This window comes from Oncorhynchus masou, chromosome 6, assembly GCF_036934945.1.
Source record: "Oncorhynchus masou masou isolate Uvic2021 chromosome 6, UVic_Omas_1.1, whole genome shotgun sequence".
Lineage (NCBI taxonomy): Eukaryota > Metazoa > Chordata > Actinopteri > Salmoniformes > Salmonidae > Oncorhynchus > Oncorhynchus masou.
The window spans coordinates 39,544,494-39,808,220 of NC_088217.1; the positions used below are offsets into that span (position 1 = coordinate 39,544,494).

Genomic DNA, 263,727 nt, shown 5'->3' on the forward strand with positions numbered 1-263,727 from the left:
CACAGTGCGCAGAGCAGGCGCAGGATATCCTGGGCCATAGAGACGTACTGGCGGCGAGATGCGCTGAGCCGGCACCTTCCGACCTGGCTGGATGCCCACTCTAGCCCAGCCGATTCTGGGAGCTGGAAGGTAACGCACCGGGCTGTGAACACGCACTGGAGACACCGTGCGCTCCACCGCATAACACGGTGCCTGACCAGTACGACGCTCGCCATGGTAAGCATGGGGAGTTGGCTCAGGTCTCCAACCTGACTTAGCCAAACTCCCCGTGTGCCCCCCCAAAAATATTTTTGGGGCTGCCTCTCGGGCTTCCTTGCTAGCCGTGTTCCCTCGTAAAGATGGGCCCCTCTACCAGCTGCCTCCGCCTTCCTGGCTGCTTCCACTTGTTCCCATGGAAGGCGATCCCTTCCGGCCAGGATCTCCTCCCATGTCCAGGATCCTTTGCCGTCCAGGATGTCATGAAGCTTAACAGGGCTATGATGCCTCTAACAAAGTTAACTACCCACACTGAAGAAGGGAAAAAGGGCTACCTAAGTATGATTCCCAATCAGAGACAAAGATAGACAGCTGTCCCTGATTGAGAACCACACCCGGCCAAAACATAGAAATAAAGAAACATAGAAAACAAAACATAGAATGCCCACCCAAATCACACCCTGACCAAACCATTATAGAGACATAAAAAGGCTCTCTCAGGTCAGGGCATGACAACCATAGCTTTGATTGGACTGATCATGTCAACATCATACTTCCACAATCTTTGTAATGCTCCGGGTGTCGTGGGTGTGGAGTCAAATGCAGGAGACAGAGAGTTCAATGCTGTGCGTCTTTAATAGCACCAACGCACCACAGGGTGCTCACAATAGTTACGTTCCCAAACACAGGGAATCAAAATGTACAATGGAAAAAAAATCACGACCAGGCACTAACACGTACCTCTACAACAGAGCCGAAGGTTACACTGAAATAATCCCGCACAACAACCAGGCGGACCGGCTGTCTAATAAAGACAAACTAATTAAACATAAACAGGTGCTACCTGGCAGCTAATAGGCCGGTGACGACGACCGCCGAGCGCCACCCGCCCGGGAAAGGGAACCACCCTCGGTCGGACTCGTGACAATCTTAGTTTGCAAGCTAGAAGTCATCTTGAATTAAGTTGACAATCTACTGGCAAATCCTTTTCAATCCTTGTCATATGAAGATACATTTTAATAAAATGTATAGGTGTACATCGGCCATTACACAACAAGTTGAAAATCGCAAATTCAGCATTGAGTGGTTTGAAAGGAATCAGTGGCTAACTGCAAGAATTGCAAAGCAATCACTGGCCTGCTATTCAGTGGAGTGGGTGTGTGGTCGGTCTGGGTTTCAGGATCTCTTTTCCAAGCTTTTCCCAGCTAAAAAGGATAAACATTCAACATTGGCCATGCTGTCAATGTAGCATGACTTCTGCCACATTCTAAACAACTGGAAACTGAACTGGGAAATCTCAGACTTCAGTGAGTTCAAGACAACTGGGAACTAAGAAAAAAACGAGCTCCGACTGGGAAAATACATTTTAAATGGTCATCCAACTCTGAATTCAAGTCGGGAACTCTGGCTTCTTTCTAGAGCTCTGACCTGAAGATCACTGACGTCATGATTCAACCTTGTTTTTTACAGTTGTCTTGAAAGCACCATAAATCCAGAGAATGCCAGACTTTGATGACAAGGTTTGATGACAAAATTTGCCACGAAGGACCTCCACACCACCTTTCTGTTCGAGTGAGGACAGCACAACAAGGTTAGTCCAAAAATGTATTGTATGCTGCTGCATAAATGATGTAATATGCCAGGGAGAAATGTATACTGTAGCTAAGAAAGTAATATCAAGTGTATGTTGTGTAGTAAGCTGTTAGTAGTCCATGTGCCTCACCCTAATAATTTGCTCCCTTTTCCCTTCATAACTTAGCCCACTGTTCAGACTAGGTGGTGCACATGTAGCCTTTAGCCTGTTTTAGAGAAATGTCATCATCGAATATTGTAAGAGCTTTCATTGTCTGCTTATATGCCCCCTTTATTTATCATACAGTTCTGACTTGGTGTACAGGGAGAATACTGTAAGAGCGGCCCATGTTCTGAATTCTGTCGTTGTACATTTCAAAAGTGCCTTACAAATATTTATATTGACTTCGCCCATCCTAGCTCTCTCATTAATGTCTTAATCGAAATTATGAATTGCCTCTTATCCTGATGCCATAGTTTGTACATCTCAATCGTCAGTAGAAACCACATTTGTTTAAGCAAGTCAGCCATATCAGCTATGTTTTTTTAAGGCGGTAAACAAGGCTGAATTAACTGTTTTGCTGCCAGACAAGGCTCCGCTGATAGCCAGGTGTAGCAGTGGTAAGGTTTTGGGACTGCTGATGGACAAAACAGTTTGTGGGCACCGTTTGTCACCATTATTGTGCAATTAATGTATTGTTTAGTGTTGTGTTGTGGCTTTGCTGGCATGCAACAACAACAACAAAAATGGGAGTTTGCCCCACCAAGATTTACATGCCAAAATCGCCACTGCATCAGATAGATTGCTGTCTTATATTGGCTGCATGGTGGGAGATGAGCAGAGTAAAGCCTCTACTGCAGTGAGGTTTATGTAGGGAGAACACACCAGACACAGACCCCCAGGGCCCAGATTCCAAGCAGGCACCCATATAAATGATGTTCCAGAGTGTGGACTACATACCCATCTGAGCTAAACCTCAATTTTCATGCTCTAGCCAACATGAGTCCTTCTCTGTTTTTTCAACTACCATACCATGCCAAGGACTCTGTGGCTAGTGTCCATTCACATACCACACAAGCCACAGCAGTGCATGCTGTTGACAAGTTACACGAAATGCAGGAAACCTCAAATGCTGAATATCGGTTTGTTTTGACTTTACATTCCATTTATTCTGCATTGTTACAGAGATCTAATTTCAAATCATTTCCAACTGCACTATATGTTTTATTTTCATAAATTCTACTTTTGATAAGATATATGAAACATTCTAATGTAAACATTGAATCAATTCATTTGTGTTGCATTACACATTTCTTAATGAAACTACAAATTTGTTCTATTCCATTCCAAATGGTTTCCAGAATGCAAAGTGCAACCACAATCAGTTCTAAGCAAACTGACATTATCTCTACTTTTTCAGAGGGGTTGGGTAAAATGCAGAAGACACATTTCGGTTGAATGCATTCAGTTCTGCAACTGACAACTACACGTATCCCCTTTTCCTTCCCATTGACAGTACACACACCAAGTACACACACCAAGTACACACACCAATAATGTTATGACAACATCTTATGAAAAATCAACAGGACTTCCTTTATTGGCTAAGGGATCTTGCCACAACTTCTGTTTTTGGAAATACTGGTGGGTGTGTTTCTGACTCTTTTCATTCAATGCCTTCGGGAAGTATGTACAAAGAACATGGAATTACATACCATTTCAATAATAAAAAAAGTTTAAACTATACATTCAAATATAGCCTCTACTTTCCTCATTGCAATGTTTTCACTTCTCCCCCCCAAAAAAATGATGAGGTAGATTCTGTTTACTGTTTGTCTTCTGTTTTAGGTCGAGGGAGTGGATGAAATAAAATATTCATATAAAAATCGATCCCTTTACAGTAGGTTTCTAAAAAGTAATGGTTTCTTTAAAAAGTTGATTAATCCAAAGTCCTACAATTGACAGAAAACAAATAGGTGGGCAGCAACATTGCTTATTCATTAATACTGGGAGGTCATTTTTTCCATACAATAATTGATATCAGAAGAGTGATACCCTTCTGTTAAACCCACTGATATGACAGAACTCTTGAAATAGTTTCGGTGTTACCAGAATGATGGACAATGCCAAAGTTGAGTAACACAACCTATCCTATATGTTACAGTAGAGTGAAAGTGATATCCTCCTATTTACTCTAAAACTGAATCTGGTTGAACGTCACCAACGCTCAACACACTCATCTTTAAATGCCATTACAGTGGTCCCAAAGTCATTCAACTGGACATTATTATTTTTTTAAATCAACAATAGAAAATCCCCACACAAAAAGATCCCCATTACAACAGGAAAAAGGTTGTGGGAGTATTACATGTATAAGGAGAGGAGGGGGCTGTGGGGTGCAGGATGGGGGTTGGGGTGAAAGGTCAGCAGAGGAGGCGGGTGAGCGTGAGAAGAGCTGCCAGGCTGGGCAGAGCAGGGCTGAGACTAGAGGCTCTACCAGATGACATGCAGTGGTCTCTGTTCTGGCCAATGCAGGCAGCATAGGCCATGACATGGGGAATGTAGTTCTGCTCGTGGACACCATGCAGCAGATGAGCCATGGGGCCCTTAGCAAACACAGCCACATCCTCTCCTCCATGAGTCTCCATACGCAGCGGCACTGCAGACTGGGCCTGGTAGTTAGTTCCCTCTGGAGAGAGGGGCGGGGTGGAGAGAGAGAAAGGGAAGTAGAAATAGATCAGATGGATGATTTCTGGCATACCAAAGACCAAGTGGTGTTCTCTATGACAGAGGACTGTCAAAATGGCACTATGTCAATGACGGTAAGACTTCACTTACGATAGTCAAGGGTGGAGACATTCTCTCTCAGACCGTTGATAACTTTGAACCCTGGTCCGTTCCCATATAAGATAGCGGTAAAGGGTTTCTGGTCCACATCACTCAACATGGGAGCCAGTCCTATAGATAGAGAGGAAAATAATACCCTACCTCCGTCACCATCCATTGTGAAACAAAGTGAATCAAATCAAATTGTATTTGTCACATGCACCGAATACAACAGGCGTAGTAGACCTTACAGTGAAATGCTTACTTACAAGTCCCTAACCAACAATGCGGTTAAAAAAATATGAATAAGAATTAAAAGTAACAAGTAGTTATAGAGCAGCAGTATAATAACAATAGCGAGACTATATACATGGGGTACCAGTACAGAGTCAATGTGGAGACTATATACATGGGGTACCAGTACAGAGTCAATGTGGAGACTATATACAGGGGGGTACCAGTACAGAGTCAATGTGGAGACTATATACAGGGGGGTACCAGTACAGAGTCAATGTGCGGGGACACCGGTTAGTTGAGGTAATTGAGGTAGTATGTACATGTAGGTAGAGCTATTAAAGTGACTATGCATAGAATCATACCCAGATGACTGATACAGTGTGTCTACAAACAATCCATGGTTGTAAAATCATTCATTACTCACCAAAAATGGTGTTCCCTCTTGGTGTGTAGCCGCCGAAGTTGAACATGTGAGAGTGGTCAGCAGTGACGACAGTCATTGTGTCATAGATGCTGGTTATGAGGCCGGCATGGCCGATGGCCCGGTCCATCTCCACTGCCTCATGTAGGGCCTGCTTGGCTTTGCCCTCATGATGTCCGTGGTCGATGCGCCCCCCTGCCAACGCACAGCTTGGTTAACCTCTGTCTCTCACGCAGATGAGAAAATCTAGCATCAGCATTGGCAAAGCAGCCTCAGCTGTGCAAATGTTACATTTACATTATATAAATGATTCACCTGATGCAACACATATTTACAGAGTAAATGTGACAAAACACTCACCCTCCACCAGCAGGTAGAATCCCCTGGGGTTTTTCCTCAGGATCTTGATGGCCACCTCCACCATCTCTGTCAGGGAAGGATCTGTATCAGTGTTTCTCTCCAGGTTGTAGGGCAGATCTCCCGGCTCAAACAGACCTGTATTAACACAGGAAGCTTGGTTTAACACTGTGAAGATGATTAACAGTGATCAACATGATCAGTGATCAACATCAGATCAACATCAGAAAACAGTCTATTTATACTGTAACTCTAATTGGGTATTATCAACTGGTGTGTACATGGTATTGTTGTTTCTAGCTCATTAACATATTTTGAGGCTTACCTTGTAAGAGGTTATATTTGTTGCACCTGTTAGTGAGAATGCTGTACCAATGTAACTGGTATGCGTTAGTGTGACATTAATTAAAAATGTATAGGAGACAGATTGGAGTGGCAGCAAGTCTTAAAACTTTATGGTTCAGCATTTTGCCATATATTTTTGCTCTGTTTTGCCATGTAATCGCTGTCAGTTTGTGCAAACTCAAAATATGAATTGATATGCTGTATGTGTAAACACATTACTTAGCAGCCAAGCTGCTTGCACCAATCCCATGTAATTACAGTAAAATACTGTGAAATGTAAATATTATGTAACCTCAATGAATTTCATTCATTCATTATGATTACAGTTGCATTTATTTTTTTACATTATAATACAGTCAATTCTACAGTACTGCTTTGATACTGCATTTAGATTACAGCAGGTAGTTGCCAATGAGCTGTGTCACGACTTCCGCCGAAGTGTCCGAGAACACTCGGCGATGCTGCAACATCTCGGATGGGTCGCGTTGTCCAGACCATGGACTGCTGGGAGAGACAGGGAGTCTCACCAGCGCCTCGACCAGCACAACCGGGGTTACCTCTACCTGTCCCTCCTGTATCCGGTCCCAGTGGGATGCGTCTTGCCCTTCCCAGGGAGTATGATGGGATGGCAGCATGGTGCCAGGGGTTCCTATTACAGCTGGACCTATAGCTGGCCACCGTTCACCCAGCTCCCTCGGGAATAGAGAGGGTGTTCTCCCTCGTCTCGTGCCTCTCGGGGAGAGCTCTGGAGTGGGCAAACGCCGTGTGGGGAGAAGGAGATGCGGCGTTGGACCACTTCGGTGAGTTCACCCGCCGCTTCCGGGCAGTCTTCGACCATCCGCCCAAGGATAGAGTGGCGGATGAACGTCTCTTCCATCTGAGGCAGGGGGTGAGGAGCGCCCAGGAGTTCGCCCTGGAATTTCGTACCTTGGCCACCGAAGCAGGATGGAACGACAGGGCCCTCATCGACCATTACCGATGCAGCCTGCGCGAGGATGTCCGTCGGGTGTTGGTGGATCTATCCATTCGGTTGGATAACCAGCTGGTCACCCGCGAATGTCCAGAGAGGGCTCTGTCAGTTCCATCTTCCAGTACCACCGCTCCGGTACCAATGGAGCTGGGAGGGGCTGCGCTCAGGGAGGCCGGAGGAGGGGCCTTCACGTGCACCATTTTCCTAGGTTTTGGCCTTTCTAGGGAGTTTTTCCTAGCCACCGTGCTTCTACACCTGCATTGCTTGCTGTTTGGGGTTTTAAGCTGGGTTTCTGTACAGCACTTTGAGATATCTGCTGATGTACGAAGGGCTATATAAAATCATTTGATTTGATTTGGCTGCAGAGGGCACACTGACGGTTGGTGCCGGGTTGGTGCCTCTGGGAGTTGAGGCAGCAGGCAGGGCTCTCTGGCGTCACCCCAGGTGAGTCTGCACCACTCTCATCCAGAGCCCTCTGTTGTCCACCTGTTTGTGCATGTTTTTTTCCCTGAATTTTCCCCGCATTCCCAGCATAAGGCGCTCGTCGATTCAGGCGTGGCTGGGAATGATATCGAAAGAGCATTCGCCCATAGGTTAGGGATCCTCATTGTTCCTGTGGTTAGACCCTTCCCGGTACACGCTCTGGATAGTCGACCATTAGGGTTCGGGTTAATTAGGGAAGCCACCATCTCCCTGGGCATGGTGACGCAGGGGGGTCACGAGGAGAGAATCAGTCTCTTACTCATTGACTCTCCTGTGTTTCCCGTGGTACTAGGCCTTCCCTGGTTAGCTCGTCATGACCCCACTATTTCATGGCAACAGAAGGCTCTCACGGGGTGGTCGCGAGAGTGCTCGGGAAGGTATGTAGGGGTTTCCGTTGGTGCTACCATGGTGGAAAGTCCAGACCAGGTCTCCACCGTGCACTTCCCCCCTAAATATGCCGATTTGGCTCTCGCAGTCTCCAAAAAGAAGGCGACTCAATTACCACCCCTTCGACGGGGCGACTGTGCGATAAATCTCCACGTAAACACCGCACTTCCCAGGAGTCACGTGTATTCCCTGTCACAAGCGGAGACGGTGGCTATGGAGACATATGTCTCTGAATCACTGCGTCAGACTGAATCCTCGTCAGGCAAGGTGGGCCATGTTCTTCACCTGTTTTGTGTTTACCTTATCCTACAGACCAGGTTCCCAAAATGTGAAGGCAGACGCACTGTCCCGACTGTATGACACATAGGAGCGGCCCATGGATCAGACTCCCATTCTCCCGTCCTCCTGCCTGGTAGTGCCGGTCGTGTGGGAGCTGGACGCGGACATTGAGCAGGCGTTACGTACAGAGCCCGCTCCCCTCCAGTGTTCCGACGGACATCTGTACGTTCCGTCTGCTGTCCATGCTCAGTTGATCTATTGGGCCCACACGTCACCCTCCTCTGGTCATCCGGGGATCGGTCGGACGGTGCGCTGTCTAAGTGGGAAGTACTGGTGGCCTCCCTTGGCAAAGAACATGAGGGTTTATGTTTCCTCCTGCTCGGTGTGTGCCCAGTGTAAGGCTACTAGACACCTGCCCAGAGGTAAGCTACATCCCTTACCCGTTCCACAACGGCCTTGGTCAAACATGTCGGTGGATTTTCTGACTGATCTTCTTCCCTCACAGGGAAACACCACAATCCTGGTCGTTGTGGATCGTTTCTCTAAGTCCTGACATCTCCTCCCTCTGCCCGGTCTCCCTACGGCCCTACAGACTGCGGAGGCCTTGTTACACACGTCTTCCGGCACTACGGGGTGCCTGAGGATATAGTCTCTGATCGAGGTCCCCAGTTCACTTCGAGAGTCTGGAGGGCGTTCATGGAACGTCTGGGCACACTCTTGGCATTCTCTCAACCAGCTTCACCTGGAATGCTTTTCCAACTGTCTTGAAGAAGTTACATATGCTGAGCACTTGTTGGCTGCTTTTCCTTCACTCTGCGGTCCGACTCATCTCAAACCATCTCAGTTTGGTTGAGGTCGGGGGATTGTGGAGGCCAGGTCATCTGATACAGCACTCCATCACTCTCCTTCTTGGTAAAATAGCCCTTACACAGTCTGGAGTTGTTCTAAAACTTTTGACCGGTAGTGTATGCATTTGTTGGTCACAGATACCACAGATACCGGTGTAGGCCGTCATTGTAAATAAGAATTTGTTCTTAATTAACTGACTTGCCTAGTTAAATAAAGGTTAAATAAAAAATAATAGTATGTCTGGTGAGTATGCAGGACATGGAAGAACTGGAACATTTTCAGCTTCCGGGAATTGTGTACAGATCCTATCATGCTGAAACATGAGGTGATGACGGAGGATGAATGGAAGAGAAATGAACATTGAATTCTCTGACAACAACTCTGGTGGACATTCAAATTGCACGCACTCTCAAAACTTGAGACATCTGTGGCATTGTGTTGTGTGTGTTGTATGACAAAACTGCACATTTTAGAGTGGCCTTTTGTTGTCCCCAGCACACGGTGCACCTGTGTAATGATAATGCTGTTAAATCAGATTCTTGATATGCCACACCTGTCAGGTGGATGGATTATCTTGACAAAGGAGAAATGCTCACTAACAACAGGGATGTAAACAAATTTGTGCAAAACATTTGAGAGGAATAAGCTTTTTGTATGTATGGAACATTTTTTTGATATTTTATTTCAGCTCATGAAACATGGGACCAACACTTTACATGTTACGTTGATATTTTGTTTAGTGTACAACCAACAATAATAATAAAAAAATAACTCACCCAAAATGTAATCCACATTATTAGGATTTACTGATAGAAGTTCTCTCTTGTTCCATACATATTGAGCTTTCTGTTCATTTAAAAAAAGAAAACAATATATCATATGGGATTGATCTAAACATGCGACAACTTAAAACTATTGAAATGTCCTTGATAAGAAAAAAGAGAAAGGAGGAGGACTGAGAGACGAACATGGAGGAAGCAGCAGGACATGGTAAAGAGGAGAGAAAGACGGACTAAGACGGAGCAGCTGACCTTGTTTTTCATTCTGTTAGTCCACTCCTCCACCAAGTTCCTTCCATCTTTGCGGGTACCAAAATGTTTCTTATCGCCAGGATACTCCACATCTGACTGGTTTTTGGGGAACATGTACTTCCTCCCTCCTCCCATAATCACCTAGACATACAATATGGAGATAAAACATTTTATTTATCTCTATGGAATACAAACCAAGAATAATTAGGAGAGGATTTACTATCTGTGAGTCGTAACAATACAGGTGAAAGTTGCTCAATATTACTGGCTGAACAATGGACGCAGTTTGCATGCAGGATTACTGGATGTTTTCTGTAATATCAGGATCCATATTATACGCTGTGACTCACATCGATGTTGGGAATGTTCTCAAAGAGCTGCCTGGCGATGTCCTTGCAGCCCGCCTGTACTGCCTCAGCGGGCATCTCGCCATCAGAGAACCAGTCCCTGTCCACACAGTGAGCGTAGGCTGCGCTGGGGGTGGCATGGTTCACACGCGTTGTTGTGACTATTCCCACCGACTTGCCTGGGTGACAAACACACAAACAGTTTTCGAACGTGTTGCTTGGATTCTGTGCAATAGTCTGCTACATCAGAAGTCAACCAATTGATCCAAAGAATCTGGAAATTCTAAAAGTTATTACTATATCAGACAGATAATTGTGGTGTATAAATATCTCCACTGAGAATCAGTGGGTCAGCAACTAAAGAGCTAATGTCTGTTCCTGAGGTGATTATGTGAAGTATCTATTTCTGTGTTATGTGAAGAGCTCAGGTCATAAGGTCACAGCCTGCCTGGTCTGGTCTCTGGGAAATGATTGGATCCCTGATCATCTGTAGCTATAAACTCCCCATTGACATCAATGCATGCCTACAGTACGTTTACAATGTTATCATGCTGTGTCTCTACTGCTTATCCCGGGATGGCCAAATAAACCTTAGTAGATCTGGTGTGGAGGTACTGTGAATAAACATGTTATGATGACACTGTACCTGCTTCCTTGGCCCATTTTAGGATGGAGGTGACCTCATTACCCTGTGTGGTGTTGCACTGGGAACGGACAGCAGCTGCACTCACACCCACAGTGCCCTCGTTGGCCTTCACCCCACAGAGGTATGCTGTGGCCGTGCCTGCACTATCTGCTACCTGGGCATTGGTGTTATACGTCTGCAGAGACAGGGCAGTACCATGTGTCAATTACATAGAATTGTAGTAGGAGTCATTGCTGTGCATGACGTGTTGGTGTTAAACACCCCCTCCAAACATCTTCATACTAAATGCACTGTTGTGTAATTACATGATAAATAATGTGTGGAATTTTCTGCTCCATTAACACTGCAGATACAGTAGTTACATTATGTCTGGCTTCTTGACAAGTATGTAACATAATAACACATAATATCGTACACCATACACTAGTGGTCACCAACCAAGCTCACTTTCCGAGTCAAAATAAAATGCAAGCCGAGATCTACCGTTCTGATTTTTAAACATGACTTAAAAAGCGTAAGCCTATGTATGCAACATTAACCAGCTGATTGTGAAACTCAAGTTGCACTGAATTATTTCTGACTCATGCAACAATTCATGTTGTTAACCCAATTCCCAGATAAAGTGAAATATTACTCGAGAGACAAGCCGATGCAAGCTCATCGAAACACTTTTCTATTTTCATTCATTGCGGCTGCAGTGCTGGTTGTAGCGTGACTAGAAGTAGGGAGAACATGCATATTATGGCTTATAAAAGTGTTGAACAAAGCACTGACAGTGCTGAATAACAATTTAAACATGAACTGAATCATAAAAGCAGCAGCTCTTCGCTGTATTCGTTGAGTCTCTCTCTAGTCATGGTTTAACATTTGTGAAACCTCCCAGTATGAACTTTGTTGTGCGCTTTAAGATTTTTTTTACAGTCTATGAGGAAACTGTGCAGACATGGTGATCGGAGCTATCTGATTGGCCAGCGGTAGGCCTGTAGGTACACTTGATTTGCTCTCTGAGCCTGTCGGGTAGGCATAGTTCTACTTTCTGAACTGGTTCAAAATGGGAACACTTTGCCTCCCTGGCGCTAGCACTGCTGAATCAAGTGCAACTACAGCCAACAGCACAAAAAAATATGATTAAAAATTGGAAAGCAAGGCTTTACCATTGTTTTGTTTTTTTACAGACATGTTTGGTGATCGATGAGGAAGGCCTTGGAGATCGACAAGTCGATTACGATTGACCGGTTGGACCACTGACGTAGACCATATGTGGCATTGTATCTTGCTGCTGGTGCAGAATTCATTGAGGGATAGTTCACCCGAATTAGAAAATGACACCTTGGTTTCCTTACCCTGTAAAAAGTCTATGGACAAGGTATGAATTCAATCCATGCTTTAGTTTAGATTCCCTGTCACTGTTTCTACATGCTAACGTTTTAGCATTTGTGGCACAAATCCCATTCAAGTCATGGGAGCGATATTCAAATCTATGTTAAAATCATCTATAAGAGACTTTGTTGAACTTCAAAATACATGTTTTATTATTTTGGATGATTTGGAAATGATGCGCAAAAAAATGCACCCCCGAGCTGACAAGGTACAAATCTGTCGTTCTGCCCCTGAACAGGCAGTTAACCCGCTGTTCCTAGGCCGTCAATGAAAATAACAATTTGTTCTTAACTGACTTGCCTAGTTAAATAAAGGTAAAATTTAAAAAAATAAACCAAAGCATGGCTTTCTGTCATAACTTTTCCATAGACTGCTTAGAGGGTAAGGAAACCAATCTGTCATTGTGTCATTTGGGTGAACTGTCCCTTTACTTACAGATCAATGTTGCATGCTATTTTCTAGCGCTTCTATATGATAACAGACCAGGTCAGACCTTGGAAAGCGCCACAAAGGGGAACTTGTCCATCTCCAGCTGGGTCTCCTCTCCACTCTGTCCGCTCAGCTGCCCCTTCAGTATTCGTGCTGCAGTCACTGTGGGAATGCCCATTCCTACACAACAAAAGCAAAGTGGCGCTCTCTCTGTTAGGGTGTCAATCTATTTAAGAGACTCAGAGCCTTTCCATCTCATGCATTAACACCTTTTAGTTTTCCATCTGGTTAACATTGTTCTGTGCTCGCTTTTCACAGCAGCTGCTCTTTCCACTAAACAGACACCCATACATTTGGTGAAAAGGACCCCCCTTTTACTTGAGATCTGCCTTTTCACAAGTCAACGAGATTGATCTTTTTAGAGTTGACTATCTATTTTTCCCTTAGTTTTCATATACACTACAGTTCAAAAGTTTGGGGTCACTTAGAAATGTCCTTGTTTTTTAAAAGAAAAGCTATCTTTTTGTCTATTAAAATAATGTCAAATTTATCAGAAATGCAGTGTAGACATTGTATCTTACCACAGCGGAAAATTGTTGTTCTTATTAAAGAAGCAATTAAACTGGCCTTCTTTAGAATAGTTGAGTATCTGGAGCATCAGCATTTGTGGGTTCGATTACAGGCTCAAAATGGACAGAAAATTGTAACTTTCTACTGAAACTCGTCAGTCTATTCTTGTTCTGAGAAATGAAGGCTATTCCATGCGATAAATTTCCAAGAAACTGAAGTTCTGTTGCTGTTGAGACTGGTGTTTTGCGGATACTATTTAATGAAGCTGCCAGTTTAGGACTTGTCTGTTTCTCAAACTAGACACTTGTCCTCTTGCTCAGTTGTGCACTGGGGCCTTCCACTCCTCTTTCTATTCTGGTTAGAGCCAGTTTGCGCTGTTCTGTGAAGGGACTAGTACACAGCGTTATACGAGATCTTAAATTTCTCGCATGGAATAACCTTCATTTCTCAGAACAAGAATAGACTGACGAGTTTCAGAAGAAAGTTATTTTTTTCTGGCCATTTAGAACCTGTAATCAAACCCACAAATGTTGAAGCTCCAGATACTCAACTATTCTACAGAAGGCCAGTTTTATTGCCTCTTTAATCAGCACAACGGTTTTCAGCTGTGCTAACATAATTGCAAAAGGGTTTTCTAATCATCAATTGGCCTTTTAAAAGGATAAACTTGGATTAGCTAACACAACGTGCCATTGGAACACAGGAGTGATGGTTGCTGATAATGGGCCTCTGTACATCTACGTAGATATGCCATAAAAAAAACATCCGTTTCCAGCTACAATAGTCATTTATAACATTAACAATGTCTACACTATATTTCTGATCAATTTTATGTTCTTTTAATGGACAAAAAAGTTGCTTTTCTTTCAAAAACAAGGACATTTCTGTGACCCCAAACTTTTGAATGGTAGTTTTGGTATCAAAATAGATGACTTGGTAGAGGATGTGAACTGACGTACATGTCCACTTTATTCAGCATTACTTTTTTAAGCATGGTAGTCGTACATGACTGAGAAATGTGCACAGTATACTGCTGCATTTAAAAACATAGACAGTTAAGGTCCGTTGGGGTACACAGTTTAATGGGTCACTACATACCGCAACATAACACAAAGCAGCAGCCAAGTTATCTATTGGCATTGGCAGCATGTTTGTGAAATGCTTGATGGCTAACATACTCAACATCAGATTTTGAAAGTGTGACATTCTATTTACTTTTGACTGGATTATACTGTATCAGTCCACCAGAATGTTTTGATAAAAACGGCTATGGATTGATGAGGACATACTCGTTTTCTACTACAACCACTAGGAAAGATAATCTAGAACTGCATAAAAATATTAAATCAGTATGCGGCACATAAGCTCTTTGAGTGTATTACATTGCGTTAAGACCACTTTATCATACAGTATGGCACATACTCATGGATTGAAATAGGCTCCTGCAATCATGGCTTACCATCACCAAGGAAGAGGATGAGGTTCTTTGCAGTGTTTTGGTTGAGCTTCTGAAGTGTGAGGGCATTCTTCAAAGTACGCTGGGCCCATGTGTTCCAGAACAGAGGATCTTTCTCTTGGTCTGCAACACGGAGGTAGTTTTAGTTTTAAATGAGGAGGAAAAGAGGCCGGTGGAAGTGATCTGTAACAACTGTGAAAGTAGTGGGACAAGTGGGACGGAATATGCCCAAATTAAATAAAATAGACTTTGAGGTTTATCCATAGAAGCATTTTTTAATGGACAAAAATTTGATAAACACAGAAAAGATAGAAGTAATCTATAACTTATTAACTTGTATTTCATAACCTAGTTATAACCTTTCTAACTAATGCTTTACCTCCAGAAGATGACAAAATTCCTTTGTGAGTAACTTATTGCTTTACTGTTTTCAAGTCTCAGCATGACATATAATATGACTAAGTATGGACACTAAAAATAAAGAACCAAAAGGATGACTATAAGCACATACACATGTACTATCTGTATTAATAATGACACGTTCTGTAGGCTCTGGCAACCATAGAATCTCTGACAACTCCATAGGCTTCTTATTTCTGAAATCACATGTTGCCTACTATAGCCTAGAACTGCACACACATGTATGACGTTACAAGACGAAACATCATTTTCTTACTGTATGGGTAGAAATATTATACATCTGGAATCCATTTTGTGAACCTCTTCTGATCTGTACATAGTCTTTCAGGAGCTAAAATATTCTGGTCATTTTGTAGAGAGGACTAAGAAAACAGAGGTTCACTTGCCATACTGTAAATATACAGTGTGAACTTTGTTCAGCTGGGTAAATAGACTGACAGTTATAACCCTAACGAGCCGTGTTATTCTAAACAAGACGCAATAAACCACAGAAAAGTAGCACTTCCTTCATAAGAGCATTTGGAGACTTCTGCACATCTCCAATAAATCAAAGCCCAATATTGTTTCTCTTCCTTCTCCCTGAAGTGTGCACTCATTCACTCCTCAAACATTGGATTGGTATAAGCATGCGCTAGAGTGAGTCTTCACCCCATTTCCTAAACGAATCCATTTCCTTTCAAATCTATGAGCAGGATTGAACAAGTGCACTCTTCAGGTAGAAGGGGGAGAGAAACAGTTAGTATGTGTTCCCTCTTAGCTCTTTCTGAAGGATTTCGGTCAAACAGTTGGATGCTGTTACAAGACATTACATTTATTGACGGGTTTGTGTCTCACCAGGAAACTGAGGCTTCCCCAGGCCTCCCCAGGCCAGACATGAGCAGATGATGAGAAAAAAAGTCATGGTCGTAGTGTTACCTGGGACTACCGTCACATACCACATCCCAAACTAGAGTGAGTCTGGAAAATAAGGAGAAATCAGTGCTGATGAAAGAACACACAAAATGATGTTGATTCACAGAAGTAAAGTTGATGAGTTTGCTGTAAAGTGCAACAAAGAAGGGGGGAGCAGGTAAGTTTCAACTTAGGCCTTCACAGTGAAAATAAACAGTGGTATTGTGGTAATGTAGTCCCAACCCGGCCCCAAAGGCTCTGGTTAGCCAGCCTTTAATATGTTGTTATACCCCCCCCCCCCCCTCCTTCCCCAGTCCCTCCTCAGTCCCTCTCCTGTCCCTCTTTTGTGCTGTGGTCAAGGTCACTTTAATGGGATTGTGGGCCATAGCACAGAGAGATTTAACAGCCATAACAAAGCCGATTAACACCAAATGATTGACTGGACACTTCCACCCATAAGTAAATGAAAGAACATTATTAAATTAGGTTTAGAGTTTATAAAGAAGAGAGTTTGAAAAAATTATTTTTACACATGCTCTAAATAAGCATTATGCGCTTGAAAGAAAATGGTATTTCACAAAGTCTTGAAACTGTGTGCGATTGAGTCCTGTTACTTTGATATTAAAGCAGACAACGCAGACAACGCAAGTCCTACAAAATGTGTGTAAAATATGCTAAAGTTGAGCTCATACAAATCTGCTAGCTGGTCTCTAAGGAGAGGAGAGGTTTTACCGTGCCACAGGCGCAGGTCTATCCTCTGAGTGAAGCTCAGAAGTGGTTGGGCCCACCAATCGGCATCACACTAGCCAGCCTGCAGGTGAAATAGCAGAGCAGTGCCAGGACGGCCACCAGGAGAATGCCAGAGAAAAAGAGGGTCACCGCCATCGAGAGTCCATCTCGGCCCATGGTGTCAAGGAGAAAAAGTGTCCAGGTTGGAATTCGTATATAAAAAGAAAGACAGATGTTTCCAGTTTCACCTGCCAGCTCAGTACCTGAGCTCTAGGGGGTGAGTCCCTGTACAGGGTTCAATCTGTTTGAGTGGATCTGGGATTAGGTTTAATAATGTTGGTGAGCTCAGGGCTCAGTGACACAGGCTCCTCCATTCTGGGATAACACTGACCTCAGACACATTCTCCCAAACAGATGACTATAGCCCTCCAAAATGTGATAGAAGAAGAATTAATAAATCCAGTTCAATCAATGTTGTGTTCCAAATGGCATGTTTTGATCGTTTTCTTTCAAAAACTCTAGGTTCTGGCATTATCCTAGGGTATGCTGTACACTGCTACTGGTTCGATCCCGGGCTGTATCACAACAGGCCGTGATCGGGAGTCCCATAGGACAGCGCACAATTGGCCCAGTGTTGTCTGGGGTTAGGGGAGGGTTTAGCCGGGGTAGGCCGTCATTGTAAATAACAATTTGTTCTTAACTGGCTTGCCTAGTTAAATAAAGGTTCAATAAAAATAAAATACAGAATATCTATGGTGATATTGTTAATGTCTCAGTATCTCTAGCATTGGCATTATTTTCCACTCTGAACTGCCATTGCCTTGTTGAGGTGATGATAAGATGTAATGCCTGTATAGCTTATAAAGGCTCCATGAATATCTGCATGAGACCATACAATGAGTTATTCATTCAGTCATTAGATAAGGCATGTACAGGAGAAATTGTAGATGAGATTATATCATCCTCTCCTAAGCATATGCTACACATTCCACTCCATTGGTGTCAGCTCAAACATAAATCACCTTGGAACATAAGTATGGACATGTCTAGGGAGCAATGACTGTCTAATATTTGCAATTGGTTCAAATAAAACCTGAAAAGAACAAAGGCTTGCCATGTATTTTATTTGTTTCTGTTTACCTGTAAAGGGTGAGCGTGTCCAACCAATTGAGGTATTGTGCAACACAGTGTATTAGTTATTTTACTATTGTTGAGCACTCACTACTAGTTGACCTTTATAATGTTGAAAATGAACATCCAAAAGCATAAGATACTAACCAAAATGAATTAAATTGTCTGTATATCTCGATACGTGATTTCGTCTGGTGATGTGAAAACGTGCAAACAATCATCACAATCTCTAAAATCCCGAAATCAGATATTGGTGCAAACGCTAATAAAAAATGTTTTTACCAAAAGGAAGGAACGTATTGCTATTGTTATGTTGATGCTCAATCACGTGTTGGAAAGTTGAGTTCTACCTACAAGAATCTGCAATCACAAAAACGTACAGAACAGCTACATTATAGCGTAATATGGCTTTAAGAAGATGGAAAGCGATACACGCCATGAAACTATGTAGCGGATTGTTTATTGCAGCGATTTTCCTGACAATGCAGCCAATTGCAATATTGTGTTTTCATATTTTCAAAATAGCCTGTACGCGAATAACCATTGACATCCACTGATATTCCAAAGTCTATTAGTGCAAAAAGTTAAAGGAATAAACTTACTGCGGAATCTATTTAAGCTTCTGTAGCAAAAACACTTCTGTCCGTTGACAAAGCACGTTCACCTTTCCATGTGTGTTCTTGAGGATATTTTGACCATCCTTTTATAAGCCTATCTGCTCTGTCTGGACGGCTGAGAACAGCGGTCGGTATTTCACCTCGATGGTGAGAACCACGCTATAAATAATGGCACCATAATATGAAGAGCTGGATCTTGAGTGCCGCCTGTCGACCTGTTTCACTGTTGCATCTAGGCTACTCAACATTATTTGTATTCAAGCTTCACGTTCATTTAAATCAGCCGAGTTCATTGTCAGCTTGTGAAGAACTGAAACATATTATAGGCCTACATACGTAATATAGAGGTTTATAAATAGCATATAAACTGTCATTAGTTTATTTATAGCCTAGTTTATAAAAGTGTGAAAACAGTTGCTTGACAAATTGTGATATTATATGACTGCGCTTAATGCACTATACTAACTTTTACAATTATTCGTCTATTGCAGTACAGCCATATAAACTCAGTAACTAAGTGGCAAGCAGCTAAATAAGCACACAATTTCAACCAATGTATTATCAAATCAAATCAAATCAAATTGTATTTGTCACATACACATGGTTAGCAGATGTTAATGCGAGTGTAGCGAAATGCTTGTGCTTCTAGTTCCGACAATGCAATAATAACCAACAAGTAATCTAACTAACAATTCCAAAACTACTGTCTTATACACAAGTGTAAGGGGATAAAGAATATGTACATAAAGATATATGAATGAGTGATGGTACAGAGCAGCATAGGCAAGGTACAGTAGATGGTATCGAGTACAGTATATACATATGAGATGAGTATGTAAACAAAGTGGCATAGTTAAAGTGGCTAGTTATAACTGTTTATTGCAGAATTAGAAACTGAATTAATAATTAGCAGTTTATAAACTAGATTATTTAAATGACCAATTTTTCCTCGGTGATTTTTGCTGTTCATGTTGTGTCCTTTAGATGTCACTAGAGACCAGTGACCATTAACAAAATCCATTGAGGGAGTTGGATTAGAATGAACCGGGTTGCAGCGGGTTATGGCCCGTCATAAGACCGGGCAAAAGCGCTTAGGTTGGAGCTCCCTTTACATATCAACAAGTGGTGTTTAGGGTTAATGGAAACTCATGTTGTTCTGCTCGAACAGTACTCTGCACCTCCTGGTCATTTTGTCAATGTCAACAAGGCAGCACGACGCATCATTCAAAAACAAACAACATATATTTTCCATAGGATAGGCATATGCTTGATTTTTAAATGTAGTTTTGCTTGGGTAGGCAGATAACATAGGCATTCTTATGAAGAACAAACAACATTTTAGCATATGAAACCTCAGAATCCTAAGTCATTACTCCATGTTCATGACATACTTTAGTTTGTTTTGAACGGGGCACCCGAAAAACCCTGGGAGCAGTCTGGTTTCAAAACGAATGCGATCACTTTTCACCCAATGTTAACTCCGCCCATCCGGGCACCTGGGACAGCTTAATCGAATCCCCTCCTTGGCTCCCTCTCATACAGGAAGGCAACACTACCTACCCTCTCTCTCCAAGTATCCCCCACAAACAAACCCCAGTGTGAACCGGCAAACACTACTGGGATTATCTCTCCACTGCAACAACTGTAGCAGTTGAGGGGGAATAGACATAGCAAGACTTGAATTTACGTTTGAGGTAAGTACGCTATTACCGCAGGGCCTCACCTGCACTGAGGCTACAACATTTGAACAGTATATTTCAATTAAGTAGAAATAATTGCTTGGATAAAATAATTAACTGAATAATTGTATGCCTACTTAGTATAGGCACCATCTGAGTCCATCTGCTATTCCCATTCCTGTTAGTTTTATTACAATATATATTTTTTTGTGTACGAACAAAAAACTATTATAGTATAGTATAACGTTACTGTCACATAAAAAACAGCACCGCATTTCTTATGAGGTTTATCTGAAATAAAACATATTTTATCATGCGGCCAAAACTGCGAATGTCCAGCAAAATCATCCTGTTGTCCCACATTTGGGTATTTTAAAATGTGGTCAACTGAACACTACCTCATGTCATGGTGGTAAACAGTGAAAATTGTAATTGAGCACCATACATTTTTTTACGCATCGGGTCATCGCACAGAGATGGTCAAATGTTCCAAATGTAGAGTACTTGTTTACATCAACGGCAGCCAAAACATGCATTGTAATAAACATATGGTTTGTAATTAAAAAACATTTTAAACGGAACAGGTTCTTACCACCATTATTTCAGCTCAATATGTCTACGCAGTTCTCTCATATCCATTCAGTGAACAGCTGTTGGTTTGCATAGACGTTACAAACGACATTAACTATATTTTCAGTCGTGTCACCACACAAGGCGAAAGCTTCACTGTAAATATTGAGTTTACAAGTTACCCTTGAAAAGGCATTTCCCGACCAATAGCAGGGTGAGAAGCGACGGTTATCTATCATTCTAACAACATGATTTGAGAAATGGGCGAGTCTTAATAAAAATGTTTTGTTACCTTTTCTTAGAACGTTTTGTTTGATTTGTGGTTGCAATTAATGTGCAAAAAGTTATCCTGCGGAAAAAAGGGTCCCACTTTACTAAGGAATCAAAACAACGTGCCTCTTTGATTACAGTGCATGATAGTTTAGCCTACATGTAGGTACAGCCAGGTACATTATTAAAGTATATGGACCCTAATTAGGTTACAACTGCTACCTGTTTTGTTTTTTGCAATTTTCAAGGATTTGCAAATAAAGCGATAGATAATATATCTAACGCAAGGGGTGGTTTAGCTGCAATTCATGTACATTTGTTCACACAGGCCTGCACAATTTTCTCAAGTGTTGAAGGATTAAGGAACTTGGTCTTAACATGTAGCGCAATCACTTAATGTGTGGAGAAAATACAACTACAATAAGCTTCTGAAGTAAAAACAAGTGTATAATAGGATCAATGGGATTATAATTATTATAATGCCCTCATTTTCACAGTTCCCCAGGAAATTTGTGAAAGTTAGCCTTGAGTGCCATGCTACTAGGCCTAATGGTTATGTAGAAGTTAACAACCTCTTGGCTCTGGCTGGTCCAATCTTTGTAATCAGCCTTTGCTATTATAGGTATATTTGGTTCTGTTATGTAGAATACTAATTCATCAGTATGTGATCTTCCAAGACATTGCTTCACCTTTCGTCTAACTTTACTAATGAGCACCATACAGCTCCCGCTTCCTGAACGAGCTACTCTGAACTAAAATATAAACACAACATGTAAAGTGTTGGTCCCATGTTTCATGAGCTGAAATAAAAACATCACAGACATTTTCCATGAGCACAAAAAGCTTATTTCACTCAAATGTTGTGTACAAATGTGTTTATATCCATGTTAGTGAGCATTTGTAATTGTCGTAGGTGGAAGAAGGTGAGGACCAAGGTGCAGCGTGGTACATGTTCATAATTATTTTAATAGAACACTGAAAAATACAAAAACAACAACGTGAACGGATGAAACCGAAACAGTCCTGTCAGGTGAAACAACACATTAAACAGAAAATAACTACCCACACCCATAGTGGGAAAACAGGCTGCCTAAGTATGGTTCTCAATCAGAGACAACGATAACCAGCTGCCTCTGATTGGGAACCATACCAGGCCTAAACATAGAAACACAACACCTAGACATACAACATAGAATAAAACATAGAATGCCCACCCCAACTCACGCCCTGACCAACCTAAAACAGAGACATACAGAAGGAACTAAGGTCAGGATGTGACAGCATTTCTCCTTTGCCTAGATAATCCATTCACCTGACAGGTTTGGCTTGTCAAGAAGTTGATTAAACAGCATGATCATTACACAGGTGCCCCGTGTGCTGGGGACAATAAAAGGCCACTTTAAAATGTACAGTTTTGTAAGCAATGCCAAAGATGTCTCAAGTTTTGAGGGTGCATGCAATTGGCATGCTACCTGCAGGAATGTCCACCAGAGCAGTTGCCAACCGGCCTCATAACAGCAGACCACGTGTAACCACGCCATTCCAGGACCTCCACATCCAGCTTCTTCACCTGCGGGTTATTCTGATGGGGGTAGTGCAGAGGATTATTTATGTGGGGAAAAACTCATTCTGATTGGCTGGTCCTGGCTCCCCAGTGGGTGGGCCTATGCCCTCCAAGCCCCCTCATGGCTTCACCCCTGCCCAGTTATTTGAAATCCATAGATTAGGGACTAATTAATTTATTTCAATTGACTGATTTCCTTATATGAACTCTAACCCAGTAAAATCCTTGAAATTGTTGCATGTTGTGTTTATATTTTTGTTCAGTATCATTGTATTGCACCTAGCCTACTCTTCCCTCGCGCAAAAGTCTGTGATGCAGAAACGAGAGACCACATGTGCAGCTGTTTTATGAAGATCTAGGAATATGTGGCCAAGGAAACAGTTCCAGTTGGTCCCAGGGATTGAGACTTCTAAAACAGGATTGAGTAAAGTAACAGCAAATATGTTGAATGAGCAACTAATGAGCATGGAGAACCTCCCAAGCCTTTCAGTCTAATATGGCTATTGACTGACTTTTGTAGCTCTTCGTCACAAACCAGCTTTGTAAGTAACTAGGCCTAACTGTCCTCTCAAAGTTTAGCTGGTATTTTCCCGAAAGGATTTGGGAAATGTGATTGGTTGACGATAGGCCTATGACATTGCTATGCTTGTCTTGCTCAGAATATCAGATCTCAACAACGATTGGAGAAGTGTTTAACATCAGTGCCACATTCTGATGATATAGGCCTACATCTTTTCATAAACGCAACATGACTGCAAAAAACAGGTTGGAATGTGTGAATGAAATACAGGAGGAACCAACCTTTTTTCTTTCCAAATTAGTGGTGTTTGAATTTGTTGATAAAATGCAGGACATGATTGTTTGGTTGCGGAAGAAAAGGCCACCGTCAGGGACATGTGGTCACCCTAATGTGTTTTGCATAATTCCCAGCGGGAACCGGTTTCTGCATTACCAAAACAAGTCATCCCTGAATTTTAGTCAAGCCTACTCACTGACTTAAATAAAAGTGTTTGCCTTATGATCATGTTGGCAGATACTGTATAGCCTACTACTACAGCAAAGATGGTTTGAAAACACTATTGAACACACTTTTTCATTAAAAAAGGAAAAATAATAATTTTAATCCATAATTGGGTTGTTACTTGTTGTTGTCATCCTTGTTTGCATAGTGGTTATTCATTAGTCTACCTAGTGTCCAGGGGTGAGCTTGAGAGTTTCTTGGAAGTCAATATTAGGCCACATGCAGCAGCAGACACAGGTAATCTAATGTTATCTAGGCCTACCTGAGCTGTAAATCCCACATCATGCAGATAACATATTCTCCAAAGGTATTCTCATGTTACACCTGGACGTTAGCCTACAAGGTGCCTCCCATTCATTGTGCAGTAGTCTTTACTGTTATTTTTGAGGGATGTTTTTTTGTGTTTCAGGTAATGTCACTGACTGACATCATATCAGATACAGAATGATCTACTGCAGTATTGTACACATGACTGTATAAGGGTTATGTAATGAAGATCATGAATCAAATCAAATGTATTTATATAGCTCTTCTTTCATCAGCTGATATCTCAAAGTGCTGTACAGAAACCCAGCTTAAAACCCCAAACAGCAAGCAATGCAGGTGTAGAAGCACGGTGGCTAGGAAAAACTCCCTAGAAAGGCCAAAACCTAGGAGGAAACCTAGAGAGGAACCAGGCTATGAGGGGTGGCCAGTCCTCTTCTGGCTGTGCCGGGTGGAGATTATAACAGAACATGGCCAAGATGTTCAAATGTTCATAAATGACCAGTATGGTCAAATAATCATAATCACAGTAGTTGTCGAGGGTGCAGCAAGTCAGCACCTCAGGAGGGACACCAAGTTCATAGTGTCCTTTGACAAGGATGTGCGAATGACATTATTAAGTGTTTGGTGCTGGTTTATGGATGGGATGGGTGGGGTTGAAGTAGTATAAAGGTATAAGTAACTCTACAAACATTGCTTTATAAACACTTGCCTTAACAAACTGTACTAATAGTTTCATCATTGTTTTTTATCAATTACTTGGATATAAAACATGTCATTGGAGTAATTAATGTGGTATTTATATGATGATAATGGACGTTGTGTATGCCTATAGAGAGAGAACAGTGTATGAGAGGACCCACCTGGGTGTCAGAATTTGCAGAACCTCTCAGAGTCTTAATAAAATAATGCTCCAGGCTAAGAAGGGTAAGCCTTTAGTTTTTGTATGTTTATCTTGTGTTACTCTTATGCTTATATTGGCCTGGATACAGTTGTTTTTACCCGCCACCTCACGGTATCAGGGTGTTTTCTCCAAAGGAAGCATGCAAGGGAAGACATTTAACACCAGGGCCTGTTTGACGTCACAGGTCATGAGCTGCAGTGTTCAGCCGTGCAGTCTGTCTTTATCTATGTCCTTCAAGCAGCCCGGGGTAGTAAAACATTAGACCTTGTGTTGGGCCTATGTGATATTTTGGACTGGTTTGTGTTGTAGGCTGGCTGTGACTACTGTGTCTAATCACCTTGAACACATTTTTACATGGCTGTGTTTGTATCCGTTTGAGTGCCTAAAGTTGGAATCTTTGGAATGTGTTCCTAGCTACAGCTCTTCTCCCTGGGTTATACTAAAGGGTTAACATTTGTTTGACTCCTGGGGGGCAGTATCTAGTGCTGGGCATTTCCATGTCAAATCAAATGTATTTATATAGCTGATATAGGTACTGATAATGCACTTGTATATCTATCATTGATAGGCGGCCTACTAGTACCATCTCTGGGTTGGCCCATTATCTCAACATCCTCCTTTTCATATAGAATTAATTTGAGACTTCATACAATTTTAACACCAGCCCTAATGAAAATAACCTATTTACAACATTATTATCATCTTTATTTTTTATAATTAACAAACATCAGTTCATTGTCCATTTTAGAGGTCGACCGAATATGATTTTTCGACGCCGATACCGATTATTGGAGGACCAAAAAAGGCCGATACCGATTAATCGGCCAGTTTTTAAATTTTTTATTTGTAATAATAACAATTACAACAATACTGAATTAACACTTATTTTAACTTAATATAATACATCAATAAAATCATTTTAGCCTCAAATAAATAATGAAACATGTTCAATTTGGTTTAAATAATGCAAAAACAAAGTGTTGGAGAAGAAAGTAAAAGTGCAATATGTGCCATGAAAAAAAGCTAACGTTTAAGTTCCTTGCTCAGAACATGAGAACATATGAAAGCTGGTGGTTCCTTTTAACATGAGTCTTCAATATTCCCAGGTAAGAAGTTTTAGGTTGTAGTTATTATAGGAATTAAAGGAGTATTTCTCTCTATACGATTTGTATTTCATATACCTTTGACTATTGGATGTTCTTATAGGCACTTTAGTATTGCCAGTGTAACAGTATAGCTTCCGTCCCTCTCCTCGCCCCTACCTGGGCTCGAACCAGGAACACATCGACAACAGCCACCCTCAAAGCAGCGTTACCCATCGCTCCACAAAAGCCACGGCCCTTGCAGTGCAAGGGGAACAACTACTCCAAGTGTCACGCAGGACTAGGTGGGTGCAGGAATCAGACGCAGAGAGAGTAAATGAGTAAAGTGCTTTTACTCTTGCACACCAAAATAATAAGCCCAACACAATACAGGGCACATGACACTATACAAGACAACCCAAAAACCACATGGTGTCAAGTAAAGAAAAGAAAATACACCACTACCTAACATGCACACACGTAACATAAAGACAATCCCGCACAAAACAAAAGCTAATTAAACCAAGATACACACAGGTGAAACTAATAAGACAAAACCAACAGACAAATGAAAAAGGGATCGGTAGCGGCTATTAGGATGACGACCGCCGAGCACCGCCCAAACAGGCAGGGGAGCCAACTTCGGTGGAAGTCGTGACACCAAGTCTCAGAGCGAGTGACGTTTGAAACGCTATTAGCGCGCACCCCGCTAACTAGCTAGCCATTACACATCAGTTACACCAGCCTAATCTCGGGAGTTGATAGGCTAGAAGGCGTGAACAGCGCAATGCTTGAAGCATTGCGAAGAGCTGCTGGCAAAACGCACAAAAGTGCTGTTTGACTGAATGCTTACGAGCCTGCTGCTGCCTACCACCGCTCAGTCAGACTGCTCTATCAAATCATAGACTTAATTATAACATAATAACACACAGAAATACGAGCCTTAGGTCATTAATATGGTCATATCCGGAAACTATCATTTTGAAAACAAAACGTTTATTATTTCAGTGAAATACGGAACCGTTCCGTATTTTATCTAACGGGTGGCATCCATAAGTCTAAATATTGCTGTTACATTGCACAACCTTCAATGTTATGTCATAATTACGTAAAATTCTGGCAAATTAGTTCGCAATGAGCCAGGCTGCCCAAACTGTTGCATATACCCTGACTGCGTGCAATGAACGCAAGAGAAGTGACACAATTTCACCTGGTTAATATTGCCTTCTAACCTTTCTTTTAGCTAAATATGCCGTTTTAAAAATATATACGTCTGTGTATTGATTTTAAGAAAGGCATTGACGTTTATGGTTAGATACACGTTGGAGCAACGACAGTCCTTTTCGCGAATGCATTACCGCATCGATTATATGCAACGCAGGACACACTAGATAAACTAGTAATATCATCAACCATGTGTAGTTATAACTAGTGATTATGATTGATTGATTGTTTTTTATAAGATAAGTTTAATGCTAGCTAGCAACTTACCTTGGCTTCTTACTGCATTCGCATAACAGGCAGGCTCCTCGTGAGGCAGGTGGTTAGAGAGTTGGACTTGTAACCGTAAGGTTGCAAGATTGAATCCCCGAGCTGACAAGGTAAAAATCTGTCATTCTGCCCCTGAACAAGGCAGTTAACCCACCGTCATTGAAAATAAGAATGTGTTCTTAACTGACTTGCCTCATTAAATAAAGTTGTAAAAAAAAAAAAGGCTAAATCGCTGTCCAGAAACACAGATTTCCGATTGTTATGAAAACTTGAAACCGGCCCTAATTAACCGGCCATTCCGATTAATCCGTCGGCCTCTAGTCCATTTCTTAACTTCTTTAGGATAGGGGGCGGTATTTTGACATCCGAATGAAAAGCGTGCCCAAAGTAAACTGCCTGCTACTCAGGCCCAGAAGCTAGGATATGCACATAATTGGTAGATTTGGATAGAAAACACTTTAAAGTGTCTAAAACCGTTAAAGTAATGTCTGCGAGTATAACAGAACTGAAATGGCAGGCGAAACCCTGAGGACAAATCATAAAAATAAAAGAAAAATCAGCATACCACTGATTTCAATGCCTGGCACTTTTATAATAGGGCGAAATCGTCCCTGATTGCAGGTCCTAGGGCTTCCACTAGATGTCAACAGTCTTTAGAAAGAGTTTCAGGCTGTTTTTTGGAAAAATGAGGGAGAAGTTGTAGTTTTTCTAAGAGGCTCCCATTTTCGCTATAGTGTTTCCAAGCGCATGGCCGAGAGAGCGCGTTCTTTTTGTTTATCTCCGGTAAAGACGATAATGATTCTCCGTCTTATATTTTGTTGTTTATTTGAGTATTAGGGTGCCTAAGGTTTGATTATAAACGTTGATTGACTTGTTTGGATAAGTTTATTGGTAACGTTTGGGATTCATTTTCTATGCATTTTGATGGAGGGAAATCGAGTAGATTATTGACTGAAACGCGCCAGTTAAACTGAGATTTTATGGATATAAAGAAGGAATTTATCGAACAAAAGGAACATTTGTAATGTAACTGGGACATTCCCTGTACACTCTTCGAAAAAAAGGTGCTATTTAGAACTTTAAATGCTTCTTCGGCTGTCCCCATAGGAGAACCCTTTGAAGAACCATTATTGTTTCCTTACTACAGAGGGTTCTACATGAAACCAAAAAGGTGCCATCTTATGTTAGCTCTTGTCCTAGTGTAGTACTCTGGCATGTTGGGGCACCTCTGGGAGCCCCAGGGCCTCTCCTTCCTCATCCACATTCTCCTAACGTTGTGAAGGCAAGGTTGACATAGATGAAGGGCCTGGTGGGTCTCCTCACAATTAGTCCTGCCCACACCATCCAGAGGATATTCACAGTCCACCCATTTTTTTATTTATTTGACCTTTATTTAACTAGGCAAGTCAGTTAAGAACAAATTCTTATTTTCAATGATGGCCTAGGAACAGTGGGTTAACTGCATGTTCAGGGGCAGAATGACAGATTTGTACCTTGTCTGCTCTGGGATTTGAACTTGCAACCTTGCGGTTACTAGTCCAACACTCTAACCACTAGGCTACGCTCCGCCACCTGCGGCCACCCTGTGCTCTCCTGAACCTTGGTGTATGTTTCAATTCTTTCGGCCCTTTACTTCTACTTCATAGGACGTTGCAATGATGTGCCTTATGCATGTGCCAAGACTCCATGTGGCATCCATTGCTTGAGGTGACAGGAGCACTCTAGCAGCTTGGCCTTTTTTTATTACAGGCATATTTTTAGCATGTTGGTCATAGTACTGTTTTGACGTCTCCTGATGTGCACACGTGTGCCTGCACATCCCTAATGACCTTTGGTGTGAGGAGCTTGGGAGCTGTTTGCAGCATAGATGAAACATTAAACGCTGTGCAGGACTGCTACTGAACGCTTCGGTGGAAGTATTTCTCTATGCCAAAATAGCTTGCTACACATCTTTGACGTCCTGCATAGCCTTTGTGATTAAAGCCTTGCTATTTTCACAGCTGACTCAGCTTTCCCATTACTCTGACTGTGGTAGGTTGAAGAGGTCACATGATGGAATTCCCAGGCTTTCACTAACAATGTCTTGACTCGTGAACTGGGGGACATTATCTGTAACTACACCACTGTCAGGAATGCCATATCTGCTCAACTGCTACTTACAACAGTCGTTGATGCAAGCCGCTGTTGTGTCAACCACTTTCTCCACCTCCCAAAAATCTGAATAGTAGTCCACTATAATAACAAAATTTACATTTTTGGCTGTGAAAAGATCCATTCGCACTTTAGGCCAAGGGCGTGCTGATATGTCATGTGGCTGCAGCGTTTCATTTTGCTGCTTGGGTAGATTGGGTCTGCAGGGTAGTCTAGTGGCTAGACCGGAAGGTTGCAAGTTCAAATCCCCGAGCTGACAAGGTACAAATCTGTCGTTCTACCCCTGAACAGGCAGTTAACCCACTGTTCCTAGGCCATCATTGAAAATAAGATTTTGTTCTTAACTGACTTGCCTAGTTAAATAAAGGAAAATACAAATTAGCATTGCATATGCTGCACGCGGCCACAAAGTTTGACCTTTCTGATTCTCTAGCTTTTCTACCCCTGACTGCCCTGCATGGATATGAGAGAGGGGCATAGAGTTTCTGGCACAACGACCCTGTCGCCTTGGTAGACAACCTCTTCCTTCACTGTGAGTTCGTCTCTGTATGTCCAATAGTCCATAACCAGTACCCTGCCTTGTGTCTGGCCAGCCTCTTAGGATAAAAGACTGCAGCGTTCGAGATGTCTTGCCCTCAGCTGAATGAGCTTTGATAGCATCCCATGTTGGCAGGGAAATGTAAACCATGCTACTGGACAAAACATCTTCAAACTCAACTTGTAGAGCATACAGTCTCATTTGTCCGATATTGCAGGTGACTAGTTGTTAGTAGTGCTGGCCTGGTCAAGAAATCTGCAATGTGGAGCTCTATTCCTTTTTGTAAACTACCTCTAATTGATAACGCTGAAGCTTTAGCATCATCCTTTGTAGTCGCTTTGAGGCAGACAGAAGATAACCTCCAGTGGCTTGTGGTCAGTGTGGACCGTGATAGACTCCCTGCCATGAAGATATTAGTCAAAACGGTCACAAGTGAACACAATGGCTAGACACTTGTTTTCAATTTGGGCATATCCCTCCTCTATGGGTGTCAATGTGCTTGAAGCAAATGCAATGGGCTGCCCCTTCTGCAGGGGCTCTGCCCCTAGACCTTTGTCACTTGCATCACATTGTAGCATCACTTCCTTTGGAGTGGTCATAGTACCCAAGTATTTGTTGGTGTATGTGAATGACTCACATCAGAGAGTTAGATAAGTTGCTTGCATAATAATGTACTCCGGTAGTAAGTCATGTCCGACATCCTAATCAGGTACTGATAATGCACCTGTATATCTATCATAGATAGGCGGCCTACTAGCTCCATCTCTGGGTTGGCATGATGCCCATTATCTCAACAGAAGTAAAAACCCCTGCCAACTAATATCAATATTTATATTTATTTTTGCTGAATTGATTTACCTTCTGTAAGTTAAAAAACATCACAGTGTTACCAAACTCCAAATTTCTCTCCCTCATGAGGAGATTGAATGAGATCTGTTATCACTTGCCAGTCAGGAAAAGAATTTAATAGAAGGAGAGGATAATCTTCTATGTCATTTAGCAATCCAAGGATAGCTATGTTTACGCCAAATGAACAAGAGGCCAATGTTGTCAGTCGTGGGCCAAAACCACATAACCATATGATCTCATTTACCATAGACATGAATCCTTGTGAAACTGATATTATTTTTGGAGTGACTGCGGGTGCGAATTCTCTGGAACCCTCTTCCCAATAGCTAAAGTTCTGAAGCTTCTGCTCATGTGCGAGATTCTCTACTTTAATAAAATTAGATCAAAGCTGAATCAATGTCTGCAAGATCACATAATGATAGTATTTTACCGAACATAATATAATAACAGAGTATAACGTTACTGTAAGACAAAAAAAAACCCACTTAATTTCTTATGAGATTTTAGGATGATTGTGCAAATGGTCGCATTTTTCTCTTATGTGGCCAAAACTCAACCTTTTGCACCACAGGGCGGTTACCTTCGGAATCACAGCCTATACCTCTTTCTTTTGTATGAATTGTGTTCCTAGCCATGTATGTCCATTGCCCATATCCCAGAAACACACACCCAAATACATGCACAAACACACACTCCCCTTATACAAATAATTGTCTGGTTTGCCGGATCTGTGACGAATTACTGACGCATGCATGTGGTTTCTATCCTCTCTCAGAGGCCATGGCCTCACTAGGGTTCAAGAATCCTGGAATATTGACCTCTCATAGCCATCTGCTGCTCTGTGAGACACATCCCCACATGCTTTGGAGGAACACAAACAAAGACACTGTAGAGCCAGAGTCATGTCACAGACCCAGACCATGAGAACACCAAGGGATCCTGTGCAAATAAAAAAATTAAGAAAAATGGTCACATGTGCCGAATACAACAGGTGTGGACCTTACAGTGAAATGCTTATTTACAAGCCCTTAACCAACGATGCAGTTTTAAGAAAAATAAGTGTTAAGAAAGTATTTACGAAAATTAACTGAGGTAAAAAAATGAAAATAAAAATAGAAGCAACAATAAAATAACATTAGGGAGGCTATACACAGGTGGTACCGTTAAAGAGTCAATGTGCGGGCCACAGCTTAGTCGAGGTAACTGAGGTAATATAGTTGTTGTGGGTCATGTAGGGTTCATTTACCTGATGAAGACCATTTTGGTCGAAATGTTGTTTGTATATCACAGTAAGTTTTATAAATAATCAACTTTGGGTGCAGCAAATCATTCTATGCACCAGACCCAGACAAGTCTTAGGAAATCAGAGTGAATGTGTCCTATCTTCCTGTTTAGGATCTCATAGAATTACTATGTTATGGAATGCCTATGACCTCACGCTACCACTATGTGTGGCCTCGGTAGCATCCGGCTCCTACAGTATAGAGGTGTTTTCTTTGATAAAAGCCTATTGACAGGATACACACTTACACAGGTGGTCCTGGTGAGTCACAACAAACCTACTACCATTAGCTTTACATTCGTCTCTCCTACACCTCTCAACAGCAGGAAAGGGGAGTCTGCGTCACCATTGGTCTGAAATTCATTGTTGTTAACGACGGCGATCTGTGGGAACATGCAAGAATGCTCTGAGGCACATCTGCACACACATCAGTGCCAAGGAAGTGTCTAAATATGAGTGTGTGCTCTCAGGAATGAGTGCGTGCCATGGATGGGTTTGTGCCGGTGAATAACACAACTTATGAAGGCCGAGGACTGTGATTAGTAACATGGTGCCTGGGCTATTCCACTACATGTGTTACCTTTATAATGTAGTCGTTTTAAAAGGAATGTAGATTGTGACTAAAGAGTCACATTATTTTGTTTGTGTGTAAAATGCATTCGCTGCATAAAAGGAGGCTTAGGGACAGCCATATTAATAAACTGAAAAGGAAAAGAAAATGTCTCAGTCATTCAAATCTCAGTCATCAGCTATGCATATACAGTAGAGTAGACATTATGATGCTGAGAACTGAAGACCACTTTAGTCTGGAAATGTACTTTAGAAATCACTGAAAAAAGTGGTGGCCACAAGTATTCTCCCAGTCTTTTTCTAACCTCTTTCATCCCCTCTGTGTCTCTCACCATCTCTCTCTCATCAGAACGGTCCCTCCACAGGGTGATGATGGGACTAGGCAGGACCTCGTTAGGGAGAGCCAAGTATATCAGTGTGGACATCGGTGGGGAATTTTGCATGAGTGGCCTTGTGGAGGTTAAGACAACACGAGTGGCTGTCCGCTGCGCTGTTAGGGACTTGTGATAGTGCCAGTAGGGTTGACTTGTGATACAGCCAGTAGGGTTGACTTGTGATAGTGCCAGTAGGGTTGACTTGTGATACAGCCAGTAGGGTTGACTTGTGATACAGCCAGTAGGGTTGACTTGTGATAGTGCCAGTAGGGTTGACTTGTGATACAGCCAGTAGGGTTGACTTGTGATACAGCCAGTAGGGTTGACTTGTGATACAGCCAGTAGGGTTGACTTGTGATAGTGCCAGTAGGGTTGACTTGTGATAGTGCCAGTAGGGTTGACTTGTGATACAGCCAGTAGGGTTGACTTGTGATACAGCCAGTTGGGTTGACTTGTGATACTGCCAGTAGGGTTGACTTGTGATACTGCCAGTAGGGTTGACTTGTGATACAGCCAGTAGGGTTGACTTGTGATACAGCCAGTTGGGATGACTTGTGATACTGCCAGTAGGGTTGACTTGTGGCCAGTTGTGACAGTAGGGTTGACTTGTGATACTGCCAGTAGGGTTGACTTGTGATAGTGCCAGTAGGGTTGACTTGTGATACTGCCAGTAGGGTTGACTTGTGATACAGCCAGTAGGGTTGACTTGTGATACAGCCAGTTGGGTTGACTTGTGATACTGCCAGTAGGGTTGAGTTGTGATACTGCCAGTAGGGTTGACTTGTGATACAGCCAGTTGGGTTGACTTGTGATACTGCCAGTTGGGTTGACTGGCGCTGTCCATGTACTAGAAAGCGGGGTTTGGTTTGGCTGGTCTAGTAGTTAGAGCTGCCTATTTGCTGTCCATGGAGGCTGAAGATGCAGAGCCATTGGCAGGAGTTATAGGAGAAAGTAACTACGCTTGTTCTAGGCTAGGGGAAAGTGTCATGGATAGATTGATAACAGGAGAAAAAGTCACTCTGGATAAGAGCGTCTGCTAAATGACTCAAATGTAAAATGAGAAGAACTAGTACTACACTCTTAAATTACAGCTGTTTACCTCAGTAGTAAAATAAGATTTTTTTTAAAGAAATAGTGCATTATCCTTCTGGGTGAAGGGTTAGACAGGGTAAGAACAATCAACTGTCATGCCTATCAGGTGACGGTAACCCAGGCAACAACTGAAAGCATGCAGTGGGAGAGTGTTTCTATCCAGACTCCACCCTCTGGTCTAGCCCTATGGATTGGAGAGTGGGAGTGAACTAACCTACAAAAGTTCCCTCCCTAAATCGAAATGAAACCACTGTGGAATGCACATACACTCCCTTTTACACACCCTCACACTCAGTCATGCCCGTCGATCAGGTCAATGCTGCTTCCTGTTTTTTTGCGAGTTCCCTCTTTATTGTCTCGTTTGGCTAAATTGGGCTTAGTGAGAGCTCCTGAGGAGAGTGTACTGACAGAAGACTGAGCAGAATAACATAGCTGCTTGAGAGGAAGGGCTCTTTGTAAACCTTTACAGGACTTTTTGAGTGGGTGAGTTTTGACGGTGCCCATGAGATCAGCCCCCGGGGGGGTTGTTGAGTAGGGGGTTAGGGGGAAGGGAGGAGGTGAGTGTGTGCCTGAGAGGTGAAGAGAGAATTTAATATTCCTTCCTCTGGACTGGAGCAACCCAAAGCAGACAGACAGAGACTCTTCCTGATGGATCTGAGGGTGAAACCATACCTAGAATTCCCAAAGACTGTTAAAGAGTAAACATCACACACATCCTGACAAAGGAAAGGAGAAGGGCCTGGAGGAGCATGGAAGCACTGAGGGAGTCTTTTCTGCATTTGACCTTTCAGATGTCCACGTACAAGAGGGCCACTCTGGACGAGGATGACCTGGTGGACTCCACCGGAGATGAGATCTACCCCTCCTCTGCCATGCAGGTAGGCACAACTATTCCTTTGTATAAACATTTTCGACAAACTCTGGCACATGCCAAGCCTGTCTAGAGATGCACTCATTCTGCTTCTTTTGTTATGTGATGATCTGCTTACATTGTATGACAAATTACATTCCGTTCCAAAGAAATTCATAAATTCATAACCATAACAACATTTTCTATTGTCTTTGTGAGGACTATGAGCGCCATGCTATTTCCTGACAGCCTGCTATTCTCTGTCAGCCATGTGCTACGTTTAACATTAAGGGCTACTTGAAGAGAAAGACTTCAGTCTCAGGAGGAAGCCTTTTATAAAACAAACGACCCTTTACAGCGGCCCATATGGTATCTGCATTTCTGGGTGCTTCAAAAATCCTGGATAATCAGTTGCAGAGCCCAGCAGAATACAACAGTCTTATAACTCTGAAATAACCCCTGTGCAGGATCCTTCTTTTCCCCCTGCACTAAGTAGAGCAGAGATATATCCACAACTGATTAAGTAGGAGAATGCAGAACAACATACTGCACATACTGTGGATTGATATTCTTTTGGATTATCGTAGAAACAAACATATCAATAGATAGAGAAAGGTATACTGAAGACACTGGCAAACATTTTAGAGGCTACAACAACAGTAGCTATGTAACTGAAACCAAAACAGGTTTTTACAATGGACCTGCGCTGTCTTGAGTCAGTGGCATCACACATGTCTAACTACAAGTCTTCTCTATTGCACACATCAATACAGGTTACAAGTTCAAACCCACCCGAACCTCAAAGTCTGGAGGATTGGGAAGCCTGTGGCGACTTTGTCACCAGGGCTGCTCACATTCAGTGTGACATTTGAACTTTGCCTTAGTTAATGGGACTAAATCTAATTCTTTAACAGGTCTAGGATAAATGTTTTTTTGCGGTGTGTGTAAAGCTCAGTGAGGGGAAGCCACATTAATTGCTATAGTAATTGAGCAGATCTAAAACTCAAGTGAGCTTTCAGTAAAACGCAGTCAGGCTGACATTTAAAAAACATGACCATGTCCTAGTTCATCCATTGTGGTTAGTGCTCTGCCTTCCCCTTATCTGGGGCAGAGGCACAATGCATTTTAATGATGCCGACTGAAGAACTGTAAAGAAATAAACAAAATATGAATTCATGACCTTTATATAGAGGGGTGTTGAAAGGCATTATTGTGTGGAAGCCATTATCTATTGTAATATATCATGTGAGTCATTTCAACCATAACCAATACATTTTAGTCACACAGTATTAACACTTCTGCCTCTGGTGTTCAGTGTATCATCTATGACCAGAAAGAAGAAACCATTCATCATAGGATCATAGAACATAGAGTGGTTTGTTTGCCTGAGTACTGTGGTTAAGGGTTGTATACCAATCATTGTAACCATTACACACAGTAACCAGTGTATGTGTGTCTATGGAGATGACACTGGGGTGCTCATTGCTGTGTGTGTGTGTGTTTCTGTACAGGTGACACTGCAACATGGCCCTGGTCCCAGGTGTTGGACTGAGAAGACACACACTGAAAGGAGGCTGTTGGTCTTAGTGTGTGCTCTGTCTGTTGCCTTGTTCTTCTCACTCATCACTGTCGGGATCTTCTACAAAGAGAGTGAGTGGCTAAGATTGTTAAGCCTGATTTGGCTAAATAATCCTGAGAAGAATTGACCAAACAATGTAGGTTTTCTCTTTTATGTTCATATAATCTGACAAAATGTTCCTGGGTACAAATCTTTAATGAAAGATTTTCTCAGCTCAGTATTCGTTTCCTTGTATTTTGAGAAGGGAAGCAAATGCCTCTTCCTCCTATTCAACCACCTATCAGCCCACATGACAAATCCCCCGCTGTCTGTTATGAGAACCGACACAAGAATGTGCTTTTACTACACCATTCACTTTCCACTCCTTTTATTCAGCTCCTGTTATTCATGATCCAAAGTCCAGTTAGTGCATTCTCATTCTGTCTCATGTCTATGTTGATCATTGATTAAAACATTTTGAACTTAGTGTCCTTAAAGAAACGTACACTTATGTATAACATAGCCTCAAACATAGACACGAGACAGAATGAGAATGCACTAACTAGACTTTGGGTCATGAATTATTATGCCTCTAAAGATATAAAGATGTTTTCCACATCTTCTCGCAAAATAACATAAAGGGAGTTGCCAAATGCCCATTGGCTGTAAATCAGCTTTTGCAACTAAGCCCTTAAAAATTCCAGAGCACTTCCTAATAAAATACTGTATTATCCATCTCCTTATTCAGTCCAGTGAAAGAGAAAGAATACTCCCTGAACATCCGTTTACACTTCAGCTTTTACAGCCAGTTAATGTATGGCAATCACGTCAAAGCCAACGAATGCCCAGAACCAATGGCAGCATCGGACAATGGCCTGCTGAGAATTTACACAACCGTGCCTCAACATTGTCTATGAGACAGGGAACCCAGAGAGATGGGCCTGGCTGGGTGATTGATACGCTGCACCTGTGGAGAACATTCAGGTGTGACAGGTGCAGGCCAGGGGCAAGAGCAGTGCATCAGGACCAGCTGTTGGAACTGTGGGACAATGACTGACAGTAACCTCGTCTGTGGCACAACCTCTCGAGCCCTTCTCTCTTCAATTTCTGTAGGCGTTTAGAGAAGGAAAAGTAATTTTTCTTTGAGGTTATATATTTTTTTCAGTAACCCGGTGAAAATAATGATTTCCATCCATGTCATGACGTATTTTGAATTATTTATTGAAGGACCTTGAAATATACTGGCTGTTTAAGAAAATAAATAGTGATGTCCATGTTGAGGCTGAAGTAGCACAGTGCCTATAAGAGGTATCTGATACAGTATGTTTAGTTGTCTTGTCCCACTCCCTGTTGGCAGCTCACCCTGGTATGTGTCTGACGGAGCCATGCATTACTGTGGCCAGTGCTGTGATGGGAGCCCTGGACCACTCGGTGGACCCCTGCCATGACTTCTACAATTTTGCTTGTGGGGGATGGGTGAGGAACAACCCCCTCCCTGAGGGAAAGTCCCGCTGGGGTCCCTTCAGCAACCTATGGGAGCGCAACATGGCTGTCATGAAGCACCTGCTGGGTAAGGTTTCTCCTCACGGGGTGGGGTGTCCTTAGCTGCCCCTCTCACCCTTAACAGCCTAGAGAAATATAAACAAACAGTTAGCTAGTTCTCATTGGCCCACTGTTCTCTATATTTTTGTTATCCCATTGTAATGTAAGATATGTTTGTTGAAGACTTAACTGTGAAACCTGTTGTGTTTGGCAGAGAACACCACCATGAAGGGGCTGAGCAAGGCTGAGAAAAAGGCCCAGAGGTATTACAAAGCCTGTATGAATGAGACTAAGATTGAGGAGTTAGGGGCTCAGCCTCTACAAGAGCTCATTAATCAGGTGAGTTCGCTCATCAAGAGGCATCCCCATCCAGTCTTCTGCCATAGCGCTATGCACATAGAAGCTATGTTTATGATGTGCTAATAGATGTGTAAAATGTTCTTCATGTTATAAAATTAATTACCCTAAATGTATCCAATGCCCGGATATAAAGGATCACCACCTCTCAGGTTTTAAGTGAGCCTCTCTCTGAAGGGGGTCATACATTTTTTCTTTCAGACGGGGGGATGGGCCCTAACCGGCTCCTGGGACAAGAACAATTTCCAGGAGGTTCTACGCACAGTGTCGGCCAACTACCGCTGCTCCCCATTCTTCACTGTGTTTGTCAGCACTGACTCCAAAAGCTCCAACAGCAATATTATCCAGGTGAGAGAAGAGCCAGTGGCCCCAGTGGCTCAAAGGCTCAGTGGCTGTAGGTCCAGTTACTCCCACCGGCCTCCTCCTCACTCCTTTAGCTTTTGTTTCTATTTACATTTGTCAGAAAAATCATCAAACATCACTTATCCCCAGATCTGCTCAGAGAGGATTGACATATACATTTACATGCTATTTAAAAAAAAAGATGTGCAGAGGGATATTAGAAATTATAAGGTTAATCGAAGCTGCAGTATACTGTAGAGTAGATCCTGCAATACTATACTATCAAAGAAAGGCTCACTGCTGAGAGTGCTGAAATGTTTTAATGAAGTGTGAGATGGTAGTCATGAACTGTTACTCGTACCTACAGGTGGATCAATCCGGGCTGGGTCTCCCCTCACGGGATTACTACCTTAACAAAACGGCCAATGCAAAGGTACTGACAGGCGGCCGTACTATGGCACTGTGGTGAATATGCTTAAAGATTGTAGCATGATGACAGACAGGGTAAGGGAGGACATGAAATAGATCAGTGCCTTGATGCAGAGGCCTGATTAAATTAGGAAACTAACTTTATAAATTTGTACACTATAACTGAGAAACTTATCTCGCTAGATATGTCTTTCATTAGGAATAGAAAATATCCAAAGCGGCAGTACAAACCCTACAGTACCCCACTTGGACAGACCATGTACTGTATAAATAATATAGAAAGAGTGTATAGCTCAGGGGATAAATCTGTGCTTGTAGTAGTCAGTATTTTCCTAGCGCTGGATTGTGTTTTTAAATTAATTTAACCAACATTTCTCCCCCTGTGCTTCCCACTTGGTCTCGGCAGTATCTGAATGCGTACCTAGACTTCCTGGTGGAGTTAGGGGTCCTGTTGGGGGGCTCAGAGGAGACGTCCAGATCGCTGATGCAGGAGATTGTGGACTTTGAGACCACCCTGGCCAACATCACCGTACCCCAGGAGGAGAGGAGGGACGAGGAGCTCATCTACCATAAGATCCAGGCAAAGGATCTGGCGGTCAGTACCCATCTCTCTATTGTTCAGCTGATCCAAGCATCATGTCAACATCAGATATCCACCTGCAGTATCACTAGATACAAACCTACAGTAGATGACTCCCAGATTGAGATGTGTTAATGAAAGTGCAATTTGCATAGATGTATTTTGGTTTAACAGTGCTTTCTGCAAGGTCTTTCTTACTGCTTTCTATTCATACCTGCTGATTAAAAAAGCAAAATAAATAAATATATATATATATATCTGATAGGAAAGGTGCACCAGTAGATATGTTGACAGTATCATTGTTTCTTTGTGTTTCTGTAGACTTTGGCTCCTGCGGTGGACTGGATGCCCTATCTCACAGATGTGTTTGCTCCTGTACCCCTCAATGACTCAGAGCCTGTGGTGGTGTACGCCAAGGACTACCTCCAGAAGGTCTCTGACCTCATTGCCAGCACTAACAAGAGGTTAAAACCACTTTCTAGCCCTGCCTTCCACTCATTATTCATATTTGAATGGTGATGGACAGCACTATGTAATTAAGGTAACCATTGGGATGATATGGTTTATATAAGATTTCATATCGGTCCAGCAGTGATATTATTTGAGCAGCACAGGTGACATTATAAAACATTATGCAAACTGAAGTGGCAAGAAAAAGTATGTGAACCCTTTGGAATTACCTGGATTTCTGCATAAATTGGTCATACAATTTGACATGATCTTCATCTAAATCACAACAATAGACACACATAGTGTGCTTAACGAATAACACACCACTTATTGAATTGCTCTTGTCTATATTGAATACATCATTTAAACATTCACAGTGTAGGTTGAAAAAAGTATGTGAACCCCTAGGTGTCACGTTCGTTGAAAGGATCGGACCAAGGCGCAGCGTGGTATGCGTACATTCTCTTAATTAAAAGAATGAACTCCGAACAAACAAACAAAATAACAACCGAAACATGAAGCTATACAATATAGTGCTGACAGGCAACCACACATAAACAAGATCCCACACCAGAAAGTGGGAAAAAGGCCTGCCTAAAATATGATCCCCAATCAGAGACAACGATAAACAGCTGTCTCTGATTGGGAACCATATCAGGCCAACATAGATATACAAAAAACCCTAGACCTACAAAAACCTTAGAGATACAAAAACCCTAGACATACAAAAAAACTGGAGTACCCACCCTAGTTACACCCTGACCGAACCAAAATATATAGAAAACAGATATATCTAAGGTCAGGGCGTGACATTAGGCCAATGACTTCTCCAAAAGCTAATTGGAGTTAGGAGTCAACTAACCAGGAGTCTAATCAATGAGACGCGATTGGAGATGTTGGATAGAGATGCCTTGCCCTATAAAAAACACTCACAAAATTTGAGTTTGCTATTCACAAGAAGAATTGTCTGATGTGAACCATGCCTCGAACAAAAGAGATCTCAGAAGACCTAAGATTAAGAATTGTTGTCTTGCATAAAGCTGGAAAGGGTTACGAAAGTATCTATAAAAGCCTTGATGTTCATCAGTCCACAGTATGACAAATTGTCTATAAATAGAGAAAGTTCAGCACTGTTGCTACTCTCCCTAGGAGTGGCCGTCCTGCAAAGTTGACTTCAAGAGCACCGCGCAGCATGCTCAATGAGGTTAAGGAGAATCCTAGAGTGTCAACTGAAGACTAACATAAATCTATGGAACATGCTAACAACTCTGTTGACGAAACACTAAACAAGAATGGTGTTAATTGGAGGACACCACGGAAGAAGCCACTTCTGTCAAAAAAAAACATTGCTGCATGTCTGAAGTTTGCAAAAGTGCAGCTGGATGTTCCACAGCGCTACTGTCAAAATATTCTGTGGACATGAAACTACAGTTAAATTGTTTGGAAGGAACACACATCACTATATGTGGAGAAAAAAAGGCTCACCAACATCAAAACCTCATCCCAACTGTAAAGTATGGTGGAGGAAGCATCATGGTTTCGGGGCTTCTTTGCTGCCTCAGAGCCTGGACAGTTTGCTATCATTGACGGAAAAATTAATTCCCAAGTTTATCAACACATTTTGCAGGAGAATGTTAGGCTATCTATCCTCAAATTGAAGCTCAACAGAAGTTGGGTGATGCAACAGGACAACGAACCAAAACACAAAAGTAAATCAACAACAGAATGGCTTCAACAGAAGAAAATACGCCTATTGGAGTGGCCCAGTCAGAGTCCTGACCTCAAGAGAGCAGTTCACACCAGATATCCCAAGAATATTGCTGAACTGAAACAGTTTTGTAAAGAGGAATGGTCCAAAATTCCTCCTGACTGCGGTGCAGGTCTGATCCGCAACTACAGAAACGTTTTGTTGAGGTTATTGCTGCCAAAGGAGGGTCAACCAGTTATTAAATCTAAGGGTTCACATACTTTTCCCACCCTGCACTGTGAATGTTCACACGGTGTGTTCAATAAAGACATGAAAACATATATTTTTTTGTGTTATTAGTTTAAACATACTGTTTGTCTTATTATTGTGACCTAGATGAAGATCAGATCAAATGTTATGACAAATTTAGGCAGAAATCCAGGTATTTACAAAGGGTTCACATACTTTTTCTTGCCACTGTACATATATAATATAATATTGTGCTTCCTTTCCTGAAATGTTAATGTGATGAATGATGTAATGAATGAATATACTCCTACCTGTGCAGCGTCCTGAACAACTACATGATCATGAAGGTGCTGAGGAAGATGGTATCCATCCTGGACCAGAAGTTCCAGGATGCTGAGCAGCGCTTCTTTGAAGTCATGTATGGAACCAAGAAGGTGAGAGAGAGAGAGATGGAGATAATGTCAGTGCTTTAAGCTGGCAGGTAAATGGGCAACAGACCTCAGATAAGAGTACTCAAGGGGACTGGCTTTTCCTGCTGCTTCAGTCAACAGAGTTAAGCTATATTTGCTTAAAGCACAGATAAAAAATAAATGAGTGGCTGAAACTATGTGGCTATAAAGTACACTGTAAACGGACATTTGCATAGATAGAACGTATTAAGATGTGCACTTGTCAGTAGCCAACTTAATTAAACAAGGAGCTGATAAGAAAATACTTTAGTAGCTATCACTGTCATCACTAGACACACATTAAATTGACCGGACAGCTTTTTCCCTTAGCTGTCTGCTGCTAACAGCTATCTGCTATGTTGTGTTGTGCTGTCGGGGTTCCAGATATCCAAACCCTTATCTGAGCTAGATTTCCGTTGGGGTCACACTATTAAAACATACCAAGTGCTTTCTCGCCCTGTGTGTGCGTGTTTGCAAATGTGTGTGCACAATTCCTGAGACCATCCACACTACACTATTAGTACCCCTCTGCATAGTCTCAGTTTGGATTCTAATATCTATAGTAGGAGAGGGGAAGTTGGGGGGCGAGAGGAGTGTTCTGTCATTGCCAATCTGAGAATCTCACAAAAACAACAGTCATCCCTTTTAGAGGGTTATGTGCTGTCTCCCTACACACTCTGATAAAGGCCTGGCTTCACCTTGAGGTAAAGGATTCCAAGGAAAGATTGTTTGCTTCATATGCAAAACCAACACTACTACTTCATGCTTGAGGGGCATTATAAAATCTAATACAGTTAAAGACTGATGCTGTGTTAGGATCATGCAGTGTTTTCAAGTATTTGTATAGACTTTGTATAGTCTGAGAGACAGTGCTATCTTGTGTGTTTAGGTGATGTCAGTGTTTTTGTGTGTAGGTGGTGTAATTGTTTCCGGTGGTGTGGTGTCATAGTTCTCATGTGTTCAGTGTGATGTTTCAGAGCTGCACCCCACGCTGGAAGCTGTGCGTCAGCGACACGGACAGTGCCCTCGGCTTTGCTCTCGGGGCCATGTTTGTCAAAGCCACCTTTGACGAGGACAGCAAGGCCATTGTAAGTGTTTCAAGGTATCACCCACTCACACACTACCTCCACTGTGAGCTGCCCCTGGGTGAGATTCTGACATGCCTTTCCTTTTCCCTGTCTGTCAGGCAGAAGATATGGTCTCTGAGATCAAATGGGCATTTGAGGATAGTCTGAAGTATGTGGGCTGGATGGACCAGGAGACCAAAAAGGCAGCCAAAGAGAAGGTGGGCGAGACAAGTTGCTTTGAATAACTGCCAGAAATATGTTTTCCACTGTTAGAGTGAGGGAATTGTCATTACACTGACCTTCAAACTATGGAAATGTTTCTTGCCTCATAATTAACATGCTGTGTCTGTTGCAGCTATAGCATTTCAATTGTATTCCATAAGAGATTGCCCGGCAGGACACATAAAGCATTGTCCACAAAAAAGAAAAAAAGAACACCCTTGCCTTGTTTGCACTAACACTTGTCTTTTCCTGCCAGCACTGACTTTGCTGATAGCTACTTTTATCAAGGAAAAGTGTACTTACTATGACTGTGATATGTGGTTGTCTCACCTAGCTATCTTAAGATGGATGCACTAACTGTAAGTTGCTCTGGATAAGATTGTCTGCTAAATGACTCAAATGTAAATGTAATAGTCATTTTTGCTATAATGGTCATGTTGAGCGTAAGGCTCGTGAAACAAACTCTACAGTGCCATCTGGTGTTTGCATCTGTCTCAATTCACCTCTTCTGCTCTGTTATAGGCTGATGCCATTTACAACATGGTTGGATATCCAAAATTCATCATGGACCCCAAGGAACTTGACAAAGTGTTCAATGATGTAGGTAAATATGTAATTAAAATAAATATGCATACTTCTGTTTTATGAAGTTGTCCATGTCATATCATATGCTGATAAAAAATACACAACTCTTTGTGTTTGTCTTACTGTAACCCTAGTATTGAGGAGGGTTGTCAATCTTGTTAGATATTGCTGCAGTCGGACCTAGAAGCACAAGCATTTTGCTACACTCGCAATAACATCTGCTAACCATGTGTATGTGACCAATAGAAATTGATTTGCTCATACAGTATCTCCTATTTGCATTGCTTGTGTGTAAACCTCTTTCTCTCTCTAACCTGATTCCTCTCTCTTTCTCAGTTTGAGGTGGGGTCTGACCTGTATTTCCAAAATGTCATGCAGTACTACAACTTCTCTGCCAGAGTGACTGCGGACCAGCTGAGGAAAACCCCCAACAGAGACCAGTGAGTGTCTATAACCCGGCCCTCACCCTCCTGTTGCTCGCCTCTCCAGAGAGGAGGTCAAATGCTCTGACAGGGACAAATTCCCAATCTGACTCTAAGGAATACTGCTGGCATCCAGAAACGTTCCCCGGGAACCAATATCCCTCAGCTGTACTGATCCTTTTCTCTCACTACACAGCCGAGTAGCTCAGGGTTCTCATTCTTTCACACTGATCTGAAGTCAACAGCCTAGCGAAGGGGATAGGGGAGAGTCAAATACTGTTTTTTACCACCCTGATCTCAGACTTTTGTGCTCAGTTGGTGTTATATCCTATGTCTTGCATACACAGGTGGAGCATGACCCCTCCTACGGTGAATGCATACTACAATCCCACCAAGAATGAGATGGTGCTCCCAGCAGGAATCCTCCAAGCTCCGTTTTACAGCCGCTCTTGGCCAAAGTAGGTCCCTCTTCCCTCTTCAGCCTATACAGTTCCCTAATACGTCTCCATTTCAGGAACAAATACAGGTACACCACATGTGCATGCCACACTTCATCAATTGTATACAGTATGTGTGTCTCCTTGAGTGTCTTCACATAGCCAAGAATTGAATTGCAAGTTATAAAATGCTTTTATTTACTTGAAAGGATCTTGAATCTATTTCCAGGGCCCTGAACTTTGGGGGAATTGGTGTAGTTATGGGACATGAGTTAACACACGCTTTTGATGACCAAGGTAAGATCTTTTATTTTAATACAAGTTGTATTGTCTTAATTCTTATTACTTTATATGGGAAATAAGAAGTTTTGCTACAAACTAAAATATATATTTTTTAAATAAAGGCTGTATACTTACATGGCAGGGGAGACACTTTGATGACTGGGCGAGCTGACCCCTGCCAATTCACCAGAATCTCGGCTGCATAATCTTGTCTGCCCTCTCTCTTAAAAAAAAATACTAAAAAATATTATAGGCTGTTGTAAACATCCCACCAAAAAACATCCCACCGAACGTGATACATTAATGAGTAATCCAGTTCTACGGCATATTTTTATTTTATGTTGAAGGGAGGGAGTACGACAAGGATGGGAACCTCCGCTCCTGGTGGAAAAACTCATCTGTAGAGGCCTTTAAGAAGCAGACCCAGTGTATGGTGGAACAGTACAGTAACTACAGCATCAACAAAGAACCCCTCAATGGAAAACACACCCTGGGAGAGAACATAGCTGACAATGGTGGACTGAAGGCTGCCTACAAGGTGTGTATGATGGAGAGGTGTTGTTCGGGTGGGATAGAAGAAAGTAGAGTTGACAATATGAGGAGCAAGAGCAATTCAACTTATACACACACATACTGTAAATGTGCAGACATTTCGGAATCATCAATGTGAGATGCAGTATTTGGAAGGTCAGAACTATGACACATGTTTCATGTTTTCTTGTTCACTTGATTGGGTCATTGTGGGTCGTGTCTTTACTCTGTGGTGGAAAAAAACGGGGTTGCCTACATCACAGCAAAGCCTGGAAATGCAACAGGTGGCTTGGTCAGCCTCAGAGCGAGCTCTCAAACATTCTTTCCGTCAAATGAAAGTCATAGGTTATGGAGCAGATGAGCCAATCATATTGCAGAAAGGGGGACCTGCATGAGCGCTGTCTGTTAGTGAGGACTGAGGAGGACATAAAGCTGAGGGCGAGCAGAAAGTCTCTACAATTTTTTTTCTCAAACTGTTCTCTATGGCGAGAGGAGGATAATGCATGCTGTCAGTAATATGACCCTTGTCTGCTTTGAAGGCTTATATGAACTGGATTGCAAAGAATGGAGAGGAGGCCACCCTGCCTGCCCTGGGGATGACCAATCATCAATTATTTTTTGTTGGATTTGCCCAGGTTTGTGCCACTTAAAGTATATCCATGTCTGTGGCAAATGTAGCAATGCATTCTCTAGCATGCCTACCTTAAACGGTGTTATGTATTAATTATAATGACCTATTACATTGATAATGTAAATTAAGGACTTTTCACTCTGAAATGCTTAATATGTGTGTCTGTGCATCCTGCTATATGTAGGTATGGTGCTCAGTTCGGACTCCGGAAAGCTCGCATGAGGGCGTCATCACAGATCCACACAGTCCATCAAGATTTCGAGTTATTGGCACCATCTCCAATTCCCATGAGTTCTCTGAGCACTTTGGCTGCAAGGCAGATTCCCTCATGAACCCTAAACACAAGTGTGAGCTTTGGTGATTCTTTGCTACCCATTTGTCGGGTATGGCAGGTGGCAAAATGGGCATTGGGGATTTGGAGCAAAATAGAGGTAAAGTTTCCAAGGAAGGAGAGCATTTGTCTTGATACCACTAAAAATCCATCTGTTTTACCCACTTTACCCTTCTCAGGGTCTTTATGAGGGCTGGAGGTTGAACCAGCCCCAACTCTCTTCATAAAGACAATTTGTTTTAGAAAGCTGCCTCTTTTCCCCCAATTAAACTCTATGAAAATGTGCCTTTATGTTTATATAAAGGATGAACAATTTTAACACTGGAAACCGAAGAAATGGTTATAAAAAAAGGGAAAACTAATAGAACTTCTCTCAATCAGGTTTTATGTAGAGTTGTCATATGCCTTATTTTTCAACAGGAAGTGATATTTATTTTCTGTCGGTTTCTTTTTTAACTGTTACAATTTGTATCTGATCAATCCACCTCCATATGTTGTCTTCACCTGTTGTATATTTTTAGACTGCAAAAGAATGACGAGTTGCAATTACTGGATTTGGACTGAAACAATATAATCCAGAGGAAACCGTCAATACAAGTTAAGTAGATTGTAAAAGTCATATTTTATTATTGCCCATGATTGACCCGATTCAATAAGCTATGTGTATGCCATTTCTGCATCAACAAACCTAACACAACATCATTATTTGTGTAAAGTCTGATTGCTTAATGTCTCCAGTTTATACAGTAGTGATGTTGTAAAGAAGTGATACTCCGAATTGCTGAATGCCTGATATGATAAGGGACATATTATTTGAATAGTTTTCAATCAGAGAATTCCTGAAACTTGTGAAGGATGTATTGACCATCGAACAAGTCACATAACGTGTTTTCGCATTCTGGAGCTGCTCATGTATGACAAGGCTTTTGTGTCATAAAACTATTTTTCTAATCTAATAAAAATATTGTCACCATTCTTTTGTATGCCCATATTTTTATTTGACTCGTCTGATGCTTCAAAGGGACTTTTTATAGTTGTTGATTCCAAAACAAATAAAAACTGTATCCATATATCAAAGAAAAAATAATTCAGTCTTTTTACTTAGAAAAAAAAAGTCGGTCAATTGATGGTTATTAACGACAGATGTCGCTGCACACAAACAATGCAGTACTGATACACAATCCACTAGAAAGTTTTGACTTCTCGGTCTTTGAATGTAAATACACCATTATCATTATGTGTACATATTACAGTACCTGAACCTGATTACATTTGTATACATTATTGAGCGGTTCTTGAGAACGACCCCATAAATGTAGCATGGGGCGGCAGGTAGCCTAGTTGTTAGAGCGTTGGGGCAGTAACCGAAAGGTTGCTGGATCGAATCCCCGGGCTGTCGTTCTGCCCCTGAACCCTCTGTTCCCCGGTAGGCCGTCATTGTAAATAAGAATTTGTTCTTAACCGACTTACCTCGTTACTAAAATGATTTATTTTACACAGACACTGCAGTTAAAATAATAAATACCATGCATTCTTTAAAAATAGCACCAAGCATAGTTATTTATTAGAACAAGAATAATGCAGTGCTCATCAATATAGTAGACTAGATGATTTTTGGCCACATGGATGCAACAAATTAAGCGTCATTTTCGATCGCTCTAGGTAAGCCGAACATACCCGTAATTGGACGAGAATTGTCGAATCGTCTGTCCTGCCGGACTGGAAGCGGCCACAACGCCATGTTAACGAAGTCTCTCATCTCCGTGGAAAAATGATTAGCTAGCTATAGAAAAATCAGTTGTTGATAACAAATGTTAAATTATCGAAGGAGGAAAGACACCGGTGACAGTGCTCGGAAGAACTGAACCGGATCTGCAGAGGTCCTGGACGGGCAAGGGAGGCAAACCTCCCACCGTCCCCATGAATAACACCATAGACCCGAACAGCGACTTTCCATGAAAAAAAGCTTTTCTGCGTTGCTAATAGCTAGCCCTGTCGGGAAAAGGATTTGCGGCCTGCTTCAATAATATTAAACGCTTGCTAGCTATATTTATGCAAGCTAGATATATTTTGTATCAGTATTTATTCGTGTATTGTTTTGTTTTTTTGCAATGAGTTTGCCGACGAAATTAGTCCCAAAACCCGCCACTGTCGCAGTAAGTGGACCTGGAACTGTCCCGTCTCCGTCGAGCCAACTGCGGGCTACCCTGACCTCCGTGTCTTTACCACCGGGAGCCCCAGGTGCTCCTCAGTCGAACGCCGTGCCGCCACCTCAGTATCCTTCATCGGCAAGAATGCCCCTGGCATCTCTTGGTCAGGTATTCGGGGGAAACACATTTAGGTATCTAGCTAGTAACGTTATTGGTTGGGTGCGGGTTAATGACTGATGTTTCGAAGAGCAGGAGGGAACAATTAGCTAGCTAGGTAGTTGGCTAATGTTAGCTAGTTAACAGATTAGTAGCTTGTTGACTAACGTTACTTGCGAAACTAGCTAGGCAACGTAGCTAAACTGCACATACTTGATTTTGATGCATTTTGTTGGCCAATTGCAATGTAATTTGAACGTGTGCATATGTGGATCAGAAACTGCTGGCTAACAAACATCACACTCAAGTTGACGAGGTGGCGTAGGCTCAACTAACTGCTAGAGGGCCACCGGCTTTGTTTCGTTTACCGGCGGTAGCTAGCTTGCCAGCCACTTTCATAGTAGAGAGGTAGGTTCATTTGCAACTGAAAACACGTAGCAGCGGCTAACTAATCCGCTAGCCTATTGGCTAACTATAGTATTGGGGGCAGTCTTTGTGAGAGATTAATGTTTTGGATGGACCAGCTAACCAAATGTAGCCATCACCCTAAAACTGTAACATTAGTTATTCTTGCTAGCAAGTATGAGTGAATGTTAGCTAGTAGTAAGTTACGTGGGCCTAGGATCCCCTCCCCGGTTGACATAGAAGGGATACTAACACCGGTTGTTATTTATCTATGTAGGAGGTAGTTGCGCCGGGTAGTAGGTGACAGCCGGTGCAACACCGGTATGCCCATCTTGACAGGGGAGTGTCGCCAGGCATATGGTTGTTGGTAGCAAGGTATGCTACGTTACTGTAGTACTAGTGTAATGAGTCGGATCCAGTTTGCTTTATACCTATTTTATTTGTAGGAAGGGATATGTTTAATTGTGCATATTTCATGATTGTATGAATTATATTCAGTAAGCCCAGCTAGCTATTTCAAGTCACTGCGTACTGAGACTCGTGGCTTTTGGATTCTTTTGACAGCTACCTTTCTGTCCAGTTTGTGTAGCGTCAACATAATGTGGCATGATTCAAATATCATTTTTGTAAACAAATGGATCAAGAGCATTTCCCTCACTTCAGAAACCATTGGTCCCTGTCAACACTTTTGATCCCAGTGGAATTATTCTTCCAAATATGACCTCCTAAAAACAATTCCTTACTTGATTTTCACTGACTTTGTGAATATCAACTTTGAGTCCTAATACATTTGAGATGGATACTTGCTAATGGTCATTTTTTAAAGTTAGCATCTATCCTATTGGCTTTTTATGATTGAAATCATAAGATGTTTTAATCTAATGTCCAGTCATAATGGAAGTATTGTGTACGGAGTGCACATGCTGCTGTTTTGTGGTTGTTATTCATGCTATTCTGTGAAGTCGTACTGTCACCTCCTGTTTTATTTACAGCTCGGTGGAGGTGGTTTGAGGATTGGGTTGAATTAGCTTCCTGCTTCTGCCTATAACAGTGATGGTGTTCTTCAGTCCAGGATTTCTGTGGTACCCAGGGTGTTACACTAATTAAGATCCTTGGATCGACACAGCTTCATTCACACTGTAGGATGTTGGACTTACAAGCTCTGTTCAATGGTGCTCTGTGTCTCAGTGATTTCTGCATTGCTTGTTTAGATTCATATTCATTAGTCTTTCATCTTGGTCAACTGTGTCTCCTTCATGCCCCGGGGCGCTCAGGTGGGACTGTTCCACAGTCTGATAATGGAAGATTCTTCAGGCCTTTTGCAGCTTTCATTTCTATATTTCATTTTTATACTATATTTGTTTGTATGTCAACTGGGTACCTAACAGGTTCCATAACTTAATTCTGCCATTGAACCACCACTTAGGCAGTATTGTTATAGGTTGAGCAAAGAAAAGTTTAGGCTACAACTGCGAGGTGACAGATAAGATGCATCAAACTATGCAGATTCTTCTCTGTCTATAGAAAAACAATGTCATTAAACTCACTGACCCTCCTGGTGTCTGCCCCTCTACCTCCCTGAGGTCAAGAGTGTGGGAACATGTTATTCTCTGTCTGCCCTCTGCTCCCAATGGAAGGTGTGTGTGTGTGGGCTGAGATGGTGGGTAGGCGGGGCTAGTTGCTACTCCTGTTTGCAAGAGAGAAACCCGGTGCATGCAGTTACTGCTGCACTCCCCAGACAATGGCAGTGCTGCTTAGCATTCTGCACGAGAGGCCAAGGCGGCGCTTCCCACCGTCTGACAACAAAGACCCAGGTCAGCCTACAGTAGTGCCCTATAAAATCTGCGGTGTGGACTCAATCACAGAATCTAGACATTCAGACATAATTCAACAATATAAAATAATATTTTAATATAAAATAATGAAGAAAATGCATTAATTTGTCAAAGTTAAACATAAGACATTAAGAAAATGCATCAGTGATTCGTATTTTCCTGCAACTTTCTCAAACGGAACAGGAGTGTGTGTGGTATGTATGTGTACACTTTAGCGATGATGGTAATGATGACCATCTTCTGGTTGAGATGGAAAGGCTTTCTCAATTAATTGATATCTACAAAGTAGCCTATGCCTACCTGGTAGAATGATATCAATTTGTTTTGCGAACTCTGCAGTCATATGAGCTCTATAAAAATATTGCTAACCTAACAATGGTCTCTGGCTGGTGCCCAAAATGTCTTAGCTTTTTTCCCAGACATGAAGTGGTTGAAGTGTTGTTGTGGACTTAGAACATTGAATTTAGTTGTTTTTCTATTAAAATAAAGTGTGATTTTTGAGAGCAAAAACCTAGGTGAACGGACACCAAGTAAACAGAATTTGGGGTAAAAACAGATTCCGGCAAAAAGTAAAACCGATTTTTATAGTGCCCAACTACAGCAGCCCTGGCTGGGCTGGGAACTAAAGGCTTCACTCACTCTTTATTTTCTCTTTCTACCATCATCACTTAATTCTTGTCTTTCACTTTACTTTTCTAGCATTATTTTGTCAAGCTTATTTTTGATAGTTTCTTATCATGAGCAAATTTACTTGTTAAAGTGAATGAATGGGACATTATGGGTGTGTTCCACTAATTAGAAACAGCATGGAACAGCGAGGTTATTGTTCAGTGCAGCCTTTGATGTTATTGATCGTAAGTTGCTATTGAAGAAACTCACTTGCTATGGCTTTACATCACCTGCCATCACATGGTTGGAGTTATTTATCCAATATAACCCCGAGAGTGTTCTTCAATGGAAGCTTCTCTAATTAAACAATAAGGCCCGAGGGTATGCAGTATATGACCAACATACCACTGCTAAGGGCTGTCTTTGTACGACACAACGCTGAGTGCCTGGACATAGTCCTTAGCCGTGATATATTGGCCATATATCAGAAACCTCTGAGGTGCCTTATTCCTACTATAAACTGGTTACAAATGTAATCAGAGCAGTAACAATACATTTTTTGTCATACCCGTTGTATACAGTCTGATATACCACGGCTATCAGCCAATCTGCATTTAGGGCTCAAACCACAGAGTTTATAACTTCAGTTATATGACGGGTGGGTCTAATTCTGAATGCTGATTGGTTAAAACCGCATTCAAGCCGGTGTCTATTCCACAAGTTACCACCGGCTAAATCTATGACGTTAAAATTTACTCTGTTCCATCTGACTGTGCAATCCACTGTCTCATCAGCCCAGCCAGGCACTTCATGAACTTGATCTCCACTATAAAAAGCATTTAGACATTATCTCACATTTCCTTCAGACTAACATTTAGTTTTCAACAGTGGAGATTTGTATAAATCTTTCTGTTTCTCCGACATTTGCGACATTGTTTTAATATTCAAATTCGATCTCCAGATATCCCATAGTAATTAACGTGTCAGGATGAGACAAGGAGGCAGCTTTTCTCAGCCAGTCGAAAATCATGAATCAGTGTAATTTTTATGGATATATATATACAAAGAACTATCAATAGAAAACGGGTCAAACAAAACTAAGTGCAACTAGTTTTCTGTCTTTCAACTCAAATTGTATTAGTCACATGTGCCGAATACAACCAGTAGACCTTACAGTGAAATTCTTACTAACCAACAATGCAGTAAAAAAAAAAAACATATAAGAGAAAAGTAACAAGTAATTAAAGAGCAGCAGTAAAGTAACAATAGCAAGACTATATACAGGGGGGTACCGATACAATGTGCGGGGGCACTGGTTAGTTGAGGTAGTATGTACATGAAGGTAGAGATATTAAAGTGACTATACATACGTGACAACAAAGAGTAGCAGTAGTGTGAAGAGGGGGGGTGGGAAATGCAAATAGTCTGGGTAGCCATTTGATTAGATGTTCAGGAGTCTTATGGCTTGGGGGTAGAAGCTTTTTAGAAGCCTCTTGGAACTAGACTTGGCGCTCCGGTACCGCTTGCCGTGCAGTAGCAGAGAGAACAGTCTATGACTAGGGTGGCTGGAGTCTGACAATTTTTAGGGCCTTCCTCTGACACCGCCTGTAATTGAGGTCCTGGATGGCAGGAAGCTTGGCCACGGTGATGTACTGGGCCTTTCGCACTACCCTCTGTAGTGTCTTGAGGTCGGAGGCCGAGCAGTTGCCATGCCAAGCAGTGATACAACCAGTCAGGATGCTCTCGATGGTGCATCTGTAGAACGTTTTGCGGATCTGAGGACCCATGCCAAATCTTTTCAGTCTCCTGAGGGGGAATAGGTTTCCAGCTTCAGTTTGAAGTGATTGTGTTAGCTGTGTTATTGGCTAGCTCCTCTGAACACGTGTCCTGACGAGATAGCACATTTTCTACGCCAGGTGAAATCACAAATCATTATCTCATTATTATGGATGTATCCAAATGTCACGAAAACAGCTCAAACAAGCGCAAATGCCGCTACTTTGCTGTTATTCTGGCTGCACTGTTTGAAGTGACTTAAGTTAGTTGTAGTTGGCTAGCTAGCAAGCAAGGGATAAGAATGTTGCCAGCCAGTATGGCAATGGAACATTTAGAATGAACCGCTGGGTCGCGTCCATAGATACAGAACAAAAGGACTGAACGACTGGGTCGCGTCTCTCGCAACCAAACCAATAGAACAAACAGCCAGCTGGCTTGGGTAGCAACCCTAGATTTGTGCCGGGTCTATATCTTGTGGAAGGATGAAATATTATGAATAAATTCATCAAAATGTTTAATGAAAATATTGAAATATGCTGGTAACCCGTTTATATAAAAGTATAATGCCCTCGAAGCTGATGTTTGGAGGATATATTGGCATGGTTTGAGGGTCCGAGACGAACAACACCCGTGCCAATATATCCTCCAAACGCCGCTTCGAGGGCATTATCACTTAAATATGTGCAGTGTCCCTCAGGGAAGGTGCCTTGGGCCGTTAGAGAAGAGTATGTTGGTTTGCCACTGGTCTTAAACGACGCTAGAATGACTATGTATGTGGATATGTCAACACTCAAAGCCAGTGAACTCACTGAAATTTTAAATAAGGAGTTAGTCAGTATCAGAATGGGTGATTTAATAATAAACTGGTCTTAAATACAGTACATCAAACATTTTTAGCGTTGAATTTGGTTCAGAACATTCTCAGACCTAAACCTCAACTGGAATTTTGCATAGAAAATCTTTGCCTGTGTGTGTAGGCTTCCTCCTCCTCCCTCCTAGGCATGCACAGTCTACTGTAGCTACTGACGCTACAGGCGTGATTCAGAAATTAGATTTCTGAGATTTTTTTATTAGAGAAGAATGGATACACTTTTTCAATGCTGGTTAAGGATACTATAGCTATCACGTTTCATGTTGGATTTATTAACTACAAAAATGTAAGATGTGTTTTTATTTTGAATTCTCTTGCCGCTCTGCACACTCAAGCTTGTTCGCTAGCTGCATTATGTGTAATGTAATGGAACTTAGAATCATGATCAAGGGTTAGCACTGGTCCAACATTAGTTCAGCCAAATCTCTGAAGTTCAAAAACATTCAAAGTTCCTTCATAGAAGCCACTCCTCCATAGGTATAATTCTGTGGGCCTAGTTCAGATAACGTCATAACAACATGTCCAGCCCTCTCCTCACCTGCAAAATTTCAGTCGCACCCTACACTGCACTTGTCTGTTCAATGCATGTACATTGCTTTGCCCCCTCCAAAGCAAGCTGTACAATCCATTGGTGAAGTAATTTATTGTTGTGCTAAATAAAAATTCAGAGGTTTAAAAAGGACAAGAAAGGAACTTAACTACTTTTTTGTTAGAACCGATTCAAAACTTTATTTTGCTGGTCGGAACAATGGAACAGAACCCCCAAAAATATGATTCTATTCAGAACAAAACAATGGGAAAAGAATCTTGGTTCCAACCCCTGGAACTAACATAAACAACATGCATACCATTTTTTCCTGGTTGGGTGTTTTTATGAGAAATATTACTGTGATGAAAATTACAGATTGTCTGCATAATCAAATAACATTCAGCTCAGACACCCATACATACACCACAAGACATGTCACCAGGTGTCTCTTCACAGTCCCCAAGTCCAAAATGAATTCACGGCAGCTCACATAATTATACAGAGCCATGATTGTGTGTAACTCCCATCTCCAATTACTCAAGCAAACAGCAAAATTACCTTTTAAAAAACAGATTAAACATCTCATGGAGTGGCGGGGACTGTGAGGGGACAAACACAGAGTGGAGTACCCTCTAACACACCATTTTTTGTCGTATTGTTTGTGTAATTCTTTCATTGTTTGTATATCGTTGTTTTAAATTTGTGTGACTGTCCTTGTATATCAGTGCTTTCTTACTTGTCTTGTTTTTGTGTGGACCCCAGGAAGAGTAGCTTCTGCAAATGCTAATAGGGATCCAAATAAAGCATAAAAGTCACGTAGGGCCATATATCAGTCGTTAGAGTTTAGGACAGGTTCGTCGTGTATTCATGTTGAAATGTTCTCATAAGCCCACTCACTGTTGTAGATAAAATAAACTGCTGAGTAGTTCTGAGCTAGCATTCAGATGGCTCAGGTCTAGCCTATGCCTTGCAGGCTGGGAGTGTCTCACCTCTCAACCCCCTTTTCTAGGTTTTCAAGATGATTCTTGTACATAAATATTTTTTAATTTACAGACGAGAGACCTAGTGCTATTTTGCACAGTGAATGTTAGATTATATTCTGGCTATTAGTTTATAGGTATGCCATAGTGCAGTCATTTGAACCCCAACATTTAGCCTCAAGAATAATTTTGCAGTGCTTTCAGGCGTCCTCAACTTCTTCTGTATGTTATGGAGGGATAGGGTCCTCGCACAGATTTAAAAGCCTATGGTACTCTTTGATGGCTGTTACTAAAGATAGATGTTTTATTAAATTTATAGTCAACTGTACATTTTCTCAAGAATCTTGCTCCAAGATCTGCTAAAGGGTTCTGAATAAGCAATGTCAGTTGTAGGCCAACTGTAGTGAGAGAGCTGTCCCAGGCCACAGCAGGCTGTATCTTAAACCCTGTGTTTATTCAGTGCTCTGAGAGCCTGGTCTGGTGGGGCAGCAGAGTGGAGTACAGTGAAGGGGTGGTTGTGTGTCTGCACCATCTGGGCTCCAGTCACATCCTGTGACTCTGCTCTGAACCAGCTGCACTCAGCCTCAGGTAGGCTATAGCTCCAGGCTGCTTCAACTAATGGGCAGACTGGGAGGGAGCCTCAGGGTTAGTCACTGTGCGAATAGACGGGTAGAGAAGACTGTAGTAAGGCACTAAACCATAATTGCTCCAGGGTCACTGTTGATAATGGCAGATCCTGCCACTCTCCGAGAGGGTGTCTCGGAGGTATTGGGTGGATTTTTTTTTGTTAAATAGTTTTCAAAAGATATCTGGATTCACCATTCGGATAGGATTAAATGCATAGGAATGGAACGGACAAATCATTGACTTGACTGGGGATAGAGATTTCTGCCAACATTTTGTCTGGAATTTGGGTTCTTACAGCAACACTTTTTTTTAGTTTGTCATTTGTTTTGTGGAGAAGTCAAGACAGCAGAAAATCCTATTTGACTTTCTAACTCTGAACTACTCCTTCTCACTTTCTCTTGTTCTATCAGCACCTCTATCTCTCTCTTTCCCACATGCCCCCGTGATATGCAACTTTTCAGGGAAGCTAGAAACCAATATACACAGGCAGTTAGAAAAGCCAAGGCTAGCTTTTTCAAGCAGTAATTTGCTTCCTGCAACAAACTCAAAAGGTTCTGGGACACTGTAAAGTCCATGGAGAATAAGAACACCTCCTCCCAGCTGCCCACTGCACTAAGGATAGAAAACACTGTCACCACCGATAAATCCACTATAATTGAGAATTTCAATAGGCATTTTTCTACGGCTGGCCATGCTTTCCACCTGGCTACCCCTACCCCGGTCAACAGCACTACACCCCCCACAGCAACTCGCCCAAGCCTTCCCCATTTCTCCTTCTCCCAAATTCAGTCAGCTGATGTTTTGAAAGAGCTGCAAAATCTGGACCCTTTCTTTCTAAAATTATCTGCTGAAATTGTTGCAACCCCTATTACTAGCCTGTTCAACTTCTTTCGTGTCGTCTGAGATTCCCAAAGATTGGAAAGCAGCTGCAGTCATCCCCCTCTTCAAAAGGGGGGACACTCTTGACCCAAACTGCTACAGACTTATATCTATCCTACCCTGCCTTTCTAAGGTCTTCGAAAGCCAAGTCGACAAACAGATTACCAACCATTTCGAATCCCACCATACCTTCTCCGCTATGCAATCTGGTTTCAGAGCTGGTCATGGGTGCACCTCAGCTACGCTCAAGGTCCTAAACGATATCTTAACCGCCATCGATAACAAACAATACTGTACAGCCGTATTCATTGACCTGGCCAAGGCTTTCGACTCTGTCAATCACCTCATCGGGAGACTCGATAGCCTTGGTTTCTCAAATGATTGCCTCACCTGGTTCACCAACTACTTCTCTGATAGAGTTCAGTGTGTCAAATCGGAGGGCCTGCTGTCCGGGCCTCTGGCAGTCTCTATGGGGGTGCCACAGGGTTCAATTCTTGGACCGACTCTTCTCTGTATACATCAATGATGTCGCTCTTGCTGCTGGTGAGTCTCTGATCCACCTCTACGCAGACGACACCATTCTGTATACTTCTGGCCCTTCTTTGGACACTGTGTTAACAACCTTCCAGGCGAGTTTCAATGCCATAAAACTCTCCTTCCGTGGCCTCCAATTGCTCTTAAATACAAGTAAAACTAAATGCGTGCTCTTCAACTGATTGCTGCCTGCACCTGCCCGCCCATCCAACATCACTGCTCTGGCCGGTTCTGTCTTAGAGTATGTGGACAACTACAAATACTTAGATGTCTGGTTAGACTGTAAACTCTCCTTCCAGACTCACATCAAACATCTCCAATCCAATGTTAAATCTAGAATTGGCTTCCTATTTTGCAACAAAGCATCCTTCAGTCATGCTGCCAAATATACCCTTGTAAAACTGACCATCCTACTGATCCTAGACTTCGGCGATGTCATTTACAAAGTAGCCTCCAATACCCTACTCAATAAATTGGATGCAGTCTATCACAGTGCCATCTGTTTTGTCACCAAAGCCCCATATACTACCCACCATTGCGACCTGTACGCTTTCGTTGGCTGGCCCTCGCTTCATACTCGTCGCCAAACCCACTGGCTCCAGGTCATCTAGAAGACCCTGCTAGGTAAAGTCACCCTGACCTCAGCTCGCTGGTCACCATAGCAGCACCCACCTGTAGCACGCACTCTAGCAGGTATATCTCTCTGGTCACCTCCATAACCATTTCTTACTTTGGCCGCCTCTCCTTCCAGTTCTCTGCTGCCAATGACTGGAACGAACTACAAAAATCTCTGAAACTGGAAACGCTTATCTCCCTCACGAGCTTTAAGCACCAGCTATCAGAGCAGCTCACAGATTACTGCACCTGTACACAGCCCATCTATAATTTAGCCCAAACAACTACCTCTCCCCCTACTGTATTTATTTTGCTCCTTTGCACCACATTATTTCTATCTCTACCTTGCACATTCTTCCACTGCAAATCTACCATTCCAGTGTTTTTTAATTGCTATATTGTATTTATTTTGCCACCATGGCCTTTTTTTCTGCCTTTACCTCCCCTATCTCACCTCATTTGCTCACATTGTATATAGACTTATTTTTCTATGATTTTTCAACGCCGATACCGATTATTGGAGTACCTAAAAAGCCCATACCAATTAATCTGACAATTTCTTTATTTGTAATAATGACAATTACAACAATACTGAATTAACACTTATTTTAACTTAATATAATACATCAATAAAAATCAATTTAGGCTCAAATAAATAATGAAACATGTTCAATTTGGTTTAAATAATGCAAAAACAATGTGTTAGAGAAGTAAAAGTGCAATATGTGCCATGTAAGAAAGCTAACGTTTTGAGTTCCTTGCTCAGAACATGAGAACATGTGAAAGTAGGTGGTTCCTTTTAACATGAGAATTCAATATTCCAAGGTAAGAGGTTTTAGGTTGTAGTTAATATAGTATTTATAGAACTATTTCTCTCTATACCATTTGTATTTCATATACCTTTGATTATTGGATGTTCTTATAGGCACAAGGGGAATAACTACTCCAAGTCTCAGAGTGAGTGACGTTTGAAACGCTATTAGCACACTTCCAGCTTAGCTAGTCATTTCACATCGGTTACACCAGCTATTAGGCTGATAGGCTTGAAGTCATAAACAGCGCTGTGCTTGTGAAGAGCTGCTGGCAAAACGCACGAAAGTGCTGTTTGAAGGAATGCTGCTGCCTACCATCGCTCAGACTGCTCTATCAAATCATAGACTTAATTATAACATAATAACACACAGAAATACGAGCCTTAGGTCATTAATATGGTCGAATCCGGAAACGATAATTTCGAAAACAAAACGTTTATTATTTCAGTGAAATACGGAACCGTTTGGTATTTAATCTCATGGGTGGCATCCCTAAGTCTAAATATTCTTGTTACATTGCACAACCTTCAATGTTATGTCATAATTATGTAAAATTCTGGCAAATTAGTTCGCAATGAGCCAGGCTGCTCAAACTGTTGCATATATCCTGACTCTGCGTGCAATGAACGCAAGAGAAATGACACAATTTCACCTGGTTAATATTGCCTGCTAACCTGGATTTCTTTTAGCTAAATATTCAGGTTTAAAAATATATACTTCTGTGTATTGATTTTAAGAAAGGCATTGGTGTTTTTGGTTAGGTACAGTCGTCCAACGATTGTGCTTTTTTCATAAATCATTCCCCAGCGTTGCATCGATTATATGCAACGCAGGACACTTTAAATAAACAAGTAATATCATCAACCATGTGTAGTTATAACTAGTGATTATGATTGATTGATTGTTTTTAATGCTAGCAAGCAACTTACCTTGGCTTCTACTGCATTCGCGTAACAGGCAGGCTCCTTGTGGAGTACAATGAGAGGCAGGTGGTTAGAGCGTTGGACTAGTTAGATGTAAGGTGCCAAGATTGGATCCCCCGAGCTGACAAGGTGAAATCTGTCGTTCTGCCCCTGAACAAGGCAGTTAACCCACCGTTCCTAGGCCGTCATTGAAAATAAGAATGTGTTCTTAACTGACTTGCCTAGTTAAATAAAGGTATTAAAAAAATGACACCCAAAAGTACTAATTTCCGATTTGTTATGAAAACTTCAAATCGGCTCTAATTAATCGGCCATTCCGATTAATTGGTCGACCTCTAGTATGTTTGTTTTACTCCCATGTGTAACTCTGTATTGCTGTATGTGTCGAACTGCTTTGCTTTATCTTGGCCAAGTCGCAATTGTAAATGAGAACTTGTTCTCAACTTGCCTACCTGGTTAAATAAAGGTTTTTTATATATATATATATATATATATATATATATATATATATATATATACATACACACACTCAGCATGTAAGTGGCTTTACATTAAGCTAATGATGATGCAGGGACACCAGCTGCTTTTCCTCTTTTGCTGGCTCTAAATGGGGCAGGTCAGTGGACAGGTGTGAGGGGCTTGCAGTGGCCCCAGAGTGATTGGTAATGAACTAACTGTTGCAAAACGTGGTGATCTATATCAGAGCCTGGAAACATGTACTTGAGATGGACTTCGGGGTTATGTTTAGGATTTAGATACAGGTCTGTCCTGGCATGGAGACCAAGGAACAGATTGGCTCAGAAGGTATTTTTTTTTTATTTGTCTGTGTTAGCATCAGGGTGCAGTGCCTGTGTCTACTGAGCTGTGATAGGTGCCCTTCACAGATCAGTGTTTTCCATGTAATTCGGCTAGTTTTCAAACCCCTTGACTTTTTCCACATTTTGTTAAGTTACAGCCTTATTCTAAAATGTATTATTATTATTTTGTTCTTCCTCGTTAATCTACACACACTACCCCATAATAACAAAGCGAAAACATGTTTTTAGAAATGCTGCCAAATTTATTACAAATAAAGAACAGCAGAAATAAATACCTTCTCTATGTAAGTATTCAGAACCTTTGCTATGAGACTCAATTTAGCTCAGGTGCATCCTGTTTCCATTGATCATCCTTGAGATGTTTCTACAACTTGGAGTCCATCTGTGGTAAATTCAATTGATTGGACATGAATTGGAAAGGCACACATCTGTCTATCTTAGAGGACGACCGATTATGTTTTTTCAAAGCCGATACTGATTATTGGAGGACCAAAAAAAGCAGATGCCTATATTATTATTTTTATATATATACATCACACACGCGCGCGCGCGCGCACACACACACACACACACAGTGGGGAGAACAAGTATTTGATACACTGCAGATTTAGCAGGTTTTCCTACTTACAAAGCATGTAGAGGTCTGTAATGTTTTATCATAGGTACACCTCAACTGTGAGAGATGGAATTTAAAACAAAAATCCAGAAAATCATTGTATGATTTTTAAGTAATTAATTTGCATTTTATTGCATGACATAAGTATTTGATCACCTACCAACCAGTAAGAATTACGGCTCTCACAGACCTGTCAGTTTTTCTTTAAGAAGCCCTCCTGTTCTCCACTCAATACCTGTATTAACTGCACCTGTCCACACACCCAATCAAGCAGACACCAACCTCTCCACAATGGCCAAGACCAGAGAGCTGTGTCAGGACATCAGGGATAAAATTGTAGACCTGCACAAGGCTGGGATGGGCTACAGGACAATAGGCAAGCAGTTTGGTGAGAAGGCAACAACTGTTGGTGCAATTATTAGAAAATGGAAGAAGTTCAAGATGACGGTCAATCACCCTCGATCTGGGGCTCCATGCAAGATCTCACCTCGTGTGGCATCAATAATCATGAGGAAGGTGAGGGATCAGCCCAGAACTACACGGAAGGACCTGGCCAATGACCTGAAGAGAGTTCAACCCCAAGAACACCATCCGTAAAGCATTGAGGTGGAAACATCATTCTTTGGGGATGCTTTTCTGCAAAGGGGACAGGATGGGGCCATGTATCGCGAGATCTTGGCCAACAACCTCCTTCCCTCAGTAAGAGCATTGAAGATGGGTTGTGGCTGGGTCTTCCAGCATGAGAACGACCGAAACACACAGCCAGGGCAACTAAGGAGTGGCTCCATAAGAAGCATCTCAAGGTCCTGGAGTGGCCTAGCCAGTCTCCAGACCTGAACCCAATATAAAATCTTTGGAGGGAGCTGAAAGTCTGTTTGCCCAGCGACGGCCCCGAAACCTGAAGGATCTGGAGAAGGTCTGTATGGAGGAGTTGAATGTGCTGACAACAAAATCACACAAAAATTATCAATGGAAATCAAATTTATCAACCCATGGAGGTCTGGATTTGGAGTCGCACTCAAAATTAAAGTGGATAACCACACTACAGGCTGATCCAACTTCAATGTAATGTCCTTAAAACAAGTCAGAATGAGGCTTAGTAGTGTGTGTGGCCTCCACGTGCCTGTATGACCTCCCTACAATGCCTGGGCATGCTCCTGATGAGGTGGCGGATGGTCTCCTGAGGGATCTCCTCCCAGATCTGAACTAAAGCATCCGCCAACTCGTGGACAGTCTGTGGCGTTGGTGGATGGAGTGAGACATGATGTCCCAGATGTGCTCAATTGGATTCAGGTCTGGGGAACGGGCGGGCCAGTCCATAGCATCAATGCCTTCCTCTTGCAGGAACTTCTGACACACTCCAGCCACATGAGGGCTTGCATTGTCTTGCATTAGGAGGAAACCAGGGCCAACCGCACCAGCATATGGTCTCACAAGGGGTCTGAGGATCTCATCTCGGTACCTAATGGCAGTCAGGCTACCTCTGGCGAGCACATGGAGGGCTGTGCGACACCCCAAAGAAATGCCACCCCACACCATGACTGACCCACCGCCAAACCGGTCATGCTGGAGGATGTTGCAGGCAGCAGAACGTTCTCCACGGCGTCTCCAGACTGTCACATGTGCTCAGTGTGAACCTGCTTTCATCTGTGAAGAGCACAGGGCGCCAGTGGTGAATTTGCCAATCTTGGTGTTCTCTGGCAAATGCCAAACGTCCTGCACGGTGTTGGGCTGTAAGCACAACCCCCACCTGTGGACGTCGGGCCCTCATACCATCCTCATGGAGTCTGTTTCTGACCGTTTGAGCAGACACATGCACATTTGTGGCCTGTTGGAGGTCATTTTGCAGGGCTCTGGCAGTGCTCCTCCTCCACCTTGCACAAAGGCGGAGGTAGCGGTCCTGTTGCTGGGTTGTTGCCCTCCTACGGCCTCCTCCACGTCTCCTGATGTACTGTCCTGTCTCCTTGTAGCGCCTCCATGCTCTGGACACTACGCTGACAGACACAGCAAACCTTCTTGCCACAGTTCGCATCGATGTGCAATCCTGGATGAGCTGCACTACTTGAGCCACTTGTGTGGGTTGTGGATTCCGTCTCATGCTACCCCGAGAGTGAAAGCACCGCCAGCATTCAAAAGTGACCAAAACACCAGCCAGGAAGCATAGGAACTGAGAAGTGGTCTGTGGTCCCCACCTGTAGAACCACTCCTTTATTGGGGGTGTCTTGCTAATTGCCTATAATTTCCATTCCATTTGCACAACAGCATGTGAAATTTATTGTCAATCAGTGTTGCTTCCTAAGTGGACAGTTTGATTTCACAGAAGTGTGATTGACTTGGAGTTACATTGTGTTGTTTAAGTGTTCCCTTAATTTTTTTGAGCAATATATATATATATATACATACATACATACATACATACACACACATACATACATACATACATACACTGAATGGACACTTATTTTAACTTAATATAATACAAAAATAAATAAATTTAGTCTCAAATAATGACACGTTCAATTTGGTTTAAATAATGCAAAAACGAAGTGTTGGAGAAGTAAAAGTTTTATATGTGCCATGTAAAAAAGCTAATGTTTACGTTCCTTGCTTAGAACATGAGCTGGTGGTTCATTTTAACATGAGTCTTCAATATTCCCAGTTTAGGTTGTAGCTATTATAGGACTATTTCTCTCTATACCATTTGTATTTCATATCTTTGACTATTGAATGTTCTTATAGGCACTATAGTATAGTATTGCCAGCCTAATCTCGGGAGCTGATAAGGCTTGAAGTCATAAACTTCGCTGTGCTTGTAGCATTGCGAAGAGCTTCTGGCAAACGCAGGAAAGTGCTGTTTGAATGAATGCTTACGAGCCTGTCGCTGCTCAGTCAGACTGTTCTATCAAATCATAGACTTAATTATAATAAACACACAAATACGAGCCTTAGGTCATTAATATGGTCAAATCCGGAAAATAGAATTTCAAAAACAAGTTTATTCTTTCAGTGAAATACGGAACTGTTCCGTATTTTATAGAGCGGGTGACATCCCTAAGTCTAAATATTGCTGTTACATTGCACAACCTTCAATTTTATGTCATAATTATGTAAAATTCTGGCAAATTAATTACGGTCTTTGTTAGGAAGAAATAATCTTCACACAGTTCGCAACGAGCCAGGCAGCCCAAACGGCTGCATATACCTTGACTTTGCTTGCATAGAATGCAAGAGAAGTGGCACATTTTCCCTAGTTAATATTTCCTGCTAACAGGAATTTCTTAACTAAATATGCAGGTTTAAAAATATATACTTGTGTATTGATTTTAAGAAAGGCATTGATGTTTATGGTTAGGTACATTGGTGCAACAACAGGGCTTTTTTTCGCGAATGCGCTTGTTACATCATCACCCGTTTGGCAAAGTGGGCTGTGATTCGATGATAAATTAAAAGGCACCGCGCTGATTATATGCAACGCAGGACAAGCTAGATAACTACAATTGTTGATGATATTACTAGTTTAACTAGTGATTATGTTAAGATTGATTGTTTTTCATAAGATAAGTTTAATGCTAGCTAGCAACTTACCTTGGCTCCTTGCTGCACTCACGTAACAGGTGGTCAGCCTGCCATGCAGTCTCCTCGTGGAGTGCAATGTAAACGGCCATAAACAACGTCCAAAAATGCAGATTCACTGATTGTTATGAAAACTTGAAATCGGACCTAATTAATAAGGCATGCCGATTAATCGGTCAAAGTCTAATCTATGTAAGGTCCCACAGTTGACAGTGTATGTCAGAGCAAAAACCAAGCCATAAGGTCGAAGGAATTGTCCGTAGAGCTCCGATACAGGATTGTGTCGAGGCACAAATCTGGGGAAGGGTACCAAAGAATGTCTGCAGCGTTGAAGTTCCCCAAGAACACAGTGGCCTCCATAATTCTTAAATGGAATAAGTTTGGAACCACCAAGACTATTCCTAGAGTGGTCCTCCTAGCCGAACTGAAGAATCTGGGGAGAAGGGTCTTGGTCAGGGAGGTGACCAAGAATCCGATTGTCCGCTCTGAAGGAGCTCTAGAGTTTCTCTGTGTAGATGGGGGAACCTTCCAGAAGGACAACCATCTCTGCAGCACTCCACCAATCAAGCCTTTATGGTAGTGGTCAGACGGAAGCCACTCCTCAGTGAAAGGAACATAACAGCCTGCTTTGAGTTTGCCAAAAGGCACCTAAAGGACTCTGACCAGGAGAAACAAGATTCTCTGGTCTAATGAAACCAAGATTGAACTCTTTGGCCTGAATGCCAAGCGTCACATCTGAAGGAAACCTGGCACCATCCCTACGGTGAAGCATGGCGGTGGCAGCATCATGCTTTGGGGATGTTTTTCAGCGGCACGGACTGGGAGACTAGTTAGGATCGAGCAAAAGATAAATGGAGCAAAGTACAGAGAGATTCGTGATAACCTGCTCCAGAGCTCTCAGGACCTCAGATTGAGGCGAAGGTTCACCTTCCAACAGGACAATGACCCTAAGCACACAGGCAAGACGATGCAGGAGTTGCTTCTGAACAACTGTTGCTTCTGAATGTCTATGAGTGGCCCAGCCAGAGCCCAGACTTGAACCAGATCTAACATCTCTGGAGAGACCTGTAAATAGCTGTGCAGTGACGCTCCCCAACCAACCTGACATCTGATCTGCAGAGAATGATGGGGTGAATCTCCCCAAATACAGGTATGCCAAGCTTGTAGCGTCATACCCAAGAAGACTTGACGCTGTTGTCACTGCCAAAGGTGCTTCAACAAAATACTGAGTGAAGGGTCTGAATAATTATGTAAATGTGATATTTCCTTTTTATATATATGTTTCTAAACCTGGTTTTGCTTTGTCATTATGGGGTATTGTGTGTAGATTGAGGGAAAGAAAACAAAGAAAAAATTAACTTTAAACCAAACATATTTTGGGAAAAGTCGAGGGGTCTGAATACTTAACGAATGCACTGTATGTAAAAAGGTTGTTGTCTGGGGCAAACCAGGCTTTCCTTTTCCTGGTTTCACTGTGTTCTGTCTGCTGCATCAAAACCTGACATGTTTTGTAATAAAGTAGCCTATGTTCACTACAGTTGCTCTAGCCCACTGGTCTAGTCCCTATTGACCACATTTTGCTATGTGTATAGACATTTCTCTTTTGTCTGATCTCTTGGCCTGTTTGTTACTCTAATAGATTACATATTTTCCTCCTCTGTTGCTGCAGAAACTAAATTAATCTTTGACTAATGACTGATTAGTGTGGTCAGTGACTCTGAGTGGCTGGTGCTTGCAGGGTTGAGTGGCTAGTGCCAGTGCCTCTGAGGGTAATATGTAGGTAGGTATGTCACTAAGTCCCAGTGGAATTTGGCTTTCATAACAAAATATAGTAGCTAGGACACTGGCTTTTGTTGACACCAGTTTTTTCTAAGCCAGATGTTACCACACAAGCCACATGTTGCCAAATACATTGATGGATTCACAATTTGTTATTAATCATTTTGTTTTAACAAAGTTTTGCTTTGCACATGCAAAGGGATTTGGTTATGCAATTCCGAGCTAAATAGCAATTGCAGCAATCGGATCAGATTGTAATTCCAGTAAGAGTCATGCGGTCCCTCCTGCCAAATCCCCGGGGGTGTCAGCTGTCTCATCTCACCTGATCATTTTCCCCTCTGCAGTCATGCAGCCTGCTAACCTCTGACCCATGGCGGAAACATCCCTGCTGCCCACCCCCTCGCTGGTTTCACATGCTCAGCACAGAGCACCCTCTCACTCTCTGTTTGCATTCCACAACACAGGCAGCCCTGCCAACCGGTTCTGGGCCCATACGGGCAGACGGATCAGATTCTCTTAGTGTCACTACCCGCTCCCCTCCAGGCCCCCTCACACAAGCACAGACACACTACACAAGACAACACTGCACCAATATTCACTCCCTGCTGTTTTATCCCCAGACTGTGACTATGGCTGTTCCCTGGCTATGTTAAAGGTTAGAGTGAAGACACCCTCACAACAGGGATCTCCACTCTGACTCTGTTTGTTTGGCTTTATTTAAGACATCAACTGTATCCTGTGTTTCCTCCTATTCCAGGCCCTCTTTATGCTGTATAGCTGCTGTCTTCAGTTCCACTGTTATACAACGTATTCTCTCTCTTTTGGGAGGAGTGGTGATCTTGGCGGGAAGCCAATGGAGATGAGGGCCCATACAGGCAAGGAAAGAGTGAGGGGGATTGGGGGGAGTAGGGTGGGATTTTGGGAATGGACAAAAAGTGTCAGAGGGGAAAGCAAGAATTCCAAACGCTCTCATTTCCTTGTAATCATGTGACTGGTGTGTGTGCGTTGTGTGCCTCTCCCTGTAAGTCCCAATGAACTGCCTGAACAGGTTACTGAGGTGCTCTCCTCTGTCTGGCACCCCCACCCCTTCATTAGTCTCATCACTCTTTCATCGCAGTCACTGATAAACAGAGTCCTGACTCATGATCACACAGTCAACAACCCTATCTGGAAATAGAAAGCCTGTCCCTGGTTAAGGGGGTCTTTATGTAGACTAGTCCTAGATGTGAGACAGTACATTTTATTTTCAGCAGTCATGATTGCCCTATTGAGTTAAGAGATTCTAAAATTACCTTTTGCATTTGGTACCTTGAATTAACATTATTTCTTGAATAAAATAGCGTTCCAGATAGACGATTCCTAACGTTCTTAGTGGGAGTTTTGGAAATCCATGTCGGGATTTCCCTTTGACACACACACACGCTCCCTGGTAAAGGAACACAGTGTACTCTTGGAGATTGAGCATTTAGGGAGGGGGGGCAAGCGGTGTCGGGTATTGGGAAACATTGGCTAAAACCCTGCCTAGGAACTAGAGAACTTGCGTACAAAGATGTGATAAACTTGTATTGTACGAAAATTTGGATTGGAAGAATTGTGTTTTTACCAGATGTAAGAAATGACTTAAATGTAAATGTTGTTGTTTAGTACAGAACAGTAATGTTCCAAAGCATGTTAATGTGTCCCTGCTGTTGAGCTTGTTGATGCCTCCACCTTTGACCCGTTTTGGCCTTAAGTTGATCCTTTTCCAGAATTTTCCTTAATATGACGCGTCCCAGGATCCCTCGGGTTCAGCCATCCTTGGATGACCGCATCTTCCCCACACAGCCCGGCGTCACTGCCGTCTACAGCGTGAGTACACACACACACACCCACACACACACACACACACACACACCCACACACACACACACACACACACACACATGCTCCACCACAGATACATATGCTCATACCACACATGCTGGTTGTGAACCCTAGCAAGCATATTCCAACCACATATCTCAAGTCTGACACTGCAGGGCGCCAGACTGCGACCATTTTGTGACATTTTTCAACCCTTTGACTTGGTCATGCGAGTAAAATGTTTAATTGGTTGCATGGGTGCTAGCTGCATATTCTACATGGTCACTAGGGGTGTAACAGTTCACCAAAACCATATTGATACTTATTGTGGTTTTGGGGTCACGGGTCGGTTTCGGTACAGCAAGAAAATGTTATGCAATTAACAATGTAAAAATCAAACTCTATTTGTCACATGCGCCGAATACAACCTTACCGCGAAATGCTTACTTACAAGCCCTTAGCCAACAGTGCAGTTCAAGAAGAGTTAAGAGAATATTTACTAAATAAACTAAAGTAAAACAGAATAAAAAGGAACATAACAACAACGAGGCTATAAACAGGGGGTACCAGTGCCGAGTCTGTGTGCAGGGGTACATATTAGTTAGTAATTTGTACATGTAGGTAGGGGTGAAGTGACTATGCATAGATAATAAACAATGAGTAGCAGCAGTGTACAAACAAATAGAGGGGGGTCAATGTAATAGTCTGGTAACCATTTGATGAATTGTTCAACAGTCTTATGGCTCAGGGGTAAAAGCTGTTAAGGAGCCTTTTGGTCCTAGACTTGGCACTCCGGTACCGCTTGCCGCGTGGTAGCAGAGAAAACAGCCTATGACTTGGGTGACAGGAATCTCTTACAATATTAGGGGTTTTCCTCTGGCACCACATATTATATAGGTCATGGATGGTAGGAAGCTTGACCCCAGTGATGTACTGGGCCGTACACACTACCCTCTGAAGCGCCTTACGGTCAGATGCCAAGCAGTTGCCATACCAGGCGGTGTTGCAACCGGCCAGGATGCTCTCGATGGTGCAGCTGTAGAACCTTTTTGAGTATCTGAGGACCCACACCAAATCTTTTCAGTCTCCTGAGGGGAGGGAAAGGTTTTGTCTTGCCCTCTTCATGACTGTCTTGGTGTGTTTGGACCATGATAGTTTGTTGGTGACGTGGACACCAAGGAACTTGAAACTCTCGATCTGCTCCACGACAGCCCCGTTGATTTTAATGGGGGGCCTGTTCGGCCTGCCTTTTCCTGTAGTCCACGATCAGATGCTTTGTCTTGCTCACATTGAGGGAGAGCTTGTTGTCCTGACACCACACTGCCAGTTCTCTGACCTCCCTATAGGCTGTCTCATTGTTGTCGTGATCAGGTCTACCACTGTTTTGTCATCGGCAAACTTAATGTTGGAGTTGTTTGACCATGCAGTTGTGTGTGAACAGGGAGTACAGGAGGGGACTAAGTACCCACCCCTGAGGGGCCCCAGTGTAGAGGATCCGCGTGGCAGACGTGTTGTTGCCTACACTTACCACCTGGGGGCTGCCTGTCAGCAAGTCCAGGATCCAGTTGCAGAGGGAGGTGTTTAGTCCCAGGGTCCTTAGCTTAGTGATGAGCTTTGTAGGCACTATGGTGTTGAACTCTGGGCTGTAGTCAATGAATAGCATTCTCACATAGGCGTTCCTTTTGTCCAGGTAGGAAAGAACAGTGTGGAGTGTGATTGAGATTGCGTAATCTCTGGATCTGTTGTGGCGGTATACAAATTGGAGTGGGTCTAGGTTATCCAGGAGGATGCTGTTGATGTGAGCCATGGCCAGCCTTTCAAAGCACTTCATGGCTACTGACGTGAGTGGTACAGGGCGTTAGTCATTTAGGCAGGTTACCTTGCTTCCTTGGGCACAGGGACTATGGTGGTCTGCTTGAAACATGTAGGTTTTACAGACTCCGTCAGGGAGAGGTTGAAGATGTCAGTGAAGACACTTGCTAGTTGGTCCGCGCATGCTTTGAGTACACATCCTGGTAATCCATTTGGCCCTGCGGCTTTGTGAATGTTGACCTTTTTAAAGGTCTTGCTCACATCGGCTACCGAGAACGTTATCACACAGTTATCCAGAACAGCTGGTGCTCTCTTGCATGCTTCAGTGCTGCTTGCCTCGAAGGGAGAAGAAAAGGCATTTAGCTCGTCTGGTAGGCTTCCATCACTGGGCAGCTCACTTCTTGGTTTCCCTTTTGTAGTCCATAATAGTTTTCAAGCCCTTGCACATCTGACGAGTGTCAGAGCCGGTGTAGGAGGAATCAATCTTAATCCTGTATTGACACTTTGCTTGTTTGATGGTTCGTCTGAGGGCATTGCAGGATTTCTTATAAGCATCCGGATTAGTGTCCCACTCCTTGAGCCTTTAGCTTGATGTAGATGTTGCCTGTAATCCATGGCTTCTGGTTTGGATATGCACATACGGTCACTGTGGGGACAACGTTGTCGATGATGCCGATGACTGAGGTGATATACTCCTCAATGCCATTGGATGAATCCCGGAACATATTCCAGTCCGTGCTAGCAAAACAGTCCTGTAGTGTAGCATCCTCATTGACCACCTCCATATTGAGCCACTGGTACTTCTGGCTTCAGTTTTTTTGCTTTTAAGCAGGAATCGGGAGGATAGAATTATGGTCAGATTTGCCAAATGGAGGATGGGGGAGAGCTTAGTATGCATCTCGGTGTGTGTGGAGTAAAGGTGTTCTAGAGTTTTTTTTTTTTCTGGTAAAACCGATTTAAGGTTGCCTGCATTAAAGTCTACTTCAGGCGAACAATACCTAAAGACTTCTTTAATATTAGACTTTGCGCACCAGCTGTTATTAACAACAACAACAAAAAACACACCCCCGCCCCTCGTCTTACCAGACGTAGCTTCTCTGTTCTGCCGGTGCATGGACAATCCCGCCAGCTCTATATTATCCGTGTCGTCGTTCAACCACACTCCGTGAAACAAGATATTACACTTCTTAACCTCTTGAAGCAAGGGGGCACTATTTTTATGTTTGGAAAAATAACGTTCCCAAAGTAAACAGCCTATTTCTCAGGACTAGATGCTAGAATATGCATATAATTGACAGATTAGGATAGAAAACACTCTAAAGTTTCCAAAACTGTCAAAATATCGTCTGTGAGTATAACAGAACTGATATTGCAGGCAAAACCCTGAGAAAAATCAAACCAGTAAGTGGCTTCTATTTTGAAAACTCCATGTTCCATAGCCTCCCATTGCTCCATTTAAAGGGATATCAACCAGATTCCTTTTCCTATCGCTTCCTTAATGTGTCAACAGTCTTCAGACATAGTTTCAGGCTTTTATTTTGAAAAATGAGCCAGAACGATAACATTGCGTCAAGTGGTCACATGACTTTTGCTCGCACAACAGAATTTGGACAGCTATTGTTTTTCCCTCTCCTACTGTGAAAGACATTTGCGGTTGATATATTATCGATTATATATTTTGAAAAACAACCTGAGGATTGATTATAAAGAACGTTTGACATGTTTCTGTGGACATTACGGATATTACTTGGAATTTGTCTGCGTTGTCGTGACCGCTCTTTCCTGTGGATTTCTGAACATAATGCGCCAAACAAACAGAGGTATTTTGGATATAAAAATAATCTTTATGGAACAAAAGGAACATTTGTTGTGTAACTGGGAGTCTCCTGAGTGAAAACATCCAAAGATCATCAAAAGTAAACAATTAATTTGATTGCTTTTCTGATTTTCGTGACAAAGCTACCTGATGCTAAGTGTACTTAATGTTTTGTCATGTGATTGATAAACTTACACAAACGCTTGGATTGCTTTCACTGTAAAGGATCATTTCAAAATCTGAGACGACAGGTGGATTAACAGAAGGCTAAGGTGTGTTTTGCAATATTGCACTTGTGAGTCATGAAAGTATACACCACGGGACCACGCAGTTGTCATATTGCTCAGGAAGGAGACACGTTCTGTCTCCTAGAGATGAACGTACATTGGTGTAAAAAGTGCAAATCAATCCCAGAACAACAGCAAAGGACCTTGTGAAGATGGTGGAGGAAACAGGTACAAAGTATCTATATCCACAGTAAAACTGTCACGTTCGTTAAAATAAATATCGGACCAAGCTGCAGCACGATATGGTTTCCCCCCCCCCCCCCGATCCGGGATAATTTACATTTAAGTCATTTAGCAGACGTTCTTATCCATTGTCATCAACATTGTCATCAACATCAACAATAGCATAGCGCAGCGGTAAAATAATCTTACTAGAAAATCACAAGTGAAATATAGCGAAACACAGCTTAGCCTTTTGTTAATCACCCAGTCGTCTCAGATTTTGGAATTAATCTTTACAGCGGAAACAATACAAGGGTTTGCGTAAGTTTATCGATATACTGGAAAACATTATGTACACCTAGCGGCAGGTAACTTGGTCACGAAAATCAGGAAAAGCAATCAAATTAATAATTTACCTTTGAGCTTTGGATGTTTTAAACTCATGAGACTCCCAGTTAGACAGCAAATGTTCCTTTTGTTCCATAAATATATTTTTTAGATCCAAATACCTCCATTAGTTTGATGCGTTATGTCTAGGAATCCACCGGAGATAGCGGTCCCGACAACGCAGACAAAAATTCCAAATTATATCCATAATCCAAATGCTAATTGAGTGTATGTAAACTTCTGACCCACTGGAATGTGATGAAATGAAAGCTGAAATAAATCATTCTCTCTACTATTATTCTGACATTTGACATTCTTAAAATAAAGTGGTGATCCTAACTGACCTAAGACTGGGAATTATTACTTGGATTAAATGTCAGGAATTGTGAAACTGAGTTGAAATGTATTTGGCTAAGGTGTATGTAAACTTCCGACTTCAACTGTATATATTTGAAATAATGACAAGTACAACAATACTGAACACTTTTTTTTATTTTAACTTAATATAATGCATAAAATAAATTTTGTTTCAGATAAATAATGAAACATGCTCAGTTTGGTTTAAATAATGCAAAAACACAGTGTTGGAGAAGAAAGTAAAAGTGCAATATGTGCCATGTAAAAAAGCTAACGTTTAAGTTCCAGCTTTCATATGTTCTGAGCAAGGTAGTTCCTTTTAACATGAGTCTTCAATATTACCAGGTAAGAAGTTTTAGGATGTAGTTATTGTAGGACTATTTCTCTCTATACCATTTGTATTTGACTATTGGATGTTCTAATAGGTACTTTAGTATTGCTGGCATAATTTCAGCAGTTGATAGGTTTGAAGTCATAAACAGCGCAATGCTTGAAGCACAGCGAAGAGCTGCTGGCAAATGCAGGAAAGTGCTTTTTGAATGAATGCTTGCGAGCCTGCTGCCTACCACCGCTCAGTCAGACTGCTCTATCAAATCATAGACTTAATTATTGTATAATAACACAAATACGAGCCATAGGTCATTAATATGGTCAAATTTGGAAACTAGAATTTCTAAACTTAAAATTTAGTCTTTCAGTGAAATACGGAACAGTTCCGTATTTTACCTAATGGGTGGCATCCCTAAGTCTAAATATTGCTGTTACATTGCACAATCATCAATATTATGTACAATTCTGGCGAATTAATTGCGGTCGTTGTTAGGAAGAAATTGTCATCACATAGTTCGCAACGAGCCAGGAGGTCCAAACTGCTGCATATACCCTGACTCTGCTTGCACAGAACGCAAGAGAAGTGACACAATTTTCCTTGGTAAACAAAATTAATGTTCGCAGGCAATATTAACTAAATATGCAGGTTTAAAAATATATACTTGTGTATTGATTTTAAGAAAGGCTTGATGTTTATGGTTAGATACACATTGGTGCAACGACAGTGCTTTTTTTCCGCAAATGAGCTTGTTAAATCACCTGTTTCGCGAAGTAGGCTGTGATTCAATGATAAATTAACAGGCACCGCATCGATTATATGCAACGCAAGACAAGCTAGATAAACTAGTAATATCATCAACCATGTGTAGTTAACTAGTGATTATGTTAAGATTGATTGTTATTTACAAGATACGTTTAATGCTAGCTAGCACCTTACCTTGGCTCCTTGCTGCACTCGCATAACAGGTAGTCAGCCTGCCACGCAGTCTCCTCGTAGAGTGCAATGTAATCGGTGTCCAAAAATGGCGATGACCGATTTATGAAAACTTGAAATCGGCCCAAATTAATCGTCCGTTCTACTTAATCGGTCGACCTCTACTTAGGATGATAGACGAGTTTCCCACTAGTAATTACCAGTTGGAGGGCCGTACAAAATGGATTTTCCCCTGTTGTATGTGGTAAATTGCCACTTGGTTACGAACGCACCATGACACTGCCTCCTTCAATGACAGATGCGCACCTGTGACTCTCATAAAGGGGGCGTGTCTGTAGCATGGTACATTCCCCACTCCGTGCTGTGATGAGCTGTCACTGTTAAGAACAACACAGGGTGCATTGGCCAATTCATTGAAAGCTTCTTGCTTGTATAGAGCGGGTACTATGTGTTTGCTGAATTGAGTGCAAGAGGTAAGTTCGTAATGTGGCCGAGCACTTTCACAAGGTGCTGAAATGCTCTTTTCTCAACCACTGAGACTGGGTGCATATCTTTGGATTGTAAAAAATATAAACATAGCCTACCTATCGCTCTTGTAATTTCTTTGGCCCGGTCAGAATCAGCTGCCCAAAGGCTGCTTGAATGCAGAGGGGAGACGGTGTTGTTTCCATCTTGCTCCAGAATACTGGGGTGATATCGGCGTTTGAGGTGTTGGCAACTGCGTAGGCTATTCTCATTGAGCGTGGTGACATACTGTTAACGTTTTATCCACAACTCTGTTCATCGCCTTTGTAATCTATACAGAACAAAAAATATAAACAAAAAATATAAACGTAACATGTAAAGTGTTGGTCCCATGTTTCATGAGGTGAAATTTAAAGATACCAGAAATGTTCCATATGCACAAAAAGCTTATTTCTCTCAAATGTTGTGCACAAATAAGTTTACATCCCTTTTAGTGAGCATTTCTCCTTTGCCAATATAATCCATCCACCTGACAGGTGTGGAATATCGGGAAGCTGATTTAAACTGCATGATCACTACAAAGGTGCACCTTCAACAATAAAAGGACACTCTAAAATGTGCTGTTTTGTCACACAGCACAATGCCACAGATGTCTCAAGTTTTGAGGGAGTGTGCAATTGGCATGCTGACTGCAGGAATGCCCACCAGAGCTGTTGCCAGAAAATGTAATGTAAATGTTTCTACCATAAGCCGCTTCCAACGTCACTTTAGAGAATTTGGCAGTACCTCCAACGGGCCTCACTACCACAGATCACGTGTAATGTTCCTTGGTGCCATAGTTAGTTTTTACTTTAATCTACTTGAAAGACTATGGCAAGACCTGAAAATTGTTGTCTAGCAATGATCAACAACTAATTTGACGAAGCTTGAAGAATTTTGAAAAGAATAATGGGCCAATGTTGCACAATCCAGGTGAGGAAAGCTTTCAGAGACTTACCCAGAAAGACTCACAGCTGTAATCGCTGCCAAATGTGTTTCTACAACATATTAACTCGGGGGTGTGAACACTTATGTAAATGAGATATTTCTGTATTTAATTTTCAATAACTTTGCAAAACTATCTACTAACATGTTTTCACTTTGCCATTATGGGGTATTGTATGTAGATGGGTGAAAGAGAAAGTAATGTAATTCATTTTGAATTCTGGCTGTAACGCAACAAAATGTGGGATACGTCTAGGGGTATTAATACCTTTTGAAGGCACTGTCTACACTGCTCAAAAAAATAAAGGGAACACTTAATCAACACAATGTAACTCCAAGTCAATCACACTTCTGTGAAATCAAACTGTCTACTTAGGAAGCAACACTGATTGACAATAAATTTCACGTGCTGTTGTGCAAATGGAATAAACAACAGGTGGAAATTATAGGCAATTAGCAAGACACCCCCAATAAAGGAGTGGTTCTGCAGGTGGGGACCACAGACCACTTCTTAGTTCCTATGCTTCCTGGCTGATGTTTTGGTCACTTTTGAATGATGGCGGTGCTTTCACTCTAGTGGTAGCATGAGACGGAGTCCGCAAACCACACAAGTGGCTCAGGTAGTGCAGCTCATCCAGGATGGCACATCAATGCGAGATGTGGCAAGAAGGTTTGCTGTGTCTGTCAGTGTAGTGTCCAGAGCATGGAGGCGCTACCAGGAGACAGGCCAGTACATCAGGAGACGTGGAGGAGGCTGTAGGAGGGCAATTAGATCCATAATATCGACAGAAATATGGCACACGTTTTTTATAATCAATCCTTAAGGTGTTTTTCAAATATCTATTTGATAATATATCAACCGGGACAATTGGCTTCTTAGTAGGAGCGAGAGGAGCATTGGCAGCCTTTGTCTATTATGCACATATCACTCTGAGAGCCACCAGCTGACCACTGACGCAATGTTGTCGTTCACGCTCATTTTTCAAAATAAAAGCCTGAACCTATGTCTTGTGACTGTAGACACATTAGGGAAGCCATAGAAAAATTAATCTGGTTGATATCCCTTTCAATGCTCGATAGGGAGGCATACGAACGCAGAGGTTTCAAAATAAGAGTCACTTCCTGATTGGATTTTTCTCAGGCTTTCGCCTGCAATATCAGTTCTGTTATACTCAGACTATTTTTACTGTTTTGGAAAATTTACAGTGTTTTATGTCCTAAGCTGTCAATTATATGCATATTCTAGCATCTTGTCCTGAGAAATAGCCCATTTTACTTTGGGAATGTTATTTTTCCAAAAATGAAAATACTGCCCCCTAGTCTCGAGGTTAACTTCTTGGTGACAGGGTGCAGTATTTTCATGTCCGGATGAAATACATGCCAAAATTCAACTGCCTGCTACTCATCCCCAGAAGATAAGATATGCATATTATTAGTAGATAGAAAACACTCTGAAGTTTCTAAAATTGTTTGAATCATGTCTGTGAGTATAACAGAACTTATTTAGCAGGCGAAACCCAGAGGACAAACCATTCAGATTTTTTGTTTGTTTTTGAGGTCACTCTCTTTTCAATGGGTTTTCATTGGGAATCCAGATTTCTAAGGTACCTTCTTGCAGTTCCTATCACTTCCACTGGATGTCAACAGTCTTTAGAAATTGGTTGAGGTTATTCCTTTGTGTAATGAAGTACGGCCATCTTGAACGAGGGTCACTTGAAGTGTACTGTTAGATAGAGGCACGTGACCAGAAAGCATGCTTCAGTTTTTCTTCCTGTATTGAACACAGATCATCCCGTCTTCAATTTTATTGATTATTTACATTTCAAACTAAATAAAATACCTACAGTTGTATTACAAAAGTAGTTTGAAATGTTTTGGCAATGTTTACAGGTAACTTTTGAGATATTTTGTAGTCACGTTGAGCTAGTTGGAACCGGTGTTTTTCTGGATCAAATGCGCCAAATAATTTGACATTTTGGATATATATCGACGGAATTAATTGAACAAAAGGACCATTTGTGATGTTTACGGGACATATTGGAGTGCCAACAAAAGTAGCTCGTCAAAGGTAAGGCATGAATTATATTTTTATTTCTGTGTTTTTTTGTCGCGCCTGCAGGGTTGAAATATGGTTTCTAGCTGTGTTTACGGAGGTGTTATCCTCCGATAATAGCATCGTTTGCTTTCTCCGAAAAGCCTTTTTGAAATCTGACATGTTGGCTGGATTCACAAGTGTAGTTTTAATTTGCTATCTTGCATGTGTGATTTAATGAAAGTTTGATTTTTATAGTAATTTATTTGAATTTGGCGCTCTTCATTTTCCCTAAAGCAAGACCCCTGAACTCCTGTGTATTTTCCGCAGTATGCAATGATATTGGCAGCGACCATATAACGCTTTTACAACATACAGAAGTGCGCTGTATGTTTTTTTTATATTGAGACACAAGCTTAAAGTTTTCTTCACTGACCATCTATTTCACTTGCCTGATCACTTGCATGATGATGAGTGTCTCACACTACTGTCATATCTGGGTGATGTTTTTTCTTGCTTAGCATCCCACGTACCCTAGAGAGGTTAACGTCCCACCTGACCAACATCCAGTGAGGTGCAGGGCGCCAAATTCAAACAGAAATCTCATAATTAAAATTCCTCAAACATACACATGTATTATACACCACTTTAAGGATAAACTTGTTGTTAATCCCACTACAGTGTCAGATTTCAAAAAGGCTTTACAACAAAAGCATCACATGCGATTATGTTAGGTCAGTTTCGAGTCTCAAAAAAACACAGCCATTTTTCCAGCCAAAGGGAGGAGTCACAAAATGCAGAAATAGAGATAAAAATTCATCAATAACCTTTGATCTTCATCAGATCACTCATAGGACTTCATGCTACACAATACATGTATGTTTTGTTCGATAAAGTTCATATTTATATCCAGAAATCTATTTACATTGGCGCGTTATGTTTTGCCTCCAAAACATCCGGTGAAAGTGCAGAGAGCCACGTCAATTTACAGAAATACTCATCATAAATGTTGATGAAAATACAACTGTTATGCATGGAATTAAATATCTACTTCTCTTAATGCAACCGCTGTGTCAGATTTCAAAAAAGCTTTACGGAAAAAGCACACCATGGAATAATCTGAGTACAGCGCTCCGAGACCAAAACAAGAAATACAGATACACGCCATGTTATGGAGTCAACAATAGTCAGAAATAGCATTATAAATATTCACTTACCTTTGATCTTCATCAGAATGCACTCCCAGGAATCCCAGTTCCGCAATAAATGTTAGTTTTATTTAAGTCCATCATTTATGTCCAAATACCTCCTTTTTGTTCGCATTTAGTACAGTAATCCAAATGCGCAGGCACTAGGTCCAGACAAAGTCAAAAAAGTTATATTACAGTTCGTAGAAACATGTCAAACAATGTATATAATCAATCTTTAGGATGTTTTTATCATAAATCTTCAATAATGTTTCAACCAGAGAATTCTTTTGTCTTTAGAAATGAAAGGGAACAGAGCTAACTCTCACGGGCGCGCGCCTGACTGAGCACATGGCCTTCTGGCAGACCCATGACTCAATCCGCTCTCATTCTCTCCCACGTCACAGTAGAAGCCTGAAGCAAGGTTCTAAAGACTGTTGACATCTAGTGGAAGCCGTAGGAAGTGCAATATGGCACCAAATAATGGGCTGGTGCCATCAACTTAACTTAGTGGCACCAATGCCACCAGGGGGAAATGTTAGTCTAGAGCCCTGCACTGTCTGTTTAGTTTACACATTCATTACAGCTTAAAAACGAAGTGTGTGTGTGTGTAATGTATGACAGAAACATAGGGCATATCACTGAGCTCAGTCTACATCTGGGAAGATGTGGCTGTCACCTTAGGGCTCACTGCCACATGATTCATCATAACTGTCAGCTTCACCCCCCACCTACCCGCTGCCGTGTGTGTGTTGCACACACTCCATTACCCTGCTTCTCCCAGTCTACTTACTCTGATGCCTGAGTTGACCCCCTCTCCACTGTTGTGTGTCAGAGCCACTGCTGTGCTGAGCCGTGCTGTCTGCCTGGAGGCAAGGGTCTGTGCGGGGGAGGAGACACAGTACAGGAGCCTCTCATACAGTGGAGCTCCACTCTCTGGAGATGCTTCTGCTGTGGATTAATTTAGAACATATGAAAAATAGGGAAAATATTCAGAACCTCTGCTCTTGCAATCCAGACATGCAGTGCATTCGGAAAATATTCAGACCCATTGATTTTTTCCACATTTTGTTACGTTTTTGGCCTTATTCTAAAATTAAGTTGTTTTATTTCCCTCATCAATCTTCACACTATACCTCATAATGACAGCAAAAACAGACCCTTTACTCAGCTGGCTGGTGTGTTTTTTACGGACATTTTCAACCAATCCCTATCTCAGTCTGCTGTTCCCATTTGCTTCAAGAGGGCCAGCATTGTTCCTGTTCCCAAGAAAGCTAAGGTAACTGAGCTAAACATCTATCGTCCCGTAGCACTCTCTTCCGTCATCATGAAGTGCTTTGAGAGACTAGTCAAGGATCATATCACCTCCACCCTACCTGACACCCTAAACCCACTCCAATTTGCTTACCGCCCCAATAGGTCCACAGACAACGCAATCACACTGCACACTGCTGGACAAGAGGAATACCTATGTATATACACCTATGTATATACATAATTCCTATGCTGTTCATCGATTACAGCTCAGCATTTAACACTATAGTACCCTCCAAACTGGGTCTCGACCCCGCCATGTGTAACTGGGTCCTGGACTTTCTGACGGGCCACCCCCAGGTGATGAAGGTAGGAAACATCATCTCCACCCCGCTGATCCTCAACACTGGGGCCCCACAATGGTGCATTCTCAGCCCTCTCCTGTACTCCCTGTTCACCCATGACTGCATGGCCATGCACGCCTCCAACTCAATCATCAAGTTTGCAGATGACACAACAGTGGTAGGCTTGATTACTAACAACGACGAGAAGGCCTACAGGGAGGATGTGAGGGCCCTCGGAGTGTGGTGTCAGGAAAATAACCTCACACTCAACGTCAACAAAACAAAGGAGATGATCGTGGGCTGTTTAGGAAACAGCATAGGGAGCATCCACATTGACGGGACAGTAGTGGAGAAGGTGGAATGTTTTAAGTTCCTTGGCCTACACATTGCGGACAAACTGAAATGGTCCACCCACACAGACAGCGTGGTGAAGAAGGCGCAATAGCGCCTCTTCAACCTCAGAAATTTGGCTTGTCACCAAAAACACTCTCAAACTTTTACAGATGCACAATCGAGAGCATCCTGTTTCTTCTGTATTACCTCCTGGTACGGCAACTGCTCCGCCCACAACCGTAAGGCTCTCGAGAGGGTAGTGAGGTCTGCACAATGCATCACTGGGGGCAAACTACCAGCTCTCCAGGACACCTACACCACCCGGTGTCACAGGAAGGCCAAAAATATAATCAAGGACAACAACCACCGAGCCACTTCCTGCTCACCCTGCTATCATCTAGAAGGCAAGGTCAGTACAGGTGCATCAAAACTGGGACATAGAGACAGAAGCTGTTTTTCAATCACAAGGCCATCAGACTGTTAAACAGCCATCATTAACATTGAGCGGCTGCTGCCAACACACTGACTCAAATCTCTAGCCACTTTAATAATAAATAATTGGATGTAATAAATATCACTAGTCACTTTAAACAATACCGCTTTATATAATGTTTACCTACCCTACATTACTCATATATGTATATACTGTACTCTATACCATCTACTGCATCTTGCCTATGCTGTTCGGCCATCGCTCATCCATTTATGTTTATGTACATATTCATTCCTGCGCGCGCGTGTGCATGCGTGGTAGTTAAATTGTTAGATAACTTGTTAGATATTACTGCACGGTCGGAACTAGAAGCACAAGCATTTCGCTACACTCTCATTAACATCTGCTAACCATGTGTGTGACCAATACAATCTGATTTTATTTTGTACAAATGGTGGAAAAACAACCGAATTGTCATACTTGAGTAAAAGTAAGATGCCTTAATAGAAAAATACTCAAGTAAAAGTGAAAATCACCCAATAAAATACTACTTGAGTGAAAGTCTGACCTTTTTTAAATATGATTATGTATCCAAAGTAAATGTAATTGCTAAAATATACTTATGTATCAAAAGCAAAAGTATTTATCATTTCACATTCCTTATGTTAAGACAACCAGATGGCACGATTTTACAAACAAAACATTTATGTTTAGTGAGTCTGCAGGATAAGATGACTCGGTATGTTCTCTTGATGTGTGAGAATTTGGCAATTTTCCTGTCCTGCTAAGCATTCGAAATGTAAGGGGTACTTTTGGTTGTCAAGCAAAATGGACGGGCCTATTTATATAATGAATATGAATTTGGAGGGCGGTGTGCGCAAAGCTGTCATCAAGACAAAGAGTGGCTGCTTTGAATAGTCTCAATGTACGATGTAGAAAATAGTAAAAATAAAGAAAAACCCTGGAATGAATAGGTGTGTCAACTTTTGACTGGTACTATATCTATATTTGCAAAATAATATATGGGGGATTGGAAGTGATGCAGACAATTACATTGATGGATTCTACACTTTATCTGCAATATTAAAGCTGATCTACCCCCTAAAAAAATATATATGAATAGAAAAGTACAGATGCCCCCCAAAAATACTTCAAAGTACGACTTAAGTTCTTTACACCACTGCTCAGTACTTTGTTGAAGCACATTTGGCAGCGATTACAGCCTCGAGTCTTCTTGGGTATGACACTACAACTTGGCACACCTGTATTTGGGGAGTTTTTCCCCATTCTTCTCTGCAGAGCCTCTCAAGCTGTCAGGTTGAATGGGGAGCGTCGCTGCACAGCTATTTTCAGGTCTCTCCAGAGATGTTAGATCGAGTTCAAGTCCGGGCTTTTGCTGGGCCACTCAAGGACATTCAGAGACTTGTCCCTAAGCCACTCTTGTGTTGTCTTGGCTGTGTGCTTAGGGTCGTTGTCCTATTTGAAGGTGAACCGTCGCCCAAGTCTGCGGTTCTGAGCGCTCTGGAGCAGGTTTCCATCAAGGATCTCTCTGTACTTTGCTCTGTTCATATTTCCCTTTTTTTTTAAATCCCCACAGCATGATGCTACCACCGCCATGCTTCAAAGTTCAAAAGTGTTCAATATTGGTTTCATCAGACCAGAGCATCTTTTTTCTCAAGGTCTGAGAGTCCTTTAAGTGACTTTTGGCTAAATCCAAGTGGACTGTCATGTGCCTATTACTGAGGAGTGGCTTACGTCTGGCAACTCCAAAAAGGCCTGATTGGTGGAGTGCTGCAGAGATGGTTGTCCTTGTGGAAGGTTCTCTCATCTCCACATAGGAATTCTGGAGCTGTGTCAGAGTGACCATCGGGTTCTTTGTCACCTCCCTGACCAATGCCCTTCTGCCCCGATTACTCCGTGTGCCCGGCGGCCAGCTCTAGGAAGAGTCTTGATGGTTCCAAACTTCCTCCATTTATGAATGATGGAGGCCACTGTGTTCTTCGAGACCTTCAATGTTGCAGACATTTTTTGATACCCTTTCTCAGATCTGTGCCTCGACACAATCTTTTCTCTGAGCTCTACGGACAATTTGTTCAGTTTTTACTCTAAAAGGCACAGTCAACTGTGGGACCGTTTTATATAGACAGATGTGTCCAATCAATTGAATATACCACAGATGGACAGATGGACTCCTTTGAAGTTCTAGAAACATCTCAAGGATGATCAATGGAAATAGGATGCACCTAAGCTCAATTGAGTCTCATAGGGTCTGAATACATACAGTGGGGCAAAAAAGTATTTAGTCAGCCACCAATTGTGCAAGTTCTCCCACTTAAAAAGATGGGGCCTGTAATTTTCATCATAGGTACACTTCAACTATGACAGACAAAATGAGAAAAAAAATCCAGAAAATCACATTGTAGGATTTTTAATGAATTTATGGTGGAAAATAAGTATTTGGTCAATAACAAAAGTTTCTCAATACTTTGTTATATACCCTTTGTTGGTAATGACAGAGATCAAACGTTTTCTGTAAGTCTTCACAAGGTTTTCACACACTGTTGGTGGTATTTTGGCCCATTCCTCCATACAGATCTCCTCTAGAGCAGTGATGTTTTGGGGCTGTTGCTGGGCAACACGGACTTTCAACTCCCTCAAAATATTTTCTATGGGGTTGAGATCTGGAGACTGGCTAGGCCACTCCAGGACCTTGAAATGCTTCTTACGAAGCCACTCCTTCGTTGCCCGGGCGGTGTGTTTGGGATCATTGTCATGCTGAAAGACCCAGCCGCATTTCATCTTCAATGTCGTCCTGGTCCCTTTGCAGAAAAACAGCAAGCCCCAAAGCATGATGTTTCCACCTCCGTGCTTCACAGTAGGTATGGTGTTCTTTGGATGCAACTCAGCATTCTTTGTCCTCCAAACGCGACGAGTTGAGTTTTTACCAAAAAGTTATATTTTGGTTTCATCTGACCATATGACATTCTCCCAATCTTCTTCTGGATCATCCAAATGCTCTCTAGCAAACTTCAGACGGGCCTGGACATGTACTGGCTTAAGCAGGGGGACACGTCTGGCACTGCAGGATGAGTCCCTGGCGGCATAGTGTGTTACTGATGGTAGGCTTTGTTACTTTGGTCCCAGCTCTCTGCAGGTCATTCACTAGGTCCCCCCGTGTGGTTCTGGGATTTTTGCTCACCGTTCTTGTGATCATTTTGACCCAACGGGGTGAGATCTTGCGTGGAGCCCCAGATCGAGGGAGATTATCATTGGTCTTGTATGTCTTCCATTTCCTAATAATTGCTCCCACAGTTGATTTCTTCAAACCAAGCTGCTTCCCTATTGCAGATTCAGTCTTCCCAGCCTGGTGCAGGTCTACAATTTTGTTTCTGGTGTCCTTTGACAGCTCTTTTGTCTTGGCCATAGTGGAGTTTGGAGTGTGACTGTCTGAGGTTGTGGACAGGTGTCTTTTATACTGATAACAAGTTCAAACAGGTGCCAATAATACAGGTAATGAGTGGAGGACAGAGGAGCCTCTTAAAGAAGAAGTTACAGGTCTATTGGAGCCAGAAATCTTTTTCTCATTTTGTCTGTCATAGTTGAAGTGTACCTATGATGAAAATTACAGGCCTCATATTTTTCAGTGGGAGAACTTGCACAATTGGTGGCTGACTAAATACTTTTTTGCCCCAAAATATGTAATTAAGGTATTTCGGTTTTTTGTCTATAAAACAGTCTTCGATTTGTCATTATGGGATATATTGTGTGTAGATTAAGGGGGTGGGGATTAGTTAATACATTTTAAAATAAGGCTGTAACTTAACAATGTGGGCAAGGGGTCTGAATATTTTCTGAATGTGCTGTATTTGAAAAATCGTGATTTCTTTCCTATTCAAAAAAAGTGGGGGATTGGTGCTTGAAATGATTTGAATGCTTTTTAAATATAGTAACAATCAAATTATAAATGACTAACAATAATATTTCACTTTAACTGTTAAATAAATATGATCATACTTGGTGAAAGTACAAAACTGGTACCAGTTCATATCATTGATGGCAATGTTCTGCCCAGCATTCTCTGAGCGACGCAGAGACACCATTTCAAATGCCTGCTATCTCGTTAAAACTATCTTTAAGCATGACGTGATTTCGTTCCTCTGTGCCCAAAAGAGTGGTATTGTTTAAATTGGATGCAATTATTATTATTTATTTTTTCAAGGGCTGTCAAATGATACAAATAATTAATCGTGTTAATGGCATTAGTTAATCACATTTTTTTTAATTTGCTCAAATTTGGCCCAAAAGGAAAACAGTGCAATTGAGTTTTAATGTCATTTTCACCATAAACACAAAAGTCACTAACATACATCTATTAATTACCCCAATGTTTAAGTACTCCCTCTTATCAATCTTCTTGAAGTTTAACACTTGTGCACAGCAGTGGTGGTCGGTGCCATTTAAGATGCAGGAAGTTATTTTAATTTAATTTTTATGAGCATGGCCTTATTTCTATTATGTCATATCATATTGGATGACTGTCATTCATATTCCAGTCACCCAGCTCAATGTAACATCGATAGGCTTAGTCTACTTCTTGACACTCAAATGTTCTCTGTACCCATCATGAGGTTGCTACAACCTAGCCTGTGAAATAGCCTATGAACGTTTACAACAGGGAATTTTGAGTAATCAAGGTGACAGTGAGTGACACATTAAGTACCACCTTGCACACTCGTGGCTGCATCTATCTGATATAGGGAGTAATCACTAGTCCAACAGTTGCAAATGTGAATTTCTATTGGGCAAATTCTGGTATTTTTTATCTCCGTTCGATTTTCTTCCATTTAAGAAAAGTTTTTCAATAGAATCGATGGAATGAATACACCCCTGGTCACACGCAAATACAGTTCACGTTCAGCTGTCTTTGACCAAGTGAAAAAACCCTTTACAAGCCAAACATTCATATTATGACTCCTGTAACCGCTACACACAACCTGCATTGTCACATCATGGTATGAAAGATGGCTGCCGTTTTATTGGCTCTCAACCAACTGTGCTATTTTGTTAGGTTTTTTTGCATTGTTTGTAACTTATTTTGTACATCATGTTGCTGCTACCGTCTCTTATGACCAAAAAGAGCTTCTGGACATTTACATTTAAGTCATTTAGCAGACGCTCTTATCCAGAGCGACTTACAAATTGGACATCAGAACAGCAATTACTCACCTCAAATTGGACAATGAATTTTCTTTAATGAGTCTGATGGGAAGGATATACTCCAAACACCCGAACAGGCCTTCATCATTCACTGGAGAAAGAAAGAGATTTTGCGGAAAGAGATCTGGGTGCCTTCTGAGGATCAGGTGACGAGTGGCTAATCTGCCTTTGCCATCCGTACTTTTAGCTAACGTTCAATTGCTGGAAAATAAATGGGACGAACTGAAAGCACGTGCAGTTGAATTTGGAAGTTTACATACACCTTAGCCAAATACATTTAAATTTGACAATTCCTGACATTTAATCCAAGTAATAATTCCCTCTCTTAGGTCAGTTAGACTCACCACTTTATTTTAAGAATGTGAAATGTCAGAATAATAGATTTATTTCAGCTTTTATTTATTTCATCGCATTCCCAATGGGTCAGAAGTTTACATACACTCAATTTAGTATTTGGTAGCATACCCTTTAAATTGTTTAACTTGGGTCAAACATTTCAGGTAGCCTTCCACAAACTTCCCACAATAAGTTGGGTGAATTTTGGCCCATTCCGCCTGACAGAGCTGGTGTAACTGAGTCAAGTTTGTTGGCCTCGTTGCTCGCACATGTTTTTCAGTTCTGCCCACAATTGTTCTATTGGATGAAGTCAGGGCTTTGTGATCGCTTCTCCAATAACTTGACTTCGTTGTCCCTAAGCCATTTTGCCACAACTTTGGAAGTATGCTTTGGGTCATTGTCCATTTGGAAGACCCATTTGCAACCAAGCTTTACCTTCCTGGCTGGTGTCTTTAGATGTTGCCTCAATATATCCACATAATTTTCCTACCTCATGATGCCATCTATTTTGTGAAGTGCACCAGTCCCTCCTGCAGCAAAGCACCTCCACAACATGATGCTGCCACCTCTGTGCTTCACGGTTGGGATGGTGTTCTTCGGCTTGCAAGCCTCCACCTTTTTCCTCCAAACATAACAATGATCATTATGGTCAAACGGTTATATTTTTGTTTCATCAGACCAGAGGACATTTCTCAAAAAAGTACGGTCTTTGTCCCCATATGCAGTTGCAAACCGTGGTCTGGCTTTTTTATGGCGATTTTGGAGCAGTGGCTTCTTCCTTGCTGAGTGGCCTTTCAGGTTATGTCAATACAGGACTCGTTTTACTGTGGATATAGATACTTTTGTACCGGTTTCCTCCAGCATCTTCACATGGTCCTTTGCTGTTGTTCTGGGATTGATTTGCACTTTTCACACCAAAGTACGTTCATCTCTAGGAGACAGAACGCATCTCCTTCCTGAGCGGTATGACGGCTGCGTGGTCCCATGGTGTTAATACTTGCGTACTATTGTTTGTATAAATGAATGTGTTACCTTCAGGCATTTTGAAAATTGCTCTCAAGGATCAACCAGCCTAGTGGGGGTGTATAATTTTTTTTTCTGCAGTCTTGACCGATTTCTTTTCATTTTCCCATGATGTCAAGCAAAGAGTCACTGAGTTTGAAGGTAGGCCTTGAAATACATCCACAGGTACACCTCCAAATGACTCAAATGATGTCAATGAGCCTATCGGTAGCTTCTAAAGCCATGACATAATCTTCTGGAATTTTCCAAGCTGTTTAAAGGCGTAGTCAACTTAGTGTATGTTAACTTCTGACCCACTGGAATGATACAGTGAATTATAAGTGAAGTAATGTAAACAATTGTTGGAAAAATTACTTGTCATGCACAACGTAGATGTCCTAACCAACTTGCCAAAACAACAAGGCCCTAAAAATTGTCAATTTTCTTTAGGTATTTTCTTAACTGCATTGTTCGTTAAGGGCTTGTAAGTAAGCATTTCACTTTATGGTCTACAGCGGTTTTATTTGGCGCATGTGACACATAAAAATGTGATTTGATTGTTAGCATTGCTACTAGAACTAACACTCTAGTAAACTCGCTAGCTACAGTTTAGCAGTTTCACCGGCGGGCCCCAGTGGCAGTAAATTAATGAAACCAAATGCTTATCTTGACTTGGAAGAGTTCCAATGGTGGATAGCCATAACCAGCTAGCTAACATAGCAACCCTCTCTGTTTGAGCCGGGTGTTTGTGTAGGCTAAACTAGGTAGCTGCATTCTCTAGCAAAATGAATGATACAACCAAATAAAGCTAGTTCTATCGCTTATCCTTAATTTTGTGGAAATTAATTTGTTCAACTATGGTCTCTGAGTCAACTATTTCCCACATTTTATGCACTGCAGTGCTAGATAGCTGTAGCTTTTGCTTTCAGTATTAGATTTATTCTCTGACACTTTGATTGGGCGGACAACATGTCAGTTCATGCTGCAAGAGCTCTGATAGGTTGGAAGACGTCCTCCGGAAGTTGTCATAATTACTGTGTAAATCCATTGAAGGGGATGAGAACCTTGAGCCTTTTGTATTGAAGTCAATGTTCCCAGAGGAGGACAGAAGCTGACTGTCCTCCGGCTACACCAGGGTGCTAACCTACAGAGTTCCCCTGAGGCTATTGTAGACCATCACTGCAAAACATTGTGTTTTAATCAATTATTTGGTGACATTTAAATATATTTAGTGTAGTTTTATCTAAAGTATAATTTAATGTTAAACATTTATCCTCTGAGTAGCCTCCACTGGCACACACACACACACACACACTAGTCTCTCCCTTTCTCTTTCACACACGCACAGCTTTAAGTGCTGTTAAAGCCTCAGTCTAAATGAGTGTGACTTTAGAAAAAAAGAACAGGCTCTATGTATACAATGAACAAAGAGCTATTTAACTTGTCTAACAATGTTATGAAAACACTGTAACCATCTATACTGTTCAGATAACTTTGCACAAGTAGGCCTACACACTCTTCCTCCCACACCCTCTTTCTCTCTCACTTACTCCCACTCTCACACACAATCATACACACCCCACTCTTGCATATGCAACCTACCTTTGAAGCATCTCTTTGAGTAGCCTATTCCTTTTCAGTTTTTCCTGTGCCATCCAAATTTGTGCATAGCCTAGTCAGTGGTCAAGTTCAGATTGCTAACTTGGTAGGTAACATGACAAGCTGGCTAAACATTGTGTGTTTTCTAACAAAAAATAGCGACTCGCAAGTAGTTTAAAACAGTCTGCGACATGCACACGAATCCGGTAGAAGGAAAAAAACAGCTACGGTAATATTGGGCACAACATAATGGTTTTGGCTGGAAGCACACAGCCTTCATCAATGTAAAGGCACAAGCATTGACTGTAGCTGTCTTTTGGTGTTGTGTTCTGCACTTAAAAAGGTCTGTCAAAAACACATGGACTTCAAAGTTTCTGTGCGGTGAAGAAATAGTGACTCGATTAACCACTGACTTTTTTTACAGTTAAAACGTGTTAACTCTGACTTAACTTTGACAGCCCTATTGTTTTCACATTGAGAGCTCTAAATCCATCAGAGAAGATCACAGCAAGATGACACTTATTGCTGCAATTACTATACTCTCCTATTTCATATACCGTGTTGAAAGCGGAGCACCGAGGTTCACAGCCAGAGATGATCCTTTGTCTGAATAGGCCAGAAAATGTGAGGTATCGCTCCCTATGCAGATTGTCTTACCTTCGTATCTTCACACCGACTTTGACACATCCCGGGATATTCGCTAATACCAATATTGAAAACAAGTGATGCTTTTTTTCAAGGTTAACGAGACTAACAATTACAGTGGGGCAAAAAAGTATTTAGTCAGCCACCAATCGTGCAAGTTCTCCCACTTAAAAAGATGAGAGAGGCCTGTAATTTTCATCATAGGTACACTTCAACTATGACAGACAAAATGAGAGAAAAAATCCAGAAAATCACATTGTAGGATTTTTTGTAAATAAGTATTTGGTCACCTACAAACAAGCAAGATTTCTGGCTCTCACAGACCTGTAACTTGTTCTTTAAGAGGCTCCACTTGTTATCAGTATAAAAGACACCTGTCCACAACCTCAGACAGTCACACTCCAAACTCCACTATGGCCAAGACCAAAGAGCTGTCAAAGGACACCAGAAACAAAATTGTAGACCTGCACCAGGCTGGGAAGACTGAATCTGCAATAGGTAAGCAGCTTGGTTTGAGGAAATCAACTGTGGGAGCAATTATTAGGAAATGGAAGACATACAAGACCACTGATAATCTCCCTCGATCTGGGGCTCCACGCAAGATCTCACCCCGTTGGGTCAAAATGATCACAAAAACGCTGAGCAAAAATCCCAGAACCACACGGGGGGACCTAGTGAATGACCTGCAGAGAGCTGGGACCAAAGTAACAAAGCCTACCATCAGTAACACACTACGCCGCCAGGGACTCAAATCCTGCAGTGCCAGACGTGTCCCCCTGCTTAAGCCAGTACATGTCCAGGCCCGTCTGAAGTTTGCTAGAGAGCATTTGGATGATCCAGAAGAAGATTGGGAGAATGTCAGATGAAACCAAAATATAATAGAATATCAACTCGTCGTGTTTGGAGGACAAAGAATGCTGAGTTGCATCCAAAGAACACCATACCTACTGTGAAGCATGGGGGTGGAAACATCATGCTTTGGTGCTGTTTTTCTGCAAAGGGACCAGGACGACTGATCCGTGTAAAGGAAAGAATGAATGGGGCCATGTATCGTGAGATTTTGAGTGAAAACCTCCTTCCATCAGCAAGGGCATTGAAGATGAAACGTGGCTGCGTCTTTCAGCATGACAATGATCCCAAACACACCGCCCGGGCAACGAAGGAGTGGCTTCGTTAGAAGCATTTCAAGGTCATGGAGGGGCCTAGCCAGTCTCCAGATCTCAACCTCATAGAAAATCTTTGGAGGGAGTTGAAAGTCTGTGTTGTCCAGCAACAGCCCCAAAACATCACTGCTCTAGAGGAGATCTGCATGGAGGAATGGGCCAAAGTACCAGCAACAGTGTGTGAAAACCTTGTGAAGACTTACAGAAAACGTTTGACCTCTGTCATTGCCAACAAAGGGTATATAAAAGTATTGAGATAAACTTTTGTTATTGACCAAATACTTATTTTCCACCATAATTTGCAAATAAATTCATAAAAAAATTCTACAATGTGATTTTCTGGATTTTTTTCCCCCTCATTTTGTCTGGCATAGTTGAAGTGTACCTATGATGAAAATTACAGGCCTCTCATCTTTTTAAGTGGGAGAACTTGCACAATTGGTGGCTGACTAAATACTTTTTTGCCCCACTGTATGCTTCAGCAACCATCCAATGTAACACAGGTATTTTTAATTTGTTGGCCTGCAAATTCTATCCGTAGATCATTCACTCTGATACAGCGCGCCCACTTATATCCCAGTGTTACTGCACTCACTCTAAATTTACCCAAAGTAAATATCAATTTATACTAGAAAATGTTCCTCATGCATACCAGTACACAGCATTCATTGTTACATTGCGATCCTGCTCACACACACTAGTGAATTCCTTTAACCAATCTGATTCACCGTCATTCAAACAACTGGGTACGCGTTACACCAACCGACCCATTTAGTACATTACATTCGTTGTTATACCATAAGAGCGATCGATCAGTTCAAAATTGCATTTACCACTATGTATTCCTCATGATCCTTTAACAATATAAATGAATAGAATTTGGTTACTTACATCAATCAGGTGTCTCACAAAACTAAATTCAGCTATGTTGCATAACACATACATACATCCACACAAGTCAACAGCAGATAATATTCAATCACATATATGGTAACGGACTATAGTGCATAACACAGAATCCTCATAATACCTACTTGTTATTATTCGTAGATCAGTCAGTCCAATAATTACATACGGTTTAGATCCTCTCGAATTTGACAATTGAACTAACAAGACCAGCCTCGATGAATCTATGGAAGACACACCAGTTAAGTCGCGCAAAACGGACTTTTTTTTTTTCAACGGTAAACAGCCTCAGAGAACTATCTTCATTTATCCACCATCTTTGGTAGACCTACAACTAAACTGGCTGCATTTAGACAGGCAGTAAGAATTATTATTATGATTTATTTATTTTTACACTAATTGGTATTTTACACTAATTGGTCTAAAATACCAATATCAGAATTGGGTTGCCTGTCTAAACGCAGTCATAGATGTGCCGCTTGAACGAAGCCTTCACGGCTCGGTGTACTGTGCTCTGATTGGTTAATAATGTGTGGCACATGGTATATTTTCACCTGTAGTAGCGAGGTTCTGAACAGAAGCGCGGACGGAACAGGCAACAGGTCAGATGATATACCTATGATGAAAATTACAGGCCTCTCATCTTTTTAAGTGGGAGAACTTGCACAATTGATGGCTGACTAAATACATTTTTGCCCCACTGTACATGTAAATTCCCATAGGGAATGCTAGCTAAATTATAACCGGTGCAAACTATTTGACAAACTATTTTCAGGACAGACATCCCAACTCATAAAAGTTTTAACTCAAAAAAGCTACTCACAAATATTAGACAGCAAGGCTCTTGGTGCAGGGGGGGTTCTCTGCTGTTACGAAAAGAAGCTTGGTCAAGAAGCTAACCACTTAGCTAGATAACATGCTATGAAATTAGCAAACCAAATCAAAACTGCAAGACTTTTTAGCACAGTTAACTTAATAGTTAGAAGCTGCCAAACATTTAGTTGTAAATTCCATACTGTAACTAGATCATGTGGCAGGTGCTGCACAACAATGAATGTTTCACAAGGCTCCGGTCTCTTGTGGATATGTGCTTGTAAACAAAAATCATGGGACTATACTACTGGTAAGCTTCATAATGAAAATTGTGACTGACGAAATGTAGAACGTGATCTACTTTATCTCCTAAAGTATTGCAGAAGTTGATTGCAGATATTTACATAAAAAGTAGCTACAAATATTCACTTTTTTTTAAATAAAGAAATATTTTCTGTTCACGGTATTAGAAAAACCATCCCGTGGCTATTTCCAAATACCCCGGTGTATGGTGTGTGTGTGTATATATACTATATACCACCCAAGCCTAGTGTCAGATTTCACGGCATGTAAAGCAGGACTACCAGAGGTTTAACCGAGTACACAGCAATTGTTGTTACAACGTCTGTAAACACGTCAGCCGAAACCGGTCCAGAACCGCTCAAAGTCCCCTAAATAGGGGACTTAACATTTTTTTATTAATGTTGAACAGATGTGATTTGTTTTATGTAATTGACCTATCACATCATTCTGGTTGATAGGTACATGTATACACAGTATTGAGTAGTGTCAGTTTCAAATGACTGTGTGGGTTTGTCGGCGGTCTGCAGGCATGACATCAATGGAAACTATGTTCCTGGAAGGCTTTGGTCTGCTCTGTGGCTGAGGAGAGGACTGCTTTCTGGACTCTCCCTTCCCTTCCTTTCCCTATGCTCGGCTGTGCAGGTCCTGCCCCTCCCTTCCTGTCATTCTGCCTGTCAGTGGAATCAGTCACCAGCAGAGACTCATCCCCTGGCAACAGCAGTCCGATTAGCTGCCTTTATCCTGTCAACCAGAGAAAGTGGGCCAAACCGAGATATGTTAGGGATTAAGAGTGAACCAGAGTTGTTGAGAGAGAATTTTGTCAGAAGACAATCGGAGGAGAGGGAGAGTTACCATTACCTCAGAGGCTCATGTGCAGCAGCAACAGGTGTGTGGGCAGCAGAAAGCCCAGGGGAGCAGAGGTGAGCCGGCCAGCCTGCATTATCTCTGCTGTGCCAGGTCTGCTACTACAGCAGCACCTGCAGTGTTTTACAGCTCACAGTACAGGACAGTGTCAGGGATACAGCACGAATCACACTGCATGCCCAGCACTGCAAAGGGACAGATCGGGCAGCACAGCCCAGGGCAGAGCCTAAGTCTGCACAGCAAGGCACAACCCGCTTCATGTACAGCATAGGTCCTCTGCTCCTCTGCACAGAGCCAGACAGGAGTTGATCCCTACCTTAAAGTGCCTAATTTACATTCCTCAGCAGGAGCAAGTCTAATGACCTGTGGAGTTCTGTGTGTGTGTGCTAGGGTTGCAAAACTACCAGTATCAGTATCATTTTTCTTTATACTTAAAAATCTTATAATAATATTTGTCCATGATGCTACAAGTAGGAAAACCTGCAAAATCGGCAGTGTATCAAATACTTGTTCTCCCCACTGTATGTACGAGAACCACCCATAAAAGGTTAAAAGAAAAATCAAGATATGATTTTTATCACAGGTACACTTCAACTGTGAGAGAAGGAATCTAAAACAAAAATCCAGAAAATCACATTGTATGTGATATATATTTGTAAGAAATGAATTTGCATTGTATTGCATGACATACGTATTTGATACATCAGAAAAGCAGAGCTTAATATTTGGTACAGAAACCTTTGTTTGCAATTACAGAGATCATACGTTTCCTGTAGTTCTTGACCAGGTTTGCGCACACACTGCAGCAGGGATTTTGGCCCACTCATCCATAGACATTCTCCAGATCTTTCTGGTTTCGGGTCTGTTCAGGTTTCCTTCAGGCAAAACAGACTTTAAACTGCTTCTTACGGAACCACTCCTTAGTTGCCCTGGCTGTGTGCTTCGAGTCGTTGTCATGCTGGAAGACCCAGCCACGACCCATCTTCAATGCTCTTACTGAGGGAAGGAGGTTGTTGGCCAAGATCTCGCGATGAATGGCCCCATCCAGCCTCTCCTCAATACAGTGCAGTCGTCCTGGTGTTCTTGGGGTTGAACTCATCCTTCTTCTTCCTCCAAACATGGCGAATGGAGTTTAGACCAAAAAGCTCTATTTTTGTCTCATCAGACCACATGACCTTCTCCCATTCCTCCTCTGGATCATCCAGATGTTCATTGGCAAACTTCAGACGGGCCTGGACATGTGCTGGCTTGAGCAGGGGGACCTTGCGTGCGCTGCAGGATTTTAATCCATGACGGCGTAGTGTGTTACTAATGGTTTTCTTTGAGACTGTGGTCCTAGCTCTCTTCAGATCCTTGACCAGGTCCTGCCGTGTAGTTCTGGGCTGATCCCTCACCTTCCTCATGATCATTGATGCCCCATGAGGTGAGATCTTGCATGGAGCCCCAGACCGAGGGTGATTGACCGTCATCATGAACTTCTTCCATTCTCTAATAATTGTGCCAACAGTTGTTGCCTTCTCACCAAGCTGCATGCCTATTGTCCTGTAGCCCATCCCAGTCTTGTGCAGGTCTACAATTTTATCCCTGATGTCCTTACACCCTCTCTGGTCTTGGCCATAGTGGAGAGGTTGGAGTCTGTTTAATTGAGTGTGTGGACAGGTCTTTTTATACAGGTAACGAGTTCAAACAGGTGCAGTGAATACAGGTAATGAGTGGAGAACAGGAGGGATTCTTAAAGAAAAACTAACAGGTCTGTGAGAGCTGGAATTCTTACTGATTGGTAGGTGATCAAATACTTGTCATGCAGTACAATGCTAATTAATTACTAGGTAACAAGGTAACAAGTTAGAACAGTTGAATTGTCATGAACCCACCCTTCTGTCCGTCTCCAACTGTTTGAACAGCACGCTAGCCAGTCCACTTTGTTCAGATGTTGAAATCAAGTGGCCTACTTTTATTTCTCAGAATGAGAACAAGTTGCCAATTCCTTTTGTGTTTTATGCTTATTGCACATTTATCAAACAGACGAGACAGATAGTATAAGTCTTAAGCTAAAGTGCTGATAGCGGTAGTTAAATGCTGCGTGACAAACTGAGCATTACTTTTCCAGAATCAATGTTCATTAATACTTCTGTTTCAGTTGTCTGCGCTGCGTTCAATTTGAGAGGAGTTGAAACATAAAAAGGGCATTTTTTGACATTTTTACTTCCGTATTATGTCTCAATGTGCTTCTGTGTCCTTATCAAATGCAATAGCGACTTGAAACTTCGTCAGAGAGGAAGAAATGATTTCTCGTGTGTGAGAGAGAATAAGGTGCACAGAAGGGGACTAGACCAAAAAGACATGAGAAGAAGCGGACATAAACGCTCATAAAAACACAAAATACCTTGATTCTTGCAATACAGGTAATGACGTGCTAAAACATACATACATTTGAATGAATCAAATAAATTAGAAAAATTGCCCAGCCCTAATTGTCCATGAGTTTCTTGTGGAAAGACTGGTTCAAGAGAAAATAGCCTTCTGAAAAAAAGCAGCTAATCAATAATGACATCTTACAACTATTTTTCACAACTGCCACCAGTTCAACCCCAATACATTTACAACAGACAAATTGACTTAGTAAAATAAATAAAATGTGTAAAATAAGGATGTAACGATACACATTGTTCCCGATTCAAATGTTTAAGATAAGACTGCATAGGTTCGCAGACCCCAAACCGATCCAAATGTAGCATGCATCGGTCAGAAAATCTATTAAAATGTAACGAATCACAGATTCACTCAAATGTTTTGCTCATATTTTCTATTCCTTCTCAAAATACCTCATACTTTGTGTCAAATCAAAGTTTATTTGTCACGTGCGCTGAATACAACAGTGAAATGCTTCCTTACAGGCTTTGACAACTGATGTGTCCTCTCCTTCAGTGTCGAACTAAGCATCTAATTTTGCTTGGATAAAAACCCTAGTTAATATCAGAAGCCAAGTCAAACTGTGCACTGTGCCCAGCTTTGCGTGCTGACCAAATAAATCAAAAGTTCTACTATATATGAATTGGCTATGTCATAGCTAATTTGTAAACAATAAATATTGTTACAATACTAGTTAACACTTAATCTGCAAAAATGACAAATCAAGTAGTGGGTGATTTCAGAACCAACGTGGGGGGGACAAAAAACAGGCTACATTGGGGTTATGGTATGGACAGGCAAAAGCTACGGACAACGAACACAGTTGCATTTTATCGATGGCAATTTGAATGCACAGAGATACCGTGGTGAGAGCCTGAGGCCCTTTGTCGTACCGTTCATCCGCCGCCGTCATATGTTTCAGCATGATAATGCATGGCCCCATGTCGAAAGGATCTGTGCACTATTCCTGGAAACTGAATATGTCCCAGTTCTTCCATGGCCTGCATACTCACCAGACATGTTGACCATGTTTGGGATGCTCTGAATCAACGTGTATGACGGTGCGTTCCAGTTCAAACAGCCATTGAAGAGGCGTGGGACCACATTCCACAGGCCACAATCAACAGCCTGATCAACTCAACGTGAGAGAGATGTCGCGCTGCATGAATGGTGGTCACATTAGAAATTGACTGAAATTGAAATCCATAGATTAGGGCCTGATGAATTTATTTCCATTGGCTGGTTTCCTTATATGAACTGTAACTCAGTAAAATCTTTGAAATTGCTGCATGTTGTTTGTTTTTGTAAGTCTTGAAAGAGAAAGATGCACAAGAATAAATTATATTCCAGGCTGATACCCTCATAACATCAACGTTATTCCCTAAATTTATGGATTATATTTAGGATAATGTTTTACAGATTTTGTCATTGTATATTTCATTTTCAAAACTTCATATTTTATTATTTTATCTCTCCTACATGTGAACTTAGTATTTGGATGTTTCCAAAATTCTAGTAGATTACTGGTAAATTTCTGAAGTTCCGAGTTACATTCCCTCCTTTTGCAACCCTAATGTGTACATTCTCTTGGCAATTCTTTGCCAAAATGTTACAGCTTCAGCACACTAACAATTACAAGATATAATATAACTCAAAACACGCAGAAGCATATACAGTGCATTCGGAAAGTATTCAGACGCCTTGAGTTTTCCCACAATTTGTTACATTTCAGCCTTATTGTAAAATGGATTAAATATTTTTTTCACTTATCAATCTACAATACCCCATGACAAAGCGAAAATGGGTTTTTAGAAAATGTTTCGCATTTATTAAAAATAAAGAACACACCTTATTTACATAAGTATTCAGAACATTTGCTATGAGACTTGAAATTGAGATCAGGTGTATCTTGTTTCCATTCATCATCCTTGAGATGTTTCTACAACTTGTTTGGAGTCCGCCTGTGGTAAATTCAATTGATTGGACATTATTTGGAAAGGCACACACCTGTCTATATAAGATCCCACATTTGACAGTGCATGTCAGAGCAAAAACCAAGCCATGAGGTTGAAGGAATTGTCCGTAGAGCTCCGAAACAGGTTTGTGTTTTTGGCACAGATCTGGGGATGGTTGCCAAAAAATGTCTGCAGCATTGAAGGTTCCCAAGAACACAGTAGCCTCATCGATAAATGGAAGAAAATGTGGAACCACCCAAGACTCTTCCTAGAGCTGGCCGCCTACCAAAGCAATCTGGGGAGAAGGGCCTTGGTCAGGGAGGTGACCAAGAGCCCGATGGTCACTGACAGAGCTCCAGAGTTCCTCTGTGGAGATGAGAGAACCTTCCAGAAGGACAAGCATCTCTGCAGCACTCCACCAATCAGGCCTTTATGGTGGAGTGGCCTGACGGAAGCCACTCAGTAAAAGGCACATGACAGCCCGCTTGGAGTTTGCCAAAAGCCACTCAGACCTTGAGAAACAAGATTCTCTGGTCTGATGAAACCAAGATTGAACTCTTTGGCCTGAATGCCAAGCGTCACATCTGGAGGAAACCTGGCACCATCCCTACAGTGAAGCATGCGGGTGGCATCATCATGGTGTGGGGATGTTTTACAGCGGCAGGGACTGGGAGACGAGTCATGATCGAGGGAAAGATTAACAGAGCAAAGTACAGAGATCCTTAAAGAAACTGCTCCAGAGCGCTCGGCCTGCAGACTGGGGCGAAGGTTCACCTTACAACAGGACAACAACCCTAAGCACACAGCCAAGACCATGCAGGAGTGGCTTCGGGACAGGTCTCTGAATGTCCTTGAGTGGCCCAGCCGGAGCCCGGACTTGAACCCGATTGAACATCTCTGGAGATACCTGAAAATATTTGTCCAGTGCCCCTCCTCATCCAACCTGACAGAGCTTGAGAGGATCTGCAGAGAAGAATGGGAGAAACTCCCCAAATACTGGTGTGCCGAGCTTGTAACGTCATACCCAAGAAGACTCAAGGCTGTAATCGCTGCCAAAGGTGCTTCAGCAAAGCACTGAGTAAAGGGTCTGAATACTTTTGTAAATATTATATTTAAATTATTTTGTTTCATAAATTTGCAAAAATCTCTAGACCTGTTTTTGGTTTGTCATTATGGGTTATTGTGTGTAGATTGAGGAAAAAACGTATCAACTTTAGAATAAGGCTCTAACGTAACAATGTGGGAAATGTTGAGGGGTCTGAATAGTTTCTGAATGCACTGTACCCGACTGCCTCTGTCTTTTCATGTTGTAATTATCTGATGTCCTCTATCTTTTTCTCTTTGTGTGCTGTAGGTACCGAGGCACCCTGGTCCTCCCTACACGGCTCATGACATCACAAAGGGACACCCTAACTTGGCGGGCACACCGCCAGGGCATGCCCACTCACCGGCGCTCTCTCAGGTATCAGTACCCACAGCTTCCCCATATCGCTACCCTAAGGGCTGGGAGGCAGGCGGAGGGGTGAGTCTCTGCCGCCATCCTCTCTGCGTATGACCTTTTGGTCTGTCTTTTTATTTTTGTGCCTCGCTCTCTCTCATTCTTTCTCCTCCTGTTTTTCTGTAACATCTTTATCAAAATGCCTGTTGCTGCATGCTTTGTTTGCATTCATTTCTTAATGAATTAAATGCACAGTGGCCTGTTGATTGGTCAAATAGTGTTTTTGTATTTCTGTATGTCCTGTGTGCTGCCTGTCAATAAATAGTCCAAGAGAAGGACATTTGTTTTAATGATAAGAGTTCCACAGGACATCAGCAACTTCTAAACTGCTGCGGCGCGTTCTCTCTGCTCTCCATAAGAGCCTGCTAAAGGGTTAATGTATTAGTCACTGGTACAGCAAGTCAATTACATTGCTGCTCCTGGGATTTGCTAGTTTCTCCTACTGCCTTGAAGTGCACGCACACACAAACAAACAAAAACACTTATTGTCGATTCCAGAATGAGTCAGCCTTTGCATAAAGTGTGTGTGTGATGAAAGGGTTCCCATATCCCACTGTGTTCAGCTGCTCTTTCTGGCCTATTAATAGTGTCTGCAGCCGGTGGCACAACTTGAATTATCCCAGCTATATAGCCACACCACGGCTCTTTGTAAAGCATCTGTGTGACGTCACACACACTCAAGAAGGCTCAACCAATCACCCAACGGATTATGTCGAGACTCATAAATATTCATGACATTTTTATTTCTCACATGCGCCGAATACAACATGTGTAGACCATAGCGTGAGATGCTTACCTACGAGACCTTAACCCATAATGCAGTTAAGAAAAATTATATTTTATAAATAAAGGGGAAAGAAGTAGCACAGTAAAATAACAGTAACGAGGCTATATTTACAGGGGGTACCAGTCAATGTGCGGGGGGGGGGTACAGGTTAGTCGAGGTAATTTGTACATGTAGGTAGGGGGAAAGTGACTATGCATAGATGATAAACAGCGAGTAGCAACAGCATTTAAAAAATACAAATAAATTTAAATGGAGGAGCGGGGGGTCAATGCAAATAGTCTGTTAAGCTGTTAAGGAGCCTTTTGGACCTAGACTTGGCTCTCTGGGGGGGAATAGGCTTTGTTGTGCCTTCTTCATGATTGTCTTGGTGTGTTTGGACCATGATAGTTTGTTGGTGTTGTGGACACCAAGGAACTTGAAGCTCTCGACCTGCTCCACTACAACCCCGTCGATGAGAATGAAGGTGTGCTCGGCCCTCCTATTCCTGTAGTCCATGACCGTCTTGATCATGTTGAGGGAGAGGTTGTTGTCCTGGCACCACACTGCCAGCTCTCTGACCTCCTCCCTATATATAGGCTGTCTCGTCGTCATTGTTGGTGATCAGGCCTTTCACCGTTGTGTAGTCGGCAAACTTAATAATGGTGTTGGAGTCTTGCTTGGCCATAGTCATGGGTGAACAGGGAGTTCAGGAGGGGGCCCCTGAGGCCCCCCTGTGTTGTGGAACAGCCTGGTAGATGTGCCCAGGATCCAGTTGCAGAGGGAGTTGTATTTGTCCCAGGGTTCCTAGCTTAGTGATGAGCTTTGAGAGCAGTTGAACACTGAGCTATAGTCGATCAGCGGAGCAAACTTGTTAGCAGCTAGCTAGTGCTAGTTGGAATGGCCATTACTGTAGCTAGTTTACCAGCTTGCTGCTGAAGTTGTACTGCACCGAAGTATGTATTTGACTCTGATAGACTGGCACTTTTGACTCTGTGCTTTGTAACATTTGGCCAACACGATAACGTCGCAACTAGAGTAGTCAGCTGCTACAGAACTCGGTTAACTAAACACGGCCAAACACTGTCTTATCATGAAAACATATTCATTGTGCTATTAGATATAATTGTACTACACTAGCTAGCTACCTTGAGGGAGTATTTATTAAGCATCGAGTGTGTTTACTGGCGTTGGGTTAACATCGCTTTCGTTTTATATGGATTGATGAGACTCACTGCCTTAGCTAGCAGGCAAACTAGCTTAGCTAGCAAGCAATTTATAGTACTGATTCTATAACCACAATACTTATTAGCTAGATATATAATTAGGTAGTTAAGACTTGCTTGTGATGAAAACATAAAAATTTAGCTGCAGATTTTTGAATGATTTTTGACTCTGAGGATGGAGGTTCAGTAGACAATGTCACCTTGGTAACATTTTTTAATGTTATGACTGCATATTGTAGACAAAATACTTTTAAAAATCTATCCCATGAGTGTTTACAAGTCATCATATAGCCCAATGGCCTTCTGCACCAATCTATATGACGTAAGACAATGGTGTTTCACTAAACTACTACACTAGATTACCATGCTAACACACACGCTGTCCATTATTCTTAATTGGTGAGGAGAGCAACAGTTTGGTTGGTCTAAATGATTTTGACCCAGGTAAGATGTTCAAACCGCTGTAATTCATCAAATCTCTCCTCAACTTGTTCTTAACCACCATTTCCGTTTATCTCCCATTTCTCTCTGTCCTTCATACATCCCCCTCTCTATCCCTCTCTCTACTACGTTCACGCCGCTGTCCCTCCCCCTATGACAGTCTCCGTACACCACTGGACAGAATGCTGGCTCCACACCTCTTGTGTATTCTCCTCAGACCCAGCAAATGAATGCACAGCCACAGAGTCGCCCGGTAAGTGCCCGCTTTCTCTGTGTCATGCGTATGTATTATGACTGCTGTGCTTTTGGAAATCCAGACATTTTGATTGGCCTAGAGGGGTACAATGTCATCGGAGGTAGTGATTGTCCAGTAATGATTAGCCCTGATGTGTCTGCCAGGCAGTCCTGTACACACTTGGACGTCTGTGATGCTTTCCAGTCTTTGAGTTATCTAAAAGTTGTAGATAGCCGTTCAAGTTAAGTATGATAATTGTGTGTTACCTAATGTTAAAATGTCCCCCATTCATAATGTGTGGATTCAGTATGCCCATGACTTCAAGATGATATACTTAAAGTACTTTACTGTTCTATCTGCACTTTCAATGTAGTCATCCATGCCCAGCCCCAGCCCCAGCCCCCCTGTCATATGGAACCACCAGGTCTGCATCATCTCCTCTAATGGCAGTAAACATGACAACGTGGCAGCTCCACTGCTCTCTCTGTGGTTTTGTATTACCATGTCAGTGTGCCCCTCATTGCTCATCTTGTCTCTCTGTATCTCTCTCTATCACTCTCTTCCTCTCTCTGCTTTGACACCCTATCTCTTTCTGCCGGACCTCACACTCTCTACCCAATCAGTTTGCGACGGGCCCTCGACCAACCCACCATCAGGTATTAAACCCCATTTCCTCTGTTCTCTCCCTTCTGCTCCCTCAGCTAGAACTGCTTTGTGCACATCATCACACCACTGTTATTGGTCGGCAAAGAGCTTCTGCTCTCAGTGGAAATTGGCCCCGTTTATACAGAAATGTGTCCCCTAAGTTAATGAGAATGTCTCCCCTTCTGCCTGCTTTCCACCCAGGCACACAACAGTCTGATTTGTTTATCAACAGCCATTGTCTGAGATTTTTTCCACATAGTCGTTAAAGGCATATCTAAGATGACAGTTGCCTGACTGCCAGTCAGACAACGATGCTAGATGTTTACCATACTATAGTGATGACTCTCTTCTCATGTTGCATTGTTGTGGACTTGCTTGTCAAACTGTTGTTCAGACTTGGTGTTAACAAGTGTGGTGCTGATGGCACTGCTCCAACATTTTAGGAACATCTAATGCCCTGTTGCTCAGATGTTTATCGGACATTGGCATACACAATGTTCTCGATCCTTCTCCTTTTTGAAAGGGTTATTCCGAGTCAATTTGTGTTTTAGATTATCTGATTAATAATTGTTTTGTATAAATATGATTGCATGTTGTTTTGTTTGAATTGTTTTTGATTGTGTGTGATTGAACATAACTATGTAACTGCTGAGATGAGCCTGGGCACAGAGACGAGAATCCCCCAGCGCCTCCCTGTTGAAATGGTTTATTTCTCTGTCGTAATGAGAATCAGATGCCCTTTGAAGACACTGGGTCACACAGGCAGACAGGCACCCCCCACCCCACCCCATCCATAACTTGTTGTCCAACATCCTTCTGGATGATTCTGTGTTGACCATTTTGACAGACTATTAATAGGCAGCCTCCTAGGTCAGTCAGGCTCAGTGTGTCAGAATCTGAACTGTTTACTGGCACAGAGTACACAGTACATGCACTGTCACATACGGGCTCTGCTCTGTCCTGGTGCTGGCCTCTCTTGTGCCGCCACGGAAGTGGAGTTGGAAAGCAGATGAAGCAGAACAAAAGGGCTATTATACATCCAGAGAAAATGAGCCTCGTCTCTGACATAAGTTGCAATCGCCCCCCACAATGAGCGCAACATAGTGATCTGGAAATTCATTCATCTGCCGAAAACCTCTCTTTATTCAGCCTGCTGACGTCAGCCGACCTCTCCGTGTTATCTTGATTTCTCATTGCGAAAGCAACTTCATTCTTTCACTGTTTCGGGGCTGCAAACCAAGAGGTCAGACAAAGGATACAGTTGTTTTTTGATTTGACAATGTTAGTTGTAGCCTCTACGTCCAATCATTTGTTTTTTGTTTTTGAGCGTGTTTACTGTTTTTATTTATTTATTTTACCTTTATTTTACTAGGCAAGTCAGTTAAGAACAAATTCTTATTTTCAATGACGGCCTAGGAACAGTGGGTTAACTGCCTGTTCAGGGGCAGAACGACAGATCTGTACCTTGTCAGCTCGGGGGTTTGAACTTGCAACCTTTCAGTTACTAGTCCAACACTCTAACCACTAGGCTACCCTGCCGCCCCAAATCGAATACTGTGAGCAGTTGAGCAGCAGGTTGAGCAGCAGCAGAAACCTGTGAGCAACAGGTTTCCAGTAAGAGTTCAAATGTCAGCCAGATATAAGCATCATATTACATTTACATTTACATTTAAGTCATTTAGCAGACGCTCTTATCCAGAGCGACTTACAAATTGGTGAATTCACCTTCTGACATCCAGATTTAACTTAAGCAGTTGATTCCATAACTTTATACACTGTTTGAAATGAGCAGAGCTAGCATTGTTGGTGTTCCCTGATACTAACAACAAGCTCATGTCTGACTGCCAAAGTGGAGCAAAGTCTTAGTTATTCTACACGTGCATGTTGCCAGAGCAAAGCAAAGGGAAGAGAAGAGTGTTCCAATCAGGACTGACTCAGACTCCCGCCCTCTGTCTGTACCCCGAGGTGTTGGGGATACCACTGTGATGACACCACCAGTGAGCCTGGCTGAGTTTAGTCCTTGGTGAATGGTAGCAGCTAGATAAACAGAGCTCTGTGGTGTCACATAACTCCCTCACAGCCCTCCACACTCTCTGTGTTGCTAAGTCACCTCTGTGGGAATACAGCCGGCTCCACGCTGGGACTGAGAACAGCTCAACCTGCAAAAGGGCCCACAGGATGCACAATATTGTGACAGGCGGAAAGCCTTATATATACACTCGTGTATGTGTGTGTGTTGAAGGGTTGGGCCAATATATAAATCGAATATTGTGATATTTGATATTGGCGATATTGTGACGTACAAGACAATACTCTATGTGAACTTTACAAATCAAAACGGAGCAGTTGAAAATGAAGTTTCGCCATAATAAGGTTATTTAATTACACTGCGACTATAATATCTAAATAAGCACAACAATTGCATAGTATAGAATTATCTAGTCATTAACCTCTAGCGTCGAGCTATCCCGTATCCGGGAGCGTAATCATAGCCTCAAGCTCATGAGCATAACGCAACGTTAACTATTCATGAAAATCGCAAATGAAATGAAATAAATATATTGGCTCACAAGCTTAGCCTTTTGTTAACAACACTGTCATTTCAGATTTTCAAAATATGCTTTTCAACCATAGCTACACAAGCATTTGTGTAAGAGTATTGATAGCTAGCATAGCATTCAGCAGGCAACATTTTCACAAAAACAAGAAAAGTATTCAAATAAAATAATTTACCTTTGAAGAACTTCGGATGTTTTCAATGAGGAGACTCTCAGTTAGATAGCAAATGTTCAGTTTTTCCAAAAAGATTATACGTGTTCATCACGTTTGGCTAAGAAAAAAAACCGAAAATTCAGTCATTACAACGCCAAACTTTTTTCCAAATTAACTCCATAATATCGACAGAAACATGGCAAACGTTGTTTAGAATCAATCCTCAAGGTGTTTTTCACATATCTATTCGATGATAAATCATTCGTGGTAGTTGCCTTTCTCCTCTGAACCTAATGGAAAAGTGGACGCAGCTGCGCAATAATTTCAATGGAGGACCCCAAGCGGACACCTGGTAAATGTAGTCTCTTATGGTCAATCTTCCAATTATATGCCTACAAATACGTCACAATGCTGCAGACACCTTGGGGAAACGACAAAGTGTAGGCTCATTCCTGGCGCATTCACAGCCATATAAGGAGACATTGGAACACAGCGCATTCAAAATCTGGGGCATTTCCTGTATGAAATTTCATCTTGGTTTCGCCTGAAGCATTAGTTCTGGGGCACTCACAGACAATATCTTTGCAGTTTTGGAAACGTCAGAGTGTTTTCTTTCCAAAGCTGTCAATTATATGCATAGTCGAGCATCTTTTCGTGACAAAATATCTTGTTTAAAACGGGAACGTTTCTTTATCCAAAAATTAAAAGAGCGCCCCCTATATCGAAGAAGTTAACTGTGCAAAACTATCGAATATCGCGATATTTGGAGAAGCATATCGTAGGAGGAGGTCTCCCCAAATATCGCCCAACCCGAGTGTGTTGTGAATGATTGCCCGCTCACTGTTCGTGTTGGGCTCCACACTCATCAGTGCAGTCTCCCATTTGGCTTTTCTCTCTTTCCTGCTTCAATACTCAAGGGAGGATTCAGGCCCATCCAGGTAATAATGACTCTTGTCAGAACTCTCTGCAGATGCATGGCATGAGGAACACCCCTACCTACCGGTCCTAACCCCTTCCTTTAACCTCTAACCCCAGAGCCCTCCAGTGGCCATCATCTTAACTAAAGTATGCTCAGTAGAAAACCCCTCTCTCTCCCTCCAACATAATATAATACTGCCTGAACACCACACTCACTAATTTTCTCTCTTTTTAACCTACGTCTTTTTGTAGTCATTCAATCATTTCCCTTCATTCTTCTTCACCATTCTTAATCTCCCATGTTTGCTTAGTTTGGATGAACAGCATGCAAAATATTAGAACTGTTAACTTCTTCTCACCAAAAGTGTTTTTCATTTTTATGAAATGAACCGCAGTTTAAATAAAGATTGTGTATACTTCAGGGTATCTGATCGCTGAAGAATTATTGAACCCGAGTCAACTGCTTGTGGTAACCTTGAGCTCTAGTCATCAGGATGTAGGCCACAGCTGTTGTGTGGAGTCTTTTATCTTGCTTGGAGTACATTGATTGCTGCATAACATTTTATGGGCTCCCCAGAGCTTGGCAGCACTGAGCACCCCATTGATTGTGATATTTAGTTTCCTGCAAACATAACTTCTGCAGTCATGAGAACATTTTTTATGATTCTGTGTCTTATGACGCATGAAGAAGAGCTCTGTTTCCACATTGTAAATAAAACCTCACCTCATTTAACAGAACAACACAGAACAGCCCTATAATACATTGTGGCCCCAGTTATGTAGCAAGAGTTCCCAAACTTTTTGGCCCATGATCCAATTATTTGCAATTGGCTGCCATAGCCAGCCCCCCCCCACACACACACACACACCTTTTTGTTGTTGAAATTAACCATGGCTGTTAATTTCAACAACAACAAAAAATGTGGGGGGGGGGGGCTATGGCAGTCAATTGCAAATCAGTCTGACATCATTTCTGATTCTCTTATTTCACCTCCACTAATGAGATGGGTATGCTTGATGCATGTCACGTCGGAGCTTCTCAAAGTCAGGGTACGTGGTCGACAGTACGCACCTCATATTTGCTGTCCTGTCCTGGATCAATATTTGATTTTAATTCAGACGAGATCACAGAATCCAGCTTCACACAGATATGAGCTGGCGAAGGGTACCATGAGTTTTAATGCTCGGGGGGAAATGGCAAGGTATTCCCTTTGAGTCAGGAACCAAAACTCCTCCGTAATGGCCTGTGAATGCGTTGTCTGCAGCATTCAGTCACATGACAGCTAAATCAGCTGTGATTTCACTTGCTGGCATGCCAACTGAGCCAGGATCACAGTCAAGCGGATTTTACACCCAGTCAAACGTCATGTCCAAGTCCGGGAAGTAGGTCCCAAAGTGCTCTTCAAAGCGTTGGAGGTGAGCTGTCGCCACTCCTGTGGGACACTCACTTCTGCTGTTGTCTGTTAGAAACTTCCACAGCCAAGGAAAGGGGGCATGGTTTCGCTTATGTATAAGAAATATTTCCTCTGAATACACATCTGTAGCACGTTTTTCTATTTCCCCTGCATGCTTGCATTCAGTTTTCAAAATAGCCTTTGTCTGTTACATCGGCAAGGAGACACCATTTTCTTTTCATCACAAAGAAAATCGTCTTTTTTTTTTACATCCAGTTCGTTTCTCATTTAGAAAAATCTTTCCAATATTCTCCCCGCCAGGCCTCGGTGTGAAATAGCAAATTGTCATGCTCTGATCCCATATCTCCACACAGTTTGCGAACAGGTGTGCACGTAGTCGATGTGGTTTGATGATGTATTTTACAATCGGAGATGCTGCAGTATGTCTTTGTGGATATTTTTTGCTACCAGTTGCTTTCTGTATATGATACATTGTGTACATATGGCAGAGGGAGACACAGTTACTAGTGACCCATAGTTTGGGAACCGCTACTATATAGCATAAACATGAGCACTTTACAAATTTGTGGACACTGCATTGTAAACTAATGTGGTTGCATATAAAGTCAGCGTGTGTGGCGTGTAATAGCATGTGTGGTAGGTACAGGGTGTTGCTGTGCGCTGGTTGGTGGTTGACTCTGGCAGCATGGAACCGTGCTCTCTAAGCCCTGTTGTAACAGCACAGCAGGTTGGGTGGCGGAGGCTGCTGGTAGACCGCTGTGTTCTGAGACCTTTCACAACCTTGATCTCTCTCTGATGAGGGCAGAGGGAACCCAGCTGGAGGAGTCAGGACTCACCCTGCAGGCCCGTGTCCTGTGGGTTTGTTTATGCTGCTTGGGGAAATGTGTGCTGTTTGAGCGCAATGGAGTCGAAGTGCCATCCACCTGGTCCTCCGAGATAATGCTCTCTGTCTCTGAGGTCTCCTTGGCTTCATCTGTCTGAGCTCCTGCGTCCACAAAGCTGAAATGAGACTGCACAGGACACGCATGAAGAGATTAGACTGCTGTTGGGAAAGTTGTGGATCCTCTCTTGCTTCTCTGGGACTAAGTTCTCTCACATGTAATATCGGTCTGTGTGTGTGTGTGTGTCTCTTGCCTCTCAGTTTTTCCAGAGGGCTCAGATGCAGACAGCGCGGCCAACCATCCCCACCAACACTTCATCTCTGCGGCCCGGCTCTCAGAACCCCACAGCGGCGGTATACCCCCCCAACCAGCCCACCATGATGATGATGGCCCCCATGCCCTTCCCCTCCCCACAGGCTGCCCAGTACTACATCCCACAGGTGGGACTGACTGACCAGGCTGCTGCTGCTCTCCAGTAGGCATTCCTCTACCACTTCCCCCACGCAGCTTTTAACCCTTTCTTCTATGCCCTCCATTTCTCCCTCTACAGTATCGCCACAGTACGCCCTATGTGGGGCCGCCCCAGCCGTTTTCAGTGCAGCCGCCGGGATCTGGCACCTTCTATCCTGGCCCTGGGCCGGGGGAGTACCCTGCTCAGTATGGTGAGTCACCGCCAAACACACACACACACACACCACTTCAAACCCCGCCAGTCTGATTTAAAATAGCTGTCTCCTTGCACAAAGCACACATCTGTCCTTTCTAGCGCAATTATCTTCTTGTACAGACCCCATCAACTCAGTTTGTTCCTCAGCTACACACACAGAGAGTGACACACACTATACTCAGCTTTTCTTACTCCTTCCTGACTCAGCTCCCGGACCTCAATTCTATCCAGGACAGCAGGTGTACCCCCCCCTCACCCCCATCATAGTGCCTACACCGCAGCAACCTCCACCAGCCAAGCGTGAGAAGAAACCAGTGAGTATCTCACCAAGCTGCCATCTCAACACAGACATCACACGCTCCCTATGTATGTAAGCATTACACATACGGATACACACTAGCGTAGGCCATCTGTGCTCAGTTAGGCACCAGATCTTCTGTTTCCACATGCATACTGTGAGAGGATATGAGAAATGATCCCTGATGAAGAGACGTGTCTGGATCCATGAGCCCCTTTAACTTGCATTTTGAAACAGAATATTTATTTTACAGAGAAGGTATATGAGGGATGACATGGTTTCATTTAGATCTAGGTTGCCAGTAGAGTTTTTCTGTGTAGAAGCAGGGTTTGTTTGAATTGTTTTATTTCACTAGGCAAGTCGATTAAGAACAAATTCTTATTTACAGTGAGGGCCTACCACGGCCAAACCCGGATGACGCTGGGCCAATTGTGCGCCTCCCTATGGGACTCCCAATCACGGCCGGATGTGATTCAGCCTGGATTCGAACCAGGGACTGTAGTGACGTCTTTATCACTAAGTTGCAGTGCCTTCGACTGCTGCGCCACTCGAGAGCCCTAGCCAGGCCTTAATCTAGCTCTTTAACACCAGAAAGCTGGACCCACCTGTCTATATAAGGTGCCACTGTTGACAGTGCATCAGAGCCGGAACTATACCATGAATTCCAAGGATCTGTTCGTAGATCTGGGAGAGAGAATTGACATGAGGCATATCTTGGGAAGGGTGTTAAACAATTTTGAGAGTGTTGAAAGTTTCCAAGAGCACGGTGGTCTCAATCATTGGGAAATTAACAAAAAATGTAACTACCCATATTCGAGAGCTGGCCGTCCGACCAATCTGAGCAACCTGGCAAGAAGGACCTTGATCAGGGAGGTTATCAAGAACCCAATGACCACTCTGACAGAACTATAGAGTTCATTGGCTGAGATGAAGGAACCTGCCAGAAGGACAACAGTCTCTAGAGCACTTCACCAATCAGGGCTGGTGTTGCATCCCTCCAATAGAGTTCCCGACACTTGTAGAATCTATGCCAAGGTGCATTGAAGCTGTTCTGGTGGCTGTTAAGACACTTTTGTTGGTGTTTTCTTTATTTTGGCAGTTAACTGTAGTTTGATGTGCCATCAGCTGCACAGGCTGACTGGCGATGAATGAATGAGGGGGAAAATGGCTTCATAAAGCTGCGTAATACACAAATTATGTTTGTGATGTCGAAATACTAACAACATACGTCTGTTAAATATACTTATTTTGGAAAAGTCAAGGATGGAAGGGCGGGGGGGGGTATATTTTGCTGACCCACATGAAAATACATTATCTTTTCAGAAACCCTTTTAAATGCCTGAACTGAAATATGAGATATTGTAAAAAGTCAAGTGTTAAGCTTTTTCTCTCCATTTGCACAAGATTAATAAGAATGTCTGAAACGTTTGGTCACAGATGTATTAATGCTTCTTTATACTCAGTCAGTACTCCTGTACATTACGCGCTCCACTGTTTTAAATGGCTGGGGGAGGGTTGCTCTGAGACACTGGTGCTTTAGTGAGACGGCGTTCCTTTTGTGTCATTGTCCTCCCAGATCCGTATCCGTGACCCCAATCAGGGAGGCAGGGACATCACAGAGGAGATCATGGCAGGGGGCACAGGGAGCCGGAATCCAACTCCCCCTGTCGGACGACCCTCCTCCACCCCCACCCCTCCGCAGGTAAGTACACATCTACTCTCATGCTTCCTGCTCTTAGGCTTAATGCTCTCTCACTCACTTACACACACAAAGGGTGCCATGGTGTGCCACTGACCCACTGAACTGAGCTGAGCTATTAACCTCTCATTCATGGCTGTGTAAAAGCTGTGCTTAGGACAAACTGCTGGGCGTTAGGAGGGAGCGGGCAATTAGGCCAGGCCACCAGGGCTTTGACACCACCACATACAGAGAGACATGCACCAGACCAGAAACATTTTCCTCAGTCTGTGTCTAATCCATCCTCTGCCATACTGCGTTAGACACAGCCAGCCACATAGACTTCAGCCACTGTCCCTGACCCACTGATCTGCACCTAGCACACTTACCTGGCCTTGGGTTCACAATCTTTGCTATTCAATTGGAGTAACAGGAAACCATGGCTAATTTACAACAGTGACCTAAACACACTGTATTTCATTGGTCATAGTTGGTTATCATGTTAATCTTGGACACAGATCTATGGCTTACACATCTATACCTACTAGTACCGATCTACATGTGTCAGTGTATCGCCTCCCTCTCTTCTGGTACAGTAAATGTTCTTATGGAACATGTCGTTTCTGCTTTCTGTCCCTCCATGAAGAATCCAGAAATAAGATGTTCTTATTTATTTTTTAAAAAGGAGCCATTGCTGAATGCATTCTAATAGAAAGGGGCAATCATCTTAAATGACAGTTCTTGTTCTGGATTTTGTGGAGGGAAGTCTTTTGTTGTGACACTTCCTTCTTGTCCTCTCCTTGGACGTTAACAGTGTGTCTTTCCTCTCTTTCTGTCTTTTGTCCTTTTTTACACTCCCCTTTTTTTTGCCTTGTTTTACCTTACGTGCCTCCATTTCCCTTTTATTCTCTCCTACTCTTGCGCTCTTCTCCTTTCCCCTTTTTGCCTGCTTTCCTTGGTTGCTGTCTATCCTTGTCTTCCCCTGTCTTTTCCGTTGCCAATATTTCTAACCATACCCACTGGTTTCCTTGTTTCCGCTTAATTCTATTTTTGTGCTCGTTTGTGCTTATTTGGCTGTCTTTCCATGTTGCTAGTTTTTATGGCCGCACCCTCATTATCCTCACATTTTCTACCTCAAATCGCAGCAGCAGCAGCCGAGCGGCAGCCAGACTCCGGAGCAGGGCCAAGGCCAGGCCCACCCAGCCTACAGCCTGGAGCCCCCCAAGCAGCAGCAGCCCACGCCTGGGGCTGCAGACAGCAAACCAGGGCCAGGTCTGACCCTCACCCCTCCACCCTCCAGGCACAATACATCTCTGCTCTGAGAGCAGAGCCCTGAGCAAGACGTTGACTCAGTAAAGAGAGAGCACAAATAATTTTCTCTTTTGTGTTTAATGTCAGTGTTATCTCTTCGCTTTTCCAGTATATGATAAGCCAAAATTGGAGCCGGTTATCCGGAAGCCTTCCTCTCCCGGGATTGGACAACCAGAACCTTCTATGGCGTGGCGAGAGGCCAGTGCACCTGTAACTGCCCCATCTCCCCCTGTAGAAAAAGAGCTTCCCTCTCCTGCCCCAGTGATGGTGGCGCCCATCCCTGCCCCTCGTCCTGTTGCCAGCCCCAACCCCATTGAGCAGCCCTCTGCAGTGGAGCCTGCTACTACCACTCCCTCTGCAGCTGAGCCCAAGACCCTGCCTGCCATGACTCATTCCCAGACCCCAAACACAGTGGAGCCTCTTCCAGAATCTCCACACACCCTGGCTGCTTCCCCCACCCTAACCCCAAAAGCTTTGAATGGCTATGCTGACACTGGTGCTGAGCTGGACACCCAGGCCCAGGAGCCCCCCCCCCAAGATCCCTCCCCACCCCAGCCCCAGGCTTCAACCCCGGCCTTCAGAGAAGACTGTAGTGAGGCTGTGCCCAGTGAGGTGAGAGCAGAGATCCCCCCTGCTGTCACGGACTCTATCGCACCCATCACTGTAGTGCCAGTCACTCTGACCTCCAAACCTGCGCCTGCTTTTCCAGCACCTCCCCCTGGCCTTCCACCACTAGTGCAGGCCACAGCAGAGGCCAGCAAGCCCGCCGACACTAAAGACGTCCCTCTCAAAGCAGGGACAGAGGCATTCATAACACCAGACAACAAGCCACAGCTACAAGCCCTCTCCAGAAAGAGTCCCACTACAGGTATGTACATAACCATGGGTACAGATGACCGTGGGAATGTCACATGGATGCCTGCATGTATACTATATATAAACTGTTAAATGTTGCTGCTGGACACAACTAAGACTGTCCACGGTTATAGAATCTGTTTCAAACAGGATCAGTGCTGAGCTCAACAGCTTTAGTTCATGATTATTCTGAGAGGAAGGCCACTATTTTCCGATAGTAAAAGTATCTAGTCATAGATTTTTAGTGGGTGCAATTTTGGGTAAATCGTTAGCCTATAGCCGACTTTAAAATGTCTTTGCTATTGTTTTCGCTGCAGGATGTCAGGCTGCTCCTGATGCACCAAAGACCTGGAAGAAACCAAATGAAGAGAGTCCTGTTGGAGATGCCCAACAGAGGGAGACTGAGGTAAGCAACAACCCTTCTTATTCACTCACTGCGGGGGAACAGGAGGAGGAGATGGAGGGGGGGAAGCATAAACAGAGTAGATGGAGAAAAGGGAGAGGGAGAGAGATTATATGGGGAATAGTTCAAATGGAAAATGTTTCCACATGTGTGGCGGTGGAACACAGACATGAATGACTTGAAGTAGTGTTATCGTCAGAGTACGTTGGCAAGGAGTTATCCATCATGATCAGTGTTCCCAGACGACTCTTTGAAGGCAGCTCTGTCCCTCTATCTAACCCCCTCTGCTTCCCCTCCCTCCCCAAGGAGGAGCTCAAGCCTTTGGAAGAGGCTGCTGGAGACCAGGCCCTGCCACCCACCAGGAGCTGCAGCACCTCACCCCCACCCTCAGCAGCTCCCTCAGCCCTGGAGGCAGAGGAGATTCCCCCAGCCCCTGAGGAAAACGGGGAGGCTGAGCCCATGAGGAACGGAGCAGGACACACCTCGGAGACTGAGAGCAGTGACAGTGGGGCCACCCCTGGGGACAATGAGGGCTCCACAGGAGCACCCCCAGACCTCTTCCAGGAAGGTAGGGGGTGGTTTTTATTCATTAGTGTCTCTCGCTTAGTTTTCACTATCAACAGTCATACAACCTTTGCACAGTATGAAATGAGCAGGGCTGTTTTCCTCACCTCTCTCTTGTTGTTTCCTCAGATCTGGAGACTAATGGGAAGCGTCAATACAAACGGGACTTCCTGCTGGGCTTTCAGTTCATGGCTGCCTGTACACAGAAGCCAGACGGGCTGCCTCAGATCAGTGACGTTGTGCTGGACAAGGTGTGTGAAGAGTGGGCTGAGCAGAGCTTCAACCTAGTGGTCAGAATGAGTTAGCTGTGAGCAAGGCCCTAAACCCCACAATAAATATTCAGGACTATAAATGGATAGTGTAAGATCTTAGCAAAGTAAGTTGCTTTTGATAAAAGCTCTCAAGCGAAGGGATTATTTGTATGGAGCAAACAGTGTGAGTAGCCTTATTTGATCCCTTTCGTAAATACATGGCCCAATGTCATTTAAAAAAAAAAATGTAGCTATTCATTATGAAATGATATGCTTCTGGTAAGTTCATCTCCCTCTGCTGCACTCTGACCAAGCCAATAGCGGCTAGCCCATAGACATCCTGTTTTGATTAAAATCACATAGCTATTATGTCACACTTGGCAATGTTGATAATTCAGCCACAGAAAAGGAGCAATAGACTGGCAACGATTGATGTACAGTCCCTAGGAGTCATATTTTTCTCCCTGAGAAAATGTTCACTGAAGGAGAGCACTAAGGGAAGTCAACGACAGCTTAGAGCACTGGAGTTGTTATCCCCATTCCCTCACATTGTTCCCTTCAGTCCTCCTTCCACATGTGGTTCTGACTTCACTCACTGCGCCAGTCACAAAATTAGTTAAACAGAATTTATCAAATGCATAGCTGATACACATAAAACAACATACACAGTGGCGAACTGAGACTAGGATCGGGAATCCACCACCTCTCAGTGAACAACAATGGGATGGACCTGAAAGGAGCTGGGTCAGACCTGTCTCTTTCAACCCAGTGGTAGGCCCGATTCCAGCCCATACCTCAGGCACTTCATGTAGATCTGAAAGGAGGTGGTAGATCTACGCAATATGGTTGTACCCCCCTACCTTACCCTCTGAATGGCTTGGTAAAACTCTCACCATATTGATTATACCTATCGTCCTTTCAGATCTCCACAAGTGCTTAGGGAATCAGGGCTAGTAGGGTGTTGTTTCTGGACCAGGCCACAGCTCTCCCCATATGGCTAGGCCCACAGTGTTAAAGGATCACTGCTCCCCCTGCTGGTCAGCTATCTCACTGTCCATCGCTCTCTCTCCCTGTGTTTCTCTGCAGATAAACCAAAACAAGCTGCCAACCCGGGCGGTGGAATCCAGGGTGATCTCCCGAGGCCCTGACTTCACACCGGCCTTTGCTGACTTTGGCAGACAGATGAGTGGAGGACGCGGCGGAGCTGCAGTGAGTCACACTCACTCCCAGGCTCACGTAATTACTACCCCTCCCGACACAAACACCAATCTCTTTCTCAAATAATGTCTCTTCTTTTTGTTACTTCTCTCTTGCTCACTGACTCACGCTCTCTCTCTGGCTCTCGCACACACACACACTCACATTTACATTACATTTAAGTCATTTGGCAGACGCTCTTATCCAGAGCGACTCACTCACAGATATTACTTCACACACACACTCACAGAATATTACTGGTATCATAGAGAGATAAATGAATCATGGGGAATGATTTGCATCTTGTTTGTTTACTAGGGATAACTCATTTCCCAAAGTCATACTCATTCAAGGAAAGTTGTGAATTAGACTTCAGCACACAAGTCTTGTGTTGGTGGCGAGCTGTAGAAGTGACATGTTGTTCTGTCTCCTCCAGCAGATGATGAACATGGGGGGGGGTGCCCGGCGGCCCCCGCCCAGGAAGATTATCCTGAACGTGTCAGCGAATGAAGAGGTGCAACTGAAGAAGGCTGAGAATGCCTGGAAACCCGGCATGAAGAGGGCGGGGCCATCAGATGACCCTGAGGTCATTACAACACAGGTAGGAGGAGCCAAACCTTTCATCTGACACCCAGACACACCCACACAGTCAAATCAAAAACGCATAAGATGTTGAGTTTTTTCAGCAGTGACTCCACACAGGAAATAAATATTGTGACCAAGGAGTTGTCAAGAGACCGAAGATCAAATGAAGTGAGTGAATTCTCACATCAATAAATGATTAGGATGTTGTTGCCGTGCCAGGAGCTCTTCCGGAAGGTGCGCAGTATCCTCAACAAACTGACGCCTCAGATGTTCAACCAGCTGATGAAGCAGGTGACAGACCTCACCATCGACACGGAGGAGCGCCTCAAGGGCGTCATCGACCTGGTCTTTGAGAAGGCCATCGACGAGCCCGGCTTCTCTGTGGCCTACGGGAACATGTGTCGCTGCCTCACCACGGTATGTTAAGCTCAGCTCACTATTGTTCGGACATGATTATCTGTGGTTCCGCTGAATGCTGCTTGTCAACATCAAAATATAAACTGTACATGGGTCCTCTTAAGCCCCATAAACATTCAGCAAAATGTCCCTAAAGGTATATTTTTCTGCCCCCCTTTCACTCTTTCTAGACCTCATCTTCTGTTCAATTCTCAGTTTTTCTTTACTCTACTCTTTCCCCTATATCTCTGTACCTCTAACCAAATAGCTTGTTACCTCTGTTATTCTCCAGCTCAAAGTGCCCATGACGGACAAACCCGGAACCACAGTGAACTTCCGCAAACTGCTGCTCAACCGTTGTCAGAAGGAGTTTGAGCGGGACAAGGTGGATGATGTGGTGTTTGAAAGGAAACAGAAGGAACTTGACTCTGCACAGGTACCTACACTCCCCACACACACTGCTCAGATCACTAATCTGTCTGTCACCTTGTAGTAGGGGAATACAGAGCAGAGAATTGTATGTGACTGATGTATTGTGAAGAGTTAGTGGGGGCTCATTGTTAGCTGTTGCTAGTTACTTAGTTCTGACAATCTACTCTCCATTTCCTTTCTAGTCCAGTGATCAAGAGAGACTACGGTTAGAGCTGGAGGAGGCCAAGGACAAGGCCCGCCGGCGCTCCATAGGGAACATCAAGTTCATTGGGGAGCTGTTCAAACTCAAGATGCTGACAGAGGCCATCATGCACGACTGCGTGGTCAAGCTGCTGAAGAACCATGACGAGGAATCGCTGGAGTGCCTTTGCAGGCTGCTCACCACCATCGGCAAGGACCTGGACTTTGAGAAGGCCAAGGTGAGCCATGGGGAGGGAGCTTAAATGACTTCCAGCTGGTCATATGAGGAGGCCTGGGAGGACATGGGTGAGGAGACATCTCACTGCTCCCTTGCACCTGCTGTTGTCTGACCTGTTTTAACCTGCTGCTAGCCAAAGGAAAGACTCCTACACACGTACCAGTGTACACCCTCTTTGGGCTCGACCAGAGTTTTACGACTCTGTGGTCCTCATATTTACAAATACTGTAATGGTGTATATCTGGCATTATTAACACTGAGACAGGAAATCACATTTAGTAGTCTGTGTTTTATAGGCTAAGAAAAAAGGCTTTTGTTGTACCTGCTCCCAAACTGCTCAGTTTACTTTGAGGCAATACTATATCACACTGAATTGTAAAATGGAGTGGAATGAAATGACATGAGCGTCTGGCTGTCCACTGGAGTGAATAGTGAGAATTTTGCATTCATACGTCACTTTGCAATGACCCTTCATCTCTCTCTTTCTTGTCATAGCCCCGCATGGATCAGTATTTCAATCAGATGGAGAAAATTGTTAAGGAGCGGAAGACATCGTCTCGGATACGGTTTATGCTGCAGGATGTGATAGACCTCCGATTGGTAAGTGTGTGTGTGTGCATACTCGAGCCTTGTGGTTGTGTGCTGTCTGTGCAGCTCAGCCCACCAGTGAGGGTTCTTTAAAAAAAAATATTATTACAATAAATAGGAGAAAGCATTCTAATTTTCAGTTCTTCACGCGGGCTCCCTGAGCAGACCAGTAATTCACTCTAAGGAAGAAAACAACAGACTGTAATCAGTTAAATTTGAGCATAGATTAAAAAATTCTGCATGAATAGCCATCAACAAAATACTGCTGTGCCATTGGGGCTCCTTGACTGTAGGCTAATTGTGTTGTACGCAGTTCAGTAATTAAAAACACCAGATTGTCTCTCTGAGGAAACTCCCTGCGTAAGTCTAACACTGCTCGTTCCAACAGCACAACTGGGTGTCCAGGAGAGCTGACCAGGGCCCTAAGACCATCGAGCAGATCCACAAAGAGGCCAAGATTGAGGAGCAGGAGGAGCAGAGGAAGGTGCACCAGCAGCTGCTCTCCAAGGACACCAAGAGAAGGCCAGGTCAGCCAGGCCCATGAGCTACATCCTCTAAAGCTTAGAGCTACACTGGCATTCCCTCCCCATAGCCTGCAGACGGAGACACTACAGTGGCCCACAGTGGTCAGAAAGTTCCCCTACTATCCAATCTGTCAACTCACATCACAGTATTCTCTTAAACCTGGGGCGCTATTTGATTTGTCTTTAATAGACCTGTAGACCTGACATCCCTCCTGTGTGTGTTTCCTCTGTCCTCCAGAGCAACAACAGCAGCAGAGAGAACAGCAAAGGGAGCAGCAGAGGGAGCAGCGTGTGCAACAGAGAGACGAGACCTGGAACACTGTGCCCATGACCAAGAACAGCAGGACGATCGACCCCACCAAGATCCCCAAGATCTCCAAGGTCAGCCACTAAAGCACCTGTAGACCTCATCTTTTGACTGACTCGTTTGGGTGTTTTACCATGGAGGTTCACTGGTGTTTTTAAGTGTACTCAATTTTAATTACAAAATGGCATCTGTCAATAATTTATGTTTGGTTCCTTCAAATCTGTAATTGGATGACAAGAGTTATGTTCTCATTGGTCTACAAGCACAAGTCTTTATGGACAAATATCAACTTAACATTCAACATTTTACTGAGTTATAGTTCATATAAGGAAATCAGTCAATTGAAATAAATTCATTAGGCCTTAATCTATAGATTTCACATCACCCACTGGGGAGCCAGGCCCACCCTTGTGCGTATGGAAAATTTCTAGTATATTTTATTTCAGCTCAGTATAGTAGATGAAACTACTGTGTTGCAGGTGCTTCTACACCTGTATTGCTTGCTGTTTGGGGTTTTAGGCTGGGTTTCTGTACAGCACTTTGAGATATCAGCTGATGTACGAAGGGCTATATAAATAAATTTGATTTGTTGTAATATATATACTGCATTAGGCATCGCATCACGCACAGGATTTCTGTGGTTCTTCATCCCTGTCCTCAAATGATACTGATAGTCCCAATCCCTACCTCTTCAAATAGGTATTTTAAAAATACCCCTCCCCCAAACACACACACACACACACACACACACACAAAAAGCCTAACACTCCCATTTGAGTTTTTTTGTGGAAAATAAATGTGCTTCCTATGACTGTGATATGTGGTTGTCTCACCTAGCTGTCTAAAGATGAATGCACAAACTGTAAGTCACTCTGGATAAGAGCTTCTGCTAAATGACTAAAATATAAATGTAGTGGTGAAATGATACAGGTCCAAATGCCAGATAGTTGGGGTACAAGCACACCCAGCCTTGCATACTGGAGTATGGCTCCCCATGCCATACAGAGCTGTTATAAACCCACATCTGTGTGTCAGTACCAATGATGTATTAGGCAGCTCTCCATTCTCCTCAGAGACTGTTGGTCATTATAGCGTTGTAGGCCCAGATCACATGATATGAGTATTGGAAGGAAAACTGTTTCTGTCTGTTATCATCCTGTTTAGCCTCAGATGGATGAGAAGATCCAACTCGGACCACGAGCCTCACTCAACTGGATGAAGGGCAGCAGCGGAGGGGCCAAGGCCAGTGACTCCGGTGAGGAGACGTATATTAGGGCTGGGCGACGTATAGAATATTTTTTTGTTTATTTTAGCGCGATATTCCAAATGCCTGTATCGCAATAATCACGTTTATTATTTTTCTCGTTTTTATGAGCACTTCTGTACTGTACATCCTGTTCTAGTTGTCTTTTGGTCTCGTCTCCTTCGCTCATTCTGCTGTGACTGTGCACCTTCCCATTTATGCACAATAAGCCCTCCCCCTGCCACACAACAACAAAGATGGAAAATAACTGTTTCCTCTCTGACAACAGGCTGTTTCAACTCGCTATTTGCATTTGTGGTTTGATCCAACAGAATCGGTCATATGGACTCTGAAACACATTAAGACATTGTTTAACTGTTATAGATGAGAACCTTTCTGACGATACCTGAATTCATTAGATCATTGCTGACTATTTGAAATGCAGTGTATTTTATAATGATAGTGATGTGACATTTTTGGCCAATACGGTAACCGATGTTTAAAATTTTAGGATCCTTTAAGCATTCTAGTACAGTTAAATAGTTAACACACACACACATGGACGCGCACACACATATATCCATTTACTCTGTACAGGGTTCTAGCATAGGATGGGTTATGGATCGGGGACGTTCTTTCAATCTACCTTTACTTGACGACACTTCCTTCATTCTCCATTTGGAAAGCACCAGCGTCTTTTAAACGTCTGTTTCCAGTTGTTGGTGGAACTACGATAACGAGGAAATACTCAGACTTCATCCACTTTCTGTACCGAGTGCCTCTTGCATTTGTGTAGATAGTTGTTTTGGTCGTCCTGTGTGAAGCACTGTCATCTTCTATATGTGGCTGCAGCTGCATCGCTTAAAATGTAATATTTCCTGCAAAGATGTCAGGAAATGCGAGATGTTCAGCAGCTAAAATTGCAAGGGAACTCCTCACTCGGTGCAAAAAAGTGAATTTTATATTTTTCTGAATATTCTCTGGTTTTTGGAGTTCCACCTGCAACTAGTAACAGGAGTTTTTAAGACACCGCCAAGTAAAGGTTGGTTAAATGTTGTACTGTATTGTCTATGTACCATCTGCTCGACCTCAGACACAAGCTATAGCTTTAGATATGCCACAGAGGGTCAAGCCTGCTTGGCTAACCGTCACACACACACTGCTGATGCAGGTGAACTAGTCATACTTGTGTCCTGGTTGAAATGTAATTTCTGCTGCTTAATTTTGTCTCCTCAGAATTATCCCGGTCTGGTGGTGGTGGTGCCAGTTTAAACCGGTACTCTGCACTCCAGTCCACTCAATCTCATCAAACCACCCCACCGGCACAAAACCTAGAGTATGACACTAGAAGAACCTTGGGCAGGTAATGATCACATTTTGAAACTTTTGTATTATGGATTTGGTCTCAAACTCCTGAGCGTCCCATTTCAGGGCAAAACATTCTCTCGTGTGTGTGTGTGTTCTCCTCCCAGTCGAAGCAGTGCAGGGAGAGAGCGAAGTGAGAAGCCCCTGAGCCCAGCTTCGTCGAGGCCCGGTTCCTTCGTCCGAGGCGGGAGTGCCAAGGAGCTTCTGGAGAGCCCGGCCCTGAGCCCTGAGGAGCCCCGCAGAGAGCTGGAGAGCCCCAGCGTAAGCGAGGACAAGACTGAGCCAGAGCGCAGCAGTGCCAGGGAGCCTGGTGAGGGAACAGGAGGACAGTTCTAGACTGACTAAACATACGGAGTCAGTGGACACTCACTCACACACTCTATAAGGGGAGCAGTCTTGTAATGGTGGTTTTTCCCCTACAGTGAAAGCAGAGCCTGTAGTGGCTCAGTCTCCAGACAGACCTGCCCTCTCTGAGGAGGAGATGGAGAGGAAGTCCAGAGCTATCATTGACGAGTTCTTGCACATCAACGATTATAAGGTGCAATCATTTAATAATGCTATTATATTACATACTGTATGTGAATGCCTTTGTGTTTTACTCTCGAAAGGAAGTTTGTAAAACAAAGATATGTGTTTGTTGTATTCTCTGTAGGAGGCTGTGCAGTGTGTGGATGAGCTGGACATGTCCTCTCAGCTCCATGTGTTTGTGCGTGTGGGGGTGGAGTCCACTCTGGAGCGCAGTCAGATCACACGGGACCACATGGGCAAGCTCCTCTTCCAGTTGGTGCAGCAGGACATCCTGGCCAGGTCCCAATTCTTCAAAGGGTCAGCCTGCCCACATATCCACCTGCTCTCTTTCAACATGTGTCATATAACAACTGTCCTGTATCTAAAATGGCCGTCTCATCAGATTATCTTTCCCAGGTTTGCTGACACCCTTGAGCTGGCGGATGACATGGCCATTGACATTCCCCATATCTGGCTGTATCTGGCCGAGCTGCTCAGCCCTGTGCTGAGAGACAGGGGCTTCTCTATGAGAGAGCTCTTTAGGTAACACCGCTACTCTACAGCACCACAATATTGTATTGTTATCTCCCTGTAAAGTTATGGAGATCAAGAGGGGGTTACTATTGCATCAACAGAGCTTATCAGATCAGTCCACATGCAACCCAAATTTATTAAGATCTCACAGGATGACAAATATACTCCATTTCATTTTCTCTCAAATATTACTGACTGGCTATCTCAGTTCTCATTATGGAGTGTTGATGTTGGCTCTCACACCTCCATTCCCTGCTGTGGCTTTCTGTAAACTGAGATATGAAGAAAAACAGTTGGGTGGGATGGAACCGCTGGAGACATCTAATCGTTTTCTCTGTTTGTCCACAGTGAATTAAGCAAACCTTTACTTCCTGTGGGAAGAGCTGGGATCTTATTTTCTGAAATACTGCACATACTATGCAAACAAATGGTAAGTGACATTTTGTCGGTTTTACTCCTAGCCCCTTTACTGCTTTCAAACAACATTTCCCTCACAGAGAACAGTTAACATAGCTGTCAGATATTGTTGCATGACTTTTGTGTGATTTAGACGAGAGGTGTAAACGAGTCGGGTGTGAGTGCGTTATAGTGCATATCAAGTAAACAAGTCAACAAACCCATTAGCTGTCTGTCTCCTACACAGAGCCATAGGAAAGTGGGCACCTTGTGGAGAGAGTCGGGCCTCAGCTGGAGTGACTTCTTGCCAGAGGGAGAGGATGTCCAGGATTTCATCTCAGAGCAGGTTAGTGAGATAAACCCTCTGTATTACGGCATGGAGGCATCCCAACAGAAACAGGTTCACAGCAACCTAACCCTCTTAATTTCCCCTCCTCTCCATGTCCTCCTCCTTCTGTCAGAAGCTCCAGTTCACTGAGGCGGACTGCTCCAGCCATGAGGCAGCCCTCGCCACGACAGCACTGTCCTTTGTGGTGCTCAACCAGCAGCTAGAGAGACTGCTGCTGGAGGACATGGCCAGTGATGAGCAGATCTTTGACTGGGTAGAGGTACGGACTGTAGTATTAGGCACGCCACACAGCTCAGCACAGCCACGTTTGACTTCATGTCATACGCATTGTTGTGTTTATACATGCATAGTGTTGCATATTTCAAGTGAAGTGTCACAGATGCAGGCAGTGACATCAAGAAGCTTTCTCCTCTGTCTAAGCGGAGCTCCTTTGTGCTCCTCTGTTATCATCCATATCCCAGGCAAATCTAGATGAATCTCAGATGAGCTCCTCTCCGTTCCTGAGAGCTCTGATGACGGCTGTGTGTAAGGCAGCGGTGAAAGGTAAGCTCTCAGTTCCTTTAGCTAGGAACAGATCAATATTGTTTTTTATATATTATATAGCTAGAGGAATTCAACAATTCTTTCCATCTTTTGTTTCTTGTGTAGATGAAAGTGCTTCCTGTCGAGTGGACGTAGCCATCATTCAGAGGAGATTGCCCGTATTACTCAAGTACCTTAACTCAGACACTGAGCGACAGCTTCAAGCACTTTATGCACTGCAGGCGCTGATAGTCACTTTGGATCAGCCTCCTAGTAAGTAGCATCCCAATCAGACCCTTCAACCTCGATATTCACGATAAAGATATAAGCACGGTTCCTGCCCGGTGTCCTGCCCTGCATTTTACTTTTTTATTCTTGACAGCAGACATCCTTTCGTGGTTTTATCTCATGCTATTATATAAAAAAAAGTGTGTTCATTAACCTACATGCATATCTATACCCTCACACACTCTGAAAGCAGAGACTAATTTAATTTAAGCCATGGAATTTGATGGTTAGCACTTTTCCCCTCTTGTCTCTCTTTCTCCAGACCTGCTCCGGATGTTCTTTGATTGTCTGTATGATGAGGACGTCATCTCGGAGGACGCTTTTTACAAGTGGGAGACCAGCAAAGACCCAGCAGAGGAGCTGGGCAAGGGTGTGGCTCTCAAGTCTGTAACAGCTTTCTTCACCTGGCTGAGGGAAGCCGAGGAGGAGTCGGAGGATAATTGACAAGGGAGCAGGCGGCCGCTGTAAGCCCCCAGTACAAGAGGCCAGCTGTTGCTACATAGAATAACTGCATCTTCATAGCAAAACAAACAGACAAACCTACAAAATGAGCGCGGACAGGACGACATGTTTACGGCTGGAATTCTTTCTGCGGTACGGTTCTGAGACAATTTTGAGTTTGAATTCCAACGGCTGAAGCACTAAATACCTGTATTATACATAGAAAATATTTTTGTTTTAAATTTTAACTTTTCTTTTGTTACTTTTTAAGAAGAGACTTAAAGATACATAGGTTCCAGACTCTTTAATTTATTATTTTTTTAAAGGACTGCAAATATGGAAGTTTATTTAACATTTGCAGATGCTTATAATGAGGAAAACATTGATGACGAATAGAAATAACAATATTATTAATTATAATAACAATAATAATAATTGTGAAATAAATAGCCTCCCTGGATTCCATGTCTGGTTGAAAACAGGGTAAAAAGTTATTTTGGAATGAAGGGGAAGGCAGAGAAAGGGTGGATGCACAGAGACAATTGACATTGTAAGACATCAGAGGTCAAAGGTTATCAGTAAATAACCACAGGAAGTGCACTCTGTGATATGTACATAAACCTCCCAAGAGGAAGAGATATGCATTCAAGAAGCAATGCAAATCAGTCCACAAAATAACATTTAAATGAATGTGAATAAACAACAATGAACAATGGATAAAATGCAAGATTAAAAAGAAAATGCCAAGGTTGCTGAACATGAAGTTCTTGTAATACTTAAGACCTACCGAGCAAATGAAAAGCTTGTAAATACATTAAAGACAAAAAAAGTATTTAAAAAATATTGCAAATGCAATGGTGATTTTGTGGAGTGTGATGTCTGCACTGCAATGTGAAGATTTGTTACTGTGTTTTGACATTGCTGGCGACACAGTCTGAAGATGAAAGTTGGGGCAGTGTCAAGCATTTATCTCTAAAATGAGGCTACAGTATAGGGATTCTGAAAGATATTGAGTAACTCTTGTAGGACAATGGAAGTTAACTAGAACAATTATTTTCTAATAAATACAAAGAATTTGAGTCAACTTCCATTGTCTTCCAAGAGTTGCCAGTTTGTTCCTTTTTATTAATGCGTCTTGGTTGAAAAGTGAAGTATCGACAGTATCTTTTCCTCCACGGGAATGGACCCTACATCTTATTTTATACCCGTAGACGAGTGAGGAAATATTGTAACGAACTAGCTGAGCCTGATGCTGCATGAAGGATGTAGGACAAGTCATATCTTGCATGTCTTAAATTGCCTTAGGATGTTTGCCAGAATTCCTATGTAATGCTCTTGTATCTTTGACCTGTGATTCAGGTGTAGAGTCAATGAAGTGACAGTCAACTAGTGGATGAGCACAAACATCTGCAGAAAGCATTCGCATACAGCCTGCAGAAATGTAGGAGGGTAAGAGAGCCTGTATCACACCATTCTTTGATCACATTTCAGACAATTTCACCTTCTGACAGACCGGAAACCAGTATGGTATTGGAGCTGTCGCCTACAGTCTTGCTTCAGCAGGACAAAGGTTGGTGACTGGTAATCATATCTGGGAGCGCCATATCCCAGATACTAACATTTCAATTACAATTGCTACATTGTCACTTTCAGGAGTTCCGAATAATTTTCAACATTTGGCATTCTATGGGAACCGGTTAAGCACATCGCAGTGCAAAATCACTGGTTTAAAAATCATATTGGATCCCAAATAACTGTTAAATTAATGTTTTAACTATCCCTATATTCTGTTATTACTGTGCTATCACTGTTATTAGTACGCTTGTGCGGAAGTCTGCTGATGGACCTGGCCCGAGGGCAATGGCAACCATGTACTGTGGAAATAGTGTTGAGTGAACGTTGTTAATCTGGAACCTAGTCGTTGTCATTTTAAATTAACGTTTGTAGTTATTAGCCATCTTCTGCTACTATGTGCCACCTCGCTTCGTCGTTAACTTGGAATCTGGACACTTGATTATTTACTAATCTGGACGAGAAAAAGCAAGCACGTGTAGTGGTATTATCGCTCGATGAATAATACCACCGCAAGTGGTATTATCCCTCCTCTGAGGATTTGAACAAGGATGATGGTATGGGGAACTTTGATCAGAGCACTGGTTTCTATGTTTCTTAAAGAGAAAGACGGTGCCTACGAGGCATATTCAAACTGACAGTTAACGTTACTAGAGACATTTCGGTTGCGTTGACGGACGACATAATTGATTTCGAATAGCGGTACAAAAGGATGCGCAAGTACGACATGGTTCACCTGGATGCAGCTTTCAAATTGCTCGATCCTGCCTGGATGGTAGGGTGATATGGTTGGCTTTGACTGCTTGTACTGTGCTGACTTTAGGCAATGAATTCGGCACTAAAAATACTTTGGTGAAAAGTCGTCTCGCGACAATAACAGATGGAATGCAAGTGAGTGACGCAGCATGTTACACTGCGCGTCAGAGAAAAGGCGCCAACAAGTTACGTTCTGAAGATAACCAGACGAGGGCGCCATGGCCCGGCACAAGTCCACTGGACAGGTATGGATGGGGATCAAAATGTGCTATTTGTCAAAGCACTTACCATTGGGTTAAAGACTCTTCATAAAAATGAGCATGTTTAACTAACAGAGGAAAATGTAAACAGAGAGAGAGCAGTGTAACATTACACTGCTTTCAAACAAATCTGCTTCTGAGATCTTTATAGTTGAATCCTTAGGATCTGCTGTGAATGATACTGCATTTACACGCACAGTGTGTGGCACAAAATGCCTTGATGGCTATGTCATACAAAATATGATTGACACCAAACAGAGCTTTCAAATTTGGAAATGGGAGATTCGTCTTTCCTACCAAGAGAGTCAAGATACCAGCAAAAATTGGTCAGACTAAGTGTCACATTGAAACAGAGGTGGTCCCTACAGATATCCCCTTACTATTAAGCAAAGCTTCCCTCGAAGTCAGGGGCTGTACTTCACATAAAAATTACAAGGCAATGATGTTTAAACAACCAGTGACCCTTGAACTTACTAGCTCAGGCCGCTGTTGTGTAAACATTTTAGACAAAGACATCATACAGTCCATGTAAAAATGAAATTCTTACAGACACAGAGCTCATGGAGATTCTAACAGTCACAGAGAACAGGAACTAGTATTATTAAAACTTTACAAAATGTTTGACATGCTACAGTTGACAGACTTCAGAAATTACTCAGCAGTTCTGGGAATAATGATGATGTGAGTTTTTTTCCATTCTATGGCAGATTGTTAAATTGTGAGACATACAGCAAACCTAAGCCCAGACCAGCTGTTGGTTTGCCACTGGCTTCCAAGTACAATGAAACCGTGTCTGTAGATTTACACGAGCTAGGACCAAGGGTTTGGTACCTTCACATAATCAACCACTTCACAGGCTTCAGTGCTGGAAGCATTTGTGAATATTAAGAAACCCAGTGAAATCGTCAAGCACTTCATTCATTCCTGGATAAGTATGCATGGCCCGCCCCAGAAATTGTACAGTGACAATGGAGGAGAATTCAGTAATAATTCAATAAGAAAAATGGCTGGAGAAATTATAACATGGATGTAAAGACAACTGCTGCATACAGTCCATGGAGCAATGGACTTCTGGAGAGACATAATCGAACACTCACAGAGATTATGCTGAAAGTGAAGCAAGACGATGTGACGGGAAAACAGCCCAAGAGTGGGCTTTGATGGCAAAAAACTCAATGCACAATGTTCATGGCTACAGCCCATACCAACTAGTTTTGGGGCAGAACCCTAATTTTCCCTCTGTACTTGTTGACAAGATTTGATTTGAGATGCAGCAAGAAAAGTGTTTACTGAAGCAGAGTGTTCAGAGAGAATTCACAGGGCTCTGCGTAAACAGCTTTGACCCATCGATGAGAAGTACGAGACTGGAAACATAGTGTACTACAAACGAGTTGACTGTCAAGAGTGGAAAGGACCGGGAGTAGTCATTGGCCAAGATGGTGTGGTGATATTTGTGAGGCACCATTGTCAGGGTGCAACACAAGATGGGTGAAAGTAAATTATCAAAAAAGATGGAGCAGCTGTTGCTGAGAATCAGCCTCCGACTACACATTACAAAAAGGACATATTAACAGACACAAACCTACCAGATGTCGCATCCAGTGATATGGACACTGAAACTGACACAAGAAATGGAGCAGAAACGGGTAATACTGCCTTTGTTGGCAGTTTTGTTGTCGTGGAAAACTGTTTCATTCGCCAGTGTGGGCCAGTAAAAACAACCATTTTGTCGGGAAAAGGGACCATCTTGACTCCATATAAACTAGTCAGCACTTATGTCACACACTAGCTGCTAGCTAACTGGTTAGCATTGACGAAGTCAGAATGGGCATGCACACTCCATTGTTATGTGACAGTCGATGGCTTTAGAATTAGGAATTAGAAAACTAATACTACACTGAACAAAAATATAAATGCAACATGTAAAGTGTTTGTCCCATGTTCCATGAGCTGAAAAAAAAGATCCCAGAAATGTTCCATATGCACATAAAGCTGATCTCAAATTTTGTGCACATTTGTTGACATCCCTGCCAGTTTTGTTGAGCAAGTGTTTCAGTACCATGACAGAGGGTATCACGTCTGCTGCAGGCGCAGTTGATGATCTTATTTCTAGAGTTGTTCAAATGGAGCTAGCTAGTGTGTTCATGTTTCCAAGTTTCAAACATGTTCTCAAATGGCAGCAGCAGTATAACAACCAGCATACAATATGACTTTCCTCCGTACGAAATCCTTGAAGACCCACTTTGCTGTCAGACTCCGCATGCTCATGGGGTTGATATTGCTGGTCCAAATGTGATGTAATTACATTAACTCCGGTAGGGCAAAATCTAAAAAATAGTAACCCCCCCCCCTCTCAAAAGTGCACCAGTGCTCGACCAGTTGGCGAAAGCCAACATCACCCACGACAGAGAACGGTTGATTGTCAAGGGCAATGAATTACAATATCTTGGCGTTTAAAGGATTTTGCCTTTTAAGTTGTCTCGCTGAAATTTCCCTACTCTTTCAAATGACTGCTCGACTTGTTGACTGCTCGATCCCAACAGCAGACATTGTGGGCTAGGTTAGGAATGCTGTGTTGCACGTGTGGCACAATTTTACGTGGCGTCATTACGTCATGTACCTACGTTATATGCAAGATGTTCTCATCTATCTGTGTTATATAGGTATGCACGTCAGCTTTGACATCGGTATTGCACATCAGCGTTAAACTAGACATCAGGCTGTTACCGATGTTGGCATTTTTAGCTAATATCGTCCGTTTCTGATATGTTCACTGATATATCGTGCATCCCTAGTTCCTGAGATGTTACACACTTCACCAGGCCTTTTGAGATCTGCTCATCTCTACAGTGTGACTGCAATGATGACTACCTGGAACATTTGTGGATGCTTTGCAGATTTTTTTTTTACAGATAATCTGATTTAATGCCTGGAGAAGTGTAACTTCTTATCAACAATATAGCAATTTTCTGAGTTGCAGAGTGCAACTGCTAAATGGCTTAAATGCCACCTCACATTTGAGTTCCAAGTAATCTTGTTTTCTGTTCACTTGTATAAGATTGCTAAAGCGTTTCAATGTCATTCCTGATGGGTCTCGTTCCCCTGCTCTGATGTTGCATACATCAACTAATTTTGCATGCCACGTCATCGACTGACAGATTGCTATAACATATGTGGTTAAGGTGAAAACACACTGGTAAGAATGGGTGCGTTCAAGTGGATCACTTTTGTCAAGTCAGGGCCTATCTTTGCATTTCAAATTGTCCGACATGCACCTATATGTTGATGGAACTTTACAAAATCATGTGATCAAAGGTCATGTTTTGACTGCAGTCAACTGCAAGTTTCTGCAATTGCTCTTTGCCAACTTCATCCTGCAGCCATCGCCTGCATTGTGGGAGGCTCTGTTGTCACCCAATCATAGGGTGTTTTTGTTTGACCCACTGTAACATTACTGAAACAGGAACCAACTTTGCTGTGATATATATATAATATGGCATCCATTTGTTTTTATCCACTAGCCTGCTATATATAGCAGGCTAGTGGATAAAAACAAATGGATGCCATATTTGAGGCTCTCTCATTCATTGATTTTACAATGTACACACCAGGATTTGAGTTTGAGAGTTAATGATATAACCCCACCCCAAAAAAGTTAATAAACAACACTGCCATGTTGATCTAAACCTTGCTGTTGGAAAACCAGTTAGCTTCCGACTTTCGGCTGTTTGTTTTTTTGAATACTAGTAGAATGTTTTGGCCCACTCGGTTGTCAGTAGAGATTAGCCAATCAGAGAGCACAGACCTCTGCAAAAACTATTTTAAAAATAGGGCATTTTCACTGTTTATTCCACACCTTTTTCATAGGAATTGCTAACTAAAACAATTAAACTGGATAATAGCTACATCTTTTTTTGTAGAGCAAGTCTTTACAACTTTTACATCTGTTAGATAAGGGAGTTTCGTGCTTCAAGAAACATTTTTGTTAAATTTGATAATGGGCACTTGCATATTAGTTCGCTAGCTGCAGCTAGTAACATTATTATTAAATCATCAGGAATTAGCAAAGACAGTACAATATGAAGATGGGCATAAACTGCTTCTTCAATAGAAATTCCTGGTGACGCTTGTAGGCGATGTCATGGCGACACAGGCTAGCTAAACCAACGAGTTTTACAAAACCGCTCATTGTTCTATCTGTGGCTAAACGCATGCGTAGAAACAGGTCATTGAGTCTAGGTCGTCTCGCGACGAACTGCGCTTGTGAGGCCATATCATCAAATTGTAAATGTGTCGGTTTGTCACTTTCACGAAGTTGGAGTAATATGTTCAACTATTTAAAAGCATATTCATTAGTTAATAAAAATCGGCTTCTTCTATAGAAATAGGTCCTGCCTCTCGCTAAATGGTAGAAAGCAGATTATTCAGTCGACATTCCTATTGGTCCTAAGGCAACCATCTACAGTACATTCCGAAAGTATTTAGACCCCTTGATTTTTTTCCACATTTTGTTACATCACAGGCTTATTCTAAAATTGATTAAATAGCTTTTTTTCCCTCATCAATCTACACACAGTACACCATAATGACAGTGAAAACATATTTTTTTGAAATGTTGGTAATTTTATTAAAAATAAAGATACCTTATTTACACAAGTATTCAGACCCTTTGCTATGAGACTCGAAATTGAGCTTGGGTGCATTCTGTTTCCATCGATCATTGTTTCTACAACTTGGAGTCCACCTGTGGTAAATTCAATTGTTTGGACATGATTTGGAAAGGCACACACCTTTCTATATAAGATTCCACAGTTGACTCTGGATCTCAAAGCAAAAACTAAGCCATGAGGTCGAAGGAATTGTCCGTAGAGCTCTGAGACAGGATTGTGTCGATCCACAGATCTGGGGAAGAGTACCAAAAAATGTATGCAGCATTGAAGGTCCCCATGAACACAGTGGCCTCCATCATTCTTAAATGGAATAAGTTTGGAACCACCAAGACTCTTACTACAGCTGGCTGCCCGGCCAAACTGAGCAATCAGGGGAGAAGGGCATTGGTCAGGGAGGTGACCAAGAAACCGATGGTCACTCTGACAGAGCTCCAGAGTTCCTCTGTATAGATGGGATAACCTTCCAGAAGGACAACCATCTCTGCAGCACTCCACCAATCAGGCCTTAATGGTAGAGTGGCGAGACAGAAGCCACTCCTCAGTAAAAGGCACATAACAGCCCACTTGGAGTTTTCCAAAAGGCACCCAAAGACTTTCAGACCATGAGAAACAAGATTCTCTGGTCTGATGAAACAAAGATTGAACTCTTTAGGCTGAATGCCAAGTGCCACATCTGGAGGAAACCTGGCACCAACCCTACGGTGAAGCATGGTGGTGGCATCATCATGCTGTGGGGATATTTTTTTAAGAGAAATATGAACAGAGCAAAGTACAGAGAGATCCTTAATGAAAACCTGCTCCAGCGCACTCAGCACCTCAGACTGGTTTACCGTACAACAGGAAAACAACCCTAAGCACATAGCCAAGACAACGCATGAGTGGCTTCGGGACAAGTCTCTGAATGCCCTTAAGTGGCCCGGACTTGAACAGCGACGCTCCCCATCTGACCGGACAGAGTTTGAGAGGATCTGCAGAGACGAATGAGAGAAACTCCCGAAATACATGTGTGCCAAGCTTGTAGCGTCATACCCTAGACTCAAGTCTGTAATCGCTGCCTAAGGTGCTTCAACAAAGTACTGAGTATTAGCTCTGAATACTTATGTAAATGTGATTTTTGCATTTTTATTTTAATACATTTGCACCAGAAAATTACCTGTTTTTGCTTTGTCATTGTGTCTAGATTGAGGGAAATGATTTTTAAATGAGGCTGTAACGTAACAAAATGTTGAAAAAGTCAAGGAGTCAATACTTTCCGAATGCACTGTATAATGAAGTGGCAGCCTCATTCATTTAACCGTTAGATTCAGTTAGTCATAGTACACAACGTTTTATCACTGCGTTCTCTACCAGAAAGTTTGTTGTCCCTCTTCCATGTCACATGGGTTGATACATTGCTTTTTTTAATTTGTAAAGCCCTTTAACAAAAAGTCCCACTATACCTAACATCATTACTAAACATCATTACTAGACATATGAGTTACCACAACCGGTCTCAGGGATGGCTAACACTGGAAACGTATTTGGTCTCTACTGTTAGGTAAATCAGCTTTTAGTTCTCTTTCACCTTATTTGTGGAACAATCTTCAACATGTTCTTAAATTTGATGTTTGATCTTATTACTGATGTTTGTTTGTTTTATGACCATGTTATTGTTTCTGCTTGCATTCTGTATTTATATAGTGATGTATGTATTTTCTGTAATTTAGGGCTCATCTGTAAAATAGACCTTGGTCTCAATATGACTCCCTGATAAAATAAAGGTTAAATTAATAGAAATACAATCTGGCTAGTTACAAAAAGGGCTTTGTACAACAGTAGCCGCATTAGCGAAGCTAGTTTGTTAGTTATCACTAGTAGCCAGCCAATGTTAAGTCTTTCGTGAATTTGAATATTGGGAATCGCATCGGTGAAAGATCCATGTATTTGCCTTAATGATTTGCATACTGCTACCAAAGACATTACAGTATGAAGATATGCAGAAACTGCTTTTTTCCGATATGAATCCCAGATAACGCTTGTAGGCGATATCATGAAGACGTTGGCTAGCAAAACTCATGTGCAGAAACACGAAATTAGGTCTAACGGTCATCTCGCGCCGAACTGCGCATGTGTCAAATCAAAGGCAATCCGATATAGTTGTTTTTGATGAAAATAAAAGCGTGTTAGCTTGTCACTCATGAGGTTGGAGTAATAACTTATTCAACTACTTAAGACATTGGCTCGAATCCAGGTAGTGACGTTGGATTTCGAGAAAGTTAACGGCTAAGGAACTATTTTTCACTTCTCATTGACTCCTCAAACCCCGGACTGGTCTGTTTCGCGAGCGTTCCAGGAAGTCTCGCGATGCGCATCTGGGTTTAGAAACTGCTGCAACTACTTTTGTGCTTCAAACAACTATCTGCAAATAAATTACACAATTCTTCTCTGAAGACAGTAAATAATACATTTTGCTGGCGATCTAATAAACATTTTATTTTAAGGTGCATATCACAAGCTGACATACTGGTAGCCTACTGTTCGGGCTTTTACAATAGATATGCATTTTCGTGTTTCCAGGTCGATTTTCAAGCATTTTGAATGAGGAGCTCTTTTAAGTGAACAAAGCCAAATGATGCGGCTACAGATGTGGCTGACGGAAGAGACTCAGAACAAATATATTAATAACTAAACCAAGATAGACCACAGCCTGTCGTTTCCAGTGGGATCAAATCAGTCATAAGTGGGCAGAACAAGCAAGGAGGGGGACAGAGGCAAGCATGGGCCAGTGAGAGCCTATTGGCGCGATGTAGCACGTATTTGCATATTTTCTTTAGAGAAGGCCTACCCTGAAGTGTGCGTGTGCAATAACTCAATTCACCCTTGCTCCTAAACAACGCAGAGTAAAATCCACAAAACTTTGTCCAATGTTTAAGAGATTTTCGTTTTGGTAACCGAAAACTGTATTTGAGATCAAACGTTTAATCGATGAGAAAGTTAGCATAATGTTGGCCAAAATGCAACGAGCTTCATCTACTCCCGCTTCTGGCCACAAGGCTTTCTCTCATGACCATATTTGGTCATGAGTGGAACCGCCAACCGGATGCTTCACACTTCAATACATTGGCTAATTGTTCTATCTGTGCTCAGAATGCCCATTCTTCTGGCTACCGCTAGCGTTACGCCGAGGGACATTCACAATAAAGCTTAAGAAAGCGACGCTACTGCCACCTTCTGGTTTGGACTATTTTAACAAGGCTAGCGGACGGTGATCTGCTGTCTGGAAGAAAAAAAAGATTGAGTACCAACACTGTTCAGATGTGCTAAATATTCTCGGCCGGCAAACGTTCGATGTACCGGTGAACGTCAAACGTACCGGTGTGTCGGAGCCTTTAGCTTATACGTAAAATACCAATGGAGGCGTTGTAAGATCTGGCAGACGTCAGCAACGCCTGGGCAGAGGAACTTGCCCAAAATCTGCGCAGGACGACTGCACTTATTTTGGAACGCGCCCCAATACCTTACCACGACGCTACGTGTACGTTCAAGGGGGAGGGGCACGTAAACAGAATTCTAAACAAAGGAGAGCGAATCAGTTTTTATTTCAACATCTTTGTAGAGAGTCGAAAGGTAAGAATATTAATAATTGTACATTATTAGTTCCTGCAAAAAGTGTTTGACGATAGAGCTCTGGCAAAAATGCATGCACCGTTTTCTCCTTTGCCAATGCAATTTCGATGCATTTACCATCAGCTCTTTGCAGCGCCATTACTGTGTAGGGTAAATGAACAAAATGGCCATATTATTACTGAGGACGTGCATCTTCCTCGTTATGAATTTTTGCTAACTATTTCCATGCCCCCCACCATTCCAAAACTTCATAGAATATTGCACACTCCTTATTTATTTTGATTGTATTTATTCTGGTCGATAATGTACTTTTGCAAAGGGCAGTAACTTGCATTTGATGAGTGCACAGGCCATGATTAATGTTGCCTCGCACATGGATATCAGAAGCAGTGGGTGACTTTTACGACTCCATGATGTTAACATTGGGTCGTGTTAAGTTGCTTTGTATCAAACTGTATTGTGATTTTAATAATAGGAATAAACATTTTCAGATAAGTTATTAACTCTATCTCTAATCCTCTATCTCTGGTCACCAGTTTGGAGTCATGCCTATACGTCGTGCAGCTAGGACACCACCCCAGGAGATGCCCCCCTCGGCTGCACCAGAGGGAGGTGAGTTCAAGAATCTCAACATGAACAGGAACTCTATGGTGTTCATATCAATGATGTATATAAACCCTGGATTGCTGATGCTATGTATTGGCATTTGAGAGGTTTGAAGCAAATGGTGGACCATATTGGGGCTCCACAGTAGTGGAAACGGTACAATTTAGTCATCTCTAAAATATATTTAGCTCACATTCACCATAATGCTTGCTTATTATATTACGTGAGCTAAACATAAAACACATATACTTTATATATTTTTCTAAGATTACTAATTTTACTGCCCCCACTACTGGGGATTGGCAATGTTTGTAATAGAATAAATGTGGCAAAAATGAATGTTGACAACAATACATTTTATTGCTACGGCTTCCAAACTATTATTAACAATTGTGGGGGAGTGCCAAGATGATGGAGTCAAGGTGGCTTCAACACAGCGCCCCCATGTGTCATCTAGTGTGTGTGATAGATAGATAGATAGATAGATCGATCATTGGTTCATATGTACCCAGCATTGACAGGCTAGGAGTGAATATGGTAACCACTTGGCAGGACTTGGTTCTTTCCCCAAATTGAGTACCATTTGTCATAGTCACTTATCAAATCATTTCATATTAGTGGTTTAAGAGTGGAATCGGACTTCCCAAATATTTGACAATGTTCTGAGTTCTTGTTGAGTGGTACATGAATAAAGCATGACATCTGCTTGCTGAATTAACCCATTCAAACTCTTGTCGTTCTCCCTCCCCCACATCTCTCTCCAGAGCCTGATGCCAGTTCTGAGGAGTCTGCCTCTGTTGAGGAGGAGCAGGAGATGGCATCCGCTACCCTAGTAGCCAAGGAGGGGGAGGGTACAGGTGAAGGAGAGACCAAAGAGAATGGTGAGAAACCTGAGGGAGAGAAAGGTGATGAATCGACTGGAGAGAAGACTGCTGAGGGGGAAGAGTCTGAGAAGAAAGAGTGAGTTGCTTGTGCTCATACCCTGTGGTTGTTGCTTACATATTGGTGCAGATAAATGTTTAATTGCTCATTGTTTTGTTGGTTGGTTGCAGAGAGAAGGATGGTGTGAAAGAGAAAGTGAAGAAGCCAGTGAAAAGGGCCATTCCCGCCTGGGCAACCATGTCTGCCAGCAAACGTGCAACGCTCACTAATAAGAGCACCTCCACCATGCAGCTGCCTAAGATGGACGACATCCTCATCGAGGCCATTGAGGTCTGTACACCACAAAACACTTACCTTTGTATTAGGTAGTTCTCCCTTATTCCCCACGAATGCAACATCTGCAACTCCTCATATTTCCTCTGCAGTCCTGCAAGGAGAAGACTGGGGCCTCAGCCCATTCTGTCATGAAGTACATTGTGAAGAAATACCCTAACCTAGAGAAGAGGAAATTCCTCCTTAAGAAGGCTCTCAAGAGGCAGCTGGAGAAGGGCACCGTCAAACAGGTGAGGAGTCCTTGTCATGGACCAAAGCTTACCATGTATTAACATGAATTGCAAATGGTAGGCAGCAGTCTTGGTGTTTTTGATCTGTGGGTTACTTGTTGTGGTGCCCTATATCCTGTTTGTCTGGTGTTTTATCTGTCTGCGTACTCCTGTTGCTTTACCTTTTTATTCACTCTCACAGCTAAAGGGTAAAGGCCTTTCTGGGAGCTTTACCATTGGGAAGCAGTCCTCTAATAAACCAACTGCTAAAGGGGTATGTAATTTTCAGTCGCCAATCTACAAACTTCAACACTAACAATTACAATTGACTATTATGTGATTGTTCCATTGGCTTTGAGTAGGCAGAGTTTGGATAATATATGCCATTTAGCAGACACTTATGTGAAATCATGCTTGCATACATTTTTTTTTTTACTGTAACTGAATCCACTATCCTGGCGTTGCCAGCGCCATGCTCTACCAACTGAGCTACAGAGCACCACTTTGTTTGACAGTGATTCTGATTGTGATGGTTTGGTGTTAGAAGCCGATCGTCGTGGCACCTGGGTTGAAGGCAGAGACCCTTGGGGATGCTCTGCCCCTGATCATCACACGGCTATGTGAGCCCAAAGAGGCGTCTTATATCCTGATCAAGAAATATGTGGAGCAGCACTTCCCTCAACTCAACGTGGAGCATAGGTAAATACCTGTTTTACTGTTATATTGGGATGGGTGGGGTCTCTTATCCTGTTTGGAGTACATAAACACATGCTAACTTACAGTATTACTTGAATTAGCAATACAACCCAAATCTACAGAATGTTTAATGCAGTACCTTTGAACTATGGGATGTTCGTGGTGTGTATTGGTGGAGGTTAAATAGAATTTCCAATGCAGTCACTATTTCATTCCTAGGCCAGATATCCTAAAGAGTGCCCTGGTGAGAGCTGTGGACAAGGGTCACCTGGAGCAGATCACTGGAAAAGGTGCCTCTGGAACATTTCAGGTTAGCCTTATACTAAAGGAATGCACAATTCAGTGTACTTCATGAAGTCTGATGTTGGATCTCTGTTGTATGAGGTGTTTATCTCAGCCCCGCTTACTCTCTTACAGCTGAAGCGGGAAGGGGGCAAGTTCCTGCTTAAAGGCGGGGCCCTGGAGGACGCTATCATGACAGCCATTGTGGCAATGAACGAACCCAAGACTTGCAGCACCACCACACTCCGCAAATTCCTGTTAGAGACAAACCAGGACAGCATGGAGTACCGTGTGGGTAAGACCTGCTCCCTGACTCTCTTAAGAGAAACACTGCTTTGGCAAGATGTGAATACCTACCTGCAACTGCAGGAGCGCTCTCATTAGCTAGGTTAAATCAGAGATGTAAAGATGCTTTATTGACCCCAGGCACTTCTCTTCCCTCAGTGAACAACCTGAAGAGGACCCTGCAGAAGTGCAAAATGATGGGCTGGATGGATCAGATCACTGGGAATGGGCTAAACGGAACCTACCAGCTCTGCTACCCTTACTACCCCAGGTAGAACACCACTATAGGAAGGTTACTATGTGATGTATATTGCTACCCTCTGTACATCATTACATTGCTACTATGTGACGTATATTGTTGCCCTCTACATCATTGCATTGCATGTGCTATACCAGGAACCGTATTTCCTGAAGTTCACTCACCTGGAACCGAAAGGTTAAAGATCAGACTGTCTCTTCTTATTCCACAGCCCAGCCATTCTGTTCCCTGAAAAACAGAACGTGAAGGAGCAGAAAGTGGCGGAGAAGGACAAACGCAGAAAGAGGGTTGACTTGTCTGATGAGGACTCTGATGAGGAGGAAGAGGACTCGTCCGAGGAAGAGGACTCAGATGATGAACCCCCTCCTAAGAGGTGAGTCGAAGGTCAAGTGGATAAAATCCAATGAGAATATTTTGATTGATATTGTCATACATAGCAGTGAACCATTTGAAACTCACTAACAGTTTATTTGTTCAATACGATCCTTAGGAAAGCTGGGAAGAGGCCACCACCTAAAGCGCGTCGCCCCCCCAGCAAGAAGTCTCGGCCGGCAAGTCAGTCAAGGGCTAAGGGCAAAAAAAGAGCTGCCCCAGCAAAGAGGTCTGCACCCCCAGCAAAGAGGTCTGCACCCCCAGCAAAGAGGTCTGCACCCCCAGCAAAGAGGTCTGCACCCCCAGCAAAGAGGTCTGCACCCCCAGCAAAGAGGTCTGCACCCCCAGCAAAGAGGTCTGCACCCCCAGCAAAGAAGTCTGCACCCCCACCAGTCAAGGTACCCCCACCAGTCAAGGCACCCCCACCAGTCAAGAAAGCTGCACCTGCGAGCAAGCCCAAAACGCCCATCATCAAAAAGCTGACGAGCAAGGCATCTAAGCGGCCCACGCCCAAAAAGTCACCTCCTGCAAAGAAGGCAGCAGCCAATTCTGCAGTGAAGGCCAAGCCAGCAGCTCGCAAGTCCCTGAGGGGGAAGAAGTGAGTTTACTATTGCCCAGCAGTGGAAGTTTAACTGTAGCTCTGAAGACAGTGGTGCTCTGCCTCTCTCCATGCTCTCTTTCGCATCATTGTTTTCCTCCAGTTTGGGGCTAGCGAATTATTTTCTCTGTAGGATTGGGATGTGGCAGTTATTAGTTCATGTCAATTTACTGTACTTGGGAACTGTTCTATTTCTGTGAACCCAACTTTTAATCTCCATTGTGTAGAATGGCCTCTTAAAATATGTAAAACTGCCTAGGTAAAGAATTTCCATCACTACTTTTATTTCCCTCAAACACTTAATTTTGATAATGTATAGGCAGAGCTCCAGAATCAGTGACTTTTGCATTTGTCCCAGTCCACTCTACCATGTTTTACCTGGACACATTCCTTTTACCAAATAATTTGTTTAGCATTTTGGAAACTTTCTTCCTCTACAACATTTTTGATTTCTCTACATTTAATCTGGAGTGAACTCATCTTAAAGCATATTGAGATTTATGTTATTAAGTGAATTTGAGAGCATAATGACAGCCAACTTTTCATGTAATGAATTATTGTTTATTACGAATTCTGTTATTTAAATGATCGTATGAGTGAAACATATCCATCGCTGGGCCTGTGGTTAAAATACTTAATTTGATTGGAGACTAACTGATCAGGAAGCACTGTTTGTCATTGTGATTTTCAGTACTACTGCATAGTATTAGGGGATTGTTTTTGTGTGTAAACAAACAAGCTAATCAAAGTGAATTGGTTGTGTCCTATAAAGCAAAAAGAAAACAGACCAATACAATCTTCTACATTCTGTGTAATAGTGAAAGATTGTGAATAACACACTTTGTTTTGAAGGAGCGTAGCTCATACCCTGCATGCGTGTACTCTTTATGTTATGCTTTTTCCCAAGTCATTATTAAAATGGCTATATTTGTACTTCCTTCATTCTGTCATGGTCTCAAGGGGAGACAAACACGAAATAGTGTGTCTGCTGTTGGAGCTGAAGTATATATTTTAAATACTACACAATACAAATCCATAATGTCAATTTGGTTCACTCATGAATAAAGTGCTGGATAGTTTGAGTACAGGGTTATTAAATAGACTAGAACGTTACAATTTATTAGGCCTGTGTCCATACAGTTTATAAATCATTATTTGGTGCATTAAGTGGATCCTTTCATTCAGAGATGCAACACCTATTTACTTTGCAAATGTTGAGCATGTTGATGAACAAGGGAGAAATTGTGAAATTAACATACATTTAAATTCAGGATGGATGGGCTGCTGCAAATCAGTGAAGGGTGTATTAATCATTAGTTAAAGCTTGCTTCCGTTAAAAAAAAAAACATATGGGGCGTAATGAATACGTCCCATATCTAGGTCTACACCTATGTTGCGCAATGAGTGTATGGACCATCAATATGGGCTGCAGAAATGCCTTTTGAGTATGTCTCGAAAGGTAAACGTTTCTAGTCCCGCCCAAACACACCGGTGAATAGCCAACTCTGAATTGAGTCGGGGCGGGCGTCAACTTGACGGTGAGGTAACTTTTGACTGGGAGAGGAAATCAGAGTTTGGAACAGTGGAACAAGTACAATAGTGCAGAGTACAAGAGTGCGGAAGTGAAAAGAGCGTCGGTGTGGTCCTAAAGTAAGATATTTGATTAGCATTGATTTATTGACATGTTTACTTTGCCAAAGCTGTACATGCGTTTAACTGAATCCTTACATAAATGTTTGCGCTCATAAAACAGACTAACAGGTTTGGGAGTAACGGATTACATATAAGAGATTACAAAAACGGTCCTTGTAATATATTACCAGCGAAAATATTTTAACCAGATACTTTTAAAAAACTAGATGATTACTTCAAGGATTACTTAAATTCAGAAAGGATGTTTGCAAAAACAATCTTTGTGACACTTCTCTGTTTTGTAAATGATTTTCAAATTAGCATTGAAAAAAGGCACAGATTTAAGTTAGTTCCACCTGAGCGAGTCTGACCACAAGTCAGAGACCACTATGATGACACACGAAATGTGTTTGATCGATCGCGGGAAAAGCGCAGGAATAGGCTTTTGTAGGCTAGTCCCAAGGTATGTCTTCCAATGGTGCGACTGATGTCAGCATCCAAAGATTATCCAATTTGAATCAACGCTTGGAGGTAAGGATGACAGCAGTGTAGTCTACGGCGATACGGATATCACTTCTTATTGATATCTACACAGCGCATTGATGTGAATCACACTGCTGCTCTCTCATTTAGCTATTTGTGCCTTACGGAATGTGGTTGTTGTGGATGGCTGTTCACAAATCTAAACGTGTATTTGAACCCGATAATGGTTGAATTCAAGAAGTTTAAGCTGCCCATCAATCATTGTTTTTGAAACCAGTGGACTGCCAGTGAAAAATGCGCTCTTGCAACAGTTGCATAGTGCGGATCCCAGCCTATGGAATAAAAATACATTTTTTCCCCCCATAGGCCTAATGGACACATGTTCAAACTCGCACACTTTTGATATACTTAAAGGGGCAATATGTTGTTGCTACATCCAATTTTTGATTTATAAATTATGAGCTCATGAGTTTAATTCAACTTTCACACTCCATGAGAACCCAAAATATAACCTTGTTTTTATCCAATGTTTGTAAACAGTGTAAATGTAAACAAACACTGTATAGCCTCATATGGTTAAAACAATAATTTTGATATCATGGATGGTCAGTCCTTTTATCCATAGCTCTGTCTATTAATCTGAGAGTGGTTACATTCTCCAGGCCCATCCCTCAGCCTACCAAAACAGAGGCGGCGAAACGATTTTGTTCTTGTTTCATCGGTGGATTTGCCCTTTAAACTGCTATCAAGATATCAAAGTGTCACAAAAAAAAGGGTAAACAATAGGCCTATAGCAAATTCAGCATATGGCATTAATTTTTCACATGTAAATAGCACTTTTCAGTAGTGCTCAAAGCATGCCATTCCATGAGCGCAGCATTTCTTTTTCAACTCGAATCAATGAGCCCAATCAGTCCTCCATGACAACAAAATCATAAACAACAGAGTAGGGCTGGCTAATAAATCCTTTGTTTTGGGATTATGCTCAAGCAAAATAATTTGGCTAATCTATACTTCCATATTTCCAAATCCTATTCTTGAAGATCAAGGGGTATAACATTTATTGGAATGACTAGAATTCTGATAGACTTTGGTTTTTAATGTAAATATATAATTTAATTGTATTATTATATGTAGTGGGGAAGAGATTGGTTAGAAGAAGCCTACATAACCAACCCATAAAGTAACATTTAACATCCATATATGGCCAGCTATGTAAACTTTAACATTGATTTATCCTGCAATAGATGTAGTTCAATTGGTAACATACATTTTTGTCTTCTTCTAATGCATTTTAAGGGGAAAGTAATCTAAAAGTAACTGAATGTAATCAGATTATGTTACTGAGTTTGGTTAATCCAAAAGTTACATTACTGATTACCCCCTCAGGGTCTCTAAGTGCATGAATTGGACAATTTTCCATTAGGATCCAGCTGCGACATCATCTCTCAGAGCAGTCATCCCTCAGGGTCTCTATGCTGCCACCTACTGATATGTCATCTCTCAGTGCAGTGCAACGCTCAGGAAAAGTGGAGGTGTCGAAGGAACCATATAAGGAGAAGTGGGGATTTTGAAAGGAACCATATAAGGAGAAGTGGGCATTTTGAAAGGAACCATATAAGGAGAAGTGGGAATTTTGAAAGGAACCATATAAGGAGAATTGGGGATTTTGAAAGGAACCATATAAGGACAAGTGGGAATTTTGAAAGGAACCATATAAGGAGAAGTGGGGAATTTGGTTCCTTTCAAAATCCCCACTTCTCCTTATTTGGTTCCTTTCAAAAAAGAAGTGGCGATTCAAAGGAGTCTTTTAACACTAGAAGTGCTGGAATTCCATAACTGCTAGAACTGCAATGACTTGATATTTCAATTATTATTATTATTTAAAATATTCAATAATAAATCATGCATTGTTCAAGTTCAGGTATCTAATGTTAGCAAGTATTTACATTTACGAAAAACGTAACGTTACATACATGGTTACCAGTAGGTAACGTTCAAAGACACAGCTCACAATGGGTGAATAGACATTTTTTGGGGATAACTAAAATTCCTTACTGTCATCTCTGCAGAACATGACTGACATCTTGAGTGGCACCTTTCAAAACCCACACTTCTCCTTATATGGTTCCTTTCAAAATGTCCACGCCTTTCGAAACCCCCACTTTTCCTGAGAGATGACATTGTAGACCCTGAGTGATGACTGCTCTGAGAGATGATGTTGCAGCAGGACCCCTCCAAAGTTCCAGTCCTGCTAAGCATTCAAAATGTACGAAATACTTTTGGGTGTGAGGAGAAAATGTATGGAGTAAAAAGTACTGTATATTATTTTCTTTAGGATTCTAGTGAAGTAAAAGTACTTACTTAGTACTTTAAAGTATTTTTACATAAGTACTTTACACCATTTCACCAAACATACCTGTTTCTAGCTTAAAATAAAAAGGTTTGAATTGTTCACAGCTAATTTTATCACTTCTACCTGCCTACAAAAGCATTTTTTTTCACATGGGGAAAATAACACTACCGGCTAGTGCATATGACACATCATTCACATGTCTAATGTTGATCATACTGGGTGCTATAAAGCTCTCTGCTATATTCTGATTCTGTAGAGCTCTGGGGAATTCCTCCAGAAACAGCAGCATAAAGAAGTAGTCTATCTCAGTAGTGAGAATGATGGGTGAGACACCGGTCAGGGAGGATGGCACAGTTACAAGGTCAGCTGAGGTAAGCCATATCCACTGACAGAGCAAAACACATCTTCCTCCTCCCCATATAGGAGTTGGCTACTACACTGAACAAAAATATAAACAACATGTAAAGTGCTGGTCCTGTGTTTCATGAGCTGAAAGAAAAGACCCCAGAAATGTTCCATACGCACAAAAAGCTTATTTCTCTCAAATTCTGTGCACACATTTATTTAAATCCCTATTAGTGTGCATTTTTCCTTTGCCAAGATAATTCATTCACTTGACAGGAAGCTGATTACACAGCATGATCATTACACAGATGCACCACTCTAATATGTGGGGCACCTATGTAATGTGCACTCTAAAATAATGTACTTTTTAGGCCACTTTGTACCGTAAGCCGCCTCCAACGCTGTTTCAGAGAATTTGGCAGTACGTCCATCCAGCCTCACAACCGCAGCCCACGTGTATGGTGTCGTGTGGGCGAGCATATTGCTGACTTCAACGTTGTGAACAGAGTGCCACATGGTGGTGGTGGGATTATGGTATGGGCAGGCATAAGTTACGGACAACGAACACAATTGCATTTTATTGATGGCAATTTGAATGCACAGAGATACCATGACGAGATCCTGAGGCCCATTGTCGTGCCATTCATCCGCCACCATCACTTCATGTTTCAGCATGGTAATGCACAGCCACAGCCACATGTCGCAAGGATATGTACACAATTCCTGGAAGCTGAAAATGTCTTCCATGCCCTGCATACTCACCAGACATGTCTCCCATTGAGCATGTTTGGGATGCTCTGGATCGATGTGTATGACATCATGTTCCAGTCCCTGATAATATCCAACAACTTCTCACAGCCATTGAAGAGTAGTGGGACAACATTTCACAGGCCACAATCAACAGTCTGATAAACTCTATGCGAAGGAGATGTCACACCATATGCTGACTGGTTTTCTGATCCATGCTACCTTTAAAAAAAATAAGTTAACCCATAACCAACACATCTGTGTTCCAAGTCATGTGAAATCCATAGATTAGGTCCTAACTAATTTATTTAAATTGTCTAATTTCCATATATGAACAGTAACTCAGTAAAATGTTTGAAATTGTTGCGTGTTGCGTTTATATTTTTGTTCAGTATATTAGTTTTTTTTTTTTAAATGTGTCCTAAGAGGATGAAATCTGAATGGACTCTACTTCCCTTTTAAGACCTTGTTAATTAGTTACATTACGTGTTTATCTATAATCAACAATTGATAGTATGTGTAACATAGTCTTTCTTGTTTATATAGTATGTTGGGTCTTTTCATGTGGAAGACTGCTGTTTGGACGATCAGATGCAGCAGTTGCACACACAGCTAAAGTCTCTCAAAGTAGGTGCTGGTAGTGACAGGCTAGAAAGCAGCAGCAGTACATTAAAACACATTTTGTTCACAACTTATTATGGTGGAGATGTGGAATTTGTAGACAGCCTGAATGCAAAGGCAAACACGAAAAGCTTTGCCTGAGGTGTTGAAATGTCTTTTTCACAGACATGCAAGAAAAGGAGGCCTGTGTCCCTTAAATTTTCCATCAAAGGGGTGAAGATGTATGATGAAGATGAGACGGTAAGAGTTGAAATTCCCAGTCTTAAAAGTCATCAACATAATTTCTTTCCTTTTGTGAATTACTTTCCTCTTCCTTGTCTGTAGACCCTCCTCATGGCCCATGCTCTACGAAGGGTCTCCCTTTCCACTGCCCACCCCTCGGACGCCCAGTTCGCCTTTGTTTCCCACAACCCCGGCAGCCCTGATGCCCAGCTATACTGCCACCTTTTCAAGGCTAGGCATGCCAGAGCAGTAAGAACCTGTATTGGATCTTTATCTCCCAAGATGATTGACAAGAAAATCCCTCTGTGTGTCTGTTAAGCTGCAGTTTCTTGTATCTGATTTGTCTCTCTGTTGGTATGTTGTTTTCTCCCAGGCCCAGTTCCTGAACCTGTTGCTGTGCCGCTGTTTCCAGCTGTCCTACCTGGCAAAGCACCCAGAGGAGGCGCAGGATGAGTCTGTCGGCCCACTGCCCAGCCGTGCCCCCTCCCTCCTCAACCAGGGCTTCCCTCTCTGTGTCAGTGCCCTTGTGTCATTCCGAAGGGCCCCCACTCAGGGCTTACTCCCAGGGGAAAAGGTCAGGACAAACTTGTGATAATGTTTTAACTGAATTGTGAAAGTATTATTTCACTGTGCTATTTTTATTTGCTTTGCTGAGTCCGTACATTTTGCTGGCTTAGCAGTTGGCTAGTTAATAATTCCTATGGGTCTTTATTGTAGGTCTTCCCATTGAAGAACAACGGAACAACAACTGAGGAACAACCGAGCAGCCAAGAGGAGGTCTTCAACTCCTCTCCTTCCCTGGTGCGCAAGAGAGCCATCCGCAACAAAGTACTGCGCTCAGGAGCCTATCGCTCCTTCACTTACAGCCCTCACAAACAACGTCCCCTCCAGGATCAGCTAAACTCTCCAGAAGGTGGGCTAAATGTGCAGAGAGCACTTTCAAGAGTGAAACAATTCATTAGGTAATGTTGAAATACTTCCCTAAAGGGACCACTTGGAATGGGATCATCACAAGATGCTAAGGACTCTCCCTTCTTATGTGTGAAACAGGGAAGGGGCAGGACAAAATGCCAGTGAGGAGAGCCCGGGCCCTGAGCCTTGCTGAAACAGAAGAAGCTCTGGCTCAAGCAGTGTGGTGTTGGGCTGGCATTGCCACGTGAGTCCTCTCTCTTGCATTTACCTGACACTGATGCTAGTTCCTAGTGTATTTTATGGAGTGTTGAGTGTTCACTTGACAGTGGTGTAAAGTACTTAAGTAAAAATACTTTAAAGTAGTACTAAAGTATTTTGGGGGGGGTATCTGTACTTTACTTTTTATATTATTGACAATTTTTACTTCACTACATTCCTGAAGAAATTATATATATATAAATATATCCCATTTAGCAGACGCTTTTGTCCAAAGCGACTTACAAGTCGGCTGGGGCCACTACTTTTACATATGGGTGGCCCTAGCGGGAATCGAACCCACGACGCTTGGCGTTGCAAGCACCATGCTCTACCGACTGAGCCACACAGTACATGTACAGTTTACTCCATACATTTTCCCTGACACCCAAAAGTACGTGTTACATTTTGACAGGAAAATGGTCCAATTCACGCACTTATCAGAAGAACATCCCTGCTCATCCATACTGCTTTTGATCTGGTGGACTCACTAAACACATGCTTTGTTTGTAAATTATGTCTGAGTGTTGGAATGTGCTCCTGGCTAAATGTAAATGAAAATATATATAATTATTATTGGGCCTTCTGGTTTGCTTAAAATAAGGAATTTGAAATTATTTATACTTTTATATTTGAGCAATTCCATTTACTTTTGATACTTTTTTTTAACCTTTATTTAAGTTAAAGATAGGGCTGTCTGCTGCCCCCTTTGGAGTAATTGCGTGCCCATATTAAACAGAAGAAAAATCTGTCAAAAATTGCTAATATATGCATATAAAAAATATTATTGAATAGAAAACACTCTAAAGTTTCTAAAACCGTTGAAATGATGTCTGTATGTAAAGCAGAACTCTCAGGGCAGTCATTCTCCCAAACTCTCTCTTGTCATCATAAAAGTTGGCCCAACTTTGACGTCATCGCCCCCACCCTTCCCAAGCACCTACAGACCTGGGAACAGTTTCTGTCTTCAGCGCGATGTCTGCTTTCAATGGGGCTTCTCATTGTGAGAATCGCGTGCTCACGAGAGTTTTGGTGGCCCGAAACCTTTCGGTCACGCGAAAAAAAAGGTCACATTCATGCGCGCTCTCCTCCGGTGATCTCTCTCTTCCAAGATTGATTAAACGACGCGTGTGTTTCGGTTCGTCCTGAGGATTGTTGTGCACCTTTATAACATGCTAAAGCTTGATTATGAACATAGTTTGACAAGTTTAGTCGACATATAATATGTAATTTCGACGTTTTGGTGCGCATCCACTTGACTTTTGGCTGCATTTCAACCGAAATATGGCGTGTTTGATAACCGAAAGACACAGACTTCACAACTAAACGCTGTTTTTGGTATGTATAATTCCTTCCGGGTCTTCTGATGGAAGAACAGCAAAGGTAAGGGAATATTTATGTGTTAAATTTGGGTTTCTGTGGACTCCAAGATAGAGGAGCCGTCATGCTAATTTCTGAGCGCCGACTCATATTATAGCCTAGTGAACGAATTCTGTAACGTTAAAAATAAATGTAACACAGCGATTGCATTTAGAAGAAGTGTATCTTTCTATATATATGTAGAACATGCATATTTAGTTAAAGTTTATGATGTGTATTGCTTGTTATCTGCCGGAGCTATCGTCATTTCTCAGGACATTTGAGTAGCATTTTTTGAACAATGCGTCATTGTAAACAGAGATTTATGGATATATATAGCATATTATTGAAAAAAAAACAAATGTACTGTGTAACATGTTATATTACTGTCATCTGATGAAGATTTCAAAAGGTTAGTGAATTATTTTTCTTTTAATCCTGCGTTTGTTGATTGCATATTTTGTTCAACTTGGCTATGCAAATTAGCTGTGTCTTCGGTGGTGGTTTGACATAAATATGTGCTATGTTTTCACCGTAAAACATTTTAGAAATCTGACTTGCTGGGTAGATAAACAAGGTGTTTATCTTTCATTTGAGCTATTGGACTTGTTAATGTGTGGAGGTTAAATATTTTGAAGAATATTTTTTGTGTTCCATGCGCCACATACCAGCTGAACGTGGGAGAGAAAGTTCCCAAATGGGACTCAAGATCCCTAACAGGTTTTAACTAGGCAAGTCAGTTAAGAACAAATTCTTATTTTCAATGACGGCCTAGGAACAGTGGGTTAACTTCCTGTTCAGGGGCAGAACGACAGATTTGTACCTTTTCAGCTCGGGGGTTTGAACTTGCAACCTTCTGGTTACTAGTCTAACGCTCTAACCACTAGGCTAACCTGCTGCCCCCACTTAAATATGTTTACAACCAAATACTTTTAGACTTTTACTTACAGTGGCAAGAAAAAGTATGTAAACCCTTTGGAATTACCTGGATTTCTGTATGAATTGGTCATCAAATCTGATCTGATCTTCAGTCACAAAAATAGACAAGTCACAAAAAATAGACAAACAGTCTGCTTAATCTAATAACACACAAACAATTATACGTTTTCATATCTTTATTGAACACACACATAAACATTCTCAGTGCAAGGTGGGAAAAGTATGTGAATCCTTGGATATAATAACTGGTTGACCCTCCTTTGGCAGCAATAACTTCAACCAAACATTTTCTGTAGTTGTGGATCAGACCTGCACAATGGTCATGAGGAATTTTGGGCCATTCCTTTTTACAAAACTGTTTCAGTTCAGCAATATTCTTGGGATGTCTGGTGTGAACCATTCTCTTGACGTCATGCCACAGCATCCCAATCTGGTCAGGACTCTGACTGGGCTACTCCAGAAGGTGTATTTTCTTCTGTTGAAGCCATTCTGTTGTTGATTTACCTCTGTGTTTTGGGTCGTTGTCCTGTCCTGCATCATCCAACTTCTGTTGAGCTTCAATTGGCAGACAGATAGTCTAACATTCTCCTCCAAAATGTATTGATAAACTTGGGAATTCTGAGGCAGCAAATCAGCCACAAACCATGATGCTCCCTCCACCATACGTTACAGTTGGGGCCTTTTTTTCTCCACACATAGTGATGTGTTTTCCTTCCAAACAACTCAACTGTAGTTTCATCTGTCCACAGAATATTTTGCCAGTAGTGCTGTGGAACATCCAGGTGCTCTTATGCGAACTTCAGACGTGCAGCAATGGGGGTTTTTTGGACAGCAGTGGATTCTTCCATGGTGTTGTCCCATGAACACCATTCTTGTTTAGTGTTTTACATATCGTAGACTCGTCAACAGAGATGTTAGCATGTTCCAGAGATTGCTGTAAGTCTTTTGCTGACACTAAGATTTTTTTAACCTCATTGAGAATGATGTGCTGTGATCTTGCAGTCATCTTTGCAGGACGGCCACTCCTAGGGAGAGTAGCAACAGTGCTGAACTTTCTCCATTTATAGACATTTTGTCTTACCGTGGACTGATGAACATCAAGGCTTTTAGAGATATTTTTGTAACCCTTTCCAACTTTATGCAAGTCAACAATTCTTAATCTTAGGTCTTCTGAGATCTCTTTTGTTCGAGGCATGATTCACATCAGGCAATGCTTCTTGTGAATAGCAAACTTACATTTTGTGAGTGTTTTTTATAAGGCAAGGCAGCTCTAACCAACATCTCTGATTTCGTCTCGTTGTTTGGACTCCAGGTTAGCTGACTTCTGACTCCAATTCACTTTTGGAGGTCATTTGCCTAGGGGTTCAAATACTTTTCCCAACCGGCACTGTGAATGTTTAAATGATGTATTAAATTTAGACAAGAAAAATACAATAATTTGTGTGCTATTAGTTTAAGCACACTGTGTTTGTCTATTGTTGTTGAAGATGAAGATCAGATGAAATGCTATGACCAAATGCTATGACCAATTTATGCAAAAATCCAGGTAATTCCAAAGGGTTCACATACTTTTTCTTGCCACTGTAAGTAGTATTTTACTGGGTGACTCACTTTTTATTGAGTCATTGTCTATTAAGGTATCTTTACTTTTACTCAATTATAACAATTGAATACTTTTCCCACCACTGTCACTTGATGAGAACTCATCTGAACTGTCAGTGGTCTCTAAATCCTTATCGTGTGTTGCAGTGACAGCAGCTCCTCCCTGCTTGCAGAGGATGTCCTGGGGTCGTACCTGCTGTGCCCCCATCCTAAGAGAACTGGCTGTGGCTCTCTCATAATTCGTTTCTCTTCTGGACTGGTCACCCACCTAATAGACAACACCTCCAACGGGAAATACCTGCTTGAGGTGAGCAGTCTTGTCAGTTATTCATATTTGACTTGCTTTTAAGTTTAATGTATTTTCCACTAGCAATGTAGTAATTAGTATTTTTTTTATGTTGTTATACTAGAACTGCCACATAGAATTTAGCACCATTGCTGCCTTGATAGAGCACTACACCGACATCAAGGGGGAGCTGGACTGTCCGCTGAGTTGTTCCCGTGTGAACCACTGCTATGAGTGGGAGGAGAACGTTGCTAAGGCACTGCCTTTAGCCTTACACCAAGGCCTCAAAAGAAAGAATGCAAAATATACCCAGAGGAAACAATGGGTTTGAAAGTCATTTCTGATCATTGGATTGATCAATGTATCTCATTTTCTAAAAGACACTGACCATATGTTACACTGACACCTTAAATATAATATAATTCATTAACTTGTATGCTTCACTTTTGTTATTGTTTTCAGATTTCTGATAGAAACACAAATCTAACTATCAAATTTACTTCCAGCATGTGAATTGTGATGAGTAGAGTAACATTTTGCCACTTAGCCTCTGGGATGTAGGGTTGTTTTAATGTCAAAAAGCTATGTGTGTTTGAGTATATTCTTCTATGTTTTAGCTGCACCTACTTTACTTCACCTACGTTTGAATTATATTATTTTAATTACATTATTTTAAAACGTGGAAATGTGTGTGTTTGTATAGACTATATAGGGACATTTTTTTATAGATTAAGCAGACTAAGGTTTTTTGTACATTAACTCTGACTCATGTTAAGCTGTCTTTTTGAATTTGTGTTTTTCACTGCCGTCTTTTAAAGTGTTCTGTGAGAACTAGCAGTATTTCTTCATTTTGATTACAGATAAATGTACTTGCTGAATGAAAGTGTATTGTTGTGTTTTATATTTTTAAGCATAATGCATTGCCATATTGTATACTGTATACCAGGTATTCCCAAACTGGGGTACGCCAAATAAAAATAATGATTCACATACTTTTAAAATATATATATATATATAAATCTTCAAATTTTCAAACTGACCATTTATATTTCCAACAGGGCTATACATTTGGGTGAACTCTTTTTCTCGCCTGAGTAGCCTCGTTTCACTGCCAAAAATAAAATGAAACCATCTAGTGTTCAGCGAAATAACAACACAATGTCAAATACAGGTAGTCCAGTCAAATAATTAACATCCAATCACATTAACCGTTACTCTCTCGCGGGAATTCTAGCTAACCTTAACGTATCTGCTGCTCATTCCGTTTGCTTGAAAATTGATAAATGGTAAAAAATAAAAATAAAAAGTAAGGCCCGCGTCCATAGAGACACATATTAGCTCTACAGGTAGTACTGCTACTACCAGCAGTACTACACCTACAAAAGTTGACTACACAAGTTGTTCTGCTTCCACGAGCACATCCAATGCTAGCATCAGTAATTCTACATTTGTTGTGTTAGCCCAGCTAGCATGGACACTTACAGTTGTGAATCTGATGCGGCCGAAGAGCTACTGCCCCCTTACCCGGGAAAGCATCGAACAACAGACAGGGACGTTGGACCATTGAAGAGGCACAAATATGATGAGAACTACATTGATTTGGGGTTCACTTATATTGGGAGTAGTGCCTTTCCTCAGCCACAGTGTGTTATATGTGCAGAAGTACTATCCCACAACTCAATGAAACCTTCACTCTTGTGCAGATATTTAGAAACAAAACATGCCAATTTGAAAAATAAGCCACGGGAGTTTTTTGAGAGAGAATTAAGACAACTTTCGAGAAGTAAGACATGTATAAAAATAACAGATACCATTAATGGTGAGCTACCAAGTGGCTAGGACAGGCAAGCCCCATACTATTGTGGAGGACTTAATTCTTACTGTTGCTGCGGATATGGCTGGGACAATGCTGGTTGGAAAAGGCAAAAAAAAACTATACAGATGTTTTCATCAAACACTGTTTCATGACACAGTAGATGTTTTGAAACAATTACTGCTTCGCATACAAGCCAGTGAATTCTATGCGTTATAGCTGGATGAGTCAACAGATGTGTTGGGCCTGGCACAGCTCCTGGTATGTGTCCGTTATGTTTGTGGGGGTCAATTTAGGAAGCCATCCTCTTCTGCAAACTACTGGAAACCAGGACAACAGGAGAGCATACTTTTTAAATACTGGACAGCTTTGTGACATCAAATGGACTTTGCTGATCAAGATGTGTTGGGTATCTGTACTGATGGCGCAAAAGCCATGACAGGGAGACATAGTTGAGTGGTAATGCGCGTGCAAGCAGTTGCTCCTGACACCACTTGGTGAGTGCACTGCAGCATCCACCAAGAGGCTCTTGCTGCCAAGGGAATGGTCTGACAGCTTGAAAGACGTTTTGGACACTACAGTGAAAATGGCTAACTTTGTTAAAGCAAGGTCCCTGAACTCTCATGTATTTTCTGCACTATGCAATGATATGGGCAGCGACCATGTAACGCTTTTACAACAATCAGAAGTGCGCTGGTTGTTAAGGGGCAAAGTATTGACTGTAACGATTTTCATTGGTGGAAGAAGGTTAGGACCAAGGTGCAGCGTGGTAAGTGTTCATAATTTTAACGGTAAAACTGAACACTATCAAACAAGCACCAAAAGAACAACTGAACCAGCTCCGTCAGGTGCAAACCACACTAAACAGAAAATAACTACCCACACTGCATAGTGGGAAAACAGGCTGCCTAAGTATGGTTCTCAATCAGAGACAACGATTGACAGCTGCCTCTGATTGGGAACCACACCAGGCCAAAACATAGAACAAAAACATAGACAAAATAACAGAACGCCCACCCGAGTCACACCCTGGCCTAACCAAAATAGAGAATAAAAAGCCTCTCTATGGCCAGGGCGTGACATTGACCCATTTTTTTTTTTATTTAGAGAAAAGCTTAAAGTTTTCTTTACTGACCATCATTGTCACATTCTGACCTTAGTTCCTTTGTTTTGTCTTTTTGTTTTAGTATGGTCAGGGCGTGAGTTGGGTGGGTTGTCTATGTTAGTTTTTCTATGATTTTCTATTTCTGTGTTTGGCCTGATATGGTTCTCAATCAGAGGCAGCTGTCAATCATTGTCCCTGATTGAGAACCATATTTAGGTAGCCTGTTTTCTATTGTGTTTTGTGGGTGGTTATTTTCAGTCTTTGTGTGGCTGCACCAGATAGAACTGTTTCGGGTGTCACTGTTGTTGTGTATTTTTTTGAAGTGTTCAGTTCCTTATTAAAAAGATGAACACTAACCACGCTGTTTTTTTTACCTTTATTTTACTAGGCAAGTCAGTTAAGAACAATTTCTTATTTTCAATGACGGCCTAGGAACAGTGGGTTAACTGCCCGTTCAGGGGCAGAACGACAGATTTGTACCTTGTCAGCTCTGGGATTCGAACTTGCAACCTTTCGGTTACTAGTCCAACGGTTACTAGTTACTAGTCCAACGGTTACTAGTTACTAGTCCAACGGTTACTAGTTACTAGTCCAACGGTTACTAGTTACTAGTCCAACGGTTACTAGTCCAACGCTGTGCTTTGGTCCTCTCCTTCTTCCACCCAAGACAGCCGTTACAATCATTTTCACTTGTCTGACCGCTTGCAAGATGAGTTTCTCACACAACTGGCCTATCTGGGTGATGTTTTTTCTTGCCTGAAGGATCTGAATCTAGGATTACAGCGACTCTCCGCAACTATATTCAATGTGCGGGACAAAACTGAGGCTATGATTAAGAAGTTGGAGCTCTTCTGTCTGCACAACACACAGGTCTTTCCATCGTTGTATGATTTGTTGTGCGCAAATTAACTCAAGCTTACAGACCGTGTCAAATGTGATACAGCGATGCACCTGAGTGAGCTAATTACACAAACAACTGGATTCGTTATCCCTTTCATCCCCTGCCTCAAGTCCACTTACCGATATCTGAACAAGAGAGCCTCAACAAAATTGCAACAAGCAGTTCTGTGAATTTTATTTAATCAGAAGCCACTGACAGATTTATGGATCGGGCTGTGCTCAGAGTATCCTGCTTTGGAAAACCGCGCTGTTAAGTCGCTAATTCCCTTTGCAACCATGTACCTATGTGAGAGTGGATTCTCGGCCCTCACTAGCATGAAAACTAAATACAGGCACAGACTGTGTGTGGAAAATGATTTAAGTGTGAGACTCTCTCCAACACAACCCAACATTGCAGAGTTATGTGCATCCTTTCAAGCACACTCTTCTCATTAACCTGTGGTGAGTTATTCACAATTTTCGATGAACAAGTCCAGTTTTATATGTACGATTGTTAAATAAATAAATTATTAAATATTATATTATTATTAATGCCCTGATCCTATAAGAGCCACTTCCCACGAGCCGGGTTATGAAAAAAAAACACACTCATTCTTATGTTTAATAAAGGTATCGTATAGTGTGTGTGTGTGGCAGGCTTACAATGGTGGCAAAAAACCTACATTTGAGAGTACACTGACACTGGTGCAAGAGGGGGTACGCAGCTGGAGGTTGAATGTTTGAAGGGGTACGGGACTATAAAAAGTTTTGGAACCACTATTGTATACAGTACCACTCATTCCAGGGTTTTTCTTTATTTTACTATTTTCTACATTGTAGAATAATAGTGGAGACATCAAAACTATGAAATATGGAATCATATAGTAATCAAAAAAGTGTTAATCAAATCAAAAGTCAATCTGGAAAATGTGTTAAACAAAAAAAGTGCTAAACAAATCCAAATATATTTGAGATTATTCAAAGTAGCCACCCTTTGCCTTGATGACAGCTTTGCACACTCTTGGCATTCTCTCAAACAGCTTCATGAGGTAGTCATCTGGAATGCATTTCAATTAACAGGTGTGACCTGTTAAAAGTACATTTGTGGAATTTCTTTCCTTAATGCGTTTGAGCCAATAAGTTGTGTTGTGACAAGGACGGGGTGGTATACAGAAGATGGCCCTATTTGGGAAAAGACCAAGACCATATTATGGCAAGAAAAGTTCAAATAAGCAAAGAGAAACGACAGCCCATCATTACTTTAAGACATGAATGTCAGTCAATCCAGAAAATGTCAAGTACTTTTAAAGTTTCTTCAAGTGCAGTCGCAAAAACCATCCAGCATTATGATGAAACTGGCTCTCATGAGGACTGTCACAGAAAAGGAAGACCCAGAGTTATCTCCCGCAGCAGAGGATATCATCAAATCAAATCAAATGTATTTGTCACATACACATGGTTAGCAGATGTTAATGCAAGTGTAGCGAAATGCTTGTGCTTCTAGTTCCGACAATGCAGTAATAACCAACGAGTAATCTAACTAACAATTCCAAAACTACTACCTTATATACACAAGTGTAAAGGGATAAAGAATATGTATATAAAGATATATGAATGAGTGATGGTACAGAGCGGCATAGGCAAGATGCAGTAGATGGTATCGAGTACAGTATATACATATGAGATGAGTATGTAAACCAAGTGGCATATTTAAAGTGGCTAGTGATACATGTATTACATAAAGATACAGTAGATGATATAGAGTTAAGTATATACGTAGACATATGAGATGAATAATGTAGGGTATGTAAACATTATATTAAGTAGCATTGTTTAAAGTGGCTAGTGATATATTTTACATCAATTCCCATTATTAAAGTGGCTGGAGTTGAGTCGGTGTGTTGGCAGCAGCCATTAGAGTTAACTGCACCTCAGAATACAGCCCAAATATATACTTCACAGAGTTCAAGTAACAGACATATCTCAACATCAACTGTTCAGTGGAGACCATGTGAATCAGGCCTTCATGGGCGAATTGCTGCAAATAAACCACTACCATGGTGTGGGGGTGACACTGTCAGTGATTTACTTAGAATTCAAGGCACACTTAACCAGTATGGTTACCACAGCAATCTGCAGCGATACGCCATCCCATCTGGTTTGCGCTTAGTGGGACAATCATTTGTTTTCAACAGGACAATGACCAAAAACCCACCTGCTGTCTGTGTAAGGGCTATATAATCAAGGAGAGTGATGGAGTGCTGCATCAGATGACCTGGCCTCCACAGTCACCCGACCTCAACCCAATTGAGATGATGGTTTGGGATGAGTTGGACCGCAGAGTAAAGGAAAAGCAGCCAACAAGTACTCAGCATATGCATATGTGAGAACTCCTTCAAGACTGTTGGAAAAGCATTCCTCATGAAGCTGGTTGGGAGAATGCCAAGAGTGTGCAAAGCTGTCATCAAGGCAAAGGACAGCTACTTAGAAGAATCTAAAATCTAAAATATATTTGGATTTGTTTAACACTTTTTTGGTTGGTACATGATTCCATATGTATTATTTTATAGTTTTGATATATTCACATTATTTATTTTGACAATGTAGAACGTAGGTGTGACGGGTACTGTACATATGCATAAATGAACACATCTTTCTATGAACTTGATCTAAATCTGTTGTTTGGGTAGATTTGGAAGATTGGACGATTCTTCTGGGCACTTATAACATGACGTGCTTTGATCGCAGAAGTGTGTGGTTGCCTAGCAACTTGGAACGCCGTGGGAAGACAGACAGACAGAGCGAGCGAGCGGGCGATCTAATAGTCTCTGTTTAGCAGTTTTGTTTTGTTTTTGTGCACGGATTGTATTCATTGAAGGACATGTCATCTGCCAATCCAACCGATAAACGGCCTGATATGTTAGCTAACGTCGGTAATGTTACAGGTTGTGTTTGCTTTGGTACTTGGTCAATGTGAAATAGCTAGTTTAGCTACTGACTATATCATGCTGATTTGCTATCCTGCTTCTGTGACCAGATCAACTGGTTGTTGTTAGACTTTACTATTTTGATCAGATAATATGTCAGCTGGATGAAGTATGTCATAGCTGCCAGTGAGATGAATTGTTTATCTACAAATGAACAGTAATCTAAACTATTGTAACGACAATTATTGTTTCTTGCCGTTAGCTTGCACAATGCCTGAAATGGATTCAACAACTGATGATTGATATTGACATTGGTAGCCAATAATATCAATGATGATATTGACGTTTGTAGCCAATATCAAGAGATAATTCTTATAGACAAACATTGGTGTCAGACTGCCTTGTTAACTTGTCACCAGTGCTTGCCTGATATCAGACATACCAAGAAGACAGAGGCAAAAATGGCTTCAGAGGCAGTGAAGGTAGTGGTCAGGTGTCGGCCGATGAATGATAGGGAGCAAATCCTGAATTGTAAGATGGTAGTATCAGTAGAGACGAGTAGGTGTCAGTGTTTGATCAAGAAGCCAGGGGCGAAGGAGGAGCCACCAAAACAATTCACCTTTGATGGAAGCTACTTCATTGGCCAAACCACTGAGCAGATGTACAACGAGATCGCCTACCCTTTGGTTGAGGTAGGCCTACAATAAATCCTACTACATTCCCACAACTTGATTTTGGTGGATTTCAAGCAGAAGCACCAGCTCTTGGGTTATTGGACACCTCCAGTAGAGATGTGAAACAAAATACATGTCACAGTTAGGAAACCAAGTGTGCCACTGCCACCTAAGCTACAGTATATCCCCTTGCTAATAACCTTGGAGCTCATCATTTAGAGAAGAGGCTGCTATCAATCTACTGCTGAAATTAATTGTTAGCATATCGGCATATATTGCTTAAAAAAGTCTACAAGCATGTAAATTTGTCTTTGCACTGAATGTGATGAAAATGTGATGGTTGATGCAAACAGACTGTTCTTTCTACTGACAGGGGGTGACTGAAGGGTACAATGGAACCATTTTTGCATATGGCCAGACTGGAAGTGGCAAGTCCTTCACCATGCAGGGGGTATCTGAGCCAGCAGCCCAGAGAGGGGTCATCCCAAGGGCCTTTGAGCACATCTTCGAGAGCATTCAGGTACAGTCTTCACCTTCACCTTCAATATTGCAATGCCACCAAGGATAAGTTGGTGGGGATCATTATTTTAGAATTGCTGTGGTTGGAAAAGCTGACCTCAGACAAGGCCTTTGTATGACTGGCAGGGCCTATTTGAATGGCCAGGTTGTATTACTGTAGGTCACATGAATGTGCTTCATTATCAAGTATTTCCTCTCAAGAATAGGTTCTTATTCATTAGTTGTCTTCTGTGTAAGATAGTGTGCAGAAAATACAAAGTTCCTGGTGAGGGCTTCCTACTTAGAGATCTACAATGAAGAAATCCGAGACCTTTTGGGAAATGACACCAAACAGAAAATGGAGGTAAGAAAGCATAGTACCAGAATATTAGAGGGGTATTCATTTTTTAAGTAGTGCACATTTATGTTTCTGACATAGAGGTTGTTTCTTGCCATGGGATGATAGGACAGGAACCGCTTCATTGTGCGGTGGGCATTTGTATTTCCAGCACAATGGTTGTTACCTTGGCGACTTAAGAATAGGACAGGGAAGTGTGTGCCTGTTTGTGAGTTTGTTAATGTGTCCTCATATGATGACAGGTTTGTTGTTTGTGTGCATGTGCTTGTTGGCGAATGTCAGCTGAAGGAGCACCCAGAGCATGGTGTATATGTGCGAGACCTCTCCTTGCACACAGTGCACAGCGTGGGGGAGTGTGAGCGCATTATGGTGCAGGGATGGGGGAATCGATCTGTGGGCTACACCCTGATGAACAAGGACTCCTCCCGCTCCCACTCAATCTTTACCATTCACATGGAGATCTGCAACACAGGTGAGATCACCCCTCTGTCTGTGCATCAACACACACAAACTCAGTTATTCACAACCTGCCTCTACAGATGTGTCACTAATACACACATATTCAGTGAGTTAAACAGAAACTAGTGAGGAGGCTGGAATGTTGAGTCATATTTCTGTATCTTTGCAATCCATGGAACTAAAACAGACCTATCAGCTGCATAAATAACCTCAAAAACCATATACAGTGCCTTCAGAAAGTATTCACACCCCTTGACTTTTTCCACATTTTGTTGTTACAGCCTGGATTTAAAATGGATCAAATTTAGATTTTTGGTCACTGGCCGACACACAATACCCCATAATGTCATAGTGGGGAAGAAATGTACACACATTTTTACAAATGAATAACAACTGAAAAGATGAAATGTCTTGAGTCAATAAGTATTCAACCCCTTTGTTATGGCAATCCTCAATAAGTTCAGCAGTAAACATTTGCAAAACAAGTAACAATAAGTTGCATGGACTCACTCTGTGTGCAATAATAGTGTTTAACATAATTTTTTTAATGAGTACCTAATCTCTGTACCCCACACATACAATTATCTGTAAGGTTCCTTGGTCAAGCAGTGAATTTCAAACACAGATTCAACCACAAAGACCAGGGAGGTTTTCCAATGCCTCACAAAGAAGGGCACCTATTGGTAGATGGGTAAAAGAAGCTGACATTGAATGTCCCTTTAAGCATTGTGAAGTTATTATTTACACTTTAGATAGTTTATCAATACACCCAGTCATGACAAAGATACAGGGTGTCTTTCTTAACTCAGGTGCCGGAGAGGAAGAAAACGTCTCAGGGATATCACCATGTTGCTAATGGTGACTTTAAAACCACTACAGAGTTTAATGGCTGTGATAGGAAAAAACGGAGGATGTCTCAACGACATTGTAGTTACTCCACAATACCAACCTATGCGTTCTATGGAAAAGAATGAACGATGTGGAAGGTGTGTTCCATGACGCACAAGCGGAGAGGAACTGAGCTTCAAAGGAGTTGCATTATTTTCCAGGGAACGCATAGAGCCCCGAGTTGATTATCCCTTTTATACCATTAACACATTTGCCTGTAGAAATGTGTTCAAAGTCCATTGAAGTAGCTAGCAAGTTTACTAGATAGCTAAAGTACTAGTTGCTGTGGTAACCAAACAAAGAGACTTGTTAGTTTAGCTAAACAAACCATCAGTCCTAGCTTGCTATTATGAAAATCCAAATTCAACAACACCAATAATGCTTTCAATCCGACTTGCTTTCAAAAGCAGCTCAAACAAAACATGTAAAAATGAACTATAGCCATTCAATTCTACTGTGGACATAATGCACGCCCTAGAATGCCCTTCAAGCTCATCAGAAAGGAGTATTCAACAATCATGGTATAACAAGTGTTATGTTTGGGGCAATTCCAATACAACACGTTACTGAGTACCACTCTCCATATTTTCAAGCATAGTGGTGGCTGCATCATGTTATGAGTTAAGGGGGGTCCGACCCAGTACTAGATTAGTGTACCTAATAAACTGTTCAGTGAGTGAAACATTAGGAACATTGGCTCTTTCCATGAGACTGAACAGGTGAAACCTATGATCTCTTAAATCACTTGTTTAATCCACTTCAATCAGTGTAGATGAAGGGGAGGAGACCAGTTAAAGAAGGATGTATAAGTCTTAAGACAATTGAGACATGGATTGTGTATATGTGCCATTCAGAGGGTGAATGGGCAAGACAAAAGATTTAAGCGCCTTTGAACAGGTATGGTAGCAGCTGCCAGGCACACCGGTTTCATAGTGTCAAGAACTGCAAAGCTGGTAGGTTTTTCATGCTCAACAGTTTCCCATGTGTGTCAAGAATGGTCCACCACCCAAAGGACCGCCAGCCAACTTGACACAACTGTGGGAAGCATTGGCATCAACATGGGGCAGCATCCATGTCGAATTCTTTCGACACCTTGTGGAATCCATGCCCGGACGAATTGAGGTTGTTCTGAGTGCAAAAAGGGATGCAACTCAAAATTAGGAAGGTGTTCCTAATGTTTTGTACACTCAGTGTACATAACATAATAGTCTGCATATTGGTTGTGATCGAGGAGTAGCTGGTGAACTACCAATGGAGACCAGTTGCTGCAAGGTGCCTTGTTCAATTATTCTCAGAGGACATGTCTTTTACTCTGACCTAGTCTCAAAGGCTTCCCCCTGGATGTGACATGATTTTCCCTCCCTCTCTCAATGACTATTAACTATCACATTTCTTAATTTGTTAATTTAGCTACAGTACCAATCAAAAGTTTGGACACACCTACTCATTCAAGGATTTTTCTTTATTTTTTTACTATTTTCTACATTGTAGAATAATAGTGATGACATCAAAACTATAAAATAACACAGATGGAATCATGTACTAACCAAAAAAGTGTTAACATATTCAAATATATTTTATGTTTTAGATTTTTCAAAGTAGCCACCCTTTGCTGATAAAAGCTTTGCACTTTTGGCATTCTCTCAACCAGCTTCACCTGGAACGCTTTTCCAACAGTCTTGAAGGAGTTCCCACATATGCTGAGCACATGTTGGCTGCTCTTCCTTCACTCTGCGGTCCAACTCATCCCAAACCATCTCAATTGGGTTGAGGTCAATCGTTTGTGGAGACCAGGTCATCTGATGGAGCACTCCATCACTCTCCTTCTTGGTCAAATAGCCCTAACACAGCCTGGAGGCGTGTTGGATCATTTTCCTGTTGAAAAACAAAGGATAGTCCTACAAAGAGCAAATCAGATGGGATGGCGTATTGCTGCAGAATGCAGTGGTAGCCATGCGGGTTAAGTGTTCCTTGAATTCTAAATACATCACACCTCCTCCTCCATGCTTCATGGTGGGAACCACACACGCGGAGGTCATCCGCTCACCTTCTCTGCATCTCACAAAGACATGGCGGTTGGAACCAAAAATCTCTTATTCAGACTCATCAGACCAAAGGACAGATTTCCACCGGTCTCCTCCTGTTACTTGAATGCTGCGAAGCATTTATTTGGGCTGCAGTCTGAAGTGCAGTTAACTCTAACTTATCCTATGCAACAGAGGTAACTCTGGGTCTTCATTTCCTGTGGCGGTACTCATGGGAGCCAGTTTCATCATCGCGCCTGATGGTTTTCGCGACTGAACTTGAAGAAACTTTAAAAGTTCTTGACATTTTCCAGATTGACTTTTGATTTGATTAACACTTTTTTGATTACTACATGATTCCAAATGTGTTATTTCATAGTTTTGATGTCTTCACTATTATTCTACAATGTAGAAAATAGTAAAAATAAAGAAAAACCCTGGAATGAGTAGGTGTGTCCAAACTTTTGACTGGTACTGTATATTTACATACAGTTGAAGTCGGAAGTTTACATACACCTTATCCAAATACATTTACACTCAGTTTTTCACAATTCCTGACATTTAATCCTAGTAAAAAGTAGCCGGTTTCGGTCAGTTAGGATCACCCCTTTATTTTAAGAATGTGAAATGAAATAATATTAGAGAGAATGATTTATTTCAGCTTTATTTCTGTCATCACATTCCCAGTGGGTCAGAAGTTTACATAAACTCAATTAGAATTTGGTAGCATTGCCTTTAAATTGTTTATCTTGGGTCAAACGTTTCGGGTAGCCTTCCACAAGCTTCCCACAATAAGTTGGGTGAATTTTGGCCCATTCCTCCTGACAGAGCTGTAACTGAGTCAGGTTTGTAGGCCTTCTTGCTCGCACAAGCTTTTCCAGTTCTCCCCACACATTTTCTATAGGATTGAGGTCAGGGCTTTGTGATGGCCACTCCAATACCTTGACTTTGTTGTCCTTAAGCCATTTTGCCACAACTTTGGAAGTATGCCTGTCGTCATTGTCCATTTGGAAGACCCATTTGCGACCATGCTTTACCTTCCTGACTGATGTCTTGAGATGTTGCTTCAATATATCCACATAATTTTCTTTCCTCATGATGCCGTCTATTTTGTGAAGTGCACCAATCCCTCCTGCAGCAAAGCACACCCACAACATGATGCTGCCACCCCTGTGCTTCACGGTTTGGATGGTGTTCTTAGGCTTGCAAGCCTCCCCCTTTTTCCTCCAAACATAACAATGGTCATTATGACCAAACAGTTCTATTTTTGTTTCTTCGGACCAGAGGACATTTCTCCACAAAGTATAATCTTTGTCCCCATGTGCATTTGAAAACCATAGTCTGGCTTTTTTATGGCGGTTTTGGAGCAGTGGCTTCTTCCTTGCTGAGCGGCCTTTCAGGTTATGTTGATATAGGACTCATTTTACTGTGGATATAGATACTTTTGTACCTGTTTCCTCCAGCGTCTTCAGAAGGTTCTTTGCTGTTATTCTGGGATTGATTTGCACTTTTCACACCAAAGTACGTTCATTTCTAGGAGACAGAACACGTCACCTTCCTGAGTGGTATGACGGCTGCGTGGTCCCATGGTGTTTATACTTGCATAGAATTGTTTGTACAGATGAACATGGTACCTTCAGGCATTTGGAAATTGCTCCCAAGGATGAACCAGACTTGTGGAGGTCTACAATTATTTTTCTGAGGTCTTGGCTGATTTCTTTTGATTTTCCCATGATGTCAAGCAAAGAGGTACAGAGTTTGAAGGTAGGCCTTGAAATGCATCCACAGGTACACATCCAAATGACTCAAATGATGTCAATTAGCCTATCAGAAGCTTCTAAAGCCATGACATAATTTTCTGGAATTTTCCAAGCTGTTTAAAGGCACAGTCAACTTAGTGTATGTAAACTTCTGAATTTCTGACCCACTGGAATTGTGATTAAGTGAAATAATCTGTCTGTAAACAATTGTTGGAAAAATGACGAAGTAGATGTCCTAACCGACTTGCCATAACTATTGTTTGTTAACAAGAAATTTGTGGAGTAGTTGAAAACAAATTTTAATGACTCCAAAATAACTGTTTGTAAACTTCCGACTTCCACCCTATGGGCTGCAATTCAGCTGTTAGCTGCCAATGTTGTACACCATGATTGACAAGCTAACCTTATATACAGTGCATTTGGAAAGTATTCAGTCCCCGTGACTTTTTCAACATTTTGTTATGTTAAAGAATTATTCTAAAATTGATGAAATAGTTTTTCCCCTCATCAATCGACATACAATAAATACCCTGTAGTGACAAAGCAAAAACATGTTTTTAGACATTTTTGCAAACTTATAAAAAATACAAAACTGAAATTTTACATTTACATAAGTATTCAGACCCTTTACTCAGTGCTTTGTTGAAGCCCCTTTGGCAGCGATTTTACTGAGGAGTGGCTTCCGTTTGGTCACTCTCCATAAAGGCCTGATTGGTGAACTGCTGCAGAGATGGTTGTCCCTCTGGAGCACTGTCAGAGTGACCATCGGGTACTTGGTCACCTCCCTGACTCAGGCCCTTCTCCCCCGATTGCTCAGTTTGGCTGGGCAGCCAGCTCAAGGAAGAGTCTCAGTGGTTCCAAACTTCTTCCATTTAAGAATGATGGAGGCCACTGTGTTCTTGGGGACCTTCAGTGCTCCAGTACCCTTCCCCAGATCTGTGCCTTGACACACTCCTGTCTCGGGGGTCTTTGGACAATCCCTTCATCCTCATGGCATAGTTTTTGCTTTGACATGCACTGTCAACTGTGGGAGCGTATATAGACAGGTTTGTGCCATTCCAAATCATGTCCAATCAATGGAATTTACCACAGGTGGACGGACGCCAATCAAGTTGTGGAAACATCTCAAGGGTGATCAATGGAAACAGGATGCACCTGAACTCAATTTTGAGCCTCATAGCAAAGGATCTGAATAGTTATGTAAATAAGGTATTTCAGTTTTTTATTTTATAACATTTGCAAAAATGACTAAAAACCTGTTTTTGCTTTGTCATTATGGGGCATTGTGTGTAGATTGATTTTTTTTTTTTTTACCTTTATTTTACTAGGCAAGTCAGTTAAGAACAAATTCTTATTTTCAATGACGGCCTAGGAACAGTGGGTTAACTGCCCGTTCAGGGGCAGAACGACAGATTTGTACCTTGTCAGCTCGGGGATTCGAACTTGCAACCTTTCGGTTACTAGTCCAATGCTCTAACCACTAGGCTACCCTGCCGCCCGGAGGAACAAAGTTAATTTAATCACATTTAGAATAAGGCTGTAATGTAACAAAATGTGGAAAAGGAGAAGGGGTCTGAATACTTTCCGAATGCACTGCATACGCAGTGTATCTAGATCTCAGGGTCCAAAAAAGGGAGAGGAACTAGTACGGCAGATTATGACAGCTAACTCAACCATAATGCGTGTTCTTGTCTGTGTTAGCACTTGGCTTTGAGGCCAAACATTCACTGTCTGTGTCCTGTGGTCTCAGATTCAGCTGGCGAGGACCACCTGCGTGCTGGAAAACTGAACCTGGTAGACCTGGCAGGCAGTGAGAGGCAGTCTAAGACTGGTGCCACCGGGGAGCGGCTCCGTGAGGCCACCAAGATCAATCTGTCCCTGTCGGCTCTGGGCAACGTCATCTCTGCCCTGGTGGATGGCCGCTCCAAACACATCCCCTACCGAGACTCCAAGCTGACCCGGCTGCTGCAAGACTCCCTGGGAGGGAACACTCGCACCCTGATGGTGGCCTGCCTCTCGCCTGCAGACAACAACTATGAGGAGAGCCTGAGCACCCTGCGCTACGCCAACAGGGCCAAGAACATCCAGAACAGGCCCCGCATCAATGAGGACCCCAAGGATGCCCTGCTCCGAGAGTATCAAGAGGAAATCAAGCAACTACGCGCCCTCATCTCTGGCCAGCTGGGCAGTGGCAACCTGTCATGTGAGAACCATGTTTTTCTCCACACTTTGTCTTACCATTGAGAGTAAGAGTTTTCACATAGAAGATCAAACTGCTAGGTTATTATGTATAGTCTAAAATTGGATTATTCTCCATTGTACCATTTTCATCAGCACTTCTGGCTGGTCAGTTGTCTGCGGGGCCTTCTGCTGGTCCATCAAGGCCACAGTCTAGCAGTACTGAGGGGGAGAAGGAGAAGATTAAAGAGGTGGGTAGGGTGCTCTTCCACTGGGTTAGTTGACTGAGAGGCTGTTGAGTGGGAGGGGTAGATGAACTGACCTATTTGTGACCTCCAGGAATATGAGGAGAAGCTGGCCAGGCTTCAGGCTGAGTATAACGCTGAGCAGGAGTCCAAGGCCAAGCTACAGGAGGACATAGCTGTTCTGCGCTCTTCATATGAGACCAAGCTGTCCAGTCTAGAGAAGTCTAGGGCCAGCAGAGGACACTATATTACCACGGCTGGTACCGTTACAACATCCCTGTCTACATTAGAATAACCAACCAATTCATTATCACACCGTTAGACAACCATAGCCAAGGATTTTAATAAGATATTTTATTAAGATAAATACCTTTAGCACTCAAGTGTATAGATGTTGCTCTAGTACTTGATACTATGCCTTGTTTTCTCATTGCCTAGAGTCAGAGATCTCCATTCTTATGAAACAAGCTCTTGAGGAGGAATCATGCTGTGTCACTGCTGCCCCACATGAGCATGCGGATTTGGAACCAGCCCTGGCCAAGGTACACATGCCTCAAGTTCCCAGTACTTGTGGATAACAGGTTATGCATGCATTTTGTAGAAGTACACATCAGAATGGAGCGGTCCCTTTAATGACGTGTGTAACTTCTCTTCTTGTAGGTGAGCCAGACACAGACATCTCGCCAGGTGACCAGTGTCCAGACAGAGTCTGAGGGGGAGGAGAATGCAGACTCCCCTCCCATTGGCACCCCAGGCCCTCTGGACCAGAAGCATGTCCTCGAGAGGTGAGTGACCACACATCCACAATATACCCTTTGTATAACATCATGTCCAGTGGTGTGATAGTGTGACTTGGTGCCCTGTCCGGTCTCCAGGCTGCAGCAGTTGGAGCAGGAAGTGGTAGGAGGGGAGCAGGCTCGGAACAAGGAGTTACAGCAGAGACACCGACAGAGGAAGACCCTGGCAGACCAGAGGAAGAAGCAGCTGATTGAGGCCCTGGCAGAGAACCGTGAGGAGAGTGACAATGTGATGCTCAATGTCTACGACTCCATCCAGGAGGAGGTCCATGCTAAGAGTCGGCTCCTAGAGAACACCCAGGGCAAGGTGGGACATCTTCATGGCAAATAAATGCCAGATGAATGATTTATCTACAAGCACGCATGTTCCTGTACTAGATTTCTTATGCACATTTTTATTATTGATTCTGATTGCTGATTCTGTTAAGAATACATTATGAACTGTGATATAGATATAAGATTTAAGAGTAAACCTAAACCTGTATGGTCTAGTTTTAAGTGGTGTTCTCCTGATGTGATTTCACAGCTGAAGGCTGCCAAGCTGGAGATCCGGGACCTGCAGGCGGAGTTTGAACTAGAGAGAAACGACTACCTGGCCACCGTCCGCAGGCTGGAGAGGGAGGGCCATTTGCTGCAGGCACTGCTGGAGCGCATGGCCCCTCTGGTCCGCCGTGACTGCAACTACAGCAACCTGGACCGCCTGCGGAAGGAGGCCACCTGGGATGAAGACGGTGCCACCTGGAGGCTGCCTGAGGTGGTGGTGCAGAAAATGGCCCTGCCATCAGGTGAGTGTAGGACGGGGAGAAATTATGTTGTGAGGATTTCTTTGAAGATAGGATTAATGTTCACATTTTTAGTGGATGGACTTTTTGTGTAGATTTATATGTTGAGATTGCGTGGATCCTCTGTCCCATCTCTCTTTCAGCAGTAGCTCCTTCAGCTCAGAGGCTCTCTGTACGCAGGAGCTCAGTGGCTGACACAGGAGAGTCCTTTCAGGTGGGTACTCATCTTTTTAAAATGTTCCATATGGGATATGAGAATTAAAACATAAAATGTATATGGTCCCTCATTGTTGCCTATGTTTTGTGCAGGATGATGAGGACCGATATAAGGAGATGTTGAACCGCAGCGACAGCGAGAACTTTGCCAGCAACTACTTCAAGCCTAAGAGAGCCAACCAGCTGCTGGGCGGTGAGCCACTGAAGGGACTGGGTAAGACCAGGCGCTACAGGCCCTTCCCCTGACCCCACAGCCCAGGCTACAGGAGGGAGAGCAGATCTGCTCACTAAAAATGTACTGTGTTTACACAAATAAACTATGTTAGCCTCGCCCAGCCCAGTGCATTTTCACTGCTCTTACTGTAAATGTTATACATGGATAGTGTTTTTCTTACGGAAAACTGCAGAGGGCACTCTTATCTGAGTTCAACTGTCACTGGAGTTACAACTCAAATCAAATGTATTTATAAAGCCCTTTTTTACATCAGCAGATGTCATAAAGTGCTTATACAGAAACCCAGTCTAAAACCCCAAACAGCAAGCAATGCAGATGTAAAAGCACAACTGTGACTGAGGTGTCATTAATGTTAACATAAAAACAGGCAAACTATGAATTGGTATTTAATAAGGTGTGCAGGTCAAAGGGGGAGGTGCCTGAAATTATAAGAAAATAATACAATTCAGATACTTTTGGAATGAACATTCAAATAACATGTGACAATTATAGCACCACATATAATACCAATGTACTGCTTGCTAGTATGCAATTGTTTTATAAAGGTCCAAGTCAGTTACTGGAAACATTAAAAAGATTGAGCCTGCTATCCACTTAACTTCAACAGATCCTTTGCCCTATATTTGCTGTTGTCCCACTGAAGACCTCTTCCCCTGCAGCAGTTCACTCAGCACCCCAGGGGAACGGGACGCCTCACCTGACCTCCAGCGGCTCCAACATCGGCCCCTCACTCAGCACAGAATCCCTCCTCCCTCGCCCCTTCCGCCTCGAGTCACTGGGGATCACCCCATCCAATGGCAAGGTGAAGAGGAAGAAAAGCAAAACGCACATCCCCTATGAGGGGAACTGAGAGCTGGGCTAGAGGGGAACTCTTCTGCAACCTCTCAATTTTTACCTGCCACCCTTTTTGACTCCTAGAGACCTCACTATTTGTTGACTTGTTTTGGTAGAGTATTTCGTTAATTCACTGTGATTGACCCTGTGGTGTTGGTGAACTATTGAACTTTTGCTAACCAGCAATATAATGTCACATTTACATGGACACTTGGTCTGGCAATGTGATGTTACTGGTGTGTTTGTTTTTTAGTACCTTTTTAAATGTTAGCTAACATTATGCTACTACCTAATGCCACACACCATAGTGCTTGCACTGACTCTTAATGCTGTGATATGGTTTATCCAACCCTGAATGTATTATTTATCACTGTTGTGGTTTTTGGATGAACTGTTAATACAATATATTTTCTGTAGATCTTGTTCATTTCATGTCTAGTTCTCAATCACTTCACAGAATGCGTCTGGTTGTAAAATATTTAGCTGTGAGCATCAGTAATAGGAAGGTCATCTTCACCATCAGGGAAGAAATTAGATCTGAGAGCCAAACATGTTATACCAGTTTCAATGTGACATCAGATGGATGACTCAACGAGTGCTCTGCGGCCAGGGTGGTGTTGTCATATTAGCAGAGTGTTAACAGGCCACAGATGACCGTGTAGGTTAGCCTCCGGTTTCCTGGCCTCTGAAAAGATGTGTCAAAGACAAACCTCCCTGTTGTCTGCAAACAAGACAAGTGTGGAGCGACCTTGTGATCTCCAGGGAGCTGAGTGTCACAAACTTGAATTGGTTTTTACAAGCAATCTGAGCCACGCTTCCTCAGCAAAAAAATGTATTTAGCATTCCAGAAAATGACAAATTCCAGTACCTCTGACAATTCTGAATATGACATTTAAGTTAATGTCCCTAACCACGTACATTACCATGACAATGGAAAATCATTCAGGGTTGTGTGTCCCTTTCATCTGAAAATCGACGAATCAAACCATCTCTTCTTTCTCCGTATCGTGTTTCCCACTTAGGCAATGGCTAGAATTTTTTCATCTATTGTTCAATACGACTTGACCGACCGCGGTTCTTTCAGTTGCGAGATGTGACACCATCAAGTACTCGGCTCAGACATGGATACGGCTCCACTATAATAATACCTCACTGAGAGAGAACTGCAGTGATACCACTGATGATATGACAATTACCAGAGAGCATTCCAACAATATATAAGATACTGACCTTTCTCTTATACCGTTAAATGAAAAGAAAGAGTTCTTTGGACATCAAGAATGACCAGCACAGAAAAGAAAGCACCGGTCGGCCTGTTCAGTAGGACAAGTTCATAGAGGTGCAGTCCAAGATAATCTGATAACACACAGATAGCTGAGTAGGCTTTCTCATTGCGAAAGTGGCATGTGTAAAATGAGTAGTCTGTAAGAGAGGAGGGGGAGAAAGGTAAGGCAGGTGAAAAGGTGTTTTGGTTGAATAAATGTTTCTTTGGGACTCTGTTTATAGTCAATTTAAAAATTAAAAAAAACATTACAGTAAATGGGGACAGTACGTGAAAAACAGCGCATCTTGATGTCCACTTTATTAACAATATCTTATTTAATGTGAAGAAATTATATTTACCTATTAGAAACAATTTGAATATCAAAATCACAAAAAATGCTACCCTTACTATAAAATGTGCTAATTGTGATGGTTGCCATTTTTGAAGAACCAGGCAGAAAAAATAATAATCAGGTCACACCCCCACAAGTGATATCATTGAAAAGCCCAGAATGTCCTCTCAAAGGTACAATGGGCCCTAACACAATTGCATGTATGGCCTTTAGAGATATGGACCAAAAACAAATATGCATTAGGGAAGACAAAATATGTATGGTCAAATACATGTTCTCATCTCAAGCATACCATGAATGCAGTCTGTTACACAGCAATTATACCAAAAATATGATGAATAGGAAAGGGGGATACCCAGTCAGTTGTACAACTGAATGCATTCAACTGAAATGTTTATTCTGCATTTAACCCAACCTCTCTGAATAAGCCTGTTGCATTCATTCTTCTGATCTACTGTATAAGTGTGCAGTGATTGATTCTGTAACAGCAAAATCCTTTAAAAACAATTTGCAAATATCATGTTAATAAACAACTGATATGAAAACTAAACTGCAGTAAGAGGTTTTACAGACAGAAAAGGAAGAAAGAAGGTATTTTCCTGATAAACCAGCACGTTCAGTGCTAAAACATATTTACAGAAATCCATTCAATTCCCTCTTTATGCTGCTTCTCTGCCTACGGTTCTGGACGTCTGTTCCATTTGATACCCCTTTTATGTATCCATTTAACCACTGGGAAGAGATACGGCGACCTTCTCTCCAGGCCTAGTCTTTCAGCAGCCCCAGCTTCCTAAGAGCCTCTCGTCTGTCTTCTCCCATGCTGGGCACCATCACCACACTGAAGCCCGGGCAGTGCGGGGTCTTGTGGGTGGACACTGGCTGGGCAGCGAGGGTTGTTTTCTCCTGCTCTGGGGCTTTGTTGGGAGCAGGTGGGGTGCAACGTCCACCCTGGGGAGGTTTCCGGTGGTCGGCCACGTAGGTCCCAAGCCCCACCCCAGAACGCTCTAGGGTGACAGCTTTGACCCCACTGGGTTTGGTCAGGTGTGAGGGCGGTATGGGGGGCTGCTTCTCACTCCTAGAGCGATGTAGGAAGCTGCTGCTTTGTACAGACCTGCTGCTAGGTTCTCTGGGTCCTTGGGAGGTGGATGAGGGCTGACTTCTTGTTGAGTTACCGTGGGGTTGAGCTTTAACTCCCACACTGGCTGAAGTTGGGTCACAGGTGGAGTGAAATTTGGAGGAGCACAGTGGCGTAACAGACTTAGGTTGGGACTCATTATTGTCTCTCAGGAGCCCCAGCTTCTGCAGGGCCTCATTTCTCACCTTTTGGGAGTCCGACAAATGCATATCAGTGGGTGATGAGCTAAGGGAAGGGGCACTGGAGTCTGTGGTGGGGTTGGCTGTAACCTTTCGGGTATTCAGGGCAATGTGGGAGGGTATTTTGGGGGGTTTTGGGAACACTAATGGAGGACTGTCATTCTGCTTGCTGGGCTCTTGGGGGAGTGTGACCTGGGCTGGGGTGACTGAGGGGTCTCTGGGTGTGCTCCCATGGTGCAGGTCAATGGGAACGGCTGATGAAGAGGGCTGCCTGTTCCAGTCTCTGGTCTCAGCTGTAGCACTTTGAAGGGTTCTCTTCATGGACGCACTCTTCCTCAGCTGCACTAGGGCCTCATAGGACAGAGGGCCCCTGGGTGAAGGGGGTGGTCTCTGACAAGGGTAGTCTTTGGGCTTTGATGGAGGGGGTATCACCACAACATTGACCTCAGGGGGTACACAAGGGTGATGGCTCTGAGATGTCATGTTGTCCAAGGCAATGACCTGGGGCTTTGGGTGAGAGTTCTCATTATTTGGGGGTATTCCTGGCCTGGGCTTGGACAGGATGCAGGAGGTGCTGTTGGCCAGGATGAACGGAGTAGGAACCATGTAACCATACTCATCACTGGGATATTTTGATACATCTAAAAGACAAACAAAATGATCATTAGATGCTTTTTCCCCCTGCTGAAATGGATGAATGTACTACAGTAGCGGTGCGTGGGTGAAAATCACTATGGAAGCCAGGAAAAAAAGCCATATCACAACCTGTGTGTTGTGATAATTGTGTTGTTTGCTCTATAACCTCTTAGTTAATTTGCCTAGCGACCGTGATACACTACATGACCAAAAGTATGTGGACACTGGCTCGTTGAACATCTCATTCCAAAATCATGATTACTAATATGGAGTTGGTCCCCCTTTGCTGCTATAGCAGCCTCCACTCTTCTTCGAAAGCTTTCCACTAGATGTTGGAACATTGCTGCGGGGACTTGCTTACATTCAGCCACAAGAGCATTAGTGAGGTTGGGCACTGATGTTTGGCAATTAGGCCTGGGTCGCAGTCGGTGTTCCAATTCAGCCTAAAGGTGTTCGATGGGGTTGAGGTCAGGGCTCTGTGCAGGCCAGTCAAGTTCTTCCACACCGATCTCGACAAACCATTCCTGTATGGACCTCGCTTTGTGCACAGGGGCATTGTCATGCTGAAACAGGAAAGGGCCTTCACCAAACTGTTGCCACAAAGTTGGAAGCACAGAATCATCTAGAATGTCATTGTATGCTGTAACGTGAAGATTTCTCTTCACTGCCACTAAGGGGCCTAACCCGAATCAGGAAAAGCATCCCCAGACCATTATTCCTCCTCCAAACTTTACAGTTGGCACTATGCTTTGGGGCAGGCAGCGCTCTCCTGGCATCCACCAAAGCCTTACATCACTCCAGCCGACGCTTGGCATAGCACATGGTGATCTTAGGCTTGTGTGCAGCTGCTCGACCATGGAAACCCATTTCATTCTGACCAACAGTTCTTGTGCTGACATTGCTTCCAGAGGCAGTTTGTTTCTCGGTAGTTAGTCTTGCAAACGAGGACAGACAATTTTAACCGCTATGGGCGTCAGCACATGGTGGTCCCGTTCGTTGAGCTTGTGTTGCCTACCACTTCGTGGCTGAGCCGTTGTTGCTCCTAGACGTTTCCACTTCACAATAAAAGTACTTACACTTGACTGGTGCAGCTCAAGCAGGGCAGAAATTTGACAAACTGACTTGTTGGAAAGGTGACATCCTATGACGGTGCCACGTTGAAAGTCAACCTATGAAGGTTGCATGGCTGTGTGCTCAACGTTCTACATCTGTCAGCAATGGGTGTGGCTGAAATAGCCGAATCTACTAATATGAAGTGGTGTCCACATACTTTTGTATATATAGTGTACATTATGCCTCTTCTGGATTGAAGGGAAAATATGAAAACACAGAGATGAAAGATAAATAATTGTATATCTTTTTCTTGGTCAATTTTTTAGGAAAGACTGGCTTCCTTTGGCATCCATGAATGCACACCACTAAAATACGGTATGTTGATATTCAAGAGGATGTAATTCCCTCCTGGGCAGGTCACTCACTGTTGAGCTTGTTTTGGCCCATGGAGGCAGAGAGGTGGGCCATCTTGGTGGCCACGTTGCCGGTGGTGGGCAGGCAGTCAGGCTCATCATTGGACAGTCCATTGTCCTCCTCAGTCTCTAGGGACTCTATGGTCTCCTCCAAGAACATGAGACATGCCCTCTCCTCAGCAGATAAGTGCTTGAGGCTATTGTCACTCTGTAAGACACACCAGACCAACTTAAAAGACAAACAAATCGTTGCCATGAGTTCATCTGACTCTGAGTGAGTAGAAAAAGGGGCTTCATTGCCAAAATGTCAAACTGTCCCCCACAAATCCCTGAAGCTATTGTCAATTCAGTTCATTCTGAGATGCAGTCATTTGTCACAAAATCTATTTCTTGTTGGGACAGCTTGCTTTCCTATGCAGGTTCAGGAATACAACTTGAGAAATGTGAGGATGACCAAATGTACTTACAAATCCAGAGTTCATACTGAAAACACTGTCACAGCTGCCCGCATTGTCCATGCCAGTGATCGTCCCTATGGTGACGCCACCGGGCCATGTGTCACTCTTTGGCATTGTAAAGATTAAGGTTTCTCAAGTCCAAGGTTATAAAAGAAGTTGGTAGTGGAGAACCATTCTTTCCCTGTCAAAAAGAAATACAAACAACTTGATGTATGAATAAAATCATTAACCAAACTTGGAACTTTGAATATATCACTCGTTACTATTTCTAATTATTATATCTAATTGTCCACAAATAAAACTTAGCTACACACACACTTTTCTAAACCTTTTTATATGACAGTCAGATTCACCCGGACCTGATGAATGGGTAGCAGAGCTAGTGGAGAATAACAGGGTATCATAGCTAAGTAATGTTCTGTGCGATATTTTAGCTAACTACTCTCCTGGCCACACGTGACTCAGATTACAGCACGCTACTCTAATCTCCTTCAGCAGGATCAATTTCAGCGAGAATGATAGACAATACAAATGATATCCCTCCTTAAACGCTGCATCCTACTTAACCATATACCTGTTGGTATAGATAGAGTAGCCTCTCCTGTATGTCTTTGAAAAATGTAGAATAATGTAGGTAACGATGTTGTTGAACATCCCTCTTCACACCTTTTTCCATATTGTGTGAATGAATGCACAACTAACAAACAAATGTGAGATAAAAACCTCAAATATTATATTGAAGTAGCTCTTGTGGTGTTGTGACTGAGACCATAATAAAGTAATACCTGATTTATAAGAAATGCCTCTACTCTGGTTTCAACACCTGTGTGGGGCTACTAAGTAGGTCAGTATACACAATAGTGGTCCTGTTCTGTTCACTGCGGAGGCTTTGTCACATTACAGTGCTCCATCCTGACCAGGCCATTTCCCTGTGGAAGTTAAGTCCCCTATCCACAAGCATTTATGTAAAGTATACATCCAACCTGCAATCTTCAGCTCTTGAGCTCTGAATTTGAATGTGAAGTTCGTGATAACGTTTGTTGTCTTTCAACCTGGCACAATCTAGACTGATCTCATGCAAATAGCAGGGCAGTAGCAGGTCATTCAGACAATGGATAGTACACGACACCATCTATTCTGGTTCAAAAGACAAGGGTTCTAAAGGGGAATAACAATACAGTCGATACTGGATAGAAAAGTAATAAAATGCCTTATCAGTGGATATCAGTCTCCTACTGTATAGCATGTTCCAATGAATGATTCACTAGACGTGAGATATGCACAATATCGAGAGATTAGGACTTAAGATTCTACCTGCATATTTGTCACCTATATGATACTGTAAATACCCCCAATTCATGTTAAATTAAAAGAAATACAATATAAAAATTGCTGACACCATTCAAACCAATGAGAATACAGAACCTTTTACATTTACGTCATTTGCAGACACTCATCCAGAGCAACATACAGGAGCAATTAGGGTTAAGCGCCTTGCTCAAGGGCACAGACCTTTTTCACCTAGTCAGCTAGGGGATTTGAACCAGCAGCCTTGCGGTTACTGGCCCAACACTTTTAACCACTCAGTTACTTTACTGGCAAAAAATTTGTCACATACACCGGATAGGTGTACTAAAATTTGTTGTTTTACAGGGTCAGCCATAGTAGTATGGCACTCCTGGAGCAAATTATTGTTAAGTGCCTTGCTCAATGGCACATCGATCGATTTGTCATCTTGTCAACTCGGGTATTTGAACCAGAAACCATTCGGTTACTGGCTCTAACTGCTAGGCTACCTGCCACCACTTTTAAGTCAATTATCTTATCTCAGAATCTGCTTTTTGCAGATAGAACCTTCCAGTCCCAAGTGCTTAATATATTAAATGAATAACCTCCATTGTGTCTTGTACTATGTATTTCACAGATGTTTAACTAAGAGACACAAAATACTTGAACCCTCATACCCCTAGCATGCCAGTGTGTGTGATCCGCCTGCTCTATGGCTGAAAGCAAAGTCTTGGAAAATATTGTTTGAGGGTTCACAAGAAGGGAAAATAAATCTATGCAGGTTATCACCACACAGTATATTCAGTTGCTGTACTGCATGTACAAAGATTTAATAGCTATTGTGCCAGTGGGGTAAAAACCTGCTGACATTTCCTCAGAATGACAGACCACAGATCATCTCGTTAGTCATTACTTCAGCTCACCACTTCTGACATAGAAGTATGACTTTGATGGTGAGTCACCTGACACACAATGAAAAACAAATGTGTCATTCCCAATCCATTTAGGACAAACTGCACTGTAAACATTGTTGCAGGAATTGTTCAGACATACACATACGCTGGGGGCATTAAAGTAACATGGCCAATAACACTTCATTGTCATAAGGCAGGTTAAGATTTGCTAGCTGATATTCAACACCAGGGTGGTCAAAGTATTTTTCTGATCTTGCCACTCCCATAGGACTATTTCAGTCATGTTTTGACAAAAGCAATTGTAATAAGGATATAGCTCATATGAGTAAATGATGGTATTATTAACAGTAGCCATACAATCTTGGCAAAATACAGTAGCCATGCAAATAGTTTACAGCAAAATATGAAGGCTATACATTTGTTTTAATTTCAAGAATAATTCAGTTTAATATCAAATAAAATATACAAGTAATCTATCCACTGTTGTTTTATAATTTCGCTTACCTGTAATTTTACAGGTTTGAGCTAGTAACACCACATTCCGTTAATCGCGCAGGTCTAGTCCATCTGACCTGTTGCCTGTTCCGTCCGCGCTTCTGTTCAGAACCTCGCTACTACAGGTGAAAATATACCATGTGCCACACATTATTAACCAATCAGAGCACAGTACACCGAGCCGTGAAGGCTTCGTTCAAGCTGCACATCTATGACTGCGTTTAGACAGGCAACCCAATTCTGAAATTGGTATTTTAGACCAATTAGTGTAAAAGACCAATTAGTGTCGACCAATTAGTGTAAAAATAAATAAATCATAATAATAATTGTTGCTGCCTGTCTAAATGCAGCCAGTTAGTTGTAAGTCGCTCTGGATAAGAGCGTCTGCCAAATGACTTAAATGTAAATGTAAATGTAGTTGTAGGTCTACCAAAGATGGTGGATAAATGAAGATAGTTCACTGAGGCCGTTTACCGTTGAAAAAAAATAGTCAGTTTTGGTCGACTTAACTGGTTTGTATTCCATAGATTCATCGAGGCTGGTCTTGTTAGTTCAATTGCCAAATTCGAGAGGATCTAACCGTATGTAATTATTGGTATTGTAAAGGACTGACTGATCTACGAATAATAACAAGTAGGTATTATGAGGATTCTGTGTTATGCACTATAGCCCGTTACCATATATGTGATTGAATATTATCTGCTGTTGACTTGTGTGGATGTATGAATGTGTTATGCAACATAGCTGAATTTAGTTTTGTGAGACACCTGTTTAATGTAAGTATCCAAATTCTATTAATTTATATTGTTAAAGGATCATGAGGAATACATAGTGGTAAATGCAATTTTGAACTGATCGATCGCTCTTATGGTATAACAACGAATGTAATGTACTAAATGGGTCGGTTGGTGTAACGCGTACCCAGTTGTTTGAATGACGGTGAATCAGATTGGTTAAAGGAATTCACTAGTGTGTGTGTGAGCAGGATCGCAATGTAACAATGAATGCTGTGTACTGGTATGCATGAGGAACATTTTCTAGTATAAATGGATATTTACTTTGGGTAAATTTAGAGTGAGTGCAGTAACACTGGGATATAAGTGGGCGCGCTGTATCAGAGTGAATGATGTACGGATAGAATTTGCAGGCCAACAAATTAAAAATACCTGTGTTACATTGGATGGTTGCTGAAGCATACAGTTGGGCAAAAAAGTATTTAGTCAGCCACCAATAGTGCAAGTTCTCCCACTTAAAAAGATGAGAGGCCTGTAATTTTCATCATAGGTACACTTCAACTATGACAGACAAAATGAGGGGGAAAAAATCCAGAAAATCACATTGTAGGATTTTTAATGAATTTATTTGCAAATTATGGTGGAAAATAAGTATTTGGTCAATAACAAAAGTTTATCTCAATACTTTTATATACCCTTTGTTGGCAATGACAGAGGTCAAACGTTTTCTGTAAGTCTTCACAAGGTTTTCACACACTGTTGCTGGTACTTTGGCCCATTCCTCCATGCAGATCTCCTCTAGAGCAGTGATGTTTTGGGGCTGTTGCTGGACAACACGGACTTTCAACTCCCTCCAAAGATTTTCTATGAGGTTGAGATCTGGAGACTGGCTAGGCCACTCCAGGACCTTGAAATGCTTCTTACGAAGCCACTCCTTCATTGCCCAGGCGGTGTGTTTGGGATCATTGTCATGCTGAAAGACCCAGCCATGTTTCATCTTCAATGCCCTTGCTGATGGAAGGAGGTTTTCACTCAAAATCTCACGATACATGGCCCCATTCATTCTTTCCTTTACACGGATCAGTCATCCTGGTCCCTTTGCAGAAAAACAGCCCCAAAGCATGATGTTTCCACCCCCATGCTTCACAGTAGGTATGGTGTTCTTTGGATGCAACTCAGCATTCTTTGTCCTCCAAACACGACGAGTTGAGTTTTTACCAAAAAGTTATATTTTGGTTTCATCTGACCATATGACATTCTCCCAATCTTCTTCTGGATCATCCAAATGCTCTCTAGCAAACTTCAGACGGGCCTGGACATGTACTGGCTTAAGCAGGGGGACACGTCTGGCACTGCAGGATTTGAGTCCCTGGCTGCGTAGTGTGTTACTGATGATAGGCTTTGTTACTTTGGTCCCAGCTCTCTGCAGATCATTCACTAGGTCCCCCAGTGTGGTTCTGGGATTTTTGCTCACCATTCTTGTGATCATTTTGACCCCACGGGGTGAGATCATGCGTGGAGCCCCAGATCGAGGGAGATTATCATTGGTCTTGTATGTCTTCCATTTCCTAATAATTGCTCCCACAGTTGATTTCTTCAAACCAAACTGCTTACCTATTGCAGATTCAGTCTTCCCAGCCTGGTGCAGGTCTACAATTTGGTTTCTGGTGTCCTTTGACAGCTCTTTGGTCTTGGCCATAGTGGAGTTTGGAGTGTGACTGTTTGAGGTTGTGGACAGGTGTCTTTTATACTGATAACAAGTTCAAACAGGTGCCACTAATACAGGTAACGAGTGGAGGACAGAGGAGCCTCTTCAAGAAGAAGTTACAGGTCTGTGAGAGCCAGAAATCTTGCTTGTTTGTAGGTGACCAAATACTTATTTTCCACCATAATCTGCAAATAAATTAATTTAAAATCCTACAATGTGATTTTCTGGATTTTTTTCTACTAATTTTGTCTGTCATAGTTGAAGTGTTGAATGAAAATGATGAAAATTACAGGCCTCATCTTTTTAAGTGGGAGAACTTGCACAATTGGTGGCTGACTAAATACTTTTTTGCCCCACTGTATGTAGTACATTAGATTTTTCAGTTGTAATTGGTATCAAGTTTGAATGAAAGGTTTATAGATCCTTATAAGGGTTATAGTACCTGGTTATATTGCATAAGAGTAAGAGAGGATAAATAACTGCACATTTTTATTAATTAAATTGAGTGATTCGAACTGACGTATGTTTGTAAGGTTTGAGTGATTCAACCGTATATGTTTGCAGGTTGGAGTGATTCGAACTGACGTATATTTGTAAGGTTTGAGAGAGTCGAACCGTATGATTGTGGTACATTAGGTATTAAGTCGATGTACTAATACCAAGTTTATATGACCTTCGGGTAAATAACAGGTGTGAGACCTAGGTTATGTTTTGAAACGGTAAAGGAGAAGTGCACGGTGTTTACTAGACAGTGGCTAGATTGGGACACATTCTAAGGCAGCACACAATTGAACCTGATAATTTATATTGTATTCAAATTAAACAAGTAATTGAAATACATTAGACAATGGCTAACCAGGAGGCAGAGAATGTGTTGAAAACATTGAAATCAGCATTAGAGGCCAATAGAGGGAAAGATTGGAGAAAGAAAGGAGAAATTATACAGACGATGGATAGAAGAGGGCAGTATTGCCGCGCCCAACGGGCTCCCAGTCGACGGGGAGCCTGGTTAAATACTGGTGACATAGACTAAACTTCATTCTGATTGTAATTCAAATATTTATAGGTTTTGCATCATGGGGAACAATGAAAGGCCCGCAAAGTGGATTGCAGGCTGAGTTTATTTTATGTTAAAGGGACAGTGTACGTTTTTCACAGTTGTGTGTGTCTAATGGCAGGGTTTTTAAGAAGTATTTTGGGGAGACAATTTGGAGGAAGATTGAATGAGTTCCATGAAACATCGAGTAAATTTAAAACTAATGATTGGAGGGAATACATTTCCATTTTCCCAGAGACATGATATCTTAAAGGGGTACACTCACATGAAATATTATACGTTTTTATTTTCTGAGTCTTAATTAAATAGGTGAAATATTTTGATAAAGGTATGTTTTTTAATATAGTAAGAAACACTTCTTTGGAGGGGTGGTATGACTTATGACCTCCATTGTAACTTTCCTTTGTGGTCTGATCAGCCTCATTGGAATGCCATTTGGATGGAGAATCTAGGGTCATTTGTAATACTGATATTAAGGTAATTTAATACAAAAAGGCAGTGAAATTTACATTATAGTGTCATTATATTTTCTCTGATGAATGTCGTGTGAAAATTAGCTAGGATAAGTTTTAATTATGGTAGACTCATGTTAAGTATTTGGGACATATTTTGAGCCAACAGGGCAGGGACAAAAATGAGATATTTGTGTTTGGTTTTAACACCTGTGTACAGGAGTACCTGTGTAATGGGGGATGGTGTCCATATGGGAATTACATGATAACCAACTTGGGACAGTTCTGGGATTGGAGAAGTGGGCATCCTTATAGCATAGGGGATCCCACAAAGGGGGATAGGTTTTCCATGATATGGGGGAAACCTGGGAGCACTGTTGAACTCTGTAAAGGTGATGAAATCCTACTAACCATCAAAACTATTAAGCTCTTTGATGCAGGCACTTACAACCTCGGACTACAAAGGACCGGGACAGACACGATGGGTGTGTTTTCTATGAAGGTGCTGCCAAAACCACAGAGGTCCCAGACGAACCAGAGCCAGACACACTCCTCTACCACCCCTGGACCGAGCCTGCCACCCACCACCACTGTGTCAAATCCCATTCAGGTAATTAACGTTAGAGACTATTCAGCTATTGATCAATTAGGCACTGAGACTGGTTTTGATGGTAGGGACAATTTGTGGCGGTCTTATATGAGGTATCCAGCTAAGACCCTGAAAAGAAAGGACTGCATTATATGTGGTCATGCTAGACCTGTTCTGGCTACACACACATTTGCTATAGGAGAAGGAGAGGGGTGGTTATGTATTCTGAAGTTTTTACCAGGTTAAGCCCAATTCAACCCTCTGTTCCTCTTTGAGCCTTGTGTTTCATACAATACCTCCTCATCGGGCCCCTTGGGGTGTTAAGGCATATGGGGGCAATTACAGTTGCATCACGGGTACAGGTAATGGCATAGACTATGGGAGATTGCCTGAAGCTGATTGCAGTAGTAACATGACCATCAATGCCACTTGGCCAGTTGCAGGCCTAAACCAAACTAGTGGTCTGGCCGATGTGTGGTGGATATGTGGACCCAAAAGAATACTGAGACCCATTCTTAGAGGAGACTGACATGGTACGTGTGCTCTGACCAGTCTGATAATTCCACTGACCATTGTTGATGTTGCTGCTGAACAGCTGTTGGGTTCTGTATCCAGGGGGCCTGAAAACATTCCATCCCATGGGAGACATAGACGTAGTGCTCCATGGACGGAGGATGTAGTTGACATACACACTAATCTGTTGTGGGGGCCAGTGGGGGTTCCTCATGAGTTTCAGGCCTTGGGTAGGAATGACGGACTCTGGCACTTACTACCTATTATAGGTCCAGCCATAGTGGATGCAAGACAGACTGCATAGATTAATTATATCTACTATAATCAACAGCGTTTTGTGAATTACTCTCGTGATGCACTCACTGGTATGTCTGAATAGCTGGAGGCCACATCTAGGGTTGCCAGACAGAATAGACTTGCTTTGGATATGCTTCTTGCCAGTAAGGGGGGGTGTCTGTAAGATGTTCGGTGAACAATGTTGCACGTTTATTCCTAATAACACCAGTCCTGATGGTAGTATATCTAAGGCCCTTAGTGGGCTTGATGCACTATCTGCTGAGATGAGGACCATGGCAGGGGTGGTGGAGTCTGGACTGTTCTCTTGGTTGGGAGCCTGGTTTGGTAAGTACACTGGTATGGTGGTTACTGGATTTCTGACCCTAATTCTTGTATTTTTATTATTGATGTGTTGTGCTGCTTGCATCATACCGTGTTTTAAGAAGTCTGTTACAGATGTGGTGAAGGCTTCAGGCATGATGCCTTTGCTTGATGCTCCAGTTAGAGATGCTGATACTGAATCAAGCTTTCAGGGGAGGATGGGACTGACTGAGGATGACCCATGGTATGCTGTGGGTGAGGTAGTAGAATAAATATTACACCACCACAGTTTCTTCTTTTACATGTTTGTTTTATGATACGTTTTCTTTCCAGTATGTTTGCTCTCCCTGTTGTGAAGGTTTGGAGTCCCTGGGTGGCATGGAGCCCACCTGGTACAGGATAGGAGTAGCTGAGAGGACCAGATGGTTTATAATAAGGCTTTACTCTGTTTTCCATGACCAAAGTTTTATCCTATATCTTACAGTCAATAAACAATAAAGTTTTATCCTGTTTTTGATAAGTGACACCCTTATGGGTGTCAAAAGGGGGAGACAAAAGCATATCACTTGTTGATTTTTATTTTTATTTTGTATATATATATTTTTTTCTTGGTTGATTTTTATTTTCTTCTGTAAAAAAATAATGTTTTATTAATAATAAACTTTGTATTATTTTCATGAAATGCTATTAACATATTACTATGTTGGGACCACTAAAAAAAAGGACAATGAGTGACACCCTTGTGGGTGTCAAAAGGGGGAATCAAAAACTCCAGTTTATATATATGTTAATCAACAAAGGGATGTGCATCACTTCATATATTCACAAAATAAAGGGTTAAAGTTCCTGGGTTCATCAGCAACCTAGTATATCGGATGGTGTGGTTACACCACACAGGGGTGTAAAAAGGGGGATTATGAGGATTCTGTGTTATGCACTATAGCCCGTTACCATATATGTGATTGAATATTATCTGCTGTTGGCTTGTGTGGATGTATGTATGTGTTATGCGACATAGCTGACTTGAAACATTGTTAACCGTTTCAGGGCCATGGGCCTGTCTCATAATGGAAAAATACAGAATAACATGAAGACAGGAACTGTGCAATGAGTTGGGGGGGGGGGCACATTCAGAACGTAGTGTTGCGAGAACAAACAGTCTTTTGTTAGATAACAGGAGCCAGGTGCGAGATAACGGTATCAAACATGAGCACATAGATATTCTTCACAGCAACAGTTACATCTATCAACTGGAGCGCCCGGGGGCTGGGATCAGCTCTGCGCCAACAATCAACGATAGGCTGGGTGAGTCTAAACCACGCCCAGTCTCTACTCTGACAGGCCGGCTCGGAAGCAGGAACTATTTCTGTCAGAGTATATTTATAATATCTTTGTCAAGAACAAGTCAGTTCTCTGTTTGCCCTGCGAGGTGGGACAGAGAGCAGGTATATACGAAAATTGCATTTACCACTTATTGCTTAGCTAATAAAAAATACATAGTATACAATCAGTGACTCAGTGTCATACTTATCCTGATACCAGATTCAAATTGATTTGTAGATCAGTCAGTAGGCAGTCGCCTGCAATGACAAAGAAGCCCATTGACATTCATTGAACAGCGAGTGGGGTGCATCACTTCCTCTTCCGTCACTGGGTGTACTACATGTTTTAGGGCTGCTAACCTTGATCCTGGAAGCAGTAAGCAATTTTGTTACAGTATTTAAAATAATGCCTACCACTAATGTCTTATATTCACAGAATACCTGTTTGAAAATGAGTGTAGACGTGTGTCACTGTAGTCATGCACAGGTTTCCAATCCTATTATTGGAGGTTGAAGGTTCTTTTAAAATAACATGTCTAATCCAGCGAATTGGCAATGATTCAATTGATTTAATCCTGTTTGCAGGATTGGGATTCATTATAGCTGTTTTTGGTCACTGAACCCTGGTCCCATGTTTCATGAGCTGAAATAAAATATCCCCAAAATGTTCCACAGGCACAAAATATTATTTCTCTCAAATGGTGTGTACAAATTTGTTTACATCCCTGTTAGTCAGCATTTCTCATTTGCCAAGATAATCAAACCACCTGACAGGTGTGGCATATCAAGAAGTTGATTGAACAGCATGATCATTACATAGGTGCACCTTGTGCTGAGGACAATAAAAGGCCACTCTAAAATGTGCAGTTTTGTCACACAACACAATGCCACATGTCTCAGGTTGAGGGAGCGTGCAATTGGAATGCTGACTGCAGGAATGTCTACCAGAGCTATTGCCAGATAATTGAATGTTAATTTCTCTACCATAAGCCACCTCCAACATCACTTTAGAGAATTTGGCAGTACGTCCGACCAGCCTCACAACCATGCCAGCCCAGGACCTCCACATCCGGCTTCGTCACCTGCAGGATCGTCTGAGACCAACCACCCGTATGTACAGCTGATGAGAAAGAGGACTATTTCTGTCTGTAATGAAGCCTTTTTGTGGGGAAAAACTCAATTCTAATTGGCTGGGCCTGGTTCCCCAGTGGGTGGGCCTATGCCTTCCCAGGTTTACGCCCCTGCCCAGTCACGTGAACCTTAAGTCCCAAATCCCTAGATTTTTTTTGAATTGACTGATTTCCTTATATGAAAATCATTGAAATTGTTGCATTTATATTTTTGTTCTGTATAATTATAAAGTTAGTCTACTAACTAAATTGAGCAAGATTTAGGGCTCTATTCAATCCGCATTGTAGAAATTCAGCTTTAGGTGATTGAAATTTAAAGGCAATGTTTCAACTTTAGCAGAGACAGTATTCACGGTAAACACTCAATTTTAAATTACCTTTAAATTTATATCGCAGAATCTGTGACGCTTCAATTTTACGGAGTGAATAGAGCCCTAAATTGTGCAATATTATTTTTTAAATTATACTACAATAGCATTACCATTTTTGTTCCCTCGGCAGCTACTAATTCTCCGATATCTAACGCCCACTCGAGGTGGCCTAGGCTAGGCCTTTTTGCTGACATCCTGCAAATAAATCCCAACTGTATTGTGCAGTTTATCATAAGGAAAACAGATATATGCATTACTGTATTCAGTTACTGATGGTGTCTCGGGTTACTGTCATATAGCTCCACATTACATTCTCCCATCAGAGAGATATTCTTTAAACATTAAACTAAAGCCTAACAGAGATCCTCATACACTGTTGGAACAGAGTAGCCTACATCGCAAAAGGTTAACAGTGAATGGCAGCGGTACTATTGCAAAGAGAGATCACTCATTGGTTGACAACATGGTATCAATTTGCAGGGCTCAAAGCACATTGGAATCTGAAACCAAATACAAAAACACATTCACTCAAATAATCTCCTAAATGGTGACTTTTATTGTGAAACATCAAGTAAACCCAGTTTCTCTGTAGTGCTTTGTGTGCAACATTCATTGAAAGTGTCCTTGAACATCCATGTAATGGAACGTGGGAGAAGTCATATTTTAGTCACATCAACACCCAATAGAACAGGGCTCTCCAACCCTGTTCATGGAGAGCTACTTACTGTCCTGTAGGTTTTCACTCCATACCTAATCTGATTTTAATAATTAGCTAGTTGATAAACTGAATCAGGTGAGTTACAACTGGGGTTGGAGTGAAAACCTACAGGAAGGTAGCTCTCCTGGAACAGGGTTGGAGAGCTCTGCACTAAAACCATGCCCCAGACCCATACCTCTTACATGTCAAAGGCTTTGGAAAGTCCCCGCAAGAACAGGCAACATATACTGCCCTACAAAGGAAAAATGCAGAAACTATGTATTTTTCTTACTGCAAAATATGTCTTCAGTCTTTTTCTTTCTAGAGACAGCAATTTCTGATACACCGTTATATATTCTGAACAATTGACTTGTTCTTGTGTCAGGAAACGAAATACCACATTAATCAGAAAACATACCTGGCCATTACAATAGATCAAAGATTTTTGACCAACTTCATAGTTACTGCATTTTGCTTTTGTAGGGCAGTATAGGCTACCACACAAACTCGGCCCTGACCCAGAGTATTTCATTGTAAGACAAGATTTCTATTGCTGATACATTTTCTATAAATAACAAGTCACAAGTTTTCTGAAAGGGACACTTTGGTATCTGTTTATGTCCAGCTGAAAAAACCAAGTCACCAGGCTTTCACCATTACACTGGTCTCTGCCAACAAAAATAATGGGATGTATCTTTTTGCCAGTAACATTACCAACCACTTGAAGAAAAGTCAGAATTCATGTTTAAAGGGTTCAATTATCTATATCAACGTCTTCTACACTCCGTTTCAATAGCAAGGGTTGCCAAGAAACCCAACATTGAATTGCAATGAATTCTACGTCGGGCAAAAATGAGCATTTGAATCAGGAAAGTTTCCTCTCACGACATCTACAAGCCAGAATGTTGAATAAAATTATATTTTAACGTACTTTACCGGTTGTCGGTGCGATTTATTCTTTGGTGGTAGGAATGTGAGACAATATATATCCACAGGACTGTATTATTACATAAGCTTTTCAATGCACTGGTAATGGGTTCAGATATCTATCACCTGAAGCATGCACAGAACCATGTAAACACATGCATGAGCTTGGCAAGTATGCATGCATCTTGTACATGCATTTTTATTTTGTGCGCATGCTTCTGGTGATAGAAATCTGAACCCACTACCAGTGCTTTGAAAAGTTTATGTAAATTATACTTTCCTGTGGAATACAGTCTCACATTCCTACCGCCAAAAGGACCAACCGCATGAACAACCAGTAAAGTATGTAAAAATATAATTTTATTCAATATTCTGGCTGGTAGAGGTCTGGGAAGAAACATTCCCGATTAAAACAGTCATTTCTGCCCAACGTAGAATTCAATGCAATTCAACATCGGCAAGAGCAGGCAAGAGCAAGGCCGTGGTGGCTTTCATTGGTGAAAGGATAATAAAGAGTCTCAGTCTTCCTCTGACATGCATTTAGATTTAACATACAGTGCCTTGCGAAAGTATTCGGCCCCCTTGAACTTTGCGACCTTTTGCCACATTTCAGGCTTCAAACAAAGATATAAAACTGTATTTTTTTGTGAAGAATCAACAACAAGTGGGACACAATCATGAAGTGGAACGACATTTATTGGATATTTCAAACTTTTTTAACAAATCAAAAACTGAAAAATTGGGCGTGAAAATTATTCAGCCCCCTTAAGTTAATACTTTGTAGCGCCACCTTTTGCTGCGATTACAGCTGTAAGTCGCTTGGGGTATGTCTCTATCAGTTTTGCACATCGAGAGACTGAAATGTTTTCCCATTCCTCCTTGCAAAACAGCTCGAGCTCAGTGAGGTTGGATGGAGAGCATTTGTGAACAGCAGTTTTCAGATCTTTCCACAGATTCTCGATTGGATTCAGGTCTGGACTTTGACTTGGCCATTCTAACACCTGGATATGTTTATTTTTGAACCATTCCATTGTAGATTTTGCTTTATGTTTTGGATCATTGTCTTGTTGGAAGACAAATCTCCGTCCCAGTCTCAGGTCTTTTGCAGACTCCATCAGGTTTTCTTCCAGAATGGGCCTGTATTTGGCTCCATCCATCTTCCCATCAATTTTAACCATCTTCCCTGTCCCTGCTGAAGAAAAGCAGGCCCAAGCCATGATGCTGCCACCACCATGTTTGACAGTGGGGATGTTGTGTTCAGGGTGATGGGCTGTGTTGCTTTTACGCCAAACATAACGTTTTGCATTGTTGCCAAAAAATTCAATTTTGGTTTCATCTGACCAGAGCACCTTCTTCCACATGTTTGGTGTGTCTCCCAGGTGGCTTGTGGCAAACTTTAAACGACACTTTTTATGGATATCTTTAAGAAATGGCTTTCTTCTTGCCACTCTTCCATAAAGGCCAGATTTGTGCAATATACGACTGATTGTTGTCCTATGGACAGAGTCTCCCACCTCAGCTGTAGATCTCTGCAGTTCATCCAGAGTGATCATGGGCCTCTTGGCTGCATCTCTGATCAGTCTTCTCCTTGTATGAGCTGAGAGTTTAGAGGGACGGCCAGGTCTTGGTAGATTTGCAGTGGTCTGATACTCCTTCCATTTCAATATTATCGCTTGCACAGTGCTCCTTGGGATGTTTAAAGCTTGGGAAATCTTTCTGTATCCAAATCCGGCTTTAAACTTCTTCACAACAGTATCTCGGACCTGCCTGGTGTGTTCCTTGTTCTTCATGATGCTCTCTGCGCTTTTAACGGACCTCTGAGACTATCACAGTGCAGGTGCATTTATACGGAGACTTGATTACACACAGGTGGATTGTATTTATCATCATTAGTCATTTAGGTCAACATTGGATCATTCAGAGATCCTCACTGAACTTCTGGAGAGAGTTTGCTGCACTGAAAGTAAAGGGGCTGAATAATTTTGCACGCCCAATTTTTCAGTTTTTGATTTGTTAAAAAGTTTGAAATATCCAATAAATGTCGTTCCACTTCATGATTGTGTCCCACTTGTTGTTGATTCTTCACAAAAAAATACAGTTTTATATCTTTATGTTTGAAGCCTGAAATGTGGCAAAAGGTCGCAAAGTTCAAGGGGGCCGAATACTTTCGCAAGGCACTGTACATAGTTCAACATGACAACACTTGGTGGTCCTCACAATAGTCCAACAATATGAGTGAGGGTAATGGGGGGTAAAAACAAAAAACACGATCATGAAGTGAATGTTGAGATGCAAAGCACATTGTGTAGACAGTACCTGAACTGCAAATGTAAGAGGATTCATCACTTAGATTTACATTATACATCATAAAGTCTATTCATCTATCAATTTCAAGATTAAAAGCTCCAAAATACAACAATTCAAATGTTATGTTCATTAAAAAGAATTACACCATATAAAATACACAAAAAAATAAAGAAAAACCAATCTCACTATAGGTAATGCCAAGGCATAATAATAATTGCATTAAATATTTATGTTTCACACCAAGATGCAGACACCTCACACTGTATAAAATAACTAATTCAGCAATAGCCTACATTTGGAAAATAAGCTTGTCACAGCACCATTGAAGAATTTAGGGTTGTATTGACCTATAAGGAATCTAGCTAAACTCTGCTATTATCTAATATTAAAGACATTGCCAGTGTAAAACAATGAAAGAACACCTTTTCTACCAAGTAACTGGGTTTATATTTGATATTTTGCCGTTTTCACTTTTTTCAAGTACTGGTGATGCATCTACAAACAAAACATTTTAAATGAATATTGTTATTGATGTGTAAAATCAAACATGTATCATGCCACAATGGCCACAGAAAAAGATTTCTGATTTCTGTGGTAGTACTGAAGAGTCTAGCCATACTAAACCTTTTATGCCACAAGTCAACTGTCAAAGTAAGGCATTTTCAGGTATCTCCAGTTCTGTCAAGAAAGCTTTCTGCTCCATTAGTGTCGACAAACTGAACACATGCTACATTGCTGAGCAACAACACTTCAACGAACAATCACCCACTGTGTATTGGGTGAGACTAAAAATGTCCCCAAAACAATTGTACAGAATATTTTTCATGAGCTCATAACCTTGCAGTAAAGTAGCCTGTGAGCTGACAGCTGTAGTTGTAACACTGAACGGGTAAGACTGAACACAGTGTCTGATGCTGGATCAAGTGAGGTAGAGGATCATACAGACACACAGCGTTGTAAGATATGGGGGTTTGTGGTGGTTGTGAGGAAGTGCTCTGACTCACACCTCTCCAAAGTTGGCATGGCCCGTCTCCTTGGCATGTTCCCGGGCCTCCTTCTGTCCTACTAGGCCTGTCTGACACACCAGGCAGCGCAGGGCAAAGCGGTTGACGTCCGTAAACTGCCGCTTCCTTCTCGCCTCATCCGCCAGCTCCAGGGCCTGGGCCAGGATGATGTCGTCTGTGGTGGAGAAGATGGTCTGGGGTGGAGCGTCGGAGCCGGGCGTCTCCTTTTGCAGTGGGTCGTAGTGGATGCCGTCGTAGATGAGCAGCACGCGTTTGTGGTAGCCAGCGTCCTCACCAAATCGATCCACACGCACAGTCTGCGTGTCCACTACACAGATCTCACATTGGTGGAACTTAGACAGGATGGACACCTCGATGGCTCCACCCCAGGTGTCATCACGTCTGATCCAGGTGCAGTACTCCTCGTTGGTCTTTCCCAACACCGCCTCAGAGTAAGCCATGGGGTTGCTGGACACAATCTGGGTGATGAGGCCTCGCATCTCGGGGGCACAAGCTGGGTCGTATACCCCTCCCTCTACCACGTAGGAGACACTGGTGAACAGGCAGGAGTTGTCTGCTGGAACAACCCGTCTGGCCAGCACCGGGGGAAACTCCCGACGGGGTCCCTTGGTTACAGCTGAATTTGTGGTCTGGGTCTTCATCTTGTTCTTCTCCTCCTCAACAATGAGAGTGTCTCCTGCAACAAATGTGTCATTTTTTAAATCAAATGCAGCCATGACAGAGCAGGGTGAAGTCTATCCAGCTGTGTGAAAGTAACATTTGATTTATTCAAGTAAGAAGAGACACCATAGCCTACCTGATTTGATAGGGTAGTCCCTTAGGTGAGCATCTCCGTTTCGGAGGTCCAAGCTGGAGGGAGGGTAGCCAACCATGATCTTCTGTACATCACAGGGAATACCAGTCAGCTCCTCTACCTTGCTCTTCAGCTCCTGCACACTGGACTGGTGGGTCAGGCCCTGCATTATGTGGCTCCCATTTTTGGTCTTACAACGCAGACGCAACATCCTGGGGGTCCTTAAACTGTGGGAGGAAAAAACACCATTCAACAAGGGATCATCGTCAGTTGTTAGTCACCTACAAGCCTGTGAAGTGTATGCTAGTTTATTCAGGCCAAGGAACCTTAAAGCTAGACTTACTTACATTTCTAATGAAAAAGTTATTTGTTTCAGATCACACCATGCTGATGACACTTTGGTGGAGCTAAACAAGTGGCTAAACTGCTGATCACAGCAGTGAGAGCAAAACAACTGACTGCAACAATTTCTTTGTCCTGCCACTCCCAAGAGTATTTCTGTTTTAACAGCAGTCACCAAGCTAGCTAGCTAGCATGTTATGGACACCTTCTTCTTCTGCTAGCTACAATACTAGACGAGCTGGCTATCTGGCTTCAATTAAAATGGTAAACTCAAACTGTCTAGCTACACACAAGCACACATATTTATGAATGAACAATATCATTGATGAACTGATTGGTAGTTAGCTAGCTAGCTTGACAACTAGCTACCATAAACAGCTAACGTTATTAAGCTAGCTGGCTAAACTGTTCAAATCAAATTGTATTGGTCACATATATTTATCAGATGTTATTGCGGGTGTAGCGAAATGCTTGTGTTCCTAGCTTCAACAGTGAAGTATCTACAACTCACAACAATACACACACATCTAAAAGTAAAATAATGGAATTAAGAAATATATAAATATGGTACTTCACACTAACTAACGACATTGCAGCCTTGCTTTACATAACTAGCTTCATAGATACCAACGCTACGTAATGAACCTGTTTAATTAATAATTGGACCTTTATTTAGTTGCTTACCTGATGAAAAGTGTTACCCTGCGGCGGCGCGAACAATCAATATCCAATGACAGTCTCTAATGTGTACAACGTCACAACTGCGTCGTTCGTAACGTTGTTACTCTACACAAATATGACGTATACACAAGCTTGTTTTCTTTTGGCATGAAGAGATGATTGATTAATTTTATTATCAATTAAAAATATATTCAAATCAAATCCTATTGGACGCATACACATACATACAGTATTTAGTAGATGTTGTTGCGGGAGTAGGGACATGCTTGTACTCCTAGCTCTAACAGTGTAGTCATATCTAACAACACACAACAATACACACAAATCTAAAAAGTAAAATAATTGAATTAAGAAATATAGAAGGTAATGGTGGTATACAGAAGATAGCCCTATTTGGTAAAATACCAAGTCCATATTATGGCAAGAACAGCTCAAATAAGCAAAGAGAAATTACAGTCCATCATTACTTTAAGACATGAAGGTCAGTCAATACGGAAACATTTCAAGAACTTTGAAAGTTTCTTCAATTGCAGTCGCAAAAACCATCAAGCGATATGATGAAACTGGTTCTCATGAGGACCGCCACAGGAAAGTAAAACCCAGAGTTACCTCTGCTGCAGAGGATAAGTTCATTTGTTCAACTGCACCTCAGATTGCAGCCCAAATAAATGCTTCACAGAGTTCAAGTAACAAACACATCTCAACATCAACTGTTCAGACGAGACTGCGTGAATCAGGTCTTCATGGTCGAAATTTCTGCAAAAAACCCCACTAAAGGACACCAATAATAAGAAGAGACTTGCTTGAGCCAAGAAACACGATCAATAGACATTAAACCGGTGGAAATCTGTCCTTTGGTCTGATGAGTCCAAATTTGAGATTTTTGGTTCCAACCACCATGTCTTTGTGAGACGCAGAGTAGGTGAACAGATGATCTCCACATGTGTGGTTCCCACTGTAAAGCATGGAGAAGGAGTTGTGATGGTGTGGGGGTGCTTTGCTGGTTACACGGTCTGTGATTGAATTAGAATTCAAGGCACACTTAACCAGCATGGCTACCAAAGCATTCTGCAGCGATACGCCATCCCATCTGGTTTGCACTTAGTGGGTCTATCATTTGTTTTTCAACAGGATGATGATCCAAAACACCTCCAGGCTCTGTAAGGGCTATTTGACCAAGAAAGAGAGTGATGGAGTGCTGTATCAGATGACCTGGCCTCCACAATCACCTGACCTCAACCCAATTGAGATGGTGAAGGTAAGGCAGCCAACAAGTACTCAGCATATGTGGGAACTCCTTCAATACTGTTAGAAAAGCATTCCAGGTGAAGCTGGTTGAGAGAATGCCAAGAGTGTGTGAAGCTGTCATTAAGGCAAAGACTGGCTACTTTGAAGAATCTCAAATATAAAATATATTTGGATTTGTTTAACACTTTTTTGGTTACTACATGATTCCATATGTGTTATTTCATAGTTTTGATGTCTTCACTATTATTCTACAATGTACAAAATAGTACAAAAAAATGAAAAACCCTTGAATTAGTAGGTGTGTCCAAACTTTTGACTGGTACTGTATATATACACAGTATATGATGGGATTTGTAGACATTATAGACAGTATATGGATAGAATATGTAGTATATCTGAAGAATACGTAGAGTAGAATAGTATACAGCAATAGTTAAATAGGATAGGCCTCGACTATGATCTGTAACGTTTATGGTATTAATTTATTTAACTTTGTCTCCTCGGTTTGAAAAGCACCACTTATTTTTAAAATTAGTAATCCAATGTGCCATTTGTTTATTTCTGTGTTTACGTGACTAATTGATAGAGGAATTCTAAATTCTTATATGTTTTGTAGCCAAAACCAAATTCACACTCTATTTCTTAATAAGTTGTAAGTTTATTATTTTACATGAAATAGATCGAGACCAGTCTTAAAAGTCAGGTAGTAGCATTTAATCCAAGAGAGTACTGACCCAAAATACAAAGAACATTACATTTTAAGGAGAGAACATAAAATGACGTCATCAGTTTCTCACACTCACTCCGATCCACACAATAGCGCAGTGTCTTCAGGTCTGGAGACCGTCTTCTACTCCTCTCATAAAACAAACATTCCAATCTGTCTAAAATATATCATTTATTCTCCACTAATGGAACATAAAACAAACATTCTTATCTGTCTGAAAGGATATCTGCCCTCCTTCTCCCTTTCCCGCAAGGTACAAACAATTAATTTGTTTTATTTTCGGTCCTAGTTTAACCAAGAACCCACACATTTCATACCATAACATAATAGTATTAAAACTTAATGGTTCTAAAGGAAATGTATACATAATTAATCATTTCAACTATAATTTCCTCCAACACTAATGCTACTACTTTTTGGAAAATGTGTTGTATAATATGAATATACAGTACATACAGTACATATTAAGTGGGTAAAACAGTATGTAGACATTACTAAAGTCACCAGTGTTCCATTATTAAAGTATTCCATGACTTTGTTCATAGGGCAGCAGCTTCGAAGGTGCAGGGTTGAGTAACTGGGTGGTAGCTGGCTAGTGACAGTGACTAAAGTTCAGGGCAGGATACTGGGCGGAGGCCAGCTAGTGGTAACGATTTAACAGTCTGATGTCCTTGAGATGGAAGCTGTTTTTCAGTCTCTCAGTCCCAGCTTTGATGCATCCGTACTGACCTCGCCTTCTCAATGGTAGCGGGGTAAACAGGTTGTGGCTTAGGTGGCTGAGGCCCTTGATGATCTTCTTGGCCTTCCTGTGACACCAGGTGTTGTAGATGTCCTGGAGGGCATGCAGTGTGCCCCCGGGGATGCGTTGGGCAGACCGCACCACCCTCTGGAGAGCCCTGCCGTTGCGGACAGTGCAGTTGCCATATCAGGCGGTGATACAGCCTCACAGAATGCTCTCAATGGTGGTTCTGTAGAAGCATGTGAGGGTCTAGGGACCAAGCCAAATTTCTTCAGCCTCTTGCGGTTGATAAGACTCCGTTCCATTTCAGATTGGTAGTGATTCGTACGCCGAGGAAAGTTTCATCTTCTCCACTGCAGCCCCATTGGGGGCGTGCTCTCTCTGTTGTCTCCGGAAGTCCACGATCAGCTCTTTAGTTGTGTTGACATTGAGAACACACAGGCTGCGATAACACAGGCAGACCAATTCTGATATTTGTTCCACTAATTAGTCTTTTGAACAATCATATCAGATCTTTTCACTTTTTCAGACCTGATCTGATTCGTCATAAGACCAATTAGTGAGAAAAAAACTATTCACACACGTTTAGCATTTCTAAAACGTGACAGGGATATCACTTCAAAGTCAGAGACTTGTTTCCATTGTGGAAATTGTGGATGGATCCAGCTATGATACCAAGTCTCTTTTAAAAATAAATGTTAACTGTGACATAGACATAAACTGTGACATTAACTGTGACAGTTTATTAGGTACACCCATCTCGTACCAGGTCGGAACCCCCTTCGCCTCCAGAACAGCCTGAGTTTTTCAAGGAATAGTAATGTTGCACAATTAGTATCAAGGGACCTAACATGTGCCAGGAAAACATTCCACACACCATTATACCATCGCCACCAGCCTGTACCATTGACACTAGGCAGGATGGGGCCATGGGCTCGTGCTGTTTAAGACGAATCTTGACTCTGCCATCAGTGTTATGCATCATGAACCAGGATTGGTCGGACCAGGCAATGTTTTTCCACTCCTCGATTGCGTGCCCACTGGAACTACTTCTTGTTTTTAGCTGATAGGACTGGTCATCATGGATTACAGGTAAATCCACACCGAGCTAAAGGCTAGAGCTGCCGCTTTCAAGGAGCGGGACACTAATCCGTATGCTTATTAGAAATCTCGCTATGACCGCAGACGAACCATCAAACAGGCAAAGTGTCAATACAGGACTAAGATTGAATTCTACTACACGGCTCTGACACTCGTTGGATGTGGCAGGGTTTGAACATTTTTACGGACTACAAAGGGAAACTGAGCCACGAGCTGCCCAGTGAAGGGAGGCTACCAGACGAGCTAAATGCCTTTCATGCTAGCTTCAAGGCAAGAAACAGTAAAGCATGCATGAGAGCACCAACTGTTCCGGACGACTGAGTGATCACGTTCTCTGTAGCCGATATGAGCAAGACCTTTAAACAGGTCAACATTCACAAAGCCACGGGTCCAGACGGATTACCAGGAAGTGTACTCAAAGCATGAGTACATTTTCAACCTCTCCCTGACTGAGTCTGTAATACCTCCATGTTTCAAACAGATGAACCATCCTGACCGGTTGCATCACGCCTGGTATGGCAACTGCTCGGCATCTGACCGTAAGGTGCTACAGAGGGTAGTGCGTATCTCCCAGTACATCCTGGGGCCAAGCTTCCTGACATTCAGGACCTATAGACCTGGCGGTGTCAGAGGAAGGCCCCAAAAAATTGTCAATGACTCCAGTCACCCAAGTCATAACTGTTCTCTCCGATACCGCACGGCAAGTGGTACAGTAGCGCCAAGTCTTGGACCAAAAGTGTCCTTAACCTCTTACACTTATGGTGGCGCTATTTCATTTTTGGAAGAAAAACGTTCCCGTTTTAAACAAGATATTTTGTCACAAAAAGATGCTCGACTATGCATATAATTGCTACTGTTCGAAAGAAAACACTCTGACGTGTCCAGAAATACAAATATCTTCTCTCTGCGTGCCCTTTAACGTGAGCTTCAGGCAAAACCAAGATGACTTGGCATCCAGGAAATGACAAGGATTTTTGAGGCTCTGTCTTTCATGATCTCCTTATATGGCTGTGAACGCAAGAGGAATGAGTCTGCCCTTTCTGTCGTTTCCCCAAGGTGTCTGCAGTATTGTGACGTATTTGTAGGCAGATCGTTGGAAGATTGACCATAAGAGACCACATTTACCACGTGTCCGCCCGGTGTCCTGCGCCGAAATTGGTGCGCAAAAGTCACCTGCCAGTATTTTTCCATGGGGCACAGAGAGAAGCAAGCTTCCATGAACTGCATGTCAATGAAGAGATATGTGAAAAAACACCTTGAGGATTGATTCCAAACAACGTTTGCCATGTTTCGGTCGATATTATGTAGTTAATCCGGAAAAAGTTTCACGTTGTAGGTGACTGCATTTTCGGTTGTTTCGGTAGCCAGGCGCAATGTAGAAAACGGACGATTTCTCCTACACACAGACGCTTTCAGGAAACACTGCGCATTTGGTATGTGGCTGGGAGTCTCCTCATTGAAAACATCAGAAGCTCTTCAAAGGTAAATGATTTTATTTATTTGGTTATCTGGCTTTTGTGAAAATGTTGCGTGCTACATGCTACACAAAATGCTATGCTAGCTTTGCATACTCTTACACAAATTAGTCAATTTCTATGGTTCAAAAGCATATTTTGAAAATCTGAGATGACAGTGTTGTTAAGAAAAGGCTAAGCTTGAGAGCAAACGCATTATTTTAATTTTATTTGCGATTTTCAGAAATCGTTAACGTTGCGTTATGCTAATGAGCCTGAGGCTTAGTCACAATCCCGGATCCGGGATGGGGAGTTTCAAGACAGCTTCTACCCCCATGCCATAAGACTGCTGAACAATTAATCAAATAGCCACCCAGACTATTTACATTGACCCCCACCCACTTTGTTATTACACTGCTGCTACTCCCTGTTTATTATATATGCATAGTCACTTTACAAATTACCTCAACGAACCTGTACCCACACACATTGACTTGGTACCGGTACCCCCTTTATATAGCCTCGTTATTGTTATGTAACTTTGTTACTTTTTATTTTTGGACTTTAGTTTATTTATTAAATATTTTCTTAAGTTTATTTCTTGAACTATGTTGTTGGTTAAGGGCTTGTAAGTAAGCATTTAATGGTAAGGTCTACCCTTAAACTACACCTGTTGTACTCGGCGCATGTGACAAATAAAATGTCATTTGATTTGCTGCAATAGCCCATCCGTGAGATGGACCAACGAGTTGTGCATTCTGAGATTCCGTTCTGCAAAGCACTGTTGTACTGAGATGTTATTTGCTTATTTGCAGTCCGCTGTTAGCGTTCTTCTTCGACCTCTCTCATCAAGCCGTTTTCGCCCACAGGACTGCTGCTGACTGGATGTTTTTTGTTTGTCACAACATTCTCGGTAAACCCTGGACACTGTCATGCGTGAAAAGCCCAGCAGGCCAGCCGTTTCTGAGATACTGGAACCTGGATGCCTGGCACCGACACTCATACCACACTCAAAATTGCCTAGGTCACTAATTTTGACCATTCTAAAGTTCGATCGAACAGTAACTGTATGCCCCGATGCCTGTCTGCCTGCTTTATACAGCAAGCCACAGCCACTTGACTCACTGTCTGTACAGTCTGTATGTCAAGTACATACATCTGTCAAATACAGAGTACAGTGAAATACCACAGCCTCATATAGTTAATATTCTGATAATGTATTTGAAGTGACATGACATGAGTTTTGTGTGTAGTGCTTGATAGTTATCTTGAGCCCTACAAAGAGTAGGGAATGAACTTGAAACCTGATACCTCCTTCCCCAAAACTCACACACAAAAAGGAGAGAACAATTACATCTGTTTTATATCTTCATTGATTCTTTAATACAATTACTGGAGAAACGTCTTAAATACAATTCAACAATGCTAAACTAGCTGATTGATGCAATGAAGTCCATATCAACAGGCAACATTTGGCATGTTAAAATTCACGCAGCCGTGTATTGAATACAGTACATTCTTGAGCAGAGCAGGCTATCCTTGGAAAACTATCAAATATATAGTCACACCTCTTGACATTTATTTGGAACCTTCATGTGTATGATTATACACATATTTATTATGCAGCATGCCCCAATTTTTAAAGAGCACTGGACTAACTTCTAATCTAAAATTATATATAATATATATATAATACACAGCCCACTAGATTTTTTCCCCACATTTTGTTACGTTACAGCCTTATTCTAAAATGAAATAAATAAATAAATAATCCTCAGCAATCTACACACAATACCCCATAATGACAAAGCGAAAACAGGTTGAAACCCCTTATTTACATAAGTATTCAGACCCTTTGCTATGAGAATCGAAATTGAGCTCAGGTGCATCCTGTTTCCAATGATCATCCGTGAGATGTTTCTACAACTGCTTTTTTTTGGTTACAGTATTCCACCAGTTGTTCCAGAGGTTTGGCATGCAGACAAATGGAGGAGAGGATGATGATAAGCTTCAGGTCACAGGGAGAAACTGAGGCACCAGCTGAACATGAAGGTGACTTCGTAGTCACTCAGAAGCGGAAACAGCCACTAGTTTCTGGGCTGTCATAGTCGACTCCTTCACACAGGGAGTCCTTCAAACAGAACAGACATGACTCGTATAATATTCCTGGTCTCTTTTCTATCACTGTCTTAATGCGTTTCAGAGCAGTCTGATTAATCATTGTCTTAAAAAGAAAAGACAGGTCTTCCATTACTACTAGAGGTTTGCTTCAGAAAAACCAACGCACAGAGATCTCTGCTAGGGAAAATCTCTCATGATACACCATCATCATTATACTACAAAGAGGGAACAAAATTATTAGTACTATCAGTAACTGAACATTTTGATACAGCATCCCATCATACTATATGCCGATATTATTTAAAGGTGATATTACATCTCATGTGAATAAATGAAATTATAAACTGGGTAATTTGCACCCTGAATGCTGATTGGCTAAAAGCTGTGGTATATCAGACAATATACCATGCGTAGAAACAAAATGACTTGTCTACAGTTATAATTATATTGCTACCCAGTTTATAATAGCAATAAGGCACCTCTGGGGTTTGTGATATATGGCCAATATATGGCTAAGTGATATATCCAGACACTCTACGTTGCGTCGTACTTAAGAACAGCCCTGAACTGTGGCATATTGGCCATATACCACACCCCCTTGGGCCCTATTGCTTAAACAGAAACGTTCTGCAGGAATATATCTAAAATACTCACAGAAAACAGCTTCCTATACGAGGCTGTAATGACAGACAGACAGGAAGGGACAAAAGGAAGAGACACAAATGGGGGGGGACGAGCTATAATACTGAACTCACAACAAACCAAATTGAACCAACACACTTGCACCACAACAAGAAACATTGAATATGCATCTCAAAACATCAACATGTCTATATTTACTGTCCTTGTGTGGTATTGAGCTCTGAAGCTAATTGTTGTACAGAGCATGCTTCTCCTAGGATCACCAGCTGGATTTAACTGACTAATGTATAACACCTGCTTGCTGGAAGACGTTTTAACTGTGTATCTTCTGGAATGGTATTCAGAAGACGTACAGTGCCTTGCGAAAGTATTCGGCCCCCTTGAACTTTGCGACCTTTTGCCATATTTCAGGCTTCAAACATAAAGATATAAAACTGTATTTTTTTGTGAAGAATCAACAACAAGTGGGACACAATCATGAAGTGGAACGACATTTATTGGATATTTCAAACTTTTTTAACAAATCAAAAACTGAAAAATTGGGCGTGCAAAATTATTCAGCCCCTTTACTTTCAGTGCAGCAAACTCTCTCCAGAAGTTCAGTGAGGATCTCTGAATGATCCAATGTTGACCTAAATGACTAATGATGATAAATACAATCCACCTGTGTGTAATCAAGTCTCCGTATAAATGCACCTGCACTGTGATAGTCTCAGAGGTCCGTTAAAAGCGCAGAGAGCATCATGAAGAACAAGGAACACACCAGGCAGGTCCGAGATACTGTTGTGAAGAAGTTTAAAGCCGGATTTGGATACAGAAAGATTTCCCAAGCTTTAAACATCCCAAGGAGCACTGTGCAAGCGATAATATTGAAATGGAAGGAGTATCAGACCACTGCAAATCTACCAAGACCTGGCCGTCCCTCTAAACTTTCAGCTCATACAAGGAGAAGACTGATCAGAGATGCAGCCAAGAGGCCCATGATCACTCTGGATGAACTGCAGAGATCTACAGCTGAGGTGGGAGACTCTGTCCATAGGACAACAATCAGTCGTATATTGCACAAATCTGGCCTTTATGGAAGAGTGGCAAGAAGAAAGCCATTTCTTAAAGATATCCATAAAAAGTGTTGTTTAAAGTTTGCCACAAGCCACCTGGGAGACACACCAAACATGTGGAAGAAGGTGCTCTGGTCAGATGAAACCAAAATTGAACTTTTTGGCAACAATGCAAAACGTTATGTTTGGCGTAAAAGCAACACAGCCCATCACACTGAACACACCATCCCCACTGTCAAACATGGTGGTGGCAGCATCATGGTTTGGGCCTGCTTTTCTTCAGCAGGGACAGGGAAGATGGTTAAAATTGATAGGAAGATGGATGGAGCCAAATACAGGACCATTCTGGAAGAAAACCTGATGGAGTCTGCAAAAGACCTGAGACTGGGACGGAGATTTGTCTTCCAACAAGACAATGATCCAAAACATAAAGCAAAATCTACACTGGAATGGTTCAAAAATAAACATATCCAGGTGTTAGAATGGCCAAGTCAAAGTCCAGACCTGAATCCAATCGAGAATCTGTGGAAAGAACTGAAAACTGCTGTTCACAAATGCTCTCCATCCAACCTCACTGAGCTCGAGCTTTTTTGCAAGGAGGAATGGGAAAAAATTTCAGTCTCTCGATGTGCAAAACTGATAGCCCAAGCGACTTACATTTGTAATCGCAGCAAAAGGTGGCGCTACAAAGTATTAACTTAAGGGGGCTGAATAATTTTGCACGCCCAATTTTTCAGTTTTTGATTTGTTAAAAAAAAGTTTGAAATATCCAATAAATGTCGTTCCACTTCATGATTGTGTCCCACTTGTTGTTGATTCTTCACAAAAAAATACAGTTTTATATCTTTATGTTTGAAGCCTGAAATGTGGCAAAAGGTCGCAAAGTTCAAGGGGGCCGAATACTTTCGCAAGGCACTGTAAATGAGTATAAGAGGTGCAGTTTGTTTGGGATAGGAATAGTGCTATGCATATTCAAGCTGGAGACATACAGCCTATGAAGAAAAGGGTAGACCATGCAAGACAAACAGCTGATGTTGGAGGAGAGACAGACATAATATAAAGAGGAGAAGCCACCAACAAGACCACAACATGTCTGGATTATCAAGGGGATTTAAGGGTGAGGGGATGCTAAGGATAAAGAGGGATTGGCTTGGGGTGAGGGTGGCAGGTGGGAAGAGGGAGGTGACCGAGTTGAATTAAGAGTGATTCATTAAGTGGCCGCCAATTTTTGACACTAACTTGGCTTTGCTGCAACATCCCCTCTGGCATCTCAGGGAGCCAGGGCCGGTTGCCGGCACTGTAGAGCCTGGGCCGGTTGAACTGGTCGAGACTGGACAGGGGGGTATAACTATTCCGTCGGAGCAGCATGGGAGCTGGGTCCCTCGGGACATTATCCTGGTTGGAGATGGGGAAACATCAGGTGCATTAAAGAAAGCGACCCGGGCACACCCAGCGTTACTGGGACAATTCCCCAAAACACAGCAATCAAACGATAGATTTCCTTGACCAACCACCACACACACACAAAAAAAATGCTATTAGACAAGAAAAAGGCGATTCTGCAAAAAAAAGACAATCTAAAAGCAACTTCAGGGGGGCAAAGGTTATGGTGCAAAGACTGTTGTCCTTTGCACCACACTGTGTTGTATACCAATCAATACAAGTCAGTTATTAAAGGGGACTAGAGCATTGGTGGTGGTGTTTGCAAGCAGGTAAATGTGATCAGTTATAACTGCCTCCAAGTTAAATATAAAGTCACACTAACTACTCATTTAACCAGACATACTGTAGCTTGAGCTAGTTTGGTTAAAGAGGAATAATAAACAAAAACATGTTCAGTGAAGCATGTGATATGTGAGCAGAACAGAGCAGAGCCTTGCCACTGAGAATAACGTGCAATGTTACTCACAAGTGGTCGGTCGCGATGTGTGTTCACTGCCTTCACATTAAGATAAAACATTTCCACTTTACAGCCTGGGGAAAGTGGCAGAGAAATCGATGTGACCCGTTCCCAATTGCAATACAAACGACACGTGGTGATAGAGGAACAGGAACTCAGATGTGAACATGCATAAAATAATTGTCAGAACAATTTGTTCAGCATTTAGTCTAATGAACACAAAGACTTACCATACGCAACAGGAGTGAGTTTGAGCACTGTGTGCAGTGGACATTTCAGGTAGGGCAGGTCATCTATGAAAGACAAAATAAAGTGTCATTACCTCTGGTGTTTGTGAAACTGTCAGTAAAAGTGTACTGTGCGGTTTGTGCTCACCCACCTGCACTCTTGTCCAAGAAGTAGGCCAGCAGGCAGCGCATGACAGCCTGGTGACAGATAACCAGCACGTTGCCCTGTCTCTCTAGCTCCATGATGACAGGCTCTAACCGCTGCACCAGGTCCTGGTAGGACTACAGGGAGGGAGAGGGGACACACTGAGCCTTAGTGATTCCTCACCCTGCCAAGAACAGGGCCCCAGAAAAGTGGTAAGAGGGTAGGACTTTACCTCTCCCCCTGGGTAGCGGTAGTGGTACTTGTCCTGGTCCCTCAGGGCAAACTCCTCTGGGAAGGATTTCTGGATCATGTCATAGGTCATCTCCTCACACACACCCTAACAGACAGGAAAGAGAAAACTCTGGAAAATGTGCCCTGTCAGTTGAGTTGACAGGTAATGATAAATCATTCATTATTATATAAACATGGAATATTACAAGTCCTTTATCACACAACAAGTTAGTTTTCATCACAAAAGGTGTCTACCTAAATGAAACCCCCATGGTATTAATTATGTTAGACCAGTGATAAGTGAGAGATCAGAGGTGTCAGCACTGACAGCATCAATCTCATTGAGGATCTTCCACTGTTCGTAGGGCACAATCAGCTCCTCAGCAGTCTGGATGGTGCGTCTCAGCTGGCTAGTCCACACCTTCAAGTCAGACAGTTTGTGCTCCTCAATGAAGCTGTGCAAGGCATGAGCAAACTGGACCAGAGGGGGCAAATGAGAAAGATACAGTAAAACTAGTGAAGAGAGATTAGTTTCAATAACAAGTCCATCCATCAGGGTACGATTTACTGTACATGGTCGTAAACATGCTATTAACTATTTAAGAGTACATCATAATTACATGATCAGATTACCAGTGTTTACTCAAATTCAAAGTACAGGAGCTTTAATTAGTATTTTCCATTAGCTGTAACTAAATCGAAATAGAAACTGGTAGGGTCCACTGACTCAAATACAGGGGTCAGTGTCATGCTGACTGTTCTCCAGAGCGGGCCTAACCATTATGGCAGACAGGACACATACCTGTTTTCCTCCTAGGGAGAGCTCCGAGTCACCTCCGATACGGCCCTCCATGTTGTGATTGCTCTCTCCATGCCGGCACAGGTAGAGGGAGTGAGAGTGCACTTGGATGTTCATGAGGTAGTACACTATCTTACTCTGGATGTAGTCCTGCACCCGGTTCACCAGGAAGCGCCGGCCCACGTTCTCCACCTTGATGAAGGATAGGTCCCTACGGGATACACAGTAACACAATTGTCTGTATTCTGTATCCACCTGGCGGCTTACATCTGAACTGTTGCAGCAAATTTACAGGAATTCTGGAGAATTACTGTTAACGCCTACTAGGTATAACAAATGATCCGTATGAACAGTTCTTGCCTCTAATTGAGGCAAGCGGTCGCTTAGGGGCCCGGCCGCTAGGGGGCCCTGACTCAAAAAAATAAAACAACTCAGTTGTGGTTTCAACTGAGAGAAATTGTAGAAAAACACCAGGTGCAATATATAAAATTGGTTATGCATCAGCAGTTTCTCTCTTACGTCACTCAGCCAAGTCAGCTATCATTTTTTTTAAATTTGTAGTTAGTCTAGATGTAACAGTATAACTTTACGTCCGTCCCTTCGCCCAGGGACCCTCTGCATACAGACAACAGTCACCCATGAAGCATCGTTACCCATCACTCCACAAAAGCCGCGGCCCTTGCAGAGCAAGGGGAACCACTACTTCAAGGTCTCCGAGCGAGTGACGTCACCGATTGAAACGCTATCAGCGCGCACCACCGCTAACTAATTAGCCATTTCACATCGGTTTCACTCACCCCCCTTTTGACCTCCTCTTTTTCTGCAGCAACCAGTGATCTGGGTCAACAGCATCAACGTAACAGTATAACTTTAGTCCGTCCCCTCGCCGGGCTCGAACCAGGGACCCTCTGCACACATCAACAACAGTCACCCACGAAGCATCGTTACCCATCGCTCCACAAAAGCCGCGGCCCTTGCAGAGCAAGGGGAACCACTACTTCAAGGACTCAGAGCGAGTGACGTCACCGATTGAAACGCTATTAGCACGCACCACCGCTAACTAGCTAGCCATTTCACATCGGTTACATAGACAGCAATCTAAACTTGAGGTAATCATGGCCAAATACCACGCAGGGCACGTGCCCAGGTGCCCTGGCCGCCAGGGGGCACTCATTGAATTTGTTGGTCACTCCCACTCAGATATATTAACATGGCATAAATCATGGCAAAATGTGTAGAATTGCAGGGTATTAGCTGTAAAACTGCACTGTTTTTCTCTCTGCCCCATTAAAAAAAGAAGAGTATATTTAGATTAAATGTGTTATACAATTGCAAACAATTCACTCCACCCAAGGCAAAATGGGTAGAATTGTAGGAAATTAACTTTAAATAGTACATTTATCTCTCCACCATCAAGAGGGGGAGCCGCTACATTTTGTTGCCATGAGGTGGGGGGCCCCCAACCAAAAAAGTCTACGGAGCCCCCCTGGCAAACTCCTATTCAAATGCAAAACACTGAGATAGACAATATGCTTTGGTCATTCTTACTTGTCATAATCGTCGGGATCCAAAGGTTGGTATGTAACCTTATAGCACTCTATGCGTTTGAGAAAGTCATCCATCACTCTCTCCCTGTGCCTCTCTGGGTAGTCTGGACTGGATACCTTCACTTCCTGTAAAGAGATAACACATTAGAATGTGGGCAAAGAAACAATGAAAGTCGTCAGTCACATAGCAGGGATATAGTCAGTGTATAAATAGGTTATAGTTTTGACCGTGGCGTGGGGTCATAGTAAAGCGTTACAATCTCACATCGGAACATACCAGAATATTAGCAGCAATGACTTCTGGGTCGTCACACACTGACTCCACAAAGAACACCTGTTGGAAAGAAAATAGCTCAGACTACAACAATATACTGTCTCACCACAGGGCTGGATGCAGAGTCCCATGACCACAAACTATCAGATTCATCTCAATATTAAATGCCGGCCCATAATACAGTAATGTTATATGGAGATACAATTCAAACACAAAACGATATTTGGCAATTTAGCACATTGCACGTTACCTTGAATGCATTCTCTTTCCCAAAATCAAGAATGAGGTCTCTCCTCTCCCTTGTTGTGTTTGTTGCATCAAATACCTAATCAAAGCAAAGCAAACATCACAAAACTGGTGGATAAATGTCAAATATATTGAGCAGACAAAAAAAGAACCAAAATGAGAGAGTAAATGCCGTACAGCGATTTGTCCACCTTCTTCAGTTAGATATCCCTTCACATCCTCCAGGGCTACCAGGGCACACTGTCTGTGGGAGAGGAGGAAAATACAGTTACAGTTGTCTGCAGCAAAGGGGGCAGGTATGCAATCCAAACTACTATACTTTTTATTTTATTTAGATAGTTTATCTTAACGGCCCCTGTATCATCTATTTGCTCATTTCGTGTTTGATTGTAAGGGAAGCGGGCCAGAAGACCAGTGATCTACTGTATGCCTATCTTTCTTCTGTACCGACACCTGAATAGTAACACTGACGGAACAGTGACAGAACATACCGATTCAACATTTTGCAAGGCTCCTACGAGCAGAAGAGTGACAGCAGCAGCAGTATATTTTAGATCAGCATTCTGTGATGTCAAGAACAGTAAAGCCGTTTACAGGTCCATAAAGGGCAATTCTCTACACAGACTACTACATTCACTTTCGGAGCCTATTTGGATGCCGTCCTCATTCAGTGATTATACTGGATACATTTTTGTGTTTGCTTAGAAAACGTTCAGCTAGTTGGAAAATAGTAATCCATCACAAATTACTATGAAAAACAAAGCAAATTTCAGTTTGAATCCCACACACACACACACACACACACACACACACACACACACACACACACACACACACACACACACACACACACACACACACACACACACACACACAGCATACGGAAAGTATTCAGACCCCTTGACCTTTTCCACATTTTGTTACAGCCTTATTCTAAAATGGATTGAATTGGTTTTTCCCCCCTCATGGATCTACACACACACACACACAATACCCCATAATGACAAAGGAAAAACAGGTTTTAGAAATATTTGCAAATGTATAAAATAAAACATCACAATTACTCAGTACTTTGTTGAAGGACCTTTGGCAGCGATTACAGCCTCAAATCTTCTTGGGTATGACGCTACAAGCTTGGCACAGCTGTATTTGGGGAGTTTCTCCCATTCTTCTTTGCATATCCTCTCAAACTCTGTCAGATTGGCTGGGGAGCGTTGCTGCACAGCTATTTTCAGGTCTGTTCAGAGATGTTTCGATTGGGTACAAGTCCGGGCTCTGCTGGGCCAATCAAGGACAATGAGACTTGTCCCGAAGCCACTCCTGCGTTGTCTTGGCTGTGTGTTTAGCTCCATTGTCCTGTTAGAAGGTGAACCTTTGCCCCAGTCTGAGGTCCTGTGCGCTCTGGAGAAGGTTTTCAAGGATCTCTCTGTGCTTTGTGCCGTTCATCTTTCCCTCGATCATGACAAGTCTCACAGTCCCTGCCACTGAAAAACATTCACACAGCATGATGCTGCCACCACCATGCTTCACTATAGGGATGCTGCCTGGTTTCCTCCACATTGGCATTCAGTCCAAAGAGTTCAATCTTGGTTTTATCAGACCAGAGAATATTGTTTCTCATGGTCTGAGAGTCCTTTAGGTGCCTTTTGGCAAACTCCAAGCAGGCTGGCATGTGCTTTTTTACTGAGGAGTGGCTTCCATCTAGCCACTCTACCATAAAGGCCTGATTGGTGGTGCTGCAGAGATGGTTGTCCTTCTGGAAGGTTCTTCCATCTCCACAGAGGAACTCTGGAGCTCTGTCAGAGTGACCATCGAGGCCCTGACCAAGGCCCTTCTCCCCCGATTGCTCAGTTTGGCCTGGTGGTCAGCTCTAAGAAGAGTCTTGTTGGTTCCAAACTTCGTCCTTTTAAGAATGATGGAGGCCACTGTGTTCGTGGGGACCTTCAATGCTGCAGAATTGTTTTGGTACCCTTCCCTGGATATGTGCCTAAACACAATCCTGTCTCTGAGCTCTACGGGCAACTCCTATGACCTCATGGCTTGGTCTTTGCTTTGACATGCACTGTCAACTGTGGGACCTTATATGGACAGGTGTGTGCCTTTCCAAATCATGTCCAATCAATTGAATTTCCCCCCTTGTGGACTACAATCAAGTTGTAGAAACATCTCAAGAATAATCAATGGAAAAAGGATGCATCTGAGCTCAATTTCAAGTCTCATAGCAAAGGGTTTGAATACTTATGTAAATAAGGTATCTGTTTTTATTTGTAATAAATTTGCAAAACAAATCTAAAAACCTGTTTTTGCTTTGTTTTATGGGGTATTTGATACATTGAATACATTTTTTCCTCATAAATCAATTTTAGAATAAGGCTGTAACATAGCAAAATGTGGAAAAAAGGAAGGGGTCTGAATACTTTGAGTGCACTGTATTCTGTTAATAGAATATGAGTATTTTGTACACTGAATAACTGCTTGCACAGCAGACAGTGTGTTGATTCAGAAAGGCATTAGCCATTGACGCAGCACCCAACGCTGCAAAGTAAATGTGTGAAATCAAGCATGAGAGAACCTGGTGTACTGCTGGAGTAATGAGATCGACTCAGATCTGACCATGCTGATGGAGACAATACTTGACTAATGATTTTCTTCCTAACATTTCACCATTTATACAAAACTTTAGCTCTCATATGTGAACTAAGGTGTACAACGCAGTTCTGACTGTTTTTTCAGTGTGACTCATGCATATGAACAAAACAAATGTAACTTACTTCCTTATTTCCATGGCTTCCTTGTTGTCGTGCCTGAAGAAGTCGTAGGACTTGTAAGCTTTGACGGCCTCTCGGCGGTAGACACCCAAGTTAAACACTACAAAACGAACAAAATGGCATCAACAATAGAGTTATGACTAGCTTTTATCAGTGTCTATATGGTCTACTGTCTCCTTTCATAGAAATGGGACGGGTTTAAAGTAGGATCCTTTTCAACATGGGGCATCTCAGTTCTCAGGAGCTTTAAAACTTGACAGTTGCCTAACTAATGAAAGTACCTTACTTCGTAGGCCACAATACACTTGTGATTTAAAGTTGAGTCATGTGCTTATTTAAATATCTCTCAAAAACCAGAGGGTTAATAGTCAATAGGTTGTCATAATGGAAGACTTAAATGGACATGTCTAATGTCTTCAAAAGTAACGTTGGAGAGAGGCTCTTCCCCCACTCACCTTTGGTTGGCACCCCTATCCAGTTGAGGTACCGTGTCAGTTTCTTAGACATGTAGGTCTTTCCCCTGGCAGGTAGGCCGATCATTACAATCACTGTGGGAGAGTTTGTCATGTAGGATGCCCATGCTGAACAAAAAGACAGACAGACATACATACTATAGTGCATTCACATTGGACTAAATCAGATACTACTGTATACTGTCTATACAGTATACCTACAAAATGATACACATTCCTGACAATGAAATGAGATACAGTAGATAAGGCAAAACAATTGAACTATCAAAGTGGTTGGTTGATGTGATCAGACATCACTGGATTCATTTCTCGTCCTTGATTTCCCATGTACTGTATACTCAGATGACAAGGGATAGATCAAAGTGAACTGGCAAGCCATAGTTTGCTATTCTCATATCAATTACGGACACAACAGGAATACTGTTCAGAATATGGGCTAATTATGGTCATATTTCACTATAATATGCATTATACAAATATGATGTGTAAAGAGAATGAAAAATTTGTCCAGAATATGCCAAAGGAATCATTTTCAGAGAAGACGAATCTCTCACAATATTATTGATGCACTTGTATTTCTTTGAAACTCATTTGCTTGAGAATGTGTGCATCAGCTACATGTGTTGCATGTCAGGCATAAGGACAGCTTTCAGAGATAAAGCCAAAACAACACCTGCAGTCAAAACAACCTGAGGCAATCACACAGACTGCAGAGGAATTGATGCCCATCCTGCTCATGACCCTGCCCCTGCACAGCTCTCCCGCATTGAAGATTTTTCTCTGGGAGACTTATCAGTACTTACAGCATTTCTTCTCATTAATTCTGAGCTCTGTTTTCTTGGCTTCAGCAGAGTTGGCCATGCCAGTCTTTCTCTGAATGGTTGCTGACATGGTGAAGTTGTGTCCTTGTTGAGCCAGGTTTCCAAAGGCTCTAGAAGAGCATCACCCCAGACAATCAGAAACAGAAGGTTGATTTATTGTAGCAGTAGGTCTAGGCCTAGTGTAACAGTATAACTTTAGACCGTCCCCTCGCGCGAACCAGGGACCCTCTGCACACATCAACAACAGTCACCCCACGAAACATCGTTACCCATCGCTCCACAAAAGCCGCGGCCCTTGCAGAGGAAGGGGAACTACTACTTCAAGGTCTCAGAGCAAGTGACGTCACCGATTGAAACGCTATTTAGCGCGCACCACCGCTAGCTAAGCTAGCCGTTTCACATCCGTTACACTAGTAACCGAGTATTTTAGTATTTAATTTCTTAGTAATTCATAACATTTTCATGTCTATTCCCTGAATAAGAATTGCTAATTTATTCACTATCTGAACAATATTCAATTAAATTAAAGTTGATGTACTGGTATAACATGTAAAAGCACTTAAGTACATTAAGTAACATGAGTTTGATATTAACTTTCAAATATATGACAAAGTAATGGTACACGACTTGACATATTGCTGTAATATACGCTACTTTTATATTCTGCCCACAGCCTTCAAGAACATAGTAACACAGCAAAGTGAGGGAGACTGACATCTGATCTTCACAGCCACTGCACTGTATGTAGCCCACTGGGCGACCATATCTGAGGCTATCATCAAACATAGCACACGCACTAAAAACGGACATCACTAAATGATGCTAAAGGAAGCCATTTACCGCAGCACGTTATGCGACGACACTACTGTAGTGCAATGGTTGTCTCGGGCCGGGGTCTTAAAATGTCTGTCTGGAACACTGATAATAGGCTTAATTGGTTGTTTCGCACACATACACTCACCAAAGTTATTGCAATTTACCTGCAATGTGCGAGACGATGAGGCAATTAGAACTGAAAATGTTAATCTGACGATGGATACGCGATCTTTGGCTCTACGAGGTTTCTGTCCCACTACAGCCTGCGTTGCGAATGTCTGGTCGAGGTCGATGCTGTCCTTCGTATGTTGGTGGCGCGGACCCGGTTGATGCCCTTCCACTAATTACCACAGCCATACAGTCCAAATATATTGTAATTCATGTAAACACAAATGTGCTTTTTGGTCTTAATTTAAAGATATGGTTAGGCAAAAGACTAGAAGTGTCGTTAACATTAGGTTTTAAATCACATTTTAAGATACATTGTAGAAATAGGCGGGGTTTAGGACTTTGTGGCTGTGGTAACTATTGACGACACCTTCCAAACCAGAAAAGCATGAGGTGTGCCTGAGTCACAATTTCCTTACCGTAATCTTCATAATATACAGACCTCTGAAGTGCATAGGCAGTAAAAATCGGATTATATGCATTGACCAGACAGCAGTAATAATACAATCATCAGCCTATTGAAGGTCTTTATCAAACTATACTATTAGTGCATGTGCTTAGCAGAACATGGGATGCTCGAGGGGGGAGTTCCTGCAGGAACAGTGGAGGCTCCTCAGAGGAAGGGGAGGACCATCCTCCTTGGTGAATTTTATAAAAATTGTAAAACATTGAAAAAGTTAGATAAAACTATACTAAACATATTCATGTCACCAAATAAATGATTAAAACACACTGTTTTGCAATAAAGGTCTACAGTAGCCTCAACAGCACTCTTGGGTAGCACCATGGTGTAGCCGGGGGACAGCTAGCTTCCAATCTCTTCTTGGTACATTGACTTCAATACAACACCTAGTAGGCTCTTGGTTCTCACCCCCTTCCATAGACTTACACAGTAATTAAGACAGGTTCCGGAGGACATCCTCCAACCTATCAGAGCTCTTGCAGCATGAACGGACATGTTGTCCACCCAATCAAAGGATCAGAGAATGAATCTAGTAGTGAACGCATAAGCTACAGCTAGCTAGCCCTGCAGTGCATAAAATGTGGTGAGTAGTTGACTCAAAGAGAGAAAGACAGTAGTTGAACAGTTTTCAACAAATTAATTTCTTCAAAAATAAAGAAGCGAGAGAGAGAGAGAGTACATTTTTTCACTTTCAGTTTCACTTACTTAGCTAGCAAAGGCAGCTGGCTAGTTTGGTTACTCAAACACTCTGCTCAAACAGCGGGATGCTATGTGAGCTAGCTGGCTATGTCTATCCAACACAACACTGGAACTCTACCAAGTCAAGGTAAGCTTTTGGTTTTATTAATGTACTGCCACCAGAGGCCACCGGTGTAACTGCTTACTGACTATACACTAACTTTACTGAATGATTGTAGCAGGTTTACTAATGTATAAGTTCTATTAGCTATGTTGACTAGCTCGTTACTTTAGCTAATATGGGGACAACGATGCAAAGAGGCGAGAAGGAATACAACGTGGCTGCTATGAAAGTGAACTGTGTTTATGCGTGATCAGGTGTGTATTCATTCCGCCAATTCTGTTGAAAAAACGTTTCTTAAACGGAAGCAAACAAAACAAGGATAAAAATGAAATTGTCCAATAGAAATTCTTGTTTGCAACTGTTGGACTAATTATTACACCCTAGATAAACTAAATGTAGGCAAGAGTGTGCAAGGCAGTATTGAATGTGTCACTGTCTGTCATCTCAAATTTCTCTCGACCTGTGTGCACCTACGTTGTAAACTTTCATTCATAGGCTAGGTTGTAGCAACCTCATGATGGGTATAGGAAAAATTCAAGTATCATGTAGTAGCCTAAACCTATCGATGTTATATTGAACAGGGTTAATGGAATATGAACGACAGTCATCCAACATGTTGTACTAGAAATAAGGCCATGCTCATTTAAATAAAAGAAAATTGGTCTCCCTCGTCATAAACGGCACTGAACGCCACTGTGCAGGAATGTCCACATGCAGGAACACCCCGAATTGCGGGCTGCAGTTGCACACTGCTGATGATGGCGGTCCAAAGGGTACAATCTATGGGTACCATTCCTAGACATTAAAACCAGTTACAGTGCCTTCAGAAAGTATTCACACCTCTTGACTTTTTACACGCTGTTGTTAATAAGGTGGGATGATCACTGATCTACACAAACTAATCTGTAATGTCAGAGTGGAAGAAAAATTTTAACATTTGCAAAACATGAATGAAAAATTTAAAACTAATATACACTACATGACCAAAAGTATCCAAGTACAGTCTCATGGGATAATCAGCTCTCTTTAGAACAAGAATGATATATTCATTCTCTGACTAGAAATATCTGATGGAAATTTGAGAGGGATGGTTTTCAATTATAGGACAAATACTAAAGATGAGACTGCTAAGATAAAAGTATCTGATTGGTTGATATTATACATGTGGACATTTTAATCTATTTAGATGAAACCATATCAAGTTAGATGAAGTTGCATGAGGAAAGATACACTGCATGACCAAAAGTACAGTGCCTTGCGAAAGTATTCGGCCCCCTTGAACTTTGCGACCTTTTGCCACATTTCAGGCTTCAAACATAAAGATATAAAACTGTATTTTTGTGTGAAGAATCAACAACAAGTGGGACACAATCATGAAGTGGAACGACATTTATTGGATATTTCAAACTTTTTTAACAAATCAAAAACTGAAAAATTGGGCGTGCAAAATTATTCAGCCCCTTTACTTTCAGTGCAGCAAACTCTCTCCAGAAGTTCAGTGAGGATCTCTGAATGATCCAATGTTGACCTAAATGACTAATGATGATAAATACAATCCACCTGTGTGTAATCAAGTCTCCGTATAAATGCACCTGCACTGTGATAGTCTCAGAGGTCCGTTAAAAGCGCAGAGAGCATCATGAAGAACAAGGAACACACCAGGCAGGTCCGAGATACTGTTGTGAAGAAGTTTAAAGTTGGATTTGGATACAAAAAGATTTCCCAAGCTTTAAACATCCCAAGGAGCACTGTGCAAGCGATAATATTGAAATGGAAGGAGTATCAGACCACTGCAAATCTACCAAGACCTGGCCGTCCCTCTAAACTTTCAGCTCATACAAGGAGAAGACTGATCAGAGATGCAGCCTAGAGGCCCATGATCACTCTGGATGAACTGCAGAGATCTACAGCTGAGGTGGGAGACTCTGTCCAAAGGACAACAATCAGTCGTATATTGCACAAATCTGGCCTTTATGGAAGAGTGGCAAGAGGAAAGCCATTTCTTAAAGATATCCATAAAAAGTGTTGTTTAAAGTTTGCCACAAGCCACCTGGGAGACACACCAAACATGTGGAAGAAGGTGCTCTGGTCAGATGAAACCAAAATGTAACTTTTTGGCAACAATGCAAAACGTTATGTTTGGCGTAAAAGCAACACAGCTCATCACACTGAACACACCATACCCACTGTCAAACATGGTGGTGGCAGCATCATGGTTTGGGCCTGCTTTTCTTCAGCAGGGACAGGGAAGATGGTTAAAATTGATGGGAAGATGGATGGAGCCAAATACAGGACCATTCTGGAAGAATCTGATGGAGTCTGCAAAAGACCTGAGACTGGGACGGAGATTTGTCTTCCAACAAGACAATGATCCAAAACACAAGGCAAAATCTACAATGGAATGGTTCAAAAATAAACATATCCAGGTGTTAGAATGGCCAAGTCAAAGTCCAGACCTGAATCCAATCGAGAATCTGTGGAAAGAACTGAAAACTGCTGTTCACAAATGCTCTCCATCCAACCTCACTGAGCTCGAGCTGTTTTGCAAGGAGGAATGGGGAAAAAAATTCAGTCTCTCAATGTGCATAACTGATAGAGACATACCCCAAGCGACTTACAGCTGTAATCGCAGCAAATTTTGAAACGCCCAATTTTTCAGTTTTTGATTTGTTAAAAAAGTTTGAAATATCCAATAAATGTCGTTCCACTTCATGATTGTGTCCCACTTGTTGTTGATTCTTCACAAAAAAATACAGTTTTATATCTTTATGTTTGAAGCCTGAAATGTGGCAAAAGGTCGCAAAGTTCAAGGGGGCCGAATACTTTCGCAAGGCACTGTATGTGGACACCTGCTCGTCAAACATCTCATTCCAAAATCATGAGCATTAATATGGAGTTGTTCCCCCCTTGCATCTATAACAGCCTCCACTCTTCTGGGATGGCTTTCCACTAGATGTTGGAACATTGCTGCAGGGACTTGCTTCTAGTTGTCTAGTTAAATAAAGTTAAATACAATAAAATAAAAATACTCAGCCACAAGAGCATTAGTGAGGTCGGGTACAGATGTCTGGCGATTAGGCCTGGCTCGCAGTCGGCGTTCCAATTCATCCCAAAGGGTTCCAAAGGGGTTGAGGTCAGGGCTCTGTGCAGGCCAGTCAATTTCTTCCACACTGATCTCGACAAACCATTTGTGTGTGGATATCGCTTTGTGCATGGGGGCATTGTCATGCTGAAACAAGAAAGGGCCTTCCCCAAACTGTTGATACAAAGTTGGATGCACAGAATTGTCCAGAATCCTATGTAGCATTAAGATTTCCCTTCACGGGAACTAAGGGGCCTAGCACGAATGAAAAACAACCCCAGACCATTATTCCTCCACCACACATCGTTACAGTTGATACTATGCAGAGGGTGAAGGGATTCATCACTCCAAAGAAAGCGTCCACTGCTCCAGAATTCAATGGCTGCGAGATTTACACCACTCCAGCCAACGCATGGGTATCTGGGTTTGTGTGCGGCTGCTTGGCCATGGAAACCCATTTTATGAAGCTCCCGACCAACAGTTCTTGTGCTGACATTGCTTCCAGAGGCAGTTTGGAACTCGGTAATGAATGTTGCAACCGAGGACAGATGATTTTTATGACCTACGCGCTTCAACACTCGGTGGTCACCTTCTGTGAGCTTGTGTGGCCTACCACTTCACGGCTGAGCAGTTATTGCTCCTAGACCTTTCCACTTCACAAAAACAGCACTTTGAGTTTACCGGGGCATCCCATGACGGTGCCATGTTGAAAGTTACGGAGCTCTTTAGTACGGCCATTTTACTGCCAATGTGTGTCTATGTAGATTGCATGGCTCATGCTCGATTTTATACACCTGTCAGCAACGGGTGTGGCTGAAATAGCCAAATCCACTAATTTGAAGGCGTGTCCACATACACTAGATATATAAAAGTAACTTGATTACATCATAAGCATTCAACTGCCTGAGTCAATACATGTTAGAATCACCTTTGGCAGCAATTACAGTTGTGTCTTTCTGGGTAAGGCTCTAAGAGCTTTGCACACCTGGATCGTAGAATATTTGCACATTATTATTTTTACATTTCTTCAAACACTGTCAAGTTGGTTGTTGATCATTGCAAGACAACCATTTTCAAATCTTGCCATAGATTTTCAACCCGATTTAAGTCAAAACTGTAACTAGGCCACTCAAGAACACTGAATGTGGTATTGGTAAGCAACTCCAGTTTTTGTTTGGCCTTGTGCTTTAGGTTATTGTCCTGCTGAAGGGTGAATTGGTCTCCCAGTGTCTGGTGGAAAGCAGACTGAAATAGCCTCTATTCCATTTCTTTTATCCTAAAAAAAACAATGTTGTTGATCCATCCTCAGTTTTGTCCTGTCGCAGCCATTCAACGCTTACAGTTTTAAGTTACCATTGGGCTTATGGTGAAATCCCTGAGCGGTTTCCTTCCTCTCAGGCAACTGAGTTAGGAAGACACCTGTATCTTTGTAGTGACTGGGTGTATTAATACACCATCCAAAGTGTAATCAATAACTTCACCATGCTCAAAGGGATATTCAATGCCTGCTTTTCATTTGGTTTTTACCCATCTATCAATAGGTGCCCTTGTATTTATGCTTGCCATAACAAAAGGGTTAAATACTTATGTACTCAAGACAGTCCAGTGTTTAAATTTTTTGTTAATTTGTAAAAATGTTTACAAACATAATTACACTTTGACAGTATGGGGTATTGTGTGTAGGCCAGTGTGACAATATCTCAATTTAAACCATTTTAAATTCAGGCTGTTCCACAACAACATTTGGAAAAGGTCAAAGACTGTGAATACCTTTTGAATGCACTGTATGTCAGTAATGAAACACTGAAAACCCATAAATAAATAAAGCCCCCATAAAATCTATATTAAAATCCCTTAAATATCACAAAATACATTTAGAGTAGAGTTTAATATATCCTATTGAAAAGAAAATACGTAATTAAGTTAGTTCAGTAATCCATTTTGAAAATCTATACATTTTTCATTGAAAAAGTCTTCTATATAATCTAACAGCTGTGATTGAGAGAGTACATGTATGCTAAACAAAAATATAAACGCAACATGCAAACGTGTTGGTCCCATGTTTCATGATCTGAAATTTAAAAAAACACAAAAAGCTTATTTCTCTCAAATTTGTTTACATCCCTGTTAGTAAGTATTTTTCCTTTACCTAGACAATCCATCCACCTGACACGTGTGGCATATCAAGAAGCTGATTAAACAGCATGATCATTACACACCTTGTGCTGGGGACAATATAAAGACCAAGAAATGTCATGCAGACTGCAGGAAAGTCCACCAGAGCTGGTGCTAGAGAATTTAATGTTCCTTCCTCTACCATAAGAAGCCTCCAATGCCGTTTTAGAGAATTTGGCAGTACATCCAACCGGCCTCCCAACTGTAAACCATGTGTTACCACACCAGCCCAGGACCTCCACATCCAGTTTCCTTCACCTGCGGGATCGTCTGACACTAGCCACCCGGACAGCTGATGAAACTGTGGGTTTGCACAACCAAAGAACTTCAGCACAAACTGTCAGAAACCGTATTACGTAAGCGCTGATTCAGAGGGGTTGGGTTAAATGCGGAAGACATTTTAGTTGAATGCAATCAGTTGTACAACTCGTCGTCCTCACCAGGGTCTTGACCTGATTGCAGTTTGGCGTTGTAACCAACTTCAGTGGGCAAATGCTCACTTTCGATGGCCACTAGCACACGGGGAAAGTGTACTCTTCACAGATGAATCCCGGTTTAAACTGTACCGGGCAGATGGCAGACAGCGTGTATGCCATTGTGTGGGTGAGTTGCTTGCTGATGTCAACGTTGTGAACAGAGAGAAATCCATGTGAAATCCATGGTGGCGGTGGGGTTATGGTATGGGCAGGTATAAGCTATGGACAACGAACACAATTGCACATTATCAATGGCAATTTGAATGCACAGAGATACCGTGATGAGATCCTGAGGCCCATTGTCGTGCCATTCATCCACTGCCATCACCTCGTGTTTCAGAGTTATAATGCATGGCCCATGACACAAGGATTTGTACACAATTCCTGGAAGCTAAAAATGTCCCAGTTCTTCCATGGCCTGCATACTCACCAGACATTTCACCCATTGAGCATGTTTGGGATGCTCTGGATCGAAATGTACGGCAGCATGTTCCAGTTCCTGCCAATATCCAGCAACTTCGCAGACATTGAAGAGGAGTGGGACAACATTCCACAGGCCACAATCAACAGCCTGATCAACTCTTATGCGAAGGAGATGTGTCACGCTGCATGAGGCAAATGGTGGTCACACCTGATACTGACTGGTTTTCTGATCCACGCCCCAACCTTTTTTTTAAGGTAACTGTGACCAACAGATGCATATCTCTATTCCCAGTCATGTGAAATCCATAGATTAGGGCCTAATGAATTTATTTAAATTGACTGATTTCCTTATATGAACTGTAACTCAGTAATATCTTTGAAATTGTTGCATGTTGCATGTTTATATTTTTGTTCCATGTACATATCAAACCACACTGGAATGTCCAATTCTTTTATAAGAATTAGTTAATTTTCGTTTCCTATTCCATAGTTTCTCCATGTCTTAAAATGGTTTACATTCAAATGTCCAGCAAATTTCTCAGTGTTCAGAAGGCACCCATTGGCTACTGTTTCTCCATGTGAGAGCCAGGAAGTGGTCAGGTCCAGGGACATTCCAGATTCAGGCACTGGGTTACTGGAACTGCTGGAGCAGATGTAGTAGTCAAGGATGTGTATATCATTCATTGTCAAGCGTTCATGCTTATGTATGACCACAATGGTATTGTGTGATTGAAAGTTCAATGTTCCTGGGAGGGAAGGCACTGAGATGCATAGGCGATCACTCAGTAGAATTGCACACTTTGCACAGATAGCAAGCTGTGGATGGTAGGAGTTGGCAGTCTCCATTGTCCAACAGTTAGTGGTTTAGCATTAAGGCTTGATCTTCCACAGCTGTAGAAGAGACAACAAGGAGGGTGCATTTAAAAACACATCACATATACTCACTTTTGGAAGTTAATACAAATGTACTAGGAGGAAAACCACTCTGACAGAGGCAAGTCAATTAAGAACAAATTATTATTATTTATTTATTTTGGGGGAATTTTACCCCAATTTCATAGTATCCAATTGTTTTAGTAGCTACTATCTTGTCTCATCGCTAAAACTCCCGTACGGGCTCGGGAGAGACGAAGGTTGAAAGTCATGCATCCTCCGATACACAACCCAACGAAGCCGCACTGCTTCTAAAACACAACGCGCATCCAACCCGGAAGCCAGCCGCACCAATGTCTCAGAGGAAACACCGTGCACCTGGCAACCTTGGTTAGCGCGCACCCGCGCCCGCCCTGCCACAGGAGAGACAAGGACATCCCTACCGACCAACCACTCCCTAACCCGGACGACGCTCGGCCAATTGTGCGTCGCCCCACGGACCTCCCGGTCGCGGCCGGTTACGACAGAGCCTGGGCACGAACCCAGAGTCTCTGGTGGCACAGCTGGTGCTGCAGTACAGCGCCATTAACCACTGCGCCACCCGGGAGGTTCCCAACAAATTATTTTTTACAATGACGGCCTACCCCGGCCAAAACCAGACGACGCTGGGCCAATTGTGCTCCACCACATATCAGTGTTCTGCTACAGCACTGTGGTATTAGAAGTGTCTCCACTCACTCTGATGTTGAAGCCGAGCAGATCGCTGATCACAGCGGAGACTGCAGACAGGATGACCACACGTGTGATGTTGTAGATTAGAGGGTTCACAGTCAGACCCAGCAGTCGGAAGGGGGTGTCAAGCTCCTGTAAAACGGTTGGTATGAAAAGTTAGAGATGCTTTCACTGCACGTTATGCTGAATAAACTACCACCAGCCCAGAAGACGAGACTAAATCCAAATATTCATAATGTGGCTAAAGTTTAAAGACATGCTTACTTTCATTAATTTTGTTGCAAGCTTCAGAACATTGTTCACTATGTTCAACATTTCTTTCTTGTTGGGCTTCTTTTCCATCTTAAGATACAAGTTGATCTGAAAGAATTGAGGAGATGCATTACTGAAAGTATTAAAGTGGTCTGTCTGTGTGTGCACGTGTGTGTGTGTTGTAGGGAGCCTCGAAAATAAAAATAAAAGAGAGCCGCACACTCTTGGAGCTCAGATGCAAAAATTTAATACCAACGTTTCGACAGCCAAGCTGTCTTCATCAGGGTATAATCACAAACACTGCGGGATGACTCGTTTATATAGTGTCAAAGGACACAGGTGTCTGTAATCATGGCCAGGAGTGGCCTAATATCATTGGTTAATAATCAAATATTAAAATGTCATACAAAGAACAGCATACAAACAAATGGATAGCATACGATCATAGATTCATTTGACTATACAAGTTTACAAACAATTACAATGGCAAAATCACAATAATCACAAGAATGGCTTCAGATCAAAGTCTACGTTGAGACCGAAGGGCGCAAGGGTCTTTAAATTAAAGATCCAGGCAGCCTCTCGTTTTAACAATAAATTATCAAGGTCACCCCCTCTCCTAGGGAGGGTGACATGTTCGATGCCAATATAACGCAGTGACGAAATCGAGTGGCCTGCCTCCAAGAAGTGGGCCGCAACTGGATAAGTCAAGTTTTTACACCTAATGGTGCTACGGTGCTCTGAGATACGTACTTTTAATTCGCGCTTTGTTTTACCTACATAATTTTTACCACAAGGACAAGTTATAAGATAAATAACTGCCTTAGTGGAGCACGTAATAACACCTTTTATTGGGATCGATTTCCCTGTTTGTGGGTGTTTGAAGGATCTACATTTATAAGTGCCATTGCATTGAGCACAGCCATTACATTTGTAATTTCCATCCAGTAGGGGCGCAAATAGACGTTGCTCAGGAATATCTTGGGGTGGTAAATCAGAGTTTACCAATTGGTCTCTGAGATTTCTGCCCCGCGAGAATACAACCAAGGGAAGGTCCGAAAACACATTACCAAGACTATCATCGGATTTTAGGATGTGCCAATGTTTGTGAACAATTCCCTTAATTTGTTCAGAGCACTTTGAATAACGGGTAGTTAGAATGCAAGAATGCGTCTTTTTGCGAGATTTACCTTGAAAAAGGTCATGTCTCGTTTTGTTTTGAATTTTCTCAATGGCAATATTAATCTGATCATTCTTGTAGCCCCTCTCCTTGAACTTTCTTTGCGTCTCAGCCATATTTCTGTCAAAATCGGACTGTTTTTTGCAAATTCTTTTGATTCGACAGAATTGGCTGTAGGGCAAACTGTTTTTCAAGGGAAGTGGGTGACAACTATCAGCCCTCAGCAAACTATTACGATCAGAAGGTTTCCTGTAAAGATCAGTGTATAAAACATTATCTTCACACAAGATCAGAAGATCAAGAAAACTGATTTGACGTGTATCAGATTGCATAGTAAATCTCAGATGCTCAGAACAGGAGTAGGGAGGGAAGGAGCCTCACCTGTTCCGTCAGCAGCACTGACACGTTGCTGTATTTACAGTTGGTCTCGGAGCCCAAGGTGGCCAGGCGGAGCAGGAAGAGGATGAGAGAGGAACCCCACACCATGAGCTCCCAGTTGGTCTCAGAGTCCAGGAAGGTGTGGTGACTGTTCAGGAGCTGGGAGTAAGAGATAGAAAAAGAGTACTCAATCTTTTATCGATTGAGTTTCTACAGGTTGGACCTTCACCAATGCCCATTCATAACAAGGGGAAGGTAAATCATGGTGTTTCCTGGAATCCTGTGTATTTATCAGAGATACAGACACTCTTCCTTATAGATATGTCTGACCTGTGTACACAAGATGAAGGCGATGGATAGGGCCAGGAGGAAGATGGAGGAGACGATGACATCAACGGAACGCTGGGGCCCACGTCTCTGTGATGAACGGGAAAAAAGGGTAAGACATTAATCAATGAGGGGAAGACATTAATCACCCCCTATTGGTCAAAGCCATAGACTGAAGTATACCTAAAAAAGTCATAGGAGTAGTGAGAGTAAGTCAGACCTTGAGGAAGGAGCGGAGCGACAGCCACATCTTTATGTTCTGCACATTCTTCAGCCTGAAATGGGGGATTTCCCACTTCTTAGCCTTTCGTGCTGAGGTGATGTGGTTGAAGAGTTTGGCGAAAACAAGCCGCTGTTGTTGAAAGAGAACCACGCAAAAACATATGTCAACCACACCATTTCCAGCATGTTTGTTTTGTAGTAGTATGTCTACTACAGTACACTGGGACTAACTGTTAAGGGAATTTTTTTATCAATGATGACTAATTATGTATACATTTCAATCAGGACTGACTAGTCCAAATGCTATTATGTACTGTACATATATGAATTTTCTCTCTTGCTCCCATTCCCAATTGTATATAATATAGTCAGGAGTTTAGAACAGTGCCTTGGTACAAATGAATGAACTATCTCCAGATGGCAGGGACGGACTATCTCCAGACTGTCTAGAATGCTTATCTACACGGACTGACCTTGGCTACAGGCGAGGAGGGAAGGCTCAAGAACTATAGGGCCTCTCTACCGGTGTCATGAAGAGATAGACCATTTAGAAAACGCTGACGTCATTTTCAGTTTATAACCTGTGGAAAAATGTGTATATACCAGTACTCTCTTGAATTAAATGCTGTTACCTGACTTTTAAGACCGGGGCGCCGTCCATTCTTATAAAAATATGGGTCTTACAATCCCATAGAATGTATTGACAGAGTAATTTAATTCTGATTGGGAAACAATACAAAGGAATTTAGAATTCCTTTAACACTAACATGCTGACCTGTTTGTAGGTCCTCTCTGCCACACACATCATGAAGAAGAAGAGTCCGGTGAGGCAAAGCCTCTCCACGGTGGTGATGAAGAAGAAGGCGTAGATCTGGGTGTTGGGCGGCCCCACCACCATGACAGCCAGCTCTACCAGGGACAGGGAGCTCAGGCGCTTCATGTCCAGCTGTTGTGCCAGGCGGAAGACAAAAGGAAGCAGTGCCAGTGTGGCAGTGAACAACCCCCCCAGGGCGAGGTAACCCATGCCTTGCTCCACCACCTTCACCTACACAGAAGAAATTACCTCTTTTAGGAGGACAGTGGCATGGAGCACAGAGTACACAGCCCTAATAGTGTTTCTATAAATAGAATCAGAAAGAACCCCTTTCCAGTCCTAAAGCATTACAGACCCGCATTCCCTCTGTATTGGATGTGTGTTAATTCTACCAAAAAGGCATCAGTGTGTAATGAAGTGGTCATAGGAGGTGTACCCGTGTGAGGATGATCCCACTGATCTCCAATACTGACATATCTGCTTTCTTGCACTCCCCCTGCTCCCAGATGATGACACTGACCCGGTCTCTGGATGGGTGGCACGCCTGCAGCCACGATAGATGGCCCTGTGGGGAGAGAAAGCTGGTGAGCCGATATATATATATACATACCCTTTCTGTGATTAAAGTGAGACCTTGTAGACGGACCCACCTGCAGCAGGGTCTCATCATCACTGCTGAGAGTGGTGAACGGGGGGAGGGTCAGGCCAGGGCCGTATCGCCCGTCCCCCTCACTGTCACTACTGCCAGTGGAGGCGGTGTCAGGCCCCTGAAGAAGCTCCTCCCATATTGTGTCATCTGTGTCAGAAGCCGGGCGCTCCAGTTCGGTCCTAAGGCGCTCCACCTCATGAGGTTTCACCTTAGTGTCCATGGCACCTCCACTACTTTCCTCCTGTGCAAATAATAGGTCAAACTAAATGTCCCCCTTTCACTCTGGCTCCAATAAACAGAGCAGGACTCACTGCCTCTTAAGGTTTACCTGAGGTGATGAGGGGTTAGAGAAGGAGTGAAGGCGTCTCTTCCTGAGGACAGAGGCAGGTATAGTTCCAGCTACACCAGTAGGTAGTTTTTCTTTCCCATCCTCCTCACTTGAAAGTTCGTCAGAGGCCCCAAAGCCTGACTTTCTCTGGTTGTTCTGGAACAGCATCACAATCAACAACAGAATCCGCAGGATAAACAGCAACACCACCTTGGTAGCCAAAATGTCAATCACAGACAAAGCCCCGCCCAGCCTTACAACCTGCTAGACAAATTTGCTCAGGCAACACAAAAGGTAACAAATACATTTTGAGATTCCCCACACACATGAAAATAGGAACTTTTGGAACTCTGGTAGCCCTGAAAACGCTTGAACCTTCTACGGGTAAAAATCATAATAAAAATAATAAATCATAATCACATCAATAAATTGGTTATAAACTCCGAACACAGTAATGTCGACAGCAAAATGGATGCAGAGAACGTGAAAAAGAAACTCGAAACGAGCAAATGTTTACTGGTTGCTCAGGATGGAAAGGGGAAGTCAGATCTGTGGAAGACATTTGACTTAGTTATGTAAACTACTGGAGATCAAGAAAAAGGAGGGTATAGAAGCAAGTGTTGCATGAGTATTAGGATTGCCAAAACATTGCTGTTAGATTACAATATTTTTTCTGACCATTTGGAACAGTGTAAACAACAGTAAATTAATAAGTGTACTAGAGAATTTGTTCTAAGGAAAAAAGATATACAAAGTCTTTATTACAGCAGACTAAAAACAGTTGCATGCATTCGTGAATTGCGGTTTATTTATTGCATATGCTAATTATTCAAAGCTCCCTTTGTTATTCAATTTTAAAACTAAAATGCTTGATTGCATTTCAAAGCATGAATGTCTCATTAATTTGTTCATGCCATCACACAGCATGACTGATTGATACAGTAGGCTGTATTGAAATATAGGCCTAAGTAAATTACGGTATTAAGACTGAACCGGACACAGTCTTAGGCCTACAACTAGATGGCTGAGTATACAAGGCTACTTTACATAGCCTACTAGTGATAACAACATTAGTTATTATTATAAAGATGATCATAATAATAATTGTAATAATAACAATAAGAAGGAAATCAAGAAAAAGGAGGGTATAGGAGTGAGAGCTGCATGGATATTGTGTGTGACAAACAGGTGCTGTTAGTTTACAATGTTAATTTTCTGCCTGTTGGAAGTGTAAACAACACTAAATAAATTATAAGTAATACCAGTCTGTTCTAACGGGAAACAATTGTAAAGCCTTTATTACGGCATAGCAAATATTAAAAACAGCCAAATCGGTGAAATTTCTTTATCCGTCATTTTGCCGTTGTATGAGGCTTGGTGCTCCTTCAGGCCTTCATGGTCAAATTGCTGCAAAGAAACCACTACTAAAGGACACCAATAATAAGAAGAGACCTGCTTGGGCCAAGAAACACGAGCAATGGACATTAGACTGGTGGAAATCTGTCCTTTGGTCTGGTAAATCCAAATTGGAGATTTTTGGTTACAACAGTTGTGACGTTGTGAAACAGAGTAGGTGTGTAAGGGCTATTTGACCAAGAAGGAGAGTGATGAAGTGCTGCATCAGATGACCTGGCCTCCACAATCACCCAACCTCAACCCAATTGAGATGGTTTGGGATGAGTTGGAAAGGAAAAGCAGGAAAAGCAGCCAACAAGTGCTCAGCATATGTGGGAACTCCTTCAAGACTGTTGGAAAAGCATTCAAGGTGAAGCTGGTTGAGAGAATGCCAAGAGTGTGTAAAGCTGTCATCAAGGCAAACGGTGGCTACTTTGAAGAATCTCTAATATAAAATGTATTTTGACATTTGTCGGTTACTATATGATTCCATATGTGTAAGTTCATAGTTTTGATGTCTTCACTATTATTCTACAATGTTGAAAACAGTAAAAATAAAGAAAAACCCTTGAATGAGTAGGTGTGTCCAAACGTTTGACTGGTACTGTCACACCCTGATCCGTTTCACCTGTCTTGTGCTTGTCTCCACTCCCCTCCAGGTGTTGCTCATTTTCCCCATTATCCCCTGTGCATTTATACCCAAGTTTTCAGTTTGTCTGTTGCCAGTTTGTCTGGTCTCATCAAGCCTACCAGCATGTTTTTCCATACTCACTTTTCTCTCTAGCCCTTTTCTAGTTTTTCCAGTTTTGGCTACTCTGCCTGCCCTGAACCCGCCTGCTGTTCTGTACCAGTCTGACTCTGCCCTGGATTACCAACCTCTGCCTGCCCTTGACCTGTCAACTGCCTGCCCCCTGTTTTGTAAATAAACATCTGTAATTCGAACGGTCTGCATCTGGGTCTCATCCTGTATATGGATGATGTATAAAGCCTGGCACATTTAACAGTTAGGCTGTTGATTATAGACCTAATTAAGTTGGGGTTTGCTGGCTCCTAAATTTTCTTAGACAATTAGGTTAAGCCCTATTTCGCACAGGACTAGTATTACTAGAGAACGTTGGTTATGTAATAATTACCCCAGAATGTCTGTTATTCCAGGGGACGATTAGGACGGGATACATTTTTTCCAAACTGCCCCCTGTAATTTTTTATTATTTTCAAAAAAAATTGACAGTTATGACGGAAGCCTGGAGTGTTTCTTTTCTACACAATGATATTTCAACAAGTCCAGGTGATAACAGTGTCGCCATAATATTTGAATTGAGGAAGTGTGATAATCATTAGGATATTTTAGAGATCTGCAGTAGACCTAACAGTTCACTTGCATTGTAGATGTATTTTAAGGCTATGGATGTAGAAGTGAACTTATCATTCTCAAAATTTTAGGTCAGTTGTATGCTGCTTTGCGATCTATTAACCACAAGGGTTACATTAAATAGGTGCAATATTTTTCACAGGTGCATTTGGCAATATTCAATTCATACGCACAAAACATATGAACAAAAGCATTCACTGTGAACGTTGATACATGTAGGCCCTTCATTTTTAGCCTATGCACAGTTATTGTTTTCTTGCTCACACCGTGAGCAACACCTGTCAAACTCAAAACATTTCTCTCAAAACACAGGGATGCCGATTTGCACGGGACTAGTATTGTCAGAGGACCTTGGAGTTCACCAAAAAACAGTCGGTTATTGTGGCTGGAATTGTTACTTTCCTGTCATGTACAAATTATTGACATGGCAGATTTGGACAGGACTAAAATTAGATTTATTAGTGTGGCTCCATTATTCTTACATAATCATATACAATTTCAGTATCACGTCTTAGAATGATGGATTGTGCCATCCGTGCGACCACCGCAGTGGATTAGTCAACTGAGACAGGCATGAATTAGACAGGTGTTTTGTGCACATTGAAAAAAATACAATTGCAAACTCTCGACTTAAGAAATCTCGGTCGACCAACACCCTATCGACCAAACAATCGACCAGTCGACTAAATGGGGTCAGCCCTAATACAGTGTCAACGTTTATGATCACTATGTTTGATGTTCAGTTACAAGATGACATGGCGTCATACCCCGGATTGTTCTGAACAGAATGAGCCTGTTTGTCTATTGTGAAGAGATGCACCTGAATGCACTCATTACTCCTTTCTATGGGGACCAAAATTACGATCTATTTCTCTGAAATTCCTTGTGAAAGTTTAACACTGTAAGATCGTATTTTACAACTTAGCTAGTCACGTTGGCAATAAAACACGTTTTGAAATGATGCCCAACTGAACCAGACTGCGATTTATAAATGGTCCGTTTTTGTATTGCATGAAACAACAACAGTGATTGTGTGATGGCAGGGATGCAGCGTTGTGCTCCAAACAAAACAACTACAAGTGTGCTTGTTCTAGTTCCTCAACGGCACAGCTAGGAGAGCTCAAAAAAGCACCTTGTAGTTGAAGAATCTTCTTTGAGTCATAAAAGTGCATTAAAATTGAGGAACTTTGGAGAGGTGTGTGACCACTTGGAGACACCAGTTAGTCCTCTCATTCAAACCCTTGTCATTTTTGTTGTCTTATGTTGCACCTACCACACATTTTGCAGGAATATTCTTATCATGTTACTGAATGTATCAAGAGTATTTTCAGACCTCCCTATCAACAAATGTGGCGAAAAGTACAGTAAATGTAAAATGCACATAAAATCAGTGTAATGTTTGGATTCAGTCTTGTGTCAGGTGAACTGTTGTGTCCTCAACTTTGGTGTAATAATTGTCCCATTATCTCCAAACGATTCCCTTTCTATTGCTTCCATGGTTATACATTTCATATTTCTTCTGTAAGAAACAATTCAATTTAGCCCCATCCATATAGGCCAATTCCTAGAGTGTAAAGGGTTAACGACTGCTTGACTCACAAACATGAATTATTGCTCTATGTTCAGGTAGAGGATCTGGTCATTGTCTGTATGGCCTTACCCTTCTCTCCTCTGATCTGTACAACCTCTGATTTTCCTCCAGCAGCAGCTCAGTGTCCCCATCGTTCCCCTGTCCTTCTGTTCTCTTCAATCCTCTACCCTTCCTTGGCCTGAATGAATGTTGAGAAATGAGGGAACATGTTATACAGTGTGAGAGCAGTTTGCAAGAGTGTATAAAAGGGTGAGCACACAGCAGTGTGTGTGTGTTACATCCTATAAGAGCCCAACCTCCTCCTTCGTGCAGGGCTGGTGCTGCTCACAGGGCTGTCTGAGGGGCTCCGGTTGGACTCAGTGGACACTATCTGGCAGTGCACTGTCCCCAGCAACAACATCAGACACATGGGCCCAAATAGCTCACTAGCACTGGCTGCAGGAACTTCCATGTACAACACTGATGCTGCCACTGCAGAGAGAAAGCCATTAAGTTAACAGGCCACCCAAAAATGTTAGAAACCTGCTCTTTAGAGAGTTAGTGAATGACAGACTTATTTACTTTAAGTCGATAAATAGTATATCGCATGACTTCTTAACAGTAGACAACAAGCATGATCTGACCCATGCCTAAAGCAATGTTAATGTGAGATGCGAGTTTACCTTGCATCAAGTAGAGCACCAGGATACAGGTAGAGATGGACCTGGAGGTCACCTGGATCCACCATTGGAAAAAGAAGGGGAAGAGGAGCACCCTGACCAGACCCTTACGAGTCAATGCTGTCCATGGACTATCTGGCTTGGCCTTGCTGAATGTGGATCCTGGAATAGAAGAGAGCCAATCAATAGCGTTGCATGCACCATATCCATCCAATAAGCGACATTGTGTAAGATATAAGATATAACACCTTGTAATAAATGGATACTCACCTCTTACTAAGTCAACATCAATGAGGTCTGTCTTGATGTGGCCAGACCTCTTTGGTTTACTGTCAATACCCTGTGGGGGTGACACTTATTTTAGTGACAAATGTTGATCATATAAGAATTGTGTGCATAATTAGGCCAAATGTCATGAACTTACATTAAATTCTGCTTGCTCCAGAGATTTCTCCCAGACCTGCTGATCATAGGCACCAATCTGTTGACACATGCACACACTTCAGTTTGTATCATCTCATGTAGGAGATTTTAGACCCTCATTACATTGTCAGTAAGTCTAGCATGTCTTAGGGGCCATTTACATTAGTAAAATATGTCTAATGAGATCTCTCTTCAACATCAGATTTGCAACTTTTCTATTTACACCAGCCTGGGATGGAGTGTTGCCAAAGCCACATTCCTGCATCATGTGAGTGCAACTATTAGCATATCGTAAATACCATAGTATTTAGACATTCAAAATAAGGCTAGAAATTGAAACTATATGGGAGCTTCTCATCTAAACCATATTGCACATAGTGTTGCACACTTGATTAATGCAATGATTCACACATATATGGATATTTTAAAAGCCTTTCATTTTCAATTTGTCTAACAGAGCAAGAAAGCTGTGTACTTGTATTAAGGCAATTACGGTAATTCGGGCAGGGACATGTGGTGTGGGAGACTTTTTCTTAAAGGGTAACTCTCAACCCCAATTTCAGCCTTTGCCCGACCTGTTCAAATTTAACAAATATTAATTCAGGTGAGATGTTGTGGGCGGGGGGAATATCTCATGAATATTAATTTTGGGGTTGGGTAAACATAGTTGTACCTGATCCCACCACATTCTCACTAAAGCATACTTACTAGAAGTCCACTGGCACTCTGATAATAAAATAATGTGCATCGTGAGAAAATACATCTCTGCACAGTTAGCTCACAGTGGTAAGGCGGCGAGTTCCTGACATCTACTGCCACTTGCGGTGTAAGTTTGAATTCCCCATTGAGCGTTATAAACTTGACATTTTGCCAAACTTTTAAAAAAATGGCATTGTTTAGAAAAAGTGCAAGGTTGAATTGAGTTTGTGCACACGCGCACTTCACAGAGGAAGCGTTCCCAAATGGAAATATGCCAATATATGCTACAACGAGCGAACAGGATCTCGCTAACTCATGCTTGGCTTTGCCCACCCCCTTGCTTTATCTGCCCACTATGCTTCATTTGCGCCCACTGTAAACAACACAGATGAACCATCTTAGGTTAGTTATAAATATCTTTGCCAATATGGCAAGCTTCAAATTCAAATACTTCAGGCACCATTGGGAGTTTTCCATAGGAATACGTGGATGACGTCAGCGCTATCACTATTGGTGCATTCAAGACAACTGGTAACTCAGAATAATACGAGGTCAAATCATGACGTCATGATCTACAGATGGGAAAGTCGGAGCTCTAGAAAGAGGCCCAAGTTCCCGAGTTGGAATTCCGAGTTGGATGACTGTTCAAAAGGATTTTTCCTCAGTCGGAGCAAGTTTTTTTTTTGAGTTCCCAGTTGTCTTGAACGCACTCAAGTCAAAAGTCTGAGATTTCCGAGTTACCAGTTCCGATGTTTTGAACATGGCATATCATCTACTGGTTTTACATACCTCCGGAGGTTTTATTTAGGCAAGTCAGTTAAGAACACATTCTTATTTACAATGACGGCCTACACCGGCCAAACCTGGATGAGTCTGGCCAATTGTGCTCCGCCCTATGGGACTCTCAAATCACAGCCGGTTGTGGTAATGTGGGAGACATCTCTTAAAGAGATTTGAATCTAGATCTGTCTCTTTACACTACACAATTATCTCTCCTGGACCTAGCTTGTGTTGTCAAAGTAGTGTAGTGTAAAGAGGCCCTTACCTTCTCTTGATACCAAGCTATTCTTGCCATTGTTGTTTTATGTCTGTGATGAAGATTGTGTCAGGTCATTTTGCAGGGGCCACAGTGGCAGATAAGATCTGACTGCAACCCAGGCTTGTCAAAACAAAGGAAAGGAAAGAACATTAGAGATAAAGCAAAAACAAAGCCATCGTGGAGTACACAGGGCATTCACACATATCATGTTCACTCAATACCAGAAATAATCACTGATAACTGTAGTTTACTGTTTTTAATTGTGCTGCATGTACATTTGTTATACTCAATACAAAACTACTGTTAGCTGTATAGGCTACAGAAAGTCAACTGACTAAAACTTACCCCAAAGCCAAAGGATAATAATGTGGTTGAAGATAGGTGATACAATGGTCCTACTGTATTCGGGTGAAACTCTACTAGAGATCATTCCAAAAACATTAAAAGATCAATCATTCCTCTTAGAACCATCATCCAGGAGCAGTATCAAGTGGGGTGGCGCAGTAACGTTGTAGGATTGCAAACTAGCTAGCTCTGCCTCGCCATCATCATCATCATCATCATTCAAGCAACCTCAGCTAGGCTATACTTTTCAACTCGAACAAAACACGTTTCAACTTCTACATTTGCCACCATTCAAAATAGGTAAACAGATTCGCGGCACATTTAGCTAATCTAGAAACCAGTACAGTAGTGCTATATTAGCAATAGAAGCTAGCTAGCTACCATTAAGCAAAGTTAGCTCGCCAGCTTTTCTTCAGCCCAGGAGTGGCGCGCAGCTCGACGGGATAAACTAGCCAGCTAGCAGCATCTCGACTGCGGGAATCACAAAGATTTATGAGCAATTATTATTTATTTCAGTTATTTAAACGATTTTCCAAATGCAAACTTCGTTGTCAGTTGCATTTCAAGTCGAATTCATAAGAATGCACACCGACATGGCTCTTGCGATTATTTTTTTTCCGGGTTAATCCGATTCATTTCAGCCTGCTTGTTGACAATTTTCAGAACTGTCAAATCTGTGCCGCGTGTGGTCTGTGGAAAATCCACATTATAATAAATAACTTGTTACAGCTCGGCTAGAGTGTAGGCCTTACCACTCTAGACTTGTAGAATAAATATCAATGCATAGTAAAATAAAGATTTTTACATCATGTTGATTTCCATAGCATTACTTATAACTATTTACATTTTTTGCCACCATTATTATATTGTACTGTATTTGTCGTCTATCCTCACAGTTCCTGCTTGTCCAATAGAATGATAAATCCCTTACTGTTTCAAACCCCATGCCACACTAGTTAAATTAGTTAAATCTAAAATTAGTTAAATCTAAAATCCTGAAAACTGAAATGATTTACACAAATAAATAGAATGGCTATAACAAGTAGACTACACAGGCATAATTACACAACATAATCACAAGAGGACCATCCATGTGGTATAATAGCCCCAGAAGGAAATAACGTTTATCCAGAGCTTGGGTTACATTTGAGATATTGTCACTGAAGTCCTGGGTGTCGGCTGATGGTTGTTCCTGGTCAGCTGCAGCACACACCAACTTGCTCTTGACCTTCTTATTGTAGCTGATGATGAAGATGGGACTGAGAGAGGCATAACAGGAGGAGAAGAAGACCCTCTTGTCAGCCACCATTGGAGACAACTTGGCTACCATCAGCATGTAAATCCAGATGACATTGTCTATGCGGAAGAATATAACATTCAGGGTGAAGGCAGGCATGGTGCCATTGCGCGGGCCAATAGAGAAAATTCTTGCTGTGATGCATCCATGTTGAGGACCCACAGCCGTGCTAAGGTGGGCACAATGAGGCTGGGAAGACAGGACTTAAGCCTGGACAAAGCTGCAGGGGCGATGGTCACCACCTGGAACACGCTGAGCATACAAGTGATGAAAGTGGACAGGGCCCGGGCGATGCAGTAGGGAAAAATGACCACCTTGCACTCTCTAAATTATTGGACAATGATTGCAGAAAGCATATCCTTACCTGTGACTATTAATAAAGAAACGTGAACACAGTATTGGTCATTCAGTGTGGTTAATTTCAGTATAAAGCATGTTGTACTCTGTAGGGATTATTAGGGCACAACATTAGAACACTCACTTCACCCCACCTAAGACTTACTACAAAATGTAAAACTTGAGTAAGAGTTTTTTTTCTTTTCAGATGACAGCATTAATGTCAATAATGGCCATATTCAACAGAAACCTAAATTAAAAAATCTATGGCATAACGCAACAAACAGTCATGTTTTAGGATGGTCTGTTCAATGGGGTAATATTCATTATTAGTGCACCCATAACCCAGCAGTGTTTTTTGTTATTGTTGATGTAAAAGCAGCTTGATTAAGTCATTCAACGTGCACAGCTGGCGCCTTGCACTGCTCACTTCTGTTCTCTCCTGTCCTGGGAGTATGTCGCCAGGGGCACAGCAGCAATGGTCATTATCTAGCAATAACACATGTTTAGTCTAAATCGGAGCACTGGGAAAGTAGCCTTCTATTTTGATTTCCACTCTTCACACTTCTTTATTAACCTACAGGAACAATCATCCTGTTTCACAAAACCTCTGCTGCACAGTGGGGAGTAACAATCCTGACAGTGTACGTTTCTAACCCAGCGCTGCTCCATTCTCAACATATGAATGAAAGATGGTAATGTCGTGGTTTAGCTGTGCTTAAGACATAACAGTGTATTTTAGACAACACCCTTAACTATAAGTCAAACTTGGAATAAAGTCAACTCATGCTGAAGGATCCTTGATATAGGCTAAGGTGACATTTGAATTTCACTTGCTACTCATTTTCAAACCACTATGAGATCAATAATCTGAAGTGGTGTAATTTCCCCATGTTAGTATCAATATGTTGACATGAGTACAGGACTAATTAGAGCACAAGCTCATGCATGTTCTTCTCTAGGGATTCTATCATGTATTCTACATAGTAAGCAGAGGGGTTTTAATAAGTTTCCTCCAAAGACTGGACTTGTTTTTTCCCCTTTCGAATTTCTTTATAGATTTATTTTTCATTTCAATGCCTCAAACAGGTTGTCAAAAACTACAGACGACTGTTGAACATCTAAATAAGTATACTCTCCCAGGAGTAAAGATACCTTTCAGTGGAATTCCAGTCTGTTTTTATGGACCAAGGTCTTTGCTTCGGCACTTTTATCTCCGACAGAGGAGCCAGCGTGACAGTGAGGCGTGTTTCACATCAATGACATCAAACAAGCGCAAGTCTATCTGACTTGTTATGCATCTCATTATAAAACATCAATCACAAAGTAAAACAAACACACATTGCTCATACTTCATTTTTCAGTTTGGGGTAACTATTTTACTCCCAATGTCAGACCTTTTTGAATGGCAAAAATTATACACTTGTCTTGTCACATCATTCTCCAGAGGGGGGCACTGTAGGCTTGTTGTTAGTCCTTACCTGGGCTGTAGCAGAAAGCGATTCAAAGAAAAAAAGAAAAAGAACGAAATAGAACAGTATGCCTAATCTATGAGAATTTAAATTGATAATTATGGCTGGGAATACATTGAGCATTAAAGGGTTTTGTCCCCATTCGAATGCTTTCTTTGCATAATAACTTGACATATAGATACTTCTTGAGACCTCAATTTCCTTTTATTTGGTGTCATTCTGTCCTCAGTCCTAATTACATGTTCTGGTGCCATATAGCCACAGCTGGAACAGATGCAGTCATCTGTATTGATCTCAGGTAATTGGAGGGAGATGAAAGAGGAGCCTAAAGTCAGTGGACCATGCTGATCACCACCTACAGTTACTGAATCTCTCTGAGAGTATAAGTACACAAGGAAACTCACTAGCCAAGGGGACTTTGGTCTGGTTTACAAACACACTAGTGATCAGACTCCAACATCATAAAGAATTCCTCTCAGGTAAAATAACTGATGTATGCAATGGCCTTCTGAGATGATTGTATATATTGACAAATACTGATTTGACATATTTTCATATCCTTTATCTCTGCAACCACGGAATCAGAGGAGGTGATCTGGGGAGTGCTGTACCTGTCACTGTGGTTGATGTCCCAAGAAACAATGCTGTCCTCATGGCATTCCTCCGGGCACTGTACCAGGAGCACTAGCTCCTTCCTGCTGATGCAATCGTGCTGCACCTGGCCTGTGCCAACCTGCTTGTGGTGGGCGTGTGCTGCCCGCTATAGACCCTGGCGAGCTTCCTGCGGCCATAGTCCCTGGGCTCCTGGAACGACTCGGGCCTCATGCAGCACAGCATTAATTTGTTTGCTTCCCTTCTATGCAGTCCACGCAGGTGAACTGGGCTGTCCAGGTGGGGAGGGACGTGGTGCCTATGGCCCTGATGGCCAGTCTGGTTATCCTGGTGTTTCTGTACTGCCACAGCCAGCAGGTGAAGGGACTCTGCAGCAGATTTGGGGCCAGTGGTGGGGCAGAGCAGCGGACAGCTAAGGCTGTAGTGGTGACCCTGTACATGTTCCTCTATGGAGTGGATAATGGACTGTGAACATATTCTTCTCATCGCTGTATGCAGCACTCAGCCCCCTGCTGATCATAACCACCAACAGGAAGATGAACAGCAGGCTGAGGTGTGTGGTGCAGGAGAGGCCTGTTCAGGACAGCGCCACTATACTATCTACTGTGTGAGTGAGGGACATTATTGTGGTCAGATATGGTTACAAAGATGAGGAATGTTGATTATTAATGAATTATGTTGCTATTAGAATATGGATCATAAAACATATAGAGCTAACATTGTACAATGTGAAATGTGTGGCAAAAGTATCTTGAACTCATGTACTCTAGTTTTTAAATTAGATTTTTATCCCGGTTAATATTTTTCAGCATATAACATTATTGTTTGAGCTGTTTTGACTTATGTCCCAAAGTTGATAGCATGCTTGGAATTACAGAACTGGAAAGTCATGAAACCAATATGTTGCTAGAAATGAACGTGTGTAGAAAATAAAAAAAGATGCATTGAAGCAGAGTTTGAGCCTTTTTTGTCACACGGTCCAATTAGTGAAATTACCAGGATATTAATCATTCCAGATTTGTCCTGTTATTGTTTTGTTTGTTCATTCATTATGCTCCTTCATCTTAATTGGGTGGAAGAATTATAACTGGATGACTAAAGCACACAATAGCTGTCAAATGACTTCCAGCAGTCTCTTTCGAAGCAATTAACACTTTGAATAGGGTCTGCAAAATGTCTCATTGCTAATGAAGATAGTTAATTGCCCCACAGAGACCCAGGTATGGTCTCATGGGAAAACCAGCTATCTTTAGAACAAGAATGATACATTTAATCTCTGAATAGAAATATCTGATGGAAATGTGAGAGAGGGATGGTTTTCAATTAAGGCCAAATACTAAAGACTAAAGGTTAAGATAAAAGTATCTGATTGGTTGATATTATGCATGTAGACATTTGTATCTACTTAGATGAAGCCATATCAAGTTAGAAGAAGTTGCATGAGGAAAGATATGCCCTTGATAAAGTTATTCACTATGGGTGATATTCCCATTTGCATGTAGTTGTATTCTACTTCAGGAAAATCCAGGGCTGTGTAAAAGGGAGCTGGAGGGGTGGGGTTAAGAGTGTCTGAATGACAACTTCTGATTCACAACCTCATTTATGTACAAAGAGTGAGTGGTTAGTTTTATATGGCAATTACAACAAACATTTGTAGTATTCTTAAAGGGCTTTGTATTATGTGCCTGGCCACATATATTGTAATTTTAGATGCAACTTGTTTTTTAGATGCATTATATCAGTGGAGGTACTGCATGGCAAATCAAAAATCAAATCAAATCAAATTGTATTGGTCATATACACATATTTAGCAGATGTTATTGTGGGTGTAGCGATATGCTTGTGTTCCTAGCTCCAACAGTGCAGTAGTATCTAACAATTCACAACAATACACACATCTAGAAGTAAAAGAAAGGAATAAAGAAATATGTAAATATTAGATTGAGCAATGTCGGAGTGGCATTGACTAAAATACAGTAGAATAGACTAAAGTATACACATATGAGATGAGTAAAGCAGTATGTAACATTATTAAAGTGACTAGTGTTCCACTATTAAAGTGGCCAGTAATTCCAAGTCTATGTACATAGGGCAGCAGCCTCTAAGGTGCAGGGTTGCGTAACCAGGTGGAAGCCGGCTAGTGATGGCTTTTTAACAGTCTGATCGCTTTGAGATAGAAGCTGTTTTTCAGTCTCTCAGGCCCAGCTTTGATGAACCTGAACTGACCTATGACCTGGTAGGTCATAGGTCACAGAAATTGTCATGAATTGCGAATATTAATGACCAAGAATCTGACGCACCATGTTCTTGTAGAGATTGCAACTGTGTCATACACCAAACCATAAACAGCAATATACATTAAATCTAATGCAGGTAGTAACAGTTTATTCATGTTTGCACCGCTCCGTCAGGCTTTGATTCTTTATTGATCTATGTAAAAAAAAATACTCCTAATGTTTTTTAATATACAGTATGTCTGCAGTACAATGCTGAAAACAATACTAAATTCAGTTACTGATTTGAGTCCATAGTCACAGAGTAGAGAATCCAATTCTCCAATCTTTTCTATTGATGATAAAGTCCATGTTTCTTACTCTTCACACCACTGAAATCTGAATGGTTCATGACACAGACTCCGGTGGAATGAAGGATAGAATGCATGGCTAATTCCAGTCAGCCTATGAGTCCTTTCCTTTGCCCCAATTCATAGCTGAGTACTCCTTGGAACCTTATCAGAAAACAAAACACAAAATGAGTCAAAATGGAACATAAAACACTGAGGAAACACTGAGGAGAGAAGAATGACATACTTATAGAGGGTGCAAGAGCCAGTTCACTCCATGTATCTGTTTATTGTGCGCGTGTAAAGGGTGTGCCAGCCTCTCCCTGCACAAGATGAGACCTGCTCCTGTTCTGTTCCATTCCTCCAGTGTGTTCCAGGCCCAGGTGAATGCCTTAGCCCTGCTAGACATGTAGAGACAGCACTGATGCTTCTGTGGCTCAGAATCACATAGTTTTGTATGTAATCCTGGACTAGGAACATTGTCTTTTTATTTTTGCAATACTGAGTAGAATATAACATTTCAATATCACGACTGCTTCCTGTCAATCAATGTGTTGAATGTCTGGGTCACTGCATACTCTTCCTTTACATCGATACTGTACATCTCAAATCTGACTCACCTTACTGGAGATTGACTTTTCAACTCTTGGTTCTTGTTTGATCCACACCTAAAAACAAAACACAATACAAATATAAATACCAAACATCAAACAACAGTCATCAAACACTATGAGCAAGTTTCATCAAAAGATTGTTACAAATATTTGAGGACTGATTTAAGAGTAATCATTGAAGACAAAAAAAGTCAAGATGTGTCTGAGAGTTTTCTGTAAATTTGCATTGAAAGATAAATAAAATGAAGTAATCCAGATGAATCCTTTTTCTGCAGTGCCTAATGTCAGTCTCACTGTCTTTTTACCTGCCCTATGTAGAGGCATTTTAGCTTACAACATGGACCAATGGAATTGCAGCAAAAAGGGCAAGCCTCGCCCCCTCTATTTTAATCTGGCCAATGCCCTAATATAGCCCTCCTGGACAAATTCTAATGACCGAATAAAATGTATCCCCCTCCCTTGAGAAACAAACTATCCCACCAACAAACACCTAACATTAGTTAATAGTATCGTTCGTTCCACATCCATTTGTACAATACAGTATAAGAAATTATCATAACACATTATCATTCTCAAAGCATTAACAATCATAAACTGTTGAAATGGATAGACCATTTTGGCTTTATTCTATTACTATTATAGGTCAATACAGTAGATTGTTCAATAGCTTTGTCTTTGACTCTCTATGCTTGACAACAGTGCATCTATAGATGTAAGTTGTGCATCCTTGGTCAGAAATTCTATGGAAATGTGTGGGATATCATCAACCCAGCCCGTCACTCCTCACTCTCATCCCTCAACTACCCCTCCTCCCCTCCCCTCCCTTACCTTCCTTACCTTCTCACCAGAGTGGAACCTGTCTGGACAGGTTGACAATGGAATTTAACTGGTTTATTGAAGGACTGCAACTAGGGGAGAGAACATGGAGATAAAAAATGAAACTGCATGCATCAAACTTGTATGCAAAATAACAGTCATATAATAGACACAGGTAGCCCCTTAAAGAATGCGTGGCCAAAGAGCTCTTTTTTCATGTCAATTGTAATTGTAATTGTAATTGTCTGGTGTTTGCTAAACGGCATTGGTACTTTGATTGAAATAGGTGCTTTGATCAGATGACATGAACATAGAGCTCTTTGGCCACTCACACCAGTGGTGGGTTTGGCGTCGAAATGAGAACGCATGAACAGAAAATAACCCCATAACTACTGCAAAATATGGTGGTGGAACTTTAATGTTGTGGGGCTATTTTGCATCCGCTGGTTTTGGGGCCTTTGCTAAGGTAAACGGCATCATGAACTTTACCCAGTACCAGGAAATGTTGTGCCAAAAACCTAGTTGCCTTGGCCGCAAGTGGATCTTCCAGCAAGAAAATAACCTCAAAAACACATTAAAATCCACCAATAAATAGTTAATTGAACATAAAATCAACATTTTGCAATGGCCATGTGGTTTGAATTGAAGATGTGAGTGATCACACGGTCACCAGAGCAGGGTTAGGGTTAGGGTTAGGATTTGATTTGATTTGATGTATTGTCCAACTCATAAAACATTTTAGAAAGAGGCTCAGTGCCATTGACCCCTACATTTTTTTAGAAAAATTGTATCACTTGTTAAACAAAATATCTTTCTCTGAGCAATTGTATTAGTATAAAATAAACAAATAAAAAATATTGACCATACAATACAGTGTTTGAATTATTTACAATATTTCACAGTCATTTTTGCTCATCTTTATCAAGAGTGTCAACAATTTTGGACCCCAATGTACGTATGTGGCCCATAGCTCTATTTCCACTTCCCCAGTTCCAGAGGGAGAGGAGAGGACAATGTTTCAACATGCCTGGAATGCTGCAATGCAGGAAAGGAATACAGCAACACCTCTATATTCTGCTTCCTGCCTGAATGAGAACATGTTTCAATTCTGTGATAGTAGATATCATATCAACATGAATGCACAGTTTTTGCAATGTCAGTTTACTATATTTGGTGTGTTCTCATGTAATGTGTAAAGAAATTGCTGTCTCTATCTTGACTTCATACCCTGTTTGAATATATGAACAGGACTATTCCAGAGTCCCGAATAACGCATTGAGGTCTATCATGCAGGATTCTCTAAACAATAGTGATATTGACAAATGTCTTAATGCAACCATGTGATGAGAGCATATTACTCTGATCCAGTTGAGGAGACTGAATGTCAGATGAGCCCCTGGGTGAAGCAGGCCACACAGTCAATAGAGGGATGTGGAGTTGCAAGAGCCCTCTGAGGGCCCGGGGCCAGCCACAGCCACAGTCTCCGCCCAGCCTATACTTTCAGGTGAGATATGTGCTGCTCTGTCTGGACTTGCACAACATTCAAGGCTGGCTGTAATCTTCCCCAGAAACGCTTTGGATCAGAGAGAGTGCAGCTCTGAGTTTCACCTTTAGCCAACACATTACTCAATGCCAAATATTGTACAAGCAGAGACAAAATAGAAGGGGAAGGCGGGGAAGCAAAGCAGAACCCAATCACGAGGCAAGAAGACACTTTGTGAAAATGTGTGACAAGCCTACCTTGCAGTACAGTAGATGAACACATAGTCCATATAAGGAAATCAGTTAATTTTAATTCATTAATTAGGCCCTAATCTATGTATTTCACATGACTGGGCAGGGGTGCAGCCATGGGTGGGCCTTCGAGGGCATAGGCCCACCCACTGGGGAGCCAGGCCCAGCCAATCAGAATGACTTTTCACCCATAAAAGGGCTTATTACAGACAGAAATACTCCTCAGATCCCTCAGGTGAAGAAGCTGGATGTGGAGGTCCTGAGCTGGCGTGGTTACACAAGCTCTCTGGTTGTGAGGCTGGTTGGACGTACTGACAAATTCTCTAAAACTACGTTGGAAGCAGCTTATGGCAGAGAAATTAACAATCAATTCTCTGGCAACAGCTTTGGTGGACATTCCTGCAGTCAGCATGCCAATTGCACTCTCCCTCAAAACTCGAGACATCTGTGGCATTGTTTTGTGTGACAAAACTGCACCTGTGAGGAGTGGCCATTTATTGTCCCCAGCACAATGTGCACCTACGTAATGATCATGCTGTTTAATCAAATACATTTTTTTTGGTCACATACACATATTTAGCAGATGTTATTGCGGGTGTAGCGAAATGCTTGTAGCTTCTTGATATGCCACAACTGTCAGGTGGATGGATTATCTTGGCACAGGAGAAACACTCACTAACAGGGATGTAAACAAATTTGTGCACAAAATTTGAGAGAAATAAGCTTCATGTGAGTATGGAACATTTTTGGTCAGTTTATTTGGAACCGGGAAGTGAAATTAATCAATATCTGGAAGGGCTGATCTACATTAGGGTGTCAGTTTACAGAGATCAATTATTTTGATGAAAACCAATGAGCCAATCCAGTGTTCTCCCTTGGGGGTGGCTGTGGCGTGCTGTGTGCTCCTTGAATACAGAATCCTAGCTCCAAGATTCTAATCTCATTTAATGATTGTGGTTAAGAGCTGAAGGATGAAGGGCTGAAGCTTGGGGAGGGTTGATTGTAACTCCTGTGGGACCCTGAGTCTGGCCCTGATTGAAGTTTATTTTATTTGGGATTAGGATGTCACCTCATCTGTCTTCCAGCAATGACACAGAAGAGACACAGCCTGGCAGCATGGTCAGAAGTTCGAAATGTAGGATCGGTCTAAGGCGCAGAGGTCTAAGGCACTCCGTCGCAGTGCAAGAGACGTCACTGCAGACCTGGGTTCGATCCCAGCCTGTATCACAACCGGCCGTGATCGGGAGTCCCATAAGGCGGTGCACAATTGGCCTACCGTCGTGAGGGTTTGGCCGGGGGGGCTTTACTTGGCTCATCGCGCTCTAGTGACTCCTTGTGGCGGTTCGCGAGCTTGCAGGCTGACCTCAGTCACAGGTGAACGGTGTTCCTCTGACACATTGGTGCTGCTGGCTTCTGGGTTAAGCGGGCAGGTGGGTGTTAAGAAGCATGGTTTGGTGTGTCATGTTTTGCAGGAAGCATGACTCGTCCTTTGCCTCCCGAGCCTGTTGGGGAGTTGCAGCGATGAGACACGATCAAAAAAGGTGGAAAAATACAAAAATAAAGTTCAAAATGTATAACATTGGCTACATAGTGTTCACCACGGCAACAAATTTGGTGAGAAGAGAGGAATAGCCATAAAATACTGCATGTTCTTGAAACTCAAACTTTTATAGAGGCCAGTTGTACAGAAACAGGTTATTCCACACAGTACTAGGTTGAGTTATTGTGGTCCCTTGGCCACCCCTTCTTCTCTTTCAATCCACCGAGGTGGAATTTTCCACCATGGGAGCTCCACAGACCGGTGTGGAATGTAGACAAGATGGAACACGCTGCACCTGTCCTGAATTCTGGGAGTCTTGTGTTGTAGTGTAGTACTTTACTTGTGCACATCATATCCAGTGCCTGATAAAGGGGAATCCTTTTCCAAAGGGGTGGTCAATTACTCAAAATGTAGGCTACATCCACTAGTCACTGGGGCTACTGACTCGTTGCCCAGAGGGTCTTACAGCAGTCAACTACTGTACCATATTAGTTAAAACAAGTTGCTGAGGAGCATTTTTTTACCACAAGGAATTGGTCTTGCAAATACCATGAAAACACAGATGAGAGGATGTCTTTACGCTACACATATGTTGACGTACAGAGCTGATACAGACATTTATGATTCCGCTATGAACAGTCAGAGATGGTACTCTTCGCCTTGGAGCAAAAAATCTGAACTTGTAAAGTTATACATCATGGGCAGGGCATGTGCAGACATAGCAACAGCTTCACAGCTCTCTCTATCTCTCTCCAGACTGGTCTCCTAGACTAGACATGACATAGTAAACGTAACTCCAGGACACTCAAATTAGTATGATAAGTTAAGTTTGGTATGGTTATATAAGACAGAAGGTTAGGAAGGTGGTTGGTCAGGGTGGATGGGTGGGTGTATATAACGTGAATGTCTAGCAACCCATATGTTGTGTGTTTGAACCTCATCACGGACAACCTTAGCAGTTTAGCTAATTATCAACTTTACAACTACTTACAATTTTTTTGCTACTTTGCAACTACTAAGCCTGTTAACCTTAACCCTTTAACCCTAACTTTAACCTTTTAAGCTTCCCCTGACCTTATTAACCTAATCAATCCTAACCCTAACCTTCACCCTAACCTTATCCCCTAACCCCTAGCCTAGCTAAGTTTAGCAAGCTAGCTAATGTTAGCATTAGCCACCTCTAGTTAATATTGCAATTTGTAACATGTAACATGTCATACATTTTGCAAATTCGTAACATATTGTAGTTTTTGAAAAATTCATAACATATTGTACAAATTGCAATTCGTGACATATCATATGAAATGGATGATCAACATCCACAAATTAATACATGCCACACATGTAACATGTCATACTAAATGGAGTGTCTTGGATTGGAATAATACATTTAATACATTTAAAAACCACATCGCTCTCTCCCCTCCTCTACCACCCCTATAGGTAAATAAAGGGAAGACCTTAAGGAAAGGTCGAGACCTTAAAGAAGCAGCAGAATCACAGATTCTCAACTATTTCCCCTAAACAGACTGAAATGTGGCACAACAAGACCATACTTGCCAAAATGTAAAACATGAGGCACTAAAAGTATGCTGCAGCTGGAATATCGATCTTGACTATTACATTTTCCTCCAGCTAGATACTCTGAGAACCACTCAAGAAGTTTTTTGGTGTCACACCCTGACCATAGTTTACTTTGTATGTTTCTATGTTTTGGTTGGTCAGGGTGTGATCTGAGTGGGCATTCTATGTTGGATGTCTTGTTTGTCTATTTCTATGTCTGGCCTGATATGGTTCTCAATCAGAGGCAGGTGTTAGTCATTGTCTCTGATTGGGAACCATATTTAGGTAGCCTGGGTTTCACTGTGTGTTTGTGGGTGATTGTTCCTGTCTCTGTGTTTTCACCAGATAGGACTGTTTAGGTTTTCGCACATTTATTGTTTTGTTAGTTATTTCATGTCTAGTTTCTTTATTAAAGAACATAAATAACCACCATGCTGCATTTTGGTCCGCTTCTCCTTCACCAGAGGAAAACCCTTACATTTGGAGTATCTGTAATTTATTTTTTACTTTTACTTCACTACATTCCTTAAGGAAATATGTACATTTTACTCCTATACACCCTAAAGTATTTGTTACATTTCGAATACTCAGGCAGGACAGCAATATGGTATATTTCACGCACTCATCAATAACGCGCTGTCATCCCGAATGCCTCTGGTCTTGCAAACTCACTAAACACAAATACTGCGTTTGTAAATTGTCTGAGTGTTGGAGTGTGCCCCTAGCTGTCTGTAAATAATTTCAAAAAACAAGAGAATCGTGTAGTCTGGTTTGCTTAAAATAAGGAATTTGATGTCTAGTATTTAATGTTACTTTGAACTTTTATCCAAGTATGACAATTGAGTAGTTTTTCCACCACTGTACTTATGTACATTTAAAACCAGATACTTTTACACTTTACTTAAGTGGTATTTTACTGGGTGACTTTCACTTTTTTCATTTTCTATTGAGTACTTTTTCCACAACTGCCAGACAAAAATGGCAAAGTGCTTCATGTAAAGCATGGGAATATGTTGTCAGTATGGCATAGCGGTACATCCGTAAGGCTGCTCCCATGGGGGTGGTGATTTTATTTCTCCTTTATTTAACTAGGCAAGTCAGTTGAAACTTCTTTGGGATAGGTGTCCCTTCCATGGGACAGTTGAGCTAATGTAGGCTAATGCGATTAGCATGAGGTTGTAAGTAACAAGAAAATTTCCCAGGACATAGACATATCTTATATTGGCAGAAAGCTTACATTCCTGTTAATCTAACTGCACTGTCCAATTTACAGTAGCTATTACAGTGAAATAATACCATGATATTTTTGAGGAGAGTTCACAATTTTGAACATGAAAAGTTATTAATAAACAAAGTAGGCACATTTGAACAGTCTTGAAAACAACATTTTGAACAGGAATGCAATGGTTCATTGAATCAGTCTAAAACTTTGCATAAACACTGCTGACATCTAGTGGACAAAATCTAAACTGCACCTGGGCTGGAATAATACATTTGGACCTTTCTCTTGCATTTACACTAAAGTGTAAAGTGTTTCCTTTCAAATGGTACCAAGAATATGCATATTCTTGCTTCTGGGCCTGAGCTTCAGGCAGTTAGATTTGGGTATGTCATTTTCGGTGAAAATTGAAAAAAAGGGGTGGATCCTTAATCAAGAACAAATTCTTATTTACAATGACAGCCTACCCTGGCCAAACCCTAACCTGGACAACACTGGGCCAATTGTGCGCCGCCCTATAGGACTCGCAATCACAGCTGGTTGTGATACAGCCTGGAAACGAACCAGGGTCTGTAGTGACTTCTCAAGCACTGAGATGCAGAGCCTTAGACCGCTGTGCCACTCAGATATTACTGTTACATATACACACAGTGTGGAACTAGACCAGCATAAGTAATATGAAGCTTTGATTCTTCAAAGAAAGTGTTTTAAATCACAGCTCTCTAACACAAATACACAGTAATCACTGGTACAGGTACTTTAGGCTACATTAACACACCAGGAGTGGGTGAGATTAAGAGCCTCACACAGCTTTACATGAAGATATTATGGAAAAGTGAATCTGCTAGTGTTGTCCCAGAGCAAGAGGAGCCAACTCTGCCCACTCAAACCTGAATAATGGATATCTGATGGGTCCTCAGTCTCACATTATATTACATCCCCTGCACAGGAAGCTGCTGAGGGGTGACCGTCTCATAGTAACGGTCAGAATGGAGCAGATGGAATGGCATCAAACACCTGGAAACCATGTGTTTGGTCTATTTGATACCATTCCCTTTATTCCACTCCAGTCTTTACCACGATCCCATTATCCGCAATTAAGGTGCCACCAACCTCCTGTGATCCCATGGAGCATAAGAATGAAACAGCATCGGTTTTCAAGACAACACAGCAGTTTAATGTGTATCACATAAATGCCATGTGCTCTAATGTTGAGTAAAGGTGCAATATGCAGAAATCACTGCAATATGCTAAAATTAGAATAGTTCAACTAATTTAAGTTTGTGACAAAACAAGTGTAGAGAATCATTGTACCATCTGAACAGCTGTGAGATATATTTTCAACAACCAAAAATATATTGTTTTAAGCTGTTTTAAGCTGAAGTACACCGAATGTAACCGAATGTACCGAAGGTAAAAGATGCAAAAACTAAACTTATGAAGCACATAGAACAGATCTACTGCTTCTTAGAATTGCTTTCAATGAGAATTACAGATCTATATCTCACATTTCTATGTGAATTTTATTTGGGTCGTCCAAAAATCACATATTGCAGCTTCATTGAGTAAAGTGTGACATGATCTTTAGTTTGGAAAGTTTGGCTTGTTACTATTATTAGTACCAGTGTATTGTGCAGTGAGGCTCAAAGATATAAAATGAGGGGGTAGGAGAACACACCACCTGCTGACCAACAATGGTATGGCTTCTATGGTGCAACGGTAACTTGAAACTTGGAGGTTAACAGAGAACCAGTGACTCAGTCTGGTAAACAGAGGGGAATGAATGCACAGCACACCCAAGGCAAGAGGAGCTCAGAATGCTAGTACAACGTCCTCACAACGTACAAGCCTGGTGGGTTCACTTTACTTCAGGGAGTGCCTCACATAAATACACTACATGACTAAAAGTATGTGGACACCTGCTCGTCGAACATCTCATTCCAAAATCATGGCCATTAATATGGAGTTGGTACACCCTTTGCTTCTATAACAGCCTCCACTCTTCTGAGAAGGCTTTCCACTAAATGTTGGAACATTGCTGCGGGAACTTGCTTCCATTGAGCCACAAGAGTATTAGTGAGATTGGGCACTGATGTTGGGCGATTAGGCTTGGTTCAAAGTTGGCGTTCCAAATAATCCCAAAGGTGTTCGACGGGGTTGAGGTCAGGGTTCCGTGCAGGCCAGTCAAGTTCTTCCACACCGATCTTGACAAACCATTTCTGTACTGACCTCGCTTTGTGCACGGGACATTTTCATGCTGAAACAGGAATGGTTCTTCCCCAAACTGTTGCCACAAAGTTGGAAGTACAGAACCGTCTATAATTCTGTAGCTTTAAGATTTCCCTTCAATGGAACTAAGGGGACTCGTCCGAACCATGAAAACAGCCCCAGACCATTATTCCTCCTCCACCAAACTGTACAGCTGGCACCATGCATTCCTACAGGTAGAGTTCTCCTGGCATCTGCCAAACCCAGACTTGTCCGTCAGACTTCCAGATGGTGAAGAGTGATTCATCACTCCAGAAAACACATTTCCACTGCTCCAGAGTCCTACATCACTCCAGCCAACGCCATGGAAAGCCATTTCATGAAGCTCCGTGATAAACAGTTATTGTCCTGACGTTGCTTCCAGAGGCAGTTTGGAACTCGCTAGTGAGTGTTGCAACCGAGGACAGGCTATTTTTGTAACTAATAGATGTTTCCACTTCACAATAACATCACTTAAAGTTGACCGGGGCAGCTCCAGCAAGGCAGAAATTTGACAAACTGACTTGTTGGATGGTGTCCTATGATGGTGCCACGTTGAAAGTCACTGAGCTCTTCAGTAAGGCCATTCTACTGCCAATGTTTGTCTATGGCGATTGCATGGCTGAGTGCTGGATTTTATGCACCTGCCAGCAACGGGTGTGGCTGAAATAGCCGAATCCACTAATTTGAAGAGGTGTCCACATACTTTTGTATATACAATGTAGATGCTTGCCTTGCATGGCTCAAAACTACAAAGCACAAGCTTGGTCTGTCTGCAAATTCAAAGTGGGGTTCACAAATTACTACATACGATACGAAATGTAACATATCATTCTAATTGGAGTGTCCCAGATTTACATACAGAATAATATACAGGTTGTTCTACCAGCAATACACAAGAGTTATACATTTATAAACACACATCTCATACATCACCATCTCTTTGGAGATTGAATTTAATCTGCACTGTGAGATTCTGGAGGCGTTACCTAAAACCTCTTAAATGTAAGTAAATGTAATCGAAAATGTAATCTAAGTAATCCCCAAAACGAATGATTTATTATGAGAGGGCCATAAACAGTAACTAGTAATGCTACATACTCTAAGAAAGTTTAAAATCTCATCATTCTGGTAAAAATAGTTATAAATTGCTGAGGTGTATTCATGTTTGAGGTGCACAGTACAACTATGATAAAAATATGAAATATTTTATATGATGTATTTCATATTCAACAAAACTGCATGAATAAGTCTTGAAATGACTTTTTCCCCAAATATGCAGTAGTATAATCAAATTATAAAATGACTAACTAAGATTTCACCTTCCTTATCACTGTAAAATACATATTTGTATATTTAGTGTTAGAGAAAATATAAATACTAAAGTATTTTCTAAACGTCTCTCTTGATCAAAACGTCTGCCCCCATCGCTGTGAATGTTTTTGCTTGGCTTCCTGAATTCGTTAGAAACTCTGTCTATGACAAACAGAAAGGACTTTCATGTTTTCCATTTAAAATCTATTAAATATTTCAGATTACTGGCTATAAATCGTCTCTGAATGTGCTACAGCAACGAAACCACTCTCTCCCACTGCGTTACAATGTAAGGACTCCAGGCATATGTGTTGTTAGTGGTTATGATGTAGGGTCCAGCTAGGAGTTGATGGACAGTCAGAAGAGCAAATGAAATGGTAGGAGGGACATATCAGCTTCAAGTGGTGTCAGATTTCACATCCTGCTTCATACAGGCAGAATAGACATACTCCCGTGTCGTGAGATTCTATGGTTTCCACAGATGGATTTATAAGCAAACATGTTCATCAGAACAGGTACCAGAACAGGTTTTAATGTTTACCCTTTTCATACCCGGACTTTCATGTGCCGCTTAAGCACTGTGCCTTTGAAACAGTGCTGTAGGTACTCTAGTTGAACACCTTCACTGCCAATAGGCTTTACAGGAGATTAAGTAGAGGACAAAAACAAGAGCACAAAGCTAAAGAGCCTGCACCGTTCCAAGGCTGCCAGCTTCATTAAACAGACTCATTCTGATAGCGTCTCTACATAAGAGGCTTATTCTGACTCAGTCCAAGGCTGAACTCACAGGAGCATTCACAGAAAGTTTTCTTTGAAACCCAAGATGATTATGCACACTTCATAGGTTTGTTGACTGTGTGAAGAGTGTTAGGCATGGAAATGTATCCCAAAGCTGCCACCTCACTACCTTGCCCAGTGGAGGGAGAGTTTTAAACCTTATTTATTCAGGGTGATTTTTCCCTACTATAACTCAAAAGAAAGAGAGACAGAGTGCACGAGAACAGTGCAGCAACTAAACATTACCAATAGTCTTTGCAATCCGCTCTTTAGGAAACACCTGAGTAGGAAACACCTCAGTCATGTTCTGTTGAAGTCAAGCATTGTGAACACTATGAGTTGGACGCCATTATCCAGATACCTTTGCAATAACATGTTATAGACACATGTAGGCCTACATGTACAGTGTCTGCCCATCCCAACTGAGCTAAGCCACACATAATAGATTCTATTAACTGGTTTTGGTTGTCTTTGTGCTGCGTGTCTAACCTAACTAATCTTGATGGCCCACTAATCGCTCTTCACCAAGACGCTACACTATTAGCCATGAACAGCGTGGGGTTGAAGCTCCTGAGCTTGACTGACACATCTTGAAATAATGACTGCTATTCTAATTCTAGTTTATGTGCCAGATATGCTTGTACTCTTCCTTACCCCTTACGATGGCAAAGCCTCACACACAAGCTTAGAGCACGCTGTTTTGTTGTTGCGCATATAAGCACTTCTAGGAACTCCAGCAGACAAAGAGATAAAACACACTTGAGGGAATCTTGTTAGAATGTCAAATCAAATCACATTTGGATTGTCACATGCGCCTAACACAACAGGTGTAGACCTTACAGTGAAATGCTTACTTACAAGCCCCTAACCTACAGTGCTTTAAGTAAAAAAAAATGTTTTTAAGTGTTCAGTAAAAAAAATGTAAGTAAAAAAAATAGAAAATAGAAAATAAAAGTAACAAATAATTAAACAGCAGCAGTAAAATAAAAGCAAGGCTATATACAGGGGGTACCGGTAGAGTCAATGTGCGGGGCACAATTTAGCTGAGGTAATTGAGGTAATATGTACATCTAGGTAGAGTTAGAGTAACTATGCATAGATTATAAACAGAGAGTACAGCAGCGTAATAGAGGGGTCTGGGTGGCCCTTTGATTAGCTGTTAAGGAGTCTTATGGCTTGGGGGTAGAAGCTGTTAAGAAGCTTTTTGGAACTCAACTTGGCGCTCCGGTACCGCTTGCCATGCGGTAGCAGAGAGAACAGTCTATGACTAGGGTGGCTGGAGTCTGACAGTTTTTTTTTTCTTTTGACATCGCCTGGTATAGAGGTCCTGGGTGGCAGAAAGCTTGGCCCCAGTGATGTACTGGGCCGTACGCGCCATCCTCTGTAGTGCCTTGCGGTCGGAGGCCGAGCAGTTGCCATACTAGGCAGTGATGCAACCAGTCAGGATGCTCTCGATGGTGCAGTTGTAGAACCTTTTGAGGATCTGAGGACCCATGCCAAACCTTTTCAGTCTCCCGAGGGGGATTAGGCCTTGTCGTCCCCTCTTCACGACTGTCTTAGTATGTTATGGACCATGATAGTTTGTTGGTGATGTGGACACCAAGGAACTTGAAGCTCTCAACCTGCTCCACTACAGCCCCTTCGATGAGAATGTGGGCGTGCTCGGTCCTCCTTTTCCTGTAGTCCACAATCATCTCCTTTGTCTTGATCACGTTGAGGGAGTGGTTGTTGTCCTGGCACCACATGACCAGGTCTCTGACCTCCTCCCTATAGGCTGTTTCATCGTTGTCGGTGATCAGGCCTACCACTGTTGTGTCATCAGCAAACTTAATGATTGTGTTGGAGTCGTGACTGGTCATGTAGTCATGAGTGAACAGGGAGTACAGAGGGGACTGAGCATGCACCCTTGAGGGGCCCCTGTGTTGAGGATCAGCGTGGCGGATGCCTTGTTCCATACCCTTACCAGCTGGGGGTGGCCTTTCAGGAAGTCCAGGATCCAGAGAGAGGTGTTTAGTCCCAGGGTCCTTAGCTTAGTAGCTTAGTGATGAGCTTTGAGGGCCTTATGGTGTTGAACGCTGAGCTGTAGTCAATGAACAGCATTCTCACATAGGTGTTCCTTTTGTCCAGGTGGGAAAGGGCAGTGTTGAGAGTAATAGAGATTGCATCATCTGTGGATATGTTGGGACGGTGTGCAAATTGGAGTGGGTCTAGGTTTTTTATTTTTTTATTGTATTATTATTTTTTAACCTTTATTTAACCAGGTAGGCCAGTTGAGAACAAGTTCTGATTTACAACTGCGCCCTGGCCAAGATAAAGCAAAGCGGTGTGACAAAAACAACAACACAGAGTTACACATAAACGAATGTACAGTCAATAACACAATATAAAAGAAAAATTGAAAAATCTATGTACAGTGTGTGCAAATGTAGACGAGTAGGGAGGTTGTCAATAAATACTGGAGTGATAGATTTGCAGATGATGATGTGCAAGTAGAGATAATGGGGTGCAAAAGAGCAAGAGGGTAAGTAATATGGGGATGAGGGAGTTGGGTGTGCTATTTACAGCTCGGCTGTGTACATGTACAGTGATTGGGAAGCTGCTCAGACAGCTGATTCTTAAAGTTAGAGAGGAAGATATAAGATTCCAGCTTCAGATATTTTTACAATTCGTTCCAGTCATTGGCAGCAGAGAACCGGAAGGAAAGGCAGCCAAAGTAAGTGTTGGCTTTGGGGATGACCAGTGGGTGTGTGTTGCTATGGTAACCAGTGAGCTGAGATAAGGCGAGGCTTTACCTAGCAAAGACTTATAGATGACCTGGAGCCAGTGGGTTTGCGACGGATATGTATTAAGGGCCAGCCTGAAGAGAACATAAAGGTAAAGGGATGGGTAGTATATGGGGCTTTGGTGACAAAACGGATGGCACTGTGATAGACTAGATCTAGTTTTCTGAGTAGAGTGTTGGGGGCTATTTTGTAAATGACATCGCCGAAGTCAAGGATCGGTAGGATAGTCAGTTTTACAAGGGTATGTTTGGCGACATGAGTGAAGGAGGCTTTGTTGCGAAATAGGAAGCCGATTCTAGATTTAATTTTGGATTGGAGATGCTTGATGTGAGTCTGGAAGGAGAGTTTACAGTCTAACCAGACACCTAGGTATTTGTAGTTGTCACCATATTCTAAGTGAGAACCGTTCAGAGTAGTAATGCTAGTCGGGCGGGCAGGTGTGGCCAGCAATCGGTTGAAGAACATGCACATAGTTTTACTAGCATTTAAAAGCAGTTGGAGGCCACGGAAGGAATGTTGTATGGTATTGAAGCTTGTTTGGAGGTTGTTTTATTTTGGCCAGTCGTGGAAAAATGCTTGATGAAATTATTGATAATCGTAGATTTATTGGTGGTGACAGTGTTTCCAACTCTCAGTGCAGTGGGCAGCTGGGAGGAGGAGCTAATATTCTCCATGGACTTCACAGTGTCCCAAAACTTTTGGGAATTAGACTCAGTCTGTGACAGGTTGAAAATGTCAGTGAAGACATTTGCCAGCTGGTCAGCGCATGCTCGGAGTACACGTCCTGGTAATCCGTCTGGCCCTGCGGCCTTGTAAACGCTGACCTGTTTAAAGATCTTACTCACATCTTACTCACATTGGCTACGGAGAGCGTAATCACACAGTAGTCTGGAACAGCATGCATGTTTCAGTGTTACTTGCCTCGAAGTGCGCATAGATGTTATTTAGCTCGTCTGGTTGGTTCGTGTCACTGGGCAGCTTGCGGCTGTGCTTCCCTTTGTAGTCTGTAATAGTTTGCAAGCCCTGCCACATCCGATGAGCATCGGAGCCAGCATAGTAAGATTCAGTCTTAGTCCTGTATTGCCGCTTTGCCTGTTTGATGGTTCGTCGGAGGGCATTGGATTTCTTGTAGGCTTCCGGGTTAGAGTCCCGCTCCTTGAAGGCGGCAGCTCTACCCTTTAGCTCAGTGAGGATGTTGCTTGTAATCCATGGCTTCTGGTTGGGGTATGTACGTATGGTCACTGTGGGGACAACGTCATCAATGCACTTATTGATGAAGCCAGTGACTGATGTGGTGTAGTCCTCAATGCCATCGGAAGAATCCCGGAACATATTCCAGTCTGGGCTAGCAAAACAGTCCTGTAGTTTGGCATCTGTTTCATCTGACCACTTTCTTATCGACCGAGTCACTGGTACTTCCTGCTTTAGTTTTTGCTTGTAATCAGGAACCAGGAGGATATAATTATAGTCAGATTTGCCAAATGGAGGGTGAGGGAAAGCTTTGTACGCACCTCTGTGTGTGGAGTAAAGGTGGTCTAGAGTTATTTTCCCCCTGGTTGCACATTTAACATGCTGATAGAAATGAGGTAAAAATGATTTGTTTCCGTGCATTAAAGTCCCCGGCCACTAGGAATGCCGCCTCTGGATGAGCGTTTTCCTGTTTGCTTAAGCCCGTATACAGCTCTTAGTGACAGCATCAGTCTCTCTTGGTAAATAGTGTGGTCTACAGCTTATCATGAGATACTCTACCTCAGGCAAGCAAAACCTCGAGACTTCCTTAGATTTTGGGCACCAGCTGCCCCTTGTCTTACCAGAGGCCGCTGTTCTATCTTGCCGAAAAAGCTTTTAAAAAACTGCTTTATGTTAATCATATCGTTGTTCAGCCACAACTCGGTGAAACATAAGATATTACAGTTTTTAATGTCCCGTTGGTAGGATATACGTGCTCGTAGTTTGTCTATTTTATTATCGATTGATTGTAAGTTGGCTAATAGGAACGATGATAAAATGAGATTACCCTCTCGGTGACAGAATCCTTACAAGGCACCCGGACCGTCGTCCACGATACCTCCGTCTTTTCCTCCTGCGAATGATGGGGATGAGGGCCTTGTCGGGTGTCTAGAGTAAATCCTTCCCGTCCGACTCGTTGAAGAAGAATTCCTCCAGTACGGGTGAATAATCGCTGCCTTGACATCAAGACTCTCTTTTCGGTCATAAGACACGGTGGCAGAAACATTATGTACAAAATAATTTACAAATAACGCAAAAAAAAAACAATAGCACAATTGGTTATGGGATCGTAAAACGGCAGCCATCTCCATTGGCACCATTATGACGTGATGTGGTGGTGGATATTGAGTAAGGCAAATGCTGTAGGTTTAAAAGGCTCTCCTCTGCCTGGAGTCAAAGTCTTAAAAATGTATAGTCACTGTCTGTAGGATCACTCTCCTGTAATATTACTATTACATAACTTATCTGCAATGTAGCCATGGTTAATTAGTCCAAATGAATGACAGAAGAAAATTAGAGAATTGGCTCCCTCATGTACAGTAATATGATGTTCAGAGACAACATTAGTTGAAATGGAAGGAAAGATGAAGATGTTTGTGGATTTTACAGCATTCTTCATCAAAGATACATCATATTTCTCCAATGTACACTACCGTTCAAAAGTTTGGGCTCACTTAGAAATGTCCTTGTTTTTGAAGAAAAAGCTATTTTTTTGTCCATTAAAATAACATCAAATTGATCAGAAATACAGTGTAGACATTTTTTATGTTGTAAATGACTATTGTAGCTGGAAACGGCTGATTTTTTAAATGGAATATCTACACAGGCGTACAGAGGCCCATTATCAGCAACCATCACTCCTGTGTTCCAATGGCATGTCGTGTTAGCTAATCCAAGTTTATCATTTTAAAAGGCTAATTGATCATTAGAAAACCCTTTTGCAAATATGTTAGCACAGCTGAATACTGTTGTACTGGTTAAATAAGCAATAAAACGGGCCTTCTTTAGACTAGTTGAGTATCTGGAGCATCAGCATTTGTGGGTTCGATTACATGCTCAAAATGGCCAGAAACAAAGACCTTTCTTCTGAAACTCGTCAGTCTATCCTTGTTCTGAGAAATGAAGGCTATTCCATGCGAGAAATTGCCAAGAAACTGAAGATCTGTGTACCACTCCCTTCATAGAACAGCACAAACCAGAATAGAAAGAGGAGTGGGAGGCCCCGGTGCACAACTGAGCAAGAGGACAAGTACATTAGATAGTCTAGTTTGAGAAACAGACGCCTTACAAGTCCTCAACTGGCAGCTTCACTAAATAATACCCGCAAAACACCAGTCTCAACTTCAACAGTGAATAGGCGACTCCAGGATGCTGGCCTTCTAGGCAGAGTTCCTCTGTCCAGTGTCTGTGTTCTTTAACCCATCTTAACCTTTTATATTTATTTGCCAGTCTGAGATGTTTTTTTTTCTTTGCAACTCTGCATAGAAGGCCAGCATCTCGGAGTCTGATGTTATTTTAATGAACATTTGTTTTTGATTTTCTTTCAAAAACAAGGACATTTCTAAGTGAACTCAAACTTTTGAACAGTAGTGTATGCATCTGGCGAATTTGATATGCTATAGCAGTAAATGTTACATACAGCACATACAACAAATACATACAATCACAGTAGGTAGCCTATTTGTAATGAGGGTACATTGATTGCCTGAAGCTTCGAATCTCTGCCATACATTGTGGTTTTCTTTCACTGAAGGGAGAGGAGAGGCCACAAATTATAACGGTTGAGAACATTCCCCATGTGGTGTCCAATGAGCAGCAGCAAAAGTTCAGGTGTTCCAGTCAGTCAATACCCACTGTCACAACAGTCGCTTATTATAAACTTGACCCAAGTCCTCTCGGGTCAGTGGTGCTTTTCTTCTTATTTCCTCCCCTCATTCCCCTGACACACATACCATTACACCCTCAATCCATGCCCACATAATCCTTGTCAGCACTTCATTTATTGACCAGATAGACCAGCACTAATGTCTGCCTTCCAGATGCCCGTTGTGACCTCCACTGAGTCGTCAGTCTTTATGTCCCTTATCACGAAATCCTACTCCAATCAATATGATGGCAGGCTCTTAATCACAAGTAATTAGGCAAGGTAACTTTGTCTTTATCACATTCAACTTGGGAAATGCTCTTTTGTATCTGTCAGGGCGATTTCATTTTGTGTGAACATTTTACCGTAAGGATCCAGCAATCACCAGCAGACACTGTTATGGTAAATGAGCCAAGGCAGGGATTAGGACCCCTTCACAGCTCAGGATCGAGATAGTGACTAAAGGTCAACATAGAAGGTCAACATACGGTATATTGACTGCATGCTGAGTACAGTACCTATCTAAAACAAGCATTTTATGGAACACATTCTACTGACTGTTCTCTAGCAGAAGAAAGCAATCTCTAAACATCTGAGGTAAGGTACTGTTTTCTAATCTAAACCACAACTACATAATGCTGTCTGATAACTCTGAGTGAGTAGAGGCAGGAACTAGAATGATAAAGTGTAAAGACGAATCGATTGGAAGGTATTCTCATTGTCACAAACCATCAATTGATCAGGCACTTAGACCTGGTTACAGACAATACATTGAGAGATTATTATTCTTTCACTGGAGATACTAAGCTTTTGATTGTGTCGCTATCTTGTGCTTCATATGTTTGCACTGATGAAGACCTCAACGCTCCCATTTGAAATAATATTTGATGGAGAGGGATGAAAGTATATTTCCTCCACAAACTGGGTTAAATCTGAAAGCTGCCCAAAATCTGCCCAGAGACCAATGAGAGATACCAGAGAAACTCCCAACTGTCTGGAAACAGCATGTTATGGATAGCACAGCAAGATGAAAATGACAGCGAAAAAATGGCAAAATAAAGTATGTACCATGTCTCTAATATTACATTCTCACTATGTGTCATTGCATCTAACATCATCCTTTCAGAGAAAAATGATGCTCCCTGCTGGAATCCATTATGAAAGGTTACAAATAGGCTAATTTGTAGCTCTGACGGCAGTGACAGTAGACTTGGCAATGGGAACCGTAATAGAGTAGCTGCAGCAGTGCCAGTCCACTGACTGCTTTGATGAGAATACCATGGCTGAGAAAAGGGGTAGGTACGTTTTCTCTGTAAACGTTGACAAATTAAGAACAGAGAACCTTTGACTTTTTATCATGCTAGGGAGATGCAAAGTTCACTGCACACAGCAGTTTCATTCAATTTCTTTCCCCCTCCCCTCAAGACATATTTTGCTGTAATAGCTTATTGCACTGGGAAAGGATATTAGGTGCCAGCAACACACACATACTATACTATTACCTCTATGTGAGCCTGTTCATATGAAAGGTCACTGTAGAACGAAGGCACTGTAAAGAGATTGCTGATTAAATGATTTTATATGAAAGAAATGCATCTCAAAATCACTTGGTTTCATTGAACTACAGTAGGCATATGCATGTTGTGGAAATTAGCAATCATTAATTATCATGTTTGAAATAAGGTTTGCATATTCCTCTGTTGCTGTGCTGTCTGTGGCCTGTCTCTGTGTCATATCTGCATTCTTTCTTTCTGATGTTTACTTTAATCCTCAAAGTCAAAAGGGACAAACTGCAAATAGCCTGTAGAGCAGATTAGCTAAAGGATACAAGTCTTCAAGAGGATGTGACTGTGTAAAATACTACCCCAAGCATGTCAATAATGAAGGAAGTAAACAAAGTCATTGTGATTTTATTGTCGTATTACATCTCGTAAACACTGGCAGAGCATGACTGTCTCATTTAAATGTTAATATAATTCCCATCATTCATAATGCAATGTGGTCTCTGGCATTTTCTGTTAATCTCTGTAGCATTGTACATGACACACCAATTTACAAGGATTTGGACACATTGCTTCAGCATTGTATCACACTACAACAATATAATAGATCCAATATATTTATCAGGTCACAGAAAGCTATTCATATTCAGCACAGTGTCTTCTTTCTGTCAGTTCAATTGAATCCCTGATATCATCTTTGCTATGGGAGTTTTCCTTTGAGCAACTATAAAACTATAGTGCACCCTAACCAATCATCATACCTACTACTGTATGTAGGAAAGTGCCTGTGAGATTCTCCTCTGCTGCTCATCCTCCCCAAGAGGTGAAATAAGTGGAGCATTTAAACAGAAGGAGATGAAACCAGTGGGGTGGGAGGTCATGCAGTAATAGCCTTGGGGAAAATACTTCTGACAGATGACAGCTCTGAGGAGACAGAGAGGCAGGCTTAATGTTGGTATCTCTGGGACCTTTCCAGGCATTACCAGAGTGCCCAGAGGGTAGCACGTGATACTGATTCTCTGCTGCTGTATGTCTGCAATGTTTCCCTCCAGATCTCTACAAGGCCTCTGTCGTTCCTCCAGACAGACAGCCCTACCGTCATCGGACTGTAATTCAGCCCCTAATGCCCCAATCTCTTCATCTGACATGGGTATAGCTGGTGACACTAATGATCCCTACTCTCAATAATGCATTGAAATGGTTCCCTCGCTGTTGGGTGGCTTAACC

General features: G+C 42.1%; 10 protein-coding genes across 31 annotated transcripts; 5 read left to right on the plus strand and 5 right to left on the minus strand.

Moving 5' to 3' along the window:
* Positions 1–3,340: 3,340 nt before the first annotated feature.
* Positions 3,341–18,708, minus strand: LOC135542041 (alkaline phosphatase-like). Of its 3 annotated transcripts, XM_064968631.1 has the most exons (13): positions 18,555–18,708; positions 18,235–18,312; positions 16,036–16,158; positions 14,785–14,904; positions 12,820–12,935; positions 10,947–11,121; positions 10,304–10,479; positions 9,954–10,094; positions 9,699–9,768; positions 5,613–5,747; positions 5,256–5,447; positions 4,607–4,726; positions 3,341–4,457 (listed from the first exon to the last, which is right to left on the minus strand). In XM_064968631.1, the coding sequence occupies exons 3-13, from the start codon at positions 16,139–16,141 to the stop codon at positions 4,192–4,194; spliced, it is 1,617 nt and encodes a 538-aa protein (XP_064824703.1). In that variant the 5' UTR covers positions 16,142–16,158; positions 18,235–18,312; positions 18,555–18,708; the 3' UTR covers positions 3,341–4,191. The 3 variants fall into 3 exon arrangements, with proteins under 3 accessions (XP_064824703.1, XP_064824701.1, XP_064824702.1); XM_064968629.1 differs by lacking the exon at positions 18,235–18,312; XM_064968630.1 differs by lacking the exons at positions 18,235–18,312; positions 18,555–18,708 and adding an exon at positions 16,825–18,219.
* A 1,407-nt stretch (positions 18,709–20,115) lies between these two features.
* LOC135542042 (endothelin-converting enzyme 1-like) lies at positions 20,116–48,246 on the plus strand. Of its 3 annotated transcripts, none has more exons than XM_064968634.1 (19): positions 20,116–20,263; positions 35,062–35,148; positions 36,632–36,770; positions 38,036–38,248; positions 38,435–38,559; positions 38,779–38,925; positions 39,287–39,352; positions 39,755–39,943; positions 40,250–40,392; positions 42,634–42,748; positions 43,741–43,851; positions 43,950–44,048; positions 44,575–44,652; positions 44,974–45,077; positions 45,407–45,517; positions 45,726–45,793; positions 46,126–46,316; positions 46,849–46,944; positions 47,125–48,246. In XM_064968634.1, exons 2-19 carry the CDS (start codon positions 35,062–35,064, stop codon positions 47,299–47,301), a joined length of 2,259 nt encoding a protein of 752 aa, XP_064824706.1. In that variant the 5' UTR covers positions 20,116–20,263; the 3' UTR covers positions 47,302–48,246. The 3 variants fall into 3 exon arrangements, with proteins under 3 accessions (XP_064824706.1, XP_064824707.1, XP_064824705.1); XM_064968635.1 differs by lacking the exon at positions 20,116–20,263 and adding an exon at positions 34,531–34,753; XM_064968633.1 differs by lacking the exon at positions 20,116–20,263 and having other exon boundaries at positions 34,531–35,148.
* Positions 48,247–48,926: 680 nt separating this feature from the next.
* On the plus strand, positions 48,927–127,626 carry LOC135542043 (eukaryotic translation initiation factor 4 gamma 3-like). 10 transcript variants are annotated; one of them, XM_064968636.1, is made up of 36 exons: positions 48,927–49,546; positions 69,507–69,606; positions 101,287–101,454; positions 104,021–104,113; positions 104,469–104,519; positions 104,719–104,751; positions 108,370–108,390; positions 110,927–111,106; positions 111,217–111,328; positions 111,541–111,647; positions 113,199–113,333; positions 114,404–114,581; positions 114,730–115,488; positions 115,793–115,881; positions 116,185–116,446; positions 116,572–116,693; positions 117,780–117,929; positions 118,327–118,491; positions 118,695–118,892; positions 119,164–119,307; positions 119,486–119,722; positions 120,217–120,321; positions 120,698–120,836; positions 121,072–121,214; positions 122,305–122,395; positions 123,620–123,746; positions 123,856–124,058; positions 124,171–124,286; positions 124,401–124,573; positions 124,673–124,798; positions 125,138–125,219; positions 125,433–125,531; positions 125,647–125,793; positions 125,996–126,077; positions 126,183–126,329; positions 126,607–127,626. In XM_064968636.1, the coding sequence occupies exons 1-36, from the start codon at positions 49,383–49,385 to the stop codon at positions 126,786–126,788; spliced, it is 5,430 nt and encodes a 1,809-aa protein (XP_064824708.1). In that variant the 5' UTR covers positions 48,927–49,382; the 3' UTR covers positions 126,789–127,626. The 10 variants fall into 10 exon arrangements, with proteins under 10 accessions (XP_064824708.1, XP_064824709.1, XP_064824712.1 ...); XM_064968637.1 differs by having other exon boundaries at positions 118,330–118,491; XM_064968640.1 differs by having other exon boundaries at positions 117,780–117,902.
* A 9,635-nt stretch (positions 127,627–137,261) lies between these two features.
* Positions 137,262–143,104, plus strand: LOC135542045 (heterochromatin protein 1-binding protein 3-like). 2 transcript variants are annotated; one of them, XM_064968648.1, is made up of 12 exons: positions 137,262–137,649; positions 138,186–138,261; positions 139,020–139,215; positions 139,308–139,467; positions 139,563–139,700; positions 139,882–139,953; positions 140,227–140,378; positions 140,595–140,685; positions 140,793–140,952; positions 141,102–141,213; positions 141,413–141,574; positions 141,692–143,104. In XM_064968648.1, exons 2-12 carry the CDS (start codon positions 138,195–138,197, stop codon positions 142,173–142,175), a joined length of 1,794 nt encoding a protein of 597 aa, XP_064824720.1. In that variant the 5' UTR covers positions 137,262–137,649; positions 138,186–138,194; the 3' UTR covers positions 142,176–143,104. The 2 variants fall into 2 exon arrangements, with proteins under 2 accessions (XP_064824720.1, XP_064824719.1); XM_064968647.1 differs by having other exon boundaries at positions 137,264–137,649; positions 140,224–140,378.
* Positions 143,105–143,507: 403 nt separating this feature from the next.
* LOC135542046 (SH2 domain-containing protein 5-like) lies at positions 143,508–154,861 on the plus strand. 2 transcript variants are annotated; one of them, XM_064968649.1, is made up of 10 exons: positions 143,510–143,821; positions 146,899–147,013; positions 148,281–148,361; positions 148,521–148,595; positions 148,680–148,826; positions 148,951–149,151; positions 149,295–149,490; positions 149,628–149,733; positions 153,792–153,951; positions 154,055–154,860. In XM_064968649.1, the coding sequence occupies exons 2-10, from the start codon at positions 146,960–146,962 to the stop codon at positions 154,259–154,261; spliced, it is 1,227 nt and encodes a 408-aa protein (XP_064824721.1). In that variant the 5' UTR covers positions 143,510–143,821; positions 146,899–146,959; the 3' UTR covers positions 154,262–154,860. The 2 variants fall into 2 exon arrangements, with proteins under 2 accessions (XP_064824722.1, XP_064824721.1); XM_064968650.1 differs by lacking the exon at positions 148,281–148,361 and having other exon boundaries at positions 143,508–143,821; positions 154,055–154,861.
* Positions 154,862–161,115: 6,254 nt separating this feature from the next.
* kif17 (kinesin family member 17) lies at positions 161,116–173,029 on the plus strand. The gene is made up of 14 exons (XM_064967232.1): positions 161,116–161,346; positions 161,702–161,848; positions 162,089–162,190; positions 162,467–162,656; positions 169,066–169,518; positions 169,650–169,744; positions 169,833–170,003; positions 170,185–170,280; positions 170,399–170,523; positions 170,614–170,842; positions 171,062–171,320; positions 171,461–171,531; positions 171,627–171,747; positions 172,428–173,029. The coding sequence occupies exons 1-14, from the start codon at positions 161,116–161,118 to the stop codon at positions 172,616–172,618; spliced, it is 2,481 nt and encodes an 826-aa protein (XP_064823304.1). The 3' UTR covers positions 172,619–173,029.
* A 1,526-nt stretch (positions 173,030–174,555) lies between these two features.
* Positions 174,556–180,886, minus strand: LOC135541114 (specifically androgen-regulated gene protein-like). The gene is made up of 4 exons (XM_064967233.1): positions 180,798–180,886; positions 178,102–178,273; positions 177,647–177,842; positions 174,556–176,173 (listed from the first exon to the last, which is right to left on the minus strand). The coding sequence occupies exons 2-4, from the start codon at positions 178,204–178,206 to the stop codon at positions 174,984–174,986; spliced, it is 1,491 nt and encodes a 496-aa protein (XP_064823305.1). The 5' UTR covers positions 178,207–178,273; positions 180,798–180,886; the 3' UTR covers positions 174,556–174,983.
* Positions 180,887–192,964: 12,078 nt separating this feature from the next.
* Positions 192,965–196,078, minus strand: LOC135541115 (ubiquitin thioesterase OTU1-like). Its single transcript, XM_064967234.1, has 3 exons — positions 196,037–196,078; positions 195,014–195,237; positions 192,965–194,893 (listed from the first exon to the last, which is right to left on the minus strand). Exons 2-3 carry the CDS (start codon positions 195,219–195,221, stop codon positions 194,193–194,195), a joined length of 909 nt encoding a protein of 302 aa, XP_064823306.1. The 5' UTR covers positions 195,222–195,237; positions 196,037–196,078; the 3' UTR covers positions 192,965–194,192.
* A 6,579-nt stretch (positions 196,079–202,657) lies between these two features.
* Positions 202,658–215,872, minus strand: LOC135542047 (6-phosphofructo-2-kinase/fructose-2,6-bisphosphatase 2-like). 6 transcript variants are annotated; one of them, XM_064968653.1, is made up of 17 exons: positions 215,535–215,872; positions 214,537–214,664; positions 213,716–213,841; positions 213,264–213,360; positions 210,670–210,736; positions 210,497–210,571; positions 210,250–210,306; positions 209,974–210,098; positions 208,429–208,636; positions 207,955–208,101; positions 207,628–207,732; positions 207,403–207,532; positions 207,254–207,316; positions 207,033–207,097; positions 206,363–206,518; positions 204,078–204,100; positions 202,658–203,433 (listed from the first exon to the last, which is right to left on the minus strand). In XM_064968653.1, the coding sequence occupies exons 2-17, from the start codon at positions 214,622–214,624 to the stop codon at positions 203,367–203,369; spliced, it is 1,599 nt and encodes a 532-aa protein (XP_064824725.1). In that variant the 5' UTR covers positions 214,625–214,664; positions 215,535–215,872; the 3' UTR covers positions 202,658–203,366. The 6 variants fall into 6 exon arrangements, with proteins under 6 accessions (XP_064824725.1, XP_064824727.1, XP_064824726.1 ...); XM_064968655.1 differs by lacking the exon at positions 204,078–204,100; XM_064968654.1 differs by lacking the exons at positions 202,658–203,433; positions 204,078–204,100 and having other exon boundaries at positions 205,960–206,518; positions 213,716–213,808.
* Positions 215,873–221,488: 5,616 nt separating this feature from the next.
* LOC135542049 (protein PHTF2-like) lies at positions 221,489–236,914 on the minus strand. 2 transcript variants are annotated; one of them, XM_064968658.1, is made up of 18 exons: positions 236,619–236,914; positions 236,238–236,308; positions 235,899–236,012; positions 234,156–234,212; positions 234,002–234,071; positions 233,735–233,893; positions 233,369–233,543; positions 233,142–233,250; positions 228,715–228,870; positions 228,388–228,627; positions 228,174–228,302; positions 227,699–227,968; positions 226,922–227,053; positions 226,705–226,791; positions 226,378–226,533; positions 224,829–224,924; positions 224,571–224,696; positions 221,489–223,850 (listed from the first exon to the last, which is right to left on the minus strand). In XM_064968658.1, exons 3-18 carry the CDS (start codon positions 235,926–235,928, stop codon positions 223,830–223,832), a joined length of 2,013 nt encoding a protein of 670 aa, XP_064824730.1. In that variant the 5' UTR covers positions 235,929–236,012; positions 236,238–236,308; positions 236,619–236,914; the 3' UTR covers positions 221,489–223,829. The 2 variants fall into 2 exon arrangements, with proteins under 2 accessions (XP_064824730.1, XP_064824729.1); XM_064968657.1 differs by having other exon boundaries at positions 236,238–236,311.
* Positions 236,915–263,727: the final 26,813 nt, after the last annotated feature.

Coding starts and splice junctions, on each gene's coding strand:
- LOC135542041 (XM_064968629.1), bottom strand. CDS start 16,141: ATGTGGTATGTGACGGTAGTCCCAGGTAACACTACGACCATGACTTTT. Junction 12,936..14,784: donor CATCCTCTTCCTTGGTGATG/GTAAGCCATGAT, acceptor TTTGTTGTGTAG/GAATGGGCATTCCCACAGTG. Junction 10,480..10,946: donor AAAATGGGCCAAGGAAGCAG/GTACAGTGTCAT, acceptor TTTGTCACCCAG/GCAAGTCGGTGGGAATAGTC.
- LOC135542042 (XM_064968633.1), top strand. CDS start 35,020: ATGGAAGCACTGAGGGAGTCTTTTCTGCATTTGACCTTTCAGATGTCC. Junction 40,393..42,633: donor ATTGCCAGCACTAACAAGAG/GTTAAAACCACT, acceptor CTACCTGTGCAG/CGTCCTGAACAACTACATGA. Junction 45,794..46,125: donor ACACGCTTTTGATGACCAAG/GTAAGATCTTTT, acceptor TTTATGTTGAAG/GGAGGGAGTACGACAAGGAT.
- LOC135542043 (XM_064968636.1), top strand. CDS start 49,383: ATGAGTTTGCCGACGAAATTAGTCCCAAAACCCGCCACTGTCGCAGTA. Junction 104,114..104,468: donor CACAGCCACAGAGTCGCCCG/GTAAGTGCCCGC, acceptor CTTTCAATGTAG/TCATCCATGCCCAGCCCCAG. Junction 104,752..108,369: donor CTCGACCAACCCACCATCAG/GTATTAAACCCC, acceptor TCAATACTCAAG/GGAGGATTCAGGCCCATCCA.
- LOC135542045 (XM_064968647.1), top strand. CDS start 138,195: ATGCCTATACGTCGTGCAGCTAGGACACCACCCCAGGAGATGCCCCCC. Junction 140,686..140,792: donor GTGCCTCTGGAACATTTCAG/GTTAGCCTTATA, acceptor ACTCTCTTACAG/CTGAAGCGGGAAGGGGGCAA. Junction 141,214..141,412: donor TGCTACCCTTACTACCCCAG/GTAGAACACCAC, acceptor CTTATTCCACAG/CCCAGCCATTCTGTTCCCTG.
- LOC135542046 (XM_064968649.1), top strand. CDS start 146,960: ATGATGGGTGAGACACCGGTCAGGGAGGATGGCACAGTTACAAGGTCA. Junction 147,014..148,280: donor CAGTTACAAGGTCAGCTGAG/GTAAGCCATATC, acceptor TTGTTTATATAG/TATGTTGGGTCTTTTCATGT. Junction 149,491..149,627: donor TCAGCTAAACTCTCCAGAAG/GTGGGCTAAATG, acceptor TGTGTGAAACAG/GGAAGGGGCAGGACAAAATG.
- kif17 (XM_064967232.1), top strand. CDS start 161,116: ATGGCTTCAGAGGCAGTGAAGGTAGTGGTCAGGTGTCGGCCGATGAAT. Junction 169,745..169,832: donor AGAAGGAGAAGATTAAAGAG/GTGGGTAGGGTG, acceptor TGTGACCTCCAG/GAATATGAGGAGAAGCTGGC. Junction 170,004..170,184: donor ATATTACCACGGCTGGTACC/GTTACAACATCC, acceptor CTAGAGTCAGAG/ATCTCCATTCTTATGAAACA.
- LOC135541114 (XM_064967233.1), bottom strand. CDS start 178,206: ATGCCAAAGAGTGACACATGGCCCGGTGGCGTCACCATAGGGACGATC. Junction 177,843..178,101: donor TCAGTATGAACTCTGGATTT/GTAAGTACATTT, acceptor TGTGTCTTACAG/AGTGACAATAGCCTCAAGCA. Junction 176,174..177,646: donor GGGCCAAAACAAGCTCAACA/GTGAGTGACCTG, acceptor TTTGTCTTTTAG/ATGTATCAAAATATCCCAGT.
- LOC135541115 (XM_064967234.1), bottom strand. CDS start 195,221: ATGTTGCGTCTGCGTTGTAAGACCAAAAATGGGAGCCACATAATGCAG. Junction 194,894..195,013: donor GGACTACCCTATCAAATCAG/GTAGGCTATGGT, acceptor CATTTGTTGCAG/GAGACACTCTCATTGTTGAG.
- LOC135542047 (XM_064968651.1), bottom strand. CDS start 214,624: ATGTCAGCAACCATTCAGAGAAAGACTGGCATGGCCAACTCTGCTGAA. Junction 213,842..214,536: donor AATTAATGAGAAGAAATGCT/GTAAGTACTGAT, acceptor CTTTTTGTTCAG/CATGGGCATCCTACATGACA. Junction 210,099..210,249: donor TCATTGCTGCTAATATTCTG/GTATGTTCCGAT, acceptor ATCTCTTTACAG/GAAGTGAAGGTATCCAGTCC.
- LOC135542049 (XM_064968658.1), bottom strand. CDS start 235,928: ATGGCAAGAATAGCTTGGTATCAAGAGAAG. Junction 233,894..234,001: donor TGATGTTGACTTAGTAAGAG/GTGAGTATCCAT, acceptor CTTCTATTCCAG/GATCCACATTCAGCAAGGCC. Junction 233,544..233,734: donor GGTGCTCTACTTGATGCAAG/GTAAACTCGCAT, acceptor TTCTCTCTGCAG/TGGCAGCATCAGTGTTGTAC.